Source organism: Numida meleagris, chromosome 9 (assembly GCF_002078875.1).
Source record: "Numida meleagris isolate 19003 breed g44 Domestic line chromosome 9, NumMel1.0, whole genome shotgun sequence".
NCBI classification, from domain to species: Eukaryota; Metazoa; Chordata; class Aves; order Galliformes; family Numididae; genus Numida; species Numida meleagris.
The window spans coordinates 13,892,427-14,151,056 of NC_034417.1; the positions used below are offsets into that span (position 1 = coordinate 13,892,427).

Genomic DNA, 258,630 nt, shown 5'->3' on the forward strand with positions numbered 1-258,630 from the left:
AGCTGCTCACACCAGGACCTGAACTGGCTTGAAAGGACCACACAGAGCTGTGGTCTCAGCTCCTGGAGAACTGTGGCAGCTCCAAGGTGGGCTGCAAGCACAGAAATTACAGGGCCCTCTGTAGAGCTCTGCAACTTGGCTAGGCTTTCTGTGGGAGTAGGACAGCCACTTACCTTGTATCCATTCCCTCTTCATTCCTACAATCAGCATCTAATCCTGGTAAGTGGATATCTCAGTGGCACCAGATGACTGGGCACTATTACCCACAAGATCATTTGTGTATGCAAACCATGGCCCAGACTGTGTTTCCTTTCTCCCAGAGAGGGAAGGGCTCCCTCTCCTCTCAAAACAGCCAGCAGGATTAGTCAAGAAAGAAACTGCTTGTCAACATAGTTCAATCTGGGGTGCTGGGGCTTCAAATTCTGGCACCCAGTGGGTTACTTTTCTAAGCACAGGAGTGAAAGCCTTGGATGGTTTATCTCTTCGCAAATACGGACGTCAGCTAGAGGAATCAAAGGGGAAGATATTTAAGAAATTATTTTCTTTTTCCTCTGTGCCTGGCTGCTTTCTTGCCTTCCTGAGACTCAATTTCTATAGCTGAGCTTCAATTTTCAGCTCTGTGCCTCCTCTCTGAACTAAAGATTGAATTCAGTGTGATAGAATCGCTGAAGAGAGATTGACCTATCTAATTCAGATCTCACTCTGTTGCTTCATTTTGCCTATGTGTTTTCAGTTAGCTTGGTTGCTGAAATGCCTGGCCAATTTTGAGACTGTCAGAGTGCAGTTCAAGAGGCTTCTTGCTACTTCTCCCTCCTTAGCCTGTGTCAAGCTGGGCTATTAATTGCCTATGCTGTTTCATTGGACAACTGTTCCTACTAACAAGCCCTTTTTACCAATAACATTCCCAAACAAGGAAAGTTTGAGGTAGCTGCAGGTTTGGAGAAATGGCTCCAGGCATGGACAGAAGCACAAAAGCGTTCTTCTACTTTGTTCCCTTTCCTTTGCATCATTTGCTTTTCGTTTTTCTTGAATGCCAGATTGAATGGTGCACCTATCTTATTCACATTTGACCCTTCCAAGCTGAAGGGAAAGTAGTAAATGGCCCACGCTCTGCTTTTATATAAAGATGAGTTTTCAATGACTTATGCCACAGCTGGCTAGGAACAACTTCACCTATCAAAGCATCTTTTGGAAAAGAGACTTTGTAAATCAGTCAGCCATCACCATCTTGATAGCGCTCCCACATCCTGACCACGGGGCTGCGGAACGGCATCTCGGGCTGCACGGAATGCCTTTATTCAAGGAGTTGTTTTCATTTCTTTGGGCTGCTAATATCCTGTAATATTTCAACAGCCAAAGAACTATTTGTTCTTGGGCACCACTTTCTGAACAGGGAGTCTGTTAAGTATGTTTGCATGGTTTAATTTCAGTGATTTTTTTTGTTTGTTTGTTCAAGATCTGATCCTCTCCAGGTTTTGGAAATTCACTTTTTGCCCACTTTTAGTAGAGGTTAATTTCTTTCATCCCTGACAAATGTTGATGAAGTTTAAAATGAATCTCCCTTTTTAATCCAAATCAAACAAATATGGTTTCTGCACCTAGTTGCCTACTGTGTTTTTGGTAGAAGGCTTCTTGGTTAACTTGCTCTCTCAGATGGGCTTCCTTGCCTCCTCCAGCACGGTATTTTTTAGGGCTGGCATGAAGAGTCTTCCTGGCAGGACTTCTTTGTTAGATAGATGGGGGGGAAAAAAAAAACACTAGAAACACATCTGAGATTTAATGGTATGGATTGCAACTTTTCCCATGGCTGGAGCACTAATAATAGTTAATAACTTGCATTGATTCACTGGTATCTAATGAGGAACATGGGTTTCACCCCAGTATCAGCCCAAACAAAAACATAGACTTTCTTTTTCTACTTGGTGAACTATTTCCTTCCGAGAACTTAATATCTTTTAGAGTATTCGCATATCCAGTTCAAATCAGTCAGTGGACTTCTTTATAATTTTTAGAGACCATAAGCATAGAGACAGGCAGTTGTATGCATACAGTTGATCACATGAATGCCATTTTCTCAGGTAAACTAGCCAAAAGCCACCATCCTCTGTTTGGGTGCTGATTCACCTTGGAATGAGAGTCCTTTTAGTCAAGACTGTGCCGCATCCATTGCATTTGGGGGGCATCTTCCACTATCTTACCAACAACCTCACTAGCCTCTGCCTGCTTCCACAACAGCAGGAAAGTGTTGTGACTGAACCACTGCATTTCTGCTGTTCTGCATTCAACCCATTGTCTTTTTTAAAAAGGAAAGAGAATAAATCTCTGCTTCCTCTCTCCTTTGTTCTGTGTTTCCAATTCATTCTTAAAGCAGCAGTAAATCCCACCCTCCTCACCCCTGGGCTGCAGAGGAGCAGAACACTGTTAATTAATGCTAATGAACATCAGACAGCCAGCTCCTCTCTCTGCACTGGGACAGGGGTTACTTTTATCTCTATCATTCTTCTTTCCTGATCAGATTTCCCCCCAGCTAAATTGAATCTCTGTCCTCTGTTTCAATTGATTTTTATTCTCTTGCTCTTTTTAACTGAAATAAGTTTACATAAGTGTAAAAGTAGCAAGACAGGGTCTCAGAACAGGCACATCAGCTGTCTAATGTGACCCAGGATGTTGTAAATCAGTTGTAGTATAGATTAATTTATATTTTCATAACTCATTCAGTTCCCCCTCCCTTCTTCTCCCCTAACCCTGAAAGTTAAGTTTTGTTTAAATGCCATTGGGTCCTGGGGGACTTGGATGGAGCTGACTGACCCTTTTGACTATTCATTTGATGCAAGAGGTGGAAAGTCTCAGAAGCAATATTTCTTGCATTAGCAATTTATGGATTTACACATCTTTGCATCTCTCAACAGTAAATAAAATAAATACCAGTCACCCAAGGCTTGGCAGCATGACAGAGACCTTTACAGGATGCAGAACAAGGACAAAATTAAAAGCAGAGAGAGTAAATAAATCTTTGGACAGTACTTCTGACACTTGCATGGGTAACTGCTGCACTCTGTGTATTATAGTCATTATTATATCTCTGTAGGGTCAGAGGGACAGGCATTCTCTGGAGAGAGTGAGGTTCTTGCTGTGGGGTCAGCATGAGGGTAACCTTGCACAGGAATCTGGTAAGGGCAGCGGCCTGGAGATGAGGTGGGGAATAGATAGAAGGCTGGTAACCCCTTTGGTAATGAAAGGTATTTCTTGCATTCATATAATAACCTTGGAAAATCTTAGCCTTGTGCAGGCAACGATGATGGCTGCCAACAGCAAGCAGTCTCTTTCATTTGGGAAGAAAAAAAGAACTGAGGTTACAGATGATGAGGAGCAATATTGAAAGCATAATTCAACAGGCTTTTTGGATTGTGGGAGAAGTTATGAAGCATTTACCCTTTCTTTTGTGTGTAACTCAGAGATGGCCAAGGGAAACCCCGTGACTTATGAGATTCTTGAAGAAGGACACAATAAAATTACTCAATTGAGATTGCAAGGTTTGTCCCTATATGCATACGGCACTGGGGATGTGTGAAAAGCTGTGATGGAGGGTGACAGCGCTAGTTTGCTCTATGTTATCTGACTGCTCTACGCTTTCTGACTGTCCTCGATCTCCCAGATTTACCGGAGTAATAAGGGGTTCCCACCAAAAAGCAAGTTTATGCAGATGCTTAACTTTCACCACGTTTAGTTTAAGCACTGTTGTCTTGAGTTACTGTAACCTAAACAAGCGTGCAACTGCCTTGTTGAATTTAGGCATAAAGCCAGGAATGATGTGTATATGCGAACAAATATGTATGTGTGCATGTATACCGACACATAAAATGCACCTAACATTTGCTGTCACCATAGTGACAGAGTGTGTGTGTGTTGCTGAAGCCTTGGTAACAGCCTGTCTGTGTATGCATGTATGTGTACACTGAGTTGCCATGGAATTGGGTGGCGCATATACTTCAATAGAGTACATTAAATAAAGCATAGATACAAGAAAACCCAACAGGACATCTGTCTGCCAAATCATTATTTCTTTTACACATCTCCTCACAATCCCAGCATGCAGAGTAGCTCTTTGCTGAAAGAAGGAAGGCTGAAAAGAATTTAGAGCATCCTTTTTTTCCTGTGCCCATCTCCAAAGCCCTGTGTGCACCAGGTGAACAGTGGATACAGTTTGGAGAAAAATAACACTGTTATAACACAATGGTATGTGGACAGGAATGAAAACTGTTTTCCTTTGTGAATCCTTTTGCCCTGAAGAATGAATGCAACAGAGTGCCAGTAATAAAAATGCACCAGGGAGGAGGAAAGAGTGAAGTAAAATATATTTACTTTGGTAAAATCATGCTTTAGACCAAGTGGTAAGAAATGCCTGTTACCCTGCAGTAGCCATCAACAACTGGAGGTAGTTCGGTACCCCTGGCTTTCTAATACAATAATTAATAATACCAAAAAGATAAAAGCATCAATACCTAAACTATCCCAGCAAAATTAATAACTTTGTCAGGTACCTTCTAAATAGTAATGGCAGGTTCCTCACATTCGTGCTACCTGAACCCTTTCCAGAAAGCCATCTTGAATCATTAGATTTAGATGTTGGTATGAGCAGTATTGAAATTAAGTAGTTCCCCAGATTTCAGGGCAAAATTTCAAACCCTAGGCAGCAAACACAGGTCACGTGAATACTGGAGCAAATTTTAGTGGCATCCTACAAGAAGCTACCTGTAGGCCTTAAAGTTTTATGAAACAAAAGCAGGGAGAAGATAGGATTAAAATTAATGGTGATTTTTTTTTTTTCCCAGCCCCTGATGATCCTGAATTTGTATGGGATCATTTTATATTGCTGTACAAAACTGCCCATTGACATGTGTATCTGTAAAAGCCTTTTTGGAATCAGCCCCAAATTTTAAAAGAAAAACCTTTGCAATGGAAACTGTAGTGAAATGTTCTGGGTAGAGAAGGAAGGACAGTCCTCATAGGATGTGCTCCTGCTGGTAGTGAAAGGCACTGATGTTAGAAAGGACATTATAATGCAGCACTACAGGACACTGTTGTGTGAAAATCGTGAGAAAACTGCTCATATCAAAGCAAGTGAAAGTTATTACTTCCATCCCATGCAATCATGCCCATGAACCCAGGGATCCTTGAAATTCCCTGCCTGCATTTTCTTGCATTGATTTAACAAATCATTCTCACTGGTTTTATTAAACTGGGAGTGTAAATCCTGGCCTGACTGCCGTTCCATCTCAGTCAGTAGGAAATTATATTCAGCAGTGATGAAATTAATGCCTGAAAGGACACAATAAACTGAGGAAGAATAAGAGAGAAAGAGAGAGAGAAAATATCACGTTTTAAAAAAAAAAAAGATGAAGAAAAGGAAAGACAGAACCAGGAGCAGAGTTGCATTAGGCTATGTTTGATTTCAAATGGCAAATGCAATTCTGATGGTGATCCTCGGTGTATTGTTCTTTCAAGCACTTAGGCAGTCAAAATGTGGGAAGTCTCCTTTTGGAGTAGGGAGGCATATTCCTCCTCAGGGCTTTCTTCAACGCCTGCCACATATGAAATAGATTTGTTTTCATGTTTCAGAGAGCTTGATTCCCGGTGCCTGTCTCCATGCCCCTGCCCTTACTAGCAGCTGTTTTACAGACAGGTTTTTCTGCTGGCTAACATGGCTGTGACGTGCAGCAGATTTATCCCACGTGGGTCAGTGAATGTCCAGTCCATAATGCACAGTTTCATTTGCCATTTCAGTTCTTGTTATACAATAGCTTTCCTTTGAGGACTTTGTGTGATACCAGCTGCTGGAAGGCTTTTTTTCCTGGAAGCTCATACCAGTGATGCACAGGGCTAGAGTTTAACCAGAGCCTCCTAATGAATGACTGCAGTACAATCCATGAAGCCTCAAAAGACCAAACCTCCAACTTGACTGTATATTTAAAAATAATCTATTTTTTAAAAGCAATGAACAGTTCTATGAGCATTAGGAAATACTGACAACAGCTTATTTCTGCAAACTCCTTCAAACTTCTTCAGCTCTTACAGTAGAATTCTGTAGAAAGATACAGGAAAAAAATAAATGTCTCTGAAGAAGTTTGAGGTTAGAAGGTTAATAGAAAAATCATATCTCTGGCTTGAAATGTATTTATTTTTTTTCTCAGTGCACCTCGATAGAGCATTCTGTTGGACACTGAAAGGGAGGAATCTATCAGAAAGTAGCGTTTTCTAATCTAGTTGATTAGAAATGAAATAAAGACTCTCTCATCCTATGAATCTAGCAACTGTGAAAGGCAGATAGGAAATAATTTGTCAATAGATTTCCAGATATCACATGGATGTGGGAGGTTAGGGCAGGCACACACCTCTGCACAGTACCATAATTTGTCTAGCTTTTTTTTTTTCAGCAGCTTATGGAAAGCAAATAGAGTTTTGTGAACCTTTTCAGGAGAGGGCAATAAAGAAACAGACTCTCAACAGCTGCTGCCTTTAAAATTGGTTTTCAGGTATTCTGAACACTGGCTCTTCTTCCTTGCTGTATGGACCAGAAGGCAAAGGAAGATTTCAAATCAGAACCCAAGGAAAAACTATTCCACTAGTTTAGAACACTGTTCAATAGGTTTTGTGTTGAAAACTGGGTGTACTTTTTCCAAGATTTGCATTCTCAAGGTCAACTTAGGCAGCCAAGTAGCCAAAATAAGTCAAGGTGGGCACCTAATTCCTTCAGCCTCTTCCAGACCCACCCCAGGATCATTGATCAAACTAATAAAGGAGCACCAGGAGTTGGTTCAAGCAAAGCACAGATTTAAGATACACTACAAGTTACAGCCAACAACCAAGTGATTTTATCTGGCATGAGAAGAAAGTCCTAAGCACCAGAAAATCCGTTAGCCTTCCCTGGCAGTAAGTTTTTGTGAGTTTATTTATAGCCCATAGAAAGTAAGAGAAAATAATCTGAAACAGAGACAGTGGTTGTATGGCCAGAGTTAGAAAATCAGCTGCTCTAATAGTACAGCTTGCTCTTGGCCCAGAATACCTTGTTCTGCTTTCCTGCATGTCTGTCCACACACATTACCCCCTCACCCATCCATCTGGGCCAAGGGGTTCAGGGCCTCAGGAAATCTGCATTATAAAGGAGCAATTTTAGCTAAAATATGGAGAGTACAGCCCTGTTGAAAGAGCATCCAAAAGGCAGTGGTTCTCTCCCAGAAATGTTTTAGTAGCAATAACATTTTTCCTCCTTTTTGGATCTAGCTTTGCCTTCAAAAACTTCAGGATTTTAGGTGAAAGTTATTCTGTTTCCATCAAAAGGCCTACTCTTTCAAAAAGCCTTGTTGAGAAGAAACAGCTTCCCTAGATTCTCTCAGAAACACTGAATAGTGATGTGGCAGTGTTAAAACTCCCACAGGCCATACATAAATACCTACACTTCTTCATGCAGCAGCCCCCAACACCAGCTTTCTTATATTCCTCCTTATATACAGGAGTAGGGGAGCTACAAATACGGCTGCAACAGGAGGTACCAGTCTTCCTTGCAATAGGATGGATGAAGAGCTCAGTGATTCTTGCTTGCTAATTGAATAGCTGCATTACAGGCTCATCAGAAACCCCAGAATTGGGTTAAATAATGCCAAGGTGTCTGCTGTGAAGGTCTCCTCCTCACTTCCAGGAGAGGAGAAAGGAGCGCAATTTCTAGCAGCTGATGTCCATCAGCATGAGGAGGAGTCAGGGAAAAGAGGAATTTATTTTTGCAGTTGAGGCTCTGGAAGAGGCAACACTGTGTATCTGGAAAGCACCTGCTTAGCCCAGCAGTAGCTGTAGTCAGGCTGCGAGCTGGGCCTAGGCCCAGTCAGTGCGCCAAGCAGTTTTACTATGGTGGCGGCTGTGGTTTTCTATGAACACATGAAGATTTAAATAATACTTTATAATAACGAAAAAAATACTTAAAACTTTCCTGTTACTAATGTCAGATTCTCCTATCTTATGCAAGACCAGAACTGCCTCTATGACTGGCCCAGACCTGTGTTAAACTGGGTTAGAGCAGCAGCTGGCAGAAGAGCAAAGGGGTGTGTTCCCCATTTCTGTGCACTGGAGTTGAGCTGAATGCCTGCAGCCTGGGTGCTTTTGGCTTAGAGGGGGAACAAAACAGCTGCACAAGGCAGATTGTAGAGATTGTTGCTGTTTTGAGAAGCTGTCATTTGACAGGAGGGTGGAGGAACACAAAATGAAGAATGGAGTCCACTGGTAGAAGAAGGGTCTTAAGATCTTACCTGAGCGTGGCAGACAAGCATTGACATCAAGGGCTGACCTGTGAAGCCACCGTATCTTCAACAAGAGAAGTTAAAATGGAGAGATTCTTCCTTGAAACTAGCCATTAGCAAACTGAAGTGGAAAGCTTCCCCTAAGTCTTGGCTTTTCAGACAGGGGGAGGTTAAAAGAACATTTTAAATTCCTGCAGTGCAAACCTGCAGGAAGCTCTGAGTCCCTGAGACAAGCAGCAGTACGTGTTCCTGGCTGCACAGCGAAGAAAGGAGCTATAGGAATGCAATCTTGCCAAGAATACTGGAGAACATCCCCTGAAAAGAGCGGAGAATCTGTGTTCTGGTTGATAACTGAGTAGGCACTGTGCACACAGACCCGTCATATGGGTTCATGGGATAGGACAAAGATGAAAGACGATATGTTGGGAGCAGGGAGGAGACTTGCTGGAGAGAAATCTCCACTGAATTGAAGAACTGGCATTGAATTGTCCCGAAGCTCAGAGTCCTCTGGCAGGTTTTGTCATAAGGTATGTCACATAGGAGATGTTAATCTTGTGGAAAAATAATGCTGAAAAGGGCAATGGGGAGCCAGGTTCTGGTGATCAGAGAATCATCTGTGTGGCCTGCAGAAAAAAAATGGTTTGGCTGCTTCCATTTAAGCAGCAATAAACAGCAGAGCACAAGGAGAGGAAATACAAGGTCTTAAATGAATCCAATTACTCATGCCATTAATTTAGATTTACTTGAGTAGTTAGAGCATGCTAAATAAACAACAATTGATTAGTTAGATCATGTTCATTTGAAATTTAACCATGAGTGCACGGACATTAATCTTACAGCATAATTGTAAAGGTCTGCCAATATATTTCTGTGTTATTTAAAAGGAGGACAACCAGACTTTTTGGTCCTAGGTCTGCAATTATTCCCAGGATCATTTTCTTCTGCAAATTTTTTTCCCAGGCTAAGTGATAGCGCTGAAGTGTTGACAGATATAGGTGACATTACTGCATGCAGCAATTTAACTAGTCACATAAAAGAGAATGAATAAATCCTAAGGTTTGATTCTGGCAAAACAGACAAACAAACAAAAAAGAATGATAAATCATTTCTTCTGGGACTTAAAGTCTTAATCAGAACCTAAGTAGAATGATTATAAAGTAATGTGCTTCTTAACCACATTACTATCAGCCAATGTTTCCTGTCCATTAATGTTTCTGAAACTGCTCCATGGATGAAAATGGAATTTTAAAAATAAGTTACTATTTCCTCTGATGGAAACAGAATTAGGAACTAGGTGCATGTAAAAGCAGAATACTCTCTAATGTTTGGGGGTCTACATAATCTTCTCTCTTGTAGATACATTTTGATCTTTATCACACATCTATGGATCTTCATTTCTTCACTCCGTGAACTCCGTATTTACTTCCAATCAGTCTGGTTTCTGTACACTGTTTTTATGATGGAAACACTTTGACCATATAAAGCCCAGTCTTCCCATCCGTGGAATATATGTGGAGAGGGAGCAAAATATTAAAATAAGCTTTGCATTATGAATCATAGAAGCATTCTGCCCATGGCTTATGAAGAAAGTAACAGAGGTTTAGGTGGCAAAACAGGTCTGTTTCCTTGCAGATTTTATGCTTCGTTCATTTGGTGGTCCTCACTGTATACCAACTCAGTTCTTTTTATCTGTGTCATTTTCCATGTCTCTGAGTGTCTGAGTCAGTCTTCTTCAAAGTATGCCCTTGTAGATCAAATATTATCTTCTCCAATGGATTCTTAAAGAAATTAAAGTACTCTCAAGTTCCTCCTTGGAAAAAAATCAGATCTTGCAATTTTGTAATATTTCAGTTGTGTTGGGGTTGTATTTTGAGCAGACAGTTTTATATGCCATCTTCTAATTAAAATGAAGAGATATTATCAGCGTATTAAATTTGTTTCCCATCTGGTAATTTCTCTTTTAAAAGTAAAATCTATTCTGCTTAGAAAAAAAGGTCTGAAACCAGCATTGCAAGTACTAAACTGATATTGATACTGCCAGTGCAACGGTCTTCCAAAAGATGAGGATGACATTAGTGTAGGCAAAAAGTCTAGTAGTACAAAGTGAGGACAGCTTGGTGGAGAAGGGGTAGAATTGGTCCTGAATGGTGCAGGGAAGATGGAAGATGATAATTCTTGAAGTCTAGCAGTAGAAAGTGAGGATATCTTGGTGGGGAAGAGAGTGAGATATCTTGAATATTTTACTTCTCCAGATCATTTTGAATTGTTAGAGCTTTTTCTCAAACTTAAGTTATTCCCCTTCCACCAATCTGCAAGTCCTATGTGAATGACTGCTGTCCATATGCTAAGTAACATGAAATGATTTAGAAATATATGTATACTAATGGTGTATTTATCACATATGAATATTAGGAGGGAGAGTACAGCTAAATAATCATTCTATTTTATGTGAAGCCATTGTAACATCCCCTTTGGTTCACTCTTGATAGCACTAGCAGTGGTGTCAATTTGGTGTTATGAGGTGTGGGTGCAGATTTTCAAGTTTGGTCTTGGCTTCAACACCATGTCCCCACTGTGTCAGGAACATATCCTCCCTGCAAGCTGTGATCCTATGAATTCCCAGCGCTGAGTTCAGCAGGTGCCTGCACATGTTCCTGCCAGGGCCAGCAGAAAGAACACGTGCTCCAGACTGATTCTTGTAATTCTCCACTGCCTTATACCAGTACTAATGTCTGTGGCAAGAGCCATCGCAGCTGCCCAGTGACAAGTGACTGCCCTGGAGTGCAGCTCCCCAAGGAGAACAGCAAAAGGAGTTTCTTCTCAGTACCTAGTCCTAATTTTTCTGACCCTTTCAACTGAAGGATTGTATAATTCAGAAAAAGAAATACAAATAAATTCCAAGGACACACTGATTCAGTGTGGCTACATAAATTTTCATTTATAAAAGCCTAAAATAAAGCTGAACTCCAAATGAATCCTTAATTGAATTCATTCTTCTCCAATTTGTTTTGTTCTGCATCCATGGGAATTCATGTATATAGTTTAAAACCTCTTTTTTTTTTTTCTTTTCTGTTATCTTCTCATCTGGAAAATCACGTCTTGGTGCCTTGAAGACTCCTCAGGATCAGAGGCACACAGACTAGGAAATACTGCTCTGGCCAGAGTATTAGAGAAGACAACTTGCTCTATCATCATCTATACCCATTTCCAAGTCTACCCACTGTGGGAGGAGGAATGGACAGAATAAGGGTCTAAAATCTTGAATGTTTTATGAATCAGAGGAATTTCTGGGAAAGTAAAATCTCATGGATAGCATCTGGCAGCAGTGGCCCATAATAGCTTCAAGTTCTTATGAGCTTGTTTTCTATGGCTCACAGCCACCTTCCTGAAGATGCTGAGGCTGTAGGATCCCTGGGAGGAAGGGATGGAACCCAGCACTCTAGTTCTGGACAAGCAGGATGAGAGAAACAGGGCCAGGTGACATGGATAAGTTCATCATGTTGGCTGTTCCCAGTTTCTTGGTTTCTCACTGTCTAGAGTCAGCAAACGAGGAGCAAAATTATAAAATTAATTAATTAATTAAATAAAAAACCCAAATAGTTATGGACAACCATCTGCTGGAAGAAAAGATTACTGGAAAAATTCCTTAAATGGCTCTGAGTACTGCTTTCGGCCAAAGGGCCACTCAGATGTCCATGTTCACTTCTGAGAATGGACGTGCTTCAGCTGAGAACGGGAAGAGCAAAGGAACATGGAGGGCAGGAGCAGTCCCGCAGGCAGCACAGCCAGGACCACTGTGGTCATTCCTGGCTCAACAGTCAGCAAAGGACAACAGTACAGATGGATTTGGAAGATTCCTGTCTTTGTTGATCGTCAAGCCAGCAGCTAATACCAAGGTAGTTACACCAGTGGTGATGTTGATGCATTTTTCCCACAAGGACAGTTCACTGAGATTTCTGGAGGGCTTAACCCTGCGTGACCCTTAACAGAGTCTTCGGCTATGTCAGGACTGTTGTGCTGTGTTGGGGTAGGGATGTTTTTCCTTCGGCTTTCTCTGACGTGTTATGCACAGAACATAAGAGATCTTTAAACGTCTTCCCCTTCAGTGTGAACCTCCATTCAGGCATAAAGTGGATGCCAAAGAATATGTCTCCTTCTAGTACTAGTCTGAGTAATGGGTCTCAATGTGATCTCCAGATAGGACCCTGGCTCAGCATTGACAAGGCAGTAGCGTTACTGTTGGATATCACGGCAAAAAAGAGAAATTTAGCCCTGAATTTATTATGTTTGGCTCCCTCTCCGACATCACTGCCTCCACAGAAATGGGAAAAAAGAATCAGAGGAGCATTTTGTTAGCACATGAGAAAAGAAATTCAATACAGATGATATTTGCTTTGTAAAGCAATAAACTGGGCTTAATCTGTTTAACTGTTAGGTACTTTAAGACAGGATTGAGCACAGAACATTTTCAAAACCCCATCACAATGTTAAACAGTCAGCGCTTAGCAGAGATGTGGGGTGGAGATGAGGAAGCTGAGGGACAGAGGTTGGGAGAGATGCCTTGAAGATGAGCAGTGGCAGGATTGCAATTAGCATTCTCTAGTGTCTAATCCTGCTTTGTTGGGTGACGATAGAGCAAGTTTGCAACCAGCGTGGAGCTTTTCTTACTCCAAGGGGGCATGGCAGTGTTTAATGTATTGGGACAAGATATTCTTGCAACAGTGTGCATCTGCACATCCCCAGCTCCAGCCTGTGTCAGGAAATAATTTGATTCCCTGTAATTAGATTCAAAGGGCAACAGCTCCCACTCCTCCTCATAGGTCAGTGAGCTCCAATAAAGGGCAACCGTAGAACCAGCCAGACCAATTATCACATGAGCACCCAATCAATTACTGCAAAATGGCCTAAAATGCACAGCACAATAAAGCCCCCGGACCTCACTATTTCCAACACAAACAATAGCTTCCAATTAATATTGCAGCGATGTGGAAAATACCTGCCACAGCTTCACAGATATTCAAAAACAACAGCTGGTCTTTTCACGAAGGCTTGCAGTTGTCATCTAGCACCGGTTAAAAGTTCATTGTCTCCATTATACCGCATGGAAGCATATATATACATAGCTATATGTGCAGTTATGGGTGCAGCTATTGGTATTGTCTCCCTAGGAGGGATGCCTGCTTGTATGTATCTGTGTGATGGAAAGGTCCTGTTCATTAGTTTGGGATGTATATTCTATTAAGTACATATTGAATATGCATCTCATTTTCATTTCAATTAGGATCTGAGGGCTGATTTCATTCATGTCTATTGATTCCTTCCAGGCCATTTGCATTTTATTCTGTTCATTATTATTTATATGCTCTGTGCTCTCAGAGTAATTTAAATATCCCTCTTGTGATTGCCCGTAAGTGATGAATTATATGTCCTCCTTCAGAAAACCAACACAACAAGCCCTGCACTAATCCTCTGATTTTTCTCTGTGTAATTATGGAGCTTGCTGTATGCGGGCTCCGGTGCCTTCTGTTGAGTTGGGAGCAGGTGATCCATTGCACAGTGAAGATGATTTACTGCATGAGAAGCCATCCTACTGCAATTCTTCAGCAGAAAGACATGGTTCACCCCCAGCTCTGGTGGCAAGTATTTCCCCGCTCTGTCAGGGCTCTGGTCTGTAGGAACACTCCTTTCTGCAGTGTGACAGCTGAATTGGATGCTCCATCTCTTCACAAAAGCACTTGAGCTTCGGCTTCATTCCCAACTCCTTTCCCTCCCCAAGCACACCTTCTTGTCTGCCATTTCAGAGTGTCATTGGTTTAATTAAATGTCCTCCCCCTCTTTGTGCAGGAAGGCTGCGTCCTTTTAGCTGAGATACTGCATTTAAAAGGATTTTTCAGAGGGAGGTTTTAGTTCAGTGGTTACCACGTACAGATAGATACACGTGCCTGAATTTGCCTGGTCCTTGACCTGCACAAAGAACTGGAGATTCTTCCTGACACATGGAGGCTCCCCGCTGCCTTCTGATGTTTTGACAGGTACTGCCTGAGATCAGATTTGCACAAGCCTTGGCTTGGAAAGAGAACTTCAGAAGAGCTGGAATTGTATTTAAATTGCAAACAAATTGTGTTTGCATTGGAAGAAGTATGCAATGATTATCGCTTACTTAAATGTAGCTCTACATCTGAAAAGGCTTTGGGGAGATTTAAGAAGGTCGGCACATTAATTCTGACAGGAACATAAGCTCCTATATTGTTTTGATCTATCTTAACAGAGCTGGAAGGACACAAAAGTGCAACAACACAATACAAACCGAATGAGGTTAGATGTAGAAAAATGTTATTTGCTTGAACGGGTTTTGATGCAAATGAAAATTAAAAAAGAAAAAAAAAAGGAGAAAGAAGGAAAAGCAAAGGAGATCCTTTTTTATTCTTTTTTTTTTTTAAATAAACAAATTAATCCCTCTGTCCACAGTTCAGGCTTTCAGCCACCCACCAGCTAAAGTGGTATCATGTACAGAAAGGAAAGAAGGAAACCTCCGCTCCCAGTCTGGTGCTGCTGTTCTCTACCCCCCAGGGGAGCCCTGGGCTTTGATATCAAGGTGCCGCAGAAGGCAGAATGTCACAAGACACTTCTTCAGCACACATGTATATTAAGAACAGGTTTAAATGGGGCGGATGTTATCTAGAGTTTATATTTTCAGATCTCCAGTCATCATATTAACTGATTAATAATTGGTGTCCTGGCTGTTCCTGGGGATTCTTACATGGACAGCAGGGCTGGGACAACAGCAGCTCCTCAGCCCATTGGGGATGTAGGGTACATATAGGAGGAGGTGTAGGACAGATATTGGGGGCAGAATAGCAAAGCTTTCTAAACTGTACTCGACATCCTTAAACAGAACAGAGAAGAGGAGCTATGGCCGAGCTTTTAATTCCTTATAGCAAAATGTGTGTATGATGCACACTTGCATTCTTCCCAGTAAAATTATTTTGAGGAAACACATTAATAAGTTCTGTAATACACATCAAGGTTGCTGATCAAAGCAAGCCATTTCAGTTTTCTGTGTGTCACTAGGTGGAGTTTCAGCTGTTTATTTTTAACTGTAAAATCCTGCCTGGCTTGTGTTTTGGCCATAGGCTGATGCATGCCCTTTCTTGCTAGGCTGCTGAAATCAGCAGAATCCTCTAACTGAGCTTTGTGCAATTTTTTTTTTCTCAGAAAATTAAAAATCTGTCCTGCATCTCATTGAAACGGAGGTGCAGTCTTCACCAGCTGGCCCTGCCCTGGAGTTATTTGCAGCTATTCACTCAACTCATCTGTACTTCAAAAAGGTGATTTGAATTCATTGAAATTTGAAGTATCCTGGATGTAAGTGTGGGTGGAAAAAATGACAATTTTGTCTTTAAGGCGCTGGTGACAATGGAGAGGGGCAGACCTAAAATATAAAACTTTTCTCTTATGGGGAAATACATCAGAAGCCAAAGGACTCCCTTTGGCAAAGGTTATTTTCAGGACCAGATCTGGTGAGCCATGGAGGACAGGCAGCTCTTGCACTCCTGGTCTGAATCAAGATGGGACCCCAACTTCCCTCTGTTCTGAGATGGAGCTCTATAGCGCTTGGCTATAGGGCTCTCTATAAATTGCCAAACCACATTGCCAAAGCTGCTTCATCTACTGCCCTACTGTGACAGAAGCTGAGTGTCTGTGATATACGTGGGACACAGGTATTTTCACCATTATATCTCAATGCCTGCTACCTGCATGACCTCAGAAAGCTTCTAATAGGAGAAAAGGAGGGAGCAAGGGCTCAATAGGTTGTCTCAGGAGCTTGCTCTTACTGCATTAAACTAGGGAGTTTCTGGAGCTCTTGTTGCCAGCTGTCAGATACAATCTGCTCTGAAACCCAAGCCAGCTTCCAGGTCACATTTGTGAGCAAATCTGTCACCTGAGCTGGATTTTCAGGGCCTTGTAAACTGCAGAAGCCGTTCCTAATTACATGCTTCATTTGTAAAAGTTGCTTATTCCCAGAAATATGGGAGAAGGGGATCTCTTTCCAAATAAATCCTAAACTTTTCCTGTATAGAGCTCTAGCTGAGGAGCTCATGTCTTCCTTCCTGGCTTCTGGGATGCACCAATGAGTTCCTGGAAAGATACATTTGTTTATTTCATTGTTGTAAAAATAAAAGCCCATTCAGCTCATTGTACAAAGGGCCCTGTTGACGCTAGAGCCCATGCTTAATAGAAGTCAATTATGTTGTACATACCCCTTGAAAAAAAGAAAGGTTCATGCCTCTTTCATATGTAAACAGGCGACTCCCCAGTTTATCTTGGAATAAATGCTATTAAGCAGGCTGTAATGCAGCAGAGCAGATCAAACGGCTCTGTCCTCACCTCTCCAGGCAGCCACTGAAGATGGCAGAGTGGTGCTCACTCCCTGAAAGCAGTCTGCTCAGTTATTTCACTCCTTGAGCCTGAGTTACTGCCACTGTCTACAAAGGCAAAACTGTGGGCTGCACGATGGAGATAAGACGCAGAACTGAAGCACTTGCAGATGGCAGTCGCTATAGAACAGCACAAAGGACTCTTTAATTAAGTCTTCCCTTCCCCTCATTAAAATTCAGGAAAGATTACCAAGGAATTTGTACTGTATCTGGAAAACAAATCATAACAATTACAGCAGGCTGCCCCAGGCTGGCTAGATTGTAGCTTATTATTCCACAAAGTCTTGATAAATGTGTAAATTTATATAGGAGGCTTCTGCATGTCATCATCACTGTGCAAAGACTCCCTCCTTTCTATATCCAGTTTTAGAAGGAAGACCAGCTGGCTAGAGTCCCCTGAATTATTTGCTGTTGTTGTTGAATTTTTAAAATACATATAAATTATGTCTCCCATCTACAGTTTATCTACAAGCTGTCAAACTGGGACTCATTCATGCTCTTTTTGATGCCTACTGAAAATCCATCTAGCAGCTCAGTTAACCCCCTGGCCTCACATCCATTAAACAACACAAAAAACCAAAGGCATTCCAATTATAAACTTGCATTTTTAAATGCCGCAGGCTTCTCTTTGAGGAAAGAAGCAAACTTAAAAGCATAATTGTTTTGTACCTATGAGCCTAATTGCCTCATGGTCATAAAACAGGTTGGTTTGTGTGCGTGCACATCTCTAATGTCAGCCTGTGTTTTCCCTCTAGGTGATAAAATGATAGCTCGAGGGGGGGGGGGCTGCATGATTCAACCATTACATGCAATTCCACTTAAAAGGGCAGCTTTCAACAAAGATCAGGGCTAGATTCGTTCCTCTTCATCACATCCTTTGCCTGTGCGACTCCATGGAGAAGTCTGGAGCCATGGTGTAAATTATTGATTAGGCCCGTGGATTATTGTACCGGGGGGACTGCTGAGAGCATCTTCACCTGTTCTTCTGTACAAATAGGCAGGAAAACTTCTGTGAATTAACATCTGGGTGAAGATCAGAGGTTTGGAAAACATGTCCACACTTAATTAAAACATATCCATCGCTGGATAATCCACTACTGATCCTGGGGAAATGTTGCTAGTGGCCATGCTGTTTAACAACCATCTTTTAGGCAGATGAATCCAAATTCAGCTCTTGGCTGTTTGATTTTCTTCCACTCTTGCCTACAACACTAAGAGCTCTCACTTTTGAGTTTTTCTGCTTTTGGCAGCTATTAGAGATGACGATGTGCTGGCCCCTAGGCTCATCAGCAATACACTATGTAATTAGATGCCCTTTTTTTTTTTTTCACCTGGTACCACTTTGCTCAATCTCCATGTATGCTCTGAACCTTCTTTAAGCTTTCAGCATCCTTGAAGTTGGAGCATCATACCGGGATGTGTTATCCACTTGAACTGATGTCTGTTCCCAATACAGTGGCTTTACTTTTAAATATTCTGCTCATTTTGTATCTCTGGTTTCGCCAGGACATCACCACACTGCCATTGCCAGTTACAGCACTGAGATCTTTTCTGGAGCCATTAGGTACAATTAGGTGCTGTAAGAATGGTGTCAAACTACAGATATTAGAACTAGATGCCAAAAATTCTCACTCCAGCCATTCTCAGGAAAATGAGGAATTTACTGAGGTTGATGATATGTCATAACATTAGTAGACCACTATTTTTTAGCCACAATGTGTAGATATTGTGTAAAAAGAAGTTTACAAATCCCAGTGGGACTAAAGGCTTTCTTATGAAAGTTACTAAAGCTCCTTTCAGAGGCATTAAGGTTTGACACAAAAGTTCTTTTCTAGTCCATCCCCTATTTCTGATGACATCTCCTTTTCTTGCAAGATCTTAAATGTTCAAACACATGTAGACCCTTTTTACAAAGAAAATACCAGCGGTTTCCTCAGTGCCTGAGAGCTCAAAGCACTTTGTGAGCACTTTGCAAATATTTACATTCTGCTCATTTTATTTCAGTGATACCTTAAAGACAGGACTTTGGGGTCCCAAACCACCATTCCATGACACCAGCTTAGCTAAACTGAACTAAGGGTCATGTAAACCCAAGCTATCCCTCTCAACACTCTGCAAGTTAAGGCACAGGACTTATGTGATGTGACCAAAGCTGTGATGAGAGACTTGGAAGAGTGGAAGGGAAAACACCTTGAGCTTCCCACAGGAAGGAAAAGAACATAAGGACTTCTGGTTTTTGGTGTTTTTTTTCTCTTCTGTCTTGAATTTAAACAACTTTTGTCATTGCTTCTCTGTAAATAACCCAAAGGAGATCCTCAGCAAGCTGTCCAGAACTGGTCCTCATTCTTCGTTTTTGTCCAAACCACCCTGGCTGAGGTTGCCCAATGAATCAAAGTTTTCAGCTGATCATGAAATTAATAAATAAGGTGACACATTTGATCTCCACTGTGGATGAGATTTCCCATTTCATGCTTCAATTGTCTGAAGCAAGAATGAGAGAGGGAGAGATTTTTTTCATGTGGCTGTAAGGAAAGCTGATGAAAGATTACCTTAAAATCCCTCACAAGGGATGAACAAGCAAGAGAGATTATTTTCTCTTCCCTTAAAAAAGATAAAAGCAAAGGAATAAATAAAATAGAAAGGGGCACACTTTATATTGATTTTCTGGGTCTGCTTGCATTAAAGCATCATTCCCCTGGGACTGCAGGGAGAGACAAGCTCAGATGAAGAGATGAACAGATGCCACCGGCGTGTGGGCTGGCGACCAACACGATGTGTGGATGCGGTGACGCTCGCCTTGCTGCCCACACACGCCTTCCAGGGCTTCTGTTTGCAAGTCCTGCCCAGTCAAATGTCTTCAGCGAGCGCTCACAGCCCTGTCCCCAAAGCTATGTTAATTTGGAGCAAAAGGGAGAAAAGGGCGGCCTCCTTCGCTGAAAAATGGGAAAAAAAGTGTTGCAGGTCTGGAGGGTTTTAGCATACTTTTGCAAAATGTGGAGGGTAAGAAGCACGTCTTGGATGTCAGCTGATAAAGTGGCTTCTGGTTCCTTGGCTAAGAGATTGTTCTGCTGACTTGAAGGGTGATATGAAGAGGCAGATGTCCTTCAACAGTCAGAAAAGGAAAAAAGCCTGGGCATGTGTTCATGCACATACACACGCAAGACCTAGGCACACATCCTTTTTTAAAATGATCCCATTGCTAAATTTTAGTAAGTTAAATTTTAAAAAAATGTTAATAGAAGTCAATTAATTCCTATTAATCATTAGAATAATCCCCAAAATACTGTGCAAAAGTGGTAAGGGGATATGTAAATAAAATAAAATCACAGATGCATAGCATTGTAGAATCACTAAGGTTGGAAAAGACCACTTAGATCATCTAGTCCAGCCATCAGCCCATCACCACCATGCCCACCTCATCACGTTTTGAAAGACTGCCCAAGATTTTCTCACTCCATTCTGTCAGATCAAAGAGACTATGAAAAAAATTTTAACAAAATGTTGGAAAAGCTTTTCTTTGTACTAATTCTTTAGTGGTAACAAAGTACATCAGCTCTGTGCTTTGATTTCTAGTTAAAATGCCTTTTCTTTGTATAATCATTTTAGTGCTGGTTGTTATAGGCATACCTAGCAAAAATAACAAGGGTTAACGCTATTTTCCCATTCTCAGTCTAGCATTAATATCAAGGAGAGTGTGGACTTCTTGTTTTCTCTCCACCAGGAGCTGCAGCCTACAGCAGAAGGCTCATTATCTCTCACTGGTGATGAAGTCATGAGCTACACAAAAATTTCTCTACTGTTCAAGAATGCATTAAATGTTCCCGATATACATTCCAGCAATTGAATGAGTTTTTGCGTGTGTGTATAAAAATGTTAACTTATAAATGAATTTTTATCCCTTTTATGATTCTTTATGCCATAGTAAGTTAACACCATAAGCGCTGGGTTATGAGACTTTGTAGAGTTTGGGTTCTTTTTTTCCTGTTCAGCCCAAAGAAATCACAGGCTGCTTGATGCTAACTTTGAGTCTTGGGCTGGGTGAACTCAGGGACTATCAGTTCTTCAATTCATGCGAGCTTCTCACAAGCTGAATGTAAAAGAGACAACTGAAGTTGACAACAAGCTGCAAGATAAAAAGGGACAGTAGACTCCAGCTGTAGAAAATCCCCTGAGCTGGGCTTGGCCTCCTCTACTTGTAGCCTACTACTCCTATTCATTCAGCTCCTCTGTGTGAGAACAGCAGCCTGCCAACGTGGCACTCCTTGCTCCCTTGGAAGACCAAATTGTACCAAAAACTGCAGTCAGCTTTTTCTGCATGAAGCGTCCCTGAAGAAGTCAGAAACCTCTCTACCAGAAGACTTTTCCTCTGTCCAGATCTGATTCTCTCTTAGTTCAGGTTTCATCCACCCAGACTGGGGTGATATCCTAGTGAAAATAAGACAGCGTGTACTTCAGAAGTAAAACTCCTTCTTCAGACTTGATTGTGTCTCGGAGCTTTGTGTGACTCCCACAAACACCTGAAGTCAGCTCTCTTCTGTCCAATAACAGATAAAAGTAGAGCAGATTTTTTTTCCCTGGCTCTATTGAAACCTCAGTTTTTTTCAGAAAGCGGAGTGTAAATCGATGAGCCTTCTCCCTGTAATTATCACTGATAGCTGTATGTGGCAATTTGCAGAGCAGAAAGCAGATTCTCTCCTTCCTGTAGCTTGATCCCCTTTCTTCCTGCGCACTCCTGCCTGCAGGAGATTCAGAGGGCAGCAAGGCTGAGAAAACTGTGTGGGATGAAACCTTAAACAGGAAAGAATCTGTTGTGCAAAATGCCTTTTGTCAGCTGAAAATTGCACTTGCAAAAAAAAAACAAAAAAAAAACAAAAAAAAACCCAAAAACAAAAATCCAACCCTGCAAACCCCAGAGCTTATGGTTAAAGAGTAATGTTTTGAACTCTAATTTATACTGACAGCACAATGGAACTACTGCTCAGGCTCTGCCTCCTCTCACCCTGCCACAGCAAGGGTGTTATTAAGTGATAAATCAATTTCTTCGAGGCAAACTGGAGATTAAGTCTTTTTACAGTGTTCATTTGCAATTGAAAGCAAATAGAAATACCTCGGAAGAGGGGCTTGCTGACCCATTTTGAGGGCCAAGCTTGAATAAATGCCTCATAGGACAGTACAAGGTTGCATTCTGTATTACAAGTCCAGAGTGGGTGCTATTCCTCAGAATCTGGTCCAAGAACGATTTCTTCTTAATAAAGACTCTGAGCACAGATTTTAGGTTTAAATGCTCAGTGCTGGCAGAAATGACATTCTTTGGGTCCTGGGCACTGTCCCAGGCAAGGGCAGAGCCAGATAGCCCAGCAGAAGAATCAGGGAGGCCCAGAGTACAGTAGATTCAGCAGTGACCTGCTCTACAAATATGCTTCCTTCTGTCCCCCCAGAGCAAAGGGCTTGTCCACATCCTATGACAAGCAGCTTTACACTCCCTGGATATGCACTGGGTGAGAATCTGCCCAATTTATCTCATTCTGTTTTATTCAATCACTTAAAATGGAATCCCATCGAGGTGGGATTGATGCTCTGATACCAAACACCTGTGCGATGGGGAGCGGCGGGAAGCGCTGCAATGGGGATGCAATTAGGAGATCAAGGTGAGTTACCTGGGAGGTGGCTGCTTTCTTCTCCCTGCCAATATCCCTCCAGCTGTGCTGGAGGACATGGTGACAGCCCAGCATTGCTTTTCTACTGGGCATGAAGCCAGGTGCTTGAGAAATGTGATTGCCCTTCTGCTTCTCTTCGCTTCAAGGAGCTTTCTGGTAGCATGTCCCATCGCACCTCTTGTGCTTTCCTCCGGCTCAGCAACACTGTAGCATCTCATCCAGCTTAGAAACGCATCGTGCTTGTCTTCAAAGGGATGCTCTTTCGGTCAGCTTTAGCTCTAGGTTTATCCTTAGCATCTTCCACTGAGCCAGGGGAGGTTTTGTTTGATTTTGGGGGGAAAAGTCTAAAAATGACCTTGCTTTTTGTTCAGCAGATGCATGACCATGAGGGAACAGGAGGAAAAATCTTTAAGAAGCTGCAGCCATGCTGGAGCAGAACCCTGGTGTGGGACAGGGTTTGTGAGCACTTGCTGGCCCATTCCTAGTGAAATCAGAGCAGCTCCAAGCGCTGGGGCATCAGGCTGTTTGCAGTCCTGGTGCCTGCTCAATGCAACACGATAGGGAGGATCCCACGAGTGATGTAAGGGAGATGTGAGGGGGTGGCAGCCCCTGGGGCTGGGGACGGTGTGGAGATGTCTGCAGCTGGCACACTGCTGTGCATTGAGGGCCTCTGCTCAGTGCCCTGCAGGCTTTTCCCCAACATTAATAGGCTCGGAGTGTTCAGAGGTCTCATTAACAATGCGGCAGCAATACGCAGTGAGTAACAGCGTCGTTCTGCAAATGGCACTACTTGGGATCATTACTACAGATTGCCTTAGTGTTATGCCTCTCCCAGCTCCAGTTTCATTCGAATCCAACCAGATTCCATCAAACATCTAAATGCAAGTTGGTATTCAATTGCAGCGGAAGGCATTTTGCGAGTCACAGCTTTCCAGCAAAGGCCTCGGTGGCTTTTCAATCACTCACTTCATCTCATAGGTGTTAGTTTATTGCTAACTACTGAGAGGGAAGGCAGAACATAGCAAATGGATGGGAGCAAACCTCCAAACCACAGCTGAGCCATACACAGTGCGCTTTGTCCCCAGAAAGCTGTTTGGTTGGGTTTTTTTTTCAGTTTTTTCTGCTTTCTCTAAGGCTGGTTGTATTCCTAGGGTATCTTCAGCAGGAGTTTGAAATTGGGGTTCCCCTTAATGGACCACAGTCAGACACAAGCATGCTTACACTGAAGATTCACAGTGTTAAAATTGTGATTTCAAAGGAAAAGCCCCAACAACTCTGGAGTCTTTTGACTGGTGCATTCAATCTCTTTTCATCCCATGTTACACACATCAACTTTAGCTTAAATTTCTTACTAGGCTTCAGTCCTTCAGAAATAGAACCCACCAACCTTGAAAGGAATCACTTGCCTTCCTCCAAATCTTTCTTGTTTGCATATTTTTCCACTTATCTGGGAGTTGCCCTTGCTGGACTTAGCACTGACACAAACAGGACCTATTCTCAGGGACAGAAAAAGAGTAACAAAGCCCTAAAAGAGGCCAAAATGACACTGAGTCTGTATGAAACCCGAGTCAGTATCTTGCACACATGCAGGGTACACTGTCAGTACCAATGCCAAGTTGCCACAAACCATCTGATAAACGTCCCGGGTGGATAACACACAGGAGACTGGAGATTCTGGGAGGTGGCCATGAGAAGGACATGTACTGGAGTCAGGTCTTTGGAAGAAGACAGAGAGAGGTGGGTGCTGGAGGTGTGTCAGAAGGACGGGACACCAAGGACCAGGTTCAGGCCGGTTCTGGGATGGTTGGGCTGTATGGAGGTGTCCAGCTTTGACACAACAGTTTCCTTTCTGCAGGGTCATGAGAACAGAGGTGGGCAGCCTTGGAAAGTGGGTGACCTGAAATTTCCATGCTCTCAGCTCCTGAATTTGGGGCATAGTGATGTGTGTCTGTAGTTCGGCCAAAGAAGTACTTGAAAGCTATGGCATGGCCGTTGGCTCCTGATCACCCCTGCAGGCCATGCCACCAGGGCGGTGACATTGATCTGCCACCAGCCACCACCCTGGGCATGGCAGCAAATCCTAGGGGTGCAAATGTGGTGGTGAAAAAGGTTGAGGAGGTATCTCCTAACAAACCACCTGGATCAGCTCTGCTCAGCACAAGGCCTTTCCCAGGGAGCCAGTCTTCTCTTTCACGTAATGTAGTCATGTGTTAACAAGAGGGAGAGGACCGTAAATAAACAGCACATAATACATATACATAATACATTGCACAAAATTCATAGAGAGAACTCAAGGTGGTTTTCTCCCTGTTCTTGTCATGATAGGAACCTGTTTCTTCTGCAAATAATAAACAGTGTTTCTCCCAACTCACCCCTCACTGAATGGGGGAGCAGGCAGAGACAAATTAATCATGTTCGCGCTGCCCATTTGGTGTTTGCTCATTGCTCTAAGCTCCTCTGTGATCTCTCTCAAAATATTTTCATCCACTTGTTTGGGGAGAAACTTTTCTCCAGGCAGTAATGCATAATGCAATAATACAGGACACTGCAGCAAATTTCATCTTGTTCAGAAAACAAGATGCAAGGTGGATTTGGTCTCCCATTTGAATTCCCATTTAATTGCCTAAACAATAATGCTGTTTTCGCCACTATGAAAGGAAACTCAGTACGTTGCACATAATGATGTTTTTCTGTGGTCTGTCTATTCTCTGCATTCTAATTTTCAGTATTAACTTCCAGACACATCTAATGTTTCATAAAAGGCAATGATCCATCTCAAATTCCTTGGGACACGTCTCATTTTCTGAAAGATGTCTGTTGTTTACTGCTGGCTGACAAAATAAAACCTTCTTTCTTGCTGTTGGCCTTTATATCCCAGACTTTATTTCTTTTTAAATCTTGATAGAGAAAATAGAAGGTGATGACCGTCATTTTATGCAATTTCTCCTCAGTCAGTTTTTCTCTTGCAGAGTTCTTACACTTGATCCCTTTTCCTACCAGTGATGTTTGCAAACCACCAAGGGCAAAATTTTTATAACTGTATCATTCATCTGATGACTGGGGGCTTTGCTTTGGGTGAAGGCAGTGGCCATGGTTTTGAGGTTTGTCATCCTCGTCTCAGACCTGCAGAAGGCTCATGTGCTGGGAGCCGGTGGTCTTTTCTCCGTCCCTCTTGTACTGCTTTGCTTGGCTAATTTGATGAAAGGTATCATTTGTCCTCCTGCATCTTGTCCCTCTCCTTTTCAGGGCAACATTTCAGGTTCCTAATAATTACACGATGAATGTCCTTGGGCTTTCTGTGTTCTACTTTTCCCTAGTTAAAGTTTCTTAATCATAGACTCATGGAATCATTAAGGTTGGAAAGACCGCTAAGATCATCTGGTCTTGCTGAGATATTAAACCATCCCTTTTCTCATAGACAGATCTTCCCTAGAGGAAGTTTGCAGACAATATCTTCCCTGGGTTTCAATGGAAAAGCCATGAGATTACCTCATGTGTCTCAGTTGAATTTGTAGAGCCTTTTCCTCTTATTCCCAATCCCCCATCTTGCAGACCTAGGGAATACATGCTGGATCCATGCAGCAGTTGGGAAAGCAACATCAGACCGAAAAATTGCTGATATTTCAGGAAAAGCCGATGCTAGCAGAGTCAAAGCTTTCTGCTTCATTCAAAGCAGAGATCAGAGGGCAGGAAGGATGCTTTACCCATGGAGGGCCCATGACGTGACTTCAGCCTTGGGCTCTGACATGGGGCTCTGTGTCTAATTACTTCCTCATGCATGGCAACGAAAATGCACAGAGGCAAATTCCTCTCCTCTGAGAGTTACTGATAGAAAACCAATCGATAGTTCTATGAGGACAGGGGCACTAAGTGCCAGGAGCACTCGGACAGGGAGGGAGTTCTCAGGAGGTCTCTGAGTCACTGCTGAAGCAAACTAGTGTGGAAGAACACTGACACAGGCATATGGAGAGAAAAGCAGAAAGCTGATGCAGAACACAAGCTTCATTGCTCTGCACAATTACACGTTACGCAGAGCAGCTCCTCGCCCCACAGTAATGCTCAGGCATCAAAGTCAAATAAGTACCAGGTTTATGGAGGATTTTATGTATTGATTTGTAAATAGACAAACCAATTTTGCCTGGCTCCCTCAAGACATTATTGATATATTCCGCTGTAAAATCTTCCCTTTGCGTGTGTGTATTTATCAAGGACAAAGCAAATAGATGACAGGATGCATGTTTTGTAAGGGTAGCTCTGGAATGAACTGTTGAGAATGGTGTTTCCTATTTCTTTTGATACAGTTATATTTTAACTGATAGTATATAGTGAGGAGTAGATATCTGTTAGCTCTTCTTATTGGTTTAGATAAATCTGGGATTGATCCAAAACTTTGGCAGTTACTCAGCCTCTTGTCTGAGACTCTTGGATTAGCAGATCCTTATTTATGGACACAGAATGTGTGACCTCCTATAAGAAAATAAATGTAAGTTCTTGTTTACGTCTTTGCATCTTTAACCATCACATTTCAATACAAGGTGGACAATCCTCTGCTGAAGAGATAATTCTGGTGCAGAAGAGATTCATTAATGCAATATATCATAGAATCATAGCATGGCTTGGGTTGGAAGGAATCTTTGAAGATCATCTAGTCCAACCCTCACTGATAATACAATAACAAATTGTACTGAAATGTCTTGTGCTGTCTGGAGGTACTGGCGAGCTTGGTTTAAAGAAAAGTAAACTCCATTGTGGCAGATTGTCTGCATTTACATGCAGAGCTGTGGAAGTATCTAAACATGCCAAAGTAATTCTTGCTGGATATTAAAATACAGCAGGGTGTGTAATTCCCATTGCTGTTGTACACATAGATTAAATCCAAGCCCTTTGTGATCCTGGCACAGAAGATGCTCTAGCTGAGAATATCTCCTGTGTTTTTACTGATTAACCATTTCCAGAATTTCCAGTCCCTAAAGCATGAGTCAGATTCCAGGAAAGTATGATATTTCAACTTATTTTTAATGCTGTCTGGCTCCTAAGCCCCAACATTGAATTCAAGCTTTTCTGAGGAATCCTGAAGGCTGAAAACATACTCCCTCTTTCTACCAGCAGCTGAGATTTCTATCTAATCATACATCCGCTGGAGCCTTGGTGCTAAGAAAAACATGAAATACCATGAGAATCAGAGATTTGCACTGTTTGGGAATGAAGGAAAAAAATATTTCCATCCATTTCCTCCACAACATGGGTTTTGCTTTACTATTCCAAGGTATTTTAGTTTAGAAAAGGAAGGGAAAGGAATTTGTTGGGATTCGCATAGGGTGCTTGTGAGTTGTCTGAGAGCTTGAACTTACAGAATTCAAGGCAGTAAAAAGCATCCCACTGACGTGAGCTGGAAAACACCAAGCCTTGTGCTCCTCGGTGGGGACAAAATCTCCTGGAGACCCCCAGCATGTTGTTCACCATCTCTTTAGCTAGTAGGCTTTAAGGGATGATGTGGGCCTGCTGGTAGCAGCAACAGCTTCTGCACTCACGGTGGAGAAGCTGCTGGAGGGTGGCCACCCATGATATCATCTCCACATTGAAAATGCTATGAGTTTCATGGGTTTTATGGGATCTTTCCCAGGCTGAAAGCTCTCTTGGAGCACTGCAGTTTGGGTAGCAGTGATCTGAAGGATGGGAAGGTGCAGCTGGTCCACCTTCCTGGCAGGCTTCCCTCTGAGAGGCAGCCCATACAACTTCCCTGCAGAACTGGCACTGGCAAGTGTCTCTGGAATTCCCAAAGCAGCTTAAAAAGTAATGATGACCCTCTGTCCTTCTGCTCCATTACCCTAAACATGCTTTTACTTTCACGTGGACACGTGCCATAATAGGAACAAATACCCTGCAAAGAACGTCGCTGAAATCCTGCGCTAAGCCATTTCCACATGAGCAGGCTAAGAGGTGCAGAGGAATCACAGCTGAGGAGGAAGTTAGTTATCCTGAAACATTAATCGGCACTGCAAGCACAGCTGTTTGACTAGGAAATGATCCACGCCACCATCAGTGTCGCTCTTGGCTGCCAGCTTGGAACTCATCATGCGTGGACATGAGTAAAGGTGTTGTGCTCAGCACAGCAGATGTGCAGGGACAGGATGGAAGGGGATGGCTGTTGGGGGCAGCTCCGGGCTCACCCTGCTCTGCTCCCCACTGGATGCTCATGACTTTTTTCTGAGGGGAAAATTGGCTTTTTTGGTGCCGGTTCCTGCTTTGGCTACCAACGTGTCATGCAGGTTTCACTCCTTCTGATGATGTTCCCAGAGATGGAAGCAAGTGTGGGGTTTATTTAACTTTTTTTATTTACTTCCACGAGAGACGCATGAGTCCTGCTGATTACTGGGAGCTGTTTTTGTGGGGAAATGCAAACTAAGATGGATAGCTGCTGTTAGCAAACATGTGCCTCATACTCAAAGGCTGCTTTTTGCTGTTGTTTTTTTGATCGCTTGTCTAATAAATGCAGAGCAGCTACCAAAGCCATCGTGCTCAACAGGAAATGGCTTTGGGCCATGGCAAGCTGGGGTTGTTTTTGAGCAGGCAACTGAAAATGAAATTTCTGTACACTGCTTAGAGCCCTCTGCACCTCTCAGCCCACCTTCTTCCTCCCCGCCTTGCCCTTCACCGTGTGGCAGCGTGAATCTGTTGTTGATGGATGATGTCCAAACCCAGGTCTACTCCCTCCATCGGAGGAGGGTGACAGAAGATTGGGATCGCTGCGCAGGAAGTGGCTTCAATTTTAAAATATTCAACAAAAGCAATTTCTCTTCCTAGGAAATAATGATTGAAAAGAGAAGAAAAAACTGTGGTTTGTTACTGCAGTGTTAGCTCCTTTCTGCCTTTGGTTCCCAGGGCTGGCTCAGCCACCATCCCCATCAATGCAGGACGAGACTGAACTTCTGATGCACAAATCAGGTGGGAATAGGGAGGGTGAGAATGAGAGTCTCTGAAAATTGTTAGGAAGGAGATGAGGATCAGCAGTGCTTGGAGAGAGCAGAAAGGGGCAATGGGGGATAGCACCTGGAAATAGTGAGTGGGGGAGAACAGTGACACAAAGGTGACAGAGGATGGAGGGACTGTGCCCAGAGTCAGGCAGGAAGCAAATGGACTGTTCAGAGGACACTTGCTCCTTTTGGCTCATAATGTAACCGATAATCTTTTTTTAATTAGTTTTTCTTCTTCTTTCATCGGCTGCCCATACTAACAGCTCTGATCATAATCCTCAGAAAGGTAACATTTGGGAATAGTTTGCCAGCCAAAAGAACGCGGGTGAGAAATGTAACAGGTTTCAGGATGGAGCTGGCTAAATTTGTCAAAGATATTAAGCAGAGGATGTGCCTAAGAGATTTGGTAACCTTGGAGTCCCCTTTGGACCTGTTTCCTAGGTTCCTATCTCAAAGCACTCTGCAAACATTTAGCCTGGAAGCTGGCAAGCAACAACTGGCAAGCTGATGTTATCAATTCTATTTTTTTTACCCAGGGAATATTAGACACAGAAAAGAGTTGGTCAAAAACCTTGTCGCCAACGCATTCAGCGGAATTACTCAACTGCTTAAAAAGAAGTACTTCAGCGCTCAGGGTCTTAGCCTCCCTTGTGCTCATTTAGTCTCAATGGTGCCTTACAAATGACACCTCCGTAACATACCAGCTGGCCCCTTTGTTTCCTGGTTGCTCAGTCTGACTTGCTTTTCCACCACTGCCTTTCACATTCCCGGTCAGATGGCACTGGGCATTTTAATACCTTTGACAGGTAGAAGGGTGTAGAAACGTATCACATGTTCTATGTGGCAGTTAATGGGAAACTAATGGCGCAACAGCTGCAGCTCCTCTTACTCCCTTCCTCTCTCTGTGTCTGTGACAGCAGCACTTCATGGCAAGGCAGGTGATGGCAGCACTGTGTGCTGGGATGTGAAGAGGGACCTTCACCCAAACGTCTCTGCATACAAATGGGCTTCTCCAGCTGCCTTGGGGGTACTCACCAGGGGCAAAAGGAGAGAAAGCAGAGAGGGAGGAGAAACCTGCAGAGCTCACAGCTAGTTCTGCAGGAGGCAGGAGCAGCATGCTACTTCTGTAGCTTGGAGAGCTTCAGATGTGAGCCTCAAGAATGAATTCTTTTCCTTTCCTGCTTTATCTTTCCTTTTTTTTGTTGTTGTGCTTAGCATCCAATTTTGAAAATCCAGCCTGCAGCTCCATAAACAGTCAAAGCTCTTTGCCTTTAAAAGAGTGATAACATGCTTGCCAGAGTGAGCAGTCACAGCTCTTTGTTTCCACCTTGCACAGCTCAAAGGTCCGTTCAAGAAGTTTTACTGCTCTAACAGTAATTGTGGTAGTAACTGTACTGCTACAGGAACTGGCCGAGCAGCTGGATCAATAACCTGTCAGATGGAGAAGGAGCTGCTGTTCAGGCAGCTCTTTAAACACTCATGAACAATAAGTTTTTTTTCAAGGACAATACATTAGCTGCATGGGAGCTGCATTATTGCTGTTTAGAGTCCAGGATATAAATGATGCTTGTGTTTCAGCTGCTCAGAACTCTTTTACTACTTTCTCGACATGGCTCCATGCAAATCCCGAGTCAAATTTGCAGAGGTAGATGGGACAGGATCATCTTGCCCACATGCCAGGCCTGTTTGTTAAGGTTTGCTGCTGAATAATAGCAAGGAAATGGTGGAGAATTATTTCTGCCAAATTGAAAAGAGAGCTGAACTCAGAAAGCTTGAAAGTAAAGTTCCGTGTAATTGTTGCAAATATTGATTCAGTCTCATGGCTGCTACTAAACCTCTCCGGCAGGAGCGCTGAGAATTACACTGAAACCAGACTGCTGTTTGCACTGCACAAGACTGGGTGAAAAACAGACTTTTGAAGATGAGAACTCAGGAGGTGACATTTCACTGCAGCAGAGGATTCTCAGAATCAGATTTTTTGCAAGTTCTGATAAAGGGAAAACGTTCCTTGCCTGTAGCTACGTAGGTAGGTAAGTCTCTTGGATCCAGCCCCAACAGCACCATTTGTCAACAGTTCTTCAGCTGAAATAATACATGACCCTCATGCATCGATCTGCTGCATTGTCCAGGATAAACCATAAGCAGCATCTTAAATTTCCATCATTAAAGTCTCAGATACAATTTACTCCCTCTTGATCTAATGCAGGCAGCCCCGTAAAGCCTCCGTCAATGAACACTGGCTACTTGCACTCAGAATAAGCAAAAGGGTAACAGCTTATTTAACGCCCTCTCAATCTGTCTGCTCAAAGGCCTTTTCTTTGGGTATTTACTGCAGATAAAAGGCTCTAGGATAACCAAACAAACTGTTGGTACTTATCCAAACTGAATGAAATCTTAGAAACTTTCCCCTCTTTTCTTGTGGTTAAACCCTGGCCACACTGAAATGAAAGGCGAAATTCCTGTCAGTTCAATGGGGCTTTAGTCATTCAATCCACATGTTCCCAGCAATTACTCTGTGGCCTTTTTCACACGAGGAATTGTTCAAGACACAGAGGGGCCCCGGCACCAAGTGAGCAGGGCAAGGGAGGGAGATGCTCAGCTGCCCAAATACCCCGTACCGTGCTGAACCATAATTGGGCTTTTTGTAGAAACTGTTGGGCCTCAGAGACATTATTTGCAAGTTGGGTTGGCAAAATGCTCCATGGGAGCAGGTCTGCGTGTTGCTGCCGAGTGCTGCTCTCCTGCCTCTTGTAACGGAGCTCCAGCACATCGCTGCCTGCGTAGGGCAGCAAAACCAAACTGCAGAGCAGCACCTTCCTTCCAGGTGTAAATCCTGGTGCTCGACACTGGATTAGATGAAACAGCTGAAAACAATGGCTTGGTAAGTAGCGGTGTGCCATTTTATGCCTTCAGAGCGTTTTATGAGCGGTAATTATTGATTCATTAAATTAACACGCACATCCCTTGAAGCAGGGTAACATGAAAGCAGCACTCACCTTGAATATCAATGGATGAGTCATTCCAACAGTTTACAGCTTCAGTTCAGATAAACAATTAAACGCAATCCACGTCTTATTAGATTAAGTGGAATACTTAGCTGGGAGAAGAAAAGCCACCATTTGCAGTCATTATACTAGGAACAAACCAGAAGGTATGGGTATAAGATGGGGAAAAAATGTGCAGAAAAATGTGGATCTCACCAAAGATAAGCCTCTTCATAGAACCATAGAATCTTTTGAGTTGGAAGGGACCTTTAAAGCACATCTGGTCCAACCCCCCTGCTCTGAACAGGGACACCTACAGCTGATCAGGTGCTCAGAGCCCCATCCAGCCTGACCTTGGGTATCTCCAAGGACAGGGCATCCACCACATAGAACAAACTTGCATCAGAAGATCATATCCATTCCACCTGGAGGCTCTTTACTTGATGTCCTCCCTTGGCACACAGTTTAGGGGCACTCTGTGCATGTGCAAGGTGGTGAAGCACTCTGACTACATTTGCAAGAAGCTCAGCCCCAGGCCTTTATCTCAACAGTGCAGCTTGGAGCATCACTATTTCCAGCGGTTCTACAAAAATTCACTTGGAAGATAAAGAGCTCTGCTTTAATATAAGGGCACATACAGCAACAAGCTGTGCTAGGAAAGCTTAGGAGCAGACTTGCAGCTCAGCAGATGGGATAAGCAGGGGCTGGAACTGCTTTTACCGCCTGGTTTCTCATTAACCCTATGCTGCACCTGGGCCCGCAGCTCCACACCAGCACTGCAGGACTGGATATGGTTTTAAGGTGGTGAATGAGCCCATGAAAGCTTATTTCTTATCAGCAGAGTGAATGCAGAGAAAGTCAGCCAGCAGCTCTCCCAAGGTGAACTATTTGCCCAAATACTCTCTGGCCAAAATCTTTCTTATCCAAACATTTTTGTGAAATTTCTTCCACTAAAAATGTAGTTGCCTAAAGATCTAGGTAAACAATGAACATTTAGAGACAGTAACACTTACAAAGATTTGTTTTCTTTCATCATCTGTAGCATATAGCTGTGCGCAACATTTTAAAGTTCCTCTGATTGAAAGATTCTACTACAGTTATTAAAATGAATTCATCAGTTGGATGCTGTTGTTTTCCTAGGTCTTCAGCATCTTATGCAGATGCTCCTCACCTGATGGGATGGGCGCTGGGACATTTGCATTCCCCTCTCTGGTTTGCATTGTCCCCACAGCCCCATGCATCTACACAAGGGCAGTGAGTGGTGCTGGTGTACTGACTGATGAGCTGCATGAGAGCCATAGCTCATGAATTAGGACTTAACAAATGTAGGCTAGAGGCCTTCACAAATGAAAGCAGCGTCATGAAACTTAGGGCAAATACTGAAGAAATGCCATTTCTTAGTATTATTTATATTTCTTTCATCTTTTCCAAGGAAAACGGAAGACAAAACAGAAATCATTTGATTTGGGTGTCACCAGACCAAAACTTCTCCAGCTCTGCCCTTAACTATGTAGCATCCAAGATTTCCGAGATGCACACGAGATCCAGCTGGGGCACTTCAGTGCATCCTCAGGAATTACTGAGGCACAAAGATATGAGAGATTCTCATGTACTTTAGGCAAACACTGGACAGATATTTCAACTCCTGGTCTCCAACCTAGCAGTTCTAACCAGAAACTGCACTTAAGGGATCACATTATAATAAATAGTTCCTTTCTCTCACTTCCTATTGAAATCTCCCTCCTGATAAATATCACCCACATCCCCTCTGGACACTATATGTGCCTAATTGTATTGATTAGGGTCAATGTAACCATCTGCTCTGATCAGTAGCTACAAATGGATCTCAGATGCTGTCCCCCAGCTTTCTTCAATTAAGCTGGGAGGAAGCCAGTTCCCATGGCAGTGCTTTTAAGGACTGATAAGGGCACTTGTAGCCTTCTGAGGGCCTTGATCCAAGAAGCATTAGCAGGAGTGGGGAGTGTGGTGGCAGTATCATTGGTGAGTTGTTCCCATTAATTCTAGGTTTAAATAGAGTTAGTACTTCACACTCAATACTGAGTTCCTCTATGGGCTTGGGCCCAATGTATTAGGTGTGTTCCTCTTGTGCAAGAGGTGAATTAAGCCTGGAGAAAGGCTCTGAGTACTACTAAGAGTCGAAAATGTATAGCTATGGCTACAGTTTAATGAAGGTGTAGGAGTTGCAGCATCGGTGTGGCAAAAGGTTGGCCTAGGAGTACCTACTGAAGTAGTAAGGTAGGGATTTGAGCAGCTTATTTCTCTAAAGGGGGTGGGGGAGTGGGCTGTGGGCAGGATGAATGTCAGAGAGTGTTTTAACACTGTCAGCCTAGGAGCTTTATCCATATTTTCAGGCTACTTTATTCCTTAAATTCATTTTGCTGTGTTTTGACATTTTCCTTGGAAAGTACCCTTCCTCCTGCAGAGAACAAAATCAATGTTCAGTGTGTGCCCTAATGAAATTACTCATTCACTTATTCTGGCTATTCTTTCTTGGTAACCCATTGGTCACAGCTACTGTGAAGCTCATGTTTCTCTCTACCTCTGTTGTCACTAGTGAGAAACCGTAGAAGTTGCATTAACAGATCAAATGATGACCTGCTGCTAAGTGTAAACCCTTGGAAGGGGTTATTGATCTGAGAGCACTGCTTGCAAACATTAATAAGCGCTGGGGAGATGTGGTGGTGTGCTTTCTGTGCTGCCTGCAGTGTACCTGTTGCAATATCAGACCGAAGTGGCAGCAGAGAATGGATATTTTTGGCCTGGAGAACTAGAGCCTAGGATCGGTGAAGCAATTCTGCGTTCTCCTACCTGTCATGCCATCAGGGCACATGCGTTGTTAGGCTATTCAGGCAGCCACCATGCTTGTCCTTTCTGCTGGTTATGGTGAGCCAGGCCATGGCATCAGGGCCACGCTTCTCCTGTGCTCACTCAGTGCTATTGTGCTTTGGAAAACAGGTTCAGATCTTGTGTTTGCATTGGGTACCCAGGGCTACGAGGCACAGAGAAGCCTTTCTTTCACTCCTTTTTGGTTTCCCTTGCCTTCCATAGAGCCAAAGCTTGCTGAGGTTCCACTGTTTTCTTCAGAGGGAAATAGCTTTTTAGATGAGAGCCTTGATAGCTCTTATAGTGTGTCAGGAATAACTAAGAAAAATGAGGATGAGCCTCACCAAAGAGATAAATCAGTACCACAGAAAGCACCTAATCTGAGGAGAAAACAAAGACCTTTGCTAAAGTTATTTATATGCTGTAGCTCTTGAGCATCGATATTTCTTTCCTGTTAAGAGGTTGCATTTCCCTAAGGACAGAGGCAGGTAGAGGTGATCCTCCTGGGACTGGGCAGTCAATAATGTGCTGTCTGCTTTTCCAGGAGCTCTGGGCCTTCCTTTTGTGCTGGAGGAGGCAGAAAGCATGTGTTGTGTCAAATCTAGGCTTGACCAGCTTATATGTGATGCTGCTTCTGTTGGTGGGGGACTTTAAGAGATGTCTGAGGGCTTGGACTGGTAACCTGGCTTAACCCTTGACCACACTTCAGACACCTGTAACCAGTGTCAGGTAGCCCCTCTGTTGCAACCAGCACATGGAGCTGGTTGGAAGGTGCCTAGAGTTAGATCGTGTTTTCCCGGTGGCTCCTCTCTGGACAGCTTCTGCCACATCTCACCAGCTGTTGTAAATGTGCTGGCTGTAATCAGTCAGCTGGGCATTTCATTATAACCTGCACAGCTCTGCTCAGCAAATGATTTCTAATGAATCTGGGGCAGTAAGTAACACCTGCTCCTGTTCTGCAGAGCACCCTGTGAAGCTGCCCTGCTTCCCCTAGAGCAGGGAAATCCAGGATCTGCTGCTCTTCAGAGATGCTGCCCTCAGCAGTTGTCACTTGGGGTTGCTGGGATCCTGGCCATGAGTACTGGGTTCTGCTCCACCTGTGCAGGCTCTCAGCTGTACCAGGAGCACATTAGAAGTGCTAACTTAGCCCTCTCCTCTTAAGGAGGTTTGGGTAGTGCAAAATCATGTTTCATAAGCTTTAAGCACAGAGCAATGTGTGCTTAATACAAAGTATTGGGAAAGGGCAGCAAGAGAGCATTTATTTGTATGTTCAAGATGAGTCTGACAAAGTATTGACAAAGATTTTTATCTGAGCAACTCTCTGTGTCTTGTACAAGCAGATCTATCTGTCTGTGACGAACCAGGCAGCAAAGTTGGTGTTGCCTGAGGGAACTTAAATCACACAGGCAGCAAAAGGAGAGAGACAGGGACAGTTCTGGGTTCACGCACTCCCTGTGTGGTCATGCAACAGGTTTTGCTTTCTTGGTCGCTCAGGTTTAGTCTGAGACTATGGAGATCTTGAAAGCAGTGTGCGTGCGGAGTATGAAGGGACGTGCAGCAGAAGGTGAGGAGTAGCTGGGGCTGCTGTTCTCTAGAGGAAATACATGATTCAGCACAGAACATCTTTTTGTTCTTCCACTTATTCTGGGCAAAAGTTTAATTTTGTTTCAAAGGGAGCCAGGTATCCATTCCTCTTTATTCCACTAGTTGCTGCCATCTGAGTACTGCCTGGTCCTTGGCACCTAAATCCAACTGTTGTTTTTATTCCTTAGGTCTGTCTACATCTTTGCTGGATTGCACTCATTGCATATTTGTTTTTTTCTTCCTTTAAGAATTGCCCACCAGCCTGAGCTGTGATATTTTCTCTCTCCAAAGGTGCAGAAAGATGAAACAAAAGCACTCCAGCAAGACTGAGAAACCCAGCTGAGCAAGAGTCTGTTGAATATTTGCAGTGTATAGATCAGCTGTGCTTGGCAAAGGGAATCAGATTCTGTCCTATATAAATATGGATGATGCAAAAGAAGAGTTAGACTTGGAAAATACTTTTTCTCTTGGTGCCTTGTTTGCTCCCTTTCATTGCACTAATATGTATCCTTTGCAGAACGTGACTGTTGCTAGTACACTGCAAAATGTATAAACAAGTATAAATAAAAAGAATAAAAGGCTGCTTACACTAAATTCCAATTTACGGTGGCCTTTGACTTAAGGTGCAGCTGTAATGGGGGGGATGTGGATGTGTGTGAGCTCTGTCATCCAGAGGAACAAACGTGGAGAGGGGTTTAGGGTGTGACTTGGTGCTGCATCCAGCAAGAGCCATGCTCTGCCCATCACCTTCCCCTACCAGCTCCCACTTGCACCATCCCCCTATTTCCCTTTCACCCTCTCAGGGCAGATTAGACTGAGACACTGATCTACTGGAAAACTGCTTTTTTTTTTTTTCCTCCCCCATCCTGTCAGATCAGGTCACTGAACTGACTCATCCAGGCTCAGCAGTGCCCTGCAATGCTGAAGAGCTCTGACAGTGCAGAAAGCTCAGCCTTTCCCCAGGCTGCTGCTGCTGCTCTGCGAGGTGACAGGTTGCTGAGAAGGCTGCTCGTCAGCAGGCACCAGCCCAGGCAGGGAGCAGGTCAGCTCCTCTGAACTTAATAGAACTGGTGCAGTGGGGCTGGGTGCAGGGCACAGTGTGTGCTTGGAAGGAAGCACGTGTTCTTTGCTCTTTACTGCTTGACTTCTTTAACCCTAGGACTCTGATGTCCCAAGCATTGTGTTGATTGCTATATAACTTTATTTTCCAGCACTGATGCATTTTCTCACGAGGTTCACCTTGCAGCACGAATCCCAAGCAGCAAAGAAATAAAAACACATAGGGATCAAAAAGGATCAATATGGGTTCAAAGTCATGTGTTCAGTAACTCCCCACGTAGGGGAGCAGAAGCCTTCAGGCTTCTGGAATGTGATGGAGAAGGGGACAGCAGGACAGAGTGACTGCAAAATGATCCCGGGCCACAAGAGGGTGGCCTAAGGTGGCACTTTCTCCATCCTCAGATACAGAGCCTTTGAGAAAAAGATCGATCTGTTGGTTTGTGTAACTGCATTTCCTAATTCCAGCCAGAAGCACAAGTGCTGGAAGGTCTGAGAGGCTGATTTGGATGTTGTTTTCCTGCTGTGGCTTGCAGATCACAGATTTCAGATGGTTTATTTGGACAAGTTTTGCATAAGCTTTCAAACTTCTGGGTGCTTATCAGCATGATATTAACTCCAGCAGGAATGAAGAATGCTCAAAAGCTGGAGCAGTAAATTGTTCATAGTCTCCAGCTGAGCAACAGTGCCTAAGAAGCTTTATTTGTGATCTGTGGAGCTGCAGAAAGTGCGATGCTTTTCTACTTCCACATCTGAAAAGTGAACAAGCTAGTTCCTTTCCCTCCAGTGAAGGGAGGGGGAAGCAAATCCCCCAAAACACTTTGCTGTTATTTGGCTGTTATCTTTGCTTTTGGGCCACGTGAGTGTCATGTTTTTTCCCCATATCTTGTAGTTGATATAAGCATAACAGTTGAAGAACTTAGTTTTTTCCATTGAACCAACTGCAGAAAACTTTCAATAAATGCAAAGATAATAGATGTCAGCTTCATCATTATCATAGGTTTTGCTTGTTCCACAGCACTGAGCTTTAAGAATATTCTATTGTTGCAAGTGCCTTTGTTAAGCGTTGGTCTGGGAGTAGAAATGAGGAGGGGTTGTATTTAGAACTTGTACTTTTAGTGCATGTCTTTCCATGTTCCTTTCTTATGAAGAACAGCTATCATTATGGCTGATGTAAAAGCTGCTTAGCAGCAGGCAGCCTGTAGTTAAATGGAGATGAGATGTTAGCAGGGGAGGGAAGCTGGGTGCCTGGAAATCCTTGCTTCAAAGGCTCCTAGCAGGCAGCCAAGGTGTGTGGTGTCCAAGGGTGGCTGAGAAGGGAGATCCTGGGGGGAACATGGATGTTGAGTGGCTTCTGGGAATGAGCTCTAAGCAAGAGGGGAAAGAAAGCATTGGTGAGTATGAAGAAAGATCTTCCCGCACCAAAGGGCGACAGTTCAAATGTTAGCTCTGATCACAGACTCTCCCTGGAGCTCCCAAATCAAGCAGCTTCCCCCTGCAATGCTTTTGAGTCTAATGATGCTCACAGTAACACTCACTGCTTCACAAAGCACTCAGGCAGATGTTCAGGCCCAGGAAGACACTTTCTGCAGGGGCTTAATTTTCCTTTGTATTGCTCTACTGTTTTCTTTGTTGGAAAGGTGTTTTGATTTGCAAACGGGGACATTGCTGGAGAGTGGAGGTCTTGAAGCTGTTCCCCATGGCTTTATGAGCAGTGTGCCAGGATTTCCCCATCTGCAGGGCTGCACGCCTGTCTGGAGGTTAGTGCAGGACTGATGAAAAGAAGCTGAAGAAAACCTGAGCAGCCATTGTACTGCACCAGGGATTTTGACAAAGATGACTAACGCAGAACAGGTTCTGTTTCTAATTTCCTCCCTCAGTGCTTAATGATTACTAATGGAGAGGTGTTCCCCTGGAGCCTGGGCTCTGAGCTTCTCCCTGTGAGCTTGCTGGGCCCTTTCTGTTTGAGATGAGCTGTGTTACTTCAGCTGCAACACCAGCCAAGCTCTGAATGCTAAGCACTCTTATTAGTATGGGTAATGATGATGAAGATGCTTCCAGCTTTCTTTGGTTTTCTCCTCTGGGAATCTGGAAGAAAGGGATATTACTGAGCTTGCACCCACAGCTTGCCAGCCCAGCCTCACAATCTGGGGCAGGTGGCAGCAAATAAAAGGCTTGCAGTGGTGTCATTTGAGGGAACAGTGCATCCTTCCTAAACCATGGTGAAGGGAATGCTGCCAGTGCCTTGTCTGTGCTTAGGAAGGATGCTTGCTTAAAGCAATTATCACAAATGGGTGCCCTGCCCAGAAACAACCACAGCTGTGGGCAGTGTGACTGTTGTGCCAGGAGGGGAGCAGGGGTCCAGACCTTCAAATGCAGTCTGGATACTGAGCAGTGAGATGTTGTGTTTCTAGATGTTTTTTTTTCCACAAGATAACATACCTAGATCTTAGAGCAACTCTAGGAGATTCCATTTTTTAGGAGGCAAGAGAGACAATGCTGTGAGAGGGAGGAAAACCTTAGTGTTGTATCCCCAGAACTACCAAAATTAAACACCTTGCCCACCTTGCTTTTTGTTCAGATGTCAACCAGTGCTGCTGTTCTTCTCATTCAAATGCATGTTCATGCCCTACATACCTATCTTACAGAGCAAGCTTCAAGCTAGATGTAAATGTGTGGTGATTGCACTGAATTTCTGCATATGCTTGCATGAAATGTGAATTTCAGCCGGAAGAAGCTGAGTTATTACTCAGATGGCCATTAAATATCTCTGTGCTGCAAATGTTGCTTTTTCTGTGCACTTCTAAAACCATATTGCCATTATAATGTCATGAATCTTATTCAAATTCACATAATTATACACTTACTAATGGGATAAGAAAAGCTAACAGCAAGATATCTTGACAAAACATACGTAAGTCCCCAACTGCCTTTGCTTCCTCAGCACAAAAGATGCTGCCTCTTTATTTAAAGCTTCTGTTCATCTGTAAGTGAACCTGCTGCAGGATTACAATAGAGCTCTTTCAAGGGAAAACAATAAATATGGTATTGGCTGACAGATGCCGTCCTTCCTGGCTGCAGTTTTATATCCATTATTTAACAAGATAGACATGATGTTCAGGAGAGCTGGAGCAATGAGGTGTAACTACATTGTTCTGCATTGGAGGAACCTCCAAAGATGAATGGAGGAGGAAGGGAGAAAGCTTTCCCTCTGGATTTTTGGTGTCTCATGACCACAGCTTTTGGGTGGTGGCCAGGGCCACAGAGCCCTGCTGGATATGCAGGCAGATGCACGAGGAGCTGTGCAGAAGCTTCTCACAGCATCTGCAGCAAATGTGTTTAATTAATGCTGTTTGTCAGTTCTTTATGTAAGGTGAAGTTGGATCTTGCTCTCAGTTGCTCTTGATACTATTGCTTAGAAGGAGATGGGGGATAAAATCATTTTTACTGAGTGGATAACTGTGGATCAGCACCATGCTTGAAGGCATTGAGAGCTCCATGACTACTCACTTGAACATCAGGTCTTCTGGAGACACTGGCAGAGGGCATGGTGAGGCTCTCTTAGGACTGACTGGAAACTTGAGGAAAAACTGGATTTTGAAAGACAGTGCAAGTGTGAAACTTGTGTTTTGAAGTTATCTTTAATAGGTAATTGTGTAGTCACAATTAGGAAAACAGGGTCTTTCTGACCAAAGACTGCTGAAAAAATGCACTGACTTTCCCAGCAGTCTGAAATGAGGGAGGCTTCTAAGCTTTAGGGAATAGAGTGTTTAGGAATTGAACTGGTATCAGTAGTTTGTTCTGTACAGTCTTCCAAAGTAGCCACTAATACTTTAAACCTCCAGTTCATGCAGGTCAGACTTGTTCATAACACAGGCTTTGCATCCAAATGTTGATTTGGCTCCCTTACCAGAAGAAAGGATCCTCACCCATAACCACCCTATTTTGCTCTTGTAAGCCAGCATGCTCCAGATCTGTGGACTTGCTCTGTTCTGGTTTTTGTCCCATTATGGGTTGACTTAAACCTCACCTCTCAGGTATCACATAAGGAGAGGGTCAGTGATTTTTAAGAAGGTGAGGAGTTAACATGCTCAATAAGTGTTCTGTCACCATAGAAAGATGTATCTTTATCTCTGGAAGTGACATATTCTATTACCCTGGAAATGACTGATTAGCCCTAATGAAGCTCCATGGGGAGAACATACAGCAATATGGCTGGCTCTGGTTACCTTAGCAACTCTCTCCTTGAGAATTCAGAGGCTAAATTTATATAAAATTGGAGATCTAAAAACATCCGACAATATTCCAACAGAGAAAAACATTACCCACAGAAATTAACCTTGATTAAGAAGGATGATGTTGCTGTAATTGATTCGGTGTGTGCTTCCAACAGAAGGACTTTAAATGCTTATTGTTGTTGTGAGTCAGGGAAAGCAACAGGCAGGCTCCAAAGGGGCCCAAAGGAGCATCCATTGCAAACCAGCAGGAAGGTTTATGGAGTAAAAATCAGCAGGATGGGAAGGGAACGCCTCCACATCATTTGGAGCCATCCCACTGTGCGTGCTGTCAGCCCCTGCAGCCGTAATGCTACTTTCTCTACTTGTAGTCTTTAGGCTATAAACTTCTCAGCTATCGGACAAGGTCTGCTGCCTTGTTTCCTGAAGCACCTGCTTGGGTCTTGATCTGGACTGGCAGACCAGGAGACTGTCAGTACTGAATGCAAGTAGTGGACAGGACACTGGGTAATAAAGATGTTGTATGCTTTAAGTGATGTATAATAATGTATTTCCCTGGATGTCCATGCAAATATAATCTTATGCTTGCTGAGCATCATCAGTAATGATGCTATGCAAGTCTGGGAGATGTTTTTGCTCAGAGAAGCTGTGGGTGCCCCATCCCTGGAGGCATTTGAGCCCAGGTTGGATGGGGCCCTGGGCAGCCTGAGCTGGTAGGAGCATCCAGCACACAGCAGGGGGTTGGAGCTGGTGATCTTTAAGGTCCTTTCCAACCTAAGGCATTCTATGCTCACAAGAATAATGCTCTCAGTTCTCCAGTTTCCTGCTTCTAAGTACTAGGGATGTGTAGGTAGCGTCTCTATTTTTAAAGCTGATCTGGGACGTCTCAGGTTGTTGAGGCCTGAGATGGAGAGAGATGGCTTTGGATTGAATGGGGAAAGGGTAAAGAGGAAACACTCTGAACTCTCAAAGGAGAAGTGCAAAGAGTTGCTGCTGGCTGGGATCAGGGCTGGGAGCTGCTCTAGTTCTGCTTGTGGAATGTGTTGCTGGGGGAGGTCAGCAGGCCAAGTACTCTGGTTGGATTTTAAATAGGGCTGGATAATTTCATGATGTCTAACAACATTTGCAACTCTGCAAGGCAAGCTAACAAGGTTAATCAAATCTTATGCTTCAGGGAACTGCTTTGCCATGCTGGCCTGCCTCAGTGTAAATGCTGTAAAATGGTGCATTGTGGGAGTTTGACAAAAAATTGGGGGTCTGCATCACTGAGCAGCTCTGCTCTTAAGTGAGAATGATCAAGGATTTGATCTGATATGGAAAAATGAGCTATCCCTCATTCAGTCTCAGTCAATTGCTCCCTGAAATGCAGGCACGTTGACCTCTATTAGAAGAAATCAGGGCAAATGTGCAACCACCAAACCTTGAGGAATTAGCGGCCACACTTCAGTGCTCTGTGCAAGTGAGGATCTCAGTGGCTGCGGTCCCTGTTGTACTTAACACCAATGCTCCTAGGGCAGTGCTTCCCCTCTGCAGCTTTGCTTTTCACTGCGACAAAACTCAGTAACAGATTGTGATAGGAAATTAGAGGTTCATACGGGCGATGCTGGGGTGTACAAAGGTTTGGTTCTCTCCCCTCTTATTGTAAGACAGTATAATTTAACTGAAATGTCTCTCCGTAGGGCTCAGCAGGCAGAGATCAGTGCATGGGATAGAGGCTTTGGGGATGACCTGAGCTCACTGCAGTGCAGAGCACATATCCTATGTTGTGTAAATCTGGAGTGTCATTTGGACAAGCCAAGGTATGGGATTAGAGCCTGATCATCTTTAAGGTCCCTTCCAACCTGAGCCATTCTATGGTTCAAGCGGAAAACAAAAGGAATTAAACACTTACGGTGAAAGTCTTTCTCTGAATTAATTAAAGAATAAATATTCCCAAGTCTGGGGTTATAGATGCTTCCAATATATCACAGTAATTAGCTCTTTGCATATTCAATTATTGTTTAAACATAAAATAATAGATGTAATACATCTTCTGTTCGTGGAAATGTAAAGTGATTACATCTTCCTTTGTCCTCAAGTAATTGCATGGTCATCATTTTTGAGGACTGCAGAGGATGAAGAATTGCCCTCTGCATCCTTATGCCACACTTGGGAGTTCTTAGAAATAACACGCGATGCTGACCTCTGGTTAACTTGAACCTATGGAGCAGTGCAGTAATAACACCTAGAACAAATTGCTTATCTGTATTACATCATGCATGTAAATACAAGTGCTAGTATATGCCTTTGTATATAGAACATGTAATTGCTTTGTAGGATCAAACTGGCCCATCCCAGTACTGCCTCCAGTGCTGTTCAAGTGGATCCTTCCCTGGGGGTCATACTTGTAAGTGGCTCAGCAGAGCATTGTCTGGCAGATGAGAGTTTCTAATACTGTTGTGCCACTTGAAAACATGCTTGCAAATCCTTAAGTGAAATAAATGAAGGTCTGATATTGAGGAAAGTCTGTAAGTATGCGGTTAACTGATAGTTAACCCACTTGATATCAAAAGTCAAATGTCACTTGATGCTGGCGCTCCTGTTGCCAGCCAGAAGTGACAGAGGAAGGTGTGACGTCTCCTGGCATTGCAATGGATTATAGTCTTCTGTCAACACTTCAGCTCAGAGTCAGCAATCTGTCACAGGAGTTTATGGAGTGAGACTTTCTCGTTTATTTTTGAGTTGACCATGCAATTACCAGACCAGGTGTGCCTGGTTATGAATGAATTGAAGATAGGTACATTGGATGGTATTGAACCATTATGGTGGCTTTTCCTTTTTGGGGGAAAAAATGTAAGCTATAATGTTATTACATAAGGAAGGAAGCCTTTCCTGGGAAGGGTGTGGTGCAATTGCTTGTTGTGAAGGTCCTCAAGGCATTCAAGCCTGTCTTTAATGGGAGCTAGCAAATACACACATTGTGACAACGTGTACTTACCAGAGATGGAGTGAAAAAGAAAAATGCTTTGCAGATAGATATTTAAGGACTCAACCCTGTATTCCTGACGTGTTTTACCCTGTTGTATCTAACAAAGTGATGAAAGCAGGTCATAATATACTCCCATAAAAGCCAGCAGACAGAAAACTTCCAGTTGTGTTTTCTGCTCAGTAAAATTAGGCATGTGATCTCTTGGTAGCCTTACTGTTTTAGGCTGGTATTTCTAATCATGCCTGGCAGTGAGATGCCCAGCTGTGTGGCTCAGTACCAAGATGGGCCTTATCAGCCTGTCCACAACTCATCATGATCTTTATTTGCAAAGGCCTTTTCCTAAATGTGTGCAGAGCAGTTCAGGAGACGTTTCATGCACCACACGTGGTGTCTGTCTGTCTCCTCCCAGCACACGCTTGCCACTCAATAAAAGGGTGTGGAGAAGCAACCTGAGCATAATGAAAAACCCTGGATAAGAGGAAATTGAAAATGAAAGTCCCTGGCTTCTGGAATTAAAGGATACAGCAACTGCTGGTTAGCTCATTTCCCCAAGGGAAGCCCTCCAGCCTCTTGCAGCCTGCACTGTAAAGAAGCTTACAGTAAAATATGCATTTCATTTTATTTTCTTGAGAGGAAGAAGGGCAAATGAAATGACCAGAGAAGAGGTGGATGGAGAGTGGAGCAAAGTCTGCACTTTCTATTATGTTTCATTTGTCAAGCTACTTAGTTTTGCTGCAGAAGTAATCTCAGGTTTTCTGGCCTTTCTCCTGCACACACCTGCTGCCCTTCTTGCAGAGATTTGTCTCCTTGCCCTGCTTTCCTCCCTGAGAGGGAGAGCAGAAGCTCTGGGTGTGTGGCTGGAACCTCTGCTCAGAGCAAACCCTGTCCTGCCTGAGTGGTGCCTGAGATCCCTGCTGCCTGGAGGCTTACAGGTGCACTGCTCAACAGATCTACGTGCATGTCTTGAGGTGGATTTGTCATCCCCGAAGTGCTGGGTAAATCACCAGCAATGAGCAGATCTGATGTGCTTGTGTACCTCGTACATCCCTAAATTGCCATGTACAGCTTTTATATGAGGGATCTTGTGGTGAAATTGAGCTGCAACTTTTTCTTCATGGCTAACAGCATTTGCCCCACGTGTGCTGTCCTCCAGCCTGCTCCTTGTGGAGGCACTGCAATCTGGTGCTTCTGGGCACCTGTGTCCACTCCAAGCTGTAGGTGCTCCCTATGGAGAGCTTAGTGCTGTTTAAATACTCAGCTGTGTGGATGTGCTGTGCTGCTGGGGGTGGTTAGAAGCTATTACTCATGCAAAAACAATTAGCAGTTTTTGGTAGGGACGTGAAGTATATGCTTGTACCTGTGTTCAGCTCCCCGCAGGGGCTGGTTTACAGTCCAATTAAACTATTACAAATCATTAAACTGAATCTTCAGCATCCTTTGGGTTCTCTAAATTGGTGTTTACATAATTCTGCAACCAAAAACAATGAAGATAAAACAATCTGATGTGGAACGTCCTCTTCAACAATGAGAAGTTAATTGTCTTTTTCTTCTTAAGTGTGTAAATAATTCCTTGTTTGGTAGTGACAAATGTAAGCTGGGGATTATCTTACCCACCTGGTAGTGTTTAGGAGGGACTAGGACATAGATGGAGAAGCATCATCTTTTGGAAAGTGGTATTATTCTATAAAGGTTCATCATCCGGTGATGCCTTCATTAAGGGAACAGTAGGTTCCTGAAAGATGTACTTTCTGAAAATTGCCCATACTGGGCTTCCTTGCACAATAAAGAAGGAAGGCTGGAGTGAATTTATAAAGCCTTGTAAAAGGAATTTTTTTCTTCCCTGTTTGTCTACCCATTCACAATGCCCTTCAGATCAGAAAGCCCTTCATGCTCACGAAAACAGCACACTTTGTACAGCTTCACGGCCTCCAGTTGTGCCGGGGGAGATTCAGATTGGATATCGGAAAAAAAAGTCTTCTCATAATGAGTGGTAATGCACTGGCACAGGCTGCCCAGGGAGGTGGTGGAATCACCGTCCCTGGAGGTGTTGAAGAACCGTGGGGATGTGGCACTGAGGGACGTGGTCAGGGGGCATGGTGGGGGTGGGTTGATGGTTGGATGACATGATCCCAATGGCGTTTTCCAGCCTTAATGATTTTGATTTTTAGATTTCTTTGGCCTGAAGTTGGGTGGTATTCCTCTACGCCTCTGAACTTTGGAATAGGAAAATCTGCTAAGCTTATCATGCACTTAACCATTCGCTAGGCTAGAAGTAAAAGCCACATTTCAGCTAGAGCTACTGAGTGCGTTGTACTTTGAAAAATACATTCTTCAACTGACAAATTGATGGTTCATCCTGTTCAGGACATGCTTAAATGCTTTATGAGACAGTGAACAGCCTAAGCATCTCATTAAGTGGCTGCTGAATGTGGAATTAAATGGTGATTATTTCACATGACTCAGTTTCTCTATCCACCCAGAGGAGGAGCTTTATTAGCCCTCTCTCTCCAGTGTTACAAGATGATATTATACATCAATCTCATGCAAGTGAACTGTTCCTTGATTACAAAATTCTCAAATTAATGTTAGCTTTGCCCAGGCACGGGAAGCTCAGACAGCAATTCTTTGCCATCACTGTCCATACTGCTTTAGCACAAGAGCAAAACTCAGGGAGACTTGTTCCAGGTGGCAAAATACTGCTGTGAATTGAAAAATTAAGAGCACAAATAATTTTTCAAGTGGTTATCTTTCAAAGCTCCAGGCGTGGTTCATTAAGTTTTATAAAAAATAAAGCCAAATCAGTTCTCAGTAACACAGTTGAGGGCTGGCACCCTGGCTTGGAGGGAATGGAACTGAGTATCCAACCTGAACCTCCCCTGGTGCAACTTAAGGCCACTTCCCCTCATCCTACCACTGTTACCTGGGAGAGGAGGCTGACTCCCACCTCAATACAACCTCCTTTCAGGGCACTGCAGATAGTCTCAGGGAAGACCTTATCACTCCTCTTCGGATTGAATGATCCCAGTTCTCTCAGCTGCTCTTCATAAGATTGTGCTCCAGGCTCTTCACAGCTCTGTTGCCCTTCTTTGGACACCAAATAATGAATTAAGGGATTCTGGCCTCCCAGAGACTCCTCAGCTTTAGAAAAGCAAGACTTGGAGTTCCTTCTAGTGTGTTTCCCTGAACCTCTGATTGTCCTTTGGGCACATCTTATGATCCAGCTTTGCTCAGGTTTACCATGACAACTGGTGGCTCACAATGGCCTCAAGAGGCTTTTTAAGCTTAAATAATTTGATATTTTGCTTACAGCATCTCTGTTTGGCTGTGATCTTGAGCAGCACATAGCCATGGCTCTAGTCTATCGAGTTATGATTTTAGTAATATGAGGCTTTCCTGATTTCTGAGTATTCTCAAGGCAGAGATGCAGTCAGCCCCTGCTGCCTGCTCTTCCCAAGCATCTTGGACTCCCTGCACTGTGCCTTAGGGTGGATTGGCAGCAGTGTAATAAATAGCGAAAGGAGTTAGTTGTCTGGAAAGAGGAATGGAGACCCTTGTAATCGCTGCTGAAATCCTGTATGCATGCTGAAATGTGATCTGTCTTCATCTGAGCTCTTTCAAGCCACAGTTTTAAGGATTTCAGTTTTTCTCCCAAAATTCTTTGTTTGTCAAAATCTAAGTTTCCCATAGAAAAATGCCATCTTTGGCAATAGGGGACATTTCAGTAGTGATTCAGAAATAATTAAAACAGCCTTTCCCCCAAATACGCTTTATCAATAAACAGATGCATTGTGAATGTTTGAACTGGTAAAGCTTGAGAACTCAAATTCAGTTGCAAACTTCCACTCCTGGCTTTTCCTTCTGTGGATGTGTCTGAATCTGCTGTGCACCCTTGGAGGGCACCAAGGTTCAGCTGCAGACATCAGCATCGTGCAGCTCTTGCACCTTTGTTTCTCTGTTGGGTGGCCATGCACAGCCCACTTAGCTGCGATGACCAGTTCCAAGATGTATTTGAGGATGGAAACTTATCCTGTGTGGCCAGCCAAATAATACAGACTGTAGCTGACCCAGTCAAATGAGTAGAAGGTACGCTGTCTGTGCTGGGTTATAGGGTTGAACTTCATTCTTGTGCCAGGACATCTTGCAAGGACCAAACCTTGAAGTCCTTGCATCTGTTTTTTTTAATAAGGGTAAGATGATGGAGTAACGTCACATCCTGCTTTCTTGGAGAAAATAGCATTTTGAAGCAGGAAGATCCTGTATTCCAGGACTGCCCTGCCTAACCCAGGATGTCTGCTGCAGAGGCCGTGGGGTTTTGGGGAGTTTTTCCTAACAATAGCAGAACTTCAAAGAAAGCCCCTAACTCATATAGATGTTTAGCCGAAACTTCTCCCAACTGTTCAAGGAAGGAAGCTGGGCCTTAAGAGGAAAAGTCTTTCTTTGAGTCACATTTCTTCTATTTCCTATAGCTATTTTGGATGTGTAAAGGGATGGTGGGGGGGTGGGAAGCAAGGCTTATTTATTTTTAAATCAGCATAACTAATGTCGCCAGGAGCTTTGCCATTCATTTTGGTGGAGGCTCTTATCGCTATTCCATTTATTCTGTCTGCCTGTAGCACTGCTAAGAAAATTGCAATATTTCATCCTTACTGGAAGGTGTGCTGAACTCTGCATCCTCTTCCTGATCTCCCTGGGAAATAAACAGGGACTTTCCACTTATGTAATGATTATAAGCTCTCCTTTATCAGTGAGTGCTGTGCAGCCCACAGACTGTATCCCCTATCTCATGTAGTCACTGACAAAAATAGAGGGGCAAAATATCCATGTCTTGTGCTAATGTAAAAGACCTATGGATGTAAGGGATCCCAAAATACTACAGTATCATGTGTAGAGTTTTACAGTAGTAATTCCAAATCTGGAGGAGTGTTACTAGTATTGGAAACCTGCAGTGGGATGTATGAGGTCTGTGTTTGAAAAGAGGCAAACTTGCAGTTGTAAATCTTAAGGCTGTCACTCGTTCTTGTCGTATGCTTCCTTATCTTCCTCTGAAAACAAACCCTGATGGCCCTGAATGCCTTCTGTATGGCTGAGGTTACCAGACAGGATGTCTGCACCATCTTGGAACTAGGTGATCTTTGAGGTCCCTTCCAACCCAAGCCATTCTAGGATCTTTATCCTGAGCTTTGGAATAGTTGGTGGGATCCATTCCTGGAGTTGCATGGTGCAGAAAGACTCTTGTTTCCCTAACCTCAGGAAAGGAAAAGATATTCTGAACCTCATTGCAGCTGTGTCCTAAGGGCTCTGAAGGAACAAACAGAGCTGTGCTCTGATCCATCTGTTTGGGGGTCGTGGAGCCAGTTCTCCCTGTTTAGCTGAGTAGCTTCTTTCCCCTTTGTATTTGCTGACTGCTAAGGACATGCAGAGAAACCTGCAGGGACCGGTTCATTCCTGTATATTACCCAGAGCATTTTTCACCTTGCTGAGATGCTTGTCACTGTCCTGTACAGCAGATTTGGGGAAGGTGTATGGGGGCAAGATCTGCAATCCCATTTATCATGTCAGACAGCATAAAATTGTGTTGCAACAGAGCAAGCTCCTAAAATCACACAGTTGCTCTGATAACGATTTAGGCAACAAGGAGGGGTCTCTCATTTCCCAAGGTAAAGCATCTTAGAGGTATTTTGATTGCTTTCTTGTTGTGTGAAAATAGTTTCTTCCCTTCTAGAAAAATCCCGGCTCCTTTATACACAGAGAAGCTCATAGAAGTTGTAAGATTTGCTTATATTTTCCTGCATGTTATTAGGGGAGGACTGACTGTCCCTGTCCCACAAGTCACGCAGTGCAGCACATGGAGATGAATGGCTTTGCACAAAGGGAGAAGAGGGTTTTAGCACAATTCAGGCTCAGGTTGGTCCCAAAGCCCCACTGTTGACCCAGGTGGCCTCTATAAGGCTGACTTCCTTCAATTCTGGTTTCCCTGATTTCAATATTAATGATTTCAGTAATTGAAATACTTTTTTTTTTCCCTGTGTGTGGAAAGCTACAGGCATCTTCTCTGCACAGGGCTGGAGGAAAAGGCTATTCAGGCAGTTGGCTGCTCTACCCATCTTCTAAAATTGCCTTTTTATTGCCCTGCGGTATTTAAAAACCCAGCAGTTAAAAACTATCAACAAATGGCTAAGAAAAAAAAAACCAAGAATCTCATTGCTTGGTCTTTAATGAGTCTCTCTTAAGTTGCACAATCCAGCCTGTAGCAGCCCAAAATAGAACAGGTGATACAGAGCAATGCAAGTGTCTCCTCTTAATACTCCTATTTCCCCCCCCCCAGAAGTGAGAGGGTGCTGGGCAGTGCCCCTTGTCCAAGGGAGGAACCACCTTGGTGTCTGTGTAAGATCTCTAAGCAATGACGGATGGAGGGGCAGCAGGAGGAAGCAGTTGGGCTCCAGGACAATGTGTTGCTGTGGTGTGCTGGGGGTATTGCTGCTTGGAAATGCTGCTCCCAAGGGTCAGAGTGGCAGACGGAAGCCTCACACCCCATGCAGGCTGCTTTCCTTCATTGTCCCTGGCCGTGCATCCAGCCATGGGGCTTATCTCAGAGGAAGGGGTGGAGGTTTTCCAGACAGCTGAATCACTTCTGATTTTTCTCACTGTTGGGAAAAAGCCATGCCCCCCGCCCCTTGCATCCTCCTCAGTGCCTGAATGTTCCCTATTGGCTTGTGAGAAAGTCTGGGGCAGCAGGATGTCCAGGTGGGTATAGGGACCTGCTCCCCATTTTTCCCAGGAAGATGCAGCCCAGAATTTCTATGCTATTAAAGAAAAAAAAAAGGGGGGGGGGGGTGTTATCAAGGTTGGTTAAAGAAAAAGCCTGCAGGCAAGCAGGGAGAGGACTTTAAAAAAAAAAAAAAAAAAAGCCATTGTAAATCATGTCACCAAGTGTAATGCAATTTGACTAATTAATGAGCTGTGTTAATTTAGTAGCCTTATCACATGGGTGAGGAGTACTGGTTCCTGATGCTGCTCTGAGTGCTGCACCTGCAGCAGTGTATATGGTCAGCGAGTCTTCCAGGACTGCTGCTGGGTGCTTGAGCTAATCATGGGGCATTCAAGTGGGCAGTGTGTCCTCAGAGCCACTCGTGCCTTGGGTTTTGACTTGGGGAAGCTGCTGGGCTGGCTTCTAATAGCTGAATTGCAGTATAGGTGTGAGCCTATGTGCCTCTTCTGCTTTCCACCCCACCTCCGGGCTGCTGAGATGGCCAATGGCCTCTTGGCATAACTGCAGTAGCTTTCAGCAAGCTCAGAATCTATAAAGGGCTAAAAGAGTATGGAAGTATAAAATAACAGCTGGATTATATCAAAAGTTGACCTCACTTAAGTCTGCTTAGATTACTCAGTTTTAGGGAGTGATGATGTCAGCCTGAATACAGATGTGGTGTTGATGGGGTTGCTGGTGCTGATGAGTTCATTTTGGAGATACCTCATCCACATGGCTCCTCAGAGGACGCTTTTACTTCCCCACCCTGAGGAGCTCCTTACATCTGTGTCTCGATCACAGACATCCCTCCAACTGAACCCATCGCTTCCCTGAGGCTTATAACCACCAGACACCGGTCTGTTTTGCCTGATGCCAGACTGGTTCGTGTCCTTAGCTGAGCTGCTGATCCTCAGAGTAGTCTCCCTCTTCTTGGTTTCCCAGTACATAAAGTGATGTTAATATTTCAATCTCAAAATGCAGCAGATCTGTGTTCTTGTTTCAAAGGTGCTCTGGGACCTTCAGATGAAGATGAAATTCACAGTTCAGATACAATATCCTTAAGTCATTCTGTTTTGCAATATTTGCAGGTACTTGTAAAGTAAGATGCTTGCTTGGGCCCTGTTGAATAATAGGTGCATCTGTGATAAAAATGTTCAGTGGTTATTTATCCGTGTCTCTGATTTTTCAGGCTTTTATGTATGGGTGGGCGTTATTTCTCTATCTTCCTTTGCACTGTGCCTCGAAGATGAGAACTATCTATTTGTAAGGTTTTGCTAAGATTCAGTTTGAAGTTCAACTTTTGCCCTGGATGCAGGGTATAGGATGTTAATGCAGCATGGAATACTTGAAGTGTTTACAGAGATTTTTGTAGATTTGCTTCACGCTTAAACTAAGAATTTCCATAACAAAATAAAAATGGTTTTAAGTGTCCTTAGGTCTGCGAGGTTGAAAGTGATCATGGAATCATGAAGGTTGGAAGAGATTTCTAAGATCATCTGGTCCAATCATTGACCCACCCCCACCAATATTGCCCATTAAGCCATGTCCCTAAGTGACACATCTACTAGGGATGATGACTCCACCTCCCTGGGCAGCTGTTCCAGTGCCTCACCACTCTCTCAGGGAAGAATTTTTTCCTAATATCTGACCTGAATCCTCCAAGTCACTACTGGATGGGTTATTTCATAAGCTCATTCATTTACTAAGTTTCACTAAAATAGGTATTTCGAGAGTGTGTGTTTGATTAGTGCTTCTTTGAGTGAGGTGCACTCATTTTTGAGCCCTTCTTGTTAACTGGATTTTGTTTAAGAAGTACAGTGTGGTGAGGGCCCAGGTGCTGCCATCCATTGCCGCTTCCACAGCTGGCACTGCTCTGGTTCTGCATCATGTCTGCACTCAGTGGGGCAGAGATCTGTGAAATGGAAGAGGAGCCCTCTCTTCCTGGATCTCTTCAGAGAAGCAGCACAATTATATCCTAGTAACAGCGGTGTTCTAAATCCCATGCGATTCGTAAATGTGCATTTCCATGGTAACATGGAGGTAGTGAAGTAATCCTCAATTCATCATCTTCCATGAAATTCCAACAACTATTCCTAAACGTTCATCCTTTTCTAATCCCAGAGCTGTTGCCATGGAAATGATCAGATAAGATAGATGCCTTTAGGTAGATGGGGCTACAAAGAACGCTCAATTTTGGCCTGTTGAAATCTATGGAACTACTTAGAGTTATTTGAATGCAACACTACTGCAAGTTATTTTTTGATTGTTTCCAGATTAATTAAATTAACGCAGCTTCATAAAAAGCCGCTTCGTGCATTACCCTGGGAGCTAAATGGATTTCTGGCCCCAGTCAGTCTCTCAGGTCTCCTCTCCCTGTGAGCTCTGGTGTGGTGGCAGGGACCTCTGTCCCCTCTGCTCCCTGCTCCCATTCTTCTCTGCACACAACTTATATTCTTCCTGACATTGCTTGTGCTCTGGGTTTTGGACTTGTTTTTCAGATCTTTAATTCTGTAAAGAAGCTTATTTTTGTTCTGCTATTAATCAGAGCAAAGGACAGCATCCAGTAGACTACGTCCAGCACTGAGGATCACTGCTTTCCAGTGATTGATTCCAAAAACCATGCAGGATGAGAGGTCTGTGAGCACTTGTCCAGGCTAAACCCACAGGTGTGTGACTGAGTGTTAAAATGGAATTTGGTTTCTAATTCTGAAAGGCAAACGTTCCTAAGTCACAATGGTGAGTGGAAAGCTGTATATCTTCTGGCTTCCCTGAGACATTGCTGTGCAGGAGGAGCCATTCATTCTTGCCTTCTACCAAAATCAAAAGAGCTTTTTCAAAGACACGAACCACTCATAGGCAGCTATTTTGCTGACTTTTAATAAGGGCTGGGGACCTAATTCCCATACATACCTTAGGCATTTTTCTGCAATGTTTCCTTATCACTCTGCACACAAAAATAGCCTCAATTTTTTCTGAGCAGAGAATGTATGAATGCAAAGTTTTATAGAGTTTTTTTTACTTGTTTTTAGAGATGAGAGTCAATAACTGCTATGGAAACTGCAGTGGGGGTTAAAGAGGCCCCTCTTGACCAGCAGATTTTTGGTGGAGGGTATCAGGTGAAAGGCTTCCTGGTGTAAAGCTAGCAGAGGTGTAATGTTCCTCATCTGATTCAGCACAGAGTCCACCACTGTAGATCCATTGGTAAAGGAAGGTCAAGTAGATGTTCCCTGTTCTGAAGGACTAGTGAGAAGTGGAGGTAGGACAGTGAGTGGACGGCTGCAGGTGTGGTGCCAGTATGGGTGGCTTAACTTAAGTGCAGGAGGATGGTGAGAAGGAAGGGAAGAAGGAGAGGGTATGGGCATGGAGGCCAGTCATGCTAGGACTGGAAAAGAAGGCAGGAGAGCAGGAAGGGCTCTGGCTGTTTGACACAGAAGGCTCCAGGGAGAAAAGCAGCAAATATTACCAACATCCATCAGTGTCTGTGAAGCCTGCTTGTACAGCATCTATTTTTTTCCCAGCATGGCAGCAGTTTTATTCTTGTTATAGGGTAGAAAACATACCCTGAAGCGAAGGCCTTGTCCCTCCCAGTGTTGCTGGCAGTGGCAGCCTGGGGTATAGGTCCCTGAAAGAATTTCTGCAAATCAAATCTTCCCTGCTTGCATTCTTGCGGAGTGGCATTTTGAGGACTCTCCCTGTGGGTGCCCTTGTCCTATTAATGCCCATTAAACTCCACGGAAGTCATTAGAGTTTGGAAAATCAATGCCAGAACCTTTGCCTGAGTTTTAATCATTCCCTGGCACTGTTTATTTCCTAATAATAATGATGCTGCATGGGTTGCTGCTCCGGTGTCAAACACACCACAGCCTGGGAGGAGAGAGCAGGAGAAGAAATGGAGTAAAATCTCTCACAAGAATGGCAAGTGACAGCTGAGAAGGGCAGGAAGCGGTCTTCATGTGGAAATGTGGCCAGTCCAGCTGCTCCCAGATGTTAATGGAAATACCTCTATTTAGGTGGTGCTAAATCCAGGAAACACACAGCTCCTCTTCATTTTTTTTTTTTTTTTTTTTTTTTTTTTTTTTACAGCTTGTAGATGGGGAAGGAGAACCAGGGAGAAGTGAAGGGTTGTGAAAGACTGTGAACATTGGCAGGACTCAGCCCCTAGAGTCCTGGCCTGCAAGTGTAATTGAGCATCTAGAGACAACTAAGAGGATGAGAAGGGCAGATGAAGAGGAAAGAGCAAGATGGCAAGCAGGGAAACACGGGGTGATAAGCACAGTGGGAAGGAAAGAGATGGAAAAGGCAGCAAAAGAGTACCCATAATGGGAAGGGAAATTTCTGGTGTCCTCAAAGAAAGAGAGTTGAGCTTGGACTGACAGAGAGGCTAGAGGCTAATGAGAAGACACCACAGATACTGAGATGATGCTTAGCAGTGGCATGACCAAGCAGACATAGCAAAGATTTCATACCAGTGGGCAGCTGTGGTGCTGGTATCCCATGTCTGCTCACAGAGCTCACTAAGGTGTGAGCTGGGCTCTATCAGAGCCTCCCACACTACTGCAGAACATCGAACCTCCTGCAGCAAAGTGAGACAGGCATCTCCAGGGAGACAGCTCGACAAAGGCCTGTGACAACATCTCCATCTCTGCCATTGCATTCTGAGTAGCAAACTGCTCTGATTTCAGCAAGACTTTAGTTCCCTAAAATCCCCTTGACTAGGCCCGGCCATAATTGCACTGATGTGTAGATGTGTGAAAAAGAGATGAAAAGGCAAGTGTGAGACAGGTACTCTCATGAAAGTGAAAGGATGGGGAAGCAGTGGAAATGTTGTCTGCTTTCTCTCCCTCCCTTTCCCTTTAAAGACACTTATCTGTTTGCAGCAGTCCTGCTCCAGCACTGCTTGCAGTCTGCTGGGATGCTGAAAGCCACTGGAGATGCAGATTGAAATTTGTTTCTCTCCCTGCAGTGCATGACTCTTTCTCTCGGGGTTTGGAGGGAAGGACAAAACTTCTGATTCTTAGCTTTTGCTAAGCTCCAAGCGCTGAAGTTTATTATCTTTCCTGAAGTATTTCCCAGCTATTTTATTCTCTGATGATCATTCCAAAGCAGCGGGATGCTGAACAGTCTCTAAAGGGCTGCTGGTGGCACTGGGGCTGGCTGGGAACAGGGCAGTGAGCAGCAGTAGGGCTGGACCCGGAGCCTCTGGCCCCATTTCTCCTGCTGAGCTGAGGGAGCATGACTCTACTGCTGGGAATACTCTGCATTTGGAAAATTAGCAAAGAGTCCCACTTTGTCTAAATGGAAAATGCTCAGAGTTGAGAAGTTTTGAAGCAGATGCATGAGAGTGCTTGCAGCCAGGGGTATGTCCTGAGCATGTTACAGGCGAGGTCTGTGGGCTGCGAACTCTGGAACAAGGAGCTTATCACATAAGCTGCTTCAGGGATTATGGGTGGTTTAAATTACTTAAAGTGCTCCAGGGACCCGCTCCTGCACCCATTGAAACTGGTGGTTTCGATGGAGCCTTACAAGAGACCAGGTTTTGGTACTGAGGGCTTAGTGAGCTGAAGTGGATAAAATCTCCACAGCCCTTTAAGGATGGCTAAACCATCCCGAAGCCTTACTCCTGTTTACAGCCCACAGAGGTTGGCCAGTGATGGAAACGCCTTAGGAACTTGCAAAACATCATGCTGCTGTGTACTTAGTATACTTCTTCTAGCCCCTGTATTGCAGCAACTCATCTCTTTTTTCACTTCCTATTGACAGCTCATGGCAGTCAGCAGCAGCACTGGACTGTCTGAAGTCAGTGATGCAAAGAGAAATTAGGCACGAAATATTTGTAGAATCATTTTTTAGGAGTTTGACTGTTGATAACAGGGCAGGAGCAGAACTGGGCCCTGAGATGATAATTCAAGTGTTCCTCCTCCTGGTCTTTGCATGGGAACACTTCTTCACTCATTTTGATGCATTACATAAAAGCACTGTCATTTCCTAAGTTCCTGTCTGCCTTCCATATACCTCTTTGATTATTTAAAACCATATTTAATACTGATATTTCCCTTCTCATCTAAGGAAGTATCAGCATGAATCTTGGCTTTTAAGTTATTAATTAAGGTACTAGACATCCTCCTGTGAGGTCCCCACAAGTGGGGGAGGGGAGAAAATCAGAAGCCCTTCCATTTGTTCAGAATTAAAATAAAAAGGGATGTCTATTCCCAGTGTAAATCTGGGAGGACTGTTGCTCTCTAGAGATCTATCCTTCCATTTGAGATCTGCATGGAAAACAGTGTAGGCACAATCATGATCGCAGCTGCAGCAGCAGCGTGCTAAGGGATTTGAGCTTTGCCAAAACTTCCAGCACAACGTTCTTCCCTATCTCCAGTGTGGGAGGGCATGCATCCTCCCTTGGTTACTTATTCCCCTGCTAGACATCCCTATAAGGCTCAGTCTTTGTTCAATCTTTCTTTTTTTCTTTTAATTAGTGGCTTTTTTTCTTGGAGAAAAAGATTTCAGTGAGATGGTTTAAAGACTTACAGGAACAGTGCATGGCCAAAACTGCATTTGGAGTCTGATCCAGGTCTGCCCCATCCCCCCCCCCCCCCCCATCCTCAGCTCTCTCCAGTTCATGTAGACAGGGGATTGGAGCTAGATGATCTTTGTGGTCTCTTCCAACCCAAGCCTTCCTGCGATGATAAGCTTTCCTGCTCCTGTGGCCATGGCCAAGAAGCTCTTTCCCCATTTCTAGATTCCCTTCACCATCTCAGCAGTCCCTCGTGATTTGGATTCTCATGTCAAAAAAGAGAGAAGAACTGCAGCAAAACCAGGAGGAGATTCTGGTCCCAAGGGACTTGAATTATTTTTTTCTAGCAGTTGACAGAGCATCTTGAAACCCTGTGTAGGGGAGTAAAAGCCAAAAGGGCTGCGGAGAAGCGTGCAGAATCTTCAGACCAATAGAATCTCTCTTGTGATTCTAGGAAGGGAATGTGGTTTAAACATTTTTCTGCTCAGTAGAAGTCTCTTTGTAGAACACCGTAATCTGGAGAGACTGACCACAAATGTGAGTCAAAGAGACTCATCCGTTTTCATATACAGACCGACCCAGATGTATGTATTTCAGATTTATAGTGGATAGCTCAACAGTGTCCCCTGAAGGATGTACTGCAAATAAGAGGGATTGAGAAAGAGGTAAAAGATGAAGAAAAAGGAGGAATCTGTGAAAGTCATGGTGAGAAAGTTCCAGCCCCTTTTCTTGCAGCGATGACAGTTGTGCAATTTCACAGGAGGTCAGTCCATTCGGGCAGCAGCCCCTCACGAAGGACTGCACCCATGGAGCTGCTCTGCAAATCCAGAGCTGATGGAGGAGTCTGATGCCATGCTGATGAAGAAAGCTGTTTTTGGTAGGGAGGTCTCATTAAAAAACCACCACCCACCGTGCACTCCTAGGCTGCCCAGTGGCTGCTGGCATGTTCCAAATTATGCCAGATTGACTGAAGTCATCCAAAGCATTCCACGCAGCAGGACCAGTGACATCCTTTGGTGCCACCAAGCAGCGTGCATTCTGTGGGCTCTTAGGGAACAGATGTTTCTGCAGAGCCTTCCCTCCAGCACCAAGATGTCTGTGCAGTCAGGGCTGCTCTGAAGCAGCCACTCTCAGCCTGAGGGTATGTTCCTGCAGTGAGTTCCTTGTGGGAACACAGCTGTCAATAACAGCCTCAGCAGGGTTAGCAAGGTCCTTCTATTCATTTAACATCTTTGTGGCTTTTTAAATAACGGCATTAATGAGGCTTTCTTTTTTTTTTTATTTTTTTTAGATTTCTTCTGCAAAGAAGAAACAAATTGTCTAAAGCGAGTTCGACTCTGGTAAAGCTTTCTGTAGGGAATCCATTAGCTGTGCACCAAGTCCACTGGTGCTTTGCAGTAACATCAGCTCTCAGTAAATACTGGCCAATGTGCCTCTAACTACTATTAATGAAGTTAATTAGCAACAAAAAGTTTTCAATTGTGAAAAAGCTACAGGCATAGCCACGGTTCATTAAGCTTCTCAGAAGCTTCAAACAGATCTTAACTGCATTTCTCAGGGAAAAAAAAAAGTTTTTTTCTAAATAGTCGAAACATTTTAGCAGCTCTGCACTGTCTTGTGACAACAGTGCTCAGGAAGATTGGCACCCCCTCTGCAGGCAGGCTTCACTGGTTCAGAGGGTGGTGGTGAGTGGAGTTGCATCCAGCTGGCAACCAGTTGTGAGTGGTGTTCCCCAGGGGTCGATATTGGGGCTGGCCCTGTTTAATATGATGTTTAATATGATTTTATTGATGACCCATGTGAGGAGATCGAGCGCACCCTCAATAAGTTTGCATATGATGCCATGCTGGGAGGAAGTGTTAATCTGCTTGGGGTAGGAAGGTCCTACAGAGGGACCTGGACAGTCTGGGTTGATGGGTTGAGGCCAATGGGATGAGGGTCAGCAAGACCAAGTGTCGGGTCCCGCACATTGGTTTCAGCAACTCCAGGCAATGCTACAGGCTTCAGGCAGAGCAGCTGGAAAGCTTGTGGAGGAAAGTTTGTCATGGTTTAATGGGTATGGTGGGGATGGGTCAATGGATGGACTAAGTGGTCTTAGTGATCTCTTCCAGTCTTGATGATTCCATGATTCTAGGCTTGAGAGTGCTCAGCAAAGTTTCTCCTACCCCTCATCTTCCCCTGCAAAATTGTGCAATGTAAGAATATAAAACACTGCTTGGTGGAAAGGGGGTTGCCTTCTGCTTTGTAATCTTCATGGGCATAAGGACAATCGGTTCTGCTGCTCAGGCTGTGGGTTGACCTCAGGGAACACTCACCTGCAGGTGACCTCACTGACATCCCTCTTTCCATGCTGATGGAGCATTTAAGAGGTATTTAAGAAGGAAAAGGAAAGAGAATAACCTTTTTAATAAGCAATTTGCCTATGACAGCACTGGTCAGTCCAGCACATCCCTCTCACATAATTAATCAAAAGTAAGTGCTAGATCTGCGATCGTCCATTTAATAGCATTATGGCAATCCAAGATTTAAGTTCTGTGCTTTATGTCCCTGCCTTGTTTAATACCATTACTGCATTATAGATTTAAGGTAGCACTTAACGTGGTAAATTTTCAAACCAGTGTCTGGGATTTAATGTCAATGGAAGTTCTACCACTAAATCTTCTGCCCTGCTTTGAAAATGTTCCTTTTAACCTCTCTCTCCTGCTGCTAAACACCTGAGCTAAATGGGAGGCTTTTTGGGTACTGCTTGTGTCATGCAGTCCCTTAGTGAACCATAGGCTCCTTGAGGTGGATTTTGCCCTAATGGAGCACTGCTGGCAGCTGAAGGATGACAGAGCAGAGTGCCATCAGTGACAAAGAAATAATCCAGAGGATTTTTCTTCCCTTGTCTGCATCTTCCAGACTCTTTGGCCAAGAGATTCAAGAGCCACAGACTGAGCAGGAGAGGAGGTGCGGCCCTGCAGAAGCAATTGTTCCCTTTAGTGCAGGGGTCATTGCATCACTGGCAGCTGATTAATGGAAATGTTATCTAACCCTCTCAGCTGATAAGCTTGCATCACAGTTTCTAACAAGGAGTTGGGCTCAGTTTTTCCTAGGATATCCCACCTGAAGCTAATCAAACGCACTCTCCATCCTCACTGGTAGCCAGAGCCTGATTAGCAGTAATCCATCTTTGTGAGCCAGAATGTTAAGTCTGGTAAACTAAAAAAAAAACAAAAGAAATTATTTGAGAAATTAAATTTAGTTTGTTGTGGCAGCCGTCACTGCTAGTTTGGCCAGCTCCCCCACCCCTCACTGCTGTAAAAATGATTTTGGAAGAAAATTCTGTTCTTGCACCCTGAAATTTTCCTACCTTCTTCCTGAGAGCCATGACGTGGACAGCAGGGTGAGACTGAGGAGAACCCGGAAAAGTTAGTACAAGGAGAAGCTATGTTGCTTCATAGTCTCTGTCCCATGAATGCTACATACATATAGAGCCTCCTAACTAGTGAGTTTTGACACAGCTGGAAATATTTGTTCCTGAAGGTCAAAAATTTTGGATTATTCTCAGCCACTCAGGAGACAAACCCAGCACCATGTTGCTTATGTGTTTGGTAAGATTTAACCCCTCCTAATCTCCTTGCAGGTGAAAAACAAATTGTTTTCTCATATATAACAAGAACATGAATCCTTCACCAGAATTATTTACTAAATTACCTTTCATGAACAGTCATCAGAGCAGAAAGAAAAGCAGTAATGAATAGAGAAAGAGGTGATAGGAAGCTAACAAAGCATTCACATGGTTTTATTCCTTTGGACTGAGCCCTTATTCCACCAAAATCAATGCGAATAGAATAGGATGAGTTATGATTTATTGCTACAGTCAGATTTCATTGTGGTGCATTAAAGAGGCTGTGATGATTACAGGTTCTCTCTCAAAATGCTACAAACACAGCAATGTATTTAGAAAGCATCAGATGTCAAACTCCAAACTGTTTCCAAGGGAACCTAAAAAAATGTCACATTGCAAAATGAATCCAGCTAATGCCTTTCCCACTGCTTGCTTTGTTTCCTTTTGGCAAATGCTCATTCCTCAGTGCACGCTAATCCAAACTCTTCCTTAATGTGGAGCCATTGTAGTCAGTTCTGAGGACAATGTAGCCATGCTAGCCTTAATTTGGCAGAGTAAGTTACCTCTGGAGCATAAATCACTTGGCCTTGCTGGTTTCCTTCCTTGATCATGCAGCAGATAATCGGGGTGACTTGAGTCACTCAGGGAGCAGCTACTGCTGGTTTGCTTTGTTATCCCAAATGTTGTCTGTGCACTAATCCCACTCCAGGATAGCTGGGCTTAATTGTGGTGTCATCAGAGAGCAGTCATGGTTTCCTTAACTTAGCTTTTTTAAAATATAAGTTAGCTGATGTGTGGTTCTTGTTATTTTTTCCTGCTTGTATCCTTAGTACAGATGGTACAAAAATGAAAGCAAGTCTGTCAAGCCCTTTTGACTACAGCTAAAATTCTATTTGCTATCAGAAGGGATTATGTTAAACTAGGCGTGCTTGGGCTGGAGGTACCTTACAGACATACTGCGATGACAAAAAGCATTACCAACACGAAGATGCAATTGCCTTTCATGGGAGCTTAGCTTCTAGGTATGACTGATTGTTTCAGTGCAGCAGTACTGACAGGCTGCGCCAGTTTCATCTGTTGGAAATTTCCCTTTATTTTTCTTGGATTTATTTTATTGGAAGATGTTTTCAAAACGCTGGGGTGGGGGTTTTGTTTATTAAGCATTTTTCTTTGCTGGAAGGGACATGTCAGGATGCTGAAGTCCATCTGATGGTAAGAACTAGGCAGTGACTTGCACAGGCAGAAGGAAGGTTGCAGCTGGAGGATCCGAGCCCTATTCCTGTCAGGTTCTGCTGTCACCAGGAAGCCAGCTCGTCGGTACGTGGCCACAGGGTGCTTCCAGCCAAGCCCACTTGAGGTGCCACACTGGGATGCTCAGTGCCTCCCACTGCCAATCACCCCCAGCATATGCTGGGCCCCAGCTTGGAGCAGCACTGTGGGTGTGCTCCGGAGAAGAAATCTGAATACAGTGGCAGCAAAAATGCTGTCTAGTTTGGTCTTGATGACCAGGTCCCTTCCAACTCAAACAATTCTATGGAGAAAGGAAAAGAGCCCAGAGTTGATGATCAGGAAAAGTGTTTGGATGCAGGTAGAGAGTGCTAGGTTAGACACTGGTGGTTTGGGAAGGCTTTGGTGCAGACAGGAGGGGATTCTGAGCACCGGTAGAAATATGCCTCCTGTTAGATGAGAACTGATGATGCTTGAAAAGATTCTGTGAGGCAAAATAAGTGCATAAACTTGTATACAGGTTCTAACTGAAATAAATTAATGAATAACTTTATTCCCTCATGTGGCTATTTTATTGGAATTGCTAAGTTCTCTACTCTCCTTTTCTTCTCCTGTAAGCTGTTTACAGAGTCATCTCAAGCATCTTCATTATCTGAAGTTCACCCAGCAGCGTCCAAGGAAGATCCTTACTGCATACCTGCCTGGTGGGAAGCATGTCCCTGTTCATTGCAGGGGAGTTGGACTAGATGACTTTTAGGGTCCCTTTCAACTCAAACAATTCTATGATCCAAGGATCTTGCAGAGCGATGGACTGCCAGTGGGACAAAAGCAGACACGGGGAGCTTCCCTCCACCACTCATTTCAGTCTACAGCAAATCAGTGTCTTTTAATACAGTGTCTCCTCTATGTAGCTGAGCATTTCCAACTGTTTTTAGGAAATGTCTGCTGGTGTTTTGAAGGGCAGATTCCCTTTGTGATAGGGGATATTTAGGCTGGATATAAGAAAATGTAATCTTGGCATTGGCACAGGTTGCTCAGAGAGGTGGTGGATGCCCTGTCCTTGGAGAAATTTAAGGTCAGGCTGGACAGGGCTCTGAGCACCTGGTCAGCTGTAGGTATCCCTGTTCACTTCAGGGGAGCTGGCATTTAAGGGTCTCTTCCAGCTCTAACAACTCTATGATCTCTGGAAGAGACCAAACCTTCCGTTGACTTAACCTAATACTTCCTAATGGAAGAATCTAATCCTTCAGCACCACAATGCAAGACAGTTTGGAGATCTACAGTCACATGAGGAAAGATTAGAGGCTGACTGAGGAGAATTTTACTCATGCATTTAATTATGTGATTCAGCCAAAATGAATTGGTCATCCTAGAAGACAGCTGGGAACCAGGATCACAGCAGTCTTCAGAGGTCCAGCAGCAAACATTTGTCATCTCCCAATTAGCTCTGCTCTGCTGGTGTGGAGTCTGAATCTCAGCCTGGAAAGGGACCTTCCCTGGAGAGGCAGTGAAATATTGAATAGGAGGTTGCAGATGACAGAACAAGGAATGTGCTCTGATCCGCTAATAACGCTGTATGTCTACACAGTCCTGATAGCTGATATCTAATGCTTCACAAAGATACCACAGCATTTCTGTGGAGAACGATACCCTCATTACAGGCAGGATTAGAGGCGTTATTTATAGTGGAGCTGCTGAATGCTTTTCCTCATAAGATCCCCTCCAGATCAGATCCTTTACGGGGAGGGAAATGTTTTTTGATTATTAAAAATAATGTGTATACACATTAAGATTGATGAGACAAGCTGAGTTCAGGGTGTATTTTCTGTATTTGAGTGCTCAGTGTATAACCTCCCTCAGCATCCTCTTATTACTGCTTTCTTGAGGCAATTTGATGAGTGAAGAGTGAGGATTATGAAGAGTTGTCTTCACAGGAGAACACAGAACTGTGTAGGAAACAAAGGAGATCTTCAAGCATTCTTGGGGGAGACAGCAAGGAAAGACTGACTGCTGTAGGATGATAGTTCTGAGACTTGGTTACATGTCAGCGTATTATAGATTTTATTCTAAATTAAACGAACCATTACGTGTTCAATATTGTGCACTTAGAGAGCTGTAAAACTCTGAAATAAAATTAACAGTAAAAAAAAGGATAACTTGTCTAACAAATATTGGAACATAGCGGGGTGTAGGACTCTCCTGCTGTTGCTGCTTTGTTTTACGAGTAACTACTTTATTTTTCTTTCTACCTTGCTTAGTTATAGAAGGTTCTGAGGAAAGTGTGATTGCCACATTGCGGGCTTCAACAAACCCATGCAGAGACTTGTATGAGAATTTAGATGATGAGAGCTAGCTGAATTTCCTGCTGCTGTCATAATGTTACTGATGTCTAAATCAACTGAACAGAAGCTACAGGAGGGTGTTGGTTGATGCTGGGCTCTAATGCGGGCAGTGTCTCTACACAAGGTGTCTTTTGCTGAGCGTTAGGAAGCTGGGTCCATAGCTGGGTCATTGTCATTCTCTCTGGGTTAAGGTGGAGTTTCCATTGGTGGATTCTCTCATTCACGAGGACAGATGCTGGTGAGATGTTGGCATCAACATGGTGTCAAAATGCTTCTTTGCAGTGAGAGACCAAATGCAGCGGTTTAACCCAAGATTAACACTGGTTCTGCAGAGGCTTCTGATTGGAAATCCATATTTTGGCTCTTGGGAGAGAGAGCAGCAGGCTAACCAAAAGAAAGACTTTCCAGTGGTCAAAATGCTCTGTGATTCTCCGTGTGTGTGATGAGGGGCATATCATTTCATTTCTCTGTAGCTTAGGCCTCCATCACTAGGGAGTGATTAACATTCCCTTTGCTATCCACTTTTAGGCTGACATTTTAAGGGCACCCATACCTTCCCTTTAAATTTGCATGTGTTTAAAGGCAGCATCAAATTCTCATGTTCTCTCTTCACTTCTTGCAAGCTCCTCTTCAGAGGAGAGCTTTTAGGAAAAAAAGCCACTCAACTTGTCTCTTTCTTGCCTTTTTGTACAGTCATTTTCAACAATGGAAACTTTCACAAGGAGTACACCCACAAGAGAGCAAGAAGGAAGGAGAATGATCTTAATGTGCCTATTTCAAGGGGGAAAAAAAAGTAAGTATATCTTAAAAAGTTTTCTTTTTGATCACACTGTAAAAATTCTTATTGATTTCAATGGAATTACCCAAGTGTAACTTCAGGGAGGGTTTGGCATGGTGGCTGGGGAGCAGAGGATGGCCGGGTGCCAGCGCTGCCTGGTTCCCCACAGCTCCCTGCTCTGGGAAGGAGACTGTGAGCAGGAAAACCCCAAGTACTGGAAATGTTTCCTAGAACAGATCACTCGCACAATCAAAAAGTCTATTATCCAGCTCCTGTGATAAAATATGCAGAGCTCTGACCTAACAGAAGAAGCTCTCTGCACTGGAAATCTAGGGCATCGTTCTGTGCAATGCAAAATTTCCTTCAGTAGAAGGAGACAAGAAGTGACATTTCAAAGAGGGGGATTTGTGTTTGAGTCCTGGAGGTCACCATGCTGTTGTGAAACACAAACCAGTGAACTCATGGAACCCACCCACCCAACTCCACTGTGACCACAGCAAGCTGATCTCTGTACCATGTATGACCACGCAGATCAAATATTCTCCACCAATACCTGATCTATAGCTGGATGTTACCACAGCCTGGTTACCCTCCTGGTTGACTTTTTAGACCAAAGCACATCTGAACGACAGCGACACACAGAGAGCTGGGTGATTTGAGTCTCCCTGAGTGCAAAGGATTACAACAGCCCAAAGGATTAAAGCTAAACCTGCAGCGCTTAGGGAACTGGCTCCACGGAGAGATTTATGATGGCTTGGTAACTGCAGCCTGCTAGTGGAAATACAGGTTGTAATAACACAGGGAGTAAAACTAATGTTGTACTTCTGCTAGCTGCTGCCTGCTTGTTTGCTGATGTATTTAGTTTCTACGTTCAGGCCCAGAAAACCTTACTCATCACAGCCCTTAATGCTGCTGTCCTACCACCTGGCTTGATGAATAATTACTGGGATTAATCATCGGAGGGGCCCAGTTCCTTCTTTGAACGTTAGTTTGAAAAATTGCTCTCCTTGTGGAGGCTTTTAAGGGATTTCTCAAGTCTTTCTCTACTGTGCCACATAATGCCTGAAATTCAGTGGCAGCAGCAAACAAAAGGGACAAAAAGAGATGGGAGCGTAATTACTGTATGTCAAAACAGAGTGCTTTGGTAACTGTACCTCACAGGTGATGCAGCAATGCTTTCATTCTGCCAGGCTTTGGTGCTGACAGTCCCCTCCGTCACAGCCACCTTCTCTCACCAGCTTAATTGCCTTGCAATTAGTTGTTGGGGAAGGACAGGAATCACTGGTGGTTAATTGCTTCTCCCTGAAATACCTGTCTCTGGAACTGACAAGGAGAATGGTCTTAGTGCTTCTGTCCATAGCATCATTTAGCAGAGAAAATACAGTGAATTTTTTGGAAATGTCAGGGGATGTTGCCAGTGCTCTCCTCCTGGGCTTGGATGGCCATCGGATCGATTTTCATTACAATGGGGCACAAATCATCTGATTTGCACAGGCAATGATGAGAAATCATTTCTGGCCTGCGAGAGATTCTATATCACATAGAGAGCTGTGGAGAAGCAACAGAGCTCATCTGGCTGGAAGCAATGGAGAGCAGGAGTGATGCAGAGCACTGGCCGACAGTGGGGCTCCTGAGAAGGCTGGGATGGGATTCCACTGACCTCCTCCCTTCTGGTTTTTACTCCTATGACCTCCACCAAATCCATGCACCTTCGTGATCACCACTCACAGACTCACTCCTTTGTTTAACACCTGCTCTGGCCCAAGAGAAAACTGAGTCTTTCTCTGACCTCCTTCCTGAATGATAGGTTGTCACAAGCTCAGTCTGACGGGAACAAAGCTTTGGATCTTTCCCAACCGGGCATATTTTCCAAAATACACCTCTGTTTCATCTGTCATCCCGAAATATTGGGTTAACGTCCTTGCAGTTCTCCAAACCCAGCTTATTTCTAATTCTAGTAGCTTCTTTGCTCTATTTCCATGTCCTCTGAATGCAACTTTGTTCTTCCTCTTTTTTTTGTTCTGTGCTGTTTTCCATTTTTGAGGAAGGTAAAAGTGAGTTGGTTGGAATTAAATATATATGCATGACTAGCACAGCTTTCTAACGGGCAGGTAAGCTTCAGCAGACTGGGTATGTACATTGGTTGTAGTTTAGTTGACATGGCAGTGATGGATTGATAGTTGGACTTGATCTTAGAGGTCGTTTCCAGCCTTTATGATTCTGTGTTTCTATGTTTTTGTTTCATGCCTCACAGCTGCTTCTCTCTTCTGTATGTGGAGCAGTATCCAGCATACTCTCAGCCATAATTAAACTATGACTGTTACAACAAATGACATAGGAAAATCATGTGTGTGATTCTAAGATCTCCTGGTCATGGGGGGAGAATCTTTACAAAGATTTTTACCAACCACAGGTAGAAAACTCACTCTGTGGAAGTTGTGGAATCGTAGCCATCACATCAGCGCAGTTCCATGATTTACAGGATGAAATGCTCATTTTGGGGAATGTGCCATAATTTTTAATAAAAACAATTGTGAGATAGAGGTGCTGCCAAGCAAAGCATTACCAGGGCTGCAGGGAGGGTTTAAGCATGGCTGTTAAGGAAGGTTGCTTCAGATATCTGGTGGATTTGCACAGGAATTCCAGTGGATTGGGATACTTCTTTTTCAGTGAATTTGCAGATTTCTAATGGGGGGGAAAAAACATCTGAACATTTCTAGCCTGTACTGCTATGCTTTACACAACAGCTGTGAGCACCTCCTCCTCCACGTGATTTGAGGTAAGAAAGGAAAAGAACATTTTTCCATGCAAAGCTTTGCCATTTGCAGATGATAGGTATGAACGTGATCCGGGGATGGGAAAAACAATGACATGCATGGATATCATGGCTTTCCCTCCTGGTACTTTTTATTTTCTGCTCTAATGTTGTCCCGTTGTCATTCCTGGTACGGGTAAAAATCTCTGGTGACAGCCTCTTGCACTTGAGGATATCCAGACAAATAAAACCAGACTCCTACAGTACAGAAAACACTTAAGCATTTTTAAATTGTGCAACAAGTGCACTCCAGAGTGCTCCAATCTGCTCCAGTGCAGCAGCCTTTGCCCAGGCTGAGCCCTCAAGCAATGACAACTGGACACCAAACTGATGAAAACCAAGTCTTGCCCAATGCTTGCTTCTGTCTGGAGCGATTGCTGCTGGTGTTAAGCACAGGGTGTCTTCTATAGAGAGTCAAGCAGAGTTGATGGCAAGAAATCCTGCCGTCAGTTTCTGAGATACCAGTGGCCTCTCTGCCCTGTGCGCTGACTTTTTTTTATCTCGCTTCCCAAAGCACCGCTGAAGCTGTGTTGTCAAATGACTGATAGAGTCAAACATGCTTATGTGATAAGCTACCTGGCCCCTGTTCTATCTTGACAGCTGATGTTACACAACATGATTTTTTCCCCTCTGCATCTTGAAAAGGAAGATCAATGTTGTAGAGAATTTTAAATTGGCTCATGCTGCAGTGTAGATTTCATTACCTAGGTATTAATCCTCGAGGTGCATAGTAATTCTCTGCCTAACATTACTGGAATTTTTTGCATCTTTTCTAGGAACTGAGTATTGATCCTTGGAAAATGATCAACAATTAAAATAAAATATAGACAGCTACAATCCCAGTGGTCGCATTGAAGAAGGAAATGCTTCATTCACACCTCATAAGAGCGTTCAGAACATGAGTGGAGGGCAGATTTCTTCCTTCATCAGTGGTAAATGGCATCCATAAAGTAATAGCTTTTGAACTTCCTAGGGTTAGTCTACAGTCAGATTATTCTTGTGTGACTAAACCAGCTGTAAGATGAAATGCTCTTCCCCACCATGCTCCTTTCACTGCTTTCGATTTTTTTTTTCCATATTCCAGCCTCAATCAGTTACCTAGTAATTTAATCTTAAATGATGTATGGGAAATGTAAATTACTGTAGAGTCCATAATCAGATAAAAACAGGATGTGCCATAAATGACACCAACACGACTCCTTACATCGATATGCCCTTGAACTTCTTGACTGTGAGAAACTGTATCTAATTGTTGCACAGATCTTCAGATCTTTAACTTTGAGGTATTGCCTGGGAGAAAATAACTTCACTTTGGTATATCGGGATGACATCTGAACATGAATGAATGTTTGTATGTGTTGTTCCACTTGACTGTGAGAGGCTGCAGCCACCCACTTTGGATATAAGTGGAGCCTGGATCACATCTGTCCTCATGAATGACGGAACCCACCAATGGAAACTCCATCTCCGCCCAGAGAGGCAGAAAAGGACCCAGCTCCTTATGCCCAGAACATTCTCTTTCTATGTTTTCTGCCAAGTTTCTCATTGGCTGTATTGCGTCCATGTGAGAGATCAATGACGCCTGAGATGTTAGTGGTATTATGTAAATATTTTTCCTATAGAATCAAAGTTTTCGAAGTAATACTTCTGAGGTTTCTAGCTTACTTCTGAGAGATTCATGAAGAGTAACTACAACTAATACTCCTTGTCACTTGGCTTAAATTCCTCATCTGGGAAATGCTTAGGGGAGATGCAAATCCAAAAAGGTTCAGAATCAAGGCAGTCAATGGACAGATAACGTCAGTCAGTCAGATACTGTTAGTGCCTGACAGAAGAAATATCAATAGCTGGCATGACTGATGAGCAATGAAGGAAATTTCACCCACAAACAAGAAGTAAATAGATGGGGTTTGAAAGCTCAGTGTTACATTCATTTTGTGGCTTCTTATTTTCTTCTTTATAAAAGCTGATTTGGTTTTACTTCTCAGTACAATCCTCTGCTCCAAGAACTCTTTGTAACAAATAAATACGGAGTGGCCTTTATGGTGGCACTATTAATAAGGGTGCCCTGCCAGTCACTGTGGGCACCTGAATGGAGCTCCAGTGAACTGACACCAGTGGGAACGGAGAAAAAATAGTGCAGTGTTTTTTGGCTAGAATCTGGTCCTTTGAGTTCTGCCAGGCTATAAATATACATAGATTGATTTACATATTTATTGCATTCATATTTACTAGTTTGCAGGCACTTCAGGTCTCTCACGTACTGTGGTTGAAATGCCAGCAAGGTCGTTCTAAAAAACACAGACATTGACAAAGTTGTTTCCCAGTGACATAAGCACATTGGTTTAAAAACAAAGAAACAAAGGCAAGAGAAAGCGACACGTGGACCTGTTGTGAGTACTGGTGGGGAGGACTTGCAGGAATGTTGTGGATGTGCTATGTCATTAATAGACAAGATATTCATGGATACTTCTCTATTGCTGTTACTGGAACAACATGACCTGGATTAGGTCATGGAATAGTCGATCAGATCGCGTTGAAGACCACTCTGCTTCCTCAAGTAAGCATTAAGAAAGTCGTAGTGGAGAAAGGACAGAAAAGCATGCAAGAGCAAATGTACATAACTGTCACATCAAATATGCCTGTTTCAGGAACTCAAGGTCCAATTTCCAATGACACAGAAGGACAAAGAGGATCTCAAGGCTTTTCCCAATGCCTTATATCTCTGCCATTGTTGAATTGTGTTCTGATACTTCCAAAAGTCCATCTGAAGCCTACTTGCATTTTTGGCTGCCTTCAGTCCAATGCAGGATTTTGGGGACTTTAAGAAACAACCAGGCTGTGATTGCAGCTAGATTCTTTATGATTCTGCCATGCAGCATGACAAACCCAAGTGCATGCTGGCATGTTTAACAAGGACAAGATAAAGAGTGCCAGCACGAGTTATGTTGGGAAGGAGTGATACAAGATTTTGTTGCTGCTTTTCTTTCACACCTTCCAGCCTCTTGACCAAGCTGTGCCACAAAAATGTGAGAAACATGTCATTCGCTGGAGGGGTGAGGAAATACTGCTATTCTGAGCAGGAAAGAATAAAGTCAGTCACTGAGCCAATATGTAGATCACTAAAGAGTTTACATATTGTCATCAAGTCTGGGTGCCAGGACCTGATGTCTTTGGTGGCACATCAGCAACCTAATTAGCAACTTGAAGTCATCTCAGATTTGAAACTATTTGACACTCTCTAAAAGGCTGATTCTTGATGTCTGGTTTGACAGGTTACGAGGCATCATAGAAATACTTTCATAAACAAAGAAATTCAGTACATCCGCCACAGCCTACAAAAGACGCCGCTGTGATCCTGGAAATGCTGGGATTCCCAGGAACACCTGCAGCAAAGCAGAGTTTGGCCATTCATCCTTCAAGGACACTGAACGTGCTGCTACCTCAACCTTCGTGGTAAGAAACAAAATTTCTAATTTCCTCTCGACTCTGATGTCGAAGGAACAGTGGGCATGAGAAAACAGAAGAGTAGGTAGAAAGTCCAACATGGATGTACTGTGATTAAACTCCCAAGCACAATGGCAAGTCATTCCTGGAGTGGGACATAAATCAGTCATTTGTTAGTGTGTCCTCACCACGGGGCACTTTGAAATACTGAAGCCCTGCACTCAGTACCAGTCCTGGCGTGACTCAGTTTTTCAGGGACTGAGGTGTGGTTTGTTATCTAATATGCCAAGCATTGAAGCACTTTACAACAGTTATGAAAGATAAGTCACTCTGCTTAGCAGAGAGGTAAGGTCATGCCAGTGAGCACCAGTACGCCTTAGCAGGATAATCATTTCCCTTGGAAATCTAAAGCATTAATGGTAGTCTTCTGATTTGGTGTGCAGATGTTTTTACCGTGCTGCAGTGCATGGAAAAGGCCACATCCTCAATGTCATTGTTGATTTTGTGCCCAGTGGTGTTCAGGAGAGCTTTGATGGGGTGAAGACCTCAGAATTTTGCCTCAAGTCAATTGCCCTGGCAAGGGCTACAAATGGGTTGAGTGTGGAGGTCTGTCTAGTCTAGTATCCCCACCCTCACCATGGCCAAAATCAAAAGACCCCAGAATATTTTCATTGCACTTGTGCATCAACAAAACTCAGATCCTGGAAAAATAACAGAAGACATCTATTAAAAGCTGGGGGCTTTCCAGTAATAACTCCCATAAACCTATCACACCTATTGAAATCAACTAGGCATGCCATTTATTTGGTGTTTTGATAAATTATAGCTCTGGGGTGCACCCAGGGCCAGATTTTTAAAGCTGTTCAGCTGTTTAACTCTCATTGATTTCAGCATAATTGATTTCAGTGGGAGTTAGGTGCCTGCACTGCTCCGCACTCTGGGCCAGTCCCTTCTATGGTAACTGCACCAATTAGGCAGGAGAGCAATTTATCCAGGGCCCCATTAAATAGAATCAATGGTGCCCAATTACATCTAAATTAGCAGTTCAGCTACTCTGATGGCTGAACAGGCAGCATGGCTGCTGCCATCCCACTGCCACCACAAATGACACAGGGAATCTCTTCCATTGTGTCCTACTTATAGCAAGGCCCATCCAGGAATAACATCCTGCTTCCTCACTCAACCCATGATGTTTTTCATCCTCCCACCAGGTCATTCTGACATTGCAACAGACTAATGGTGTAATGGATACTAGGAAGGAAAGCAAGCTGAATCCAAATCTAAATGAGTGGGGCTTACATAATTAGAGGGTGAGAGAAAGAGAGACTGGAATCAGAGACAAAGTCTTTTCAAGGTTTCCAAGGCAGCAAGTGGCTGCTTCTCGTACAGCATGCACCACAATTGTGTTTTCAATTCCACAGCATCAGTTTTCCCTACGATGAGGAGAAAAAACCCACTCTTTTGAAATGTGAGTACCTTTGAAATAGTAGAGAGAAGGTCTGCGACATTGTGCTGCACATGAGTAGTTGTGGTGATATCTTCATTTATTTGATATCATCTCCTGACATTTCATTCCATTTGCAGGCGAGTCATTTGTAATGTTACGTGCAGAAGATTCTGGTGTCGTGATCTTTCACTTTTGCCCTGCATCTAATACTGAGGATCATTCAGCCATGATGAAACCAGCTGGAGGAAACTCTCTCCTGCAAGACATGAAGGCCAATGATGGTATGAAAGATATGGGGCTGCTTTGTCATTTGTTGCTCCATATTCCATATGTTTGTCTGATTGGTGTAGGGCAAGGTCTATTTATTAAGACGACAGCTTGTGTGAATTGCAGGCAGCTGACAGCAAAAAATGAAAGCACCCAGGAAGGCAATGCAGTGACTGAGCAGAACAGCCTTAAGGGAACTTTTGGGGATGCTGCGAAAACCCAACGAGGACAATAGGGCTGGAGGGCTCAGCCTTCCCCAGAGCTGTGCTTTAGGAGACAGCTGTGAGACGAAGGGAAAAAAGGCCATTTCTGGTAAAGCCAGCCAATTACTGTTAAGCTATCAGAACAATACCAACAGGTAAAGTGGGTGAAGAAGCTAACTCTAGGAAATACACGAACATTCCTTCAGACAGATGGATCTTTCTATATAGGTCAAACTTTTGTTTTCTGCCAGCCCTCTTTCTCACTCCTAGGATGATGCCAGCTGCACCACACAGTACTGCTGCTCCCTCGCTCTTGAAAGAAAGCTTTTTCCAGGTGCCAAATCCAATCAGAACAATGTAGGTAGCTCAGCTGATGACAGGGAACCAGAGCCAACATGCTGGGAGCAGTAAAATGCACAGGCAGCTTCAGGAGTCTGCACCACCAGGAGACAAGACAGAGCAGCACCAGGACATCCCTCCCAGCTCAAGCAACCTTCAGTATCCCCAAGAGTGCCTGAAAAATGTAAACGCAGACTAAAGCCATTTTCTTTTGAGATCAGCCCTTAATGAGGCTCCTTGTTACCCACAACCTTGCTGCAGAATAAATGAGCCAGTTAATGCACTGCAGGTAGATCAGTGCACCATTGTGCTACGATTCAGTAGTTCATGCTTACTACTCTTAAGGAAAAATATGAATAAATCATTTAGCAAGATTTCATTCCCTTACCCTTTGCAAAGCCTACAAATTAATTCCTCAATGGGCTTTTGTTCTAGCACTTAACCTGAGCTTTTCAGCTGAACCACTGCTCATTTCTCAGTTCTTGTCTTATTCTGCAAGAAAATAGCTTTACATTATGCTGCCTACAGTGACTTCTGCCTCTGCTCTTGGTATAGCTGCACCAGATGGGTCAGAATAAAAAACCAAACACGTATTTGGGTGAGATCTCTAACACCACAGTGGTTAATTTTATCAGAAAAAAACCTCTTTGCTCTTCACAGGACCATGAGCAAGCACCACTACTGAAGTATTTCCCTCAGGCTAGCTTTTACCAAGGCCAGAGAAAGTACAAAAAGTGGTTCACTTCTTCAAAAAGAAAGAGGGAATTTAAAGTATTTACTGTTTCACTTCCCTCCTCCAGTCTATTTCTTCTCTCTACTGTTCTTTACGTAGTTGTTTGCTATTCACTATTGAGTCCAACCAACCTTTTTTATAATGTGCTGGTCCTGATCGTTGTGGGAAGGAGGGCATGGAGACTAACGGAGTAATTACTTCCAGCCTTTTACTAGAATCTGGCAGCTAGGAAAAGCTTCAGTAGTGTTTTTTCTTGTGACGTAGAAAAAAAACTAAAAAAGAAGCGGTGTTAGTTGGCCAAAAGCTTAGTGACTGAAGAAACTGGCTCCAAATATCCATACCTCAGGGCAAAACCTGGCTTTCTCCATCCCGGTTAGCTGATGTTTTCACACGCTAAGCTGTAAAATTGCTAAGCAGAGGATTAGGGTTGTGGTTCCTTAGTATGTATGACACATCAGGGCACTTTCGTGCCATGGCAAGGAGGTAGAGTTGTAGCTAGGAGATATGTAAAAGTAAAATTACAGCAGAAACAATAAAGGTGGAGAGAAAATGCTTTGCTCATCAGCAAGCATTACTGAGATACTAGGTGGGAAAAATGGCAGAATCTTGAATGTTGCCTGTTGTCACAGATCTGGTGCTTTAAGTGTTGGGCTAGAAGCAAAATGAGGCTGGGAGTGCCAGCATTCCGCAATTTTTAGTACACTGTGGGTTTTTTTGTTGTGAAATTTCCCATTTCTTGTCTTTTTGTCATTACCAAATTTCTCCATTTTTAAAGTAGTTGCTTCCACCCCATCCTCCGTAGCACAGCGCTCTCCCTGAACCCTAACTCCCCTGGTTAGTTCTTCCTGAGACCAAACTCCTGGTGCATTTAATGAGCACGTGGCACAAAGCAGAAACGGTGCCAGGTCCAGAAACCTCTGAGCGAGACTTCAGCCCAGGTTAGCGCTTTTATTTTTACTACTAAGTATGACTAATCTCCAGCGCCTCCAACAGAGAAAGGAGTGTCCTAGCCAAGAGTTTTAATACTTCCCAAAGGCCTTTTTCAGTTGATTCAGGCTGGCTAATAAGCCTATAGCTTGTGCACAAGCTTTAAAACATCTGCTCTAAGTGCAGCCTTTTAGCCCTTTGAGTTTGGCTGTAGACGTGCTATTTTTGGCTTTGCTGGTGACTGACATGTTGTCCTGCTGACTGTGTTATTTCACATCCTGGAAACACCGCGGGCTGAGAGCTACAGGGCTCTCAGTTTGGGAAAAACTCGCGTTTCTTCTTTAAATCTCCAAAATCTGAGTGCATCCCAGCAAGAGTCACCCAACAGTGACAAGAGGGAAGAGAAATGAAACGAGTGTTGCAAAGCATTAGTACTTAATAAATGAGTAGTGCAGCAGACAGAATTTGATCAGCTGGAATCTCAAATATTGGTGTGGAAGAGGAGTATTTATAGACAGGGGCTGCCCCAGCCCTGTTTAAAAATACTGGCAGAAGTTTGAGGGAGAACTCAGATTACTGTGTAGGGTGGAAATGGCCAACCTACAGCGTAACATTTGCACTTCTCTGGAAATCTTTGGGATTTCAAGCAGCCTGAGGCAAAGTGTACTGCACACACTTGGTGCCTGCCATGTGTCCAGCCCTCTTTGCTAGGGGAGGATGGCTGCCAGCAGTGGTGTATGTGTGAGTATGTGTTTGGGTAAAGCATTACTGGACAGGGAGCTCATGCAAACTCCTCTTTGCTGAGGTCACTTGAAAAATTTCCACTCGCAGCTCTAGCACTGCAGTTGTTTTGTAACTAGAGCCAAACTTGGCCACTCTAGAGTTTTTAACCTTTGTTACCTCATTTCCATAGAGGGAGGCTTTTTTTCTGAACTTTTATAGCTCAGAATTTATGCCTAAAGTGGTATAAATACCAATTGCATCTATTTTGTGTTTCCATGTAGATGGCTCCAACCTGGAGCATACAACAGCAGAAGTGGGATATAGATCACACCCCAGTATTTATCACAGAATACTTCCATTTCCTCAGACACATGCAGCAATAAAGTATTGGAAGGAGAGCTGAGTTTGACACGGGTCTCATTGATTCAGCAGATAATAATCCTTCCTCTGGCACTGAGAGCAGTCTTGGCAGCGCCCAAAATGTCTCCACGTCTGCCGAGGTGTCAGCTGCCGACATAGTGGGAGATTGAATTCAGCCCAGGGCAGGGGGAGGATCACTGCTGCTGGTGGCTGCAAAATCATCCAGGGCAAAAGGAGAAGGACAGGAACATCCATACAGTTGGGTAGGATTTCCCTGGGATGAAACCTATCGAAACTTTTATACGGATTTCACTGAATGTAGCATTTGTTTGCTTTTGTTTTTTTTTAACTGCTTCTTGCTTGTCTTCGTGAGAATCATGAGATCATTCCGTGTCTGTGTCCTTATGTTTCCCTGTCTGCCTCCAACCTTCCCCAAAACTATCAAAACCTAGGGCCAAATTCTGCCAGCATTCAGCTGAAGCCAATTTTCAGCTGAAGGCAAGGTTGAATCACATTCTTTATCTTTATGAGACCAGTAGGCAGTGTGCTCAAGAGAGAGATATCATGGATGGATGGATCCAACCAGAGCTAAAACTTCCCCCAAAACCTACAAAATCTAACTGCAGAAAGCCAACCTTCACCAGTGCCTGGTTCTGTGAAATGCACAAATGGCTGTACCCCTGTCCATCCTGCCTGGCAGTGAAGATGAGTTTGAGGCAAACATACAGCCAGAGCACCATGGTGCTTGTTAGATCTAGCTATGCTTCAGCAGAAAACTTCCAGATGAAACCTGATGATTTAATATCAGTGAGCACTGATTTTGCATTTCACTTAAGGTACAGAAGAAGCTGTAAACATTTCTATGAACCCAGAGGAGAATCTGGGCACAATTACACTTGCAGGTACTCTCTCCCAGGATGATTCATGAGCAGCAGTAATGGGTCTGTATACAAGCAGAGAGCTGCCAGAGTTAATATCCAGTTCATTCCCTGTTTGGAAAAGGCATTTTATAGGTGTCTGAAAACAGGCTAGTTATTCATCAGAACCAGAGTCAATCAGAACCAGGTACTTCAGAGAGGAGCCAGTAGAAAGGAAAAAGGCTGCCATGTATCCTAAAGGTGACAGACCTGACAGCAGTTTGTTTCTTCCGGATGAAGCGATGCTTCATCTGAGTTGACGTCAGGGAGCGTGGTTGGGTGTGAGACCATGTAGATTTTGTTTTATTGATGCTGCATGCAGGCAAAAAGTGATTTTTTTCATGTAACAACAAAGAACACAAATGCATACAGAGTGTTTTGCATAGCACAGGCTGCAAAGAATGATCAATAATAAAAATAAATTTGCTTAATTACATCTGTTTAACCATGACATTTTGCAAGACGCTATCTATGGAGAATAAGAAAAATGCCATAAGGAACAGTGGCTCATGCCCTTAAATACTAAACATAGTTCTTCCACGAGGGATGACGATCTCTATCTCTAATTATAACCAATTTGGATCCTCCACACTTGATTTGGCTTTTTGCCAGTGAGAACACTGTGCCAACATCTTTTCCTTTCCGCCTTTTACACTAAAACTAAAACAAACACATTTCTGTCAAACAGCATTGACTTGGCTGGAGAGCTACCATTCGTTAGTCTTCGCTAAATGCAGCAAAGATGTAAAACACTTCGGAACTGAGATTTGTTCTGATTGATTTTCGGAACAGGTGCCGACCACCTGCCTGTACAGATGGGGAGGGGGAGAGGAGGAGGAGGCCTGTTGGTTTGTGTGTTAGATGAAAGCAGTGCTGGAAGAGCATGAGTTGAGGTGAAGACCTTGACCTGTCCCTGCTGCCTTGTTTCACGTGCCATGTACATGCTATTCAAATTCTTTCCTGTACCTTACTGGCACCCACGCTGTTGGTTTTCTTTGCTGGTGTAAGCAGCCTGGTGCTAAGAGTGGGATTTCTGCCCTCTGCACCATTGGCTGGCTTGTACTTGTCTGTGCATACTACCTGCCAGCAGCTGGGTAGTTGGTGTCTTAGTGAATCCTGCTCTAAGAGCAGAGGTTCAAAGAGAGAAGGTAAAATCTCTTAACCAGAAAACCCTGCTAAATTAAATCTAAATGAAATCCTTCTTGGTCCTTCGTAAGAGCTAAATAGCCCTTGCTGAAGCTTTTCTTTCTCAGCTTAACTCTTAACATGTCTTATGTATTCTCTACCCAGGGAATATCCACTAATAAGGTCTGAGCACACTCATGCAATTTATTTTAAAGCTAACTAACACTAACCTATCCCTAAAGGGTTGCTTTCGCTTCAGGACTCCACCTTAATTACCATAAGTTTACCCATGCTTTGGTTTACATATTACTGGCCTGTCTTCCATCTTGACACCTTTCTGGGTGTAGGAAGGTTCTGGGATCTGGGGCAGCGGAGGGCACCTACAGGCAATGGGCAGCAGAGAACAAGGGAGAAACAGTCAAATAAGATAGCAAATTTCTCCATTCGATCTCTCAGCCCCCAAATTTCTGGAGAGGGGAGTAAAAAAAGAAGGCAAAACAGAACTGGAATCTAAGGCTTTGGTGGCCATAGGGAAGGATCCAGCTTCTGAAAGTATTTTTGAGCAAGAGAATTTCCCCCCAAACAGTGTTTTAGATGAACTGAGACTGAGCATCTGAGTTGACTGAGGATAACAATGAAGGCTGGAAAAAAAAAAGCATGGAAAACTTCCATGTTCACATTTTTAAAACAAAATATCTAACTTCTGGCTTGCCAGTTGCTGGGGTATGTTTTCAAGCTGAAAAGATTTGCCTCTTCATGCTGAGAAAGGAATTTTTACTGAAAAAAAAATTGACCTAGAACTGGTTTATTATAAGGGAGAAAAGTTTATAAAGGTAAATAATCCAAAGCTGAAGAAAACTATTTTTTTCTCGAAATATCCATTTTTACTTGCCCTAAACTGATTTTCTCCAATGCTCTTATTTTCTTTTTCAGCCATTAAATCCCAAAGTCAAATTCTGAGTGCACTTCATCCCTTCAGGCTGCGCTGTTCTGACTCCTCAGCACTCCTAGGGCCTTAGTGGGATTTAAGTGCATGGCACAAAAGGACACATTTCCAGGGTGAAGGTTTAATTTGATTTTGGGCTGTGTGACCGTGGGTGGGCAGAAAAGCAAATAAGAACTTCCTCATGTCTCTACATCAGTTCTGCTAATCGAAGCTCTGCGTAAATGAGCTGATTTGCTCGGTTACGGGCAGGAAATGAACTGAAGCGATTCTCCACCCACCGCATGTCCAGCCAAAAGTATCTTAGCCTGCTAGGAAATAAGGACAACAGCAACGTCCTGCTGCTCTGTGCCAGCCAGACGTTATTACCCCCCTTGAGAAGGAAGGCAATGTGAAGAAAGTTCAGATGAGCAGTCACAGAATCATAGAATCATTAAGGTTGGAAAAGACCTCTAAGATCATCTAGTTCAACAGTCAACCCACCTCCACCATGCCCACTGATCCAGTGCCACATCTCCATGGCTCTTGAACACCTCCAGGGACAGTGAGCACCACCACCTCCTTGGGCAGCCTGTGCCAATGCATTACCAGTGACCCCAGGAGTGTTTCTGGGCTTGCACAGAAGGGTTGGTCATGGCTTTCTGGTGTAGCATGTTCAACATGTAGTTTGTTGAACACATTGGGTTGAGGTGGGCAGCTCAGGGGCACACAGGTGCAACCACCAAAGCAGTAGGGGTACATGTGTCTGCCGTGCCCCTGCCCACTCTGGGAACCTCTCGGTCAGAATGTCCCCATGATCCCCACCCGTGCACACTGCGTGCATGCATGCCCTTAGGGAGTGAGCAGTGCAGCCAGAAGCATGGCCCAAATTTCCTGATATCATTTAGACTTCATTACCGGCTAAACTGTACTGTCCTGGGAATACCCCAGCGATGCATAGCTGCAGCTGATGAGCTAGGATTAGAAAGACTTTGTATAAGGCCTGTTTGATTAAGTGGCTATTACCAACTAAAAACTTGGTGCTTCCCATTAAGTACTCTCAAGCGCGTGTCCTCGTTTTACTTATTCTGCGCTTGCATTATGCTTTGGAAGAGACAGCCTGGCCTTTTTTCTCACCCAGGCCCACTTTGCCAACACTAATATGATGCTCTGTCTTGTTGAGGGCTAGTGTAAGAGATGCAATGTACGGATGGAGCCTTTCCTTAAAGGTGTTTTTCCATAATCACCGCATCTTCCTGTAGTTTACAGTGTAAATTAGCCCAGTGCTGTGAACTTTCTGCTCACCACTAGATCCTGTGGTGCCTTGCCCCAAGGCAGCTCTCTCCTTGCAGCAGATCAAAGCCTGTACTGTGCACAAAAGACTAAAACAATAGCACTCTCACCTTTTGTCTTTGTTTCTATTACTGTGCCAGTGCAGTTTGATTTGCTGTCTTTTGTAGCATCTGTGCTCAGGCTTCAGTGATTCCCCATAATAGCCCCGTATACTTCTCACGATCCTTGTTCAGTTTATACACACACCCCACATTAATCCGTCTGTCTAGATCAGTTATTTCATACGTTGGTTCATCAAATTGCATTCACCATCTGCTGGCCCAGTTGCCCTACATAAGCCAAACGCTCTGAAGGTATAATTGTAATATTGTTCATTTTTTGCTTGCTCCTGTTCTTCCCAAAATGCATGAGGACAGTAAAACTGAAGAAATAACTTAAACCTAATTTAAATTCCCTCCAGGTTTTTTACACTGCGCTGATCAAAATAGTCGCTAGGTTCTTGAGAAGAAGCCATGCATCCCAGAAGACCCTTGGTGCCCTCAGATAACTATCTGTGAAAACCAGAGTATTTTTGTAGGGCTGGAGCTCAGTGTACCAGCATTAACTAAGCGGAGTGCAAATGCTATCAGCACATACACATGCTGTAAAATCGTTGCACAGAAGAATTCCAGTCTGGTTAATCACGATCTGATTTTATACTGCCCCTTCCACGAAATAAATGTGCCCCAAAGATGATTTTCATCTTGTCATACCTATTCTGATCTATATTCCAGCCAAAGCTCGTTGATCTTGGACTGTGTACTATGCACCATGCTCATGCAGTTTTTCAAGCATTTGCAGAGAATGTTTGTAAGCACCAGCCCTCTTCCCTAGGGATAACTGCTCCCTGAGCTTTGATTTAATTTCGCCTACAGTCAGGAGGCCACCCGCAGACCTCCAGCTCTGCCTCGCTCGCTTCATTCCTGCTTCAGCATGAACAGCAAGGGCATGGGTGGAACAAGAATGCATGAAGACCAGTAGGCAGCCCAGGGTGGGCATTTCCCTCCAAGACCTGTGCTGGGGAGGAAGCTGCTGTACAGCCTTGGAGAAGTACCCCTGGCAAGCACGGCAAGTGCACCTTCAAATGCAATGCATTCCACCAGCATGCTCCTGGAGGAGCAACTTAGGTGGAGATAAATAAGACATGTAATTTCTTGTCAGGCTCTTGCATTTCCCACCGCTCATTTTAACAATTACACTCTGTGACTTTTTATTAAATAACTGAAAAGATAGATTCTTGTAGCCTAGGAAGAAAAATTGCCTGGAGAGATGAAACATATCCAGACTTACTTTTTTTTTTTCTTGCACTTTCTGAGGTGTTGCAAGGAATGTGTTTTCAGTTCAGCAGCCAGTAACCAGCGCTGTGGTTTTGGCACTTCTTACCACACTCACCTCTGCAGCAGCCAGTTTCTTAGAACCAAGCCTGGGTGAAGCAGATGAGCTGATCCGAGCTGGGGCTTGGTTTGTTGCTGCTGAAAGAGAGGGCACAACTTTCTCACACCAGAGTCAGTGGAAACATTGCCACAGATTACAACAGGAATCATTAGAGTCCCACATTTCTTTCATAAGCAGCTTTCTCTAGATCGTATTTTTAAAGCAATTAATGAAAGAAGTGATTGCCCTTTGGTGAGCGGTGCCCCGATGTGAATTGTAATCAATGCTTCTTCTGAGCATTCCTCCTTGCACTGATATCTGTACCAATTAGAGGATTCTTCTGTAGAAAGGTTACCCAAACATAATTTTATTTCTTCTAATTATTTTTCACAGTTTTAAGAAGTGTCTGGACTTTCAACTTTAGTATTGAATTTGCTTTTGTAAAGAAGAACCTGCCTTAAGGCTGACCTGGAAAATACATATTCAAGAAGCATACTTGCTAAATGCTTCAGCACTTCTCTTTGTCTTCAAGACCAGAAGGTTGTACATAAAACACACTTCAGTATTCACAGCTGAGACTTCAATGCTTTTTTAAACAGTGATGCTTCTGAACTCGGGATCAGTCTGTTGTAAACAGATAATCAGATCAATCTGAAATCCTATGTGTCTTCTTGGCTGGGGCAACTCTGAAACCAAAATGACATGTAGAAGGGAAAACTGAGCAGTCTTTGAAGACCAAACGGAGAATGATACAACTGAAAGTGAGATATGGACACAATGATCAACCTGTCTTCTGTAAACATCTATATTTAAATCAGACCCAACAATCTTTAACATGTTGTAATGGTGGCAAAGTTTATTGAAATCGCCACTGATAAACTGTTCTGGTGCTGAGCACGTTACAAATGTGCTTAAGGGATCTCAGTACTCAATGCAGCTACTGTTAGGTTTTATGCAGAATTTATTTCACTTATAAACCTTTTGTGTTGGAGAATAAGACACAACAGTGAGAGGTAAAGGCTGGGGAAAAAGTGGGGGGCATTAGAGCCTTTGTACCACACCATGTGCATGCAAGTAATTAAGAGTGCATCCAGCGATGGGTGGAATATTGCTCTTCTGAGGGATAGAAATACAGTCCCCTTCAACCAGCTACAATGGTTTTGTTGGGGGAATTTTCACAAGCACGAGCAACCTGAATCTTCCCCAGTCCAGCTGGGCAGAGCAGGGCTCCCGGCAGGAGCACGCTGATAAACTCAAGGGCAGGCCTGCAGGAGGAAGCAGTGCTCAGAGCTGCCACTGCTGCTGAGCTTCGGGGTGATTCTTTAAGGCAGCTTGGGGTTACGAACATGAAAATGGGGCACTCCAGACTCTCAGCCATCTGAACGCAGCTGACGGTGGATGCTCATTTCTAACGTTTCTCATCACAGTGGGTATTGCTTTCATTTCTCACATTGGACTAGTCACTTGGCCAGGCTGCGTTCCAGCGTTTAAGGTGCTAGTCACACTGCCTTGTGGGGACTCACCATCTGTAGGCTGTCTTATGGTGACCTTTATGACTGGCACTGTCTTAATCGTAATAGAAAAGACTGATGTGGAGGCATTCACATTATTATTTTTAGCACCAGGCAGTGGAATAGTTGAAGGAGTACTAAGGTATGAGCAGAGTGGCATTTATGGTCCCCTGTGGACAAATGCAGTGATTTGTTGTACAGTTTAGTGTTATTTTTTTTAAGGACAAGGACAAAAAAGTTGGCTGAGTAGGTAGCTGAGAGGTGGTAAGTACTCTGCTTTAGGTGGAGTGCTCAGAATAGATGCATCAAGGCTGAAATTCCTCACACTAAGGATTTTCCCAGCATTCTCCTTTCCCTACGAAAGAGCTGAGTAGAGAAATAGCATCTGAATTTAGAGATGAGCCAGTGACATCACGAATCCTTGCATGAATTTCATGTTTGTTAGGCTCAACATGGAAGATGCTCAGATAGCAGCACAGAACACAGCCATTAGAAGCCAGCAGGAGAGCCCGGCCTGCAGGGAGTTTGCAACACACAATGCTGACCTATGAGCTGGAAGATCTCTGCTCCCACGAGGAGCACTAGCTGCACAAACTGCATTTTTCATGGAGTCTCACCACACAGCCTTCTCCCCCTGCCCTGAAAGAAATAAGTGAAAGGGATCAATATTTCTTCATTCTGATTTTGCCATTTGCCATCTTTCCGTCTTCCAAACAGTCTCTCCGTTCTACAAACATTGTCACCCGTCCAAAACATTTCCCAGATATTACATGAGCTGTATCAACAGCCCCCAACAGAGCTTGGCATGCAGCGGTGCAATGCTGTTAGCAGATGGGTACCGCTCCTCGCAACGACCCCAGATAGCAACACCTGTCTGCTCAGCAGAAACTGTGATTTATGGGGAGGTCTTCCCTTCTGCGAAGGGTTAACCTGCTACTCAAGCTCCCAGGCTGACCCTCAGTGAAAATTAATAGCTTGCATCTGTTTAATATTCCTTTCCAGTACGCTGCCAAATCATTTCATCTGTATTTAAATGGATCAGTGCTTTTCATCGTCAGTTGTTTCCTCATTCCTCTTTGTTTTTTTGCTAATCCTTTCCTGTTCACAGGTGTTTTTTAAATCATGAACTCGAAAATTCATTGTTTTTATTTCATGAGGCTCCTATAAATTTGGAGGTAAAGGACACGTGCCATTTCAACAGCTCTGTGTTGCTTTGCTCCAGTTAAAAGAGTGGTCCACATCTGTAGATTTTATAGGTGTCATTACAGACATGGCAATGTCATCATTTGCAGCTACTCAAGACGTGCCAGATTAGGCCCACATTTCCTAGACGCATGTATCGGTATTATTTGTCATGCAAGGCATTAATTTAAAACTGATGCGTCTGTTACAATCATTGATGCTGTAGATGGAAAAGATCCATAGGGAGGCTTTCAGCTTTCCATTTAGTGCCAAAGCGGAACTGAACTCTATCAGATGTATGATTATTGTCATTATTATTTAATACCCCTCTCTGCCTCTGCTGTGTGCTCATCACTTAATGGAAAACATGAGCGCAGGCGCTGTCTCAGATTGCTTGCCCTCCCAGTGACAGACCAGGCACCCAAGTGACAATAACACAAACACCACAAAGAGAAGAGCCGGGGAACTCTTGGCATGGCTGCCCAAGGAAAGCAGGCCAGCACTGTGGTGGGCACAGTGGGATTTTTTGTTTGGTTTTGCTGTCGAAGTGTAGATGCAATGGTATAGCTGTGAGTCTTTAAGAATGGCATAGGAACAAATGAGTGCATGGAGGGTGTTCGGGCACTAAGACTTTGCTAGCATCAAGAGCGAGACACAATAGGAAGATGGAGGCTTAACAAAATATATTGCTGATGTTTAATAACAGAGAGATAATTGACCATCAAAGGGATGGGCTTTTTTGGTTGCACTTTGCAGCATTCAATGTGCAGGTTAAAGGACTGTAGAGATACGAAGTTTCCAAGAAAACTTCACATATATTAACCTTTGGCAAAGGCAGGGAGTATTCTTTGTGCTTCCCGGTGACCCTTGGATCTCAGCAACAGTCACATTCATCATTTAGATGAGCTGTCCTCAGGAGAGCACATTTTGAAGTTGTTTAGATCTTAATGAGTCATCTATGAATTACCGAATATTTCACATTCTATATGGAGTGCCCTCGATACAACCATCAGCTGGGATGGCTGCAAATATTGTAAATGATCTCCTCAGTTTAATGAGTTATCATACGAGGAAAGGCCAGGTAGGAGTCACAGCTTCACTCCGTGATAGATCAGCCCAGGCACTTGATTTACCGTGGGGACTACCTCTACTAAAACTAATCAGAGACTATCGAGGAAACCCAAACACATCCGACCTACCAGAATTTAATCTGCCCGCAAATAAAATGTACTCATAAATCAGGGCAAGCATGTAAATGTGCTCCTCTAATGCTTCTATTAGGAAAAACAGAACCACAAAAAGCTCACTAGGATGTGAAAACTATTATGGTTTCCCTGGGTGATGTCAGCAGTATTAGGCTAATTCATAATACACAAGGAGCTATAAGATGCTTCTGCCCTTACAGCTGGCTAATTAGGCGAGATGGGGAAAGCAATTTGACAAAAATGTTGATGTCTCGGTTTTCATTTTGAAGCTTAAAATGGACATATTTTTATATTATTCATTGAATTTCTCAGATAAACACAGAGGGAAGGATAGATAAAAGGTATGAAAATCATCATCATAGTTTTTCCTCACTGAAAGAATTCTGACAGAAAATCGAGTAAACAAAATATACTGCTTTTGGTTAAAAAAAAATGCACACAAAGCTGAATTTCACAGAAATACACATATTTATTGTGAAGAAAGCATTTGTCACTAAAAACAACAGTGAGGAAAATATGATATAAATACTTTGATCAGGTCTGGTAATGAGCTATTCTGGCAAACTGCAGCATTAGTTCATTGACGGCCTATTCAGCTTGATCAAGAAAAAGCGTGTTGAGGTAACTGCATGAGCGCAGTGAAAATCAGACTCCGGAATGATCATTATCACATCATGTTGTCCAGGTGGTAAATGAACATCCACGAAGAGGAGAGTGGAGACTCAGACTTTGTGCTTGGGAGGGTGGTACCTCTAGAACTTCAGTCCCCAGCAGGTCAGTCCAGCGCTGCTGCAATTTACGTAAGGAAACAAAGTGGAATATTATCAAAGATGCATTTTTTTAAAGAGCTTGAGTCTCCTCCTTTTAGCAGTACAGCTTCACTGCTCCGTTTCAGAACTGTGGTTTTCCTTTGGTGCTAAGAGAGAAAAGAATCAAGATCTCCTGCTTGTCAAAAGATTAATGATATACGTCCATATGGAGGAAGTTACACAAGGAAGTTTTGTATAAATATATCGGTTGGTGATGTTTTTTATTGTCTTAAGATGTTGTACTACATTTTGCTTCAATGTGATGCACACAGACTATTAATAACAGCAAATGATCGCATTTAGGACAAAAATTGAAGGAAATAATTTATAATAAAATCTACATCAAAGCCATCTCTCAGTTTCCGCATATTGGCCATAAATCATTGAAGAGACATTTATGATTGATTTACAAGAAGATTTTCGTATTACCAGGGATATATAAGTTGCCAGCTGAACAACTGTCCTTCATCTATAATCAAACAGATCCTCGGTAATTGATAGTTTTCAGAAAACAGACTTTGAAAGCCAGAAAGGAAGCTGAGATATAGCTGTGATGGTTGATACTGGATGGTATTTACAAGTGGATGTCATTACTCATAAATCTCCTGTGCAGACCAGAAGAAATTAGTGCTTTGGGTTGCAGGGCAGTGTGGGAGTTGGGGCTGGAGACGGGACATGGGAAATTTGAAATAGTATTTTTAATATTATCTTTTAATTCATTTGAACTAGCCATGCCATTCTCTGCCATAGGACTACAGTTAGCATCCAGCCCCTCCCTGCTCCACGCTCAGCATTAGCAAAATGCCATTCTTTGATGGTGGACAGCTTCACACTCTGCAAATGCTGGAGACAGGAACTCTCCCTCTCAATGCAAACTAACTGCTGAGTGCTCACCTGCAGGTCACTCTACCTAAACAGCAAATACACACATACTGGAGCTTTCAGGGTGTTTTCTGTAACCCAATTATTTTCTTTTTAAAATAGCAATAAAAAGTGGAGCAGGAATGTAACTGATAATTACCAGTCAGACTTTTCCTCTCTCTTTTGCCACTCTTCATTTTACTCCATTTTTCTCCATGCTCGTTAAATGCTCTGGAGTATAGAACTAGATTCAGATGAGGCTGTGTTTGAGAAGCATCAGCATAGCAGGCTCACAAATCTCCTTTAACAATACCCTTCTCCCCCACATTCTGCCTCTGTGTGTGGGGATTCATGGAACATCTGTTCTGTTACAGCAACCAAAACAGGGGCTCCATTAACTTTATCGTAAGTAAAGGAACTGGGCATTTTCTCCCAGACTGCCTTGCTTATTTCAAGGTCAAGTAGAGAAACTCTTTGCTGCTTTACTGAAGCACTACCAACTGGCTTGCTTTAATTCTTTGACCTTTCCTTGGTTGCTACGTTTTATATCGGAGGTCACTGCAAGAGCAAGTGAGTTCTCTTTATATTCCACTGACTTATACGAGTTCCAGTGAGGTCAGCAACCCCAGTCTCCTCCACATTCCTCTGTCCTGCATTTTTATCATTGCTTCAGAGTGATGGCACTCCTTCATAGCAAATGCTGTAAGGATCGTTCATAAGAAGAAGTTCCACTCGGGCACTAAAGACGAAAAAGATGCAGCAAGATTAAGATGGATACCTGCAGTTCTACAAGAAGTCTGCAGCCAGTCTGTTGTAGTGCCTTCGGTAAAGGTCTTCTTGCACTTACATGTTTATCTCAGATGAACACTGCCTTAAATGCCATTTAGAACACTCAGACATTATTTATTACAACAGGCTGTTGTAGACATTTCAGTTTCACGTAGTTTCCCAGACCCAGAGAAATAAAGGGATTCTGCTGCCTCTAGAAGCTGAACCAACAAAGCACAGTGAGGGCTAATCACTGTTCTCCAGAAAAAAATATGTAAAATGATAGAAATTACCCAACTCCTTTCCTGGGGTTTCCACTTGCTTCCCTTAGGCCGTGTGTGAACCTTCTGAGGATAACAGGCTGTCAAGAGCACTGCAAGTCAATTACTACAGGCTCTTAAGGTAGAGTACGAGAAAGAAGACAAATATTAAATTTTGACCAAAATACTTATTATATTCTTGAGCTGATGGCAGTTTTCAAAGGCACATAATTGCTTATTAATGTGAACATGGAAAATGACCATTCAGCTGCAGTCAAAAAGATGGTGACTGACCTTATGGTACCTGAACGCATAGGTATAGCTAAGGTGACAAAAGGGTGTTCTTTTACATCAAGGTAGCTCAACTGAAATTACATAAGTATATAAGGTAACACCCAACAAGACTGCTAGCTGCTGCTATTGAACTGACCTGGCATCACGGAGAAATTGATGGGGTGAGAGAACTCAGTTCTGGCCAAAGAAGGACGCAACGTAAGAGCTGGTCTGGGCAAGCTGCTTTCATCTAGAGAAGTAATCATGCAACATCGTGACAGACACTGTCAAAGCAGTTCCTCCTTTTTCTATCTGTACTGTTCCTGTTTTGTGTTTGTTAATTGTTTTATCTCGTGAATAGAAGACCATACTTTTAATAATTGTCTTCTGCTCGGTATCTAGCTTAAAACTGTCCCGTGCAGATCCTTACCTGAGCTTGACAGAATACAGCATGTGCTACACAGACTCTGGTACTCCACCTCACTGCAAAAATCACACAAGCATGTCACTTCCGTTGGCAATATCCAGGCTAATCCAGCAAAGCCCTAGGACAGGATGCTACCAGGTCAGAAATGTTAACAAAATCTGTTCTGCAAGGAGATACAGCAGTAATTTAAAAAAAAAACAAAACTCAGGGACTAGTACCATGAGACAGGTTCATGCTGCACATAACGTCCAGGGGAAAAATATGACTGTGTTGAGTAAAGGAAGCATGAATGGCAAATTGAAAGCATCCACACAAAAGTGCAAGACCCACAGAGGATATCAGCAAGGACAGTAAATAAAAGGCTCGACAGGAAGCCAGTCTGTGCACACATGGCTAGATTTCAAGATGCATTGAGTATCTCTATAAATAATTTCTTTATTGGAGAGCCGATGTGATTTACAAGTATTGGATCCTTCAAATTATCGTCTAGCAAGAAGTGTAAAGGCACAACTGGTTAGTGTCTGCTTGGAGCTCCAGTTGCTTTCAAAGCACTTACAGCCTGCATGGTTCAAAGCACTTTATTTTCACAGAAGCATAGAAAGCTCTGCTGCATTTTGCTATTAAAGGAAGTTACTTACGAGGTGGAAAGTGGTTGTTGTTTGACAACATCCAGCACATAGAAAGAACCACAGTTAACAAAGCAAACAGACAAATAAAGAAAAATAAGTGGCCCAAAATGAACTTTGGGCTGACACACTCAGACTAACGCTCAGAGATGCGCAGAAGTGCCATGTATCATTGGTAGCTGTGAACTCCTTCATTTTTTGATTTTTTAAATTTTTTTAATTGACAAAATAGAGAAATCTTCTAGAATTAGAGCTTCAAAATCTCATCCTTACAAAAAAGAAATTGGACAATATTTTTTAATTAAATGACACCTTGTAGTTTAGACAATCGCTTCCTTAAGAGATGCTGATTAACAGTCACCAAAGTGCAAGTCTATTGTCCAGTTTGCTTTTCAATTTCTGATTCTGCAAATTAACTTTCAGCATCAGGCTGATGTCAATATTTGCAGGTACTCCACAATTATACTGTGTTTGCTAAATCACACTGCTTTAATTCAAAAGGCATTCTGATTCCCATTTAGACCATGATCCCTCTGGGTGCTCAGCTTCCCTGTAAAAGTGCTGCATGCCCTCAGGTCTCATGGAGTCAATGGAATTAGAGATTACTCAGCTCCCTTCAGATTTGAGTCTCATTTATTTAGGAAAACCATAATTAGAGGTTAGGAGCCAGGTTTATGCAGTGTAGACTGTAGACAAGCCATCCAATTCTTGCATTTACAAATTTTCTCTATTTGTTAACTGCTTTAATAGTGGGAGATTTCAAGGTGAACCAGCACCTCGTGTTAAAATGACGTGTCTTAATTTTCTGCCCTTTTTCGCCTCACTAAGGTGTTCTCCAGCTCTTCAACATCTAGGGGAAGAAAGAGCTATCTAATCAGCTTCTCTAAAGGAAATGCCTTTTTAATGAATCCAAGTCTCCAGCAGGACTCAAAATAGCAAGGCAGTAAAGTCAGAAGTGTTTATAGAAAGAAACTGCATTAAAACTGCTGGCATCGCGGTATCTTGGAAATGAAGACTGCTGACCCATCGGGATGCTGGACCAACCTCATCCCTCCCTCCTGCTATACACACTTGGCTGATGCACATACTCATGCCCCCATTCTACCCCCACAGACTACTAAAATCCTTTCCTGTCCTCCCCCTCCTGCACCACCTGACCCACAAAATTTTGCACCGGAGAATTACAGAATGGAATTTCAAGACATTTTGGCTGGCACCTTGGTGTTTCTCGTTTATTTATGTATTCTTCCATGCTCTTTGACTGAATCTGAAGTCATTCCTCACTCCCTCTACGTGCAAGACTTCCCTCAGACAAATGCATGAAGTGGGACTGACCAGCAGTGCCAATCTGGTGCTGGGGAGATGCAATTAATGCTACACGTAATCCATTTTGGCAGCACACGAGCTTTTCTTTCATCCAAATGGCTTAAAGCAAATGAAAACTGGCTTTAGCATGGGTGCACAGTCCTGGAGAGAAACACAGGTGAGCATAGTTTGAGGGTGATATCTGAGACAGCAGTGTCTGACTTTAACTACACTGGCATAATTTTGAATAGAGCAGGAGGCAAACCTTTCCAGAATGTAATTTTCCAGCACCTGATGCGGGGCTATGACATCGTAGCAGCCAGGTGCGTGCATCGACTCCACCAGATCAAAGCCCAGAACGAGCATCAAGCCATCAGGCTGCAGCAGGCATGCCTGAAGGTGGCTCTCAGGTTGGTGTTCCTCAGTCATTCTTGCAGTTCTGCTGGGTTAACAGTGATTTGCAGCTAGGCTGGCACCCAGGGCCACAGGGCAGGAGAGAAGCCCTAATTCTGCACTGCGCAGACAGCTCTCATAAAACCATAGCCACAGGGAAGGGGGAAGACACAGACACTTGGGGGAGTATCAAACGCTAGCAACTGCTCCCAGGGTAAAGCAAAAGAGAGCTGAGAAGCACAGTGGCCCTGCAGAAAAGGCTCAGAGCCCTGCAGAGAGCAGCTTTGGCAAAATAAGATGATGTTTAGGGTTGTAGCACCGCCTCATGTTGGAGTTTTTTAATATAAACCACAGGGCTGATATGTCTACTATGAGACCATCATCTTCTCTTCGTGTCTGTCCTTTTCTCTGCTGCATCCTCAGCGAGGATAGATACAAGGGGTGCCCATCACTGCTCCAGGATGGCTGAGCAGGATGAGGTTCTCATTAGCTCCCTGGACTGAGGTCCTGCTGATACCAACACCGCTGATGGTTCTGTTTAGATTTTATTTCTAATTTTGCACTTTTGCTCCTCGATGTGTGGGATTTCAGTCAAGTGTTTCACTGGGGCTGCCAGCCCTCAGAGCTCTCCTTCAGCTCTTCTGTGCACTGATTCTAGAGATTGATGACAGAAGTTGTGCCTGCCTCATATCAAAACAAGACTAAACAGCTAAACTTCATTAACTATGAACAGGAGAAAAAAAAAAACACCCAATGAACTAAAGCAAAAGAATGCTTTAGGCTGGTGACAGATCGAGAAAACTCCAGCTGCTAGGGTTACCCAAAGGTGAAAGTTGACAGAAGCCCACAAGAACTCAGCATGGAGACACCCAGCAAACAAGATGTAATAAGACTGTCTCAGGGGAGCCGACACGATTAAGATTGTGGTGTCCAACCTTATCTCTTACAGCACGTTGCCTCCCAGCTACGAATGTTCAAGTGTTTATAAAAATCTGACAGGGTAACTGCAAGAAATGTAATACAACTCATCATGGGGGGAAAAGATGGTCGGGGAAATAGCTGAGAATTGTGTTGGCGAAACTATCAAGCCCTAAGGAAAAGGGACTATTTTAGTTACAAAGTCCTTTCTATGCTAATGATAACCCATGAACATTAGCATTACGCACATTAGCAGTTAAAGCTGGGTCAATTTAGGCCAGAAAAACTGTTTGGGTATGACAATAATTAACTATTAAATCCAAATAGTTCACTCATCCGTTCCTGAAGCGCTCTACTGAAATCTCCCAGGAATGTGGTATGTTAAAAGTCTGCAGGAGGTAAGCTCAGGTCTGCTGAGCTTACCCGGCTGGAGACACAAGGCCTTCATTCTTTCTTCCAGCAGAGCAACACAGGAGGAAATTTTCTAAAGGAAATTACTGCAAGTGTACAAAATAAAGAAGAGAAAAAAAAAATCCAAGTATTCTGCCTCTTCTGGACAGCAATTTAACCGATAATTGTATTCTGCTGCAAGAAACTAACCAACCAGATGTTTCAGATAATTAGTATTAAAGTTAGATTTTTATAGCAGCTGCTCTCTTTCTGCCAGACAAGCAATGTATCTGCTTCCTGGGCAAAGTCTTCCAGCAGGATGCCTAAGACATGACTGTGATGTGTGATGGCACTTGTTAAACCACCAAGCTTGAGTTGTGGTAAGCGTGCTAGCATGTGCAGAAGTGCACTTGGGTTGCCAGGAACACACTTGGTGGGTTACACGTATGTTCCCAGGGCTTTGCTGCCTTTAGAACTCGACCTGGCATAGGCTGGCTCTGTCTCCAAAAGCTGACTGGCAAGACCAGCAAATTCCAAAGCTTTGTTCTCGCAGGGAATTGTACAAATTCCACTGATGTAATTTTAAATCCTCAAGTGTTTTAAGAGGCACTGTTCTATTTTCACCTATTCAGAAGTCTGTTGGCTTATCTATCTTGTTTATAACGTACTATAGAGTCCATCTGGAGCAGAGCACATCTTACAGAATCATAGAATCTAAGTCCGCTAATTGAATTAGTGTCCAAATCTCTCTATCTAGGAACCTTTCATCAGTTTTTTAGCAGTGGTCCCTATGTAATCATGTTAGGAAGGGCATGAACAACTTTGTAATCTTAGGAGATTTGGGGAAAAAACAGCTTTTTGTCATTTCTCTTTTGGTGGAAGAACTAGTTTTTCTTAGATGGAAAAACGACCTCGTTAGGAACTGGCAGAAATGTGTGAGGATAAGCCACGCTTTCATGACCTCGGAGAGCTTTTGATGTGAGGTGCACCATGTCTGAAAGACTGACACGCATCTCATTCACATTGAGACCACTCAGCCACCAGATTGTCCTCCTTATTAATTGTTTGATGCTGCTGCCTTGGGCCACCACTGCTGGAAACTATTGCTCTGGAGCAGACTGCTCTTTGATGTGATCCAGGTGTGCATGAGAAGTTGCAGGAAGGCAAAGTTCAGCATGGGAGGAAGATGTTGGCAGCTGATGAGCAAAGGGCAACAGCTGAGCGTGCCAGGTCTCTCGGGTGTCTATCAAGAACTGGTTTGCTGTTCAGGGCTTGGGTAAAGGTTCACCAGCTCAGATGGAGGTGGTTCAACATTAATTATCAGCATCACGGTTATTGGAAGTGCCCCTATAAAAGAAGAGCAAAATAGAAATCCCCCAGACATTGAGAATATTTTGGAAGGAGACACTCAAAAGTTCCTTTATAATGTTAGCACTTTTGATTTCCCAGTGTCACTGGTGATGGCTAATTTCTGCTGTGAAGGATTAGGATGTTTTTGACTTCTATTTTCATGGGCGTCTTCCTCAGTATTTAGGAGTTCAGAAGTCTCAGTCATCTCTGAAAATGAAATTTAGGATCCAAATCATGTTTTGAAAAACGTAGCCTCTGTTTCCACAGAAAACTGTTCTAAAGATCACTGGTATCCCAGTACTAAATGGCTCAATACTGTTTAGGTGAGAGTGAAATAAGGTGAAAATGTGTGGCCGCAGGCCCCAGTCTATACCCCAAAATGAACTGAAAAGGTGCGCCCGAAGAGCAAAGCAGATCAGGTTTTGCAGGTAGGCCAAGAAGGAATACAATCTGTAATAGTAGAAGTGATGATTAGCTGTTTTTAAAAGAAGATATCTTCTTGAAATTAGAACTGGAGGTGAGGGTGACAAGAAAGGCCATCATCAGAAAGACACGTGGCTGGGGACACGAAGCACAGGCCTGAGAGCAAAAGCTCATCCATGTGCACGTGGTGCTTCAAGACAACATTTCCTGCTCTGTGCTGATGCGGCCTCACCTCAAGCGCTGTTGTGCCACAAGAAGAAGGACATAAAAACTATTAAAGAAAATCCAAAGGATGGCTAGAAAGACGGTGAAGGGCCTGGAAGGCAAGGTGTGTGAGGAGACGCTGAGGTCCTTTGGTCCCCCTCATGGCGGCCTACAGCCACCTCACAGAGGAGCAGAGCAGCAGCACTGATCTCCTCTCTGTGGCGACAGCAACAAGGCCTGAGGGAAAGGCGTGGGGCTGTCAGAGGAGGGCCAGGAGGGGGTTAGGGAGAGGTTGTGCACCAGAGGGAGGTGGGATTGGAACAGCGGGCACAAAACAGAGCTCCCTGAGTTCAAGGAGTGTTTGGACACTGCTGTCATATAGAGGCTGCGGGTGGGGCCGGGAGCTGGACTCGATGGTCCCTGTGGGTCCCTTCCAGTTCGCGATGTTCTGTGATTCTGTTACTGTTTGTTTTTTTTTTTTTTTTTGAACGTGCATTATTTATAGGTCCTCCCTTTGCCCTTTAGTTCATGTGCAGGAGCACGAAACCAGCGCTTTCCAGCGGACGCAGCCAAGAGGGGGCTGAGGGCAGCCCGCCCTCACCCCGTTAGAAAACTTCCACCCCGGCTGCAGGGCACGGGCACCGCCCGGGGGTGCGGGGCGGCTCTAGGGGCAGAGCGACCGCGCCTGAGCGGTGGCTGCAGCCGCAGAGGAACGGACCGCGCGTATCCCGGGACGGGGCCGCCCCGCCTCTAGCGGAGCCTCCGCCAGCCCCGTGCTTTCCCCCGCCCCTCTCGGCGGCGGGCTCGCGGATCCGGCCTGCGCGGGGCTGGCGGAGCGAGGGAGCGCGGCACGGCGAGGGGAGGAGAGACGGCGGGAGGAGGAGGAGGAGGCGGCGAGCTGGCCATGGCAGCAGCCCGCGGGCGGAGAGGCAGCAGCCGCGGGCTGCCGCTGTGAGCGGCACCCGGAGGAGGAGGAGGAGGAGGAAGGCGCGGAGCAGCCGCGGGGCCGCCATCCCGCGGCGGTGCTCGGAGGAGGATGCCGGGGAAGCGGGGCTCGGCGGGCGGCGGGGAGCTGCCGGGGGCCGGCGCGGCGCGGCAGCGGAGGCGGCGGAGGAAGGTGTCCTGCTTCTCCAGCATCCAGCTCTTCCTGGTGTCCGAGTGCGCGCTGATGTTGGCCCAGGGCACCGTGGGAGCCTACCTGGTGAGTGCTCCGCTGCCGCGCCGCGCACCGGGGGAAGTTGCCGTGAGCGCGGGGCAGCTCGGCGGGCAGAGCCCCGGGGAAGCGCGGCTGCGTGCGTGTGTGTTTGACTCCAGCCCGGCTTTTCCCGGCTTAAATGACTCAGCACTGTGAGGGGTTCCCCGCCCGCCGCCCCTCTCGCGTGTGCGGCCGCAGCTCGGGCTCCTCCGGGCGCCCGCAGCCGGAGCGCGGGGATGGATGCGCTGTGCGGCGGCCGCCTCCCGCTGCGGGCTGGCCCGGCTCCTTGTGCTCGGTGAACACTGAGGAAACGTGCGAGGAGGAGGCATTCCCCCCCACCTTTCTCCTGTGCTACTCCTTTTCCCCCGTCCTCTTCAGGTGGCAAAGCGCAGCAGCCCCGCGCATCTGCTCGGTGAGCAAGCACATCCAGACTTTGCGCTGAGTCTTCTTGAGGTCTGGTGTCAGAGCAGGACCGTAGCAAAGAGTTGGGAAGGTGTCCATGAGGCTGAGCCCGTCTCTCTGAGGACACGCAGCCTGTGAACGCGAAGGGCTGCGCTTCCAGCAGATGCAAGTGTAGAGTTGAATCAAATTTCTCAAAATAGCTTGCTGGATTTGAGAACTATAGTTTCCATGGAAAAGAAATGTAGTCGTAATCTTTAAGGCTTTCTGAGGCTATACATATAATATATTATAAATTATAAGAGCTCTGCATTCCATGCTTGTATTCAGTACTTAGCACTGCTTCTCTCGTGCTCACCTAATTATGTAAATTTGTACTCAGTGTGATCTGTAATTTTTCAAGGTATGTGGCTAAAATGAATGTGGTTAATATTTGCTATTCATAAACATGGAATGGAGATCTGCAGTCATTTCTGTATTACAGAGAGGTTAGTTTGGAATGTACCTGTAATTCCAAAGAAAACTATAGTGTGTCAAGGTAAATTCAGTAATTCTCTTACGTGAGTAGCACTTTAGTATGTCTATACACTGTTACCAGCGAGCTGCTTGTAAAATGAGCTGTCAGCGTGAATGAACCAGGGATAATCCTTCATCCAGCTGATGGCCAAGGAGTGACCCGTGGAGGTGATGTCACCCAGCGGGCGCCAGGATGCTGGCAATGCGTAGGTCTGTGTATAGCCACATCGTGCTGGTGTCCGAGCACCTGCCGTGCAGGATCAGCAGATCAGTCCTGAGCATAGCATTTCCCCCAAACTCCTTTGCATTGCGCTCTGTTTGCAGCCCAGCAGTTCTAGTCCTGTTTCTCCCATCTCTCGGGGCGTGCTTTGCACTGAAGGAGTGCACTTTCTGCATGCTGGAGCCTCGGCTGGTTCCTCTGATGGCTAACTTGGCCTGGGTGCTGCTGTCCCTGCTCTGTGCCATTCTCAGGGAGCAGAGTGCATCCTCACTGACCCGGCATCGTGCCCTGATGCCAGCCAGAGCGGTGCAGGAGCAGGCAACTGGTCAGTGGGAGAAATAAAAGAAAACGGAGCTCCAAACAATCCCCAGCATGCATAAGCAGTGGCCCAGCTGCACTGTGCAAGTGTTCCTCACTTCTCTGTATAATTCATCATCCGTCATTGCAAATACCACGCAGTTCTCAGTACAATGAACAGATGAAAATGCGGAATTATCTTTGGAGGGTGAATCGGGGTGAGTGCCGCGCTTACAGGTGTCACAGGGGAGCAGAAGCAGGAGTGGGATCGATGCATAGTGAAGGCATGGAGACCTAATCACTTCTGCAGACCTGCGGGGCCAGGTGCTGCTCACAGGTGCTGTCTCGGGACCGAGCACAGTGGAGTTGCCCAGGTGTAGCCAGGAGCAAATTAATTCACTGGGGCTGCTGGGCTCGGCGTGGCTGCTCCCCAGGGGACGAATTAGGATGTGAGACCAACGGGAGAACAACCAGAAAGACAAATAGGGAGATGCTGGGGAGGCACTCACAGCGCGTAGTGCTGGGCAGTTGAATAAACTACTAATTTTAGCTTGTCAGCGGTGACCGAGCACCGCGTTCACACCGTGCTTGGCCACGTGTAGCTTTCCCTGGTTATTTGCGACTCAGGAAGAGAAGCCTTTTTTTTGTCTTCTTTTTTTTTGCCTTCTACGGCGACAAGTGGATTTCCTCACTTCTGTTTTCCTGGCTCTGCATGGGGAGACCATGGGGGCAACACCTCTGCCTGGTAAGGCAATGAGATGGGCTTGGCGCTTTAGGAGTGGTTGGAGAGCTCAGTTTTGGTTTTGCCTTTCATGCCAGTGAATTTAAAAGAGAGTGCTGTTATTTCTTAATCTTTTCAGAGATGTAAAAACATTTTTTTTTTTCTTGTTTCCCCTGCACAATGAGCTAGCGGCGCCTGCTCGGGTATATGTGCAAAGTATACATTCATTATGTGGTTTTGAAGCAAAGATCGTTCACTTTTATTTGTTCATAAAACCCTGTGCTTGCCAACAGGGCTTTATAAATAATAAATGCTGATAAAAATCTATAAAGTCCAATTCTTTTCCCACAGAACTCAGCAGTGAAAATACCACAGGATGCCAATAGTGGAGGCCTATGTTTAATTAGCGTGGTGTCTCTGAGGTTCTTTCTGTGAAGTTTTAGGGAATATTTGATCAAGATCACGTTCCAGAATGTGGTGCGTTTGCTGCCTGCAAAATGCACGTGTTCCAAACTGACTTGGTGCTGTACCCTGCACAGCTTATGCAAATGCAAGCCTGTACTGCTGCCTTGATATCTGGAGTTGCTGAGTACACGCTGTTATTTCCATATTCCTGTAACATTTTGAGCATGCATTTATTTGGCTTCATCTCATTGCTCCCGTTTGCTTTCGGAAACTTGAATTTCCCAGCGACTGCAGCGGCGCTGGGGACAGCACTGCTGGTAGGTTGCAGGCATTCCTGCTGCAGAAGTTACTCAGGGTTTAGCAGCAACTTCCAAAAGCCCGGATGATTTCCAGCCCCCGGGTTGCTCTCTGGGAGCTGAGGTCTGCAGATGGAAGAGCTGCGCGTTAGCTGGTGCAGATGGCACGAGGAGGGAGAGACGGGAACGTGCGTCTTGCAGCCAGAGCCCTGTGCCTTTCGTGCAGTGCAGCAGTGTGAGCGGCCGTGCAGCCACGGGGGTTTTCATCAGACTGATTCGCATACCTCGGCAGCGGCTCCCCCTCCACTCCCCAAATTCCTGCAGGCGTTACATTTTGGAATATTCTAACTGGTAATAATGCTTCCCGTGCTCCTGATGGTTTGTCGCTGAGGCGTTTCGTCGCCCTGCCCGTCAAAACCTTTTGCCTGGCCAGTGGTGAAATCACTGCTGTCGCAGAAGGCAAAGAGCTCCCGGTTTGCCAGCCACGGTTTGTGGAGCAGGAGCGCAATTTAATTTTCTCTCTCTCTGTCCTTTAGCCTCAGATTGCTCTGCTTTGAACTGACCTAGTTGTGAGCACCCAACATCTGCTGAACTCACAGGCTTCTTTAGATGGAGGGCGTGCATATGGGAAGCGCCTTGGGAAACAGTCCCTGGGTGTGCTCAGGGTATGGCTGTTTTTGCAGAGCTCTACTGAGCTGTCTCTGTTTGCTGCAGCTCTGAATGTAGCTATTCACGTGTTTTATCAAGTGATAGGGGATGGCTGGCCTCAGCGTGAGATGGAAAGGAAAATAATTGCACCTTCCTCAGGAGGGTGCGTTGGTGTTTGCATGGGAATGAATGCCGAATTGTTTCTTGTTTTCCTGAATGAAAACTTTGGAGCCACGCTTAACTTCCTGGCGAGAGCTTTGCCTGTGCTGCGGTGCTCGGCTAGAACTTGCAAAAGCCATCTGCAGTAAAAACAGCACCGTGTAAGTCCAGGTGAGATTGTGGGTACTTATGTGGTGTGTGACACCATAGAATCATAGAATATCCTGAGTTGGAGGGAACCCATATGGATCGTCAAGCCCGACTGCTGGCTCCGCACAGGACCACACAAAAATCAGACCATAAAGGGACACGCTCCTTCTTTTGGGTCTTTATTACTATTGGGGCTTGGGTTATTAATGAAGACTTTGAAATACCAGATTGAGGAAGAAGGAGGATGAAAGATAAGGACAGAAGTCGGTCAATGAGTAAAGGGCTCATGCTGGAGCAGACACAAATAACGTCCTGAGAGATGGAGCTGAGGGGCTAAGAGCAGAATTTGGATTTGGGATTTTTAAGTTGTTTTGCTGTGCAGCCCTTCCTTCCCATGTTAAATGTGGCAAATACAGTGCTGTTTTCCTCTTAGGTGGGAATGCTGTCGCGACCCAGTCCAACTCGCCTTGAGGTCAGTGGTGACATCCACGTGGAGGATGTCATTAAAGCACGCTTATCGCAGCAGCTCCCTCTTGTGTATGCTGCTGTACCCTTTGTCCCTGAGTACCTGCAGCCTGAGTGGACGGGGTGGGAGGAGTTCTGCAGGTGTGGGAGATGAGGCCAGCACTAAGAGTGTGATTCTGTTGCTGAAGATATTGAGAAAACTTTTGCTGACTTAAGAGCAGCAGAGTGCAAGGGGCTTCAGCGCTGGCACAGCAAGGAGTTCCAGTTTCGGGTGCTTCACTCCAGTGGCTTAACTGCAAGAGCATTTTTTCCCCACTGAATTTACTGATTTATTGTTTTTTATTCAAGTATTTCTTTTCCTAGAATAAGAATCTGCTTTAAAATATTGCCGCTGTACATTTTTTTTCCTTTCCGTTCTCAGCAGTGCTGAGTAATAAATTAGCTGTAATGCTCATAATTTATTTGTCACTGGGGCATTTAAGGGGGGAAAAAAACATGGAGTGAAAATAAATGTTTTAACGGGGGTGAAGATTGCCAAGCATTGGCTGGTTATTGCTTACAGTTCATTTTTCCTTAATACATCTTTGCTGGCTATGTTATTTCTGGAAAGTTGTTTCTAGTGTGCCTTTCCCATTAGGGAATATTGTCTGTTTTGCAGCTGAGTTGCACAGAAAGTTATTCTGAACCGGCTCTGAGTACGTTCATACTGGTCTCGGAAGCTGCCTGGTGTTTGTAGGGCCTCTGGCTGCAGGGTGGAGGAGAAACCTGTTCCAGCTCTGGGTTCTGTCCCGTACGCTTCAGGTCAGCGTTGGCTCATTAATGTGCAAACTTTATGCAAATGAGCAGAAACAAATTCTGGCCCGTTCTCTGGGCTGGATTTTGAGTACCAAGGAAGGTTTGTGAGTAACTGACTTTTACAGTTTGGTTTAAAGTTTTAATTTACCTTTTGCTAATAGATGAAATGGGGATAGCTACACGTTTATCTCTTACGATGGATGCTCTGTGCCATTTGCAGCTTAAATCCGAACTTAAAATCTGATGGCTTCTTGATTAAATGTGTTTAAAAGGAAAACACATTTGACAAGTGAGAGTGCAGACTGATTTGTTTCAACGTTTAATTTTTTATTATTATTTTTAGCAGAAAAGTTTGGCAGCTCTTCCATTTTTTTTTTCCTTTAAGGGGCCGAGCAGCACTTGTGAGCCCTGAATGAAAGAGCAGTCTGTTAGAAATGTTATGATCCATCATAAAAATAAAAGAAACCAACCAAGTCTCATTTCTTCTGGCTATCCTCGGCCTCCTAGATCTCTCTGGCAATGGCTGCGTGCCTGTGTGATGAGCAGGTCTGTGAGTTTTAATGTCCTGCAGTATTAATGCAGCTGAGGTTTAAAGGGATCTTGAATTAGGTGAGAGAATACAGTGATGTGAAGGTCTGGGTTGTTCGTGCACAGTAACTTTACACAGTGTGATTCTTGAAATGGTAGCGAAGCACCCATCCCAGAGAGGGGTCAGCTGAGCTGCGATCCCTCTCCTTCTCTGCCAGGTAAGCAGATATTCCTCGCTCCCCAGAAAGGAGCGTTTCTCAAGTTGCATGAACTTTCTTTTCCCTTACTTTCAGGCTACTGTGAAAGTTCAAGAGCCAGCTTCTGTTCTGCTACAGCAGTATAAATTTATTGCTTCAAAAGAGTTGTTCTACAATTCATCAAGAAGAATGTGTCCTCTGCGTATAATGAGCTAAAATGTTTCTTTATTTGTACACTCCTTGGTCTCTGGCTGTTCCTTCACAGGAGCGAGATTAAGCAATGGATAACGCTGTTTACTAGGTGAGTTAGCCTAGCTTCGTCTTCTGATTAACACCAGATGATTCTGCAAAGTGATACATCTGAAGCGTCATCCAAGGAAGTTTAAATAAACAGACGATAATGCTTTGTGTGGAAGTGCTCCCGTGAAGGCAAGAAGAAATCCTTTTTTCCTGCTACGTGGAAAAATGGGCCACGGATTCTGATTTACAAGGTTTCGTTTTATCTGCAGCAAAATCAGGACTAGAACCCCAGGAGTCCCATCTCCAGGTCACCTTGTTGCAACTCTTAGACTCTCTGTTTCGTTCTGGATATATTCTGCAATGCAAACGGCATGGCCTACTCTACAAGGAAGAGGTTTCACACTTCGTACAGTATCAGTACAATGAATAGTGATAGCAAAGTGTTGAAGGAGTTCCTGGAGTGTCTGGCACTTGTTTCTGTTGGTGCCAGGAGGGCTGTGCCCGGTTAGGGAAGTGTTCTGTAAATGCTAAGGGAGATGGTCCCTACATCTGAGATGTTTAGGTTTGAGTAGGGGGATGCAAGCATGGAGGAATGCTCTCAGAAATACGGATTGAATTTTGGGTGGACCTGTGTGGAGCCAGGAGTTGCATTGGTGGTCCTTGTGGGTCCCTTCCAGCTTGGGATATTCTATGATTCCGTGATCCCTTTTTGGCAGGTTTCAAGTGAGGATGCAGTTGTATTCTTGTAGAGATGAAGACCTGCAACACAAATACGACTAGAACTGCCCCTTCTCAGGGGCTCAAATCAGATTTCTTAAGCTCTGTGGTTAAGAAGCATCTTTCTCTTCCAGCCTTATTCTGAATGCAGTACGCTTCTGCATTTTGATACCTCAACATTCCTTGCTGAATGGAGGGAGACAGGCCCCCTCTTTCTGTTACACGGTGCCCGTCGTATTGAAGTTTCAGATCAGTGACAGGAGCTCGTACTGTGGCAGTGCCTGAAAGCACTCCATAATTTTATATGACTGCTTGCAGCAAGCCTAAAAGCAAAGTCTTTCAGGTTTGTTGGAATATTTATTACTCTATTTTTCCATGGTTCAAGAAGGAGAAAAACAATTTGCTTTGGTTTGATTTTTGTTGATTTGTTGTCCCTTTCTCATAATATCTGTCCTTTCTCTCTGTCAAGCAGATGGCTGATCTCCCTATATTTCTAAACATCTTTATCTTTTTGGTGTCTGCGGTGATCTCATGGATGATTTCTGCATGCGTGCAGGCCCAGTGAGTTTTAAACGTGTGGCTGCGAGGGCACGTGTGGGAGCAAAGAAATTGTTTTTCCATGTTCCATAATGGTCTGTTTTCTGGGTGAGGATTGCTGGAGTTCTCTTATTTTTGACGTTTAAATGTCCTTTTAAAACACTTACCGTGCTGTTTGTCTGTGTAATTCACAATGCCTTAGTTTACTGAAGCTGGAGAAGGACTTAAAATTCAGTGTTACGGTAATCCATAAAATGACAGCAAAGTGTTTGAAAGAACCTGGATAATTCAGTTGTATTGAGGCCTTCGTGACTCATCAGCACTATGGCTTCTGAAGCAACTATGTCAGGTTTCCTTTCAAGTTTTTTGGTGCTTTGATGTTTGTGTCTGAATCCAACGTTTTCTCTATTTTATTTTTTTTCCGCAAGGAAGCTGAAAGCGTGGCTGTTGAGGAAGGGTTCTGTGATGTGGGTGTGGGAGAATATAGAAACACTTCAGTAGATGTCACTTCTAGTGGTATATTCTCTTTTCCCACTGAACGTTAGATTTTCTGGCTGGATGGAAATTGTCATTGTTCTTGGGTCCATACATAAGGAGCAGCATTGCAGTATATATTGTGCACCTGTTCCTTAAGGTGATACCTAACAGTTGAAGTCTGTGTTGAACAATGAGTGTTATTTGCTTTCTTTGGTAGAGTTTCAATGGGAAGAGCTGCAAAAAGGTTGTTTTGGGGGTTTTGTTTCTTATTTCTGAGAAGGAGGATATGAAATAGCTGCTACCTCTTCCCACTCTTTGGCTTTGTGCAAACGGGGGTAGGCAAATCCTTAGCAGTAGAACTGAGAATCGCCTGGGAGCAGCGGGATGCTGGAGTACAGGCTGAACCTCATGCTGTGGCTTGAAAGGAATCTGAGAGGCTGCAGGGAGCCTGTTGTGTGCCTTGGTACAGTAGCAGGACGAGTCTCCCACACCTCTGAATAACACCAGACCTGGATGTAGACATACAAATCTGTACTGAGGAATGTTGAGGGAGAAGAGGAGCAGCATTGGAAGCTTCCCAAAGAGAAGTTGCAAACACTGACTAAAAGGAAACAATTTTGAAGAATCATGGAGTTGTTAAGGTTGGAAAAGACCTCTAAGCTCACCCAGTCTAACCCCAACCCACCCCCACCGTGCCCACTGACCACGTCCCTCAGTGCCACATCCCCATGTTTCTGAAGCACCTCCAGGGACGGTGACTTCACCACCCCCTGGACAAACTGTGCCCACATGGAGGAGAGATGCCCTGGTGGTGTCTTGCTGCTTGTTGGGCCATGAAAATGACTTCCATCTGCTGGAAACAAGCTTGCTTCTCATCCTGACCTGGTTGGCAGTGTTGCATGATATATTGAGACGCTGAAGTAGAGGTAGTTCCTTTATTTCCCTCTAATTGGGAATCAACAAGAAAATCACAATGTGTAACAAGGTCTTGATTTTAAATATGAAAAACTTACATTTGGAATTTTCATTTTCCAGTCCAAAGGTTTGCTTCTTGTATTTTCTCTGAGCTGCACAAAGGGCTGTAATTGCCACTGTTCAGTAAAGCTCTTCTCTCTGAATAGTTAGGAAAGCTTTGCCTTTCCTGTGGAAGAGCGTCCACGTTGCTTGGTGAGGTGTGGTGGGCACTGGCACGCTGCAGACATGTTGGCTGCCATCTGGCAAACAGGTTCCTCTGTGCTTGGTTCCTCTCAGCCCTCGCTGGCCGGTCACGGGCTGTTACGGCGAGCAGCCAGGCTCAGCCCACGCCTGTGCAGGGTGCCACTAAAACATGCTGTTTCTCTCCTGCTGGCATCTGTAGGATTTGGTGATTGTGAGAATCGACCTCGCCAAGCGCTGCCCAAGAGAGAACCTGGAGCATGTAGGTCCTCTGTGAGAAAGAGTGGGCAGCAGTTGTTCGGGCTTACCGGGAAAAGAAAACTGTGTTTTTGTTTTTGTCTCGCTCAACGTACAGGGCCGAGAGCAGTTAATTACAATGGGCCTTTCAGCCTCTGCATGAGATGCACACTTTGTTTCCTGCTGCCTTTTGCTAGTTATAATGCAGGTCCTTATGTCTGAAGTCAGCACAGCTGCTGGCTGAGGGGCAGGAGCTCCCGCTGAAGGGATGCCTTGTCTGGGGGTGCCTGTTTGCGAAGGGCAGTGGTATTCCTTTGCAATTATCCCCTGGTTTGGGTGATCCCGTGGTTGGTGCTCAGCACTGTGATCACCTTCTGACCTCAGCTGTGCTTCTGCAGGGACCTGCCATATTGTCTTCCTCCCCCTTTGTTGCAGGGGGGTGGTTTGCCACCAGGTTTGTGTTTCTGTCAACAAAAGGTGATATCAAAAACCTCATGGCTTGTTTGAGCTCTTGGGCCACAGCGCTGGTCTGCATTGGGGTTTGTGCTTCTCTTTCTGGAAACTATGATAATTAATAATGTTAAAAAGACAATGTGTATGAAGGGGGCTGGCATGAGGTTACCAAGACGCTTTCCCATAGTCTTCGGGATTCAGACCTACCAACTTGAAAGAACTGAAGAGCAAAGGCTATTTCGAGCATCCCGAATAGCTAAATAAGCTTCTTGATTCCGAGAGGTTATTTGCTCATTTGATGCCACTTCTGCATTAACACATGTTTCTGTGAATGAAAGGGTTTTGAAAACAATTTGGGAGTTGTTTGATGGGTATTGAAGTTAAGCCACGCTAGCAAATCATGTGCTGTGGGCACAGCTTCGTGGGTTTGCTGCTTGCAATTTGCTGTGTCATTTGGCACGATGGTACAAGCTTTCCTACATGCTGGCCTTATACAGAAATCCAGTGTTTGCTGTGAATTAGGGAACATCAAGGCTGCCGTCTTGCTCTTAATCAAAGTGCTAGCAGAGAAGGCAGAAGGTTCAGATTTCTTCTTCCTTTCTCTTGTGAATACACTTGGGGCCTAAGGTTTAGCCTCTTGAAGCTGAGAACAAATTTATTGATTTGAATCATTCAGCTTAATTCAATGCTGGACAAGTCTACTGCCAGAATTTTTATTTCATTTTCTTATTTAAATAGATCCCTAATGAATCACTGTATTTGTATGTAATGACTCCCGGGAATCTTTGGATGCAGCCTCTAGAATAAGGTGTGCATGCAGCCTCTAGAACGAGATCTTTGCTGTTTTCAAATGCAAATTGCGTTCTTCTGATGTACATGTCCGAGCAGTTTCCAGGGTCCCTTGAAGTTTTTTTTTTTTTTCAAGATGCTCCCATATTGATACACTGCATCTTGGGTATTCTGTGGATGAGTGTCCAGAGGGCAGTTTGTTGGCTATGTAACAACTCTGGTACATCTGAATTCAAAGTTCCCTCTGCTTTCATTGCATTGCTGGAACAAGAGTGCTGCTTGGAGGAGAAACTGGCTTTTTTGCATCCAGGGAATGATATTTTTATTCTTTCAACGTAAGAGCTTGAAACCACTTGAAGATTCTGCATGGTTGGGATTTTGAGTCAAAGGAGAGAAAGTCTGGAACAGAGTTCTGAAGCCAGGGCTTTACTGCTTGGAGAGCTCCTTCTACATATGAAGAAAGTCCCTCAAGTGGAGCTGTGGGAACTTTATTAAGCTTCACTGAATTGAGTGCTCTCTTGTGGAAGCCACTGTGAGTCTGGGAATCAATAGAAGGTTACATGGTCTTGTGTCTGAACGGTCTTTTCCAGGTTCTTCTCTAATCTCCCAGCTCAATACTCACATGGACCCAACTTCAGAATGACTTTCTCTGAGATGGCATTGCTGTGTGATGGGGTTGGTGGTAGGCCCAATTCATTATCATTGCCTTTTGGCACGAGTGGAGTGTGTCTGGTTACTCTGATGTAGAGCACAGCCAGAACATCATGGCTTTCTGACAGAGATCACACTGTGAGGCTTCATGGTGTGCTGTTTTCAAGTGATGCACAGCACTTTGCAGCAGAGAAAATGCAAGTGGAAACCAAAAAGATTTTTGCTTTCTCCTTTATTTGTTCCCTGTGGTACATATTACAGTGATTTGGGCACTTTCAATTTGATTCTAAGCGCCCCTGCCTTCTCCCTTGCCCCAGCTGCTCCCAAAACCAGGAGATAAAACAAATATGGGAGCAGCAACTTGTTTTTTCAGAGCCACTTCTCTCTAGGCAGAGACTGTTGATGGTGGCATCTTGGCAAGGACAGAAGAAAACTCCTGCCCCGTGTGGGTTATGTTTTAAAGCCAGGATTTTACTTTGCAGTTGGCTGTCTGGAGCTGTCATGTCCAAACTGACTGCCTTCATCAGTCAAGACTGATATCCATGCCCAGGGAAATCTGTTTTCATTTGCATTTGAGCAACGTGACACGTGGCAGACTTGGGAGAAGACAGCTTTGCCATGGAATAACGCTTGCTGGCTAAGCAGCAGCTACTCTGCAGTTCTTGGTGAAGATGCAGGCCGGGGCCTTGCCACGCTGGAGTTCATTTCTTGGCTTTGTCTTGGACTTCCTCAGGCAGTCTTTGGGTTTTCTCTCTCCATCAGCTACTTCGGTAGTTACGGTGTAGCCAGGGTTCATGGGCATCTTGTGGGCTGGTATTGTGGACGCTCAGCCTTTGCTTTTTGAGCCTTTGCAGGAAAAGACTTATTTGGGGCTGCTTTACTTGCTCGTGGTAGTGATGGATTGAAGAGCCTGAGGGTATTATTTTTCAAAGATGCTTTCCGAGCCACAGTCAAATTGACAGAAGTGACTTACTCTAAGTATCTCTTTGAAAATGGCACTTTCGTTCCAAAGCCACTTAAGTGCTTTTGAAAAATCTCTTTGCCTATTATTGATTGCAGTGGATTGCTTCAGTGGTGCCTAGCTTCATTTAAAGCAGGCTAGAATTAAAACCTAAATGTTATGTGCCTGGCTAATAAACTGTCTTGTAATTAGTACCTTTGGGAGGCAGGAACCGGGGGGAGCTGAGTGTAAAGGGAATGATGTTCTTATAAAAGCTGTCTGTGAAGAAGTGTGGAAAGAGATGAAAGTGTGGCATGTGAAATGGGTGCATAGGGTATATTGATGGGAAGAAAACAGGCATGAAGCTACAAGGAAAACTTTAATAGGCTTACGTTAAAGCAGACAGAAGATCTAGCCTAGCAGCTAGTAAGACTGCATACGGAATGATCTCCAACGATCAGACAGTTGGAGTTAATGTAACCTGCAGCCCCTGTTTTCCAGCTTGCTCCCTGCAAATTGGACTGGATGCACCAGCAAATGTCTCCGGCATCATCCTCTGGTATGGGAAACCTGTGTTTAGGAACTGCATGGGTCGCTTTGCTGGCATAGCAGGGGCTTAATTTTGCTTGGTTACGTGCTTGTGTTCATTTTTTGGTCTGGCGTTTGGCATGGTGTTGAACAAGGAATGCAAAGCCATTCCAACCCTATAGTATTGTGCTCTGCTCGTCTCAGGCTTTGGATAAGGGGAAGAGGTGGTGACTTCTGTTTTTCTTGCGTCTGCTCATTGAATTTTGCAGGGTCTGGGGATTCTACAGTGAGGGAGGGGACCCCATAAGCTGCTTTTCTGTGCCTGTCTCTAGCAAGGGTGGTTGTTAATACTGCAGGCCTGGGGTGAAATTTGGCCATCTGTATGTACAGCCTCAGCAGACGCATTTGTTCATTGGCTTTTTGGTAGCTCGCTTCATAGTGAACCCCAAGGAACAGGGCTCCTGTCATCTGGTGAGGCATCTTGTTGCTTCTGTTTTACAGGGAACACGTGGAGTCCAAGTGAGACTATAACAAGTCTGCCAGCAATAGCTAGATCTCAAAGTTAATTGTTCTTTAACTACAAGACGGTTTTTATTGCCTGTATGGTTTTTTTTTGTGTGTGTGTGCATGTGTTATTTTAAAAAGCAAGTGTAAATCACCTTCTGTTCAGGAGCAAAGTGGCAACGTGGGGATGATAGGATGGTGGGCGATATAAAGCTGCGCTGTGCTCAGAGCTGCCCAACTTCAACCTGCGTGTGTTGCAAGTCTGCCCTTCTCAACTTCCACCGGAAGCGCTCAGATAATAACTAGGTTCTCAGGCAGGAGTAGGGTTCAGAGCACCTTCTCTCCCTCCCTCCTGGTCTATTTACACCACGAGCTCTGCGCTCGCCTCCCAGCCTGCCCTGCTCTACATCAGGGAGCTCGGCAGCAGCGGGCACGCGGCTCTACTTGGTACCCTCGGCCCTGACGGGGACGGCGTGGAAGGAGAGCGGAGTGCTTTGAGAACAGCTTTGTGGGAGGGTGTTACTTAGCAAACGAGCAGGATGACACCGACAGCTCTTGCGTGGGCTGCAGTGTGAGGTGGGGATAAGCAGCTCGTGTGGCTGTGGGACCAGCTTGGGGCGTTGGCGCTTGAGTGCTAGGGACCCCAACGCCGCCTGCAGACACATGAAGTTTTATGCCTTTATTTTATGGGTTACCACGAAAGGCTGTGGCTTGGTACGCAATGTGGCTGTTTTGTTAGTTCCTTTCTGAGCGGCTTCCTTCCTCCCATCACTTACTAAACAGAAGTATTTTTGTACTGGTTGATGAGAAACGGCTCTAAGTTCTCTTTAAGCTGAGTTCCCGTTTGCTGTAGCCATGCGTCTGTGGTGGGCAGTGGAGCTGAAGACGTACCAGCAGAGCCAGAGCAGATGTGGGCAAAAGGAGGAGGACTTGTCAGAAACCCTCCTCTCTCAGCATATAGCCTTTATATAATCACCGTTGCCCTCCAACTGTGAAAAATGAATTCAGCTTGTATTCACGCTGCTGCAGAGTGCCCTGCATGTGTCACTTCTGCCCTGCTTCTTGCCTGGTGCTGGGAGAGCTGCTGCAGCCAGCTCTGCAGGCCTCACACCTGCTCTGTGGCATGACTCGGGTCCAACCCTTAGCCCTGAATTCAGCTCTTCAGATAACATGAAGTCTTTTGCATGACAGGTTTTCTTGTCAGGCTTGCATTGTGGTTTCTGTTGTGGTAAGTAGCCCTGTTTATGGTGCAAAGTCTTCCCTGCAGATCTGCATTGATGTAAGGAGGGGAATCTCAAAGAGAGTGAAATGAGGGCATTGCAGCGTGGCAGGTCAGGATCCTGCCTCTCTGGAGCTTTGGTGGTCCATAAAAGAGGTTTTTCTTCACAGTAAGAGCCCCCCAGAGTCATGAGCTCCATCTCTTCTCCATGTTTGTACTGCACAGTGCAGATCGGAGCCCCTGATCCATTGCTGAACCTGGGATGAAGGTGCCCTGTTCGCACAGTTCAGGGCCTACGTGTGGGTCTTACTGCAGCCCTGTTTGTGGCCAGGGGCAGCTGTCACCCTGCAGGAGCCTGCATTTAAGTTGGTATGTACAGTTTAGGTTACTTTTTGTCTGGCTCCATTCAGCTGGTCACTGGACACGAGAAAAAAAAGATCTGTCTCTGAATGTGTCAGAGATGCTCCGATGCATTCCTTGACTGTTTGCTTTCACAGAGCTGAGCTGCGGCCCCTTTCTGTGAACCCCTGCTGCTGTGTGCTTATTGCACGTGGAACTCATCCTCCTCCCAGCCTGAAACGTGTCAACAGTGCTGTTCTGTGCTGGGGTTGAAGCCTGAGCCCCGTGCGTGTTTACGATGCATTATTTTGCTGCCAGTGAAAGTGACACGACATTTAAAAATAAGGATTTGGCTACCTGCTAGCTTCCTTGTACGTGCGCTGCTAAAGAGAAGTGTGGGCTTCAGATGGGTTCTGGCACTGGGTATATTTATGCAGATAACTTGTCAGAGACTAAAATATCACCTGTGTTCATCCAGCGAGGTGGATCTTGAGCAGCAAGCCTGGGAGCAGAAGGGCCCGTGTGGACACTGAGTCAGAGGCTGTCATAATATTCCATAGGTTGGGACTTCAGAAGGGTTTTTAGAGAGGAAAAAAGTGATGTGTCTGTTTCAGAGCGACAGAAAAAGCTCTTCAGGCTTCTCTAGGAAGTTTGGTGTGGCCTGGTGCTCTGTACCTGTGTCTATTTTGAGCAGTTGGTGACTAAGTGTCATTCCATGACGGACTTGAGGGGGAAGGTTGCAATCAACACCCCTGACAGCCTCTGTGCTCGCATCTCTTCAAATGGGGCAGCGGTCTGTGCTCTTCCTGAGGGCGGGCAGGGAAAGGGGTCAGTCCCTGCTGTCCTGTGTGGGCTCCTTAGGAAGCAGATGCTGAAAGTAGCAGCAGCCCGGTGGGGTTTGCTGCAATGATTGCCTGCACCACAGAGGTTTTGCACATCTGATCTGTATGGATCCCAGGCTTGCTAGAATAGTGGAAAGTATATTTAAGTTTGTGAGGCACGTGACTTTTTTTTTTTTTTAAGTTATTCAGAAATGAACTGTGGGTTTGTATGGGTGTATCAACTCCTGACCAACCAAGATATCTTCCTTGGGTGCTGTCTGCTCTTTGCATGGCTTGCAATGTGCAGTTAGCATTGCTGTGAATGTCTGCAGCGCAGCTCTGTAACCAGGCAGAGGCTTTGTGCCATGAGGGCAAGTGGCACAGGCTACCAAAATATAGGCCACTGAGGCACAGTGGGTATGAGAGGTAGCAGAAAGTTTTCTGTGTGGTTGCAGTGAAGAAGGAAGAAAGGAGGGGCTGTCAGACATGCATCCTTCTCAAGCGAAAGTGCTGTGCTTCTCTTGCTGCATGGAGCAATATCCCTTCTGCTCAGGCCACTGAAAATCCTGACCTTGAGCGTGTGCATAATTTGGACCTCATCAATAAGCTCAGAGCTGGTCCCTAGAATGTAGAATAAATTGTCCACACCAGGCAGTGAAGCGAAGCATGGATCTGAGCTGCAAATGCCTACTGGCACCAGTACAGGAACTTGCAGATTTACTGGTGCTGGCCTAGAAACAGCATAGGCGCATGCAGCAACAGTCAAGCTAATAACACCCTACTTCTCAGCAGAGGTTCAGCTGCAGCATCTATTATCCCTGTCACGTGAATGCAAATTTCTATGCAGAGACTATTTCCAGCCCTCGAGCAGAACCAGCCTGGGTGTGTTGGTATTGCCACCCTCTTCGCTTTCTCTTACGTTCACGTGCCCAAAGCCAGCACGGGTGTCGGCATCGGCGGTGAGAGCATCTTTTCCATTCCCAGTGATGGGAACGGTGTTGGAAGGAGCGATGGGCAGCCTGAGATGGGCCGTGCCCATAGCCTCTCCCAGGGGACAGGTGAAGAAAGGAGGCTGAAGGCAGGTGGAACCGGCTGTGCTCGTTCCAGGGTGGCTCTTTTGGCTCTTCGAGGAATCTTGACTTTCCCAGCTCTGTAATGGAGACTGTGGGAGACGGTTGGCGTTTGTTTTCCATTGGGAACAGAGTTGCCAGGCAATTATTTTACGCCCTTTAGCGCTGCAGACGTGTCTCTTCAAGTCCGATCTCTTACCGCATAACTGAGAAAATGTATTTTACATTAAAAAGAAGCCTTTAAAAAAGGCCCTTCAGGCATAAAGTCAACGTGTTTTCTATATATAACCCTGTATTATTAATACAATGAACTTGTCTGTAGACTGTGGGTGAATATGACTTGATCATTGGAGATAGGAACAATATGATATTCATTTTCAATGCACTATATATGTGACTCCGTAACCGTGCCCCCAGCTTTTGATTCATTTGTTAGTGATAAAGTGGGGCAATAGTGTGAGGCAGGTCTGCGGATTGCATTTTTGCTGAGCATTAATGCAAAATAAACAGCCTACAGAGAGAACGAATTTGCCATCGTTCAGAAGTGCCAAGATCTATAGATTTGGGGCAGACAAGAATGATGAATGTGAGTGAGTATTATTGAACTAAGGCCGGAAAGGCACAAAAGCTTCCCTGGGTTTGGTTACAGGGATGGCAATATAAGTCGCTTTGGCTGGAAAAATGTTAAGCTGGTGATTGATAGATTTCTTTTCTTCTTTCTCTACTGTAGGAAATTTATCACCGTATGCATAATGGGAGATCATTTTCCTTTTTCAATCATAGAGAAGTGTTTCAGAGTGGACTTGGGAGGACCCTTCAGCCCAGATCCCTGGGAATGTTTGGAAACAACTGAGGCAGACAGGCGTGCAGCCTTCCCTGGCTCTGTAAGAAGAGGAGGGAGATGAGGTCTGTGAGCTTGCAGATAGTGCACTGTGAGCTTTAATTACTTGTGGTCATTGTGTGTTAGGTCACGTGTTACATGCTTTCTCTAGATCCCCAGCCTGGCTTTCTGTTTGAGGACGGTGTGCAGGTGCCCAAAGTGACGCAGGTTGTAGTGGTTCAGTTGATGTGTCTGGTGCAGACTTAGCCTGGGGGAGCGTGAACTTGCAAAGCAGCAGCAGCTGTTGATCTGTAATGCCATAGCTAAACCTTGCTGGGTAGGAGGTGTCTTGAGTGGGTGAAATGGGAATTGTGGAGGTGGAAGATGCAGCTGGGGATGGAGAGGCAGTTCCTGCCAGAGGAGGTGGTGTGAATACGATCGAGGCTGGTGTGTGTGCAGTGCTGCAGTGAAGCACTTGGTAGGTGCAGCGCCCTGGTGACCTGTTCAGGCCCGGTCTGTAGGGCAGACAGCTGTAAGGACACACAAGTAGCAGGGATCTAGGCAAAGCAGAGCTGCATTCAGCCATGATACAACAACCTCACAGCTGCACCCCACTGCATTTTAGCAGGAGGTTGCCCACCCAAAGCCCTGGTGCTGCTCCAGCCCCTCGCATCCCTGCTGCTGTGGGCTGTGCTCCCGAACGCTCGCCCTGCTCTCGGCACACAGCATCTCTTTCTAATCCTCACGGCCCTTCCACGTGACGTCAGTATTTCACAGGGACCTGTGGTGCCTTTTGCAACATTTACATAACTCTCGGTAAACAGAGCTAGTGTCTGGGAGCTGCCGTGGCTGATCTGCTGGGGAAATATGGGCAGCGCAGTGCTGTCTTCTGATCCGGCAGTTACAAGGGCAGCAGCAGCTTCCCGCATGCAGACTGCAGCTATTAGTCAGGTTACAGCTGGGGGATGCTTGCATACAGAAAGCTGTGTAAAGGTGAGCTGTAGAAGAGAGCAGATGAACGATTCTAGCCACGGGGAGAGGTTGGCTTTGAACTAATGCAAGTAGCATCTCTGCTATGCTAATGCCGGCACTGTAGGCAGCGTGTGTATTTAAGGTCACAGCTGATGTTAAAGCAAGGATTTGGGCTGTGCTCTCCCAGCTGCTGCCGCTCTGGATGTAATGCAGTTGTTGCTGGTGCTCTGTGGCACAAAATCTGCGTGCTGACAGTTTATTTCCCAGTCCTATTTTTATTCTGGGGTTTGTTTTTTGCCCCCCTCCCATCACTGCAAATGTTTCAGGGCCCACTCTGCTAATGCTCGTGTCAGCGCTTCGCCCTCGGATGCTTTCTTCTGGGTGCTTGAGGCTGATGTGTGGTGGTTTTCTATCACTGTGCCTCCACCAATACACTTTGTAAAGGAGTAAGTTCCTGCCTGTCCTATCAGGGCGGTTGGAGTTTGGTCTGTCTTCTCTCCTTTTTGTCTCTTCACCAAAGCAAAGCAAGAAGCGGAGAGCAAAGCAGCACTGTGGAGTAATGCAGACCGAGACTCTCTCCCTGTTGCCTTTTCTTACAAAAGGAGGAGGACAACCCAAGTCCCGCTGAAGTAAGAGCAGAATGACAGCTGTGACTTCTGGTTCTAATGCCCACGTTTGTCACCAGTGTACTGTCCCTGTCACTGTGAGTTTCATGTAGAAGAGGTGCAGTTTTCTCTTCGGAATCCTGCTCTCTCCGAGCACTCTGACATGGCACCAAAGTGTTTCTAAGCACCAGCCTGCTTTACAGTTACTTATATATGCATGGTAAGAGCTGACAGCTTGGCAGGCAGGTTCAAATGCAGGAGAGACTTCCAGAACTAGTTAATACCTATTGACCTTGGGAAATCACTTCTCTTAGCTTCTGATCAACCATCCTAAAATATTCCATCATGAATTAATTACGTCTGTACTTGCCTCACTAACATTTGGCTCTCTATGCCTCAGTTTACACAGCTGAAATGTGTAATGAGGGGTTTCCTATCTAGGTATGGCTCAGAAATGGGCAATGCAGATGTGATTTTGCCATTGAGGTCAGCAGCTAGACTCCATCACCTTCCCTTTAAGCAGCTGGAAGTTGTGCTTGGAGTCCAAGCGCATGAAGAGGTTTCCCAGAGCCTGGCTTTGCGCTGCTTGCAGGATTTGCTGGTGTTTGCCGTGTGGGCCTGAGCGCTGGAGCCCTGCTGGTGTGATGCACTGACCCCATTAGCTCACGTCTTGCAGTAAAACCAATCCATGCTGCGGGTGATAAATGGAGTGCGTGGTGGGACAGCCTTGGGCAGCAGGATGCTGCACGCATCACTCTGCCTTGCTGTGGCTGTGTCTGTCCCCAGCTGCTCAGCCCAGTCCCACAGAGGGCTGGGAGCAGTGACATCTCCCTCAGATTTGCACTCAGGCACTGCTTGCCAAGCAGAGCGGCCGAGCTCGCTGCAGCAGGGACAGGCTGTGCTGTGCCCTCGTGCACGAGGTCAGCATTTCTCCCAGTGAATCCCAGCACTGTTTCACCCAGCAGGAGCTGCACCCCGTGTTCCAGATGGAACAGCGGTCTCTCTCTCAGACACGCACATACCTCTACTTGGTTTTGCTGCGGGGCAGAATTATTGCTATGACATCTTCAGTCAAAGGGCTGAGTTTTTAGGTTGTGGTTCTCTTTCTCTGTTTGCTTTTTGTTGGGTTTTTTTTTTGTGTTGCTCAGTTCTTGGCTCCTGAATCTGAGCCCTGGCATAAAATAACAACTGCTTGTACAGGACGAAGGCTGAATACTCGAAAATCACCAGTGCATTATTTTTGTAGGCCTGTCTCTGGACACCTCTCTCGCTGAAGTCTGAGAGCTTTTGCTCATGCAGAGCAGCAGAAGGGAGCTGCTCCTGTTTCCTTTCCGTTGTGTTGCCGATGGGGCTGTCTTTGTCCGAGCTGTGCCCTGGTGTACCCTAGCAGAGGCCAGCTGCCCCCAGAGAAGAGCTGCTGTCAGAATACTTTAAAGTTGGTCAGACTGGCTCCTGCTTTGTGAGGTTTATCAGCAAAGATTTTCAGTGCCTCTGGTGGGAGGCTATTTTTATGCTATCCAGGAGCTACTTTCTGCTGTGAGGTCTTTACAGTGTGGTGCGGCTCTCTTTTTAACAGCAAAACCTGCCTGTTTTAGGACAACCTTAAGTATCTTCTTTTGCATTCTGAAAAACAAGATCGTCTTTTATCCAAGGTAAAAGCTTTTGGCGTTTCTGTGACATGTTCAAGATTATATATTTTTTTATTTTCCTATGTAAAACAGGCACTGAGTTTTCTCCCTTGAGCAGGGATGACAGCAAGTGAGGTACCCAGCGTTTCATCTTCCCACACTGCTCAGGGCTTTGACTGCTGTGTAAAACCCACGGTGCGTTTCGTTGCCCCATGTAATCAAGACTGGAAGGTGCCTCAAGAGATCACCTGATCCTTCTTCCTGCCCTGTGGCAAGATCAGTCGTACCTATGGTGTTCCTAACAGATGCTGCTCTGTGTTCTTTACCAGGAGCAATGCAGCCTCTCCAGGCAGTATATTTGCATGCCTGACATCCCTTGCCAGTAGAAGGCCACTTCCCCCCAACCTTGCGTTTAGTCTGAGTCAGCTCTGCTGTTGTTTCAGCTTGTCGCTGCTTATCCTGCCCCTTTTGAATACAAAGGACAGGTCGTTCCTCTTTGCACCGGTCTTAAGGTTTACATCTTCTATGTAAATCTTAATTTGCTTGTCTTCTCAAAGCTATTCTGTAATTGAAGATCCCAGTCATTAACTAATCCACGAACAGTTTAAGCCATTTGATCGCCGTTTTATTTAAATACTTTAATGGAAGCCTTCTATGCCAGCCAAATTGCCTATTTGTGCATCACTGTCTCCGACTGATGTCCTGAACTTGTGCTAGCATGCGAGCCAAGCACGCGCAAGGATTCGCAAGGCATACAGGGAGGACAGAAAGCGGTTTGCATTCCCTTTCAGTAACTATCTCTGGATTTCTCTGTTGCAGGTGAGTGTTTTAACCACCTTGGAGCGGCGATTCAACCTCCAGAGTGCAGACGTGGGCGTCATTGCCAGCAGCTTTGAGATCGGCAACCTGGCCCTCATCCTTTTCGTGAGCTACTTCGGAGCCCGAGGACACAGACCACGCTTGATAGGATGTGGAGGGATTGTCATGGCCTTGGGTGCCCTCCTTTCCGCGTTGCCTGAATTTCTGACCCACCAGTATGAGTACGAATCGGGGGAAATACGCTGGGGAGCTGAAGGGAGGGATGTGTGTGCTGCCAATGGGTCCACCAGTGATGAGGGACCAGACCCGGACCTTATCTGCAGGAATCGGACTGCCACCAACATGATGTACTTGCTGCTCATTGGAGCACAGGTCCTCCTGGGCATTGGTGCTACCCCTGTCCAGCCCCTGGGAGTTTCCTACATTGATGACCACGTGAGGCGGAAAGATTCCTCTCTGTACATAGGTAAGGCTCTGTTAACTTCTCACTGGAAGTTTTTCCATGTTGCTTTTGTCCTATTTGTTGCCGGTGGAAGGGCTGCCTTCAGGTTTCTTCTCTGTGTGCTGCTGTGCTTGTGAAGGTAAGGTGGCATTGGTCTGTACTCAAGTGACGGAAAGCAACAGGGAAGCACCCTGATGTTTTCTTTTGTTGTAGCTATGGTAAAGGTTGACGGCCATGGTAATGGTTAGTGGATAATTAGGAAGCTGCTGTTTGCCCACATTGCTTTAAATTCTGATATTGGATGTTTATGGTTGACTGAAAGGAGGTGAGTGACTTGCTACTTCCACTATCGCATTTTAGCAAGCAGGGGGCTGTTACAGAGTAGGTGCTGTGACCCAAAGTACTGTGGCTGGGCCCCAAATAATGTGACCCGTGTAAGTGGGTGGAGTGAAGAAGCTGGTGATGTCTGCTTTGTGATATGTTGAGCCTAGCGTTGAGCTCGTTACTGTGGTGATCGCATTGCAAAAGCATTCCAGATGTCTAAGATATGAAATTTGGGTTGAGTTACCTAGTGAAGCGTCTCTCTGGTTGTTGCAAAGTGCTGATGGGTTTCAGCAGTAGTACTGCAGCAGATTTAAAGCGGGTGCTGTGGGTGAAACTGTTCTCTTGGGAGAAAAACAAAACCCAAAACTTCATTGGCTTGGCTCATTCTTCTTCCTGCAGTGCTTGTCACCAGGTAAACGGCTCCAATGCAATAAATCACAATAAAGGTGAAGGATGTACTGCTGTAAATGCGTTCCTTCTGCAGTTGTTAGTATCATTTCTAGTAACTAAAGCCCCATGCACGTATGCTTTCATCCCTCTCCTGGCTTTTGACCATCAGCTGAATGGCCAGTGCCATCAGTTCTCTTCTTGCTGTGACATTCACCAAGCTCCCAGCCATAACTGAGCACAGCCCTGGTACGGCCAAAGCTGGGCGGTCCCACTGGCCTGAGGGGCATTAGGTGTCTTGGGATAGCACAGTACACAGTATGGCATTCCTGGATGTGTTCCTACTTTCTTAAAGGATCTTCTGCATGCTCGAAGCATGTCCATGTTTTCCTGCAACTGACCATAAAATCCTGGCCTTGCATTGCTATTAACCTTGCCTTTGTTCTGTAAGGGCTTGTGAGGGATCCGCTGGATAGAACCGAGTGATACATAAAATACAAGATACTGTACAGCCCAAAGGTGAATAATAATAAATTCACTGGGGCAGCTTTGCCGACATCATAAATGATGAGCTGGAATTTGGAGTGATTCTAAGATTATCTATTATAAAAAAAAAAAAAGAATCATAAGAAGAAGAAGAAGCAGCAGCAACTTCCAGTCTGTTCCATGGGCATTTTTAAGCAATGCTTCATGTCTGAGAACAGGATTAAGGAGGGTGTGTAAGAGGAAGATTAAGAAGAGTGATTCTTCTTGTTCCTTAGACACATTCATCTTGTATGCTAAAATAACTTTATTTAAATAAAGTTGGCAGATCAGCTGTAGCTGGGAGAACGCTGCCAGAAAGGAACGACTTCTGCTTACTATGTGCTTCTTCGTACTTCTGAAAGAAAAATAATGCTTTTAACTGTGTAGGTTCCTTTCTACAGGTAGAGTGCAGGAAAGTATTACATGCTTCACTTAAGAAAATCACGATCTGAGTGTGTGCATGCGAATTGTGGGTTGCAGAAGAGAGCATGTGTGCACCCAACCAATCGGCCATGCCAGCAATCAAGTTCAGTGTCTGCCCTCTCCCAACCTATCCATCACAAGTAGGTTTTCCAAAAGGGGATGATTAATTCTGACATCAAACCGCATTCAATTTGGTCATTAAAAACACAAGCTAACAGGAAAAAATGAGCAGGAAAAGTGTTATTCTGTGAGTGAATATAAATGGAGAAGAAGCTGGAAATGCGTGTCTTCTCAGGTTCATGAATACTTGAGAAGTGGTCAGAGCTCTTCTTTAAGATGTTGTTTGAGAACTATTTGCTCGGGTTTGTATTACACTGATGATTTTTCTTGATGTCATCAATGCAGTTTTCAGTGGCCTTAGTAGAAAGCTGGCTGAGCTTACCCCCTTCATTCTCCTTTGTTTCACAGAGGAAATAACTGCAGAGTGTATACTGTCACTGTGCTATATTTATATCAGTTTGCTTTCTCATAATAGCATGCTCACTCAGTGGGGGCTGCTCTGTGTGTGACCGGATAAAATGTTTTTGGGTAAGTTCCCTCAGTTTAAATTAGGAGCAAATCTGGCAGAGGTTGTTCCCTTAGGATAGAAACTAATTAATGACAGTGGTAATAGTCTGGCCAAGCTTTCCATCATGGCTGGCTGCTGGTAAGAAATGATCCGATTGACCAGTCCATGCTGTCTTCATTGTCAAGTACGTGCGGGCTGTACTGTAGCCGGGGGGAAGAAGCAGTCTCTTACCTGACAGCCAAGTACCAGTTACTGTTCACCTGCAATAAAATCCCTCTTTTGTCCCAAGGCAGTGAATTAGACAGAAATAACCCCATGCACTGAGAGATTTTTTTCCTTCCCTCTGAGTTGTACTGGAGTTCAGTGGAATAGCTTAATGTAACCTCATGCAATCTCCTTGCAGGTACGTTACAATGCAGGAAGACTGCTCTATTTAGAAACAAAACAAAATCACTTTTTTTTTTTTTATTAGGATAAATGCATGTATGCAGAAGAATGCAGATATGACACTGAATGGGTTTTTAAAGTGGGACTTTACTTTCAGTCATAATGAAAGCCATAGAATAGAATACATTTGTGGTCCTGGAGTCTCAAGACCTGCACACAGTGGTTTCTCTGCGGGAGATGGGCAGTGCACCTCTGCTGTGCTTCCTTTGGAGGCACAGGTTGCTCAGGCTTGTGCTCAGCCAAGGAGGTGGGGATTCATGGAGTTTCATAATTAGAGAGACAGGATGAAAGATTACAGAAAGATATCTCCGTGGCATGGGCTGCTGACATGCAGCTTCATGTTTCTTGAGCTAACAGTGGGTATGTTACATTTTTTTGAGGCCTGCAATGTGTTGATACCAAACTCAAACAGAACTTGTTGCTGTAGTAACCAACCCGAGGAGGAGGGCTGTGTTGTGGTAACTGAGGGCAAATTAAATCAGAAAAACACATGCGTGTGAGCACACACCAAAGGATGTTCAAAAGAAAACACGTTAGTGCTGTAGCCGTGTCTGTTCCTGCTAACAGTGGGAAACATATTCCCTTCCATTCCACCAACCAAGAGCGTGTTCGACACAAAAGGTCGTAAAGCTGGCAATAGCAATCAAGAGATAAGAAATACAGGAGTTCTATGAAGAAGGGAATCTTCTGCTTTGGCGCTGGTTTGCTTCCCTCTCTCCGTCTGCTGTTGTATTTAAGATCTCAGCTCCTTTTTAAAGATATGAAAACAAGCAGGCTGATTCTCGCTATATATTTATTGGCATTTGGCATAAGTGACCCCTCTGACAGGAGGAGCACCTTGCTCCTGCAGGCTGTGCAGGGCTTGTTATTACTGCAATTTCACTGATGTCAAAGGAGTCCATCAATTTGTAGCATCACTTGTTTTAAAGGGGGGAAAAGTATGCTGAGAACTACTTACTACACAGTTCCTTTTTCTACTCACTAATGACTCACTTGACATTTCCTTCTTTTCTTTAGTTCCTTTTCTGCTGGGTCTTGCTGAGTTCTGTTGAAATCAATGAAGACTTTGTCATTAAGAGGGGGATCAGAGGTGTTACAGAGCTGATACAGGGGAAAAAAGTCAGACCTGACAGCGGTTGTATGGATTTGCTGCCTCTTGGATGAGTAAGAGCTTACAAGTGTTTTCTGGTCACTGGAGCACCCACGTTGCTCTCAGCACTGGTTTGTGTGCTTGGCAAGAGCCAGGATAGTGCTGTGGTAGATTAATGTTATTAGCAGTCTCCTTATGCACCTTCTGGGCTTCCTGCAGCATTTAACATTTGCTGCTGAGGTTGTTGCATCTTGTCTAGGGCATGGTTACCTACGGAGCAGAATGAATGGCTTCTGGAAGCCAACATTAGATCTGGGACAATTAAAGGCTGCATTATAGAGAGGAAGTTGCTATTATTCTGTCTCCTGTTGACGGAGGAAATTGATATTGATGTTGCAGGGGAGCGCTGCTGGGTTGCTTGGCACATTAGAAGAATGCTGTGTTGGTTTCAATGTGCCAGAGATTCTCTTCAAGTTTGCCAAAGCAGTCTCAGTGTTTAACTTTGTGGACTCACAGCTCATGTGTTCAGGACCTGTCTTTCACAGCTGCCCAGAGAAGCTGTGGATGCCCCATCCCTGGAGGTGTTCAAGGCCAGGTTGGACGGGGTGCTGAGCAGCCTGAGCTAGGGCTTGATTTACTGGTTGGAGACCCTGCCTGTGGTGGGAGGGTTGGAACCTGATGATACTTGAGGTCCCTTCCACCCCAAGCCATTCTGTGATTCTATGACTTGCTGGTATCAGAGACCCAGTGACTCACAGAGATGGCTCTAACAGGAATACGGACCTCAAGGAAGCCCCAGGAAGGGGACTGAGTGGTGAGAATGATGAGTAATTGGTGTAAGGGTCAAACTCTGTTCTATGCCCACAACTGTCTGAGTGGGACTGACCAGACCCAACAAAGGGGATAGTGCTCCAAGTGGTCACTGCTGACTCTGACCTTTGCAGTGCGGTGGGGTTATTTTGGGTTGAACGAGCAGAGGCATCTCTGTTTTTGCCATGACCATTGCAGAGGAATGCTCGCTCTCACTTTTGTTGCCTTTCTTGTTTGCTTTAAGCACCAAGTTGAGAGTTGCCGAAGAAGATGACAAATGTGCCCTAGTTGGAATCTTGCTGTCTCCAGGGATAAATTTGTCCATTTGAAAATTCACTTACGGTAGCTTATGTCAGTCAAAGTGACAGCAAGCATTGTGTTTGGGAGACGAAGGAACCTTTTCTCTACTGACAAGAATGAAGACTGAGAGTCAGTATCTATAGCCATGTGTTAATAGCAAGTTATCAGCATAAGATGCTGAAATCATCAGAGTTTGAGTCAACATTTTGTGTGTGGTAATACAAAGAAATGAGTACTCAACATCTATTAGGAAACACATTGGCAAGCTAAGCAGTTGCTGTGAACCTTGAAGCCATTCATCTTCTGTGTATCTGGTGTAACATACGTTAGGGTGCATCAATAAATATTTCCAAAGCAAAGAAGGAAATGGGGCTTCTGATTTAAAAAAAAAAAAAAAAAAAGTGGAAGTATTGGTCCGTGGCATTACAGAAGAAGCCATTAAAAGCTGAGAGCAGAAAACCTCAACCCTCTGTAGGGCAGCTCCCATCATGGTCTAACTAATATTGGGTATGTAACAGTGTATTTGAAGGACTGTAGGATGGGCAGTCAGTGACAGCACCTCTGATGACCACATTTGTTTCATATTTATTCTGAAGCCCTCAGAATTCTGTTACCGGGAAGACAGGCGATGTAATTCTGAGAAGCATGAACGTGTTGGAGCTGAAAGCAGATTTTGCAGATGATTGGGTTTGCAAGCTGGAACCTGTTCTGTTCTTTACGTAGCTTGATTATTACATAATACATACTTCGGAATGACAGTGAGCACCCTAAGCACTCACAGAAACGCACTGAGATGAGCATTGTTCCCATCTCTTCCCTATTCTGTAGAACTGTTTTTTCCTGCTGAGAAATTCACCTGGCTTTCCAGTAGCTGAATGATGGTTTTGCTGATGTAGTGGAACTGCTAATTTTGTCTGACTGCTGACAGCTTTCTTGATAAGGGATAAGTGTGTCCTGCTCAGGCTTGCACTTCCCGATTTTTTTTCCAGAATTTCTTGAAATGTACATTAGAACCTACATTTCTAAACTGTAGCAAGTAGAATACCCTTTTGTTTCTAGTGCACAGGTCATGTCCCCAGCCTTTTGAAGCCCTCAGTGGATGTGTATTGATTAACTAGTCCTTAAGATCTGCTGGAGAGATCTGTGCAGCTCTGCTCATCCCCGTCCCACCTGGCAGTGCTCCTTCCTTGCATGCTCACTTGTGGTTTGCAAGTAACTCTCAGTGCTTTGGTCACGGCAGCTCTTTTTGCTGGATGATGCTTCCCTTAGCTCCCCCACCTACAGCTCAGCCAGCCCTGTGCTTTCCTTACCCTTTTCTGCTGTGTCTCGTAGTGGAGCTTCTCTCACTGAGGTTGTCCACCTCCACGTGGGTATGCTCAGTTGTGCAATGTGAGCACAAGTGGATTTTTTTCTCCTCGTGGGGACACGCAGTTTTACAGGTATGCAATATTTTTAGACTAAAGATTTGATGGAATTTTGTAATTGCTTTGTTCAGCAAATGCTTCCTCCTGCAGACAGAGAGCCTTTACCTAATGCTACAGTCTCCAAAGTGTTGACAAAGACGTGGTATTAACACAACAAAGTGCCGTTGCCACCATTAGTGATGCCTGTTCATTATTGAGAAGTGCCTTTGCATCCAATTCACTTGTTGCATTCCCTGTGGACTGACTCCAATCTGAATAAATTGCTTGGCTTTGTGTGGATGTACCATGTTTACTGTGTTGCCCTAACCCACTGGTCCGCTGACAACCTGCAGCCCACTGGAATCCATTATCCCACCTTTGGGTGGAGGTCTGGGTCTCGCTGCTGTGTCAGCAGGGCTGGCATGGTTACACGTGTCCCCTTGTACCGCACCCGTCGTAATATCCTGGAAAATTAAATGGAAACATAAACAAGTGCGTGGGGACTATTAGAGCAGTAACAATAATCAATTAACAGGAATAACCTTCCCACTGCAGGCAGGCTGTTGTGAAAGGCGGTAGCTGAATGGATGTGTTTGTTCAATTAGAGGTATATATGCACGAAGCCATAAGTACTATGAGCTCCATTATTTCCCAGCAATTGCTCCAGTTACCTTCACCTTCTGCTAATAGCTTTTTTGTTATGAGCTGAGCAAATAAAGCTTGGGTCCAACACAAATGAATCTGTGAGAGCATATTGAGGGTGGGAGCTCTTTCCGTGTTACTCTGCCCTGTGCACCTCACAGCTGATTTTTGACTCGATAAGGATTTGCTGATTTTGATGTCTTTTTGAAATGTCATTTTTGAGCATATTGGTTTCTCTGTCGTGTATTTAAAATGATCATCAGCTGAGAGCCTCGTGAGGCGCAGCGTTTCTGCAGCAGCGCTGTGGGAGAGAGCTGCTTGTCATTTAAGCAGCAGGCGTGCAGAGGACAGTACATGTTAGCTCTGAGTTCATAAAATTAATTAAATAGATTGGAAGGTGCTGAGTTGACCACGACATGCTGGCTCGTTAATTCTTGACGTTTTGGTGGTAGTTGTAGGCGGTGCCCTTTGGGATGCATTGCTGGTTCCCAGTGGGCGTGAAACCTGTCTCTGTCGCTGGGTGATGTGCTGAACCCCTTTGGTTTGCCCTCTGGAGGGGAGAGGTTGCTGCAGGTAGGCTGGGGCTGGTGTTCCCACCCTTTTTGTGCCAGATAGCGCTTATCTGGCTGGGCACCCTCCTCCGTGATTGCTTTTGCCAAGTCCCAGGCAGTGCCCCAGCTCAAACACGCATGCCAACCAACGGTCTGTTGCCACACGGGGCCTAGCAGCACTTAGCTGCCAAAACTGTTGTGAAGCTGCATGTTTATCACACCGCTTCAGTGCGCCCTGGCAGTTCTGTGCGGGTCACTCCCTGACACCATGGCTGAAGCTGTCGGAGCAGGGCGGGAAGGAGCTTCTCCCCGGGGCGTGAGGAACGTGAAGGAGCGACGGGTCAGACACGGCGTGAGGCTGCGTGCGTCCTCTGGTTTGAGGCATCGGAAAGGTGACAGGTTTGGTACGTGAGCCTGGGTGGTTAAAACAAAATGAACTAAAATTAACCAGAGGAATAGCTGTGACATGACTCAAAAGTGTGAGGTGGCCCAACAGGACGTGTTTTGTGAGACCCAAGTCTGTGGAGATGTAAGTGCAGTCCAATTAACTACAGTGTCTGATTACCCTGGATAGACTGACCTGGAAGAAGGATCATGAAATCAAATGCTGGGCACTATGCAATGAAATAAAATTAAAGAATCCTTGGAATGCTTCTTAGAAGCCAGTGAGAAGAGCTTGTCAAACGGGAGCGCATCCCTGGTCAGTGCCTGGGCTCAGGGGGAAAGCAGTGTGTGCAGTGACAAACCCAAACCTCCCATCCAGCAGAACTGTCACCAGGCTGCTGGGATTGAACCTACCAGAGATCTGCCTCCTCCTTTTGGAACCTGGTAGCTGTGCTGGCAGGGCACTGACCAACATTTCCCCGCTGACCAACCTGTTGCTTCACAGCTACTTCTTCCAAACCATCTCTGGGCCTGAGGAAGGTGGGACTGATCACTAGCTCTGGCTGGCAGTGGTACAGTACAGGTGTAAAAATGATCATCTTCTTTCATGTATAGGATTTGGTTCACCTTGGGAGTAAGCTCAAGGCTCTTCTGACTTTTTTTTTTTTCATGCGGGCAGCGTGGAGGGAAATCTGCAGAACTGTGGGCTCAGGGAAAGGATGAGCATTTGGCACTGTGGGAAGATCCCCTCCAGCCCACTGTCAGCACCATGGGAGCTGAATGCACACAGAGCATGGCACAGCACAGGAGCTGCAGGGGGTTGTGGGGCTGCAGAAGGACTGTGCTTGGCTTGGGGTCTGGGTTGTTCAGCTACAAGTTAGGCTTCGGAGAAATCACGTTGGCTTTGATTTAGAGATGGGAGTTTGACCCCTACGTTTCTCTTTTGAATTTTGCTATTTTGAATGCACTTGGAAGCTCTTTGCGGATTAATTTTTGCTAAGGTACAGCCATTTCATTAATTGTGCTGCTAATGAGATATTTGGCTGTTCCTTAGAGGAAGCCTGCTCTCACTAAGTCTCCTTTAGATTTCAATTGTAGGGGTTTTTTTGTCTGGAGGAGGCTATCCAAATCTGGCCCTTTATTAACCAATTAAAATGTGAGGATTTAAATATTTTCTCAGATGGCTGTTAGCAGCAGGTCATGCTGTGCTTTGACTAATACTTCTGAGCACTTGGCTGCACCTCGACAACACTGACCATTGCAAGGGGCAGGACCTCACCAACGAGACAGTACTGACCATTGCGAGGGGCAGGACCTCACCAGCAGCACCAGGTCAAAGCAGTTAGGGAAATTCAAGAGTTTGAACAGGAAGCAATATGCACTGAGCACCAGTTCTCCCCTCCCTGTCTGCCTCTGTGTACCTCACTCTTTCCCTGCAGCTTGCTTCACTTTGCTTTCCTTGATGTTGGACAAAATGTTCCTGCTGTAACTGTTTGTGCAAGACAGTGATGTTTCTTATTAGAGTTGAAAAGAAATAATATTAAGGGGGAAAAATGACAACTGGGACAACTTTTGTGCGTTAGTCATCGCTGCAGAGACCAATTACCCTTGTGATGAAAGACCACCTGTATCTTGTTAGCCATCAGCTAACACCATATGGATGTCTTAATTCAATCATCAAAAGAGTAATACTTGTTAGAGAGAGCCTTCCCTCTGTAGCTGGGATCTGTGCTCTGGGAGACTGAAGGGGTGGAGACGTGGGAAAGGAGCTGCAAACAGCCCCGGCTGTGCTGCGGAGGAGGCTTGGGCATCAGTGAATGCTCAAACATCAGTTAATGCTCTGCTGTCCTTGGCTGGGGGTTGCCTCTTAGCTTTGTGTTCATGATGGCTTTGTCCTGTAGGTGCAGTTTCTCTTTATGACAAGAGGATGTCATAAAGTGACATTTGGGCAATATTTCCCCCCCCCTTGCTTTTGATACATCCTTGCAGTGTAACGATGTTTTACTGTTGTTCTGTGGCAATGCATGGCAGGGGAGTTGGAACTAGAAGATCTTTGAGGTCCCTTCCAACCCAGTCCATTCCATGATTCTATGTCATTGTTGATCTGCTCTGTAACAGCAGAGTGTTCTGGTATGTGTGCACAAGGATGCTGCTTTGTGCTCTCTCTGAGTCCTGCGTATGCAGAGAAGAGGTTCCCACGGGTTCTGGGATAAGAGGTTTTATATGGAGGAATAACACCACCTATTTGATCAGCTGAGGCAGCTGGGGAACGTGCATTCCCACTTGGTGGATCTTGCTCTGACCAGGATGATGGCCCGTACGTGAGGGTTTGCTTTTTGTTTCCCAGTTGTCAGCGGATCTGGTGAAATACACTTCTCTCTCCAAACCTTGCTTCCCTTCCTGCCTTGGTGAGAAGCACATATCAAATGGAAGCTCTTCTGTAACTGGATACAGCACCTCACTGGGTGCTTAGCTTCCTGGAGGAGCTTGATTTACAAGCAGTCGTAAAAACCAAACTAAGCATAGGTTAAACAAATACTCTTCCTTCAGCAGTGTCTCCAGGGTTATAAAATAAGTGACTGGGAGGGTGAGAACGGACTCTGGGAATTCTGAGTCCAGTACTCTGCCCTTGTTCTGACGCCTGAAACGTTTCACTGCATTCCTGCAATGCATTGCAGCCTCCGTAGGGTGCAGATAGCCTTTCCTTCTTGGTGTCAGAGGAGTCATAGGGTCTGGCTTGCTGTCTGTTAACACTGTCTTTCTCCTCCTCTGCAAGCTCTTCCTTACCTCCAAGAGTTGGGTGATCAAGATCTGAGCTGTCTTTGCATAGTGGTCAGTGAGGAGGAGGAGGTGGGTTTGGGTCAGCTGGGCTGTGCACTGCTCTGTCCCTGGTTCCAGGAGCCTCCACCACAAGGGATGCAAGCCCTGGGCTTGTCCTGTTGTTTTCTTTGAATGCAATTTGTGCTTACATCCTGCACAACAGGAATAGCAGTGAATGCCACGGTTCCCTGTGGCTTTTTTTCATCTCCTTGTTAGTCTGTGTGTTTTTCTTCATAGAATCATAGTACGTAGTCTGTTCCCAAGTCTTTTACCTTTTTCGTGATGCCAGCTTTATTTGCCTGGATGCCCACACTTAGATCTTTGAGGCTGTGAAGGTGAAACAGGCATGAGGCTGTTCTTCCAGAGTAAAGGTGTTGGAAGTGTTTTTGGCCATTCAGAAACCCTCCTGGTGGCAGGGGCAGGAGTGCTCTGGTCATCCCTTGGGCTGCTGAAAAAGTGCCCTGGGGGAGGGTGGATAAGGCACAGGCTGGTGCAGATGGCAAAGACTGGGACAGGCCATCCCATTAGGTTAAAAATATTGTCCTAAATGGGTTTTGTTGATGCATAGAAGACCTATGGAAGTGAAAATTTCAGATAAAGAAGAGAAGTGAAAATGAAGTGCCGCTCTCCTGTGTTGATTGAAGTGTTCTCATGTGTAGCTCTTCGAGCTCGTCTTGCATTTCAGCACGCCCCAAAACCATAGCAATGTGGAGATGATAGCAGCTTGAGCAGAGCTTTCTGAATAAATTAGTCCTGCTGCCCTTTGGTATTGCAGGTCTGAGTAAACAGAGGAGACTTGCTCTGTGCTTTCAAATCAGCAAGTTTGGGCTTTATTAGCCCTGGAGGGGCCATAAATCCTAAGGAGCAGGAGGAGGCACAGATGAGGTGTAGTGCAAGGTAAGGATACACTTGAGGAAACCCGTGCTGCTTGCTAGGGTCCAGGAATGCAATTTGGAATTGAATCTATGGGGCACTGGGGAGCTGTTGCAGGTGGTTTTGGATGGGGCATAGATTTGGGAAATCTGCATAAGCAGAGGCAAGGAAAAGACAGTGAGAAAGGAGGAGGGAGAAGTGTAGTGGTGAGCAGTAGCGTGTTTAGATGGGAGGAGGGTGGTACTGGAGCGAATAGAGTTAATTAACACGGGAGCTAAGCCACTACAGGAGAGCCTGTGGTATATGCCACTTACACGAAGTCTACAGACACCTGGATCCTCACATGAAAGACTTTTTAATTTCTACTGAAATTCAGTCTCTTAATTTTCATCGATAACCATGGGAATTAGGTGTCTAAATAGAATCTGGGCTAAGCGTTGCCTTTCTGGAGCACGATCCGTAGGTGAATCCCAAGGGCATTGCTGCGTGCTTCCTCCTGGGCCACGGGTTGCATGTGGTCTCTGTTTTCTTGCAAAGCAAGCTTGTTTTGTGACTAAGCAGCGTGTTCCGATGCTGGGTGTGGGCGGTGGCAGGAGGGGAAGCAGCGGGCTTGTTCCCAACGAGATCCTGGTGTTTACTGAGATGTGAATTACTGCCTCCAACCCGTCCTTAGTCTTTTTTTTCCCATGGCACACTGATCAGAAGCGCTGACAACGTTTGCAGTGGGTAAAAAGCTGATAAGAAAAAAAGACGTTCTTGAATTTCAGGAGTACTGCTGTCTGCTGTTGTACTTCTTGGCTGGCATTTTTTTCGGAGGGATTTTTTGAGGCTGGAGGCGGCAAAGGAAGGAAGTGCTTTGTTTTGGAGTTGTGTTTTGTTTTTTGTTTTTAATTTTAATGCCCCGTATGGTTGTTTTATTAACTGGAAAACCTCCAACTGTGAATTAGATGATGATGTACAGCTACAGCCTGTTCCCAACCAGGTGGCCGGGAGTACTTGTGCTTCTGAATGTGAGCCCTGCCTCCCCCATCTAGGGTTAAGGTGAAAAATAAAAATGGTGTTTGCCCTGTTTACTGACCCAGGGAAAGCACTGTTGCTTCTCATTCTGGAGGTATTTGTGTTTTCAGACAAATTGGGAACTTTGAATCAACTAGCTGTCAGCAGCTCCTGGACAAGTTTGAGCTGAGGTTCTGGGAGCAGCAAGTACAGCAAAAACACAGCTTTGTTGTTGTTTAACTCAACTTGTTGAGCTTATCCACCACAAAGTTGGTTTGAGGTTGGCTATACTTGCACATCCTTCCCTGCTTGTACAAGTGGGGTTCACCACTTTACTGTTAAATAACACATTGTAAGCCAAACTCTGCAGCAGCGATCAGCCCTTTGCTTTATCTAGGCACTTCCCAGGTGTTTCTTTACATTGTCTACCAGGTTCCTATCCCATTTCTCATGATGAGGCAGAGAAATGACTTGTTGCCCTGCCTAGCTTGTCAGCTGGCAAATGAGAGTGAGAATATAGAAATAGCTTATAGTAATCTTCCTATTGTCTGCTCGAATGTATATGTTTGAGTTCTACCTTAGTTTTCTGGTGAGGAGACTGGCTAAGCAACGAGTCTGTGGTTCCTGTGTCTAGTTCTGCTCTTCCTTAAAGAAGCTTTTGGGGTTTAATTAAAGTTACAACTCAACTTGAAGTCCCCAGTGCCCTTTGGTTTGCAATAGTCTGGGGAGATGCAGAGCTGAACTGAGGGCTCAGAGCTCACCTCTGGAGATGTTGCTCTCCAGGAACGGCTCCTATATGGAAGGATGCTGCAATCTACCCGAGTCTCGGGTTTTGTGGAAGGTAAGTGGTCAGGGTATCCCCCTGACACACGCTTCAGATGCAGATTGCATGGGATTACTGCTGGATGACAGCCAAATCCCAGGCACTAGAGACAGTTTAATCACACCCCTGGCTCTGCTGGATTCACGTAATTAATGTGAGCCCTTTTGGATGGGCAACTTGTTATTTGTCTGGTGCAGCTCTTGGGTTGTGCAGGGCTCTGCATACAGCCGTGATGCTCCAGACGTGATGATGAAGATCTAATCCCACCTGCATACAGCTGGAGACTGAGTAAATCTCCATTTACAGACAACTGGTCTGCTGCTCCCTTGAAGGGGAAAGAAGAAAAAAGAATGCTTGAGGTTAAGTCAGAATGAGTGGTTTCCCAGATGATTTCAAGGGAAGTTAAAATGGGATTTTTATTTTAACGTAATCTCTCTAGGGAGCAAAGAACGTTATCGATAAACTAGAGGTTTTGTCAGTACATTATAGTCCTGGCCCATTTCAGAAGTGATGTAGAGATCAATGTGCAGCAGATAAATTAATTACGGTGTCCTTTCACACTCAGTCTGAGCTATGCCTGCATCTTCTGTCCATTGTGACATCTGGAATTGTGGTGAGAAGGGAAAAATTGATTCCCAGCCCTGTGACATCCTGCAGGCCTGAAGTTGGTAACTGAATTCCTCCCTTCTCTTTCCTTGCATTTCTCAAGCAGCTGGATGTGATCTAACACCAAACAGGACACACTGCCTCCCCCTTCCTTCTGCTGCCAGGGTTCTGTAGGTGCAAATGGGGGGGAGTTTAAGAATGGAGAAAGAGAAAAGTGAAATTAAGATTAACTCTTAAGCACTGATTTCTGAATAGCGGAATGCCTTTAACATTGGAACTAGGTGATCTTTAAGGTCTCTTCCAGCCTAAGCCATTCTATGATTCTAAGTGCTGGCTGTGTGCTTTGACAAAAGCAGTTTTCTGCTTTCGTTCTTTCCAAGTTTTAATTATAACCTTCCCTGTTCAATAAAATCACAAATATTAACATTTTATAAGGGGTAAAACCAACCCTCACCAACTGTGGTGGAATTCTTCCTCGATCTTGGCTGCATCCATCTGTGCAGAAGGCAGAGGTTTTCTACAGCGTTCTCTGAAAAACAAACGCTTGTGTCCGAGCTCGAAAATTAGCATGAAAGTGACATTTAATATTTGGCCGACAGCAAAAAAAGAAGGAAAAAAAAAAAAAGCCTGTTATTTGCAGCGAGGTTAAAAGCAACCTCCGCTGGGCAGCTCTGCCTGCCTGGGTCTGTGCAGCATTGCCGGCGTGGGAACTGGCAGTGCTCCCGCTGACAGCTCGGCCTCGTCCCGCTTCTCCTGCTGCCCTTCGAGGAGGCGAGAAGCCCCTTCCAGGGGATACAGGGTGATGAAAGCTCTTGCTGGGAACGTGAGTTCGTTCGCTTTGCAGGCAGTAGGCAGTCATATGTTGTCTCTGATTTGTAGTCGGCGCTCGTAACATGCACTCATCTCCCAGTCTGTGCTCATGCTCCTCGTAACGGGGAGTGTGAAGGCATTTTCCTGTCGTTTTTCTCCCTGGAGCAGCTTGGTGTTAAGGGGTTTGGATGCTGGGCAAGTCCTGGGTGCCCTGTGAGGGACTGCAGATGGGGTTGAATAGAAGAGGCCTGGGGCATCGGTATAGCTGGAGAATATGTGTCTACGTATAGGATGGGACGTCTGTTTTTTCAGCTGCAAGAAGCCCGGTATTTAAGATTCATGTAGAGCATCATTTGCAACAGAATAAATATCTTGGCATATCACATTTTACACAAGAGAAATACTTCCGACTTCCCAGCCCTTGGTATCTGTAATTCCCTTGAAAGAATTGCTGACGTCTGCCCAAATGCCAATATCTTCTCAGCCGTGTGAACCTTAATATCACATCTCCAGCTTTAGTCTTTGAGCTGTGCAGCGCAGCTAAATGCAAGCTGTGTTCCCAGCACTCAGGCAGGCTGACTTTTAACCCACCGACTTTTTATTTATCTTCCTCCTGTGCTTGTTGAATTGCAAAGTCAACCTAATTCCGGGGCCTCTAAATGGCATGTGACTTCTCCGTGATGATGGCAAATCTCCTTTGGGCTGTTTATACCATCTGATACTGTGAACTGAACAGGGGTAGGTCAGCAAGGCAGGGCACTGGTGTCTTTCCTTGCTCAGCTCGCAGAGGCCTCTGAACGCTGTAGCCATTGTAGTGAGGGTTGTGTGCAGGATGTATGATGGTTGACTCTTTCTTTTCATGCAGACGTGTAGCTGTTGGCCATTGAAAGTAAGATGGAAAGTGTGACTTCACCGTGACATAAGAGGGTGCTTACACCATTCACTGCTATTTGTTCTCCCGTTCATTTCACCACTAAGGACGTAATCTGAGTCTCTGGGTTCCTTCTGATGACTCGTGTGCCTTTTTGCACAGCAGTTCCTCTTGTGTAGCCCCAGAGCGTTACTAGTGGAAGAGCAGTGACTCTGGATTGTTTAGAAGCATTAAACACCGTGTGCTGGAGCAGGAGTTGGGGGTTTGGTGCCGACCCCTGTGGCCCACTTCACCCCAGAGCCCTTTGCGTGCTGGAGGAGAGGGCAGCGATGCTTGGTGGGGTTTGGTCCCGGTGCGCTGGGTGTGGTTCCCCAACACTGCGCGAGGAATTGCTGCTGCCATCCCCTCCCTTCCCAGCCGCTGTGTTCGGTGTCAAAAGCGAGATCTCGGAAAATGAAATTAATTTCATCTTGGTACAGCTATTAGTGTTACATGCTGCGGGAGAGCTCTTTAAGGAGGACGGTGACCTTCATCCATGTGGAATAAGTGCTGAATAATGGAGAACCTTCGTGTTTCCACAGAAAGAAAGTGGCTTTTTAAATCTACTGGAGATGTTAAAGAGATAGAGGAGAAAAGCAAATTGCATTAGGAAATGATGGGCAGAGTTTGCATGGAAACAGAGCAGCACTTTGCTCAGCCTGGCAGGTGCTGCTGTTTGCAGAGGTTTCTGTGAGCTGCACCCATTTGTCCTGCCTGTCCCCAGTGTTACCTGGGACCTTTGTGAGCTTGGTCCCTTTGCAGTATGTTCAGCTGTCTCCTCTCAGCCTGGGTTCTGTGTCACCAGCTCCCAGCCCGGGTTTCTCTCTTTTCCTTGGACTCATTCACATTACATGCTTCTCTGATGGCCCCTGGCAATGTGTGATGTGCTTCAGCCATTCGTTTGTGGAAATAAATGCATCTTGAACAATTTATATATAGCCTGCTCTCCGTCTACCTCCCTTTAACTTCTTGCTTTGAGAAAGCATCACTTCTTGGGTCCTCAGAGCAAAGCTGTTGCCTCGTTCCTCACCCTTACCATCCCATACCTGTCTTTGGGGTGTGAGCTGGGCCGCCTTGTTGAAGAGTGGGTGCTTAAGGCGTGAGCTGCTCGGGCAGAGTTCCTCGGGTTGGTGTTCTGCATGAAGCATCGTCAGCTGAACAATGAGAAACCCTGGAGCTTCTGTATCACGCTGGGGTGTGAGCCGGGGGAACGTGTCATTGGAGATACGAGGTGGAACAGCTCATTCTGAAGGGACTGCACAGAGCAACCAAAAGCCACTGAGAGGGATGGAAACAAAAGCTCCCCCATGTTTCCCCCCAGAGGTTACAAAGTTTGATTTGGGTTCCCGTATTCCAATCTGTGGTCCTCTTTGCTATGTATTACGGCTGCTTTTTTTCTTTTCTTTTAAACTGTTTTGGGTGGTAGGGGCTTGTATTTGAATCTGGGAGCAAATAGAAAAGCCAACAAACAAACTGCACTTGCATTGCTTCTGTGTGGCTTTTGGTAGTGTTTGCATGCTTCTGGCAGCGTGACAGGAGAACAAACAGTTTCCTTAGTGTGTGGTGATGTTGAAGGAGGTCTGAGGGAAGATAGCAGGCTTCCCTGACAAGGGTTGAGTGGAGATGTGAAAATGGGTTCTCATCACGGAAGAAGAGAAGGAGCTGGTGTTTGGGCACAGAATGAACAGAAGCAACTTAGCGAAGTAGCAACAGCTACTATGTGTTGGCAGTACTTGGGGAATAGGCAGTACACATCTCAGTGTTTCAGAGGACCACTTCTTGGAGTATTGTCTTGCCTGGCAGTGAGGGATCTGCTGTTCCCAGCGTGGAGGAGGGTTTGGCACTGGGAGGACTGGTACACATGGAGTGCCGGTGCCCTTAGAGGGGTTAGAAGAGGACAGTAGCCTGGATCTGCCCTGGATGGGCAGTGGCATGTGTTGCACCACTGAGGAGGTAAATAGGAGCTGCTCTTTGTTTTGTTTGCAGAAAAGCTGGCTTTGGCTCGCTTCCCGCAGGTCGCTGAACTTCTTTGTGCGTCTGTTTCTACAACGTGCAAAGAGGAAAGCCAATAAATATTTATTACTCTGTGCCCTGGGTGGAGATTTTATTCCTCTGAATATTCTTTCGCTGTGCCTGTGGAAGCTTTTGTGGCCTCGCCGTGTCCCCAGCAAAGGGTAAACTTACAGAAGGGCTCGGAGGAGGCTGTGAAGGCGCCCGGTGCCACCCCAAGAAGCGTTGTTCACCAAACCTTTCTCCCGCTTGTCTCCTGGCAGCCTTGCCTTTGCAGCTCCACATTGCTTGTGATTACAGCACGCTCTCCCCTAGCGCATCAGTCACTAATCTGCCTCTCAGCGTTGCACAGCTGCGTCGAGTGCCTGGCAGAGATTTCCACAACGCGAGCGCTGTGCGGTGCTGTGCGCTGCAGCCCCTGCCCCCTCCCCCCCCCCTCCCCCCCGCAAGGTGCCCCGATGGCGCTCCCAAAAATCCCCGCTCTTGGAGGAGTTTGGGTGGAGGGAGGGGAAAAAGCATCACGCTTTATTACTTAGATAATGAGTCATTTATGAAATTCCTGGCACATAAGTAGCATCGGCGTTCTTATGGGGGGGAAAACCAAGAGAAGTTAGGCTTCTTATGCGGTATTGACTTCCTGCCTTTGTTTTTCCTGGAGTTAAATTAATTTCCATCACGAAGAAAATAAGAAACTGAATTCAGAAACTGGTAATTAGGAGGAGAATGCGGAAAATATATAGCTACCCTTCATCTGTACCTACCAGTGTGATTTATTAGTTTGAATCGGCGTCTCTGCTCTTGGGTCTGGGGCTTGCTTCTTCTCTGTCCCGTTTTAAAAAAGAAATGGTATTTTGCTTTTGCCAGGAGTCCATAGGAGCTGCTCTGCACCAATGTTTTGTGGAAAAGCAATCTTGGGTTCATGGTGTACCTTCTTTTTTGCTAATGGGCTATGTCAACATCAAGGAAGCAATTAAATAATGATTTATTTATTTTTCTTTGAAAGGGGGAGAAGCTTACGTCCATCCTCTTGTGGTGCTGTTGAGTAACCCTCTCCTTCGCACATGCATTCAGGCTACTTGCACTGGCAAGCAGTAATTTAGGGATCTCTGTGCTGCATTAAACACAAGAACAGTTGTAGCCTGGGTCCCTCTTGCCTGTGCCATCTCCATGAGTGAGTGTCCACGTGTGGAAGAAGCCACCTGAGGGGTGAACTTCTGGCCATCTGCAGCCAACTTCGGAGCACTCAGTGGTGAGGCTTGGAGGCTGCGTCTGGACTGTTGCTGTGTTGAATTACCCTTTATTTTCCAGATTTGTCTAACCTGATTTTTAAACTGATTTATATTTTTCAGCAGCAAATTCAGTGAGTTAAATTCTCCCTGTCAGATTGCTTTTACATGTTGTACTTGGGGACCTATAAGCTCTGTCATTGAAAGAGAGAGTAGATGTTTTTTGTTCACTTTTCCATGAAATTCGGTTATCTGTTGTTTTCATCTTAAATTACCATTGCAGCAACGTTCCATGTTCCCTATCCATATTTCTGATTTCTTTGTCCACTTTCCTGTTCCTGTTCTTTTCCATCATTTTGAAGGTTGGGTGGCCAGACGTTCACATTTGATACAAGATAAAAGCTCATCTCTGAGTTGGACAGTGACATCAGGGTGTTTTCTTCCCTTCTCAATCCCTCTCCCAGTTTTGCAGGAGGTTCTCCAAGAGGGTTTTTTTGGTGTGACGGTGGCATCACTTCTTTTCCATGACTGTAATGTACAGCCTGAGCCCTGTCTAGCTTTGCAGTAGCTTGGCACTGAGATATTGAAGCAGTATAATTGTCCAGTGATTTGACAGCTCTGCAGTTGTGTCACGGGGGGGAGGTGGTCAACCTGATTCTTGAGATGTTGTTTTGTCTCTCACAGAATCGAGGGCCTTCTTCAACATGACTCACATCTTACCGAGACTGTGCTAAGTACTTAAGAATTGCTAAACTGGAATGCTGTTTGCTTGGGAAGTCTGCAGCAAGAAGCTGAGAGAGGGATTTGTGAGCATTTGGGCTGGGGATCCTTTGGGTCCTTGAACAAAGGAATAGAAGATGAAGGAAAAGAACACTACAAGCATAGGTAGCGATGTTGCCTATGTGGAGATGTCTCTGAATGAAGGCATTAAAGCATTGTGCGATACGAAATTGGTTATTATTTTAAGATCAATGTACTAAAAAGGCAGAGCCTCAAAAGTTAGCCTCATACCTTTGTTTCTGCTCCAGTAAATATGTTTGTAAAAATCAATGGAGGGAGCCTACTCAGCAGTGTAAATTCTGTGTAATTACTGAGCAGAGAATTATAGTTGTCATGGATCGATTTCCTCTGCTTTGTTAGAGCTTCCTCCTTTCCACCGAGCTTAAATGCAGTCGTAGTGTCAATGTTAAAGAATGGAAGCAAGGGCAGCGCGCACTGCTGCTCGTCAGTGTATAGGTAAGGGATGCATGTAAAAATGCTCATGTGCAGATAGATTGCAAGAGCATCTGAGCCATATAAGCAAGGCTGCCGAAGGACTGAAATTCCCTCCTCTGACCCCAGAAAGCTCAGCTGCTCCAGCGCTTCGTGTGAGCTCATCCTGCATTCTCCAGGGCAGCCCTGGAGATGAGTGCTTGTGCGGTTCTGCTTCTCTCCTGCCTCCCCCACACGTGATGTTCTGTCCTCAGAGTCATTCTGGGATACTTCTATGGGATGTTAAGCTGCTGCTTCACCATAGAGATGGTGGCAGTGCTGAAGTGTCTGTCCCCTTTTAAAGCCAGAGGATTACACGTGTCACCTTGGGTCAGGATGTTACCGTCACAGAATTCCACCATTTCCACTCATCCATCCTGAGGATCTACACAGGATTATTCTGCTTTAAAACAAGCAATTGGAGCTGCTCAGGGGGGCATTTTTCTTTGTTGCATTATACACCGGAGCAATTTAAGCTCTCTAAACTGAAATACTGAATAGAGATTTGTGACTTCGAAGCAAAGTTCTCTGTATTTTCAAATTTATGTGAAGCCAGGTGCTTCCTGCTCAGAAAACAAAAGATCCTGAGAGTCAGGTCACACATTGGTTGAGTCATGTTCTTTCTGAATGCCTTAGCAGATCTGGTAGAGGGCCACATCAATGGGAGGAGGAGTTCTTGTGGCTGGAGATGCATGCAGGGCTGCTTTGTGCTCTGCACAGCTGCCATATGGCCTCGAGATCATAGAACTGTTTGAGTTGGAAGGGACCCTTCAAGGCCATCTGATCCAACTCCCCTGCACTGAACAGGGACGCCTACAGCTGATTGGGTGCTCAGAGCCCTGTCCAGCCTGACATGGAGTGTCTGCAGGGACAGGGCACCCACCACCTCTCTGGGCAATCTGTGCCAGTGCTTCACCACCCTGACCATAAAAACTTCTTCTTATATGTGATCTAAATCTCCTCTCTTTTAGTCTGAAACCATTTCCCCTTGTCCTATCACAACAGACCCTGCTAAAGAGTCTGTCCTTTTCAGAGTTTTCCCTCTGTTTCCCCTCCTGAAGCTCTGTAGGGGTGTTTTGCTTTCTTGAAGAATGTTTTGAGAGTAGAAAACCATTATTTCAAGGGTGTGTGTTTGTTTGTTTGTCTTTTTTTAAATAGAGCAGGGAGAAGCTTTAATTTAAAAGCCAGCTCCTGGCCACAAGCCTCCCTCCATGGCACGTAGGGTGAGGTGGTTTGTGATGGAAGGGAAGCCCTCCTGCTGTGAGTGGAGGGAAGCAGTGATGCCCTGGGCTTGGCTTCTGAGCGTGCACGTCTTTCTGAGCTGGATCAGAACAGGGGAATCCTGCTTTACAGCACTGCCTGCTGCTGTTAGCTTTTCCATTTGTTTTCAAACGTCAGTTTTGCATGCGTAGAGGATTTGATTATTAAAAAAAAGTTTAGCTTCTTTATTCCTGAGCGATGGAAAAAACTTTAAGGATGTAGTATAGCTGTGTTGAGTAGTGCTGGTTGTTTTGAGAAAAGAGGAGTGGGAAACTTTCCTATGAATGCAGGAAACAAATTTTACATTGTGTACAGAAAGGCCCAGATAATTTCCTCTCCTCCTTCCTCTGATTGTGCCAAGGCAATGTGACATCACGCATCCACTGGTTTCTCTTGCTGAGGTGTGCGAGTGTAAGCTGTCCACCCCAAGAGAAAGCCAGGCCAGAGATAAAAATCCTGCACTAATCCTGTGTCTGCTTAATTTCAGCTAAACCCTCCAGTCTTTCTGCCTTTTTCCCTCTGTGAGGTCAGCAGGGAGGCTGCCGTGCGGCGGGGGAACTGTTGTGTTCTTTGTTTAACCTGACAAAATGCCCTGCATCTCTGTGACTGTGAGGCCGCCGCTCCTCCCCTGCTCGCTGGTGGGCTGCTGTGGGGTCACTCCAGGTAACTGGCAAATCTACACAGGGAAATCAGAGCAACGTCTGTGCGAGTCTTCAGGCTTTGGCTCCACATTGCAATCCCTGTTCCTTCTGCCTGAGGCTGTTGGTATGCCCACCCTGATCCTGCCTGTGGCGAGGTGGTCGCTTGTTCCTTGTATTTGTATCTCCCTTCTGGAACCTCTCTTGTCCTTCTGTGGTCTTTCCTTCTTCCTTCAACATTATTTAGAGCTTTGTTCTGATTTTGGAAGTAGTCATGAGCTGTAAGGGTTTTTGCAAGCGATGTCTTTTGGTGTGATCATGGAATGATGCTTCAACCCAAAGTAAGTCAGCTCTGTGCTCTGAGAGCACAACAAACTGAAACAAAGATTTGCTTTTGCTATGAGATTTCCATCCCATACAACTCTGAGCTATATCCAAAGTGCTCAGCCCAAGTTGAAGCATGCTGACGAACATATGCCACCTTGCTAGCAAATGTAAAGAAAAATCTGGTAACGATGCATTGAATACTGATTTATTAAGCACTCCTTCCCACGCAGGCAGTCAGAATGAACTGGAATAATAGGATCAGGTGAACAGGAACAGGCTGGTAGGGAATGAGTTGCTTCTCTATGGGCAGCCAGCAATAGAGGTAGGGGAAATTAAATGGTAATCTGTTTAGAGGACAGAAATGCCACTCTGCAGTAGAGGGAGAAGTGTGGGGGCTGGGGCATGCAGGCTCTTCCCATGCCTTCCAGTTGCTTTCTAGGTCTTGGGCATCTGTAGCCACATCTCCTTGCAGCCCTGCACAGCGTGCATCTACTCAGGGAGGGTAACAGGACAGATCCAAGTCTTTCTTGCAAAGCTTTCTTCTTAGGATGCGTCGGCTTTCATAATGACCCTGGGAAGGGTCACTAGGACCACGGAGCACGTGCTGCTCTCACCTGAGGTTCTCAGCCCTGCTTGCAGCAAGTAAACTGAGTCACAGGGATGGCACGGGCAGCTTTGGGAACGTGCTCACTGCATGTTAGCTCTTTGAAAGTGACTGTTGCCAGAGCAACAGCTGAGATTTACGAAAATCTGGGTCTTACTCCATGTGCTCTGATAGCAAAATCCATGGTGGTTTGTTTTTTTCTTGGTTTTGAGTTTTGTTTGGGTTGTTGCTTTTTTTTTTTTTTTTTTGCATCTTGGCTGTAAAGATAAGTGTCACTATTGTCAGCTGAGTATAGCTCATCTGTTTGTATTTCAGCAGTATAAGCATATAAAGGACTGGATTCTTGTGTAGCATAAATCAAACAAGAATTAATCTCCTGTTCTCTCCCCCACCATGAAAAACTCAGGCTTAACCTGAAGCTGCTTCTACTTGAAATAAAAACGTGAGTTTCTTTCAGTGCTGAAAATGCCAAGCCTCTGAGTCCCCACCTGTGACTTCTGCAGCTCCCGACTGTAGATTGCTGCGGTGCCCTTGTGTTATAGTGCAAAGTCATGCTGGATAATCATGCATCAGCCTAGGAAACACGACTTGGCCCATGCTCAAACCTGTTTCACAGTTCAGCATACTTTGTACAAAAGGTTTTTGGCTCGTATAAATTAGCCTGTGCTGCTCCTGATGCACCATTCATTTTAGGTTCTTATCCTTCCAGACGTTAATGTCTTTTGGCCGCGTCCTTTCCTTGAGGCCTTAAAAAAATAAATAAAAATTGCTTTTGCTTGCTCATGTTTGTGGTTTTTCATAACTAATCAATTTCTCTAGCAGATGTGCTGTTTTGTTTGGATTTATAAAAGCAAGATGATAAAATGCCCAGCCCAAATATTGAGGTGTCCTTGACAAATACATTCAAAACAAAGCAGCCGTGAAAACAAATCCAGCAGCAACCTCTGGTGTGTGCAGCGGGAGCTGAGCGAGCTGCCCAGCGTGGGGAGGAGCAGCCCTGGGATCCCTCCTGCAGAGAATCAAAGCTGCCATCCCTGCTGGAACAATATTTGTTATCTTCTGAAAGGAAGATCCTGAGACTCATCTCTTGCTGTGCTCTGTAAGCAGCTGCTTACCTACTGCTCTCCCCCACTGGATCCAAATGATGGGGGGGGTGGCTGTGAGCCTCCAGGCAGGATTTGCCTCTGACATGAAAACAAGGATCAGGTGTGGTGAGGAGTGGTAATGCTGAGCAGAACACCTTGTCACTCTCAGTTAGCAGGTGTGCAAAGAACAACGTACCTAATGCTGCAGAAACCTGAGCAGCTAACCAGGCTCACAAGTGAAGTAGCAGCTTGGAGGAAGAAATTCCCATGACGCTGGGATGGGCCTGATAACCATGGTGCTTCCTTCCCTCAGTAGTTGCTAATAAAGCATTAAAAAAATCCTGTAAGAGTTTCTGTGAGCATAAAAACTAATGAAGCTCACATTCCTCTGGATTTGGGGCAGGGATTTGTTGACTTTGTGTGCAGAGTTAACAAATCCTATTGAATCCTTTCCACTTGGAATGGATTCGCAAGGTTCTTTCTATTGTGGGTTTCTTGGTGTTTGGTAGAATATGGGTTCCCACTGAATATTGTCTTTGTTGTGAAGAGAGAGTTGAGCTTTTCTATGAAAATTGTAGGAACTTGCGTGTCCAAAGAAGGGCAGCAAAGCTGTGAGGGGTCTGAAGCACAAATCTTAAGGGGAGTGGCTGAGGGAACTGGGATGGTTCAGTCTGGAGAAGGGAGAGTTCAGGGGAGGTTTCATTGCCCTCTATGCTCCCTGAAAAGAGGCTGTAGCAAGGTGGAGGTCGGCCTCTGCTGCCAGGTAACAGTGATAGGATGAGAGGTGGTGGCCTCAAGTTGCACCATGGGAGGATCGGGTTGGATATCAGGAAAAATTACTTCTCAGAAAGGGTGGTGGGGCATAGGAACCAGCTGCCCAGGGAGGTGGTGGAGTCACCATTTCTGGAAGGTATTTAAGGAAAGGGTAGATGTCATACTGAGTGACATGATCTAGGGTGGGCGCAGGCATGGGCTGATGTCTGGATTGGATGATCCTATTGGTCTTTCCAACCGTAATGATTTTATGAACTTAGATGTACTTGATTTTTCACCTCTATTATATTTGGCCAAAAATCTGAGTTAAACTCTGTGTGGGTTTGAGCACTGGACAGACCTTGAGGCGGGATTCCTCTGCCCATGCATCCTGCTTGCTGAGTGTCCTTGAGCACAAGGGAGCCGAGCCCAGGGATGCACCATGAGCTGTGCCTCCAGTCTGGCTGCACTTGCATGCCCACAAAAGCATGTTTGTGTCTGTGAATGTTTCCAGCCCCGCTTTTCACTCAAGCAGAAATGCAGGTTCGTTACGTTCAACTGTTCATTTGAAAATATTGGCTTTAACTTCTATGTATTTTAGCTTTCTCATCCATTAAGTACTCATTTGCTTACTGCACAAATTTATTGAGAGGATTAATTGATGTTTGCATAGAGTTTTGAAACCTTGCACAAATATTAAGGTTATCGTTAATGGGCTTGTTGGAGTACCAGAATTATCAGATAAAATAAGCAAAAGCTGAACTATCTCCATCGCTTACAGCAACCTGAGCTTCCAGGCTTGCACCAGATGTGCTGCTCAGAGGTGGGAGTTGTAGTGCTTCCCACCTCGTTGCTCAGATCTGGGCACCATGCAAGACTCCTCCATCCTGCAGTGCCTTTCACAACCCAAGTGTGCTGCCCAGCTCATCAGCTTGCAAGTAACTGAGCTCTAGGCACTTTAAGGAGCTTCAGAAGTGTTTTGTAAAATCCTCAATGCATGATTTGTTTTTGGTATTCTAAAGTGAACGCTTGAACCATATTTTGTTGGGGTTGTTTTTTGAAGTCTAGGTGCACTGGGTTTCCATTTTGGAATGCCTGTTTTCTTGACCTGTCATGGCTCTTTGGGTAAAGACTTTTTCCCCCCTTCTTCTGCTCTCGTAATCTAAATATGCTCTGAATTATTGTCAGTTTCTATCGCATTCTTCAGGGCAACTTTCTCAAACTCATGTTGTTTTTATCAGCTTCCATGCCCGTATCTCAGTGCCTTGTCCTTTCCACGTGGAAGTTCTTCACCCTCTAGGAAGAAGCAAGTAAAGCAAATGACATCTATGCTGAAAATTAGTTTCTCTTATCATTTTGAAGTTTTAAGAACTAATCTGAAGACACATTTCAAGTCCCTGGCATTAGGCAGAGAACACACATGCCATATCTCTTTCACAAACAGGATTTTTTCTCAGTTTTTCTGTCTTTTTGCTACTCCTGGACTGTTAAAATAGAAATTACTTCCACCCACCGTGTTCTGGAAAAAGCTGTTTGCTGTTCTAGCCATAAGGCTCTCATTAGAGTTAATGGGAGGTATATGACTAACCCTTGGTGTGCACCACTTTAGGAAAAAAATGTAGTTGCTAACATGGATTTAGTGTGGAAAACATTCTCAGTGTAAGAAGAGGATTTGGTTATAGGGCATATTTATGCTGTATAACATATTTATGGGGGAGTTTGCAAGTTTCAGTGTGCTCTGTATATCCTGGAAGGAACGTCCCCAGACCTGCTCCTGAAATAGTGATGGAATTTGGCCAACACAAAACGGCTTTGGAGCTTCCTATTGGCACATTCAAATCAGAGCTTCTTCTGGGAAATACCGAGCTCCTAAAGTGATTGGGTTTTCATTTTTCCATGTCCTGCTTGAGCTTCTTGTGCTTCTTCCATGTTCTTCTCTGGGACTCGTGTTTAGAGAGGAGGTGCCCCTTCTCTAAGCACTGAGATAGATGGGCATCCTCTTCTGCTCCTCAGATTGGACCACTGTGGCTCTTCTTACTTCTGGGTGGATTTGTATGCTGCTGTCTTCATTGCTTTAGCCCTCCAGTCCCTGTAGGGCTCTCTGCTCAAGGCAAGATCAAAACTTCCAAGTCAAAGCCATCGCCTTGCTTGTAACCAACCTGAACTATGTTAGCCTCAGGTAGGCGATGTCTCACAGTCACAGAAACATTTCCCTTATCTGCTGGATACAAACACTAGTTATCATTCCATGTGTCTTTGCAGGCTTTTGTCTCTGACACACAGGCAGGTTGACACGTGAACGGTCTGCCCACTGGTTTCTGGCTTTCTAAATATCTCAGCCCTGCATCGATATCTGGCACTGTGCAGGGAAGAATGAAGCCTTTCTGTGAACGTGAAGCGTGCTGAGCTAAAGCCAGCAATCTTCAGAGCTTTTAATTACCAAACCATTCAAAACCTGCCACCTTGGAGAGAGATATTTTGACACCACTTGAAGGTTCTAACATCTGTTCTTTGTACGGAGCTGAGGCACTTGGTGGAATCTGTTTAATTTTTCATTGTCAGATATTTTACTCTGTGTTCCTATAACAACAATATATAGTTTGCGGAATGGGGGCTCTGTCAGCAAAGACAGCTAGGTTTTTGTGGTGCAAAAATTAGTTGCTATTGAATCCTCAGCAAGTGAGTGTGAGCTCACGTTCGGGGACTAGGGTTGGAGAGGGATGGCCTGGGTTATAGTCCGGTCGAGACACCATTGCCTCCAAGAATTTGGATGAATGATTTCAATTATGCTTTCCCCGTTTACAAAACTTTACAGGGTGTTGTGGGCATTAATGAGTAATGTTTTCAGAGGCGGAAAACCAGTCGCTGCTACCAGGATAGAAATGCCTGTCAGACCACATAGAGCTGTCATTTGTTCCTCGTGGGTTGTGGCTGGACGTTTCCTGTTTGCAATGAAGGGTTTTCTTGTGGCGGTGAAATGCGCTCATTTGGGATATCGTCAAAGGCTTTAATGGTGATGGTAATCACTAGTGTTCACTTGGGCCATGTGTTTCTACTTCTATTCAAGGAAAAATTACTGAAGTGCCGTGACACGTGGCACTTGCTGAAATCAGAGATGTGCTGCCTGGTGCAGTTTGAGAGAGCTGTACGAGTGGGGGAAGGCCCAAGGAGCTCCCATGTTCTCACAGAGGTGCTTGCTGTACCTTTCACTTTTTTTCACACAGGAACCAGAACAGAAATGCTTTGTTTTCCACTGGCCTCTTTAAACTCTTCAGTCACAGCAGTTTATTTTTGCCTTGCTGCCCATATTGTAGTGCTGGTTACAAACCTGTGAGACAGTGAAAATCAAAGGACAGACACTGTTCCAGAATCCTCCCAACTGAAATTGTAAGAAGGTGCTGAAAAAGAGGAGACTTCAATGTTGATGCCTGAAAGCAGCTGCCATCTCTGCCTTTCTGATTTCTTTATTTTTCTGCTGTGTTTTGAGATAATCTGAGTATTCCAGCCTTCCTGTTGTGGTGCTTCCCCGTAACGTCACAGTGATGCTCTAAAAGCTGTTCTTTATTAAGTCTGCTATGGAGAGGTTGTGGGAAGGAGCGTTCATCAAGCGTGGGTTGATATTCTCCAAAGTTTTGTAGAGCCAAGCCGTGTCGAACTTCGCATCTGCTTTCCAGGAGGAACCCAAAGCAGCTGCTTGCTCCATCGTCTGATTTCGGCATGCACTTGTTACGTTCCTGCTCTGTCGCTTTGAGAATGGCTTACTGCTTGATTCTGGTCTGATCTTTTCAGTTAAACGAGGGCTGGGCTTGAAAAGAAGCTTGTAGCCTTCTTTCCCAGCTGTTGCACAGCTCGCTTTACTCCGGCTTCAGGGGAGATTGGCAGCGTGGCTCTGTCGGTAGCTTTGCTCGCTGTCACAGCAAGGCTTCAGCACTGCCATGCGCCTCGTTCCCTGTTGGAACAAGCCTTGAACAAAGCAAGCTTGCTTTTCCCTGGCCTCTAGTGGTAAATTAGACTGGTGAAGCGAGATACTTATCCATGCTCGTGGAAGCAGCAGCTGATAATAAGCATTTCATACCCCAAACTAACATAACCCTCCCTCAAAATACAGGATCAACCACAATGTAAACGTCAGTTCTCAAATTATCAAAATTCAACCTGAAGAAGCTCTGAATTAGATTTTGTATGTGCGCTGCAGTATATGCCCACAATCGCATTCCAGAACAGCAAAGCTGATGGGTTTTTTTTTCTCTCTTTTCCCAACCTCTGCACAGCTCTGTTGGCCGTGTGAATGCATGGCACGGGCTGGGTGTCTTCTGTCAATGGAGGCGTGGTGGCTTCCCCTTCTGTGACAGCAATTGCCAAATGTTGTCCCTGTTGTGAAGGACTGAGCGTGCAGCTACTCTGGGATTCACGGGGCTTCCCTGGATGCTGCAGTGGCGTTGGCATGGGTTTGTAATCCCGGTTGTTGCTCTTCAAAATGGTGTGTGTGTGGCAGTGTGTATCCTTTATCTCTAGAGCACAACTGGGCTGCTCCTCCAATGCATTGGCAGCTCTTCTGCTTTCCCTATGCTGTGTCTTTTTGTCCTGTCTTTATTTTCTGGATTTGCTTTCTCATCCAGATAAAGATATATATATAGATAGATAGATATATTTTTAATGAGAAGTGCTAGCTGTCATTTTGTTCTTTAGTTTTTATCAAGTCTTGTCAAGCTGATCTCAGTTTTATAGAGCATCTCCTGTTTCCTGCTACTCATAGACACTAATCAAGTTCAGACAATAAGATGATGGTTAGACTGAAGCTGGTCAGAAAGGTTCCAGCCAGGACAGACACGGGAGCATCTCAGTTCGGTTCTATGGGAACCAAAGGCAGGAGGTGCCAGGTTAAGCAGCTGTCAAGGCCTGCAGTGGAAGAAGGTGGACCTGCAAGACCTAGTGCAGCGCCCAAAGCTGTGTGCCCTTTGGGATCTTCCCATGGAGTGAAATGATATCCAGGAAAGCCAGCTGGACCTGGCAAAGTGAGGGTTGCAGCCAGACGCGAAGGCAGCAGACATCCGCCGTCACTCTGAGCATCATTTGTGCTGCCTAACTGCAGAGAGACTGAAGAGGAGAAGAAGCAGATCCTGGAGGAGATGCCTCACTGACGTAGCAGCTGTGGGGAAGGAGAACTTCACAGGGGGAATAACTTCAGAGTTGGGTGAAACGCAGAGAGAGAAAGGAGCTCTTTGCGTGGCTCCCTGCCGCGGCATGCAGCTGTATGCAGCAGTAGACAATTGGTTATGACAGTAAGAGAAATTCTTTCCTCTGTGTCTGCAGGTAGTCGTGGTGTTTAACTAACCTTTCTTTTGAAGTCTTGGCAGTCTGTAGTCTTTATAAGAGGCTTTTAATTTTGTTTAGATACAGAGCTGAACTCAGCACAGCTCCCAGATGCATCCCAGGCAGAGATGTGGCCACATGGGTAGGGCTGGCATGGGATCGGAGCAACATAGGGCTGCATAGCAGTCCCTATAAGGATCCTATTGCAATAGCACAGAACATATTTGTATTGCCTAATAAGACTATAGCCTAAGTCCATAGTTCTGTTGCAAGCTTGATTCATTTGCTGCCTAAATCCCAAACCTAATGCAGAGCAGATCCATCGTCATTTTCCCCTAGGTCAGAAGTAGGTCAGTGTGCAGGGGTGATAATTTGCCTTTGTTAGGGCAGCAAAGGGGGCTGCTACCCAGCTTTATCTTTTATCAGATCTGATGTTTGATTTGACCCAAAGGAGAATTAATATGAGCTAGGCTGAAATTCTTCAGGTGAGTGCCTCCCATGCTCCCAAGAATCCCCAAATCCAGGCTGGTCGTGCCAGCAGGTCCCGTGAGTTCACATCCTGCATCCTGACTGTAGGTTTGGTATGGAATTAATGTAATGTTGTAAATGGTCATTCTGCACCAAAATCAGTGGTGATGAAGAGGCTTCAGATTCTCAGTGGTCGAGCACGGCAGCAGGATGCTACGGATGGTGTCTGTGCTGCTGCACAGCTGCTTCGCTCCCCACTGCACTTCGGTGGCCTGTGGTCATCGTAGTCAGCAACGGGCCACGTGAAGCCAAGTATTTGGGTCAACTTAGAATGTTGCTATTGCAGTTTTTGACTTAGAAAACACCATCAATACATGCATTTGTTAGAGAGAAAACTATTTCTGTCTCCAGTAGGACACACTGCCTTCCTGCTATGTGCAAAGCACGATAGACTTTAGTGGGGTGAGCACAGATGTAATTTATGAGCACTTGCTAGCTTTGTCTTCAGTTTAGTCAACTAGCGTTACCTTTCTGGGCCACAAACCAGCTATCATCTAGCTTAGGGGCCATCATATTTTCCAGCTGAGTCAGTGTGTGGAGTTTATTAATAAATCAGAAGGAGCAGAGTCACTGCAAGTGCCCCTTGGCAAACCACCTCTGTTGTGTCTCAGGTTTCCAAGTCCCAAAAGTGGAAAGCAATACAGACTTCCCCTGGTGAAGTTCCACTATTGAAAGCTGTCCTCTTCTCTGTTGAGACAGTGGAGAAAATATTTTCCTAAAACACAGCTTAGCCCTGGCTTTATAAGCATAGTAGTAATGGGTCCTCGTGTCTTTGCACAGACACAAAGAGTGTCTGTGCAAAGACACAAAGACTTTAATATCTTAATTATTATCCAGCTTCAAGTATAAGAATGCTAAGCAATTAAAATTTGAGGGGGAAAAAAAAGGCGGAAAACCCATCGCCACCACCAAAAAAAAACAAATGTGAGAAAACAGGAGATAACTAATGCATATAATATGCCATATCTCTAGCTCATGAGGAATTCTAAGCAGTAGGTAACTTCATTTACTTTTCAGGCAAGTATGTAGTGCTATTACTCTTCAAGATAGTGACTTTCAAAAGCATCTTGTTACTGAAATTACCTTCTGGAATGCGTGTTAAGATTTAGGTGACATCTCCAGATATGTGGAGAGTTTCTGTGTGTCTGAAGAGATATATAGAAACATCCTCCATATAAACCAAGAATGCCACTTTTGTTCATTGGTACTTTACAAGGAAAGAGAAGAGAACAGAAGCAAATTCATGCCCTACACTTGAAAGAGTAAGGCAAGTTATCTCCTTCTTTGTTGAGGGTAAGTATTTACTTTTGTGTCCTGATAGAGATAGAGCTGCCCGACATCTGATAAAATTCCTTTTTAATTGGTTAGTTGTGTTGTACACATCTAAAACCCTATTATAGGGCTCTCCTGATGTACTGCATTTGAAAGCCCTATTCACACATATTTGCCTAAGGTTGGTCTTGACTTATATGTCTCTCCAAATCCCTATTTTCTTTTTCTCCTCTCTCCAAGCCGGTAATAAGATTTCTTATTATCTCCTTGCTTATGACTCCTTCAAGGCTGCTGACAAAGGGGCCTCAGCTGCTCTCTTCGTATTATCTGGGCAGATATCAGTTGAATTTGAAAGGGTGGATTAAATAAATGCTTTGCTAATGTTGCCAGACCTACCTTCATTACTGTGATCCTGCAAAGGAGGAGAAGAGAGGGGGAAGAAAGGAACTGTGTGGAGAAAGCAGCACCAGAGCAGTGCTGCATTGTGCATGCATATATTTTTGTACATAAATGTATGTGTACATAGACATAAGGTACCATTTTAAGACTTTGTCTTCTTTTAGATGTCTAAAATTATAAATTATTTCTAGATCCATGTAATATGGAATACTTTCTGCTTTGGAAGAAAGTACTGGAACTGAAAAGAGGAGTGACTGTTGTTCATATATCCATTTTTCCCCAAATCTCTTCCTGGAATGGATGGTAGATCTCTTTATATGCAGGTACCTGAGCCTTAGCTTATCAAGGAGACATCTGGGGGTCTTTTCTTAGGGGCCCAAGAAGGGGCCAGAATCTCTCCTGCCCTCTCCTTCATATGAGTCAAGGTTTCTTTGGCCTCCCTCAAGTTTTTTCTCCTGTCTGTAGCGTGGGGATATTGTGCTTCTGGTGCAGGGAGCTTGGCTGCAGTGTTCACAGTCTAATCCAGTGAATAAGACTGGTGAGACATAGGGTAACACAGTTATCTTCCTAATTATCTTGATGGTTAATTATTTGCAATGTCCTTTGCTTTAGTTTCATCTGACACCCCTCACCTGTCCAGTCTGGTCACACCAGGATAGGGATGATACTGAATTGGTTGGATCAGAATTTCCCAATGCACTGAGACTCTCCTTTCTCTCGGGCTGTCTGAACATTAACAAAACAAACACTCAGAGTCGTGCTTTGAAAATCTCTGATGAATGGCAACATACTTCTTGGAAGAATTAGCTCTCCTTCCCCTCTGCCTTGATCGATGGGAAGCCTTTGGAGGCTGGGGCGTGGAGACATCCTTTGTGGATGTGCTGATTTGTTCTGTAGGATGATTTCTTTTGGAGTAATTGCACTGACACTGTTTATCAGCTAATGAAAACCTATTTCAATAACGCCAAATAGCAAGGATAAGTGAGTCTGTTTTCTCTTTTTCCCCTGTCTGAGCATCCGTTATTCACGAGCCAGTTCTGTTCACCACTGGTGGATTGCAGAGGATAAGAAAACCTCATCCCACAGCTTAATGAAACCACATGTAGGAATGGGTACCTAGATAAGAAGAGTCTCACTTCTCCAAGAGCAGATGGAGAGAAAGGAGGAGAAACCACGGAGGAAGCTTCAATTAATTTCAGCAAAGCACAAGTTGCACCAACTTTAAATGACGAACAGTGTAAGCTTCAGCCCCTTCTCTGCTCTGTGGCCCGGGGTTCTTTCTGTGGGGCATGGTTTAGTGGGTTGATGGTGATGGGTTGATGGTTGGACTTGATCCTAGTGGTCTTTTTCTTAATGATTCTTTAATTCTAAGTCCACCTCTGTGCAACAAGCGGGGCTCAGGAAGCTCATGTGCTTTTGGTATGAGCACAGCACAAAGCTAAGCCATGCTCTGAGCCCACTTGCTGTTCTGTATATAGGCTGCATGTTTTCTAACCTATGTTATTAAGCTGCAGACTAATGATAGTGCTCCAGATCCAAGCGGGTAATTACATTATTTAATAGAGAGGGAGTTCTGGATCCCAGTAGTTGACAGAGAAGTTTAAACAACAAAAGAGAAAAGAAAAGAGAGATGATGCTCTGTAGGTTCTGTTTGTGCTGTCTTCTGGCTGGGTTTACTTGGGGGAAGGCAGAAATGGGAACGGAGAGCATTTTTCTTAGGCTGTGCCCCAGACTCCATGAGAAATCACATTTTCTGATGTGAAAATTAATGCAATAAGCTGGTAGCAGACAGTTTGCTAATGCCACAACCTGACCAAGGATCAGAGCGGTGTTACGAATTGCCGTTATCAGGAATTCAGTTTTATGCCTCAGTATCAGGCCATTAGCGTTAAGATGTTGGGGTAAGGCAAACAAGTTTGGGTTTAAATTGATAGAGACTTGAATCAGAAGGAAAACAATATGCCATGAGAATTTTATTTGCTGTAGGGGTGAGTTTATCTCCATGTAGAGCCAATTTGGAGGTGATACCCAATTGGGTGGAAAAGGTAGTGGGATGTCAGCCTGTTTCTCCCTTTTCTTGAGGAAGATATGCTGTGAAACATCACTGCTAAGGCACTGGTAAATCTATGCAAATTGGAAAGTGAAGTATTTCATCTTCACCTCCTGTCACCATAAGTGTTGAAATACTTGCCTTGGACAAATACGTGTACTGGAATATGTGAACCAATAAATGTGTTGTTAGAGATGTGATTTGATTTTTGTACTTGTGGTTTTCTTAGTACAGAGTAAAGGGAAGACTGTCTTGTTGGTACAGTTTTACTTGCAAAAGTCAATAAGCTGTACAAATGCAATCACTGTTACATGCACTGGTGCACCCACATTGAGGCTGAGCAGGATGCACCTTAACCACCGCAGGTTGGCAAAGGCAGCAAGGGTCCTAGCAAATCCTTACATTGCGTTATTTGATCCATAAAATGCTCGTATTCTAAAATTTCCCTTGAAATCGCTGTACAAGTTTCGCCAGGGACATTCATTGCAAGAAAACTTGTGATATGTAGTGTCACAGAGACCTCAAGTGAGCGCACAAAATTGGGCAAATACTCTAGAGGAGGACCAGACTCAACCTCGCTGCCCCAAATCCTGGAATGTGGGCAGCCTTCTGTCTGTTTTGTGATGGATTAACCTGTATGGACAGCTGCTTAAGTTGGGCTGGAGAGTAGAATATTTCTCCAAGCGTTTCTGAGGGTCACAGTTGCTAGAGACTCAAACAAGGGTTTTCCCATGACCTCCAAACATTTGATATCAAGGTTATCAGAGACATCTGCCTCTGACTGCCTGTGTTCTGAGCTTAGCCAGTTATTTTAGGCAGCCTGGCTCACCCCATGCAAGTGTGCTCACAGACATACACAGGCATCTTCCCATCTATAGGAACCAGGCACCCAGCATTTCACAGAGACTACGGACTACCAAAATCACAGTGAAAAGTTCCCAAATGTTTTATATTTGGGTGTAAGCTGCAAGAGAGAAGTTCTATTTGGAAATGGCTGAAAGCCTGCCTTCTCCACTCCCTTGCTTTTGGCCACTGCAGCAGTCAGGACGAACATTGCATTGCAGTTGACAGTGGGTCCCCTCTGTCCCGCAGGGAAGGAGCTGCCTCTCCTGGGGAGAATTTCCCCAAGAGCTGCTAGCAGAAAGCAGAGCTGTGAGCTGAAGGGTTGGCAGCAGAGAGATGCTTCTGCATACGATGCTGTGGGGAAGGTTGAACTTGTGTTTTCCTGTCAGTGCTCTCCAAACAGTTGTTGGGTGACTTTCCCATCAAGGCTATTCTTGGCGTACGCTGTTTCCAGGAGACAGAGCTTTCTGGTTTATGATCCCTGTAGATAAGTTCCTGCTTTCCATTTCCCCAAAGAAAAGGCATTAGCAGAAGTGGCTAGGTGATACCATAACGTGATATTATAGAAGGGCGGGGACTGGAGTTTGCACGTAGGCTGCGGTTATTTTTGTTGTTGTTATTTTTACCTCCAGAAGGGATGCCGCGCAGACTATACCCGTAGGTTGCATCCTCCCATCTGTATTTGCAAAGCAATCCCGTTGATGTCTCTTGGCAGGCTTGAAAAGGGAGAGGGAGCAACAGATGTCTGAGGTGCTGCTCCAGCGTGCCCCTGGGCACACCTGTCAGAAGGAGCTTACAGAGGAGGAAGCGAAGGAATCATCTTACAGCCAAGCCACGCGGGGGGACTGTAAATGCCTTTTAGCAAGCAGCTCAGGAGGGAGAACAGAGCAGAAACATGGAGGTTACAAGCCCTGGCTGCCTTTCTCCAAGCATAAATTTCCAGGTGTTTCTTTCCTTATGTTATTCTGGGCTACGAAACCATTCAGACTTCTTCCCTTTCTAGCTGTGATACTTATTCCCCTACCAGCCATGCTCAGTGCAGGGGAGCAGTTTTGTCGTGCTTTGCTCTGGTGGTCCCTGCTTAGCTGATCTTGCTTAGCTGTTCTGTTAATGGGATATCTGGGAAGACAGATGCAAATTGTTCAAGTTGTGAAATCTTATTTTATTTGTTCCTCTGTCTTCCCTTTTCTTGTTCTGTAAAGATAAATCATAGAACCACAGAATGAATCATAGAATGATGGAATGGCTTGGGTTGTATTGGACCTCAAAGACCACCTAGTCCCCTGTCACGGGCTGGGCTGCCAACCCGTAAATCAGGCCCTAGCTCAGGCTGCCCAGGGCCCCATCCATCCTGGCCTTAAACACCTCCAGAGATGGGACATCCACAGCTTCTCTGGGCAAAATTGGTATGGTATCCACTTCATCAGTAAACCAAGCTTTTGATACCCATATTCTTTCCTTCCTTTCCCTTGGATTGACTCTTGGAATGAGATACTAAACCATGATTTCCTCTGAAATGAAATGACTAGGCTGGTTCCTGCATTCTGCTTGTTCTGATGCTCTGGCAACTGTCCTGGGAGGCGTGTGGCACCAAAATACCTCTGTGCCACCAGGCTTGTCAGGGTTAGAGCACATACTGCTCTGGCTGAAGGTATTCCTATCAACCCCAAGCAAATGTATTTTTGTTAATGTTCTTGGAAATTGAGCATATTCCCCCTATTACAAATTCAGATGTGCTCCTACGGCTTTATTCTTAAATTTGTCTGAGTGTGTTCACCTGCCTGCAGAAACATTTGGGGTTGCCCTGAACCCATCCGTCTGTGATGAGACTGTAATAAGCTTATCGGTAGCAGTCTTAAATTAAAATGAACATGTTTACTGTATTCAAATTGTTGGGGTTTTTTCAACCTTTTAAAAATAATAATTTATCTTCATTATTCATTGTTTCTCTGGCTTTCGGTGCATGTTTGTAGTCCAGCTGGGGGTTGCAGCAGCCAAAATGCTGTGAGAAGAGTCTGTTTTTCTGCTACAGCAAAGCATATTGCAGCAATGCCTACAAACTCGAGCAGAGAAGAGTGCCTCATTTTACTGCATTACCTCCTTTTCATGTGGCTTGCTCCTGCTTTTGGCTTTTAAAGGAAAAAAGAAATCTGCTCTTGCACTTAGAGCAAATTGAAATTCCGCCTCATTTTTGAAGCTGTAGCTGTTGAATCTGGGTCTGTTATGGAGGTCTCCAGTGCTATTTTGCCATACAGTGAGGGTTCCCAAAACATGTCTCGTCTACTTGTGCTCTAAAAAGACCTTGGTTTGTGATCCAGGTTACTGCTGTTGAAGGGTTGGGAGAGGAACTGAGCCAGCTCTTGGTTTGTTAAAAGCAGTCCCCATGTGAACGAAACATGGGACCTTCAAGGCTGCCTGTAATGCTGCTGGGGGGGGAGAGGGAAGTGGTGTTTGCATGTAAATGGGAGAAGCTACAAGACACGCAAGGAGGCAAGCTGCTGAAATGCTCTATGTATGGCATGGGATTTCCTGGGCAAGGAAACTGGTGAATGAAGAGGTATGTTAGCAGGTTCCAGACATCCATGACAGAGTGGTTTCCTACCTGAGCAGAGGTTTCCCAGCAGCCACACCAGGCTTCCCCAAACCCCGGCCGTGTGCTTGGCCAGCACTGGGGACACACCTTTTCCCTGCAGCTTCGGAGTGCCAGGCTGGTGTCACCTGCTCCTGCGTACTGCGAGATGCTGATACAAGCTGGATAACACTAATGCTTTGCATTAATTTGGCCTCTTAGAGAAATCAATCCATCACGCTAATTGGGTGCAGTGCTTTGGTGCCAGGTGGCTGTCTCGGGTCCAGAGAGTTGGAGCACATATGGTCTGCACTGACTTCTCATAGAAAAAGGAATTAGTGCTGGACTACTCTACTTTTTCCTCTTGCAGAAATTTAAAAAAATATATGCTGAGCCACTGCTGATCTGTCTTGCATCCTTTGGAAATAGTACCTCAACCATTACAGTTGTTTGATGGTGGGGTGGAGATTTAGGCTCTTCTATAGTCCGTGTCCCTGAAGAAAAGTTCAATATTTGCCGGCTTTGAGTAAGTACTAATTAATTGCCCTGGTTTCTTTGTCCATTGGGCAGCTGGAACAGAGGCATCTCTCCATATCTTTGTGTCCCAGTCTTTTAAATTGTTCTTGATAAAAATCTTGATTGAACTTATTTTTTTTAACTTTTGGACAGAAATGATTCTTATATAAGACAAGTAGACAAGATAAGTGCAAGTAGTGCACTGGATTCGGAAGTCTGATAGATTTGTAAAGGTCCAATTAAAATGCTGAGAAGAATCTTCTCTCGTGTTACTCGGCATTTTAGACCTGATGGAAGAGCGTTGGGGCTGATTGCTGGGTCACAGCAGTCCCTGGGTAAATAAAAGCAAGGCATGTAAGTTGTCTCTACAAAGTAAAGTATTTGATTGGAAGGAAAAGGCAAAGAAAAGAGCTTCTAATCACAGTAGCTGCAGCCAGAATCCACTCCAAGGCTTCGTGCTGACATGCCTGTGTTAGCAGGTGGAGGAGCACTGGGCAGGCACTTGGATCACTGCTCTACTGCCTCTGGTTTGTGACCATGTAGTTCAGAGTCTTTATATGTCTGTGTCTCATCCTGTATACATTTATGCAGAATTAGTAATGTGTCTTTATTCCCAAAAGATGTTGGAAAGGTCCCTGATGCTCTGCAGTGACAGGCACAATCAATATCAACAAACCTAAGAGATATCACCATCACTACTCGGACGCCAAGAGGAGAATAGGAGCTCTTGCTTGTGCTGTCATGGTCGTGGCTGTACAAAGACCTCTCCATGATGGAAAATGCAAGGAGTAAATGTTGAGCAAACAAAACAACGAAATACACTTGGGTCATAGAAGTTGAGCGTCTGTCTCTTCAAATTCATACGCTGACCCATGGCTTGGATTTTGGATGCTGGTGATTGTATGATGTTAACTCCTAATTGCATTGCTCTGTGTCACATCCCATAGCAGGTTAAGTGAAGCCCTGCTCTCACCTGTCTGTGCTACTTGGGAGTAAGAGACTTCTCACGCTGTCCAGATGCTTCCTGAATCCATCCAGGCTTTTAGCTCTCATTGTATGTTAGTTCCAGAACTTAAAAATAAATTTTTTGGGGAAAAAAAAAAAAAGATCCATTTGTTTATGCCCCTGGGGGTGGATTATTACAGTAACAATCAGGAGAAGCCAAAGTGTTCCCCCTTCAGTTATCTGCAGGAAAGTAACTGACTCATCTCTGGTTTGTGCTTGGTCTTCCTCTTAGTTGTTTAGGTGCCCCTAAGAACATTGCCAGATAACATCTAGCTTTATCTTTTGTGGGAAGAAGTTGCTTGGGTTGATGCAGTGATCTCAGTGAGGGGGGAGAGGCTGTGTGAGCACAGGTGAGGTGGAGCTCATCTGCATGGCATCTGAGATGCATTTCAGCTGATGAAAACACTTGACAATGTGTTCTCTGTTCTCCCCTTCTGAATGACTGTCTGATTAAGGAATAAGCATGAGAAAAGAACAGACTTTTAGATCCTAGATTAAATTCAGCAGATTCACTCAAAGACTACTTCTGCTAATTGGGGGTGCTGCATGTGGGGAGGCACCGTGGCTTACTTCAAGGTATTCTGCTGGAGAGAGAAAGGCACATTTGAAAACAATCAAGTCCAAAACTTTATAGCTTTCTCCTGCATTGTATTTACATTTCAGGATCCTTGACCTGGAGGGATGTAGGTGAACTTGTGGCTGTTTTAACTCTGCCTTTCATCTTCTATCTCTTCAACAAAAGTGCATCTAGTGGGACTGGAGAAATGAGTTTGGAAATATGTATTTACAACCCTGCCCCCTCAGCATTGAATGTAAGCTGATTTCCACCAGTACCTATGCTGTTGGCCAATCCAGTCCAGTTTTAAATGGCTTACATGCTAAGGTGATGCTTGGGAAGCCTGGGCTGTAGTTTGGTAGTTGTGTTCAATGAAGTGTTCCTGTTGGCTTTCCCCTATGAGATGAGGAGCTCTAATTAGACCAACTTCAGTCAAATTATTTCAGAGTGTAACTCAGTGAAGAATTATTTGCTCATGCAGGGCTTCAGGTGTTCTGTCTCTTGTCATTATCACTGGTTTTCCTAGCCAAGGTAGTACTGTAACTTTCAACTTCTTATGTACAAGATTTGAGGTTTACACCTTTCTCAAGTTCTTAGTTCTAGCTCTGAGAAGATAAAAAGATCAAAATGAATGTGCCTTCTGTTCTCGGCACTATAAAACCATCACCTTAGCTATATTGAAACTTTTTTTGTGTTACCGATAAAATTTCATGGTCAAAGTCAAATCCTGAGACACGAGATGGAGAGATGAAGCTCACTGCGCCTACTCCAGAGCGAGATATCATTTGTGGCCCTTCTATCTGAAAGGACTTTATGGATCTCTGGTGTGTAAAATGATTTTGGTATTGTATTACAAACTGAATCATCTTCAGGGAGGAATAAAAGTTTATTGTTTCTGACATCTTTTTTTTTTTTTTTCCTGACAGTTTTACACTTTGACATTTTTCTATCGCAACTTGTTTTCCTACTCACTGACCCAAAATCTCATAATGGTCTGGTTCAAAGGCTGCAACTAGCCTCAAATTTTGTGCTCTGTTGAGCCTTCATTTCAGTTCAGTTTACTGAATCGTCAAGTATCTACCTATGCGAGTTGGCGAGAGATGGAAAGACACCACTGGAATTCTGATGACTGAGAAACTGACTGGGGCAGAAGGCAAGATTTCATATTGCTGCTACTGCATTATTCATGGAGAAATTAAACACGAGGTTTTGACCTTGAAATACTTTTTTTTTTTTTTCCTGCCTTTAGGGTTAGATATATAGGCTGTAGCCATGGAGCTGTTGCTAGGATGCCAGGAAATTGATAAATGTGAGTTTCCCATGTGCAAACTAGGCATAATTTCTGAGCTGTCTGTTTTGGTGAGGTCTGGGTGTGACCCCACCACACTTGGAGGTGTCGGTACAGCTCTGGCAACCTGTGTTTGGCCACTAAAGGACAGGTGTGAAGGTCAGCTAAACCCTGCAGGGCAAAACTGATACTGCAGGCAGTGTTCTGAACAAGCAACTGAATTGTCTTTGTCACGGCCTTCTTGTTTTAATAGGTTTCCTTTAAAAATGAATTCTGGGTTGAAAAGAGGCTGGCAGCAGGGGAGACGTGAACATTTGAAGCACGGTCCCTCGCATTTTGTTTTATTATTCACTTGAGATTTGGCAGCATGAGATGCTGTTGTATTTAAAATCCCTTCACAAAACAGTAGATGCTTCCAAACCACTTCCGAGGTGGCCACTGTCACAGAACACTGCAAGGGTATGGTATGGAGTGGGACCATTATGATATGCTCAGAGCTGCAACGTGATCTCTTGGAAAGAGCAAAAGTGAAAAGAAATTCAAGCTTAGAGACGTGCTGGAATTTGTAATGTGCTTTCACAACGCGGTGTGGAAGCTGTTAGACAAATGCAAAACCTCCTCCTGGAGCTGCTGTTATTCAGTGTCTTGAGTAATAAATGTACACTTACCATTCCTCATAATTAGACTGTGACCCAAGGTGACGATGCTCCTTCATGGTCAGTCAGTGGAGTTCAGCGGTGGATGTGGCTGGCTCTGCTTGTGTGGAGGAATGCCCAGGAGCAGGTATTCTCGTGGATATGAATTGACAGCAAGATGGGGTTTTTTTGTTGGTTTGTTTTTTTTTCTTTCTAATGAAGCACAATTCGCTTGCAGGTTTTGGAGTGCAACATGGGGATGGGAGGTCTCTGTTAGCGGGAGCTCCCTTCTCCTCACAGGTGGGCAGGACCAGCCCGGCACCAAGGACACGTAGGCAGCGATCGAGGAATCCTTGCAGCGCTGGGAGTGAGATTTCTCACCTCCTGGGCTCTGCTTTGCTGCTAGCAGGGAAACGTGCTTCCAAAGCACAAATTATAAAAGAGGAGCAAGCAAGCGAGATGCAAATAAACTTCAGAAGAGCTTCCTTTCTGATTTATGGTTTGATTCGGAGAGGCAGTATGGCTTTTGCTGCACCAAAGGTGTGTCACTGTTCTTTAAATCTGTCTTCCAGTGCTGTTGCACGTGTAGGCACTGTAGCTGCTTGCACAAACACTAGCCTGTTGCTAACAGTTAAGAAAACACAGAGACCCTCTTGCTTCTTACTACGTTGGCTTTAAAATAGGTCAATGCATTCAGCCCTATTCCCTCATTAGGCCCAAATTGAGGGAAAAACTCCATGCCTAATTTTCACCAGCTGCTGTCAGTGTGGCAGCCTGCCAGCACCATGGATTGATTGGTGGTTATCATGGACAAGAGGAAATCCACTCATTTCACTGCTTGCTAGGGTGGTCCCCAGCTCTTTATTGGCCTCCAGACTTTGTTGCCCTCATTTGGGGGAAACCAGTCTGACTCCATAGCATGCATAGGTCTTAAAGATCTTAGCATAGAAGTCTGACTTTGGAGATCAGATGAGCCAGCTCTGTACATGTTTTTAAGCACTCCCCACACATATCGTAAACGTGGCTGAGTGTTTCGGTGGCGTAACAGCTGGAGACCATTATGGTGTGACAACACGGCTCTCCTACACTTTGTAAGAAATTCAGTTTTGTCGACCTACATTTATTTCAGCCTCCACGCGAACCTGCTCTGCAATCTCTCACTTGTGTTGTTGCAAATCTGAAACACTGAATCAGGAAGCAGAGGCTTGCCAAAATTGTTAAATAAGCAGAGTCCGTGTTATTTGGAACCTGCCACTGTGTTTTCTTGCTCACATGGTCCTGGAGTGTGTCTCCTGCTGGGGAGAAGGCAGCATTTGTGAATGTAGTTCTGAGAATGAGTCATTGTGCTAAATACTGGTGGGTTGTTTTTTTTTTTTAATTTGTGATTTAGGATTAGCTGTTTCTGAAAGTTAGGACTAGGCAAAAAATCCTCATTTAGCTGTTGGTACAAGCCAAGAGGCCTCGCGTGTGACGTGTGAGCAGGGTAAAAAGCATCCTTTTGGGGAAGCCTATATTTAGAAGTTACAAATCCTACCTCTTCCATGTAGTGTCCTATTTTTAGCCAGGAGTGCTTCCTCGCTCCCATCTGCGATCTCCAGGAGCTTCTGTGCCATGTCGCTGTGCTGAGAGCTTGCTGCCCGTTATGGAACATGAACGCTGTGATAATTGCACTGGGTTAACCAGTGACAAAATGGTTATATTTTAGTTTCCTTTTTCTCTTTCTTTCCGTACCCGTTAGTACCGCTCTCAAGAAGACAGTTAAGCTGCAAGCAGCAAGCAGACGTGGATTAGCAGGCAATTTGACAAGGTCTGGCCAGGTCTGTGTGATGTTTGGTGCAAAGGACAGCATGCTCCGCTGCCTTCCCCTGCTTCTTCCCCACTCACAAAGCCTTCAAGTTTCCTAGGTTCTGGACAAGGCACCCCACAAACTATAAGGATGAGTTGTAGAGAGGCAATGGAGTGTGGGACAACGTTAACACCTGTGACTGTGAGCGCGGTGGCAGGAGATGTGGGTGTCTCAGGTGTTGGCAGGGTAGTGCAAGAAAGTGACAAAGCTCATCCAGTCTCAGGACTTTGAATCCTAGAATCATTAAGGTTGGAAAACACCACTAAGATCTCATAGTTCAGCCATCAACCCGTCACCACCGTGCCCACTTCTGAGGGAATGGGACGGGGCCCTTTTTGTACCACGTAGCTTCCTTTTATGTACATGGGAGTTGTAGCACAATGCTGCGCAGCAGATGTTGCTTTTTGAGAATGGGGTCAGAAAAGGTTTCATCTGCAGTGAGTGAGTGATTAGTAATTACCCTGAATGGCCCTGTGTGAGAAACGTGCTGATTCCTGCAGCTCGGTATCTGCTGGATGCTATTTAATCCCACTTGTAAGCTCTTGAAGGTGCAGTGAGCAGAGTCTTTGCAGGTGGGATGTAAGGAGCATGTCTGAAGAGCTGAGTGAACAGACATGATAAACATGGGGCAGGGAGGGGCATGATGTGCAGGGAGGTGAGTGGTGTCTGTTAGAGCTGTGTTTGTCATGGAGGAATCCCTCCACTGAGGCAGCTCTACAGCAACAGCACAAAGGCTCCCGCAGTTTCTTATCAGCCTTTATGCAGTGCTCTTAAGAACCTGTGTCGAGCCAGGGCACAGCTTGTATTGAAGCTGAAGGCTGCGTTGCCTGACCAGTTGTGTGGTACAGGGCAGGGAGGGCAAGGAATGCTGCATTCCCAGCTGGCTCCTTGGTTCTGAAGGTACACACATTGTGCTGCCTCATCATCTTGCCCAGCAGTGACCGATGCTGTTCCATGGCACCTGGATCTGCCGTCCCCCATCACTGCTGGCTCTCCCTCCGTGCTTCCCTGCCCTTTCTCTTGGGTTTGTACAGATCAATTGGCTTCACGCTGTTCTAAAGAACCAGAGGGGAGGGTACGCACCCCAAAGCAGCTGAATTTCTCCAGTCTGATTTATCTTTTAGGTCCTCTGTGAAACTATCTCCCAGAGAACCACTCTGAGGATAAAATGGGCACAAAACCTTTCAAACAGTGCATTAGGCTATTTGGACTTTTTTTTTTTTTTTTTTTTTGAACATACTCTTTTTGAGGTTGATAATGCCAAAGTGATAGGCTTTTTTTGGTCCATTCACTTCTGTTTTTCTGTTGCTGCACGGCCTGGGAATACAATATGCTGCTCTGCGATGGCAGACGCTGTTCTCGCAGTGTTCCCATCACATTCAGAAATAGGAAGAACAAGATGTACCGCGAACAGGATTATTTTTGTGAGACTCTGCTCCAGCTTTGCAGTTCCAAGAGCTTCAAAGATGTCTGATCTTTGGCATGTTTAGGGATGCAGAACAGGCCTCGAGGCTCTGCCTGTTGCTGCCTGTGCAATCCTGCCCTGTTTCCCAACTTCTAATTCCAAAGGTGTTTTGCTCCTGGTCCCACCAAGCTTGGTCCCCGTAAACCTGAGATGAAGGTAGCATGAGACATCCTTCCTGAAGGGACGTTCCCAATATCTGGTGCTTTTTTCAGGGGTGCGAGGCTGACGGTAGCCTCTGGAAAGAGGCAGGCATTGCCAGGGGGTGGTTTGTGTCTGGTGGGCTGAATTGCCTCTGGGCTTGTCCTCCTGTCCTTGGAGAGGATGGAGTGCCTATAACTAGGTGCCTCTCTTGTGTCTAAATAGATGGGACATGTCTGAGCTGGAGAGGGATAACACACTCAGTCGATTGTATCTGTGAACTCAATGCAGACAAGTTTCCTTCGGCAGCGAAACCCACAGAAGTGCTGTGTTGGTTTTCCTTTCCCAAAGCGCTGAGGAAGAGATTGCTGCACGTGGCTATCATCAGTCAGGAGCCCTGGCTGCTGTCCTTTACCTCAGGCTGCTGTGTTAGCAATGGGCTCAAAGGATGAGCCTCAGCACGAGACCTGGGCTTAATGCGATGGGGAAGATGGCATCATCTATTTGATTGTTAATTATCTGCCTTTAATATAGTTCAGGCACTTGGACTTTTATTTTTAGAGACTGATTCCTCTTTGTAATTAGGTATAATGGCTGAAATAGCTGTTCTTTAATGACCCAGTTCTGAGCAGGGTTGACACTGCAGCCAAATGAAATATCCCTTGCGACTCCTTCCTTCCATCCCAAATTATAAGAAAAGGGAAAATCCTGGTCTAAAAACTGAGGAACAAAAGGAGCCGGAGCTGCCCTGTGCTTGGCTCCTACCCTTGTGCCAGGCAAGACGCAGGTTCTAGCCCTGGTAGCGTGGGTGTTCAGCCACAGCAGCACAAGATGAGGTCCTCTGTGTTACTGCACACAGCCGCCTTTCGCTAATATTCTCCTTAATGACAGCGTTGCGATACTCACACCCGAATATAAAACTTAAGGAAGGCTTTTAATGCCCCAGCTGCTTTCAGCTGATGTCTGCTGACCTAATCTGTGAGTACGAACCTGACCTCCTTGGTTACAAAACACTGCAAATAATGATGCCAGGAGCTAAGCTCAATCAGCCTCCTCCTCTTAAAAAGATTTGTTGTATAATGGTGTGTGTTGGGTGCTCTTTTCCTATGATTTAAGGCTCTGCTCATTGATTTAAATATTTTCCAGGAGCATTATGAACCTGCATCTGGGGTTGAATTTCTGGCTTGCGAGCCTTACAGTTCAGTAACTCACAGGCTCTTCTTAATACGCGCCTTCAGGAGAGGAATGTGGCAGAGAGCGCTGAAATATGTGCTCTGTTCACAAAGGCGGCAGTGGCTGCATCAGATGATGAATGTTTGTTCATCCTGACACCGAAATGCAGGCTTTGGCTGGAGGATCCAGGTATTGTTATGTCACAGCCATATTTCATTACGTTTTAAGCTTCGGCAACTGAAATGGCACGGTTGCTTCCACATGATAAATAAAGGAAATAAAAACTGATTAAATAACAGCCCTCCGACAGAGGAGAAGCTGCTCGCAGCTTTCAGCCTCCTGATCTTCTGATTTGCTTTGTCTTTGCTTTTTTTTCTGGAGATGGTTTATGGTATACGGTAAAACATTCCCTGGGAACTGCGTTATGTAACTTTCAGCAGCGTTAGCGAGTGATGAAATGAACACTGAGCCATTCAATTAACACTGCGCTGTTACTTCTGCTGATACACACAGACATATTAATGGCGTCTGCACTGATATTGGTGGATCATAAAAAATACTGCCATTGTCAGCGGTAGGAGTTGCCAGGTGGGTGTGCGGAAGGGTCGAGCTTAAGGTGCAATGGAATCCCAGGGATGCTGGTGCCCAGCTGGCCATTATCTTGCTGTCAGGGGACCTGCTCAGCATTTGCAATTCTGCAGAAGCTACCCTGGGTGAGTTCTTTGTTGCTGAGTGGATATTTCAGCAACTACCAAGTTACCCTGGCTTTTTTCCTTTATTTTCTATTATAGAAACAAACAACAAGAAACAAATAAACCAACCAGGGGTGGTCATAAAATCACAGAATGATTAAGGTTGGAGAAGAGCACTAAGATCTTCTAGTCCAACCCCCACCACGCTCACTGACTGCGTCCCTCAGTGCCACATCCCCATGGTTCTTGAAGACCTCCATGAACAGTGACTCCCCCACCTCCCTGGGCAGCCTGTGCCAGTGCAGCACCAGTCTTTCAGAGAAGCAATTTCTTCCTAATATCCAACCTGACCACGAGTCAAAACCCACGGTCTCTTATTTTTAGGGGAAGAAGGAGCTGGGGGAGTAAAGAAAACTGATTCAGCAAGTGATAAATGGGAAGGAACCTCAGAGTATCTTTGTGATGAAAAAGATGAGAGAACTTCAATAAACGTGCATGAGATAATTTGTCCCTGCTACTGGGTGCCATCTGGTAGACGTAGGGTTAAGAAGAGCTTGAGTTAGGTATCCCTTTCAAATTACTTTTTTAACGTTAAATTTTAAGAAAAATGTTGTCATGTCTTTAAGTTTCTTCTTTCTGAGAACGCAGAACAAATTGTCCTGCTGTGTTTAAGTACCAAATCCTGACATCAGCGGCATCTGAAAGCCATTGCAAAGGTCTTGCATGGCCATAAAGCATAACCCACAATGCATCGTGCCCCCAAAAGCTGTTGGTCATGCTGGCTGAAATGCTTGCTTGGCAGATCTAGGAGCTCTTGTAGTGCTTTCAGTGCTAGGAGATGAACAAGAAGGTGGGCTCTCTCCAAAGCACATGTTGCACACGTCGTGTTTGCATAGCTGCCACCACCAGAAGTTTGTGAACAGGTTTATGGAGCTGGCTTAGGTTTATGGCAGAGGAGCAGAACACGAATGCCCTGTGGGACAGTGGCAGGCCCTGCCCCAGAGCAAAATCTTGCCCTTAGCAGTGAGCGCTGAGCCAGGTGCTGGGCTGCAGCAGTGTGGTGTGAGCTTGTTTGCTGTCAGCTGCATTTTGTGACCCCTTTGAAAAAGAGCATGGCGTGCTCGCAGCGAAGCCCTGCTGTGTTGCTTTGCATGCAGCCCTGCTGGAGTGGCAGATCCTTTCAGGGACTGCTGTGCTCCTCTTGCAGCATCACCTGCCCCGTCAGCCTTAAGGTCTTAGAGAAAAGCATGCTTTGTTGTTGGTTTTTTTTTTCCTTAACTTTTGAAAATGTGCTTGAAAAAAAGAAAAAGGGAGAGGTCTGCAAAATAGGGGAGATAGGATAACACGCCAAATACCGGCTTTCATTCTGTCAGATCTATTGTTGGGGTGATGTTTGCTTATCCCTGGTAAGGACTGGTCTGGCCCCAAATCAGAGTTCACACCTGTAAGCAATTCACGCTGGTCGCTCTTCATCATTTCAGCTTGGCAGGTAACTTATCCCACTTAGTTTAACCCGTGTGGTACAAGGATGCTCAGCACAGTGCAACAGTGCAGGTGCCCATCCTGTGAACCACAGCCCCCAGCTGGGAGGCTGCCCATCGATCATCTAGAAAGCCCCCAGTCTGCATTGCTGTACCTCTGTGTTTGCTGACTGTGCTTAAGAGACATAGTTCGAGTGCTCTGGGCTTTACGAGGTGTTGGCTGCTCTGCCTGACCTCATGCTAAACATGGGCTCTGGAGATGGAGCATGGTGCTACGTTGCCTCCAGAAGTGTGGTTGTCCTGGGCTAAGCTGTGAGCCACGGTGGGTTTTATTTTGTGGCTCTCAGGGGAAAGCTGCACAAGATGCCCTCTGCAAAGCCTTCACCTGCCCTGGGCATCCACATGCCGTGGCTGCAGGAGATACCAGGGAGGTTTCTTCTCCTCTTTCTCAATGGCTGAGGGACCAGGAGCTGAGCTAAAAACCGATTCACCTGCTTCTAGAATTCCTTCAGCTTGTAGTTTCCAATTCAGCCTGAAAAACATTTGTTTTTCAGATCGTCCTGCGTGGCAAGATGGCAGAATGAGCTCTCTCAGTGGTGCTTTTTGAACCCAAACATACTTTGTTTCCCTGACCTTACCTAGTTGGGAGTAAGCCAGCAATTTATATCATGTCAGAACAGAGAAAGGTGCCTTTTTTTCCCTAGTGAAATATGACCCTGGACGTGAGTATCTGGACATTGTCTCTGCAATAATACAGTTTTCCTCCAGAACCACCTTGGCGTCGTGCCCATGTAATTAAGTCAAAACGAGTAAGCAACACGTGCTCCGACTGTGCCATGTGGTTCCTTATTGTGTGTGTTACAATGGAGCTTCTCAGAACACGCGGGTTAATTAACATCTTTTAGGGACCTGAATAATAGATAATGGTGCACGGGGCTTTAATGCGTTGGGCTCTAATCAGTTTATTAGAAGGCAGATGAAGACAACACAGCAGGGCTGTATTATTCTTGCCTATGGCCCTGGAAATTAAACTCCATAGCATTTATTAGAAATTAACCAAATGAGATCTGTTTAAAAATGTACTAGTCCCCGTTTTGTTCGGGTCTATACTTGACTTGTTTGTTTGTTTTCACTGCTTCTGGAGGGGAAAGACAGCCACGTTCTGCCCCTTCTGCAGTGCCTTGTAGCACTCGTCAGTGTTGCTTTCAGAAATTCCCCCTTAGCTTAATTACCAGTAGAGCCTGTACCCAGGCAGCATTAATTAATCAGCTGCAATTTTGAAGGCGGCAGTGGCGACCGCTGTTGGCTGTCTGCAGTCAGCTTTGCTGCCCACGTGCTGGGGGAGGCACGGAGGAGCTGTGAGCAAGCAGCAGGCTCTGTGCTCACCTTTGAATGTCAGGGGTGGGAATCCTGCCTTCCTCCATCTGCACAGGGCAGGATGCAGCGGAGGGAAGGGCAGGCTGCCACTTGGACACGGACACTTTGCATGTTGATCAGCGAATCTCCTTTTCTTTTGCCTCTGCTGCCTTGCAGAGGGCTGTCGCTGCTCTGCCGCATCCGTAAGCGTTTCAGAGTCATCTGGGGATACCTGAGTGCTGACCTGCAGCACCTCTCACTTTAAGGCAGATTACTCTGCGATGTGTCAGACAGCAGAGCTGCTTTTCAGCTTGCCCGATGCATGCAAGAATCTCACAAGCTAGGAGTAAGGTTTTACTTCTGCAGTGTCTTTGGAGGTGGCTGTAGTGACCCTTTGCAGGCTGCGTGCAGGATGTTCTGTTGTCCCAGCATTGTCACAGCCCTGCCTACGGTGCCAGTGCCCCTAGCTTGTACTCCTGTCACTCCTGGAAGTGCCTTGCAGAACCTGTGGGACCTCCAGGCCGCCTCCCCGCTCCCCACTGCTGCTCGGCAGTTGGCAGCCTGGCAAGTGGATGCTCTCCTCTGCTATTCCCCAGCAGTGGGAAGCAAGGCAGGCCTACTGACCTCAGCTCCTTCTCAAAGGAAAGAAGGCAGTGCTGTGGCTGTTTTTGCAAAATGCTTTGAGAGCAGGGACCTCTACTTCTTCTGACGATGACAAGTCAGAGCAGTTTGTATTCTCTCTGCCCACAGAGATTGAGCAGGGCCAATGGGCAGCATGGAGTAACTTCCCCGAGATGACAGCCCCTTGTCCACGTGTATTAATTCTCCCGCTTCTCCCTCTGGATTATTCACTAGCCAGACAGTGTGCTGCCTAAATACCAGCAGTGAGTAATGAGGATTAAGTGTTACCTCTAATGCTATCGTTATGAATATTTCAGAACTTTCCATTCAGGCTTAACTGCTATTTTGGTGCAAAAAAACCCAAGTTTTGGAGTTGAGCTGCTGTTGGCCATGACATCACGGCGCTGTGATTTGACTCTGGCATGACACACATCCCGGAAAGCTAAGCTCCCTCAAGCCTCTTATGTAGATGTGTCTGGTTGGGAGGGAAGTGTTTGCTAGTGAAAGTGGTACATCTTTAGCGTGCAACAAATGCCACGTTTCTGACTGCTGCTGCTTCAGCTTTTCAGTTGGCTACTTGAGCTGTAATGGTGATGCACCTCTGGGGAGCTGGCCGACCAGCCAGGCTGCCACAGCACATTCCTGTGTGGGAGGAGGAGATTTGGGGAGGTTGGACTTGATGACCTTCAGAGGTCCCTTCCAACTCAAACGATTCTGTGAGGAGAGAGAACGTCAGAGTGTAAGGCTTCTACCGTGCGTGGCAGCTTCCTGAGGGGATGAATCAGGGCCTACAGCTGCCCCAAAATATATTTTTTCTGTTTTTCCACTTGCAAACTGCCCAGAGCCATTAGTTCTTGGCAGAACACCTTCCTCTGAGAGCTTGGTGACAGCCCTTACTGGGAATTTTTTTTTCTGAAAGTGCTGGGACGAAAACATCAAGGAGATGGGGAGGTGGAGCTGATCGGTCTGAAGGGCTTTTTAGATCTTGTCATTGCCCAGGAGGGAAGTCATGAGAGCAGCCAGATGAAAGCACGCCTGCCCCTACAAGGAGACACGCTGTCACCATGCGCTGCCCGACTCCGGGGTCAAGGGGGGGAAGGAGATCTGGAGGTGTTACATCCTTTGTGTGGTGGGTGTCTCTCATCACGCTCCTTTTCAAGCACTTTCAAACCTTTCTCTTTCTTTCTCTCTGGCGCTTCTGTGCAAGCCCAGAATTATTTCAAATGCACATATTAATGAAAGAGCCAGGAAGGTTCGGGGAAAGGTCCGTCTCTGTGCACCGAGAGGTGACCTGTTTTCCTCCACATCATCTTTTCTCGCTGTGACAGGACCACAAGCGCTTTGCTCTGCACAGTGTGGTGCGAGGGAGGTGGCACAAAGCAGTGGATCGGGGACAGGAGCTTTGTTTGCTGCTGGCCATTGCAATGGGATGGTCACAGCACGTTTCTTACCAGCATCACGTTTCTGCATGCACCTGCTGTTCAAAGCAATAGCAGTTTTCACATACAACATCAGCAATTTCCTATCTTTTTTTCTCCACTTGTTTCTGAGTTCACAACTCCCATAAATGCTCGGTTTTGCATAGTGAAATTATACACGTGTCTCATACTAAAGCTGGGAAGGGCAGTCCTGTACTGAGCGTGGTGATGAAGTAATATGGCCTAACTCAGCTCTGCTGTAATGCTGCGGAGCACTTACATGCTTTCCTGTAATAACAAACTATGGACACTAATATGTTTGATCTCTGAAATTATATATTGCCAACTGTCCTTCATGGCACACACTTCAGTTATAATCCCAAATGGTTACTATCTCCTCTTATTATTATGCAGTTAACGGTCATTTACAGGGAGAGAAAACTTTTCCCTTTCCTAAGTGGAAAGGTATAATAATTTGCCTGAAGGCTTCAATTAGCGTGCTGCAGATGCACACAGTCTATGATTTCAGTCCCAGGTAATTTCCTTCAGCCGCGTGCCCTGCTACAGTCTCAAGCACTATCTTGTCAGAAAGCAATGATGAAAGGATTAGAGCTTTCTCCTGCAGCCTGCAGCTTTGAGGATGATCATAAAGGTCACTCCCGGATCAGAAAACCTTCTTGGGCTTTCCTGCACCTTGCTCACTGTGGCAGTTTTCTGTGAGGCCGATTCATTCAAATGGATGTTCTGCAGATTTGCATCAAACGGGTCCACGTTTTTCAACAGAATATTTTCAACATTATATCATTGGGATGAGAGCAGAAGTTTCTTAATCTCGGATGAGATGAAACAACCTCTCGGTAGCTATTTTTCGCTCAGCGCATAACGATTCAGTAATATCAGTGAAGCATTTGGGAAATGTTTCTTTTGGCAAAAAAATCGCAAGGCTCGATGACTTGTCTCGACGTAGGACTAAGGGAAGTATTTCCACAGGAATGGAAAATTCTTATTTTTATCGAGCTGTTCTTCCGAACTTCCCGTAGAGAAACCCAGCTCTTTGAAGACAAGGGCTCTTTCCCTGGTGACCCAGTGTGCACTGTGGGACCACCACCAGTGGTCATGGGCATGGGTTGATGGTTGGACTTGATGATCTTGGTGGTCTTTCCAACCTTAATGATTCTATGAATCTGTTTGTGTTTATCTCCAAACCTGGTTAAATTGTACATTTAACCGTGTAAAGGAAAAATAGCAATGAGGGGAATTAATATGGAGGGAAATGCTTTTAGGGTTGCAGCTCCATTGTGGAAAGGAATGTAAACAGGATAATGTGAAAACCATGTCTCCTTCCCCTCCCCAAGGTTCAGGTTACAGTGGGAAAGGCAAAATTGAAGTTTCTGGCAGACGTGTGCCTGCTTTGAAGGCTGAAATATGCCATAAATACCGAGTGCTGTCTGCTCTGGATCCTTCTAAACATACTGCTAGGTTTAATAACAAAAACCTTCTGGCAGATGATAAAAGAACAAAGTGAAAACAAAGTGAAAACAAAGGCAGAGTGTTCTCCTGAGATGGCCATTTCATTGGCGATGCTTTACCACAAAACTAAGGTTGTGATTTTCATATGTTGTAGCTGGATTTGGTGACATATGGCAGAGTATCACATTGATTTGGGTCGAGATCCTGTGGGTAGTTTTATAGAGGTCTACTCTGAGGGAAGCTGTGAGCCATCCTGCAGGCCTGAAGGAATGCAAGAGAGGGCCACGTCCACATAGATACCTGCCATTTGAGTGCTCTTAAGCAGGATGTGTGCTGGGATTAGCTGCCCTGCAGCTCAGCAGTGTTGTCAGTCATATATCCTTTAAAATTTAGTGGCTGTAGAGAATGGAAATTCATGTTGAGTGTAATTGTGATTACTCACGTGGGGCATGCTGCTCCGTGAAGGTGCCAGGTGCTGTGTCCTTTGTGCCCGTCATGTATGCCAAGCCCAAGACTCTTTCCTGCGTTTGATGAGTGAAGATAAAATTAAGAAGTGACGAGTATTAAAAGGAGAAGGACATAGTTCAGCCGGTGACTGTGTGAACTATGAGAAGGGATCCATCCAAGATTGTAAAGGACCTAATGTGGATTCTGGTGTACGTATTGACCGGGCATTTCCTAATAACAGTGCTGGAAAACAGTGTAGGACTCAGATCAAGCATCCCTAAAACCTTGGGAATATCCTTGGTCACATCCCGGGGTGCCTCAGTCCTCTATTCTCTCCCTTTTCTAGCTTGTTTAATGAAGAAAATACCTGACGTGTGTGACATGCAGTAGCAGGAGCCTCTTTCTTAACCAAGAGAGAGCCTGATTCATCCCCAAGTAAGGCTTGGCCCCTGCCTGGTGTTTGCTGTGCCACAAACTGCCATTTCTTTTTTGGGAGCTGGAGGTGGGTAGAAATTAGAGGCTAGAAGTTCGAAAGTGGAGGAAATGAGAGGTTTCCATTGGACTAAAAGACCTGTTCTCCTGCCAAGGCAAGCTTGCTGCATCCTTCCAACCCACAGATGAACTCCTGACGGCGCTTTGAGATCTTTCCATGATACCACATAATGAGCATTTGTAATAGCTATAAATACAGGCGCGCTTGTGGCCAGGCTGCTGCTGCAGGGACTTTGGCTACAGAGCTACCACTGCTCTCCATGGCCACAGAGTCACGAGCTATTAGGACTTTGTGTTTTAAGATCCTTACTCCCTATCAGTAATGTATTAGCCAGTGTGCAAAAAAACACCACTTTCAGGACTGCCTCATTGCCCAAAGCCAGCCAGAGCACATTAAAAAGAAAAGGGAGGGCTGGTATTTGGCAGCTTAAAAGAGTAGAGCTTTTTACAAGTTTTATATTTGCCTGTATATTAGCTTTGGGTTTGCTCATGTAATACCAAAGGTGCTCACTGCCAGTTGATGGGGGAACAGTGGGGAAGAAATTAGTGCTGCCTGGGTATTCGTGAAGGCAATGCTGCTTTAGAAAGCCTCTTTATTTTTGATTGCTTTGTTGTTGAAAGTACTCTATTCTCCTTTCAAACCTACCTCTCCCTGGAGTCAGTCTTGCAAGAACACCACTTTCTGGTTGCGTTACAGTGGGTTTCAGCAGCACTCTAATAACTAATCAAGGCTGGAATCATAGCAGGTGGTTAAAAGGGGCCTGTTGGTCATCACGTTGAGCTCTGGCAGAAAGCCTGCCCTGGAAAATGTAATTACTGCCCTAAAGAATACCACCAACTCTGCCAAAAATAGTAAAAGTGGATCACCATCCAAAGCCACAGCAGCTGGAACGTGTGGCAGCGGCACAGGGCGGCTGTGCGTGATCCCTTTGCTGCAAGGGCTCCAGTTTTGATGAAAGGTACCTTCATTCCTCTTCATGGGGGGAACATGGCAAACTGTGAAGTTTTCCACAACAGAATGTTTTGAGAACAAAATGTCTGTGAGATGGGTGTTTTTGTTACCGTTTCATTTTTTGTATGGCTATATCTCATGCAGTACGAAATCTGTCACACAGAAGTGACAAGGTTTTCTCTTTCCCAGCTCAAAAATAGTGTTTCATTTTGAAATTCTGAGAAAGGGAATTTTCAAAACCCTGTTCTTTTATTTTCCCTTCCCAAAAATGAAATGAAGGATAAGGAGCCATAATCTCCAGAATCCTCCTGACTTCATCAGGTGCATTTTTCCAATGGCACATCAGTCCATCAGAGACTTTCTGACCAATGTCACTTATGGGAACTTTCCAGTACGGATAAACTTTATGAAATGGCAATATTAAAAAAAAAAAAAAAACATGCTTTCTGTCATACTGTCTGCAGGATCCTTCCCTATGACGGTTCTTTCAGCTGGATACCATTAACACTATGGGTTTCTTGGAGTGCTTTGTGGGACTGGGCTTGGAAGTGCCAACAGTGGCAGTCTGCTGGCAAGATTTGCATCTGATGGGTGGTAACGAGCAGTAAGCCTCTAAACCAGCTCAGGTCCAGTCGGAACAGTTTGGTTGTCTGAAAGTGGTTTCATCATCTTGAGTGTTTACCTGTGCAGTCTGTAGGGATGAGCTTCTTACAGGAGCTCTGTGCTGGAAGCAGTCAGCAAGAGGACAGACCCCATGAATTCACAAGCAGAGCCATGCTGGAGCTGGGCAGGGGGCATGACTTCTAGGAATCCTGCTCGGAGCCATTTGCAGTGACTGGGCTGGGTGAAACTCCTTGTTGTCTACCAGGAAGGTTTGCTTGCAAAGAAGACGCCTTACAGGCAATTAAGGAGCTTTGGATGATCTTAGTGGTCTCTTCCAACCTTTATGATTCTATGATTAGTTAAAAAAGAAAGAAGAACTGCACCTCCACCCGCTTGAGAGCCTGAAGCCTTTACTAGAGTAACTTCCCCAGGCCAAGGCTCCATCCCACTGAACACTTTGAACTGAGTCATTCTGGTGCATTAAATGGGATATTTCAGGTGCTTTTAATTCACCTCCCAATTGGAAATGTTGACTGTAGGAAGGAATTGCTCCTCTTGCTGCCGTTATGCAGGACTTTCATCCTAGGCTTCACCCAAAGGGCTTTGTTTTCATCTTTGCACTGTGGTTGTGGATGCTTAATTAAGGGAGACAAGCCCACAGTGATAGCAGCAGCTGCTGTGTGCCCTGGGGAGAAAGGCAGTCGTCAGGGACAGGATCCTCTGTGTCACAAAGGAAAATGTTTTCATGAAAGAGGCACAGGAGAGCTTTGCAGTTCCTCGTGGCTTCTGACTTTGTAAGAAACCTCAAGAAAATGTCTGTGAGCCCTGTAGTTCTGGGAACCAGAGAGAAGGACGCGCTGTGGCTGGAGGAGCACTGGAGATGAAGTGCTGAGTGGTGCACTCCATCAGCAATGCGGTCCTCTGGCTCCAGCCACTGGGGTTTGTGCTCATGGTGCAACCGAGCTGCTAGGGACTGCCAGAAATTATATTGAAAGTAATCTTAGACTGGGGGATTATCCTGCATGCAGCCAGCTCCCCATCCCCCATTACAGACTGGCATCTGGCATCCCTTGCTCGTCGCTGCGTGGGGTGATGGGGGTATCTTAAGGGGTTTGTCTGACCGGATCATCCTACTGCCTGCTCTGCAGTGCTCTGTGGGAACACTGCTGTCCCAGCCCTCTCCTCCTATTTATTCCTGAGCGTCTCTGTAAGATGCCCTCATGAGCCCATGCCTGGCTTTGGGCTTTCAGCTGCATTACTTGTGCTTCAGACTCAGCAAATTAAGCTTCGGAGTGATGCACCTGACAATAACAAATAGTGCATCTTTTAGACTTTCCAAACTCTTCTTGCTGAGAAGGGTGCGTGAAGCCTGTTGAGCAGTAAGGTTGCTGTGCAGCAAGTACCTCTGGAGCCAGGACTGCATGTTGCACACTGCAGATGGGTCACCTCTGCAGTGAGGGACCTCACGGGGAGGAGGTGGGTGACCCACAGCCTACTGAGGTCAGTGGAAGTGTTCCCACAAACTTCAACAAGGATTGGGTCAGTGCAAAGAATGACTATTGTCACGAGCAAATACTTTTTCTGCTGTTGTTTGCAATACAAGGAAGCAGAACAACAGAAGTTTTGTTTTTAATTTCCTTCCCTTCCTGATGGCTCAGCCTTTGCTAGGATAGATTAAATCTATTTTGCAGTGAAAAGCATGGCCCTTTCTTAAATGGTTGGTACTGATAAGTGTTATCACCTGTTGTCAGCCCCACATTCCCAGCAACTTACTTTGCACTGTAGGTGATTCCCAGGCCATTTCTCACTGCGGGAATTTAGGGCTTACCTGTGCATACCCAGCTGCCCATGGGTCATGCAGCATATCTGAACAGGAGGAGTGGGGGATGTTGCAAGGAAAAGCCTTTCCAACAGTGAGGTTTGCACAGAATGGGTCCAGCAGGGAAGGGACAGAGCTGAACTTCTCTTCCTGACTGCATGGTTGTTTGTGAAAGCAGCAAGCTGCCTCTATTGACACAAAACGTCAGTTAGCGATGTGACGTGCTGTTTCCTCATTTAAGGTATGTGGGATGGGAAGGGATACCCCAAATACTAAGGTTAAAATGGGAGGGAGGCAGTGTTGGCAGCCTCCTCCTCAAACCAACGTGTTACATCTGTGCGGAACTCAGTGCACAGATTTAAAAAATAAATAAAAAAGTAAGGAGGTGTTGTGCCAACCTCCAAAACGACAAATGCCACCATTGAGACATTTCAGGCTCAGAGATTTGCCCTCTGTGTGTGAAAAGCTCATTGTATTCTCAGTCATATGATCTGTTGCTGTTTCTTTCCTAATATATTCTAGTGCGTAAGGAGGTAAAGAGGCTTTCATGGAATTCAAATGATGGAGATAAAGCATCCAAGAGCCGCAGGAGGAGCCCTTGTCCCATTTAATGGGTCGTGCTCAGAGGTGGGTTAGACAGCTTGCAATGGGAATCACAGAATCAGTAAGGTTGGAAAAGGCCACTAGGGTCACCCAGCCTGACCCCAGCCCACCCCCACCGTGCCCAGTGACCACCTCCCTCAGTGCCACATCCCCACGGCTCTTGAACACCTCCAGGGATGGTGACTCCACCACCTCCCACTGTTCCATTGTCCGATGTATTCCTATGCCTCTCCGTTGGGTCAAACCCACTCGGTATTAAATGAGAAATCGATCATCAAATTCAGAGGATTACAGCCTTGTAGAGAGGGAAACGTGCCCTGCAAGTGCATTTCCATTCTGACCTACTGTTGGCACAGTTCCTGTGAACTAACACGAAGAAGTCTGCTCTTCTTTAGCTGAAGCAGCACTGCAGATTTGGTGAAACAGGTGTTAGTGCTTAACGGCTGGAAGGAGATGAACACAGCTCGAAGGCATGTGACTGAAACCCTTCGAAGTGTACTTGGCATCTAAGCAGACTTCTCCTTCGGAGTCTTATTTGGTGGCTGCTTCCCAAGGTAATTAGCACGGAGAAAATTCACTTGAAATGTCTCTAGTTCAAGCCCACAGCTACGGCTGGTGTATTTGCACAGTACGTCTGATCTGTGGGATCCACAGCCAATGGGATGGATGGATGGATGGATGGATGGATGGATGGATGGATGGATGGATGGATGGATGGATGGATGGATGGATGGATGGATGGATGGTGCATCGGGGCGTAGAGGGGGCCGTGGGTTTGCATGCTATAGTTAGACACATTTGTACACCTGCATCTCAAACTGAGCTGGATTCTGCTGAAGATGTGGTGACAAGAACATTTCGGGGACAAGAAGGTGAGCCAGCAGGGTAGGTGGAGCGAGTGGCTTGTCCTTGCATTTCAGAGATGCTGAAGAGGGTTTAGCACTGGCTTTTTTGCTCTGGGAGAACAGGAATACTAAACCCAGTGATGCACATGAGTGGACAGGGCATGGGTTTGTTTCTGACAGAAGGTGCTGGAAAATGGACCCATTATGCTCTTTTTCATAAAGCTTTTTCAGTGCAGCCCTCAGGGAATGCATGTCCAAGCTACCTGTGAATTGGTTGCACATGCCTATGAGCATCAGGCAGTGTTTATGCCTTCAAAAATGGTGATTTCTGAAAAACACAGTGAACATTAGTGTTTTGACAGAGGGTAATGGAGACAGCATTGTATGGAGCAGGGACATCTATTAAATCCCATGCAGCGTATGTGGTTTTGTTGGCACTTCTGTCCAGGATGCTTGCATGGACTCAGGCAATTCTGCAGGTTGCTTGTATGTATTCTGCATGTCAATATTAGGAGACGGGGCGTCTGAGTGATTGCAGCTTAGGTAGGAAAACACTGCTACAACAATAACACTGCGTACATAATCCTCCATGAGTGTTCGCTGCTTTAGTTAAATATGCAGAGACTGATGGAGATGGCTAGTGGATTAGTGTCTGCTATGCGCCGTGCCAGGGATTGATTAGCATAAACAAATTTCTTCTCTGGCTTCCCATCAGCAAGGAAGGAAATGCAGCTAGCAGTCCCTCCGCTGCCTGGGAGGGCGCTGGGATGCTCAGAAGTGGGGAATAGTGAGCTCCCAGTGCCAGCTGGTTGGAACCATAGCAATGCTAAGGCTTTGTAGTGGGAGTGTCCCCATAGTTTTCTTTTCAGAGCTCACAGGCTGACTATTTTGCTTTCTACTGTGTTAGCAAATGCAAATTTGAGGTTTGGGGAGCTTTCGTCGTAGTGCACTTTGTTCCTCTGCAGTCTCGTTGGTGATCCTATTTCGGCAGCTGGGCAATCGAGTGACCCAGAGGCCAGGACAAATAGGGATGTGGGCTGGATTTTTGCTTGTTTGCTTGGCTTTTCATTATTTCTGTGCTTATCAGAATGAAGGGCAGAAGCCAGCAGACGGGTGTGTTTGGAGCTGCCAGAAGTACTGCAAGTCATTATGGAATGTTCAGGGCTGGGCGCTGAGCTTGTGCTCCTGATGGAAAAGTCCAGGCACTCTTTGTGCCTCTCTGCAAAGGTTGTGTGTGTGCATCGGGATCCCCCGGGGCCCTCAGCGGTTGGTAGAGCATTGATCCTCTCAAACACAGCCTTGATAGTGCTGGGGACAGGGATTTGCTGAGAAAACAAACGTAACGCTTGGCAATAATTGAAAATGCAAGGGACTTCACGGAGCAGAAGGCCTGTTTGTAGGAATGAGATTTCAGCTCAAAGTCAGCAGGCATCTCCTTGGAGAAATCCTGACTTCTGATGGAAATCAGTATTGAAGGGGGCACTGGTAGTCTGGGGAGAAACCACCGTGTCATGTACCTTCCATCCAGTGTAGCTTCCGTCCTAGCAACCTCTTTAGTGATTAACAGCTGAAGCCGTGCTGAATCATACAATCATAGAAGGGCTTGGGTTGGAAGGGCCCACCCAGTTCCAGCCCCCTGCCATGGGCTGGTTGCCCCCACCAGCTCAGGCTGCCCAGAGCCCCATCCAGCCTCGCCTTGAGCACCTCCAGGGATGAGGCATTCACAACTTGCTGCTCGCTGGAGTTGTTTTATGGCAAAAAGCAGCTGCAGATCTGACAGTGAGAAGTACCTCATCTCACAGCAGTGCTGTCTGTTCTTTCTCCAGATGTTGTACCGCACAGACAACAGCTGTGAGGGTGGGCTCCATGAGGAAGGCTTTCGGGAGGGCTCAGAATCAAGACTCACGTGTTTGTTCTGATGCATTTTGTGTCTCCCATCACTAAAGCACCACATAACATTAGGGCATCATGTAGTACTTAACAAGGCCTTGGGTAAAAGGTGGAAAAACGCTGGGATGCACGAGGAGTCCTCAGGCAGGTCCTGGCTGAGCAGTCCCTGAAAATTTACATCCATCCCCATTGCAGGCATCGCTGGGCAACCCTGAAGTAGTGCCCACATCTGAGGGGGCTACCACTGCTGAGCTGAGGGCAGAACTAATAAACAACTCGTGTGCTCCTGTACAGATCGCAGGTTACCCAACCTCCCCCTCCCATTCTTATCTAATACCAGTACAAGGCTGGAACCACGTTGATCCCCATCAGAACAGAGACTAAACATTAAAGTGAATTATCCAAAGTTGCTCCTCATTAATGGACAGCTGCAGGCACTCTGAAACAGCTGCCAGGATTGTTTCAACGTTCCCTTCGCCTCGGTGGTTGCACCGAGGCAGCAGAACAAATCAGAACACACCGTCGGTGCAGCACCACCTGGCCACGTTTCCTATCTGAGCCTCAGTGATGCCAGTGGGCAGGCAAGATAAGGAAGAGGGAGATAGCAGAGGATGAGAAAATGGTGTATTTTCAGGCTAGATGAGAAAAAGTGTCTCCTGGGAGGGCTGGGCTGGAGGCTGATGGTGCTGCTGGGCTCTGCAGGACTGCAGGCATCCGCACACCGCACTGACTCCAGTGTGTTTTGCCGTAGGAAAAAGCCGTCTGGGTAGGACGTGGCCATCCCCATCCCCACACTGTGCATCTCGGAGGTTGTGTCAGCTGATAAAAATCACAGGAAGCCCTCTGAAACCGATAAGCTCTGCCCACAGTGTGAAAGCCTCCCTGCGAAGCCCTCGAGGGTTCAGGATACAGCATTTGCAGTTGGTCCAGCTGCCCGCCATCCTTGGGGCTGCGGTGTCCCTTTAAGCACAGCACACGAGCTGCGTTCCAGTAATCCCTTCTCAGGGGCCTGCCCCTCAGCGGGAAATGTGGGACAAGCAGGGTTTTGAGATTATCTCTTGCTCTGCAAAACTGTTCCCTTGGTGCTTTAGAAAGAGCTCGCTCCCGCAGGAGGCAGCAGCAGCTGGCTGGGGCCACCACCCGCAGCATGACATCTCCCTTGTCCCCAGCGACACCCTGTGAGGCCATGACAGCACATGTGTGTGTTCTGCCCTCCTCTGTGCACCTCGTATGTGCACTTTGTGGCTGTCTCCGAACCATCTGGTCACTGTCACCCTCGACAGAGATCGCATTTCGCTGCCCGTTCCCCCACAAGGATGTGGTTACTTGATGCGATGGTGACACCACCTTTGGAGGGAGGTTCCCATGTCTTCCACACTGGTCTTGTTTTGCCCGTGCTCACACCAACGTGATTTTTTTCAAGGAGGCAAAAGCTTGGGAAGAAGTGGTGGGTAGGGTCAAATATCACGCTTCGAAGTTTTTGTTTATGGGCTTCCCTCAAAACCCCATTCCACAACAGAGCAGCTGGTCCTGGGGGAGCAGGCATGGCCCCTAAGCTTCTCTGAGAGTGGGCTGCTCCATAGCACAGCGCACAACCTCCTGCACCCCAATATCACAGAGGTGCCAAGGCAGGAGCAGCATGGCCTAATGGGGTGTGAGCATGGCCCTAGGGGATGTCAGCCACATCTCCATGATTAGACAGAATGGGATTGTCTGCAACACCAGGAGGGCTAGAGAAACTGTGTAATTCACTGCTGGTGGTGCAGAGTGGATCAGCCAGAGGAGACTGTGCTGGCATGTAACCTGGAAGTGGCACGGTCTCCTGGCTGGGCACTTTGATGTTTGGACCAGTCTGATGATAAGACAGAGAAGGACAGGGAATAAAATCTTCCTTTAGCATCCGCCCCTCTGTGTCTGGGTTAGTTTGTTTGAAGCTAACATGTTCGATTCAGATATGTTCTTGAATCAAACCTGAGCTGTTATCTAGATGTTGTGTGCAGTAAGTCAGAAATATGTATCTTGCTGTTGGACGTTAGTACATTGTCTTTTATTAGGCAAAGGAGGTGGCAGATAATGGTAATATTTAATATCAGGACTTAGAAGGAATGAGAGAGAGGACAAGATGACAGCCAGCAAGGCGTTCTCACTTTCTTATCCCTCCATTCCCCACATCTCTACCACTATGCGCTAAATCCCTTTACAAAGTACCTGAGCTCCTTTATAAAGCAAATCCATACCCCAAATCCTGACTATTTTGCTTCAGGATTTCATGTAAGAAAATAAAATAACCTGGGTAGAAGTGGACTCAATAAGAAACTGCATTCAAGACCAGGTTGGATGGGGCCCTGGGCAGCCTGGCCTAGTGGTTGGCAGCCCTGTCAGTGACAGGGGGTTGGAACTAGGTGATCTGTAAGGTCCTCCCCCTCCAACCTAAGCCATTCTGTGATCACCGAGGGACAGCTCTTTATTGCTGTAATACTGTCATCCTTTACCCTTCTCTTGGTAACTTTTCATGTGCGCTTTGCATGACTGACTGAGCAGCTCTGTGCCACAGTCACTCCACGCATGAAGTGGCACTTGCTGCAGTTCTCTTTGTTCTAAAGGAAAACAGCATTAGTAGTCCTGGACCTTATTAGTGATAAAATGCCATCACAAATTGTCAGATCGAATACTTCCCTCCGTTCCTATCCTCTCCCCAGCCACTGGAAAATGTCTGTTATTTGACAGGACAAAGTAGGATTTGGCAGATTGTTCCATTTGAAAAGATGGGAGGAAAATAATGCTGATTTCTCAGTCCAGCCTGCACAGAGCAGGGAAAGAGGGATAGAGCAGGAAAGCTGAAAATGATTACTGTTGTCATTTGGAAAGAATTAAAAAAAATAGACATCTAAGATTAAAAAAAAAAAAATTAAAAAACCCACCACAATGCACAAAGGAGAAACCTTTCTCATCCTACTTTCTGCTGGTCTGTATAGGGCTTGCTGCTCTGGGAACTCCTTCTTGAAACCCTGGGAGTAGGACAAAGCACAGGCTCTTCTGAAGAGGGTCAGCCTGCCCTGCAGAGCAGGAGGTGTTTGTTTGCAAGAGAAATTTAGAGATGACAGTTCCAGCTTGGTTTTCCTTTCCTTCTCTTGGGGAGGATGCGTGTTAACAAATATGAGGCTCTGAATGATAAAAACTAATTTTAAGCTAAGAGTGGAAGGGGAGAGGCTGGAGTATCCTATACTGACTGCCACTTTTGTTGCCATCAATGGGGAGTTTTGCAAGAGGCTGTAATGGAGCCAGGGTTAGACCTTGTGTCTGTTTGCTCCTGGCATTGGTGCCCTTGGGCTGTATGGCGTACATCTGTCTCAAGTCAGGCTGATCTAAAAGTTAGAGGGAAACATGGGAAACAACCTAGCAAGGGGTGTTAAGCCATCCACAATTTTACCACATCTTTATCCTGAGCAGCAGCCCCAGGATCGGGAGAAATGACTTTCCTAGACCTTCTCTACTAAGTAGCATCTTCATGGTTGTATGACCAGGTGGATGATGTGGGAAGTATTGTCCTAATAACGGTGATGATGAGCAATCACGCAGCATTTCTCAGAAGTGGAAAGATGTCTTCAGCAAATTCTAATTTGTCTGATTTCCTTTTGAGCCCTGAATTCCACGTACTTGTTGAAGTACAGATATTGTTTACGGATTGCCTAACAGCCCAACTCTTGTGCCAGTGCTGTGCTCTGCTGACCCTGGAGCACGGCCCAGCTCTCTCCAAGCCCTGTCTATTGTGACAGTCTGTGCCTTGGTTTCTTTCAAGACCTATGCAGTTTGTGACATAAAGTGTAAAACACTTCTACTGCAACCAAAGGATTTTGTTGCAGCCTTGAAAGAGGGTAACAAGAAGAGCAGGAGGAAAATCTTTTTTTTCTTGATTTTAAGACAAAAATGTAGAATGATAATCTTACTGTAAGATCTTAGATAGCGACTTCCCTGTTCGGTGTATGCTATCCGACATTGCCCTCTAGCGAGGACATTTCAGAGTGAATAAAGCCCTAGTGGGAAGGATGGTCGTTTTCTGTTATCCTACCCTTGGCTCCATAAAACACACTTTGGTTCTGTGTTTTTGCTTACATACAACTCTGCTCATGGTTCTGTCCCTCTTCACCACCACCACCTCCAGAGGTGTTCTCACAAGTCTTAGAACTGCTCCCTCTCCTTCTGCCTGCTTAGTCCTGCAGCCTGCATCAGCACCAGACAGCCAGAAGGCCATCGAGCAACAATTAGTAAGTTTTAAAAAGAGGAAACGTTGATCTGCTGCCTATGGAGAACCAGTCCTGCCTGCCTGATCCTATCTCTGCAGTCTCCCCTGCAGAGCCCCAGAGCTCCCCTCTCTGGGTTTGGGTGCCCTAGAAGCAGCTCTCTCTCCTTTCCCTTTTTCTTTTCTGGTTAGGGAAGTAAGAGCATAGGAATATCACAATCCTGCTGAAATCTAAGAGCTCTTCATCCAAAACAGGAGGTACGTTTGTCCCTGCCCCAGGCACAGCTCTGGGGACAGTGCTCCATCCAGTGTGTCCACGCATGCTTGACAGTAATTACAAATCAATTCATAATTAATGTGCGGTTATTGAAGAAACACCTAATCTTTGCTTGCCAGACTAATAGACGTGGCCATTTCTCTGCTAGATAATGTCTGTTAAAACGAAATTCTTCGACCCCACTAACAGGACATCTGGCCTAGGGAGCTGGGGTGAGCTGTACCATTGCTCAGGCCTTGGTTCAATGACAAACACTAATGCCATCTAGTGACCAAAAAAATGTGGACAAGGTTGCCACCCAGTAGATCAGATTGCCCAGAGCCCCACGCGACTTGGCCTTGAACATCTCCAGGGATGGAGTGTCACTCTGCATTGTAGAAATGAAGTTATTTCTTGACCATACTGGCTTTTTCTGCATGGCTGAGCTGCCAGCAGCAGGTGTGGTTTGCATTGCGGTGGATTGGTGATTCCCCTGGGAATATTTTGTAGCTCTGATCTTTTCTCCAGCTTCCGAGAGCTGCGTGGAGTTAAATTAAAGGTCTCCTGTTAAGGAAGTTGAGGGCTGAGTTAGCAGTGTTGTGTGCCTTACGCATGCACCAAGATGCGGGGCAGCACCCACAGGGAGGTTTGGAGGGAGACATGCATTGTATCCTTGCTACAGAGGTAAAGCAGCCTGATGTGAACAGGCTTCTTCATGGAACGGCCCTGGCTGCGGACCCCAAGAGCCACTCTCCGCACTGCTCAACCCAAAGCAAACGAGCGGGCTTCACTCCGCTCCACGCTGTTCAGAATTCCCTGTGATTTCTTCAGAAAGCCATTTACAAGGCCCCTGAGGGACTTTGTGTTGTTTTTCCATCCCATGCGAAGGTGCTAAATATGTTTCTGTTGTCTAATTTACAAACGTTGTGCATTATCTCTCCCGCTTCTTTCTCCGGATTATCCTTGTGTCCCCCTGCCTTTCTGCCCTGGATAATTGGGAGTTGGCAGTGTGCCTGTAGCCTTCCTGTTCCAGGGCCAAAATGGGAATGAGAGTAAATGCTTCTAAACATTGTATCGAAGCTAGTAAGTAATTGGCTTGCAGTCGCTCTTTGCCTGACATTACACTGCCTGTTTCCCATTTTGCAGGAGTGAGCCTTCAGGAGAGCTCTGAAGAGCTGTGTGTCTTGGGGAATATTTGCTATGTGGCAAAAATCGATATATGAGGGGCAGAAGGGTTTCACAGGTTTGAATGAATGCTGCTACCTCTCCAAAGGGACTTTGTCCAGTGGTCTGTGACAACTCAGCATTTCATAGGTTTGCTGGTCCTAAATTCTGTGACTATCCATATCTACAAGGAATTTAACTGGAGGTGGCAAAGGTGAAGATTTCCCTATGGGTACCTAGTGCTTTCCAAGAAGGCATCCAGCCAACACACAGTATAAATCCATGCAGTCTTTCCAGCTCAGTAAAAATCCTTCAGCATTATCACAGCTTCATCTGTTCTTTTTCCTGAAAATCTATGGAAAAGCAAAAAGCTTTAGGGTGCCCTTTTGTCTGAAGCATTTGACACAAAGACATATCTGTGTCTATTTGGTACCAGTAAGACCATGCCATCTTGCAGAAGACAACGATGTCAGCCAAGTACTAATTTTCTTTTTTCTCTTTCCTTGTAGGGATCCTGTTTACGATGCTGGTATTTGGACCAGCCTGTGGATTTATCTTGGGCTCCTTCTGTACCAAAATCTACGTGGATGCTGTCTTCATTGACACAAGTAAGGAAAACTGGATTTTGTTTAAAATCAAATGTGTTAATGTATCAGCATGTCAAAAACATTGATGCTTGCAAGTATGAGCTGCTTCTCATTCCTTCTTGAGAGCCCCCTGCCTGCATGGGTATCACTTTTAGAGGTTTGTTGCTTTTTTTTTTACTGAGATTCCCAACTTTTCAACTCTGTCCCCATAAACAACTGGTTCGTAGTGGCTGAAATTTCTTGCTTTCTACTGTGAGATGAGTTTCAGGTCAGCTCTTAGAGGACACCTGAAAACATCGCTGTGTCCAAGCACTGGGTAGCACGGATGTAGTAATGCTAGGGCAGCTGTGTCCAGAGGATGGGATGAAATCTTTAGAGCTGCCATCCCCAGGACCTGGGGGTAGCAGCCAGGCTCTCTGATGGAAGCACACCTGCACCATGCCCAGCACTGTCTGCAGATGACCCTGTGGACAGGTTCAGTCCCACACCATTGTAGATTTTTCTCCTAAAGTAGTGCTAATTATTAGTCACCGTGACTCCATATTGGGTTAAATCAAGTCGTTTGCAAATTTTCTTTTTGTTCTTTAAGACAAAAAAAAAAAAAGTCTGCAAATTCTTTTATTGCTACCTGCACTGCGCCTCTTTGCCATTTGAGGGCAATGTGTAACAGGCTTTTCTCCACTGCTCCCCAAGCCCTGTGGACTGCAAACCTAATGCTTCACGTTGTCACCTTGGAGGGTGTGCTCCAGTTTTATGATGTCACTAATACATCTTTTCAGGATGCAGTTGGATGGAGTTCATCCTTGCAGGGGTCAGAACAGAACTGCGCAGATCTGGAAAAGTGCTGCTGGCCTTTTCTTAGTCTTGCTTGTATGTGGCAGCTGAAGAAATCTAAATAATATTACACATGCAGGAAAGAAGTCTCTTTTTTGATAGCAAAGACTTCTAGCTGTGGCTTGGTCAAACGCCACGTGGCCTGTTTTCATTCCTTGTAAAGATATACAAAACACTCATGTGGTCCTGTGGAGCTTGCTTGAACCTTGTTCCACATTTGACCATTAAGCATAATTCACTTCAAAATATGAATGTGCAGAGGATGATGCTCCTTCTTCCATTAGATTAAGCTGTGGAACTCCTCACCACAGGGCATGAAAAGTTTACAAATGAGTTCAGAAACAACTGGACGAGGTTATAGAAGAAGAAATGAAAAAGACACTACATATGGTTTATAAAGTCCCCAAATCACAAATTACAAGAAGTACAAGTAACGTCAGCAACATGCTGGCTTTGTTCTTGTGCACTGTCTGGGCATCTGCAGTCGGTTCCACCCAGGCAGGATGCTGGCATAGGTGGAAAGTGAACGCAATCTGATTGTTTTTACATAAGATCATTGTTTAGGGCTCAAAGAGCCTCAGATAAATAAGGAGCCATAGAGGAGGGTGGCGTGGCATTAATGCCGAGAAGCCTGGAGGGGGTGTGGCTCAGCAGGTTGTAGAGGGGGGATAGCGCTTCCCAGCTGCAGGTCCAACTGGCTTTGGCCATGATCCACTGTCGTCATGCAAAGGTTGGGGCACGCGTGGCCTCAGCCTATTTTTGAATGGGATAGAGACTCCACATTGCAGCTGGAGACAGAGCTCCAGAGGGTGAGGCTGTCCTGCTTCCCGTTTCAGAATGAGGTGCGGGGTGCCAGGTCACCCCTTGGGCGACCTCCATACAGCACCTGTACAGGAAGGAGATGTGAGGAAAACCTTGGTTACATGGATCTTCTTGTGGCTGTGTTCCCAGGAGCCTGAAAAGATGCGCTTTCAGGCAGGAGGAAATAACAGCAGAAAAATTCAATCCCTTCAAAAAACTGTTTTTCAAACTTTATATATATATGAGTGCTGCACGTTATTTTCCCTAAGGAGAAAAAGAGTTTCCTTCTGTCTGTGCTCGAGAGACAACTTGATTGCCTCACTTGAGACAGATGTGTCAGTAGCCGTGCCCAGACAGACACGGTGAACAGAGCAGCTTGTTATTGCAGCCGCATGGAGCCCAGTCTCCCGGGGAGCCAGCTCCCAGTGCTGGGCACCCTCCACCAGTGCTTAGCAGCTGCGGCAGTGGGGTTGTGTTGGGAATGCAGTGTCTGCTCTCCTGTTGCTTAATTTTATTCCCTTAAATTGACAATGGTGCTCTCTCTTTTCCTTATCTCTGCTGAGTGGCAGCCAACATGATACCCTTGCCTTTTACTCTGCTTTTTCTTCCTTTTCTGATGGTATCTCTACGTTTTCCAGGCCCATTTGCTACAGTGAATGGATCTCTTTTCCAATGTTTAGGACATCTTGTAAATATTTCCCAGTATTTAGGACCCTCCACGTTATCATAGCTGCTCATACGGCCCAAATGCACAAAAGGACTCAGGCCTGTGAATTCAAAGCAAAGCACCGACCTGGATGAGCCAGGATGGAGATGCAGCATCCTTGTCTGTGCCGCTTCTATTCCATGCAGGTCTTTCACATCAGCTGTATGTGTTTACTGTTCTTTTGGGCATTTCCCAGTCTTCATGCAGCCATAGGTCTTAGCTGAGCACAGGTTTTATACCACAGAGCCTGTGTCAGTATGCACTGTGTTGCAGGGCACATCTCTCATATGTTCCTCCATCAACCATCTCCATAACCAGCCAGCAGCTTTCAGGGAGGCCACTGAGGGTTTGTCACCTATTTGACCCAGGGGGACAGTGAGACCCAAAACTTCGGTGCGAGCAAAGGAGACACTTGATTCATGGCAGCATACTAGATTTGGCAGAGCCAAAGACACTGCAGAGAATCTCTGAGTATGGGGTTTTGCAGAAACTGGAGATACTGCCAAGATAGACAGGGCGATGTGCTGCTTGTCCTGAAGACCTCTTGCAGGGGGATATCTGCATGAGCTGGTGGCTCGCATGGGATGGCAGTGGGATGCTCCACGGGGCCAAGAGACCCCCAACAACTGTCCTACAGCATATAGGATTCCTAACTCCAATGTGCTCCCTCCACCCAACCGAACCACTGACGTATGTTCTCCCTTGCAGGTAAGCTGGACATCACCCCAGACGACCCTCGCTGGATCGGTGCGTGGTGGGGAGGCTTCCTGCTCTGTGGTGCCTTACTCTTCTTCTCGTCCCTGCCCATGTTCGGCTTCCCGCAGTCCTTGCCCCCACGGCCGGAGCACGCTGGGGAGAGCGAGCAGGCCATGCTTCCCGACAGGGACTACGAGAGGCCCAAGCCAAGCAACGGGGTCCTGCGGCACGCACTGGACACAGAGAGCAGCACGACCTGCTTCCAGCAGCTGCGAGGTGATGCACTGGCTCTGCTCACGTTTTCTGTGAGAGACAGCAGCAGGCTAACAGCTGGTTGGATTTATAATTGGGCTCTGATTTGGGCTATCTACCTTTACCGAGAAAAAAATCCGAGCCTCCTATCCTGAGATGTCAGTCCCTAGCTTCTAATTATCTCTGGTATTGTCCTCATTTTAAAGACAGACTTTGTTCCACTTGAAAGATTTTTCTTAAAATACAAAGCTTCAGAAATCCATGATAGTCCCGTAGAGTTGATAAAAATGAAGGGGAACGCAGTTGCCAAAGCAATTTGTGAGCTTCTCTCCAGTCTGCAGTCCTGCTTCCCTCTGCTTCCTGAAACAGAGAGCGAGCCAGCAAAGGCAGATGGAGGAGATGGGGAGCTCCCAGCACTGGGGGGGCAGCAGGGCCAGTGCAACCCCAGACACAACACAGCCCTTAAACTGGGATGGGGAAAAGAGAGATACCAGCCCAGAATAGCAACAAAGCAGCAGGGCAGAAAATGGCAGCTGAGAGTAGAAAACCCCATATCACGTCCTTCAGTGATGTCGATGAAGCTGGTTCTAATTAAGGTCAGCTAAAGATCCCACGTTGTGCTGGAGTGTGGGCACACATCCTTGTTCAATGCACTGCAACAGAAAATCCTTCATCTGAGAAGATGAAGAACTACCAGTTCTGTAGTACTGGTGGCTTCTTCCCACTCTCTGTCACTGTGGCAGAGCAGGTTTTGTTATTGTCTATCACATTTTGATAACTGAGGACAGAATCACTTATTCCCTGTGCAGCTGCTGTAATTGGGAGTTGAATGAGGTGCATGTGAGAAAGAAAACGAGGCTTTGGGGAAAAAAATATTTTCTCAAATATAAAGGATGCCTTGAATAGTTGATGCGGGTGATTGTTAAGGGAAGGTCAAAGATGTGAAATTTTGTCTTGATGAGAAAATTCAAACAGAAGGAATGGTAAAAAGATGGATGGTTTGAAAATGTGTCAGTGGAATGATTTTTTTTTGTCTTCCTGTCCTTGGTGCAAGGATTTTCTCAGGTTTGGGAAAATGGGCTTTTTCCATGGTGCATCCATCTGGGTGATTCTGTGGCTTTTGTTGTGGACTCACTGGAGCATCTGTTTCTGGTCGCTGCATTTTGGCATGGGCTAGAAATTTTTGCAGGTTTTCATAGAGAGGAATAAAAGAATGTGGCGTGTCCTTGCTGCACGGAGGGGTGGCAGTTCTGCCTGGGGATGATGCAGAGCAAGCTGACTTGCTCACAGAGCGGCCGCAGAGAGGGGTGCAACAGCAGCTACTGCTCATTGAAGTACAGAAATTAAAATTCCACATCCGTATGCTTCAAAGTATTGGTTACATCAGGAGGCACCACAGTCTTCCACGTTAGTCTTGTCACTGCGGGTAAACCCCATTCGGATCAGTGAGTTCCAGAAGTCTCTTTGTAGATGGACTTTGAAGTACAATTTACATCACATCAAATAAGACAGGGAATGACCTTTTTAGTTATGCCTTTGAGGCTGTCACAGCCGACATGGTGTTGGTAGCTGGCATCTTTCAAGTCCCTTGGCACTGTTTTCAGAGTGGGAACATGGTCAAGAGTCACATTTTGCCCAAGTGCCCTCTTGGAGATGAGCAGACATGGACGGCCGGGGAGGGCTAACCTCACCCATCTGCTGCGTAGTGCTGAAGGTGGAGGTTTCAATCTTGCTGTGTATAAATGTGTATTGTTTTGCCAGCAGCTGAAGAATATATGTGCATTCCTCTGTGACAGGGCCTCGTATCCTTCATCCATTTGCTGGTCGTGTAAAGTTTCCTCTGGGGAAAGTTAAACCTGTTTATTGTTTTTCCTAGGATGAAAAGGAGTGATAATTGTATGCAGAGGCTATAAATATATACGTACACATGTAGTCATGCCTCCTGGCCTGTCGTGGGCATGGAATCTGTATATGTTTGAAAAGCTGAACAGCAGATGTACCTGTACGTGGAGTCGTGGGTGGAAGCGTTCATCAGGATTGGGGTGGCCAGTAACTCCAACACCCATTTTCTAAGTGTTGTCTCTGCAGCTCTGTCCTGGGCATGTGTGGGATCAGTCCATGCCTGCGTGGAGGTGTGTGGTTGTCCATCTCTTGTGTGTTGTGTGAAAAGGAGAGTCTTTTCTCTGGGCTTTGTGTAAACACGTTGTATCAACGGTGCATCCTTGGAGGCTGAACCGAGACTCCTTTTTGGCTATTAAATGGTTCTGATTTTTCTTTTTTGTTTTTTCAAGCCTTGCAGTGACTGCTGCAAGCGAATGGCCGTGGCAAGAGGGAAGCAGGGCAGTGCCATGTGGAAATGTGCTTCCAGCTGGGTCGTGACTGTCAGCTGGTGTCAAGGCATGTCTGGCACATGAGAGGATGCTTGAGACACCACAAGGTTTGCTGAGAGACAGTGAGAATGCGGGCTACGTGAGATTCATTGGCTTTAGCACAGAGAAGAGCTGTGGCTAATATAAAAGCAACCATCTTCCCCTTCTTCACGAGGAAGGAGCAGGTTGTCTTCCAGAAAGCCTGGGGACAGCACTGGGAGGTACTTACCTCTCTAAATGAGTGCTGCACTATTTTAGGTGATTACTATTCCAGTTAAGCAGCACAAGTCCATTTGGGAGCACAGGGAAGCGAAGGATTAATAGCAGGGAGAGGGCGGATAAATGCTGCCATTGATCTTTACTCATATGGCAGCCTGGCAGGGTTGTTCCAGCCCCGTGCTCTAAGTATCATATGTGAAAGCAGCCCCTGCTGCCCTGGGGGCACAGCTTTCCTTTCATACCTGTGTCCTGCCCCGGGGACCTCTGTGCTGTTGGGGCTGGAGACGACGCTCGGCTGTGGCAGGGCACCTGTGCCCTCTGCTCGTGTCTGCCCAGCATCTGCCCCTCGCCTCGCACTAACACGTCGCCTCTATTGTGCCACCTGCTCCAGGACGTGCTTGGAAATATGCTGTCAGAATCATTTTTTCACAGGAAAATATCCATCTCTTTGAATCTGAATGGTCAATTCTGCTGAAATTCGCTTTCAGACTGCTTCCTTGGCTTTTTCTTTAACCCTTCCGAAGCGTTCCGCTCTAAATGCATTTTGTTTTCGAATTATTTAAGCTAGAAATCCATTGCATCTGCCTAGAGAGATAAAAAATGTAAAAGGATTGAAATTGGTATGGAATCCTTCAGCTTTGGAGAGAGAGTTTCATTCACAAGGAATTAAAACCTACAGTGGAATTAAATGAATTTCGAAACTACAAATTCTCTTGATTTGGAAACATTTTGGTTTCCACCCAGCTTCATTTCCAAGAGTGTAGGAGGGCTGAGATGTACAGCTGACAGCTGTCTTGTCTTCTGTTCGGTTCCTTCCTGCTCTGTGCACCAATCTGCTGACTACCCAGGAGGAGAGCTGCTCTGTGTCCTGAGTTTCTCTCCCCAGAAGTGCCCTCTGGTGGTGCTGGGCCGGGAGCTCCCAGCTTTGCGGGGGTCCCAAGCCATGGGAAGCCTGTATTCCCCAGGACAAGCTCGTAGGATTGCATGGGATTAGCAGCTAACACAGTTAGTTTTAAAGTCACAGCTTTAATGAATCTGAGAACGCCACACGTGCTTCACGTCCTGTCTCTCAAGAAGCCTGCTTGACATGAGCGCCATCCTTTTCCTTCCTACCGTCTGTGATATTAATTCTGTGCAGACCTCATGGACTTTGGTATATTAAACTCACCTGAGTTATCTCTAGTGCCTCTTGCCTTATTCTATCTTCTCTTTTATAGGAGTTGCCTTTTTCCAGGAGGTATTTTCTTCTTGCTGCCTGCACTATTTTCTTTATCCCATGTTCCTCAAGCAAGGTGCAGATCTTGCCTTTTGTTTTCTATTCAAATCCGACGAGTGCTGCCTGCATTGCTGTTAGAAAGGAGTATTTTGGATCAATGCTAAATTTCCCCTTCCCCTCATTGCACTGTCCTAGGTGGACTCGGCTCTAAACCTCCCTCTAATTTATTACTTCGCTTTCTGTGTTCCTCATCTTTACTGCAAATTGAAAACATGTCTCTGTAGGGTGCTCCAACTGGAAAAAGGGGCCTTGGTGATTGTAATGCTCCAAACAATTCATTTCAAGCACCAACATGATGATTATAGTTTGTCGTTTCTGGAGAGTAGTTAAACCTCATGTAATGAGGTTGCCAATTATTCCCTGTACTCCCCGATGTTTAGTGACAAATCAAAGCTACTTGGTGTATGTAAGTGCATTTGCTTCTTGAGCCCATGGTCTGTCACCCTCAGCAGGAGAGGACGCTTGAGGCCTCCGCAGCCAATGTTTGGCCTGGGTGTTGCTTAGGGTGTTACAAGGTGGGAACTGAAGAGATTAGCAGCGGTGGCAGAGAGCTGTGGGACGTCTTCCTTGGTCCCTTCCAACCTGAATGATCCTGCGACCAAACACTGCGAGCGGAAAGTTTGAAGTGTTGGGCTTGAGTGCTTCAGTGGAGAAGAGGATGAGATTCTACTTCTCGGTGTATCTTGCAATGGCAATGGGAATCACTTCTATAGCATGTTGGGTACATTGGGATAAGGAAGTTATGTTAAATGAGCTGGTCCTTCTGACTACAGAATCTAGAAAAGACCTCTAGGGTCATCTAGTCCAACTCCAGCCCAGCTCCACCGTGCCCACTGACCATGTCCCTCAGTGCCACATCCCCACAGTTCTTGAGCACCTCCAGGGACGGTGACTCCACCACCACCCTGAGCAGCCTGTGTCAGTGCCCAACCACTCTTTCTGAGAAGAAATTTTTGCTAATATCCAACCATGGAAGGTAAGTCTCTCTGTGCCTCGTCTGATACAGCAAATGCATTATCTGAGAGGCCCCTTGAGACTGTTTTAACTCCTGAAGTCCCATTTGGTGAGTGGGCTTCAACATCAGATTTATAACAATGTTTTGGAGCTGCAAAGCAGACAGCTAACCTTTTGGGCTAGAGCACACGTCCAAGTTCTGATTGAGTCAGCAAGGCTCAGGGTAACATTTATCATGACTTCAGCTGGGATTGGCTCCAGGGGAGAAGCTGTTGTGCTGGGGCTTTCCTGCCCCACTTCAGACATCTTCCATTCTCCCTTCACACCAGGCACCATATGCTAGGCAGCTGAGAGCACGTCGCTTCAGTCTATTGAGAGAATTTTAAACTTCACTGCTGACTTTTAATCTTGTTCCCAGAGGTATTTCACCCCAAGAACTGAGACAGATAAGGCAGCAGCAGGTGTCAAATGAATCATCGTAACGGGTGGCAGTAGCAAGATGAAAGGATATTCATTTCTTTGGGGAGCCTCATGTCATTTTCCTTAGAAAATAAAAGGGAATGAGCTGGCCCATGCTGAGAGATGGTAGAAGCTGCCAGGCATTGCCTACTTTGCCTTTGCACTCTTTGCACTGGGTTTTGTCTCACACCCTCCAGCAGGAACAGAGCCCCGTTACAGCATACATGGCCCAGACACGTAGTAAGGATGGGTTTGGATTTTGTAACACGTGATGATCTGGTACCAGCAGTGCCACCTTCAGCAATAGACGTCCACCATCTTGAGCTGCCTCCTGCAAGTCAGGCTGTCGTTGTTATTATTTGGTGGATAAAGTTACAAATAGAGCTCTGCGTCTTTACATTTGAATTGGCACAGAGCTGCATCTCAAGGAATCCATTAATCTTGTACAAATTGAACTCCAGAGGCACAAAAGGCAGTAATGCCTTAAATATGGCTTTCCAATCTCAGCTCTGCCAAGTCCACCTTCGCTTTTTTTTCCCCTTCTTTTCCTGGCAAGATGGGAAGGTCTGTAGGTGGCCACCAAAGAACTGAAGGAGGCAGCAGGTGGTTTCTGAGATCTATCCACGTCTGAATCACCGTGGTTTCTCCCTCTCTGTCGCTTTTTATTTTTATTTTTATAGTCCCATTCTACTAAAAAATCCTATGCTTCCTGCACCTTCATTATGTTCAGCAAATCCTCAGGAAGCGAGAATTTTATACAGCGCGAAAAAAACATTTGTGCTATAAAGTTACTAGAAACTGCGGAGTAGCCCCTTCCAAAAAGGCTAGATCAAACCTAATTATAACCTTTTTTTTCCCCCAAAGAAAGATCTGTGGGGACCCAAGCAGAGCCTTGACAAAGAGCCATGCATTTGCTTGCTGAGGCCAACGCAATTAGATTTTGCACCAAAAAAAAAGCCCTAAGGGAAAACAGAAGCCACACCAGAGAAATCTGTCATCTGCTAGACCCTGGTACGCCAGAGGGGGGTGGGAAATGGATTTTCAAAATGCAAATAGGGGCCCGTTGAGGCTTCACTCCACTTCAGCAGGGTAATTTTCAAACTTAATGATTTTCACATTTAATTCAGGAAGAAATTAGTCATCAGGTATTGAGACAAAGCAAGGCTTTCTCCTGTACTGGGATGTTTTCCTCTTCAAGCTGTGTTATCTCTGCAATAATTAAAATGTTCGCTGAAGTAGAAAATGTGCTATCTGATTCATTAGCCAGATTTCCCTTTGTAAGGTAACTTGTGTTTGCTTATCGGAAATAGAGACGGGCTTGGAGAAGAGGACTCTGGACACTAATGATTCGGGAGGGAGGAGCAAGGGAACATGAAACTAAAGCAGGTGTGTGTTACACAGCAAAGAGCTCAGCGTGTCCCATGCTACCCTTGCAGCCACCGAGGCTGGTGGGGTCTGTGCAGAAGGTGTAGTTCCACTGCTCAAGGTCAGGCTTATGGGAGCACACAGGCTAATGTGCCTTATCTCCCTTATGCCCATGAGTGGCCATGTCACCAGGCTAAAAAGAAGAATTTCATCTTGCACCCAAATGTGCTGCAAGATGCCCATTGGCAAGCAGGGCAGTGTTAAAGGAGAGTTAAAAAATGAAGCAAATTTGGATGGAAGGAAGAGAGAAAGAAGAAGGGCCAAACGTGAGCTTGGACTAACTTGTGTCTGAAAGCCTGAAAGAATGTATGGTGCTCATCAGCTTGCTTGGTGTTGTTCATGGGTAGCAGGCAGGGAGAGGAGAAGGAAAAAGAATACTGGGTTTTGCTGGTCCTCCCTGCGGAGGGTACAAACTGGGAAGCATTGATCCTTCAAAATTTCAACATAAGCTGTAACATTTAAGAAAACTGACAGGTGACTTTTTGCACCTCCTGGTATCTGGCTCTTTAGATGGTACTTCATTCTGGTGTTGCCGCTTTTCAATCAGTTTGTCTGTGCATAATGCAAATTTAGTTTTAGTACCATGTGTTTGTTCTACAGGAGAGCGCCTTGTGCAGAGCCTACACAATAACACGTCTCCCTTTTCCCTCTCTTCCAGTGATCCCCAAAGTAACAAGGCACTTGCTCTCCAATCCCGTCTTCACCTGCATCATCCTTGCAGCCTGCATGGAGATCGCGGTGGTGGCAGGCTTTGCTGCCTTCCTGGGGAAGTACCTGGAGCAGCAGTTCAACCTCACCACCTCATCTGCCAACCAGCTGCTGGGTGAGTAACCACAGCACCGCCGAGGCTCCAGCATCCGGAGGCACTGAAAAGTGCTCAGCATGGCTGCTAGCTGCAGCCAGGCTCTCTGATAAGGCTGCCCAAAAGGTACCTTGCCCAGCACCCAGAAATGTGATGGCCCTAAAGTATCCAGAAGTGCAATGGCTTTGATGTACAGCAGAAATCCCAACCCACTTGGGCTATTTGGTTGCCTAACACCACAACAGCTTGTCAAGCTACAGGGCCGCCCATCTAACTACTTGTCTCCTGGTTCAGGTATCCCAGATTTCTCCAGGCCATCTCCATTTGGTTTAGGAAGCCAAGTTTCTCCTGCTGGTCTCTCCTTTCCCTTTGTACTGGAAATGACAGGACTGCAATCAGCAGCTCAAATAGCCAAGCTCGTGCAGCTTGTTTGTCTTTCAAATTCCCCTTCTCTCTGAGCATGCTATACTGCTGCTGTTTCCCATATACTCTGTATTTCTCTGTGTTCATTTGTCCTCTTGTCAGGATACTGATGCATATGCAGGATCTTCATTTATTTTTTCCTGCTGCTCATTTCCAAGCAGTCTAGTCATTTGTTTACGACATCCGTTCTCTCAGCAGCACTCATTTAAAATATCTGCAAGTTGGTTTTGGGTGATCTGTAAATACAGCTCACCAGATGGGCATCTGGCAGTGACCTCTTTAAAACTGGGACATCATGAAATGGATGGATCTTAGTATCAAAATAAAAAACTTGCAAGCTGCTCTCCTGACAGTTACTTATTTTCCCATTGAATATTGATATCTTTTGGTTTTGGCCCAGATCTCCAAAAGAAACAATCTCCTGCTGTCAATGTTGCCTTGTTACCAGTGACACGGAGGTCTCAAATATGTTGGATTCTCCTGTCCTTCCTGAAAATTAAAGGCCTGGCAAAGGAAAGCAACTTCACTGTTGACCCACCGATAGAAGGAGAACCACTGCAGTGTTTGATGGAGGACGCCTGGCCAACCAGCGTGTGTACAACTGGCCAGTGTGCAGAGAGGGAATTGCCATGAGCCAGAGCACGTCCTGCCTCTGACCCAGCAGGGGAAAGGGAGACTTTGATATCTCCACTGTCCTCCCAACAACTTGTTTAATTTAAGCTGTGTTGCTGCCAGATTTCCCAGGTGGCGTTTGTGGGAGTCCATAAATGCCAAGATTTGGATGCGCTTCTGTGCTTAGCTTGGGTAGGTAAGGTTTGGAGCGTAGCTGGCAGCAAAGGGATTAAATTGAACCCAGACAAGTTTAGTGTGATAATGCTTTTCTGTGCCTGAAAAGTGAGTCACTTCTGGCAGTGATTTTGCATCTTACAGTTTAAGAAGATTCTATAAGGGAGGTTTAATATTTTCTAACGCAACTATTGCCTAATCTCTGAAAATCAGAGTACTTTGAAGTATACCAAGCAGGGTTCATCCATAGTCTCTAGACACCTCAGAATATTCTTGACTTTTCTGGCTGCCAATTGTCACAGGAAGCATTAGAGATGCTGCTGTTTCGGTTAGGGTGGGTCAATCTCAGCAATTTTGCCATCCCTATACAGTATGGATGAAAAATGAAAGAAGATCCTGGTTCCTCTGTGAAGGCAGAATATCCGTTTGCATACATTCCTCTCTGTTGGGCAGCCCCGGTTGTACCCTAAAATGAGACTGGAGAGAGCAGCACAGATTTAATTGCGCAGTGCCTGAGACATGGATAGGTGCGAAGTGGTGGTCGATGACTTGGTCTGCTGGTCCAGACAGACTCTAACACTGCCAAGTGTCACAGCCTCTGTGGGTTGGGGTTTGTTGACTTCCAAGGAGAACATTCCAAGCTTGGTGCTGCTCCAGTAGTCGACTGTTAGAACGTTTCACTGTGTAATAGTGCTGTTCACTGACCCTTACCTGCACTTGTTGCTAGCTGATATTTCCTCTTGCAGGGATGACAGCAATCCCATGTGCATGTCTGGGCATATTCCTGGGCGGCCTTTTGGTGAAGAAGCTCAGCCTTTCTGCTCTGGGAGCCATCAGGATGGCCATGCTGGTGAACCTGGTGTCCACAGCTTGCTACGTGTCATTCCTGTTCCTGGGATGTGACACAGGACCTGTGGCAGGGGTTACTGTTCCCTATGGAAACAAGTAAGTCCCCAGAGTTTCAGGGTCACCCCTCCAGCCAGCCAGCAAAAGGCCAATCTCACTCAGCCTTGCCAACAGAAATGCTGTGTTATTGTCCTCGATGAGCAGCCTCCAGGCAGTGCTGGCCCACGAGCAACCACATGAAGCAAGCAGCTTAATGAGGGCCATGTCAAACAGTGCTCTCACTCTGAGGGCTTTCATGCCACACATCTCTGTGAGAGCTGAGTGCCTACAGCTGACAAATGAGCTTAATTGAAATCAGCCAAACTGAATCTAAAGGTGCCAGACCCAATTGTGAACCCGTGGCCACCTACCTAGTGTTGGGTCCACTGCACCATCTGGTTCCTCCTGGCATCAAGGGACACACACTGCTTCGTTTGTTTTTTGAAGTGCCTGAGGGGAATTTGCAGAACCATGTTTTAGAGACAGGGAAATTTAGAGATGGTGGACAGAGCGTTAATGGCTCCAAACCCGTTTTCATGGGAGAAATGAGGTACCCAGTTCACTGTAGCGCTCACAGGACTTGGAGAGAGTTAATCTGTATTTTATGTTCTGGTGGTTCTGCTGCTCCTCAGCATTTAGTGGTGACTGTTTTGAAGATGGAACCTTCAGGCTCTCGGCTGCTCCCTGTTCTAGAAAAACAGAGCACTTTCATGGGAGAGTCTTTGGGGCTGCTCATTGGAGAGGCAAAGCAGCCCAAGTCTCACATGAGATGTCCTGTTGTGGAAGGATGGTGGCCAAGGCATTTCTGTCCCCAGGAGAGACTGTAGCCTGGATTTCTTCAAGCTGGGACCCAGATAGCCTGCACTCTGCTTTTTGTAATTTGTTTGCCTTATCTGACCCCCTTCAAAGCCATCTTTGTGTGGCACTGATCAGAAAAACCGGCTGATACCATTATACTGCCTTTTAATTTAGTTTTCTGTTTCTCTTACAGCTCAACTCCAACCTCATCTCTGGACCCATATTCCCCCTGCAATAACAACTGTGAATGCCAAACTGATTCCTTCACTCCAGTCTGTGGGGCAGATGGGGTCACCTACCTGTCTGCCTGCTTTGCTGGCTGCAGCAGCACGGTAAGCAGCCTTTCCTCGGTAGCTCTTGTCTGTAGGAATGAATCTGTGAGAGGTTAGCACATACGTGGTAGGGCAGCTCATTTGCAGTCAGTGGTGGCTAAACCCCCAAATCTCAGATTATCCTCAGCTGTTTTTCGCTCTGTTGCAAAAATGCCCTCCTGGTCTGGCAGCAGTGTGCCAGGGCCGCTCTCAAGGCAGGATGGCTTTTCTTTTCGTCCTTCTGCTCCTGCTTCAGTTTTTCTCCTCGGTATTGAAGCAGAGGAACACAAGGGGAAATGTGCATGTTTGTCCTTTGGCAGAACCCAAATCTTTTGCATGAGCATGCTGGCCTGAGCTGTGGGAAAAGCTTCTCTCTCCTCCTGCTGCTCCCCATCTCCTCCGTTCTCCGTCTGACTGTGTTCGCTCTGCTCTGTCTTTTTTACTCTTTTTTCCTTTTGCTCTTTTCCCAAGGCTGATTCCTAGATAGATGTGAGCAGATCCTGATTTCATTCACTCTTGTTGAAGATTTCCCTCCGCTTCTCTTGCTTCTCTCTTTCGCTCTTTTGCTCTGAGGCAATGGCGGGAGCAATTGTCAAGAGAGCAGAGACTCCATCCAAAGGCATTCAGCATTTCTCAGTTCTCAGGAGTTTGTTCCTTGAGAAAACTCCTGAAAACCAAACCATGTCTTTGTAAAGATGTGGAATTCTTAGCAATATCTCAGAAGTCTGGTTTTCCATTTAGTGCTGCTGAAATGCTAACGTCTCCCAGGTTACACTGTGAATGAGTGGGAGGTGAGCCTGGTCACCGTGACCACTTGCAGCTGCAGTGCTCACTGCATGCAGTTATCCCTCCGTGGTTGCATCCTTCCTTTCTGAGGAGGCAGTGGAGACACAAGCTCACTGCTAACAAGAGCAGACTCTCGATACGGATGCTGCAGGAGCTCACACCTCTTCTCTCCTGAATTCCCACTCCAGTCTTGAAGATGCAGGCATCCCCTTGACAAGAGGGAAGCGCTGTGGATTCGAGGTGCTTTCAGCAGCTCCAGAAGGGACTCCAGGAGAGTGTGACCCAGGCCGTGGTACATGTAAAGGTGTTACCTTCTGCCCTCCTCTCAACAAGAGACACAACACTTGGAGCAGTAACATGATGATTTTAACAAGAAGGCAGCTTGTCTAGGGCACGCAGAATAGTGTCTCACCAGTTCCCTGAGCCCTTAGCAAGAATACAACCAGTGTCGTTCGTGTCTGGAGTGCGGGAGCAACCACCTCGCTGTGTGACTCAGGGCAAAACTCTGGCTCCTCTGGAAGGAGCACAGTAATGAAAATTCAGCTCTGCCTGTTCAGCATGCAGCTGCCTGACCTCATGCTTCGTAAGAGCAAACCTCTGAGCAAGAGCCTCGCTCTCCCTTCCTCCTCTCTTATTCACTCATTCTTTCTTATTTTGCCCTTTCATCTCCATCCCGGAGTTCTTTTTGTTGCTTTGTTTTGTGTATTTCTTCGCAGTAACGTGTTGAACACAAATTAGTGAAGCAATAGCATCGTCTGGAAAGGGTATTACCAAGAGTTATGGACCAGGTTGGCTATGCAGTGGCCCTGAGGCAAAGCCAAATTTCCAAACCAGGTTTTAAACCCATAATCCAGGTAATGACCTGTCTGGAGGGTCTTGTGAATGTTATATGCTTGTGATGAGCCAAGGGTTGCTTTTTACTGAGACATAAAATTCTCTGAATGCTTTATTTAACTTTACTGCCTTGGACGTTTCTGACTGCCTCTCTCCCTTTTTCCTCTGTGAACAATTTCTAAAAGCAGTTTGTAGCTCAGTTTGCTGTTTCTTTTTCATTTGTGCTCTCTTATTGAGCTGGTTGCAGGGGCGCGCCTATCCAAAAAGCTTTAGGAGTGTCAGTGCTGATGGCCAGAGCTCTGGCACCCACAGGAAAATCTGTTCTGGGCCATTCCCACGAGTGACCCATGCATGCAAAGCCTTTGGCAGTATTTGTTGTACTGCTTTCCTTAACCTCCCTTTAGGCTGGAGGTGCGTGCTTTCCAGCCTGGCATTGCAATGCTGTCATCTCAGGGTTTTACAGTGAAGTAGCAGCTTGTCCCTTTCCTATCATCAGAGCCAGGGTTTGAAAATTAGATGATTGAAAACATGGGAAATTTGTGCAGATAATTAACCCAAGTGTAGGATGCAAACTCTGCATTTGTGCAGCTTCACAGTGCCCACAAAAAATCTGCTGGGCAGTGGAAGTCTGATAAATGTGTGGTTGAATGATTCGGGGGGGGGGGGTGCGCAGAGAAGGGAACCTGTAATAATTTGGCACGGGTAACAAAAAAGTTGCTTCTTCACAGGGCGAAGGTAAAAGTCCATCTTTGATGTTGCTTTGTTTGATCTCTGTGAGTTGTGTAGCGCGTCAGTAATAAAAGATCAAAGATCTCCCAAGTAAGGATGAGGTACAGCACAGAGGAAGCAGATGTAGTTGGTACAAACTACTTGCATTGCTCTGGGACACGACTTGGGTGCAAAGCGATTGAAAAAATGGATGGAGGGGCAAAGTGTCAGGGTACAAAGGTAGGGTCCAGCGACGTGGCTTGTTGTAGCAGGTATAAAGTCACGTCAGTGGGAGGAGAATGTGCCCCACCATTGCCAGAAAAAGGTACTTTCTCTCCCTCCATGAGAGCTCATTGGAAATAAGCAGCCAGTTCTTCATCTTTGCTCTGATGGAAATTTAGTCCCAGGATATTTCAGTACAGCTGTGCATTTAGGTGGGTTTTAATCTGCCGGGCCGTGTCCTGGCTGGTTGGTTACCGGCAGCGCGCTGCAGTAAGAACCAGGAGTGACAATACTGCACTGCTGTCAGTGCACGAACACCACTGCAGCGGTGCTAATTGCCACCAGCTCGAAGCCTTCAGGTGGCAGCTTCTAACTCACAGCACAGGAGTTTGTTATTTTAATGAGTGTTTGCCAGCCACTAAAGGCACCTGCGTGTCTCCTCCAGCTTTCCTGGAGTTCTGCACTGCGGTCTCTCTTGCCCGCTCTGCACTTGTGTGGAAGAAAATCATTTGACTCCTACGCAGAAGAAAGAGATCGGTGTCAGAAAGGCTAGAGCACTGTCCCCATGGCTCCTTTACTTTAGAGGCAGTGAACCAGAAAGTGTGCTTTTGTACAGTCCTAAGGGGACCCCAGTGGAAAAGCAAAGGTACTTCTACTTTGATGTGGTGGAGTGGAAGGGGATTCGGCTGTTTTTTTGGTATGTTTTACTTTATGGCATTACTTCTCTTACAAACGTGTGACCCACAGACCCAGCAGCCCAATGAAGACAAGCCATGAATCATTTATGGTCGTCTCATTCTGTATTCATTAAGGGATTTCTTGGTAGTATTGTGCTCCTTAACTGCATCGACATCCCCCGCTCAGAAATGCAGGAGGACAAGTTGGAAAATAAGAAAAAACCCAAATCTGCGACTGGCAAACAAAGTTTCTTTTCACATCCTGCACTTGCTGAAGACATCAAAGAAAAATGCAGTCGTTCCGCCCTCCTTCTGATCACATATTGATAAAGTTTATCTTGCCCAGCTTCAGCTTTTAGCTCTACAAAAAGTCCCTCTGAACCAGATGTCATTTGTTAGCCCTGTAGCGCTCGTGAGTTCAGCGGTGTCTGCGGCACCAAGCTGAAATAGTCAGCCCATGGTGGTCAGCCCGCTGCAGCTCCCGTGGCTGTCCCCCTCCCAACCTGCAGGGTGCTGGAATCAGGCACCGAACCCGCAGCCAGGCACGGGGCTGCAGACTTACCCGGTGTTAATGTACTTCTGTTTAATTGCAAGAGCCAAGAAGACAGAGGTAAAGTGGGAAGTAATTAGAACCATAATTTGGGGCTCTTTTGTGTCTCGGGGACACAAATCGTTTCTTTATTCTTCTCCGAAGGAGTATAACTTGGTAATAATTTTGTGGCAGTGACATTTATGGGAGAGACTTGAAAGGAGCAGAAGAAAGAAACAAGCCAAGGGACGGTGTTTCCTTGCTGGTTGCATGCATCAGAGCTGACACGCTCCTGAAATCCTTCCCAAGCTCCCCTCAAATAAGCACTTAGGAGTGACTGAATTAACGGTGGGAGGGCTCAGAGTGGCTGTGGCATTACAGAGGGCGAGCGGTGGGGCCGTGGCTGTTGCTTTCCCTGAATCCCTGTGCTGCCCCGCAGAACCTCAGCGGCTGCTCCTGCCTCAGCTCGGTCCCTGCCGAAAATGCCACCGTCGTTCCCGGGAAGTGCCCCAGTCCCGGCTGCGAAGAGGCCTTCCTGACATTCCTCTGCGTGATGTGCGTCTGCAGCATGATCGGGGCCATGGCGCAGACGCCGTCGGTCATCATCCTCATCAGGTAACCCCATGGCTCACCTGGGGGCTGCTCTCAGGGGGGACGGGCCCATGGATGGTGGCATCCATGCTGTTGCCCCACCATTGCGTTCAGTACTGGGAATAAAGGAATAGCTTGTGTACAGAGCTGGGAAAAAGGGAGCGTGGGAAGGGAAATGCAGATGTGCAGCAAAACGTGGGCATTCCAGTGGCATCAGCAAAGTGGCAGTAGTGCAGCCCTATGCTCTGTGCAGGTAAGGGCTTAATAAGATACCTGTAGAAATGGCCTGGAGATCTTAGAAACCACGGAAAAATGAAAGGCTGTTGCAAAGGTGAGCGTTGGTCAGTACCCCCTTGGCTAGAGTTTAACTTCTCTCATCCTGGACCAAGTCCAAGGACAGGAAGAACTTGAAATTGTGAAGGACGTCTCTGAGCAGAGCCAATATGAATAGCTGAAGTAGCTTATTCAAATATCTGACCTTGTGTTATTTCCAGACACATGGAACACTTCCCCCTATGATATAAGTATTATACCTAAGCCCACGTTTATCCAGAATTACTTATCTGTCCGGGCTGTCACTTACTGCGAATAATAACCAGAGGCATAAATAGCAGATCCATTCTGCAGCCTGGAAAATTCCAATAAAGTCCAATCAATAAGGTTTGTATTAGAAGCACACTCTTCAGTGGATCTTGGACAGAACGGCTCTGTGAGGGCATGTCTCCCTGCAGGATACAAAATGAGATATTCTACCTACTAGTTCTTTTCTCTCTTTGCATCTACGGTAGCTAAAAGGAAATCAAATTTCTCGTGATAAATATTGTGGCAAAAGCAATTTGAAGTTTGAAGGGTTCTTTGTTCAAGGGAGCTGCCAGCACCTGTAGGATCCTGAATGGAGTTGTCTTCATGTCGACTCCAAATGAGATGAGCCAGTCAGCAGCCAGGAAGGAGAATACAAGCAAAGAAAAAAGGGAAAGGAGCATTAAAAATACTAATCTCTCACTTCTGGGAAATAAACAGTTCACCCATACAAATTCGTAACTACACTCCTATCAAAATGCATGGGAAAGAGCTGTTCACCATATACAACCTCATGTTCTCTTACAACTGCAGTTTTGGATAAAGCGTTGCTAAAAGGAGGTGTTGGCCTGTGTTCCTGGTGTCTCTGCCAGGGACAAGTGGCATCATCTGCTTCCTATGGTTAATTTAAAAATGAACTCACCAGGCCAACATGAGTTACACTGGGACCAATAGCTTTGGCATGTGCCTGAGATGGCCACTCAAAGAGAACTAAAGTTTTGGTCTGGAAACAATTCCATCAGATGTATCTGATTGCTTGAAGCTGTGGCTATATAAGGAAGTCACTTTGGGGTTTGGGGACTGTTTGGGAGGCGTTGCAGTGGAGAATAAAAATATAAATAGGTTTGTCTTCCACTCCTCAAAGCCTTCTGCTATTGCTCGTCCAGCATCTAAAGGGAAGCAGGTACCACATGGGCAGAAATATACCCTGAAGAATCTGAGCATTTGATGTGAGATTTGTTTGCTTCAGTGTCTACTAATTAAATGTCTTGTTTAGGAAAGTCATTAGTTCACTGTTGTAAGCAATAAAGAAGGGATAGTGTCTCCAGGTGGCAAATGTTACTTCACCCTAAGGTATGGGGATGGACTTTGGTTTTAAATACAAAAAAGTGGGCAGATGAACACTATTGATTAAAAACCCACTGTGAATTTTTCAAATGATTATGAATTTTTTCCATAAAATAAACTTTGATACTCCTTCCGTTTCCTTCATTTCCCACTCTACCGTAGAATCCTATTTGAGCCAAGCCATTAACTACTTGAACATTTTTCCAAGAGTAGATACTTCATGGCATTAAGTCTTTTTATCGAGCCCGGGTAACTGCTGAAACACAGCCAGAGGTTTGGGCTTCATGCAGGACTCACGATGTCATGTTACGTGGCCTGTGTAATGCATGAGGTAAGGGCAGGTGATCAGAAGGTTCTTTTCTTAATTTAAAACCCATTGCTCTTTCTGGCTATTTTATCAGTATTGTCAGGATTCCCCTCCCATATACATGCAGTCACATGGGGATCACTATCTGCTTTCCAAACCTTTGTATCCCATGCGACATAAAATGCTATTATAAGACTTAAAAGCAAATTAATGGTTTCTGAAATGCTAAAGGCTTCCCTGAGCCTACCTCAAGAGAATACCTTTAGCCAGTAGCATCCTTGAGCTAAGCGAATTAGGAAGCCATCCATTTTTTTTTAAAGTACCTTTGAAGGCTAATACTAATGCGATAAACTGGGTTCTGTTCATAGCAACAGAGGGGGCAATGGTTGTCTTCCCAGTATAAAACAAATTCCATGAAAACTAGTCTCCTTGAGCATATCCCCACTCGGAGGCTTGATCCAACAGTTTAGCTGAACATTTTAGGCCATCATCTTCCTTTCCTCCCCTATTCCTAGTAGTCCAAGAAGCCTCAGGACAAGAAGTTTTCTTTCCTCAGGTTGGATATGAGGGAGAAATTTCTTGTCAGAAAGAGTGGTCGTGCATTGAAACAAGCTGCCCATGGAGGTGGTGGAGTTACCATCCCTGAAGGTGTTCAAGAAACATCTAGGTGTGGCACTGAGGGACATGGTTAGTGGGCATGGTAGGGATGGGTTGATGGTTGGACTGGGTGACCTTAGTAGTCTTTTCCAACCCTCATGACTCTGTGACTCTAGATAATACTAATTCTCAACATCTGGAGCCTTAAAAGCATGATGGGATAAATGGCACTTTGCTGGGATGAGAATTTCATTTTTTCCCCATCCAACAGCAAGACGAGCTGCTGTTGTTAATGACTTAGCTAGATTCCTGCACCTATCACATGGCCACCACTGCAATTACTTTTGAGGCTGTAGGCAGTTCAGGCAAAGGGAGAAGAAAAGCCACATTAATGACTTTTTGAAGAGGTGGTGGTGGCATCCTGGCTGACAGCACAGAATTGCCATGGGGTGTGTTAATGAAAGCAGAACAATAAGAATCGATTTCACTCTCTCCATCTCCTCCCTACAGAACCGTGAGCCCCGAACTCAAGTCTTATGCTTTGGGGGTGCTTTTCCTGCTTCTCCGTTTGCTGGGTAGGTACAAAGATGTCTCGTCTTTCTCCCCAGCCCTTTCCTCTCTCACAGAAAATACTGTTTTTAATATGCGAGAGTTGATTTCTACTTCATGCATACTTACTTGACATCAGAAATTGCAGTTGTCAGGGGTGGGATCTGATGCAGTGGGGTCCAAGACCTCCCTATGAAGGATATGGCATCCAGATTCCCAAAGGCACTTTTCCTGCCATTTGAATTGTGCTAATGGAAGAAAATGTGGTGTTGCATGAGAAATGGCCATTTCTGCCATGCTCCCACGCAGCCAGTTCTCTCCTATAGCTATTAACATGTCAGCAGCTTGCACAATTACTGCTTGTATTGCGTATGGCTGAAGTAGAGGAGCACGTATTTTTTATCCTCATTTGAGGGACAGGACGTGTGTTACATGTGGTGTGTTTGTCCCTTCTTTCTGGTGTCTCAGAAAGGAAAACATTAAAATGAGATAGGCAAAGTCCTTGTACTCTCCTGTGGGTTAATATCCCATTAAAATGCATATGGCTGTTCCTTCCTCTGGACCAGTATGTGTTTCTCATGTGTGAATTAAAAGGAGCACACTGGGCTTTTGTTTGCCTGCTTCTTATTTCTGGGTGGATTTTTTTTCCCTTTTAAAGAGATGGCTCCTGTTTTACAGCCCCTATATTTCAGCTCATTGATCTCAGTGACCCATCCTTGTGTGGGTGCACATGGTTTCTGCATGTCTTGGAGGTGGGATTTACCTTTTTTTCAGGGCTCCTGCAGCAGAGCACAGGCAGTGCCTTCTCTACTTGACCCCCAGTCACAAAGGAGTGAGTTAAATGCCATCTTCTAGGCTGTAGTAAAGCACTAGGAAATAGGGGACCAAAAATCCCACAGTACCACTCATTGCCTGGAATATGTACTTTATTATTTTTGGTAACAACTCATTCCCCACGAGCTGAAAGGGAAATGATCATCCCAGACCAGCTTACATTAAAGCCAATTAGATTTTCATTGCTCTTGGTAAAGTAGCTGCAGTCATACAGAAAGCTCCATCAAGCAAATGCACCAAGAGCTCGGAGAAGTCAAAGGGAAGCATCTGGGTTGGGTTGGCTCTGGTTCAAGCCTTGCAAAGACAGTGTTTTCCTTTGCTGTCGGTGCTGCTCTCAGGTTTCGTCCTGTCTGCAGCTCTTGCTGGCTGAATGTGGAGTGTCATCAGGCAAGTCCGCAAGGAGGGTATCTGCAGGCTGTTGTTTCTGAAGGAAAAGGTATTTAAGGGGAAAGATTTTCTCTCTTTTGTATTTCTTTTGAAAGAGAAATCTTCTGAGATAGCAGCATCTTCGATTCCACTAAAACTGGGCTCAGACATGTATACTGAAGATGAATAGATCTTCTTTTTCTTCCAGTAAAGAAGCCATAGTAAGAATTCAAACTCAAATCTTTATACGTTGCTCTGTCACTAAGGAATTCCCTTGAAATAAGAGAATACATCCCACAGAATATCAGCAATGTAGCTAGAGCCCACAGAAAATGAAGAGAAAGGTGCTTTTCGAGATAAGCCAGGGTATCCAAATCTTGCCCTTAACAATCTGACTAGCTTTACTGATATATTTTAAAAGCTTTTCAGTTCACCTTTAAGCTTTGACTTAAGAAGAGAGTGATAATAGCTGCTTCTTGAACCAAGGGAGAGTATTAAATATAGGTGGTATGAGACCCAGAGGTGCAATTGGAGCTAATAGATTTCAGTAAGACAGAGGCAGCTTTTTTCTACAACCCTGCAGTTTCTGCAATGAAATATATATATAGCAGAATTTTTTTGCAACACTTTGCAATAAGAGGTAAAGCATGATTGAATCCCCTTAATATTCACTGTAATAACATGAAACACAGCTGAACTCTCCCGGTATCCTCCTGGACATATTATCTCATTCCACAGGAATTCTGCTGTGAGAGAGCAGCATAACATTGTCTTCATATAAATGTGCAATAGCAGTTTCTGAGTGTAAAGCAATGTGGTGGGAGCCAAAGGTTTTCAAAGGCAGCAGCTGCTATACAGGGGGCTCTGCTATGGAGCCAGGGCTCTCCCTGTTACATGCCGTGTACAGAAAGATAGAGCAAATAGGACCAGGAGCCTGAAATCTCTCCGTGCTTCCAGTAGTTGTAGAAGTTCTGAGCTGGATCAGAAATGTGCAGTTGAGGTCCATCTGAAACCGAAAAATGAATTTTGCAAAGAGCATGAGACCAACTCCCTTGATAATTCCATCTGTTTGCACCAGGGATTGTCAGCAGTGATTGGGCGTGTCTGGAATGGAAAAGAATTTTAGGAGATCCTGGATGCATCCTTTCTGAATGGTGCTCACGGTGCATCCTGGCATAGCCCCCTTTTACCAGAGGTTCCCTTTGGTTTTTCCTCCAAGCTCATGTGGTTTGCTTGTCTTCCCCAACATGACAAAAATGCAATGCTTCCCTTGAAAGAGCTTTCCAATCTGCGGTGCTGCCCCTCACCTCCCGTGCCTCAGAGCTACTGGGTCGCACCTGGGAGTCTCTTCCTCTTCCCTGATTAAAATGGCCTATAACACTAGTAGCTAAAAATAAGTCTTTCATGTATTTTTCTTTAAGGTTTCCATACCTCTGCTTGCATCCGAATAGGTGTAGCTCTGGAGTTCAATGAAAAAAGTATTTTCTCAAGTGTTATAAGGAGCAGTTTCCAGGCCAAATAATATATATACATATGTATTTCAGGCTGGATATTAGGAAAAATTTCTTCTCAGAAAGAGTGGTGATGCACTGGCACGGGCTGCCCAGGGAGGAGATGGTGTCAACACCCTGGAGGTGTTGAAAAACCGTGGGGATGTGGCACTGAGGGACGTGGTCAGTGGGCACGGTGGGGGTGGGCTGGGGTTGGACTGGTTGGTCTTAGTGGACTTTTCCAACCTTTATGATTCTAAGATATTGAAAACGTGCAAAACCAGCTGAAGCTGGAATGGGAATGATGACCTTTCTGAAGTCCAGCCTATGCATCTTCAAAACTTTGCATCAGCATCACTCAGCATACTAACAAGTATGGACTCACACCCTAAAATTATGGTCCAAACGCAGCTTTCCCTTAGCCCAGAAAGCATGCAGCTGCTGTTTCCTTGCTCACTGCCACATCTGGCTGTTAGCCCCTAGGTAGGTGGCATCCAGAGGCAGCACAGCACCAGGCACACAGACTGCACCCGGCAGCACATTCTCTTTGCCTGTTCATGGCAGGAGCCTGGCTGAGTTTTTGATTGCTGGGTTGAGTGTGCAGTTGTCCACAGGTTTCAAAAACAGGCATCTTTTAAATCATCTTTTAGCTCAGCCTAGAACTTCCCGTCATTGCAGTGACAAACAGGGAGCTGGCGCTGACATTGTTTCCAGAACGTAACTGGGTTTTAGATGTGATGACTGGAACTAGTGTTTCTAACAAACAGATTCTCTCGTTTTTGTATCATCTATTTTTATTCACTGCTTTCATGGTTCAAATGTGTACCAGAAGCTTGTATAGCCATTCTTTACTCCTGCACTTATTAACGTATAAGGAGGATCAAACAAAACCTGCAGAGCTCTAGTCATCAACAAAATAAAATAAAAAGATCTCAGTTACCACATGGAACAGTGAATACAACCAATTTATTTGTAGTCTTAGGATACATGTCATGAATGTCATTATTTTGTTCATGACGAGCTGAAGGAAGGCATCATATTTAAGCCTGGAAATACAGGTTAATGATGAAATTGGATCCAAGATTAAATACTTTCCTGTCTAAAAACTGCAGTCCTTGTGTCCATCTGCCTACACATGTATTTATAGTCACAGCACCTACAGATGGAATGATGCTGTCAGTGCCCAATCTGGGAGAGCTCATTGTGCCCACCTGCTGTTCAGTTCACATAGATAGGGTGTTCTCCTTTGCTTGCTGTCTTAAAATGCAGCAGCGGGCTTTCTGGGTTTTGTTTCTTTTTCCCTAGGGCTTGTCCACCTCCAGCCTACCCTTATAAATATAGCAGAAGGAGGAAAAATGGTTTGCATCATGTAGAACTTGCATGTTTTCTTCTGAGCACTCCATCTCGGGGAAGTGGTGGAGTCACCAACCCTTCCTGGAGATGTTCAAGAACAACGGAGATGTGGCACGGAGGGGCATGGTTTATTGGGCATGGTGAGGATGGGTTGGCGGTTGGACTAGATGATATTAGTGGTTTTTTCCAACCTTGATGATTCTGTGATTCTGTGCTCAGTGCCTGGTGCTGACTGGGGAGTGCACAGCTGGGTGTGGATGACCTAACCACTGTTGGGGCAGTCTGAAATGGGTGAGCCTCTATAGCAATCCCGTAGGATGGGAAAAAGTAGAGAGGAAAAATGTCACATTTATTGGTTAAAAGGGGTTGGAGTGATTGCTCTGCTTTTAGATTGCAGATCTGTTGCAGAATGAGACTTGCTCATCAGCAGTTAGCTGCAGTGGCTGTAGGAGAATCCTGCTGAGATATTCCATTTGATGGCACGCTGAAATTTTCCCTTCTTTTCATAATTAACCATTGGAATCTGCTAGAGGCCATGGCTGCTTCTCCTTAGACATGAGAAAGCCTACTCCTGTGTCAGGGAAAGGTCCAAAACCAGATCTCGGTGTCCGAGCTGGTTTTGGACTGAGCTGGAGTCCTGTGGCATCCTTCAAGTGAACACCCCGAAGTGCAGAATTACCAGTATCTAAACAGAGAGCAATCTACGAAGCCGTCCTCCTCCTTTTTCATTTACCCCTCCACGTACTCTCATTAGGCAAACCAGAAGCTTAGTGAAAGGCACTAAACTTGAGTAAAATCCTACCTGCGTTTGGGATACCAGCAGGAATCTCTTCCATACACACTGACTCCAAGCTAAAAACTCATCTCCGCACACTTTGTTTAGGTAGATTTAGAGCTGAAAAAATTAGCAAATCCCAGGCTCCATCTGGGACCATTAACCTCACTCAGTGCCCTCGCTTTCCATTCAGCGCAATCACGTCCTCTCTCTTCATCATAAAGATCATAAAAGCATGATTTGTCTCTCTTATTTTGACAGGTTTTATTCCACCTCCGTTGATCTTCGGGGCTGGAATTGACTCCACGTGTCTGTTCTGGAGCACGTTCTGCGGCGAGCAAGGAGCCTGCGCGCTGTATGACAACGTGGTCTATAGATACCTGTACGTTAGCATTGCTATAGCCCTCAAGTCTTTTGCATTCATCCTATATACAACCACCTGGCAGTGCTTGAGGAAAAACTATAAAAGATACATCAAGAACCACGAAGGTGGTCTCAGCACTAGTGAGTTTTTTGCCTCTACTCTCACCTTAGACAATCTGGGGCGGGACTCAGTGCCCCAAAATCAACCACATAGGACAAAATTTATCTATAACCTTGAAGATCATGAGTGGTGTGAAAATATGGAGTCTGTTTTATAGTGACTGTGGAGGGATGGACTATATTAATAATCTAAGGGTCCTTTTTAATAATAACGAGAAGAGAGAATGAAGAAACAAAATTACAAAACAACAATGGCAACACAGGAAACTTTTGTCTTTTTCTCAAAGTCAAACCCAGTCGGGATTCTTGAGAACAACATCTTGTAATGGGATCACTTGCGATGTCCTGCAGGGCGATGGAGAAAGCAGGGAGCTACCAGCCCCGCTGATGACAGTACGGGCTTCCAAAATGGGAATCGCCAAAGGGCATCCGCAGAGGTTCGTTGGAGAGCTCGGCCAATAGAGAGCCGTGGGCATGAGGTGTAGAGGAAGCAAGATGATAATGGCGATGCTGGAAGAGGCGTTTGCAGCCCCAGGGGCCATCTGTTCCTGCAGTATGGGCTGAAGGGTCCGCCCTTCAAACCTGGGTGCTGCTCAAACCCGACGTGCTGTGTGATGGCACCGTGCTGGCGTTGTCCTGACACCAGCCGTGAGTCCACGATAAACACCTTGACAGCTGCTGGAAACCTTCCAGGTAGCGAGCAGTGCTGTCCCAGTACCCGAGTCCTTCCAGCCGAGGCGTGATGCAGGTCGCAGCTTTTGGGTTGTCAGTGAATGGCTGTGCTCCGATCTTTCAAACCCAGTAAAGTTGGAGACGTTTGCTCACACTTGCCAAATGTGCTGTCATTTTTAAAGAGGGACGAATTCCAAATATTTGTCTGTGTAATCCTCTAATTTTTGAAGTTATTTTCAAATCTGTGTTAACCCTTAAATCGCTGACACTTTTCCGTAGGGAGGACTTACGCTAGTTTGGGGGAGGATCCTGTTTAATAACGTGACTCAAGGGGTTTGTTTAATCCTCTGCATTTTTTATCCATACGCCTTCATTCTAATATGCTACCAAGCCAATGAAGACACACAATACGTTTTTAAAAAAGAGAACGAACGCACTGTGTCTCTATAAAAACAGTTGGAGAATTATAGATAATATGATGATTTACATAATATAGTTTTTTCATATTCTATGTGACTCAGTGAATACATATATATGAAGGGAGAAACTGTTTATGTTCTCTCCTGTTTTTAAAGATATATATATATATAATTTGCAATCTAGAAATTGTGTGGTGGATGTTTTCTTTAAAGTACACGTGTGTGCGTATGTGTGTATGTACCAGATGAAAGGAATACTGACCTTAATCTCCACAATGGATACTTTTTTCACTTGAGAAATTCCACTCATTTCCAAGGAAGCCATGTGAGGAAAGCAGAATAATCTCCTCTCCTGGAGACCGCACTTTGCCCTTAGATGTGCAAAGTGTGTTCCTCTGGGAGGCTGGGTTCTGGGAACTGAGCACCTCTGAAATGTTGGTTCACATCCTCAGGAGGTTCCCATTCAGAACAGATTTGGCTTTGCCTTTGCAATGCGGTCTTATCCAAGACCGCGGAAATCAAGGGGAAGCTTTCATCTGATTTCAAGTAGCCATCAGGTCAGGCTTATTTTGCATGTATATTTTTATTTTCCAAAACACTCCATTTGGGAAGCAGTACTACGTGATTGTGTTTGATGAGTTTTCCCCAGCCAGAAATGGAAACCAGACCCGTTTCCACCCGAGTAAATGTCAGAAGGGTTTTAAGGGTCAGCATCGTCATCAAAAACCTCCTTTTTTGGTTTGTGTTTGGAGGCTGCTGTGGACGTGCAGGTGTTTGGAGGAGTAAGCTGGCACGTTGATCCGAATGCTGGACGTCACTTCCATGCAGCTGATGGGCTGATCTGCCCCAGGTCCTCACCCATTGCTGGCACAGTCACAGGGGGCTGATAACCTGACCTCGTGGTTGACACCATTTTTAGCAGACCGTGCTCTTATCCAGGCATTTACACATGGGTGTGGGGCATCAGACTGCTTCCACATGATTTACTTCACAAACGTGTTTGTAATTTATGCACAGCATTACATGCTCAACAACAATAAGGGCAGAAAAGAATGAAATATGTATCAAACAAACTCCACTGTGCCAAATACTAAACAAATGTTGTATCTGCAGATCTTTGATTCTTGGTTCGCAGCCATGCTATGAACCACTTGGATAATGAAGGAGTTTAAGGGAAAAAAAAAAAAAGCTACAATTCTATGCAGTGCCATTGTTAGGCGGGGGGGTAAATGATGCTCTTAGACCATGAGATTTGTTTAGTGTATCCTGTCTGCTAGAATAAGAGATACTGCATCCATAAAACAATGAATTTAAAAAAGGCACAGGGTGCATAACTGTCTCATAAAATATGTATAATTGTCAAGTATAAGCCTTTGAAATCATCCTGTACAGTTCTCTTCATTCTGGAAATTTATTACTTAGACTGCTGTCTTTTCAAATGTTAGCTCATAATTTTGTACTGTACACACACATTCAGACTTGAACACAAATGTTGGAAAGCGGAACCTTTCTCCTTTCAAGCCTGGCTGCTTGAAATTCTGTAACTCCTTTCGTGATTCCAATTTTTCTCCTCTGTAGACCCAAGGTGAAGGAGAATGACATGCTGGCATGATGGAAAACAAGCTCCCAGCGTTCAGGAGCTGTGGTTTGTCAGTGTAGTCAGCAGTCCCCCTTGACTGGAGTTACAGAAACAGATTCCAGCGCACTTAATGCTTTCAATTTTATTTTCTCCTTTTTTTTATTCTTTTTTTTTTATTTTTTAATTTAATCTCTTCTCTTGGTCTGTGTGGGAGATGTGATTGAATGGAGTTACTTCTATTATTTTTAAGCTTAACTTAAAATACCTGGATGACTGTTGTTTTATGCCTTTTGTTAATGTGATTTTTGCAAAGCTCTCTTCCCATCCCACTCTTTATTTTTTTTTAAGAGATCTATCAGATGCCTGCATCATTAAGGGCTTTGCTGTCAGTGCTTTGGTACAGGTTCAAAACGAAGGTTTTATTTTAAAGAAAATGTGCAGACCAAAACCTTCATCCATCCCAGCAGGCTCTTTGCTTTTCTGATTTCAAAACCACAAACCAGCTTTGCCTGCAACCCAATCGTTGTTTTAGGATAACGACTGAAGAGTCTGAGCCATCCTCCTGCCTACCAACATGCAGTGTGAGCCTTCGCCTCGGAGCACTTCACTTCCATCCCGCAACTGCCTTAACTGTGCAGCAAACTTGAGAGCAAAGATGGAGTTAGAGAAGTGTTCGTTCCTGGGAGCAGCGATGGTGCCACGGTCTGTCCATGGGGTTGTCCAGCTGCCTTGCGTGACTTCAGGCTGGGGCTTCCTTTCCCTTGCATGGATGCCACCTTGGCATTGCCCCAATAGAATCAGAAGGGAACCCCAATCTAAAATCGGTGCAGATGGCACAGTCGGTCCCGCTGAGGTTTTTTTGCTCCTGTCATCCATCTTAGCTGGGTCTCACCTTTCTGGGAAGATGAAAAGGGAAAGGAATTAGTGCCAATTAGCTGCAGCGGTAATGATTCGGAATTGAGCTGCTGGGCTGCAGACATTTGGAAAGCGATTGGAGTATTTCCAAAAGGCTGAGATACTTTGGCTTTTTTTCTTAAAAAATAATACTAATGAAAGGTCTGAATGAGATCTGTAGTCCTTCCAGTCCCCATCGGAGTTCAGTGTAGCATCCCTAGCTGGTCTTTGCTCATCAGAGCTGTTGCAAGTGAGGTACTTGGGATGTACCTTTGTGTGTCCTGTGGACACCATATTTTCTGACGATTTGAGCAAGACTAATGGTGCTGTGACGTTTGTTTTATTTGTCGCAAGGGACACAGAGAATTGTCAGCATTAAAGACACATGCAAATACTTTACCGGACTGATGTGGTAACAGTTTGGTCCTTTGTTCACAAGTGTTTCCAGACTTATTGCCACTCTTCCTTTGGGCACAGCCATGCTCATCTATCCCCCTAATTTCACGTGAGCAATCTTTGCAGGAAGAAGCAGATGTCTTGTTGTTCTCTCTCTAGATCTGATTAACTCCTGCAAAGGTCACAGACTTTGTGTGTTGGGTAGAGCACCCCTGAATATAAGCAATAATTGTCACCTGTTCCCACTTCCATTAGGAGCTTTTTCTTTTCTTACCGAAGTCTGAGCTTACCCTTTCCCCCCCATCATGTGCTGCTGCTGTGATTCACCTTTTTTTTTTTTTTTTTTTTTGTGGCAGCGACTTCAGGAGGCTCCAAAAATCCTCCTTTCCTTTCAACATGATGCCCTCCTGTCCACCTGGCCTCACACCCCCTCCAGGCAGCCAGGAGGTAATTAGTTGCTGTGAACACAGGCAGCAGTTAATTGAGATGGGCAGTGATGAGAGCCTCCAGGAGTCCCTGGGATGATGATCCAGCCTCCAGTGCTGCTGGATAGACCTGCCGGCCCTACCTCCCCAAAACCCACAGTGTGTGGGCATTTCTTCCAAACCAGCCATCAGCTTCCAGCCACAGTGCTTCCTTCCTTTCAGGTTGAACATCATGAAAAATTTCTTCTTGAAAAGAGTGGTGCTGCACTGGAGGGGCTGCCCAGGGAGGGGGTGGAGTCACTGTCCCTGGAGGTGTCCAAGAACCACGGAGACGTGGCACTGAGGGACGTGGTCAGTGGGCATGGGTCAAAAGTTGGACTAGATGATGTTAGAGGTCTTTTCCAACCTTTATGATTTTATGATTCCTCTCAGTGGCAACACCTCAGTTCTACCAAGTCACTACTGGCATTTAAATTTGCCTAGCATATGAGCAGGTCTCAGATACTCTCCAAGTATGATAGTTTGTTCTGCTTTTATGCACTAAGTCTGTCACTTCTAGGCTGCAAAATATGTTTTCTGTCAGTCCATTTAAATTTCTAGCCAATCAGAGTCTTAAAATTACTTTGCTGGAAAAAAAAAATGGCATTTCAACAATTCTTAGACTTCAGGTACTTCTTTATTAACTAGTGATGCCAAGTAAAATCTTTGGCTGTTGTCTGTTCCTTGAATCCAGTAAAGCAGATAGGGCTCTCTCTAGTCAGAAGCAGTACCAGGGTTTTCTCTGACAGAGTATGAGCATGGACCTCTTTACTTCAGTGTTGCCACTGATACAGGCTGAGCTGTGAGTATCCCTTAGTCCCGAGATGATATAGGGAACTGAGGGGAAGCCACAAAGGAATCCATTTAGATGGCTGCAGGAGTAGGAGTGTGGGGTGTATGCAGTGCATACATACCATTTTGATTGTCCAAACCTTGCTTCAGTCTCTATTTATTTGATGGATGGAGTGACTCTAGAGATACAGTCTTTGGCATGCTGTGAGTATGTGGTGCTTTCCCCACTTTCAAGATTAACTGCAGGAGAGCAGAGTCTCACACCCTAGAAAGGAAGAGATTAGCAGTACCCTGACAATTTCCAGTGCTGGACTTGCTTTACACGAAGTCAGTGTCTGCACGTGGCAAAAAGCAATAAGGAACTTGTCAAGTCCAACTCAGCAAATAATTTATAGCAACTTCATAAATGAGTTTTTCCTTTTATTTCCTCCTTGTGAGTTGCTGAGAAAAACAAGAAAATGCCTCCAGTGTATTTGCAAGGTCATTTCTGCCTATAATCTGTGGTTGGGCTGGGGGTTGAAAAAGCTTTCTTATAATTCATACAAATTTGCTCTGTCTGGACACAGAGGTCACGGGGGACATTTCTAATCCCTCGTTCCCTAGGACGGAATTTTCTCCTCGGTACAAATGTTTTGTTCAAAGGTACGTGATTAAGAATTGAGTAAGAGGATTCTTGTTCCATGCCAGTGGGCAGAGTGCCGCTGGACGCACGCTGCTTTCGGACAGCCAAAGAGCTGGCTTGCAGCTCACCATTCACTTTCCAGGAATATTCTCTCCCAGGTGCTTGAAATTCTCTGCCTCTCCCAGTGTTCCTACCAGTGAATGCATTCATTTGAGTAATTGCTGAGAGCAAACACGAGGAGGGTATGAACCCAGACACAAACAAATTGCTGTTAAGGTGAAGCAGGTGGTGGAGATTTTATTTGCAATGTTAGCACAGATCCGAAGCAAAATTCCCTCAGGAATTAACGAGTTGCATATGGCCCAACATATCCTGGTGCTTCCCAATGGATTTGCTGCATGGTAGGGCAGCAAAGAGCATCTTTCCCTGCCACTTATGTATATCTTTGCCCTTCAAAACCTCTTCCTTTTGCAGTATGGCATCGCACAAATACCCTTCAACGTAAACCGCGTCTCAGTGCTATGTTTTTGGTGCCTCGCAACAGTGTGAACTTGAAAGGAAGGAATGGGTTGGGTTAGATGGTCTTAGTGGCCTTTTCCAACCTTCATGATTACATGATTCCGTGAGTGACCCCTGTTCTTCACTCATGATGCTTTTGGTGAGATGGGAGGTGGTGATCCCTCTGGAAGAATCACAGCCATTTTCCTGAAGTCTTTCGCACAGCAGGACCAGAACTGTGCTCTGCTGGTTGCAGGTGTCCTACAAGCTGTGCTCGGAGGTCTGTAGCTTGTCCTACAGCCCCTACTGCCTTCTTGACATTTTCAGCTCTAAGCATGGTCATGAGGATATGCATCAATGCCATTAACAAATACTAAGGTTTGCTAATGGTCTACGACTCCCAGAGTGTGGGAGTCTCCGTGTCAGCACATGACAGCAGCTCCCACCATCCATTTTTGGGAAGGAGCCATCTCAGAGCAGGGTTCAAAGCAAAAGAACCAGCACTGGGACGGGGCAGCACTGCAAGCAAAGGGCAGCTCTGGGTGCTGTGAGGTGGGGAGGGGGGTGGGGTGGGAGCAGGGGAAGAGCTGTGACCTTTTAAAACCCATAGTGCCTACCACTGCGAATGGAACGCTGTATTGTATTATATTATACGTGACTACCGTGTAAATAAAGTCCAATAAATGTGGTGTCCGTTAGGATTTTGATACAAGTCAAACGCAGTCTGCAAAAAATGTTTTTTTTTGTTATTGTTTCTCCCTGCCCTATGAACTTATACCACATTCCAGGCATCGGACGGTTGGGGTCGTGTGAGCTAGCAGTACTCCGCATGGCATTTGAGGGGAAACATTTACAATAAGGATATTTTCAATTTCCTTTGGCCCCGTACAGGTAAGACACAAGCACCATGTGGAAGCAAGCCAGAGTGGAGGGAGTGGGGCAGGTTGGGAGAGCAGCTCTTGGCTTGGCGTGCTTTGTGAGCAGGAGCAGCGCTGCCCAGCCTTCTCTTTGCCGTGTTTCCGATTTCTCTTTGCTCATTTTCCTGATGCAGAGGAGCATATATGCCTTGTCTGCAGAACCCCGTTACTCAGCCCTGAGATCCCTCAGCAGCAGCTACAGCTGAGCAAACCAGAGAGCTTAAAATCCAAAGCAGATTGGGAAAGACGTCCTCCTGTTAACTCAACCAGCTGGCCCTGCTGGGGCTCTGGCAAACATCAAGGAACCTTTTTTTTTTTTTTGACCGATAAGAACATTAGGAACGTATTTTGTTCGTTAGCCCACTCCCCCCTCCCCCCTCGTCTTTCTCCGTGGTGTAATAATGGGGAACACAACGCTGTGTTTCAGTGAGTCCTGACGCATCCCATCCCTGGGATGGTTTCCTCCAGTCCTCAGCAGCTGAGGACTTCCCTGGAAAGTGTTTGTGGCTGGTGCAAAGGTGCCATCCCCCATCAGCATGGCGAGGGTGGTCCCACGCTGATGGTCTCACCGGGGCACCATGGCCACCGTGCACCATGTGTCACACCTGGGGCTTGGAGCTCATCCACACGTGGCGGGCAGTCCAAGGTGCCCAAGGGAGAGCCTTCACAGCGTGCTGGTCTTACTGCTGGTGTTCAGTAGCCCTTCCAAAAGAAACCAAAACCTGGTTTGGAAAAAGGAAATATTTCACTGCACAATTGATTTAAAAAAAAAAAGAAAGAAAGAAAGAAAGAGAAACCACACGCTCGATATATTTTTCAGTACTGCATTCTGTATTTTTGCAGCTTATATTTTCCAGATGAGCAGTTTAGAAATATGTGATGTGAAATAACAGACTGTAAGTTTGCTGTAAGTTGTATTAAAAACACTATTTTCATTCTTCTCCTGTCTCACTGGATGATCTCTTGGTGCTCTGCCCGGCCGGGCTGGCACTCTGTTCCTCCCAGGAAGGTTTGTTTCATGGAAGGCAGAGCTGAGATTTGGGGTTGGAGGTTTGGTATTGAGGTGCAGGTTGATGGGAATAGCTGGGAATGATTTCCCATCCGTGGGAGAAGTCCCGGTGAGAAGTGGTTGTGATGGAGAGCGCAGGGCAGGTTCTTGGAAAGGGGAATTTTCAGCTGAAGTTTAATGAGCGGTTGTAGAAAAGGAGAGGGAGAACTTGGGGGGGATTTGAACACCTGGAAGACAGCAAGGTGAGGAGGAGCTCCGAGTTGAGCAGCCTGGAAACGTGCTGGAAGTCTTGTCGTTGTCTGATGCTTTCTGCATTAGTGCAGCTGTGCCAAAAAAAAAAAAAAAAAAAAAAAAAAAACACACCTCTTTTAGTTAAAACAACAGCTCGGTGAGGTGGCTGAGCCCTGTGAAGCATCCGGTGCCCCTGCAGCTGTTTTTGCTTCAAGAGCTGGAGAGGTTTCTGCCTTCATCTCCATCAAAGCGCCCGGGCCGCGGGGTCAGGCCAACGGAATGGCACGTTCCTGGGAGTGTGATGATGCCCATTTCCACTTGTTTGGTCTGCTGCTGCTGCGGTCGGAATAAAAGCAGACATTTCTGCGAGCCATTATTTTTAACTCTGTAAGAAAAGGAAATCATTTTCTCCAGAGTCTCTACCAAATGATGCTAAATGAGGCATCTGCATTCAATCCGAGTTGAATATTCACTTATTGCATATTTGTTTCAATCTTCTTCCTTCCTTGATCCTCACCCCTCTTCTGGAAGGCAGAGTGAAAAAACAAAGATTAAAAGTTAGAAAACCCTCCAGTATTACTGCATAAGACCAGAGCACAACCGCTGCTGCTGCTCTAAATTTCCTTTCAAACAACTTTGCAGAACGTTTTCTGAAGGAGAGGGCGAGGGAAGATGGTTGGAAAACAGGTTTTGTTTACAGCAGAAAATCTTTTATTTATCTTATTTTGTTGCCTGCCTTCTGCTGCTGCTGGTGTCCCCTCTGAGGGCATCTCCCCTCGTGCCCCAGTGGCTGTCCCCATGGCACAGCCCTGTCCTCAGCAACCCTACACCCAGCAATCTGCTGCCACCTCCACCAGCACCCGATTAATTGGGTATTTACTGAGCTGGGCTCTGTTTTGGATGCAGATTATTAACCTTTATGTCACCGAGAAGATATTACACCTGGTAAAGTTAATGTTTTAAGACCAAGAGGTTAATGTGTCAGCACTCAGCCCTCCCTAATTAGCAGCAGTGCCCTGCGTGGGCTGTGCCTTGAGCCCTGCTTTAATTAGAAAAGACTCACACATGGATCACATCAACAGCATAAGGACTGGTACCACCTCCTTCAGCCTTCTGTAGTGCTTCTCCTGCTGTTGTCCCTGGGTAAGTCTGGGGATGTGGGGCTGGAGGGTGTAATCCTGGCTCTGTGCCATGTTTGTTCAGCTTCCAGGACCTTGGGTGGTCTATGAGCTTGCTGAGTGCTATAGGGTGGTTGTTAGAAGTGGTCATGTCAGGGCTGAAAAGAGCTGGGTTTGGGCTGTGCTGTTCCTGTGCGTGCTACTAGGAGATGCCCTTGGGTACGTGCTGATTGGAGTGGGGACTGTGAAAAGAATGATCTGGAGGTCAGGAGTGGAGATTGCTGGCAGGAAAAAAACAAAAGAGATAATTGGAATCATGAGCTTTTGTACCAGCAACTCTGTTTGCAGAGCTCTGCTCAGCCAGTCGAGGAGGACAGACATTTCCCATGTTGTTTGTAGCAGTGTAAAATCGTTTTTGCTCCTCTCTTGTTCCCTTCACGACAAGCACTGGCCAGGCAGGAGCATGGGTTTGTGCCCTGCAACACCAAGAGCTCCTGGTTCCCCAGAGCTGCCTTCAGCCTTGAGCCACATTGTCCCATTGTCCCATTGTTCCACACCCTCAGAGGTCTTTTTGATGGAGGAAAGGGGCTTCTCTGCAAGAGGATCCCTGCTGGTCCCAAGCTTTTCCCTTTTTGTCTCCTGGTGTGTGTTCCCCAGACCCAGAGAGATAGATCCTGGTTTGTGTGGTTGCTAGGAACAATGTGATCAGAAGGGTGGGAGTGTGAAGGTTTCTCTTTCAAATCTTGCTTTTAAGCAGTGTTCTAAACAGCTGTGCTCTGAATCATTTTCCTGAGACAAAGGACTTAGGCACATGTGCTTGCAAACACCTAGAGACCTCTGAAATGCCACCATGTTACCTACTGCTTTGTTATTACAGCATCATTGGCCATCACTGCTCCCGTAATTGAGCCGAATTCCTCTCTGCTCACTGCTCCCAAATGAGCTTGCCGCCCTGTGTATGGCAGAGGGCAGCTTTTGCCATGTGCCTTCCAGGTGCACTCCGAGCTTGGTGACGCACCTGGCACACAGCTGCTTTTGCACGGGGCAGGAGGTGAGCGCTGGGTGCGTTCCCAGCGATGCTGTTACAGGAGCTGTGTTGCAGCAATGCCTCAGTCCTGCACTGCTCAAGGTGGAGCTGAGACAAGGGCTTTGCAAACACGGACAACAGCAGCACCTGTGATCTTCACAAATCCAACCAGATGGAGGCTGCTAATGAGGAAGGAGGGATAAGTGTCTATCTCAGCCTGTTTGGCAGAGGCGTTGTGCTCCAGACCTGCCTGGGTTTCATGAGCCAACCTTCACCAGGGTTGAAGTCCCCAGCAGGTGTTTCCACTGCCACTTGGACTCATAGAATCGTTAAGGTTGGAAAAGACCACTGAGATCATCTAGTGCAACCACTGACCCATCACCACCATGCCCACTAACCGTGTCCCACTTGTCCTTCTGCACCAGCGCCTTGCAGTTGTGCAGGTGACACACGAGGGCAACCTGCTAAACAGAGCTGGTCGGAATATTCCCCACCTTCAAATCGAGGACCCTCCGTTGGAGCATCTCCACTTCAGGAGTATTTCATTCAAACGCTCTTTGGATGAGCTCGGAGGGTCTCTTGTTGGATCATTTTGAGCGTCCTTTGGAAAACAGCAGCTTGGATTCTATCAGGATATAAAAATAAAGTCTTTGGACTTCTATTGAAAGGAAATGTTTTGATTGCCTTCAAGCAATCTTTTCTGCTTTACCTTGCACTTCTGTGGGAATTTTGAAATAGAAAAAAATATGGCATTTCAAAACACCCTTGCATGCAGATCCCTGGGATTTCCTGCAGACAGATTCTCACCGCTCTGACCCACCAGTACCCGCTCCTAGCACACCCTGAGCCTGCTGCTCCCCGGGGAATGAGAGCAGACACAGCTGCTGTGAGGGAAATGGGAAAGCATGCAGCTTCTGCTGATTTTAAGAAATCCCATTCTTGAACAAGTAAAGGCTTATCCCCCACTCAGCTCTCCTCCATTGATCCAGGCTCGGAGAGAAGAACCAATATATTTAAAAATCAAAGCAAATGGTTCATTTTCCTCTTAGTCTGAGGCCAACATTCATTTGAAATTGACTTTGCGTCTGCTCGTTTTGCAAACGCCCGTCTCCAGGCAGGGGCTGGAAAGGAGCCTTCAGTGCAGGGCTCGTGTCCTGCTGCCGTGCTGCATGGGTGGAAGCAATGGAACCTGGCTGCAAAGGGCTCCATTGCTGTACCCTCTGTTTTGCGTGGGCCCTGCTCTATGCAATGGGGACTTCTTGGTTGCCGCCAGCGTGAGCTCAGCACATTGACTCCATTGGCTGCTGCAGAGCATCCCTCTGCCTCACAGGCTCTTTATTTCATTAGTCACCTTCTGGCCTCAAATAGAAGGAAATGCAGGGTTTTCATTAAAAGCCTCGAGCCTTCGTGATGATGCTCAGCAGAGGTACCAGTTTCGCATTTGGGAGATGGCCAGAAAGAATAAAAATGGCCTTATTATACAGCAAGGTGGGAAAACTTTTCCTGAGGGATGGGAGAGGGGGAGATGCAGACTTTTATCTCCTTTGGAGATGTACTAAATGACTGCAGTGCAGGTATTCAGCAAACTCGGCCCTAGGTAGGCCAGGGACTGCTCAGAGTAGATGGGGCCTTGTGGAGGTGGTCCCTGGGGTTGAGCTTCTCTCTCCAGCCCTCTGCACATGTGAGAAGAGAGTGCTGAGCAGATGATGCAGTGATGGACACGAGGAGGGTGGCAACGCCTTTGCTGCCCTTCCTCTTCATTCCATTCTGAGGATGCATTTGCCTGGAATCCTGGAGGCCTCTGCCTTGCAAACTTCGGGTCTACAAAGCATATTTTCTCCATTCAGAACATGTACTAATTCCCCACTGAAATCAATGCTCAACCAGTGCTAACACCCACGCAGCTCCTACATGCCTCTGGAAAGGAGCAGAGCTGTTTGAAAGACACCTTGGTTTCTGGATGAAGCCAGAGTCGGAACACATTCCAGCCTGAAATGACACTTGAACATCACTAGGATTAGCCACCGGCCATGTGTTGCCACAGTGGTATTTACACACTGTCATTGCTTTAGGAACAACTCAACCAGCAGCCTTGTGGGGATTATGTTCAGCAAAAGGTGGCTGCAAAATGCATGCTTATTTGTTTTTGCACTGGTATGCTTATGCAAAACTGCAAATGGGAACAGAAAGGGGTTTTACAGCCAGGGAAGAAGAAAACAGAAATTTGAAGTGTGGTTGGAGCACAGCAGGCCATAGGACAGTGGGAGCTTGAGATGATAAAAGGGCACATCAGCTAGTGAGTACATTGTAGTTAATACATTGCTACGGTCCAAACTCTTCCCGTGTGTATGGAGTAATTGTTTGAGATGCCTAAAACAATGAAGTTGTTGTGTAGATCAGGATTAAAGCTGCGTTCTTCAGGAATGCCAGAGGAGTCTCCGACATTATTTGTACTTTCTAGAAGGGCTGGACTGCGTAGGCAGCTCTTGATCCACGTTATAGACACTGACTTGGGCTTCTCTTGGTGCTGCTTCTCCTGAAGGAGCCTTTTGATGGTTAAAACTCAGAACTGGACAGGCCTGGTATCATTCATCTTGAATCTCTTCTTTTTTGGCTTTCTAGTTAAGGGCAAACAAAGCTGGAATACATCAGGAAAGAAAAGCTGTGGGTTATATCTGGTGAAAACAGCCTCAGAACTGACTGGCAGCTTTCATTCTTCACTATTCTCTTAGAAGGGAGAAGGCAAAGCCCTTGCTGATTTCAGTTAGGCATTTCTCTTAAAAGGTAACAACGTGCACAGCATTCTGTGTTTTGATGGGATGTTCTCAAGATCTAATGTGCTGATATCTGAGACCTTTCCTTCCTTCAGAGAGGTAGAAGTGAGTTTTGTCTTTCTGGAAACTGGGTATAACTAAACAACCTATTGACTTCCCTGCCACAGAGCGCCTGCTTTCACGGCATTCTCTGAACGTGATGGATGCTCCTTCTGCAGGATGCTCTTCCTGGCGTCCAAATTGACACAAGGGAACAAAGAGATGCACCTCGGAGAAATAGGCTAAAAATGCGTGCTTCCAGGAAGAGAGCAAAGGGCTTCACTGCAATGCCTCTTTCTCATCTGCACTCCCTGGCACACGACTGACTCATCAATATCCTCCTCTCTATGACAACCCTGAGTAAAACAAGTTGTTTGCAGAGCAAGAGGGGTTACTTAGACGGGAATGCCAGGTGGCTTTCAGAAGTGGCTCTTGTTTGTTACAGAAGCTGCTGGGAATTTTTTGGAAAAGCAACTGCCTGGGATACCCTGGCTCCCTTTGGTGGCCAATGGGAGAAATTATCGCTGATTTCAGCAGTGGAACGAAGTGAAAGCACACCCTGAAGATGCTTGCAACAAAGGTGCTGTACTTCAGCTTAAGCAGCGCTGTCTTTTGCTTTTTGACTTCAGTGCCCTGGGTTCAAGCAGCGCCTCAAGCCCTGACAGGCGGCCACTTCATACCAACCATGAATAATATCAAAGACAAAGTCGGACCTGTCTCTTGGTCCCGTGTTATTCATGAATGAACAGGCTTGTTTGTTAGGACAGCGTTCCCTACTCACTGCAGCCCGTGATGCATCTCAGTCCTCGAGTCCTTTTCAGTCGCCCCGGCTCATTGCCATCCTTCCGTTGCTGTTTTCCATTCTGCAAAACATATTGCCTCGATTGTATTACTTCTGTTCTCTTCCCGAGGGACCAAAACTTCTATACACAGCAAGAGATCTCTGTGTGGCTGCATAAGCCCTTTTGTGATGAAGCTTCGCTCTGATGCATATTTCTGAGAATTTCCCTTTTCGGTGTTGTTCTTGCAAACAAACAGATGAACATTCATGGCAAAGGTCAGGAATATCACCGAGCAAAACGTTCAAGCATCGTTCATCTGAATCTTCACAAACACTTCACTGCTGTTTGCTCACTTTGGCTTCTGCAGCAGGGTCTGGGTGTGCCAGGGGCCGGCTCCTCGGTGCCCTCTGGGCCACGTGTTTGCTCCAAGCGCCTCAAATCCCATGCGTTTTGTTGCGGATGAGGAGGACAAAGCTGCAGTTCTCCAGCCCCTTGCTAAATTTCTGAGGTTTGGAGATTCTCAAGAAGACGTGAGCTTTGTGACCCATCCACCAGGAACTGACAAACAGGTTTCATTCCTTCATCCTTTATGGGCTTCTACTTGTTTCCTTGGGCCTCCACTCTTTGTAATGGGCCCGGTAATGCCTTCTTTCCCAGGCACTGTTCACCTGTCCTACCAGCTCACCTGCAAGCCACAACTGCAGCCTCCTGCTGCACCTTTAAGCCCACTGCACAAGTAACCCTCCTCACAAAAAGACAAACACTCAGCACTGATGAGGATGTTGAAACGTGAGCCCAGCCTTCAGGATGACCCTACTGAAATAGTGTGTGGAGGGGAACAGTTCATCCCACCTCTCACCCGCTGTGCTCGTACGCAGCTGATTTCCTGCCCCTGCAGCTGCCTCCAAAGCCTTGTAGTGCTCGCTGTTTTCACTCATCCCCTGTAATGTGAATGTGTATGAAAATGATTGTTCTGCTTCGTTCCCTAAAAATAAGCTGATAGAAATTAGTGAGAAATTAGAGAGAATTTTATTTATTTCTTCTTCAGTGAATGCGTGGTCACAGACCTGAAGAAGTTCAAATCCAAGCAAGAAAACTGGCTGAGCATGTTGTTCATGCCCTCTGTGTCTTCAAAAAATGGATTAATTTGCTGGGAAGATCACTTTGGATAAAAGGGTCACGGGTTATTTACAAGCATTATTTCTCTAGCTAACATTGCTCAAAACTGCAAGAAAAAGGAGTTTTTTGTCCTTCCATTTATTTCTGTATTCAGAGAAGCTCCTATTTATCAGATATATTTTTAAATACAGAATTCCTTTCAAAGAGAGAGGACATACCAAACCCTCCCAGGAGATGATAAGACTTCTGGTCTAATTAAGAAAGGATTTGGAGCACTGCAGCCTACTCAACAACCTTCAGTGGAAGCTGTGGGCACACGGCCCCTTTGGAAATTCAGTCTGCACATCCTTTGTGCATACCTCACCCAGAGACCTTCAAGAAAGCCCCCGGAGGTGTCGAAGAACTGTGTAGATGTGGTGCTTAAGGACACGGCTGGTGGGCACTACTGGTGGTAGGTGGGCAGTTGGACTAGGTGATCTTAGAGGTCTTTTCCAACCTTAATGATTCCATGATTCTACATTTTTTACTTCGTGCTTTTTGGGTGGTGTTACTCTGCTTTGGGTAACACGCTGCTAATTCTTCTCTTTTTTTTATCCATGAAGCTACTTCACAGCAACGGACCAAGGAATTTGGGTTTGCGAGGTTTGTTGAGCATCTGGCAGCACCAGTATTTGGGGCTCACATTCCCTGAGAATCAGATCTGGACCAAGGTTGGGGAGCTGTGACGGTGCTGTGGGGATTCTGGAGCTGAATTAATGCAGTGCATAATTGCGCTTCAAACTCAGATGAATGAGCAGAGCTCCATGGTGCTGCAGGACTGGAGGAGAAAGGAGATCTGCAGGCAGAGTGAGAGTGTCAGCAACAGCAGGAATAGCCAGAGGGTGCGTGTTAGGACTGAGGTGCATCTGCAAGCCCCGGCAAGTGGGTGATTTTGTACAGACCTTTCTGTATTCCGGGCCGTGCTATTTCTCTCTTCATAAACAGCATCTGAGCAGCAAACTCAGCAGGCGTGTGAGTTTGCCCAAGGCAAACACAGCTCTGCTGTCATCGCTGAGGACTACCTGCCTGGTTCACTCCCAGCCACATCCCCACCAAAGCACTGAGGTTTCTGTTTGAGGTCTTGTGATGCGCCCGTGGATTCATTGCAGGAAATCAGAATCCATCACCATACACAAACAGCTTGTGCTTTCTGCTGCTGCTCTGTTAACCAGATTAAGTTCCCCTGCTACCTTATTCATTTTGCACTCATTAAAGCTAAATTTAGAAAACTGAAGGCAACTCTGCTGTCCTCTGGGAAAGGTAGTGGGGGAGTCCTTGTTGCAACAAGCTGTGAGGAGGCAGGAATAGCATCTGGACAATTTCTCCTTTGAGGCAGATGTGTTGCTGAGACAGAGAGGGGAACTTGCTCCCAGTTTCTTTCTGCACTGGATGCTGGCTTGACCCATGCATCTAAAGAAGTTTGGGCAAGTCGTGATGAATGCATGCAGACAAGGGCTTGTCCAACCCAAATCACAGTCATGCAGCAGTGCAAGGGATGTCACTGCACTGACTGGGTCTGTGAAGTGAGTAGCTGGCTGCTGACGGATGAGTTCAGATTGGATATTAGGAAAAATTTCTTCTCAGAGTGGTGATGCACTGACACAGGCTGTGCAGGGAGGTGGTGGAGTTACCATCCCTGGAGGTGTTTAAGAACTGTGGAGATGTGGCACTGATGTCCCATGCCCCGTAGTTCAGTGGGCACGGTGGGGATGCTCCTGTGGTGATGCTCCTGTGCTACACAGCATTGCAAGCAGTGACTTTTCAGAGCAAAAATGACATGTGTGACCATCGTGGGAAGAGGTAGCATGGAGGTCTGTCAGCACTTGATTAATGGAGTATTTCCCGGCGGGCAGCTTTGTGCACAGCTTTCTGCCAGGGCTGCTGGCAGTGCCAAGAATGAGACATGGGATCAGCACCTCTTTCAGCTGAGAAATACAAATCCAGCGAACAAACAGAGCTGGCTTCTCTGATAACTTCCAAGGGAATTTGCGCTTATCAGCATCACTTGCTAGGCAGCAAGAATACTGTTGGCTGACTACTGTCTTACACCTATGTTTTAATAATACTTTCCAGTTTATTCCATGGCAGGGAGGCCAGTGCGGGCACTTTTGCTGAGTTTGCTCCACGTTATCCTGAAATTTCCCTGGCTCAGAAGCTGGGAGACCACAGGAGAGGCACCTCTGGCTGGGGGCTTGATGGCTGGAGAAGCAGCAGAACCAGACCATCTGGTCTTGATCTGCAAGTTGCCCGGAGCCTTTAGGCAGCCCCAAAGTTTCTCTCCATGCACCCAATTTTGTCCTGGTTCATTTACACTCAGTTGGCACCAGACTGAGATGGGTTGTGAGCGCCAGTGTAATTCTTTTGGAAAGCAAAAGCTGCTTTGGCTTTCAGGCAGACAGCGATTTTATTTCTAGAAAATAGAGCTATAAACCCAGCTTGTGCCAAACAAACACTATGCAATGTCTGCATTAAGCTGGGGAGTGGGAGTTATTTCAGAAAGAGAGTGATATTTGTCATTCACCTGTCTGAGCAATGGGAAATGCTCTTTTCTTTACACCCTGAATGCTTAATTTTCATCCTGGCCTCGCTTCTTGCTCAGGTGAATTCCAGTCTCAAGGCTGCAGAGCTCAGTAGAAAAAAATATCTGCTTTTCAGAGCAGCACATAGGTGTGCAGCAGCAAAGAACCATGGGCAAAGTTGCCTAACTGCAGGCAAACACATGAACAAGGGTAGTTTGTCCCCTCAGCAGGACATATATAGCAAGAAGGAGCAAGATAAAAAAAAAATCATGTCTTTAACTGTCCATCTACCTGACAGGCACCCAGACAAGCACATCAGAAACCTGGTGGATAAAACAGGCAAGGCATGAGGAGCGGGCTGCTAAATTGCATCAAGTGCAGCCACCAATTGCAGGCACAAAGGAAGGAAAGACAGCTTAAAAAAAAATGTATAGCCTAAGTATCCATTTCTAACCCGGTACTTGTGATGCTTGCAAACAGAGATATCATTTGCGTCCAAAAAGAGATGAACTATTGATTTAGCATGAAGATTGCCCCCAGCAATTGCGAATCGAAGGTTATCTAATGTCTTTGCCATAGGCTGTAAGTGTCTGGACAGTTAGCATATGCAGGCGAATTACTCACAGATAAGCATCCAGTAATTTATACGGTGCGTTCCAGATAGAAACCTCTTCCGTATCAATTTCTGCCTGTTCTATAAACTGCTCCCATTCATCAAGCAGGATAAATGCACAGGCGAGCGATGAGGGTGTGCTGTGATCGGTGTGTACTTTATCAGTTCATATTCGCTGAGGTCCCTTTGACATGATTGGAGTAAATCTTTCTCTCCCTTTCTTTGGTTCTGACCGGTCTATAATCTTCCAGTCTGAAAACCATTCCCACGAATGAAGAGTATTACCGAGATATAGGGTAAAAAATAATACGTAGAGAGAATGCATTTCATCTCACTTTGGAAGTAATGAGACAGTTTAGTATGACATGTCATTTAAAATCGGGTTTTTCTCTTTCATAGATTCAGTATCCCTGAAGGAGTGACTGACAGACAGGTACTCGACTTATATTTATCTTAGGAAAAAACCTGAGGTTGGCGCAAGCAGGGAGACAGCAGAGTCATGGTGATCCTCAGGAAGGCAAAAGGGCAAGGCTCTGTGTGTCGGGTGAATGACACAGACCTGAAGTTAAGCAAATCAAGTTAAAGTCTCAAAACCATCGTCCCACGGTCCGGGTGGTGCTCTGGCACCAGCATTCTTTGGGTAAGGCCTGGAAGAGCTTCCCCGACTGGCTCAGGAAGCAGCAGGAGCAATGCATCCCGAGCAGCGTTTGAGGGAATACCTTCCAAGACTGAGGGTCTGCTGAGAAACAGGCAGATCCTGGTAGCTTTGTTTTGTATGGGCCGCCAGTAGCCCACCCTGAGCTATCCAAAATGAATGCACAGCTGTTCCCTCGAAGCAGACAGATGCTCTGTGCCTTCTGAGGGTGAGGACTTCAGAATGCATTGCAAATGGAAACAGCCCTCTTCTTGAGTAACGAAGGTGCATCGCTGCCATCCCAGGCGTGGGAGATGCTGCCACATACTTGGATCGAGTCCACACATGGCTCTTAAAGGAAGAAAAAAAAGGAGAGAGAGGCACATAATGAGGGCTGGCGTGCATGTACTTAAGGCCATCTGCTAATGTGATCTGTTGCCAGTTTGTAGAGCTAGGAACCCATCTCCGCAGGTCACGAATGCCAAGATGAGATGGGCTTTCAATAGGCACTTGCATGTGCTAATGGCTGCTGTTTATCAGAAAAATCCTCCCAGTGATGAAAGCTATTGAAGGAGGACCATGATGCTCCTTGGGATCAGCAACCACATCTGCTGCTAGCAGTGGAGGGTTCCTGCCATCCCTAATGCCTCTGCCCCCACAGGACAGCCCAAAGCAGGAGCCTTCCCTCCCCTGCTCATCTCCAAGCTCTGACCTAACCCCAGAGGACAGCTAAACAAGGAGCAAAGAGCCACTGTTACAGCTACCGGATGCCTTAAAAACCAGTATATTGTTGGTAAAAAGAGCCCTGGGAAAATCAGATTTACTTCCCAATCAGCGCCTGGCAATGTCATCATCATACATTTGCATAAGCAGGATGTTTTATGCATTGTTTTTCTTTGAGCAGGTACCTCTTCATTCGTGTGCACTTGCTGATGTGTTCTCTTAACCTGCCACAGGCTTCCCCTAAGCTAGTAGCTGTGAACGCTTCTCAGATAATAATTAGGAGTATTCACCCTCTCCATATCCTTTTTCCAACAAAGACTTGAAAAATGCAACCTGATTATTTTTTCTTTATTATTTTTCTCTCTTTTCTCCCTTTTTCAGGTACTGGCTGCATGGAAGGCAGGTGCCTTTTATCTGAAGACGAGGAGTGTTCTCCTTAGGAAATGTTTATGTACATGCAGCAACACCAAATTCAGAAAACAGATTACCTCTCAGGAAACCATCTGTTTCAGCATCCTGTGAACGTTCAGGTTAGTTCTTGTCTTTTATAAGACTTTTATTCAAATGCCTGTGATTTCTCCCTCTCGCCTGTCTGCTTTTCATCAAAAATATTCTGAAGGTTCAGTACATCGATTCAGATTTAATATAAAAAAAAAAAACACTCAAAAACTTCATATTACACTTTGAGATGAATGAGCACAAATGAATAGAAATTGGAATGGAATGGCGAGCACTGATCTTGTGCCTCATTTAGTCATTGGTGACCCTGCCCACATCAGGGGGTTGGAGCTAGATGACAGTCACTGAGGTCCCTTCCAATCCAAGCCATTCTATGACTCCATGATTTTTTTTTTTACAGTATTTGGTAACAAAACAACATTTCTAGTCCCAAATCACAAATTATGAGAAGAAATCGGTTTCCGTAGTTAAATCTATAGCTTTCCGATGAGATATTGAAGTTTTGGGTAGATTGCCCACCCACAGCTTCATGACTGCAGGCTTCCTTTTGGAATAAGTTGTTCTGAGGAAATGTGTAGGTTCTCCAGAGTTCTCCTTACAGCCCACATTGAGTCTCGGAAAGTTCCTTTGCTCCAATTACATTTTCTTCCATTTACTTCCCCTCTTCTACGCACATCAGAGTTGCTCAGTCTCTTCTTAAAATCCAAGTGGACGTAAAATGGACCAGCGCCAAAAAAGCACTCTTCATATCCCAAGTCTATCTAATAAATAGCTTTCCTAACTTAATGCAATACATATTCTGCAGGAAAATACTGAAGCTTTAGAGAGCATATACCAAAAATAGAGTTGTCACAAAAACACATAGCAATCACTGTTAATTTCAGTGCCTTCTAACATGTAGTTTTTTGTTGGAGTCATTAGTTGATATGAGGGACATGATAACGGGATACAAATATTTTCACCCCTGGATAATGGGTTACAACGTGGTCTGGAAAATTAGTAACTAAAGTAATTAACATCCACTATCTGCTCAATAGAATGAGAGGAAATAGGATTAGTCTGTCTGTCCAACACCAAACCAACCACTGTCTGCATTACCAAAGCCACCAGCACAATTAGTGCTAATGGGTATCTCCTCCTGAATAGACATGCCATGTCATGTAGACAGCAATTTTCCCAGTAGGAAAGCTTTTTAATGGATAGTTTTTCATCTTGAACTCGAATTGGGTGCCTTTGCTCAGGGTGATGTTCTGGAGTGTAAGGCTTGAACTGAGATGAATAACTCAGTGGGCGTGGTGTCTCAATAAGCCCTGCTCTGGGACTGCTTGATATCCTCAGCACTGTTTGATGTGTGGGAATATCAAAATAAAGATGTTTTTGAAAACAAAAATAAATAAATAAAAGCCATAGCAGCCCCATTTGGAGCTGGGCTCTCCAGGAAGGTTGTTGTTCTGCCCTGGGGAGCAGCTTCAGAGCCGCATCGGCATTAATCTTTTGACTCGAGCGTTTTGCCCTTCCCGGAAAAAAGAGGAGAGACTTTGTTATCTGGGCGAGATCCTACTGAGCCCAAAGAAGCATAAAACCTGCTCGCCTTGTAAACACAGCCCTGCACAACCTGGGTGCCCCTGGGAGAAGCCGTCGGCCCTTTGTGCTGGGGAGGTTTTAACGCTGCTTTGGCAGGGTAAGGATTTTTGTTGCCGCTATTAAGCACAGCCAATCACCGCGCTCCTGAGCATCCCTGCAGGCTGCAAACACGCCTCGTAAACAATCATATAGCTGAGCTTACACTTTCACTTAGGGGAAGCTTTGTTCTCCATCACTATATTGATGCAGAAGGGAAGGAGGGAGGCTTTCTCTTCCCATTCAGCAGCAGATGACAGGAGAGGTAAAATCGAACATCAGACCCTTGTCCATGGCAATGAGAAGTGATGCTCAGTGGCCCTTCCACGTCCCAGTGGAGAACTGCTGCCACTGAGAGTTTCACAGAGGTTTGTCTCCACTTGAATTAAGAGCTTTGCTGTGCAGGATGGATTTTGCAAGAGCCCTCTGCTGTGGCTGCGGTGGCTGTGACGATGCGGGAGCGTTGGTTTTCTCACCATAGAGATATGTACATCCCATGTCTACTTCCCCATTCCCCAAATCTTCCCTTTATTCTTCTCAACAGTGAACACACAAGTCTGCCATTTCTTTGGTGTAACCTCTGATCTATCCCTCTGACACCTCCCGCTCAGTGTGTGCTACGTTGCTTCTCTCTCTTCATCTACCTCTCCATTCCACTTAGCAGACTATTTCCATGTTACAAGAAAAAATGAGTTCTTAACTTGAATTAATTAACTGAAATTAGCCAATATTCATTTTAATTCAAACGGAATTTTCAATTTCCAGGTTTCTTTGCTTCCTTACCGCTCTCTTGTATCTTATTTCTCTATTTTTAGTAAAGCAGGTCCTGGCTTTTTTGCTTCTTGGCACAGCTTTCCTTCTGTTTAGAGAAATCCTCTTTTCCTGCTGTCAAGTCCCGCTCCCTTCTCACAGACCTTTTTCCTGGAAACATTCTTCGTTTTGTTTGTTTTGCGTTTACCTTGCATTTCTCATCCTGATTTCTGTCTTCCTCCCCACGGACGTCTCATTCGCAGAAGGACACTCTATGGAGCTTTGCACTGTCAGCTCATGCCAGGTTTGGCACGATCCAGCAGGCTCCATCCAGGGCATGCTTGAACGTCTCGGTTGAAAAACTCCAGCTGTGAATTTGCCTCCACCTCGCAGACACAGGCAGACTACCGGGCACTTGAGAGTTTATTTTAAATCAAAATCTGAGTTACTGGCCCTATACTTGTGTCTAAACATTGACCGCATTGTAAACAAATACTCTGAGAGTGTTCAGAAACTGTGTTGGAATAGAAATAGGGCACTGCCAAACACAGATTGTAGCACAAGGCTGTAGCTATGAGCGCAAGTATGAGCCATGACTGAGCAAGGAAGGAAACGGCAGGTGGTATGGAGACACTACACCTAAATACAATGCCACTGAGATTGTTTTTGATACTTTCTTCACTTTTGGCACCTAAGAAAGAGCTGTTGGAAAAATCTGGAAGGCTTCAGATGAGAGTTCTAGGAATTATCTGAGATTGTGAAAACCTGCTTTATTCCAAGAGGCTTAAGCCCTAATCTATTCAGTTTATCCACACGCATGCAAAAAAGCTCACTCAGTCACAGTCTGCAGCTCCCTACTTGGGTTAGAGATTGCTCACATTTATGGCTCTTTAATCTTCATGCAGTGGGAACTGATCCTGGATACACCCAGACTAGCAATATGGCATACTTCAGCAACGCGTGAAAATAAGCTTTCAGCAGCTGACCTACAGATGTGATGGAGTCTCTGTCACCTGGGATCTTTAAATCAAGACTTAACATCTTCTGGAGGGTATGCTATAGCGCAGAGAGGACTTACAGGCATGCCTGCAGTGTAGATATTGTTGGAAGAGGGTCTGCGATCTTGTTAACAAATGCTGTATAAATAAATTAGCACAGTCATTGCTTCAAGCCTTAAAATTCTATTAATACTTTCAATACCTGATTTTTGAAATAATCATGCCATCCTCTTACAAACCACACGCCTGAAACTGTGGTCAGACTATGGGTTAATTACGCCTGCGAACAGCTCTGGATTGTACAACTGAGAAATCCCAGGCAACAAAACCTTAATTGGCTTTTCCAAGGGCATCCAGCAAATCACTGGGAACGCCAGGCACTGAGCCCAGGGGAGCAGTGCTTCCTCTACTCCCTGCATCTCTTGCTTCTAGATGCTGATAACAGCAGCAGTATGGGCTGGAATCGGCTGCAGGGCATGGACTTGACTCAGCATCATCTGGTTCTGTGCTGAGAGAGGCATCCCCCAGCCATAGTCCCCCCCGTGGTAATTGATGTGTCCAGCTCCTGACACAAGTTTGTCATCACTCTGTCCCTGAACTCCTGTTCTGATGGGCAGCCTTTCATTTGGACCCTCTCTTGAGAGTCACGTCCTGGACCCTTTAGCTTCAATTTTAGCAGTTGAATGGACTCGCCATCTCATCCTGCCTCTTCTGACCATCTGATTCCTTGTGTTAAAGATTGGTCCATTCATTTCCCAGATCCACTCAGTCATCAAAGGTTCAGCAACCCCTGGCTTATCTATTAAAGGCAGGCAATTAGTTCCCTCACGCTGACTCTCAGTGAGAGTTGGGAGGGGACACAGTAACCTTGTCCAAGAAACTCCTGCAAGAGGACAGCACGATGGCTTCATACAGATCCACAGCAGTCACCCATCTTGGAGAAAAATGGATTTCTTTCCAGCACGCAAGCAGCTGAGTGAACATCCCCAAGGACCTTCCAAATGTCTGCTCTGAGAAAAAAAATCTGGGGGGAAAACCTGCAAGGTTGGCAAATGTTGCTGCAGCCATGGCTGGTGCCCAGGAAAGGACAGTGCTGGGAGCTCAGCTAATGCATGTCGCCTCTGCCTCGCAAAGCCAGCAGAGGAGAAAATGTCAGAGAATTGGCCTGTCAAAATGACGAAGCTGAAAAAGCAAGAGCGGTGCAGAAATTCAAGCTGTCGACAAAATGCTTGAAGCAGCCTGCTGGGACCGGAGCCCATGACTGTGCTGAGACATGGGGAGAGAAACCACGGGCCCATCCCACAGCACTGCTCCTGGGCTGGCCAGGACTGTCCCTTCCATACATCTAGGGGCTTTGGGGCGTTATTTTCTTTTGATTATTTTTTTTCCATTTGGTTTTGGAGTGTTTTTGCGTGTGTGTGTGTTTTTTGTTTGTTTTTCCCAGATTGATGGTTAAATTCCCGCTTAAAACTCTAAGGTTAACTTCTCCAATCGATTCACCTGCAGACCATTCCTCAGCCCCTTTCCATGCACCCCTCTGAAGCACCCACTCTTTGTCCTTGGTATTTTACACTTCTTTTTTCAGACGGACTTGCCATTAGCACCTTCCTGTTCAGCCATCATTTAACCAACATAGGTAGCTCTACCACAACTGTTGCCATAAATCACACTCACCAGGCTGGGATATTTTTCACTCCCCTTCTGTGAGCTCTCCTCTGTTTATCAATATCTTCCTGGGACTGGGTTTTAACCATATCTTAAGGCTCACTGTAGTAGCCTCTGTGGATTGCTTTGAAATTATGCTTCCAGTGGCTTGAAAAGACAAAACTTGAGGCTGTGGTGGTCCCTATGTGGACTGAATCCCTCAGGATTGTGAGAACCTTTGAGACAAAATCCTTGAGGAGCTCCTCTTTGAAAGGAGAAAGGGAAGCTCAGTGCTGCATCTCTGAGCCAGGAGCTCTGGTTCGATTCTTTAGGATCCCTGAACAAAGCAGCTAGGCCCCCAAAAATGTTAGGTGCCTGCTGAATCCTAAAGTGAAAGGAAGAACCTCGTTACTTTTGAGGACCTCGGTCTCTATGCCTCAGCCACCCAGCTCGGAGCTGAAATTAGGCATGCATTCATTTGCAAACAGTTTCCCAAGAGGTTAACATAAGCAATAAGCTCATGTCAGTCTCCAACTCTTGGCATCAGGACCAGGTCCTGGTGACACCATGGGGACATCATGGGCACAGCGGCTGCTTACAAAGAACTGGGCTGCATTCAATGGTAGCAATGAGATATTCCGACCTGGACAATGCAAAGTTCCTTCTGGCCTTAAGCATTGTTCTATGAAGCTGTAAAATGAAGCAAGCAGTATTCCCTTCCCCACAGGGTTAGTCTAAGAATAAGACTGAGGCAATGGATGCTAAAGCAATCAGGGCTTCTCCAGACATGTGAGGTAGTTAGATTGACTGTGCCCCCGTGAAAGCGGCAGAAATGCTTTGTGCAAGCCTGGTGATAAATTGAATGAGAAGGCTCATGCAGCCCATCTATTAACAGCTGGCCTCTGCAAAGGCTCCGGCAAACAAACACCGCAAATGAAGTCGCATGATGATCTCTTTTCACTGAAAAAGAACTTCTCCCTTTCCCTTCTTCCCTCTCTTCTATACCGACTTCCATCAAAAGGCAAATGTACTGACAGCTTTCCTAGAGCGTGCGCTCTTCACAAACACTGCTTCTCTCACCTGTTGGTTCAGCTCATTGGAAACGGGATTGGATCTTGGGGGTGAAAACCAACAACAAAAAAATGAAACCTGAAAGCGCTCCTAGTATGCAGCAGAGTGAACAAGGAGCATCAGATGCCAGAACAGACATCTGATGTCGGCTCTCCCCGCCGTCCTCTTTCCGAGCCGACAGATTCCCTCCGAACGGCAGAAATTCACGGCTATTTTTGCCTCCCTGATTAGTTTGTTTCAGTAAATCCCACTCCACGGATAGGCCCAGCTCGCTTTAATTAGCTCTGGCACATTGACAACAACACCACAGCACCGTGCTGCCCTGACACACATCACCAAGCAGTGACAAAAATAACCCTTTTTGCTATATAACAGCCAACTGCATCCGACTGTCTGCCTTAATCCCTGTAAGCCTTCTACCTAGCTGGTGAAATTAGTCAGACCAATGCAACACTTTACTGAACAAAATCTATTTTTCATCTCTTGCTAGTAAATAGTTCCAAAACCCAGCAGAATTGGTGCCTGTTTGGAGCTATTTTTCCTCTGTTTTCTTTTTTTTTTTTTTGTCTTCCACTGTCTGTCCCTGCTTCCCGCACCCCGTAGTATATTTTATCTCCTGCATGTTCAGGGCAATCTGGTCATTGCTAGGCAACATGTCATAATAAATATTTAATCGGCAGAGGAGCATTCAGAGCTGCAGCCAAAAATCTTGATCTCCCCGCACGGAGAAGGGATGGAAGAACAGCCCTTCTTCTGCAGCACGAGGAGCCAGCCTGCCTGGTGCACCCCTGGGCTAGCAACGCTGCCCCTTGGAAGCAGATTTTTGGCATTTTGAGGACATGGAGAATTGGGGCGGGTAGACAGAGGATGGGTGCTTCAGCAAAACACCAACACAAACCCAAACCCAGTGGCATGTTTGTCCTTGCTTCCAGAGCTCTCTATCCCAAAATAGCCACATCCCTCATTACTTTCAATCCCCTTCTGCTGTCTCAGCTCCCCGGGAGAAGGAGCCCACCTGGAAGGTGTCATCTGAGAAAAGCTCACAGCTGAAGCTCTGGAGCCCACTGGATGGGAAGTTGCCTCATTTTGTAAGTAAGACCTTAACAGTGCAGGGAGTTCTTCTCGTGCAGCTGTCCATCACGCTGTCATTTTTTCACAGCTGCCTTATCTAAAATGAGCCCGGCCTGCCTGTCTTTCTGCGGCTCCGTAGCTGATTGTTGCTGCTTTAAGCGCTGCTGTGTCTGTGTCAGGAGCTTGGGAGCAAAGTGGGACCATTCTACCTGGTGGGCTGCTCCTGTTTCTCAATCGTGCATGACAAACGTGGGTCCAGAGTCCTTGGTGACCCCCAAAAGAGTCTGTGCTGGCTCAGAAGCTATCTGGGGCTATTGAAGTGGATGGCATTACAAGGAAGCAGGCACGCAGTGACTGCTTCAGGGCTGCGTGTGCCAAAGAGGATGCACTAGAAGGGTGCCTTTGGATGGCAAAGAACAGCTGGGATGTGAGAATTACAGCATCTTGGAATATATGTTCATAAAATTTAGCTGCTTCCAGTTGCTGCTGATTTGTGCAAGCATCAGAGGCCCAGCTTGGATCCCACTGGAGTCCAGACTCAGGCAGGACTCCTTTTGCACAGAGATACATGTAAGGGCAAAGATCTGCATAAAGCAACGTCCTAACTTCTGATCTATTGCCCGAAAAAGCAATCCTTCTTCATTTACACTGGCCTTGACAGCTTATCCGCTGGTCCTTCTCCTCTCAATTAGGAAACAGGATTTGTGGTCATGGCTCACTGAAAGGTCTCTGCTCTGCTCCAGAGAAAGATGGCACCTTCCTCCCTGCTTCTAGATATCTGTCACAGTCAGCCAGGACCTTTCCTTGGTTGCCCTGCAGTCTTCGTCTGGCCTTCCTGCAGGGCTAAGCTTTGCCTTCAAGACACTGACTCCTCCAAGATTCACTCAGTGCGGAGAAGAGCAATAGGGATTTGTCAGATGAATGGAGCACTCTTCTGTCTAGACTCCTTGTCAAGCCAAGCACAATCTTAAAACAAATGACTGCAACAGCCTAACACTTACTCCGGGATGTTAACAGGAGTACAGACAACGCTAGGGAGGGATTTTATCTATTTGCTTTTTTCTTGGCCTGTAACGTGTGCTTTCAGCTGTTTGTGCACATCTGATGGTGTAGGATTTTGCCCACCAGAACAGCAAGCTCAGCATTGCCTCCCACGGGGGTGGGAAAGCCATTACTCAGGCAGTAGTGTTGTGCCTCTGATTGGGATGCTTTCACCACATCTGCCTGCGATCATCAATCAAGGTCTTTATTTCTTTGCAGGCTGAGAAGTAAGTAAGGTTGGAAGAACTCTTCTGGAGCTCCTGTTAGTGGAAAGGAACCAATAAGTAGTAGGATTTGAGTGTAAGTATGCGGGAAGTGTAATGTTTTCTGATCAAAACCTCAGTGCTTTGTGGCTCTCTGATTTATTTATTTGTTATTTTGAATGCTACAAGGGAGTATCATTGCTAAAGAAACGTGCTTAATGCTTAGGTATATGGAAGGGGTCTGACGCACAGCCCCACTTTTGTTGGGAGATACAGGAGGTAGGGAATTCCTCCTTCCCCAGACTTTCTGCTAAGCTGTTGAGGACAGTGCTGGTGCGGTGGTCCCTGCTGGATGCTCCTAGCTGAATGGCACCAGCTGGTCTCAGACCAGTGGAGAGGAGCCACCATGTTAACAAGTGTTTCACCCTTACCTCAGGAGGGTGAGTTCTCAAAATGTTAGTGCCCCAGTGAGTGGGAAGGAGAGACCTGCGGTTGCCCCAAGACATGACTCACCTATGCTCCAGACAAAGTGTCTCTGTGTATGGGCTTCTGATGTTGCCAGCTCCGAGCTGCTGACATAGCTCTGCAGAGCCCTGAATTGCACCACGTGGCCATAGCTGTGTTGACAGCAGTAAAATGCTGGTGACCTGGGCAGCTGTGAGGCTGAATGGCTCCTCTCAGTCTGCTGGCATGCTCTGAGGGAACCAAGAGTACAAGGAGAAGCGCTCAGCATTATCTTGACTGTTTGCAGCTGGTAGCATTGCCCACCCTAGGGACTGCTCGGGTGGTAGGAGATGACTGTTAGGAGTCATGGTAATTTGTTATGGACTCTTGGGATTAACAATGGTCAGCCAACAGGACAATCTTCATTCAGCTGAAGCGAAAACATTAGATGATCTGATTAGTTTCCAAAATTTGTCAAAATGATATCCAGAGATCCTGAAATTCCCTAGAAAGGACACCCCATGAACAGAATGTGTCTATAAGGATGTAACAATAGCTGTACTCAGCCAGACCGAGCACTTGCTTTGCTCCAGTTTCTGCCTCCAACCATGATCAGTAGCAGAAGCTTTTAGTATAGGGACATAGGAAATGAATGGGGAAACATATGGAGATGTTTCCCCTGGTGTGTCCTTCCATCTTTAGGCAGCAGTAGTATATGCACTCCAGGGCCAATATTTACATCTTTTTGGTGCTTTTTTTTTGTTGTTTTGTGGTGTCTTTTTTTTCCTGACCATGAATGTTTTCAGCCCCCATGTCTTCCTGTGGTAATATGTTCCACAGGCTAAATATATGTTAAAGAGTTTATCTTTGCTTAATTCTTTAACTTAAAGTTTTCATTCAACGATCCCCCATTCTTCTGCTGTGAGAATGGTAATTAAACTGTTTCAAGTCTCCTTCCTCCAACATATTTGGTTACAGCTCCAGTTCTCCCCTGATTTTCATGTGCAGATATTCCAGCGTCTAACGGTCACACAAGTAGGTTGATCTAGCCACACTCAATTTCCTTTGCGTGGGTCCCAGCAGCAATGCCAGTGGAGTGATGTGGATGTTGCCATGGGTTGGCAGACCATGAATTTGTATAGCTCATACAGCTGTCTATTCCATCAGACCTCCGCTATTATTTTTACCCACGCTGGGTACATCAAATCCAGCACAGATATGTCTCCCAAGATTGCATTCTCTCTCCATTAGATGGAACAGGACACCAGTTCAAAAAGTCACGGTTTTGAGTGATGGCGGCTGAGAATGTCTATTAGTGTGACATAAAGGTTTGTTGAAGGCCCAACTGATATCTGAAGATTCAACCTGAGTATTGACTGCTAACAGCATCTCAAGATGAGAATTGTACACTTTGAAAACCCCTAATTTTCAGAAGTCCCTGATGACTCTGCACTAACCTTTAGCTGACTCTAAGAGCGAATCCACTCTGGAAGTACCCTGGAAGCACACAGCTTATTATTGCCACAACTTTTTTCTTCTGTACAATACCAAGAAGAATTAAAGACATTGGTAGTTTTTTACCCCAAGCAATAATATATAAAATACAGTGCAGGGTCAAATCCCTGCTTGTCTGCATTCGTTTTGTGTCACCAGAAGCTCAGCTAAAGTCAACACTTAACTTTGCAGAGCGGAGTCAGCCTCAAAATTATCCACAGCAATCTGTGTGTTGTCACCCCCCAGAGCTAAATGCCTCTAGATAACGAGGGCAACTCAGGGCTGAACCCATCCTGTGTCCCAGCTGGAGAAGCCAGTCATGAATCATTACAGCTTAATGAACACTGTGCTGAGGATTATGCATTGATGCAGGAGGTAGCATCCAAATTCTCCATCAGAAATGAACTGATTGCTTTGATTTTTGTTTTTTGAAAGTGCAAATGAAGGGAGTACACCCTGGAACTGGAGTTCACAGAGGAATATTTGTATGTTAGAATTTCAGTTTTAGTTGCGTTTGATTTGGGAGTGGAGCATACAGTTGCATTTGATTTGAGGTTTGGAGTATAATGGTCTCACCTGCTGCTAACTTTTTGTAATGGTAAAATACAAATTCTCAATGAGGTCACAATCCATTAAAATTTTTGTTTAAATTGTCACCTTTAATTAAATCATTTCATGTATTTGGAGGACTAGCCAGTTCCTGCACAGTCTCTTTGAAGGGATTTTTTCCAAATATGAGACCATTAGACAAATAGTTTCATTTTATGCCAGCTGAGCTCATCTCTCGGAAGAAAGACAAGAGAGCTTTTTGTTTCCTCTAATTGTGGGGCATGGGAAGGCACTGGGAATGACGTGGCATTGCTGAGCAAGACATAGCATGTGATGTAGGCACCTTGGAGAGGGCACTGGAGAAGGATGCCTCTAGTTAAGTTGCAGGTTCTCCATTTGAATAAGAAAGAGAAGAGAAATCACGGCTGTAAACGTGCCCATTAGACCAGTAGTCCTTCTTTGTTCTATCTGTCCTGAAGTCATCCCAACACAATGACCAGTGGTTTTGCCCCTTCCAATTGCCAGGTTATATGCCCGTGAGTTAAAAGAATATTTCTTCTTTGACTTCAGCTTAGACTCTCTTAATTTCTTCTCATTCATCCAGCAACTTTCTTCCTTTCTCTAAAGAGAAATCTGAGCAGGGCTGTTCAGGAGCCCGTAGGTAGAGAAGAGATGTAATAAAAAGGGAACAGCTGAAGTACTGGAATAATGTCATCCTTCAGTATTTCCCAAGCTCATCTTGACTGCTGTGGCTGAGTTGCTCAACACTATCTCGGCAGACCGACAATGTAACCATGGGCCAGCAGCTCTGAATGCTCTCAATAGACAGAGAGTCTTGGACGTAAAGAGCTGCCCTGCATCACTGCAGCATCATGAAGGAGGGGTGAAGTTAAACCAGACTTAGAAAGCAAACTGACTTCCATCAGAACATTCTTATATGACGCAAAGAAAGGAAAAATCTCTTCAGCCACATCAGTGAAGCAATGTCCAAGTGTTCTCTTTAATCTTCCTTAATCATGGTGTTGCTGATTAACATTTGAATAGAGCTTCTAATTAGAAAGAAGAGACACATGCAACCTTACCCTGCTGAGGAGGTGAATTCTCATCTCTTACCACTCATCCTTGCATACGCTGTGCTGATTAGGGCTTGAATGGGACAATGATTAAAGAGGCCACTGCCACTTTGCAACCTCTCAATAGCGTAGCTACATTCAAGGATTTATTTTCAACTAAGACTTGAATAAATGTTTTGCAAATGTGAGCCACTCCTGCCAAATGGAAAGAGCTTTTAAACGCTTCTGAAGCACTATTCCTTCTTGTTCCTTCCTTTATCGCACTAATCTCTGCCTGGGTGGAACTTGCCCTGTTCGACCATAATGTCTTTCAATTAAGATCATGGTTTAAGCATATGTATTTCATTTGTTCATCTACTTCATTATTCAAAAAGCAGCTGAAACCTGGTGAAAACCTGAAAAGTATGCTATTGAAAAATCACTTCTGCCTTTTTGGGCAGAAGTGTTTTGCTTAAGATCTTCCATCCATTATATAATTTATTACACTTATTAATTTGCAGTAGGTCTAACCAAAGACAGGGCTCTCTTGTTTGAATATAGATAGTTCCTACTACAAGACTGTAGCCCTAATCTCCAAAGAGTCTTTGATCTCTGCTTGAGTCAATTTATATCAATCCACTTAGACTGCTTTTCTATGGCTATCCTCATTGCAGGGCTGGGGAACAAAATTATCTCGATTGACCTAAGGCTTGGAAATGGGTGTGTAGCCACATACTTAATAGGACCTTTGGGTTACAGAACACTGGCAGATGAATTTCTACTTCAGTTTCTTAAGAAATGGCATCCTCCAGCTGTTTAGTTATCAGCCAAACTGCCCTCCCTCAGCTTAGCACCGCAGCCTTTCCTGCACAAGTCTGTCTTGCAGTCAGTGCTCTACATTTCCCAGACTGTCCTCATTATCCTAAAGAGCACCATGAAACCATCCCTGTCTCAGAACTAAAGATGTTTTCACAAACGGGACCTTGACAATATTTTTCATCCAGGTATCCAAACCTACTTCTTGTGATACAAGTGAACTCATAATGAGGAGGCACGGAGCTCTCATAGCTTGAAGTCATTGTCAGACTGAGCAGAACAGAGGCAGAAGCAAGTGAAAAGGCAGAGGCAAAGCTCACAGTGTAACATCAGTGAGTTCGATTCAACTATGGTGCAGATTTAGAGAGATTTTACATAGAACTATGGAAATAAATCCTAAGAGACCCTTCCTCTCAGAGGCACCTTTTCTGTAGTGTGCTATGTACCTAAATAGATTAAAAAAAAAAAGCCAATTAGCCAAATTTTTTAGCCCATTCAAAAAAGAAACTTTTAATAGGCATTTTGCAAATAAATTGTGAATGGTAGAGCTTGAGAACGGAGATCCAGCTTTTGCTGTGCTGGAAATGCTGCCCAGGCTCACTCCACATGAAAGCTGAGGGAAGGCCTGCTCAGCTCATCCCATCCTCTCCCATTCCCAGGCATGTCTGAGGGTCACCAGCCCCCAAGTCTGCTCTGAAAAACTCAGATGTGGCTGTGCAACCAGCGCCTCTCCCTTGGCTCTGCAGTGAGGCCTGGTTTGCAGGTGCCAGCGCAGCTTGGGCCTACCCAATGTGAATGGCCTTAGCGGTAAATAACGGTTTGCCTCTTTGGCATTTATTTTGTCTGACATCTGGGCGGATTTACTGAGTATCACTACACCTTTGAAAGCAGGAGAGTGAAAGATGAGCCTGACAGCCTGTATCACCCAGATCAAGCTTAATTCAGAGCCACAGCCTATACGTCTACAAAAATCTCCCAGGAATGTCCTAAGCTAACTGGGAGGTGATCTCTATCAGCTGTGTTGTTCATCAGGACCCGCTAGCCACTCTGCTGGGGTTCATCAGGGAGGGAGACAGGGCCGTCTCAGCCTGGCCCATCACTTGGTGCCATGGGACCTCCAGATGGTCACAGATCTCAGCAACTGTCAGAGCAAAACAGAACATCACTCAATTGACATGACGTTCAACTTCCCACAGCAGCAGGGAGGGAGGAGACAGAAGAGTAAGGCAGGTGAAGAAGGGCACAATTTGTTGGAAGGCCCCTTTTGAAGAACGCAAAAAGCATAATGAGGTGGCATCCACCCACATTTAGAGGTTATCTGCAGAAGCCTGAGTTTACGTAGCAGTAGGGATCACTGTATATATGCAAAGCAAGAAAGGACAGGCGGGAACAACTCCCAAAGCCAAAGTGAGGCGAGGAGAGCTGTGGCTCTCTGTGTCCAGCTAAAGAAAGCGGGAAGGTCTGTGCCTCAACTGTTCTGCACCAAACAGTGTTCTTAGGATCAAACTTGCTCTCTTTAGGGAGGAATGTGTATCCAGCCCATGTTAACAGGGAATTAAATCACTGCCCACTCATACCGGGTAAATACAATAAATTGGTCAGGGGCACCCTTGCTTTTAAAAGTCAAAAATAATGCCATGTGTAACTTAAAGGACATAGTTGAGCGCTGAAGGCCAGTGACTCATATACAATATAAATTCAAGTGTTCTAACAGAGCAATAGTGAACCAAATTGCTGCAAAATGCAGGGTCTGGTAGATAGCAGCAGGGCACTGAAGATGAAGCTCGTGTGGTGATTTTAACAGGTTTTGAAACCTGCTGCCATAGCTTGTTTTTGAACACGGTGGTTTTATTTGGGTTCATAAGAGTGTCAGGCCTTCTGTGGAGGTGAGGAGTGTATTCAGCTTACACTCGTTGTACTAACCTAATAAACTGATAGCTTTAGAATACTACATATAATAATAACTAATAATGCAGTTTAATCACATGGAAGCCTGAGCATATTATGAACAGAGCAACCCTCCCAGGGGCAGATGCAGCCAGAGGAAGGATGGAGAACCTGCAAGAAACTGGTGTTAAAATAGCTGTTCTGTTGTTACTTCGTTGAGGTGTTAGATATCTATGTCAGCTTGATGAGTCACTTGGTACGAGGCATTAGAAACACAACAGAATGCCTTAAGAACAGGATTACAGGTACCCGAGAGAGAGAGAGCGAATGAGTGCACCCAGGTACTGTGGGGCATTTTTGATTAAATCCAAGTGAAGAAATCCCCAAGTAAGGGTTTTCTCTGGTCTCCCAGCTCCAGGGAGGCTCAGATACACTGAGGATCCATTTGTTTTGCTGAACAGTAAGTAGAGAAAGGAGTGAGAGCCAATGCCTCTTGGAAACAGCCGTTCACAGGCTTTGGCATTTCTATACAGCCTGTTATGACAAGAAAAGTGATTAGAGAAACCCCAGCAGGCCCTGCCTACCGTTACAGCTGGATCTAATAGCAGGAGAAGACGGAACTAAACTTACAGGGATGACTGTGGGTGATCCTATTGCCCATGGGATCAGTTATTTCTTTGGCACGTTGGCTGATTTTGGCACAAGGGAGCAGTAATGATTTTGGTTTGGGTCTTGCTGCAGCCAGTCCAGCTGCTTGGGTTTGAGGTGGGAAGGGGATGTTTTTATTCCCATATTCCATGCCACTTTACCAGGCACGCTTTCAGACCTAATTAAGCTCAGCGTTATCATTGTTTTTATCACATTAAGATCCCACTTGGCTCTCAGCAGCACAGACCACAAAGTCAACACTGCATCTTTAAACAGAAACAACAGATTTTGGTTCAATTAAAAATTCATTAAAATGTAAATTAGTTTGTAGGGTTTTTTCCCTGCCTAATGCCTATTCAGTGTGGCACTCTAATGGTGCAAAGCATTAAGAGGAGGTTAACTCACAGCACAGAGACAAATTGGTCTCCACATACTCACTGCTTAAGGGATCTTGAGAAAGAATTTAACCCTTTTCTCTCATCTACCTGGGTTTCCACCTCAGGATCTCCATCTGATCCCACCAGGCTCAACCATTTGTCATGAGCTGAATCTCTGCTTTCTTAAGTCTCTTAAGTCTAAGTGACCTTATCATACAACTTTACTTTCCCTTCTCCTTTGGCATTCTACAGCTCTTTGGGATTTCTTTTTCACAGCAAGGCCTATCATGAAAGCCAACTGTTTCCTACCAGACTCTGTTAGAAATGCCAGAATGAATTTATTGGTTGTTTCCCTTCTAGCGGTTGCAGGAGATGTGGTGATTTAACCACACAGTTATTAAATCATTTGTTGTTTCTAATGTGCTATGAAGCCATGTGCAAGCTTTACTATTATTATTTTCCTTATCGTTGTAAACTCAGTCACTACTGCAAGTTCATTAGGTGTCGTTAATTGCTAACAACACATTCAGAACGTATGGTAAACGCAATTTAATTGAGAACTAATTAACTTGTTACAGTTATCTCATTACATGCCAATTAAACTTTTTAACATTCCTTTTCAGTAGATAAAGGAACACTTAAAATCCCAGGGACCTAATTCAGAGCTGGTGTAAGGGGGTCAGCTTTGCTGCCTCGGTCTGTAATGTGTTTGTTGACAATGGTTTTGCTTTGCAACCTGCTTTTTCGTAAGACTAAGGGAAATCGAGGGAGTTCAGGTTTGATGCTTTAGGAGGTACAGACGGCCAGAAAGTTCTGCTTTGCAGCTGAATCAGCCTACAGGTTTTGGTAGACCAACCTCCAGCTTTTCCCACATGCCCACATGTACAGGATGGGCTATTTATGCGCTGTGCCTGCTCCCAAGTCCGTGTGAAGGCATCACTTGATAGCAGGCTTTGGATCAGCATCGTTGTGTTGTGTAATTTCAGGGGACTCTGTGCAGCCAGGCTCCAGCTGATTGCACGCAAGAGTTCAAGGCAGCGTGATTGACTGCACCTGCCCCCCACCAGCTCTGTGATCAAATCACATTTGCCTAGTTTATGTTTCTCCCCTTTCTCTGCGTGAAAGTGTCAAGTAAACAAAGGAGAGACAAGTAATGGAGGAAAAAAAAAAGCACAGCCACATGAGTACAAAGTGCTTCCAAAGACACAAAATAAGCAGTTGGAAAAAACTAGGAACAATATTGCCTTTAATCTCGAAGATAACCAGGTGCAGTCATCCTAGATGTTACTACTAACATCTGTGGCTTAAAAAAAAAAATAGAAAGTCAACCTGTAGCTGAGTCATTAAGTTCAGAGTGTCACTGCAATGATGGCTTTAAAAACAAACAGAAATACAAAACATCTTTGAAAGTAAGAAGAATTCAAGAGGAGCTTGTTAAAGTGAGAGATGCTTATTTTGTCACTATTGAAGCGAGGGACAAAATCAGTGCAGGGATTGATGATTGATTTCTATTTTATCCTCTCACTTCAGTAATTGTGTGAGCTTAAGAAACATGTGAAGAGGCAAGAGGGCACATTTGGTGGCCAGCTACACAAGGTTTTGATCCAAACAACTTCCCCACATGAAGGAGGAGAAAAATTAAGTCAAAGAGTGTGGATACTCTTTCCAAGATATCTCAGTGCAACACCATGAAATTCATCTGAAGTGAGTAAAAACAGCAGAAAGCAGAGTTAGGATGGACCAGTATTTTTGTCGCTGTGCAGAATCCCCCAGCCCATGTTCTAGAGCAGGTTCAGGCATTGATTCATCTCCAGTGAGAGCAAATCATGCTCTGTCAGAGAGAGGCATAAGAAAAAGTGATGGGAAAGGGGAAATTAAGACAGGGCAAGAAGGCAGTGCAAGCTGCTTGTGTCCTTCACGGTAAACCAGAGCAGTGCTTGTGAAGATGGACCCTTCACATAAACCACAGGGAAGAAGAGTGTTGACAAAGCACCCATCTCACGCTGCTCTTCCAATAAGAGCCTTACTACAACAAAAGAGGCTGGAGAGGCTGTTTTCTCCCAACTTTGCAAAGGCAAAACTTGTATGGGGACCTTTTGTGTTTGTTGAATTCAAACAATTGCATGCACCTTCCATAACCACTGTCATTTCAATCGACTGTGCTCCTTGAGTGGAAAGGGTGGGTGTGATGTAGTGTTATGGAGGTTAATAGGACACACCAGAAGCCTCAAGAACTCTTCAGCATTTCTATCTGGGATGTGTTAAGATGGCAGTACTTGCATGGTGAATATATTTTTACTGTGCCTTTTTATGATGTTTTCATTATGTGCTTTTATTATGTGGTTATAAGCTGCTAGAATGGAAACAGAGGCGATAAAGCTTGATTGATCATTATATTCCCATCTATAAATGGAATTTTTTTTCCGCCACCATGAACAACAGACAAGTTTGATCGGGATGCAAGTCCAAGCATTAAGCTCATTAAATCTGGCTCCTCAGGTCGGATCAGTGCTAATGTACTTGAGCCTTCTTTAAATCATCAGACCCTCAGCTCTGAGCAGCTGGAGAGGCAGCTGGGAGACTTGGTGCCCCGTGTCACCCACAGGCCGTGTGGGTTCTGCCACTTCTGAAATCCCAAAAGCTGGAGCAAAATTTGGCATCAAAATGGGCTGTCCCAGGCTATTGCTTAGCATCTTGTTTCTGATGTGGTCCAATTATGCAGCTCTAAAATGAGTTGTGTCCTCATTTAGAGCTTAATGATTCACGATGTGAGCAGCCTGACAAGTACCTCCACACACCCCGTGTCCCCCTCACTGTCCCCACGGCATGGTGCAGTCTCCTGTGTGCTGCTGCAGGTCCCGCTGCTGACCGCAATGCTCTGGGCTGGAGGAAGAGTGAGCCACCTGGAGTCATCTCCCTGTGGTGGCTTCAGCAGTTCAGTGATGGCCAAGTAACGGGCTCTTTATCAGGAGCCGTAGGTACGCAGCACCTCACAGAATCAGGCTTTTAGGTGAGTTTGGTTCATCTCTGTGCAGTTCCCTTACGTGCAATACCGTCCTTTACAAATGCTCCCATCTGCCAATGCAGGAATTCATCAGGCCGACGAACGCTGCTGCTGTTTCAGCTGACACAGATTCTGCATCTCTTTGAGCTGTACCAGAGGCCTATTCTCTGCAACACTTCTCTCATTGTTCACCTACTATGGAGACAGCAGCTCGCAGGAAAATTTATCTCCCAGAGATGTCGGTGTGAGGAGAGGATTTTCTCTCACAGCCCTCCCCAATCCTCCCTGCTGAGCCCTGCGAACGCCCTGGTTGGACCATACGGACAGCATGGGGAGGCGAGTGCTGGGAGACGAAACACTCCGGCTTTCAAGGAAGCAAGAAAGGCAAATCTTGGCAGAAGCATTAATTTATTTATTGAAAGAAGCAAGGGAAATCCTTCTTGCTCCTCCAAATAAAACTCTCTCGTTCCCTGACTCCAGTCATTCACAAGGAACGGAAGCATTTTCCCATCCTCTGTGGGTTTAGTGCCTTGTGTTGCTTGCTAAATATACGCCAGCGTGCCAGTTAGTGCAGCGTGCAGGCTCGTGATCTTTGCATGGCTTCCTCCCCTCTAGGAATGCCATAAATAAATCACTAGGTCAGGAAGTCTGCTACATGCCTCTGGTCTCTCTCCCTCATTCTCTCTCTCCTTCTACATTTGTACAGAGCGCTCAAACCTGCCAGGAGCACTATGTGCAGCCTCCCTGCTGATGGTGTCTCACTGCACGAGGTGCAATCCAGCAGTGGATCGATCCCTCGTACTCCTCACCATGGAGGACGCTAATGATCTAAGATCAAAGCAAAAATCACATTTAGGCACAAGCTGCACTGAAGTTTTCCCTTCCCAAGGAACGTGCGTTGGGTTTGCAAAGAGATGGCTTTCTACACGCGTGTCACTGCACAGCCAAGGTCATGGATGCAAAAACCATTACGTAGGATTCAGAAGGGGAGTGTGACTGCAATGCATGAAGATTTTTGCATCAAGGTGATTGTTATCTGGTTGTGATCACCAAAAGGCAAGTTCTTAGGTGAGAGCCAGGTGGAGAACTTCTGTTCTTGCTCCCACAGGTGGGGCTGACCCAGGGCTGCGCTCACTGCATCTTCTAGCTGGAGATCTCTGGGGAAACTCCTCTGTCCTGCTTTATTCTCTGAGCAATTTCTTGATTCTGAAGCCTGGGCAATTCACTCAGCAGCTCCGCACACTACAAAGGACATGAAGGATGAGAAATATTAGTATAAAAGAGGAGGAAAAAAGCATTCATTATTGATGGGGGGAGCAAAATGACAATCTCTATAGACAGAAATCAAGTGCCTTTCTGGAGCTGAAATGAGGTTTCACATTAAAGGCCTTTTGCACAGCAATTTTTAGTTGGTAAAGAGAAGTGAAGAGAAGAAAAGGTTACGCTCTTTACATACCCCTAAAGATTTTGTCATTTTGCTAAGTGGAACATATTGCTGAATCTCATGTGTTCCTTGCAGAAAAGTTCTCATTTGCAAAGGGCCATGTGTGCAGGCAGGATTTTTTTTTTTCTTTTTCTGCATGTTTTAATTGCTGTTGAAATCTTTATGTTTCACAAAGACTCGAGATCAGAATTTTCCCAAGGACTGCAAGAAGGTCGGGGAAGAGCACGAAAGCCGTGTGTAGCTCTTCCCAGGTGTGCTCTTCACCACAGTGAGGCACTTCCAAGAGGTCAGCAGCGCTGCCTTCATTTGGAGGGCCCCAGAAGAAGTTCATCAGTATTTCCTTGTCCTTTACCTATTTTTGAGTCATCTTCTCCAGCCTTCATCTTTACTTGGACTTCTCACAGGTGAGAACGGAGCCTGTTATCCCAAATTAATCCTACAAGACTTCCCTGGAAAGCTGCTCTGCGCCCATATGCAGTTTATTTCTTCATCTACCATGCAGAATTTTTTATCCAAACCAGCTAGATTTACCTACGTGTCGCTGTTGTGGAGAGTAATTGGGCTTCTGTCAAGTACGGGACAAGATTAATCAAACCTGCCAACTCGAAGCAGGCCAAAATGAGACTCAGATTTGACCTGTGCTTTAAGGGCCAGAGAATTCACAGAGAATTACACTGATGAAGGTGTTCTGCAGAAAGACAAGCCACATTTTAGCAGCTTTGAACTGAGATAAAAGACAAAACTCAGAAACAGATGGGGTCTGAATTTGGCATCTGAAACTTCTATCTGTTTATCAGACACTTTACATCTACCATTGTAAGTGAGAAATACTTATCAATTTGGAATTATCTCTGCGGAACGCGTTGTTAAATTCAGATAATTTCTAGTCGTATGCAAGAAATGGGATTGCTTCATATCTAACTGAGCACATGTCACATCTTCTGAGTCATTGAAATTATGGCCTTGCAGAGATCATTTTTTCTCTGTGGGGTGAGAAGAGCATGGATGAACTGTGGGGTATGGCACAAAAACTTCCCACGAGCACATCCTCCCTCCCAGACTGGCACAGGGGTCGCAAGAGATGAGGAGCGCGCCAGCTCCTTCCATTTGGAAATCCCACTCCCTTAGCATTGGGTTCAGATAACGGGCAATTTGCAGTTGTCACACATTTTCTACCTTTCTCATTTTTTTTGTGTGCGCGTGGTTAATTGTGAGGGGGAGGACGGCAGACCTTATCTCCTGCGACTAGTGGTGGTAAAACTGAAAAATTGTTTTCATTACCAGGTGGAAGGCTTTTCACATGCAAATTATCAATATCATTGTGAGGTGGCATTTTTATTAATCCAAACCAGCTTATCTGACCAAAAAGAAAGGAAGATCATTCTTGTTTTATATCAAACATTTTGCTCTGACAATGGTAAGTCATATTTGATGAAATATTGCATGGATCACACCATTTTGCCATTTACTGCAGGAGAGAAAGAAATAGAACAGACTAATGGATGGGGTTGGGTTTCTTTGTCGGTGGTGTTCGGTTTGAGGGTTTTTTTTTTGCTTTTGCCATTTTTTTTTTTTTTGTGGACACGTCTCCTAAGTGTCAGTCAAAACTGATGGCTTACAAAAGCATTTTAACTTCTCTCCTTCTACACTGAAGAAACCGATCTGATTTTATAGATATGCGTATTTTTGTCTCTCTATTGTGTGCGCTTCTCCTTCAGACAGTGGGAAAATAAGGTCATGTTCCCTATTGAGTCCATCCTTTTCTATTGATTTTACTTTCTTAAAATCCTAATAGAGCTTGAAATTAATACAGTTTAATTTTCCTCGCCCTTTCTTGCAAACCACCAAAGCTTTCTTGTTGCTGCTGCACCCCTTTGGTTATTAAGACTGTGACAGGCTTGGATTCCTTCTTCCAATGGCAAAAATCCCTGGGAAGAGAAAATCACTGAGGATTTTCGGTGTCTATTCAAGGACTGTCAGGGCTCCTGCTTCCATTGTACAGGATGAGAAGTGGGGATGCTTCTTGAGGCAGTTCAGCAGGTAGCAACCTGCAACAAGAAGTAGTTTTAACAGGTTGCCTGAAGATGTGGTGGATGCCCCATCCCTGCAGACACTCCAGGTCAGGCTGGAGGGGCTCTGAGCACCTGATCAGCTGTTGGTGTCCCTGTTCAGTGCAGGGGAGTTGGGCTAGATAGTCTTTAAATGTCTCTCCCAACTTAAACGATTCTATGGTTCTATGATAAGTCCTGGATCCTTCTGACCACCAACATCACGCCACCTCTCAGCAAGGGCTGTGTCTCAGTGCTGTGCATTACAACTGAACCATACTCACATCCCCCATGCTTAAGACTTATGAATGTGTTCAGCATTTGGGAGACTTCTGAGTAGACTGCTGTTTCTTCCAGGAGGGAGGTGAACGTGCTGTTTGCTGGAGCTAGCTGCTTTAGGATCTGGCTGGAAAAGATGTATCCAAGGGTAAACAGAGCCTGGAAGCTGTGTTTTTGCATAACAAAGAAAAGAGACTGCGCTCTTTATGCTAGAATGGTAACCCCCAATCCTTCACCAGGGTGCTCTAATAGAAGGGGAAGGTGGAGGAAGTTGGACCTACAGCATCAGCTCCTCCCTTCCTGCTAATGGCCCTAGTGGGGAGGAGAAGACACGCCGTGCTCCATGGGAGCTGCCTGCCTTAGAGATGGAGGTTTCACTGGGGAGCACACCCAGAGGCCAGCTCGTTGCCAATAATGAGGCAATGAAATGTTGCGACCCTGCTTAGTACCGGCTCCCATCCATCACGACTGTTTATCACACCCAAGCGCTGTTTAGCTGCATAAAATGGGCTGTAAACTTGGTTCACTTTGTCTGACAGCTATGATGAAGGTTATGTGTGTTTTACAGCCTTATGGCTTTGAAGGAGAAAGGTCCCTTGAGACACCTCTTCCTGCTCCAGGTCCCACCGTTAGCCACAGCATGGGACCGACCCATTGGGTCACCTTCATGGCCCCCCTCTGCTCACGCAGGTGCCACTGCCTTTCTCAGTGACGCTTCTCGCATGGTTTAAAAACATTTTAAATATGTATTATTTTTGCTCTCTCTGCATATCTGTGCCTTTCATATCCACATCTTAAATTCATCCCCTCTGTCAGTTGTTTGTAAATGTCCCTAGGTGTTTAACTCTTATTCGCTCCATCCTCCCAGCTATTGTTGGCGAATATGGCTGTTACATATTCCTGGTATTTCTGAAAGGTCAGAAGAAAATGTAAAAGTGCCATTTCTTTTCTTTTCTCCCTTCAAAGCAGCAAAATGCAATGCTGTGCTTGTGCAGTTACCTTGGCTGTTATGCAAAGATTCTTTTTCAGTACACCTGATATTGTATTTACTGCAAGTGTTCAGGATGCAAAATTATTTCCTCAAATTATTAGAAATGAGAAGATGTAATAGCCCTTTACTCTGTTTCAGAACATACCGCTCTACCACAACAGTCTATTTTCTACACTTTGCTCTCATCTTCCTGCAACCCATCTTACAAATGAGACGTAAAATTGTGGCTCTGGATGCTTATGGACCCAACCCTGCAGCGTTTACGCACCTGTTTAAGTTGAATCATGAGAGTTTTCATAGTGGATTGAATGTGTGGAATGGTGAATACTTGAGGAACTATGGCAATTGCTCCAAAGCTGTCTGTGGTTCTTAAAGAGCAGTGCATAAAACTGGGATGCACTGTCTGCTCCTCGGACAGCTCTGGACAGAATGCTCTAAGGGACAGACTCGCAGCAAACCCAGAGTAAAATGTGCTCCTGTGGTCAGTGCCTGTTACTCTCGTTCCTTGCTTTTGCTGTTGTACAAGTCCTGATCATGCAGTATTTAGCCCTCAGCAACGCAACAGAATCGCCAGGTTTTCACCACAGAGTTGCACTTGGGGATGTTACAAAGCCTCATTAATTGACTACAAAACAGTTCAGCACGCTGCACTGCTCCTGCATCGTCTACAGAGCTGGCAGCCTCCTCGCTCAAAGCCTGGCTGTGCAGCCAGGGTCCAGTCCCTGCCTTTAAAGCCCAACCAGATGAAGGATGACCTTTCTCTCTGACCTACACCTTTCATAGGAATAAAGCAACAGATGACTCCAAGCAGCAGCTTCACAGCTCTTTGTGCGAGCCCCTAGCACTGGAACTCCCCAGTGAAATGCATTGAGCTTAGCCCTGCAAGGGGCTTTTTCATAGCTCATAGCAGCGTTGCCATCGCCTCATGCAGGAGCAGAGTCAAATCCCAGCATGTCTTTTAACACCAGTTACTCCTCAGCATCTCAGCAAACTGGGCATCCCTTCCCCTGAGTGAGTTTCCATCCCATCACGCCGTGAACGATCCCCACTTTTTGCTCAGCGTCCTTCGAGCTTTCTGCTCTTGCACGTCGCCACCGTGATTGGCAACCGAAACAGAAAGATCAGACAAAAGAGGCTGAGCCACCACCTGGGACGGAGCTGAAAGAGATGCAGGAGCAGATATCTCCATCTGCATTCTCGAGGATTTGTGAGCAGTGGGAGCCAGCTGCTTCCGAATCGCAGGGGATGGCTCTGCCCCACTGCGTCTCAGGAAGCCTCAAATGGCACCTGCAAGGTCACCCCTCCTCAGGACGCTGTGAGGCTCCAAGTATTGTTAGCAAAAGGAGCCCGGAAAGAAGAAAGCAGAAGGAAAATGAGCATTTCCTCAGATGTATGCAGAAGGTAAATTATGGGGCTACTTACATTGTCTAAAATCACTTTCTCTCCAGGGGCCTGAATATGTTCTATTACAAAAGCTGTATACTAGGCTGTAAATTTGCCGTATATACTACAGTGTAATTGTACCACGCTCACCTGCGTTGCATTTCTTAACCCATAACCATGGCAGCAATTTGGTCACCTCCTCTATTTACAACAGGAGTTGCAGAAATCCCCAGGACAGGACGTTGGCTCTAACGGGCTCCATCCACCACTTAATCCACATAAAGGGAGAAGTGCTCCGTGGAGTGCGTGCACAGACCC

General features: G+C 45.4%; 1 protein-coding gene and 2 long non-coding RNA genes across 3 annotated transcripts; all 3 read left to right on the plus strand.

Moving 5' to 3' along the window:
* Window positions 34,237-76,184, plus strand: LOC110404039. Its single transcript, XR_002442024.1, has 5 exons — window positions 34,237-34,342; window positions 66,163-66,262; window positions 69,839-69,994; window positions 72,338-72,518; window positions 74,094-76,184. It is a non-coding gene; the product is annotated as an uncharacterized LOC110404039 (long non-coding RNA).
* Window positions 97,120-214,433, plus strand: SLCO3A1 (solute carrier organic anion transporter family member 3A1). The gene is made up of 10 exons (XM_021407138.1): window positions 97,120-97,284; window positions 118,596-119,061; window positions 186,338-186,436; window positions 189,465-189,728; window positions 197,065-197,229; window positions 199,164-199,362; window positions 200,294-200,432; window positions 204,607-204,782; window positions 207,820-207,884; window positions 212,938-214,433. The coding sequence occupies exons 1-10, from the start codon at window positions 97,120-97,122 to the stop codon at window positions 213,315-213,317; spliced, it is 2,118 nt and encodes a 705-aa protein (XP_021262813.1). The 3' UTR covers window positions 213,318-214,433.
* Window positions 222,688-225,539, plus strand: LOC110403994. Its single transcript, XR_002441999.1, has 2 exons — window positions 222,688-222,795; window positions 223,648-225,539. It is a non-coding gene; the product is annotated as an uncharacterized LOC110403994 (long non-coding RNA).

Coding starts and splice junctions, on each gene's coding strand:
- SLCO3A1 (XM_021407138.1), top strand. CDS start 97,120: ATGCCGGGGAAGCGGGGCTCGGCGGGCGGCGGGGAGCTGCCGGGGGCC. Junction 197,230..199,163: donor ATCTGCCAACCAGCTGCTGG/GTGAGTAACCAC, acceptor TTCCTCTTGCAG/GGATGACAGCAATCCCATGT. Junction 199,363..200,293: donor ACTGTTCCCTATGGAAACAA/GTAAGTCCCCAG, acceptor TTTCTCTTACAG/CTCAACTCCAACCTCATCTC.